Source organism: Sciurus carolinensis, chromosome 17, assembly GCF_902686445.1.
Source record: "Sciurus carolinensis chromosome 17, mSciCar1.2, whole genome shotgun sequence".
In the NCBI taxonomy this organism is placed as follows: domain Eukaryota; kingdom Metazoa; phylum Chordata; class Mammalia; order Rodentia; family Sciuridae; genus Sciurus; species Sciurus carolinensis.
Genome location: NC_062229.1, coordinates 24,976,904 through 25,228,685, shown reverse-complemented (window position 1 = coordinate 25,228,685; position 251,782 = coordinate 24,976,904). Strand labels below are relative to the sequence as shown.

General features: G+C 44.5%; 4 protein-coding genes, 1 long non-coding RNA gene, 3 other non-coding genes and 1 pseudogene across 8 annotated transcripts; 3 read left to right on the top strand and 6 right to left on the bottom strand.

The window, feature by feature from the left end:
* The first annotated feature begins 30,051 nt into the window (after nt 1-30,051).
* Nucleotides 30,052-88,393, top strand: Limd1 (LIM domain containing 1). Its single transcript, XM_047531748.1, has 8 exons — nt 30,052-32,320; nt 56,761-56,862; nt 77,206-77,273; nt 77,762-77,824; nt 81,838-81,968; nt 82,550-82,601; nt 83,258-83,326; nt 84,600-88,393. The coding sequence occupies exons 1-8, from the start codon at nt 30,946-30,948 to the stop codon at nt 84,735-84,737; spliced, it is 1,998 nt and encodes a 665-aa protein (XP_047387704.1). The 5' UTR covers nt 30,052-30,945; the 3' UTR covers nt 84,738-88,393.
* Nucleotides 82,891-82,964, bottom strand: Trnag-ccc (transfer RNA glycine (anticodon CCC)). The gene has a single exon. It is a non-coding gene; the product is annotated as a tRNA-Gly (tRNA).
* A 4,626-nt stretch (nt 88,394-93,019) lies between the features above and the next one.
* LOC124968327 (uncharacterized) lies at nt 93,020-94,520 on the bottom strand. Its single transcript, XR_007105674.1, has 2 exons — nt 93,823-94,520; nt 93,020-93,190 (listed from the first exon to the last, which is right to left on the bottom strand). It is a non-coding gene; the product is annotated as an uncharacterized LOC124968327 (long non-coding RNA).
* Nucleotides 93,802-93,874, bottom strand: Trnar-acg (transfer RNA arginine (anticodon ACG)). Its single transcript has one exon. It is a non-coding gene; the product is annotated as a tRNA-Arg (tRNA).
* Nucleotides 94,164-147,597, top strand: Sacm1l (SAC1 like phosphatidylinositide phosphatase). Its single transcript, XM_047530603.1, has 20 exons — nt 94,164-94,324; nt 111,576-111,673; nt 113,784-113,858; nt 115,452-115,579; nt 117,873-118,022; nt 120,407-120,466; nt 121,683-121,716; nt 125,126-125,227; nt 127,279-127,364; nt 128,258-128,344; nt 128,811-128,879; nt 132,753-132,832; nt 136,123-136,221; nt 138,875-139,013; nt 140,807-140,876; nt 140,988-141,060; nt 142,028-142,121; nt 142,254-142,346; nt 143,060-143,117; nt 145,742-147,597. The coding sequence occupies exons 1-20, from the start codon at nt 94,293-94,295 to the stop codon at nt 145,876-145,878; spliced, it is 1,764 nt and encodes a 587-aa protein (XP_047386559.1). The 5' UTR covers nt 94,164-94,292; the 3' UTR covers nt 145,879-147,597.
* A 1,097-nt stretch (nt 147,598-148,694) lies between these two features.
* Nucleotides 148,695-193,021, bottom strand: Slc6a20 (solute carrier family 6 member 20). Its single transcript, XM_047530604.1, has 11 exons — nt 192,705-193,021; nt 174,807-174,947; nt 173,156-173,247; nt 168,732-168,959; nt 165,056-165,166; nt 163,912-164,153; nt 162,723-162,885; nt 156,743-156,947; nt 154,935-155,094; nt 151,938-152,103; nt 148,695-151,316 (listed from the first exon to the last, which is right to left on the bottom strand). Exons 1-11 carry the CDS (start codon nt 192,823-192,825, stop codon nt 151,167-151,169), a joined length of 1,779 nt encoding a protein of 592 aa, XP_047386560.1. The 5' UTR covers nt 192,826-193,021; the 3' UTR covers nt 148,695-151,166.
* On the bottom strand, nt 180,125-181,780 carry LOC124968325 (polyribonucleotide 5'-hydroxyl-kinase Clp1-like; annotated as a pseudogene).
* A 22,572-nt stretch (nt 193,022-215,593) lies between the features above and the next one.
* On the bottom strand, nt 215,594-229,112 carry Lztfl1 (leucine zipper transcription factor like 1). Its single transcript, XM_047531125.1, has 10 exons — nt 228,955-229,112; nt 226,897-227,021; nt 224,726-224,920; nt 223,453-223,513; nt 221,978-222,049; nt 220,725-220,790; nt 220,565-220,642; nt 217,752-217,928; nt 216,797-216,900; nt 215,594-216,045 (listed from the first exon to the last, which is right to left on the bottom strand). The coding sequence occupies exons 1-10, from the start codon at nt 228,955-228,957 to the stop codon at nt 216,027-216,029; spliced, it is 900 nt and encodes a 299-aa protein (XP_047387081.1). The 5' UTR covers nt 228,958-229,112; the 3' UTR covers nt 215,594-216,026.
* Nucleotides 227,748-227,816, top strand: Trnat-ugu (transfer RNA threonine (anticodon UGU)). The gene has a single exon. It is a non-coding gene; the product is annotated as a tRNA-Thr (tRNA).
* Nucleotides 229,113-251,782: the final 22,670 nt, after the last annotated feature.

The following is a 251,782-nucleotide window of genomic DNA, read 5'->3' as shown; positions in this document are numbered from 1 at the left end:
CAACACACACATACCACCCCAAAACACACACACCCCACGCCACACACACACACGAACACACTCACCACCCACACACACACACACCCCGACATGCATACACACCACATACCCCATGCCACACACACACCCCACCACACCAACATGCATGCCCTGACACACACACCACACACCACCCCAACACACACACCACACACCCCACACCAGACACACCCACCCCACACCTACCAAATATACATCACACACGTACACATTCCCACAACACACACCACACCACATGTACACACCTCACACACACCACACACATACCACACATGAACAGCCACGCACATACCACACCACACCACACATAGCACACACACTGCACCACACATACACATGCCACACAGACACTGGACACATGCCAGACCACACATACACATACGCCACACACAACAAAACACACATACACACACCACTTACCTGATTCACATACACCACATCACACATATCCACACATTCCACACACACCACAAATGCACACACAACACACACACTACAGTACATACCACATATACACTACGTCACACATTAACACATGACACACAGTTCACACCATGCATAACATGCCACTCACACCACATCATACAAAAACATATGCATCATATAGGCCTTGCACATCACACCACACACACCACACATACACAAGCCAGGCACACCACCTACACCACACTACACATATATAAGCCACACACACAACACATACCCATATCACACACACACACTGAACCACATGTACACACATTTCCCACCCACATACTTTGCATAGGCCACAACACACATTCGCGCACTATGTACCACCACACACAACATACACCACATACAACACACCTACACATAACACACAATCACAACACACACACAACACACCACACAACTGAGGACCTGCTTTGGGGAAGCTGTGTGGTAATAGGAAGGGCTGGCTCCACATGACTGGGAGGTGCCGGGAGGGCAATTTAGTCTTGAGAATTACTGAAAGTCACAGCTGTCGGGCGAGTGCCCAGGCCTGGGGCCAAGGCAAGTGGAGGAGGGCCCATCCTCGCTCAGCTGGGACGGCGTGTCCTGAGGCCCCCAGGACAGGCACGCGCTCCTCCTCGGCCTGCTGGTGATAACCCGAGCGCTCCTCGTGGGGCCTGCTGAACGTGGAGCATCACCCCTGTGCCAGATGGGGCTGAGGAATGAGCTGTGGAGAGGAAAGGCAATGGGGACATTGCCAGGGGCCCCGGAGGCGCGGAGGGGAGACGAGGAGACTGTGGGCACCAGCACATCCTAGGCCGGCAGCACAGCAGGGGGCCCGGGTGGGGGAAGGTCATCCTGTGCCTTTGAGCCTACACCTGATCTTGCTTTGAGTTGAGCCCTTCGGGACCTCAAGGTAGGGCCAGCCTTGGGGTGTGATCAGCTTAGCCAAAGCAGGTCAGCCAGAGCGGGTCAGCCGGAGCGCGTCTGGCCCCAGGCAGAAGGTGGTGCGAAGCAGGAGGGGAAAGGTCCCAGCTCCGCCTCTCCTTGCATCAATGCAAGGACCGTGGACTTGGACTGCAGTGGCCCTTACAGGGTTTTGAGCCCAAGGATGCTCAGCTGCCCACTCCATCCCTGCTGCTGCAGATCTGCCACCTCAAGAGGAAGAAAGCACCTTTCCAGAGGTGGTTGAAGGCAGTTTGACTGCGTCAAGCACAGGGAGGGCAGAGTAAATCTCTCCCGCAGCCACTCAGTCGTTGGGAGCACTTTTCTTTTTTTTTGCCATGAAGCCTTCAGAACCCACCTACCGGGCTGACGATATACCTATCTCGTAGGGCGCTTGCCTAGCATGTGGAAGGACAGGGGTTCGAATCCCCAGCACCATGGGGTTGGGGGAAAAAAAAAAAAAAAAAAACTAGACAGAACCCACCTACCCTCTCCATCGCCAGGTCGCCAGTATCGCCAATTCAAGGTGCACAGGTCTCCACAGTCTAGCCTCTCTGAGATCAAGATGCATTCTCGTGGTGCTGGTGGTGGTGGTAGTGGAAATTCCACCCCGGGCCTCATACATTCTGGGCCAGTGCTCTTCCACGGAGCTACATCCCCAGCCCTTTTTATTTTTTATTTCAAAACAGGGTCTCCCTAAACTGCTCAGGCTGGCCTTAAACTTACCATCCTCCTGCCTCAGCCTCCAAAGTTGCTGGGATTACAGGTGTGTACCTAGCAAAATACATTCTTTTATTTAATTTAATTTTTTTTGTTGTTGTTGCAGTTCTAGGGATGGAACCCAGCATCTCACATGTGCTGGGCAAGCACCCCACCACTGAGCTAAATTCTCAGTCCACAAATACATTTTTATTTTTTCAGTACTGGGCATTGAACCCAGGGGTGCTGGGGGATTGGGGGGTTCATTCCTCAGCCCCTAAGCAAAACCATCTCTGCAGTGCCTCTTATCTTAGGAGTCCTAAGCAGCTGCTCAGGATGGGCTCAAAGACTGACCTTCAAAACTTCCAAAGTCTGGAAGCGATTCCAAGGGTCATGAAAGGGGTACAGGGCTGGAGGTGTCGCTCAGCGGTCAAGCGCTTGCCTAGCATGCACAGGGAGGGAGGGCCCTTAGTTCAATGAGCGGGGCAGCAGGGGTGATTTGGTGGTACAGCTTGGCAGTGCCCGACAAATTCTGATTCTGACCCTAAGTGGACTCTCTGAACTTGATCAGGCTGTTAAAGGCGGGGAATGAGATTCTAATGTCTTTAATTATAAAGTGGACCAGCTGGTGGGTGGGGCTGGTGTCCTGGGAGGAAAACTGCTGAAAATAGTTGGAGGATATTTCGTAAATTGAAAACTGCTGAGCAGCGCTAAATGGCAGCCTGGGGATTTCTCCACAGGGGACAGAAGGCTAACAATTGAATGGTTTCCTGCCAAGTCCTTCAGCTGGGACTTGAGTTCAGGCCCCTCTTGCTCAAGCTGCACAGAATGATCATTGTTGAGGCTTGACTAGGGGCGTCGTGAAGCACCATGGCCTGCAGCAACACAGTCCCAGGTTTTAAAGACAGGGCTGACCCCAAGGCGTGAAGCCTGCCAGGGAGGAAGCTCTAAGCAAAAGGCCACATGGAAAGAGCTGTTAAGGGAGTAAGGGAGGCTGCAGGAAGCACTGGGGGTTATTTTAAGGTTGGAAAGGAGGAAGGCCGAGGGGCACAGTGAGCCTCAGTAATCCAGGCTCAGCAGTCCCCAGCCTTCACTTGGATATTTTCCCTGAGGCAGGAGTGGAAGGAACTGAGCCTCTTTCTTGACCAAAATGCTGGGTCCAGAGCCCAAGAGGAGACGGGTGGGGGCAACCCAGTGTTAAGGCCAGATAGAGCCTGTTGGCTAAGGTGTCTCAGAATGGTTTTCCTTGGCCAGAACCAAAAAACACCTGAATGGTGGAACAATGTAGAGATTGGAAAACTATAGCCCGAGGGCCAGATCGGCCCCACTACCTGTTTCTGTCAGCAGAGTTTTATTGGAACATTGCTGTGCTCCATCATTTCTGCATGGAAGGCGGCACGGAGTTGAGTAGTCGTGACAGAGACTACCTGTCCCCTACAAAATACATACACGGTCTGGCCTCGTACAGAGAAGGTTTGTGAACTCTTGGGGTGCTGGAACGGACGCTGGGTTTGAGGGTGTCAGGGTGAAGGGAACCTCCCTTCAGCCCTCTGAGGTTCAGTGACTGAGTCTGCTGAAGTCAACCGGCGACAGGCAGATTGACAGGAAAACATGTGGACGAGTTCACCCCGCGCTGGGGCGTCACAGGCAGTGAGTGCCTAATGACCCGGGGAGCTTTAGAAGCTTGTGTGCCCTCCTCACAGGGAAAGGGTAGTGGGAGAAGGTGGGCAAGGTAAGGGAGACCAATGGGCTCAGAGCAGGGAGCAGCCTGGGACGGAATTCTCCTGGGTTCTAAGAGTGCTGCTGCTCTTGCCTTCGTGCAAGTTGATCCAGCCTTTAGGGGGAGTGCAGAGCTTCCGAGAAAGCCCCCGCCTGCGCCTCAGGAGAGAGAGGGGCAGGGGAAGTCAGAGAGATCTGGGTCTCCTTTAGTCCAAAGCAGGCAGCGTGCCCGAGCACTACACTGTGGGGTATTGTTTTCTGAGACCCCAAAAGAGATCCAAAACTTGGGTGGGGTGTCCTATCTGGTGACCTGGGGCAAAAGCTTTAGCTTCTCCCAGCCTGTTTCTTTATCCTTGAAATCCAGTGGGAATGCCTGTCTTACCTAGTTATGAATGTTCAGTGGGTAATAAGGCTGATGGTATCTCCTTTTTAATGGTAGCTTTTTTTTTTTTTTTTTTTTTTTTTTGCGGTACTGGGGATCAAACTCAGGACCTTGTGCTTGTGAGGCAAGCACTCTACCAGCTGAGCTATCTCCCCAGCCCCAGCTTTTTCTCTTTTAAAAAAAAATTTTGGTACTAGGGATTTAACCCAGAGAAGCTTTACCCCTAAGCCACATTCCCAGCCCTTTTTTATTTTTTAATTTTTGAGACAGGGTCTCACTAAGTTGCTGAGGGCCTCGCTGGGTTGCTGAGACTGGCCTTGAACTTGCCCTACTCCTGCCTTAGCCTCCCAAGTCACTGGGATTACAGGCATGCATCACCAAGCCCAGTTAATGGTAGCATTTTTTTTTGGGGGGGGGGTTACTGGGGATTGAACTCAGGGGCACTTGAACACTGAGCCACATCCCCAGCCCTATTTTGTATTTTATTTAGAGACAGAGTCTCACTGAATTACTTAGCGCCTTGCTAGGTTGCTGAGGCTAGCCTTGAATTTGTAATACTCCTGTCTCAGCCTCCAGAGCTCCTGGGATTACAGGGATGCGCCACTGCACCCAGTTAACAGTAGCAATTTTAATGGTTATTTTAGACATTGTAACATGAAACATTAACTCACAGTATGTTCCTCAAGTTCATATCATGCCATTTCACAAACACAATGTAAAAATTAAACCATTCTTACAACAGAGTCCCCTCCTGTTCTTTGACCAATTGGCAAATACTATGTATGTTATAAAATCCATATCAATTGCTTTTTATTTTTGCTTTGAACAGCCAAGAGTCTTTAAAGAAAAATTTAAAAGAAAATGATAGCCTTTCATATTTACCCAAATGCCTACTCTTCTGCTGCTTCTTTATTCTTCCTGCAGGTCTAGTCTTCAGTTGAATATAATTTCCCTTAGCTTAAAGTATTTTCTTTAATATTTCTTAAAATGGGTTTTCTGGAACTAAGTTATCTCAGTTTTTGTTTGTCTGAAAACAGTTCGTTTCCTGTATTTTCACCAGATACAGACTTCGCGGCCGGCACATTTTTCTTTTGGCATTTTAAATACCATTCCATTGGTGTCTGGTTTTCATTGTTTCAAATGAAAATCAGCCATTATTCTTTTTATTGTTCCATTGAAGATAGTGTATCATTCCCCCACCTTTTGGCAACTTTAAAAATGTTCTCTTTAACTCTGAATTTTACTAGTTTGATTAGACTGTATCTTAATGTAGGTTTTTTTCTTTGTATTTATACTGCTTGGAGTTCTTCAGATTTGTGAATTTATGGGTTGATATCTTTTACTGATTTTAGAAATTTTTGTTATTCAATCTTCAAATATTTCTTCTGGCCAGGTGTGGTGGTACACACCTGTAATCCCAGTGACTCAGGAGGTTGAGACAGGAGAATCACAAGTGTGAGGCCAGCCTCAGCAACTTAGTGAGACCTTGAAGCAAATATCTCAAAATAAAAAATAAAAAAGGATCAGGAATGTGAATTAGTGATAAAAGTACCACTGGGCTCAATCCCCAGGACAAGAAAAAAAAAATGTTTTCTTCTGCCTCATTTTTACCTCCCTTCTCTTTCTGGTATCTTTCTTTCTTTCTTTTCCTTTTTCTTTTCTTTTCTTTTCTTTTTCTTTTTTTTTTTTTTTTTTTTTTTTTTGGTACTGGGGATTGAACTCAGGGGCACTAGACCACTGAGCCACATCCCCAGCCCTATTTTGTATTTTATTTAGAGACAGGGTCTCACTGAGTTGCTTAGCACCTTGCTTTTACTGATGCTGGCTTTGAACTCACCATCTCCTGTCTCAGCCTCCTGAGCCACTGGGATTACCGGCCTGTGCCACTGCGCCCAACTTGGTATCTCATTTTTTTTATGTTAGACCATTCAGTGGTATCTCACAGTCCTCTGACATGACTCTGTTCTTTTTTTTTTTTTTTAATTGATTCTCGTGCAGTTGTAAGAAATAATACAGAGCATGGGGGCGGGGAGGGTGGCAGGCACATCCGTAATCCCAGAAACTCAGGAGGCTAAGGCAGAAGGATCACAAGTTCAAACTCAGCCTGGGCAACTTAGCAAGACCCTGTCTCAAAATAAAAATGAAAGAAGGCTGGGGAGTAGCTCAATGGTAGAATGCCCCTGGGTTCAATCCCCAGCACTGAAAAAAAATAAACAAATAAAAATAAAAAAACAGTGATACAGGGCGATTCTATGCACCCTTTACCTTGTTCCCCCCAATGGTAACATCCTGCAGCATAGTATCACAACCATGATTTTGACATCAATACAATCCGCCACTCTTATTCAGATTTCCTAGTTTCATTAGTATTGGTCCGTGGGGGGGAGGGGGGGAGTTCATGTGCATGTGTGTGCAGTGTGGTCACAATGCAGTCACCAACACATCCAGACAGGAGGTTCCATTCCTCTGAGGATTCCTCACTGGATCCATCTCCACCTCCCTGCTGCACACCCACCCCATCCCTAGCACCTGGCAACCACTCATCTGTTCATCTCTATAATTTTATCATTTCAAAAATGTTACATGGATAGAATCCTATAGTATATATCCTTTGCAATTGGCTTTTTAGACTCAGCAGAATTCCCTTAAGACCCACATTCTCGAGGGGTTGTATTTATTGATAGTTGATTCCACTTATTCCTGAGCAGTATTCCACAGTATGAATGTTCTATTGTGTGTTTGACTACTTACCTGCTGAAGGACATCTCAGTTATTTCCAGGTTTGGGTCATTGCCAATAAAAGCTGCTATGAACATTTGTGTACAGATTTTGTACAAGTTTTCATTTCTCTGGGATAAATGCCCAAGAGTATAATGCCTGGGTCACAGAATAATGGTGTATTTACTGGCATTTTTGTTTCTTTGCCCTAGATTTAATGCCTGGTACCAACAAATAAGTAAATAAATAAACTTAACAATAAATATCTGCTCTTTTAAAAAAATTTTTGCTGGTAATGGAAACCAGGTCCTCACATGTGCTGAGCATGCTCTCTACCACTGAGCTACACCTCCAGTCCTTCAGCAAATATTTGTTGAAGGAACAAAGAAGTTTCTGGAGAGGGAACATATTAACAGAGGTGTGGTGACTAAGCATGGAATTGAGAAAAGTGTTTGGCACTGGGTCTGCAGTCAGAGCAGAGGGGGTCCTGACCAGTGTGACTCTATCCAGGAGAGAGCAAGGTGATCCAAGTCCTGGGAACCAACACTCAGTGATCTGCAGTGTCACCACCCGCAGCAACAATCCCACTGCAGATTTTTTTTTTCCTTTTTTATTTGCAGCACTGAGGGGGTCAAACCCAGGGCCTCATGTGTGCTAGGCAAGCACAATACCAATGACTATAGCTCTAGTCCTTTTTTATTTTGAGATAGGGTCTCATTGAGTTGGCCTCAAATTTATGATCCTCCTACCTCAGTCTCCTGGGTCGCTGGGATAACAGGTGTGTACCACTGTGCCCAGCTTTGCAGCTTCTCGAAACAATCAGCTCAACCTGGACTTGGTGGCACATGACTGTAATCCTAGCAACTTGGGAGGTTGAGGCAGGAGGATCCTAAATTCAAGGCCAGCCTCAGCAACTTAATGATACCCTGTTTCAAAATTAAAAAGTAGTAAGGACTGGGGATATAGCTCAGCGGTAAAGTTCCCCTGAGTTCAATTCCTAGTTTTTTTTTTTTTTTTTTTTTTTTTTTTTTTAAAAAAGGACCAGTTCAAAATAACCAACATGCCAAGCTGGTCTGTTTTGGGGTGGCATGTTGTGGTCTCCTATAGGCACATTTGCGGGGATGTGTCCTAAACCCAGCACATGGAACCCTTTCGTGGGTGTCTGTGTCTCTCCTCTGGGAATAACACTAGTCACACTGGATCCAGGGCTCACTCTGCTTGAGCATGACCTCTGTGGGAGACCAGCATATGCCACCCCAAAACCTACCTCTTTGGCAGGAGGGTTATTTTGAGAAACAGCAGACACAGGAGAAGCCCTGACAGAAGAGTTTTTTGTTCTGTTTTGTTTTGGTGTTTTGTGTTCTCGTTTGGAGTGCTGGGGTGGAACCAGGGCGTGGCACAAGCTAGGCAAGCATTCTACCACTAAGCCACACCCCCAGCCCACAAGAGTCTACTGGCAATGGAGAAGGCATTGATTTAAAGCTGCGTAACAGTCCTTGCCACTGCCGATCATACATTTCTCAGCCATCATCCTGTAACTAACCTGTCCCTTCCAGAAACCCCGACCCCTTTTTCTTTTAGCCTAAAATGGTATATATACCCCTTCTAAATACCCCTTTGAGTGACTCATTGCTGAATTTCTCCCATGTATATATGAGACATACATGCTAGTAAACATATTCGTTTTTCTTCTTAATCTGCAAAGAGTTCAAGACTCAGCTGAGAAACTAGAAGGATAGAAGCAAAAGGTTTTCCCCCCAGATCCCCTACAACTTATCTTAACTGTGGGCATTAACAACAATCCTATTTCCAAGCAAGGTCACATTCTGAGATTCAAATGTGAGGTTGGAAGTGATGCTCTTTCAACCCAATCAGGTACATCTTCCACTGCTCTCTTCTGATTTCTGTGACTTCCCCGAGAGGAGTCCGATTCACTCCACTCCCATCTCCTTGAGAAAGGATCTGATAAATTTTCCTGGCTGTATGTAAAATTTCCTTGTATGTAAATAGCAACAGGACTTCACAACCTGTTTACAAAAGTTCACCCTCCCTTCCTATCTCCTTCGTCTCCCCTTCTTTATTCTTTAATCTCATGGTGTTATGGAAACGACAAGATGGCGCTCAAAAAGTAGGAGGGGGCTGGGTGGGGATATAGCTCAGTGGGTAGAGTGCTTGCCTCGCAAACACAAGTCCCAGGGTTCAAATCCCCAATACCGCCAAAAAAAAAAAAAAAAAAAAAAGTAGGAGAGACAAAGCTTTATTTTATGCTGGCGGGCCCAGAGGGAATTAGCACTCCAAAATTCTGAGCCCCATTCCACAGTTTCTCACGAGATTTATAGGTTATTTGACGTCATCTTAGACCCATTCTATCATTGGGGCTTTTTCCTCTTTTTTAAAAACAATTCCTTATCTATGTGGCTGAAGGCCTGTGCAGGGTCTCTAACATAAAGCATGCTCACATGGCAGCTAAGAAGCAGCAGCTCTTTTCACAGACACCCACTGCATTTCAGGAGGGAGTAATCAGACTCCTAGGGCAGTGGTTGACAATGCAAAAGGTAGGGACCCACAGTTCATTAGGCTTCCTGGAGAAAGGCTGAGAGAGGGGAGGGGAACTGACCCCTACCCCAGGCATTGGACTATTACCATAACGTTTCTGTAACTTCATTTCACAACCAGGTCTGGTTTTGCCATCACAGTGGTACCTGAATCCCTAGGAAAGGTCACATCCTCTAAATGACAGGAGGAGAGACAGCTGATCACACTCCAACGTGCTTTATGTTTTTCCAGGTGAGTTGTATGTAGCCTCATAGCTGAATGTGGAATCAACAGGTGCTGGAGACACCTACCATAGGGACACTCAGGTACATGAGTGGGTGTGGACTAAGCCAGTTCCCGACTCAAACTGTGGTCCTAGAGCAAGCAGCACAAAGACATGGAGCGCGATAGGTACCTATCCAGAGGGAATCTGGGTCTCTTCAGAAGGGGTCACGGCGATGACCTCAATCATGGGGAGATCCAAGATGGCGGACTAGAGGGAGGCTGTGTTCCTTGTCGCTCCCTAACTCAGGTTTCAAGCAGAGGACATCTGTTTCTCAGTGAGGTAGTCTTTGCTGCTTATCAGTTCCCTGCTGTTTACTCCATTTGTCCTCCCCGATCACCTGCAGTCTGCCAGCATATCGACTACTCTTTGAGTGCAGATTGCTCACTGACTGGCGCCTATCATCCACCATTTGCCAGCCACTTGCCTGTCCATCGCCTGCCTTTCACCTACCCATCACCCACTGCCCGAGGTCCACCTGCCAATTGTCCACCAGTAGCCCACAGACCGACCTCAATCATGGACAAATATTGGAGTAAGACTTACCTCTCAGGCGATGGATAACTGAGGCCGCTTGCTTCTCTCTCCCATACATTTTGAAAGCTCCAGCTACGTTAGTTCAGGTCCTCTGAGAAGCAGGTACCAGGACTGAGAGGTTGTCCAGTCCTCTCTTCACCCGCTCATCAGTTCAGACCCTATCCAACCAGCTCGCTCAGTTCCCAGATGGGTGGAGGCTGGGGGGAGAGGCAGCCATCTCTACCAGGACTTCTGCCCTGCCTAAAGCGGAGGACAGTCAAAGGAGGATCAGTGAGGCCCTCTGCTGTCACAGAGGGCTGGATGGGACTCAGCAAATCAAACCATGAAATTGTTTTAACATGAACATTCCATTTATTTTGACGAAGGGGGAAAATGACTCCAACCAACCTTCAGACCTGGCAGGTGACCTGTGGATGTCTGCTCCATCATGTGGTCCAGCCGTGGCTCTCAGAAAGCACAGAATGAAATCATTCCCAGACTTTGGTTTTATTCTCTTTTTAAAGGGACTCCAAGGATTGTGAGTATTTTGCAAATGAATAAGACACCATGCCCGCAGCCATTCGAGGGTCCCCGCCTGGAGAGGAGAACTGCAGGGGGCAGGGAGCTGACCTGGTCTCCTGGCCCCACTCACTGTGTCCTCCAGACAGTGGGATTTAGGTGGAAGACAGGATTTGGAAGACTTAAATCTGCCTTTGGGTCTCCAGGCCCAGGCGCTGGCTCCTCCCCAGGCCCCAGGGAGGGTTGCTGCACTTGGCTTCCCTTCACCTTCTGCCTGAACCTCACTGTCTTCAGCTCCCTGGTAGTTGGCCAGATTGACCAGTGTGACACATGACTTTGGCCTCAGGGCTGTGTTTTTGTCTCCTCAACAGCAGAAGCTTAAAGAAGGGGAGGAGGGTGGGTAGGAAGATGTCAGCAGACGTGAAGTCAGGCAGACGGAGCTAGCTAGGCAGGGCTCCGCTCCTCCTGGGCCCAGGGCACACAGTCTCTAAGCGGAGGTCACTTCTCCTCTGCGGGTGGCAGATGGGGAACGGCTCCACATCGGGAGCTGCAGCTCACAGTTTCTCCAGCAGCAGCCAGGGCTTTCCTGAGGCTGCCTGAAATCCTAAGGAGCCTCCTTTTTCAACGGTCATGCCCCAACCATGTGGATTACTGAAAATGTTACAGGGATTTTTTTCCTTTTCTTTTCTTTTTGATGTTCCTTTACCAGTGCATCAGGAATGTCACCAAGTCCTTGGATCTTCTGGAGTCACCTCTTTCTTTATTACCCAAGTGAAATAGATGCAGCCACAAATCTCATGGAACTGGGGGAAGCCACGGTCCCTTCCCACGGCCCTTTCAAGGTCACCAATGACCTTCATGTCACAAAGTAATGTCACTTTTTAGTCCTCATCTTAATTCCACAGACACACTTTGCTCTTCTCCTCCTGCCTCCTGTTTATTCCCTCTCCGTAGCCACCCTGATCTCTACTGCTTGGGGGCCCTAGTTGAATTTCTATCCTGCCCTAATCATGCTAATCTGGTTTTCTGATTTCTGTTTTTTTTTTTTTTTCCCCCTGTGATACCAGGGATTGAACCCAGGGCCTTGTGCATGCAAGGCAAGCACTCTGCCAACTGAGCCATGTCCCTCATGTTTATCTTTGAGGACATGTTGTCTGAAGGCCAGAAGCTCCTCTTCCAGTGGGCTGACTAAAAGTGGTTGGATCTAAGGTGGCTGCCAGAGTGACCCCCAGACAAACTCTAACTTCATTATAATTCCATCTACTTACTGAATGACCCCCCACCCCCACCCCCCAGTGCCATGATGGTTGACAATTGCCATGAGGACAACTGGAAAGAACCATAAAAGGAGCAAAAAGAGGTGGCACCTGAATTCCTTGGAAAATCTCCATCGATTCAGAGAAAAGACTGGAATGTTCCTCCTGCTTATTTGCCTATCCTTCCCCTCATTTCTTCACCCTATATCTATAACCCTCCGAACACCAGTGGGTTGAGAAGTTGATGAGCGAGTCCTCCTCTCATGTCATGAGTGAGCTATGCCATTAACATAGACTGGACAGTTGTGTCTTTCCACAATGTCAGAATTCTTTGAGTAATAATAAATTCACAAGCTACATCACTTTTCACCAACTTTAATTCACTGAGTACTCATGATTCCCTTGGTAGCCATGAGCAGACGGGTTCCTTATTCCATTCCAGTCTTTTTTTTTTTGGCAGTACTAGGATTAAACCCATGGATGCTCTACCACTGAGCTACACTCCCAAATCTTCTTATTTTTTGAGACAGAGTTTCATTAAATTGCTGAGGCTAGCCTCAAACTCATGATCCCCCTGCCTCCTGAGTAGCTGGGATTGCAGGCATGTGCCACCGCAACTGGCTTTCCCATCTTAATGACCAATAACTAGCATTCAAATCATACACCACACTTTACACAATGATATATAGGTTACAAAATGACTTAGAAGGGGTTAAGGCAGCTATAGGCTATGTCAAAAATCCAAAGGTAGAAAGTAGATAGAATGCAAAAAAAAAAAAAAAAAAAAAAAAAAAGGAAAGAAAGAAAGCAGATAGAATGCAGAAGAGTCACTGCAGGTGGTCAGATAAGACCACCCTAACCAGCTGAAGAACTTGCTCAGGGCACAGGCTGTTCAGAGTGAAGAACTTGTTCAAGGTACAGGGTACAATCAGGCACTATGGCTGAGGCAGGAGGCTGGAAGTTCAGAGCCAACCTGGGCAACTTAGCGAGACCCTTTCTCAAAATAAAAAGGGCTAAGGATGTAGCTCAGTGGAAGAGTTCAGTTACCAGTGCCCAAAACAAAAACAAGAAATGATTTATCAAATCATTCTGCCTTAGCACTTATTCTAAAAATGGAGTCGCTCTTGGCAAACTGTGTCTTCTGAAATGGAGTAACTCAGGGGTAGGCACTGCTGTTCTACAACGTGGAGCAACTCAGAGCAAGGCACAGCCTGCTCTCCACACCCATTTCTATTCTTGGCTAAGAATAAAAGTTTCCTTCCCTGCTCAATTGGCCCTCAGCCTCCTTCTCCGAGTCTTCCCTCTCTGAACTCTGGGGCTCGGTCTTGGGCTCTGTTCTCTGATTGCACCCTCTGCCCTGGGGAGCTCACTCAGGCCCATGACTCGAAACTCCAGTGGCTCCAAATATCAGGTCCAGGCAGCCCTCACCTCTGACCACTCAGCTGGCTTTTCAACTCTCTCCTTGTTTTTTCCCCTTCAACCCTATTTCTCCCCAAATCTGCCCTATTTCAATAAATGGCCCACCACCTATTGTCCAAGACTCCCAGTGGCTCAAATAGAAGAACTAGGAATTCTCCTTGATCCTCCCCGTCTCTGGTCTCACATTTCCCATCCAGTCTCTGCCTGCTCCGCCCCAGGTTATCTCCACTGCTTTCCGGATCCAGGGTCTCCTTGATCTCACCCCATCATCTGTCCTGGGCTACAACAGGCTTCTCCACTTCTCAACCATTTCCTGGGGTGTTGTAATAGGAAATAAATGTTTGGTCTAGGTCCTGGGTTCCTGGCAGAGAGCTCCTAAAACTTCTGGAATGTCCTGACAGGTATTTCCTCTGTTGTTCATAAACAAGCCCTTTTCAGCAGAACCTCAGTATCTGCTAATGAGATGACTCCTGGAGGAAAGAGGGTCTCCATAGCTGCAGGATGGGGAGGAGCCACCAGAAAGACCAGGATGACTGGAGTACTGGAACTTTCAGCCTCACACCTGACCTCCAGAGAGGGGAGAAGATGGCGGGTGGTTATTGTTCAATGACCAATGTCCAGTGGTTATCCATCATGCCTATGTGATGAAACCTTCGAAAAATCAATGGGGGGCTGGGCTATAGCTCAGTGGGTAGAGTGCTTGCCTTGCAAGCACAAGGCCCTGGGTTCAATCCCCAGCACCCCCCCCAAAAAAAACCAATGGGAATCTGAGAGCTTCCAGTTGGTAAGGAGGTCCACATGCCGGGAGGGTGGTGTGCTCATAGCGGGCACAGGAGCTCTTGCTGCCACAGCCCACACCTTGCGCTACGTGGCCCTTCCATGAGGCTGTTCCCTTGTAACAGACTGGTGCACAGAGGCGAAGTGTTTCCCTGAGCTCTGTCAGTCCTTCTAGCCAGCTCTTGAATCTGAGGAGGGGATGTGGGAACCCCCGTATTGGTAACCAAGTCAGACATAAGTGGGGTTACCTATGGACCCAGATTCATGGCTAGCATCTGAAGTGGGGGCAGTCTTGTAGGACTGACCTCTTTATTTTGTGGGATCTGTGCTAACCCTGGAAAGTATCAGAATTGAATTGTTGGACACCAAGTTGGTGTCAGAGCAACAACAACAATGAAAGCACACCTTCCTTTTGTGAGAAACACACTCACCTGTCCAAACCCAAAGAATGGACTAAGAGATGAGAGGGACAGCAAAAAGCGAGGCTTTACTTTAATGACAGGTGCCTGGTGCAGTTTTATCCTACAGAGCTCAGGATCCCGCCCCTGGTTCCTCACTGGCTGAGAGCTTTGGGGTGCACCATCCTCCTGAACATCACCTAGGTCTTATTGCCTCCTATTGGGTTATTTAAACAAATATACCTTTAGTTGTTCCCACCTCCCTTTGTTCTCTTGAGGTGGGACAGTCCCCTTGGACTGAGGCCTTTTGGCAGCACGCTTCTCTCTGCAGGTCAGGTGGAGGGAGGGTTCCTTCTCACCTCCTGTTTGTCAAGGGGCTGTGGATTTTTACACTCTGGTGTTAACTTTCCATTCTGCTCTCCCCAACAACTGCCTTTCTTACACCCCAAGTCGTTTTACATTTAAAGTTAAATACTGTATCTGAACATGGACTCTGGACTTTCTGGTTCTCAGACTTTCCCTTGGCAGTGACTCCACTCAAAAGTCCATTCTCAACATGGCCGCTGTGGTCATCTTTTCAGAGCTCGGCTCTGTCTCCCCTTACCCAACTCTTCCAAGACCAAACCCAGTAGCAGGCAGTGAGACCCCGCCTGCTCCAGCCAGTGTATTCCAGCCCTCCCCTGCTCACCCACAACTGGGGGCTGCCCTTTTCTCTGTAGGAATGTTCCTACAGATGCTGGCGCTGGCCCAATGCATTACATTTCTTGGCCTTCAGATCCCCTCAAATGTCACCTCTCTGATAGACACCCTGCAAGTCCTTGTGGTTCCATTTGTTTATTTATTTTTATTGGCTTTTTCTTTTTTTTTTTTTTTTTTTTTGCATAGAGGCATTATTTCTAAGGAAAGTCATTATCTCCATAACAGAGGAGGAGGAATTTACTGTGCCCAGGGCAATGGGAGAAGAGGGTTAGAGGAGCAGAAGTGGAAGAGGGAGACAGAGGAGAGTAGAGACTGACATGACCTAAAGTGACTCCTTGAAATCTGCTAAAATCTTCAGTGAAATTTAATAAAATAGTGAATTTTTCAAAATTTAAATTTGATTTGTTTATAATTGTGGTAAAATATATATAACCAACAAGTTTTGTTTTTTTTTTGGTACTGGAGATTGAACCTGTGGTTTTGTTTTATGGAGAACAGTTAACTCTGTTTTCTTAATTTCGTTCTAGACTGTGAGCAGCATGAGTGGATGGGGGGAAGCTGACTGTTCATAACCAAAAGGCTGATTGTTTCCATGGCCCAAGTGTCATCTGCTCTGGAGCCTCACTGTGAGCAACACAAGGACTGGCTGAGTGATTGACACTTGTTCTCTTGTGGCTTCACATGTCTCCTAGCACATTCTTGGGTGGAGCCTGACATCACAGAACATGTGCTTCTCCCCTCAAAAGCTATTCCTGTGAGCTGAGGAAGGTGATGGAAAATCTTTTTCCTCTTCTAGAACAGATTGTATAAGTCATGGTGAAGCCAGAATTAAGGACAGGTAGTTAGTGTAGAAATAGGGAATCGGGTCTATTAGAGGAAATGAAGCCATGAAGCCATCTGCTCCTGGAAGAATGGAATGTCAAGGATCTCCGGAGCCCATTGACTACCAAATTTACCTGCCTTTATCAAGGACTGCAGGCAAGGAGCTGCTAATTAATGGCCCCTGGGCCTTACCTGCCTGAATCACATTGGCCCTCCCCCTGCCCATGGCTTCTCACTTAATGCAAAACCAGGCCTAGTCACATAGGCAGGAAGGAGAGATAAGGGGGAGAGAACTGGAGAACAAAAGAGAATTTAACCTATAAAAGATGTAGGGTGCGCTCACTTCTTGGGACTTTAGAACATCAGCCATGGCCCCCTTCTTCCTGCCGGGAGAAGTCTGTATCATTACCTTTAAATAAAACCTGCTTAATATGCTTGCCTTGGCTGCTTCTCTAGTGTTCAATCTTCAACATTAGAAGGAGCAGAACTCGTCACTGTAAATGGCGGTATCAATGGCATTGGATTTGACTTTTCCTTGCCAGGGTGATATGGTTGCCTTAGACTTCCTAAGTATTTGTCATGCTTTCCCAGTATTTGTCAATTAAAATTCTATTATTTGTGGTATCAGAAAACATGTTTTCTGCCAAGTGTGGAGGCACGCACCTGTCGTCCCAGTTATGTTGCAGGCTGAGGCAGGAGGGTCTCTTCCACCCAAAAGTTCAGGGCCAACCTGGACAGCATAGTGAGGCTCCCTCTAAATAAAAAGGCGTGGGGGTGGGTGTTACTTTATATATGTGTATATACACACACACACACACATACATATCTTCATATTCAAACATGCTCTGTAAATTCAAAGCCCCATGGATCACAAAATTCATTTGCCTAACAAAAACCAGGTGTCTCATTTACCTATAGCTGCTGATATCCCTTCTCACAAGCAAGACCCGGAGAATTCTAGGCAGCAGCAGTGTTTCCAGGAGAGCACAGGAGCGCCAGGGCTGGGCGGGCTGGGTGGGCTGTGTGGGTCTGGGCTCTCCCTGCTCATCTCCTCCTTTAGCTCCTCCCAGCCTTCCAGCATTTTCCCCTGGGGTTCAGCCGGATGAAACAATTTGTACTTTTTTGGGCTCCCTCTTTTCTAGACCCCAGGTGAACCAAAAGAGGTCCTGGCTGCTTTGACTTCCTGAGACTCCCAGTGTATTTGAAAATAAGGAAAATCAAAATGTCAGTGGGGGAGTTCCCAGAGAGAGGGACCTCGACGCAGGACAAGTTGGGTGACATGGTATGTGTGACAGGAAAGAATTATTTCAGCATGTGCCAGCCAGAGACGCAGATGTACTCAGGAAAGTGGATTCCGCTGGAGAAAAGCTGGAGCACACAGCCACCTCCAGAGGGAGAGCCAGTCGGCTGCCCCTTGGTCTGGGTGTTAATGTACTTGTGGGCAGTGGCTAGGGGCTGGACTGGAGGCAGGGTCAGGGCAGAGTTGTACAACTTCACCCCAGTTTTCCCTGGGCTTCTGTATTACCCACATCATGTGATCTTTTGCAAACAAAGATGCTGCAAGGGCTTGGGTTGAGTTGTTCAGGAGCTGCTATTCTGCATTTCAAACGTCTGTGGATATTTCCTGTATTCAAAAGGATCATGGCAATTCTTTTTTCGAGAGTCAGTATATGTTTTTCTGTATTCTCTAATCCCCATCTGAAAAATAGATTCCAAATTTGTGGTGTATTTTAAATATTTGTCTATTAAAAGCCAGTAGGTTAGGATTTCAATGATAGGAATGTGGGCTAGAGAAAGTATACACCCACGATCACACACAGCTCCCACACTCACAGAGTGATCTTTAGGATTTTAAAACGTTATCAATTCCCAGTATAATACGGGCAGTGCAGGTCATGATGGGACACAGGTGTGAAACTGTGGGATTAACATCTTGTTGGGATCTTGTCCTGGGTGCTCACCTTCACCTGAAGATAGTGCTTCAAATGTAAATGAGAGGCCTTGCCAGGCTCCAAGGCCCCTGGGTACCAGACCACCTTCTGCAGCTGGTAAGCCTCACTTTTAATAGATGGGTGGTCAATTCATTGTTTTGGTTTTAAGCTGTCTTTTTCTTTTGGTTTGTTTTGGTGCTGGGTTGGAACCCATGGGTGCTTTACCACTGAGCCATGTGCCCAGTACCTCCACCTCTTTTTGAGACAGAGTCTCAAAATTGCTGACATTGACCTCGAACTTGTGATTCTCTTGCCTCAGCTTCCTAAGTGACTGGGGTTATGGGTGTGCATCACCATACACAGCTCTTTTTCTATTTTAATGACCTTTTCTCCCAGTACAACCTGTAATCTGTTTATCCTAAATGATTTAAAGGATCAGAAATGAGTACAACAGAAAGTAAAAGTCCCCATAATCCTTTCTCCTGCCTTCATGATAGCCACTCTTTTGGGGTGTTTTGTTTTGTTTTGTTTTGTTTATATTGGGAATTGAATCCAGGGGCACTTAATCACTGAACCACATCTTCTCCCTTTTTAATTTAGAAACAGGGTCTCATTAAGTTGCTTAGGGCCTCACTAATTTGCTGAAGCTGGCCTTGAACTTGTAAGCCTCCTGTCTCAGCCTCCTGAGTTGCTGGGATTACAAGTGTGCACTACCATGCCTGGCGAGGATAGCCACTCTTGATAGTTTAGCATATATTTCTTCAACAGAATAACTAAAACAATTATTTAAATTTTTAAATTAGGAAACACTCAATACCCATAATTATCATATGTGCAAGTTGGGAGCACAACATTAAAAATAACAGACTGTCTTAAAGAAGAATGAAATTATTTTCAGGAAAGTGAATGGAACTTGAGAACATTATGTTCACTGGAATAAGCCAAACTCAGAAAGTCAAGGGGTTGGGGGAGGAGGAGGGAAGGGAAAGGGGGAAATTTGAGGGAATGATATTGGCTAAATTTTATTGTTACATTGTGTGCATATACAGATATGTAGCAATGAATCCCACCATTATGTACCACTAGAATGCACCACTAAAAATAAAGAAAAAAAATATGTTCACAATGAAAGAAAAAAGGATGGACTAAGAGTATATAGCCAGTGGTAGAGTGTTTGCCTGGCATGTACGAAGCTTGACTTCAATCCACAGCCCTGCAAAAAAACAAAAAAACAAAAAAACAAAAAAAAAAAAACACATGGCCATAAGTAGTCATCTGGAACTCTCTCTACTGTCCTGGATTCTGCTATTGCTCATGTAGTACTACCATGAGCATTCTGAGGGCCGGCTGTGGGAGTGGAACAGCAGACCTTACTGCTGGGGAGGTCTGTGTGCATGACTGTCCCATGGTCCAGCAGCAGAGGACAGCCTTCTGTGCTCCACATCCTGGACAACGCTGGTGTCACCTAGGTTTGCAGCCAGTGCTCATTTGGTAGGATGGGAGGTGGGCAGCTTCCTCTCTCTACATGCCAGTCCCAAAGTGGGGGCCTGGTGTTGAATTCCCTGAGGGCCAGTTCCTCAAGACAGGGAGCTATCTGAAGACTGAGGGTAAGAGCCAGGTCCTTGGTGTCCAAAGGAACTGGGTCTGTCTTGCAGCTCCCCACCAACAGTCTGAGCTACCTTAAAAAAAATGATGTGAGCTCTCTGAGCTTCAGTGTCTATTCATTGGAAATAGATCCTAGCACACAGGGCCGTGGTGGACTGACCAGCAACTCACCTACTGAGTAGCTTTGTCAAGTGGCTCTGGTTGTTCTGTTCCATCCCTTTATCTGTCTCTTGTGGATAATTTTATCATCAGCTTCTGGAATAGCCATCCTCCTTGCTCTTCCTACATTGACTCCAGCTGTCCATCTTAGCACATGTGAATTTTGATTGCTTCAGATGTCTTTGTTTTTTGTTTGTTTGTAATAGATTAAAACAGCCGCTCATAAAAAGAAAAGATCAGTGGGCCAAAATAATTTTACAGAGCAGAGTCCTCTATAGTTTGCTGTCAGGGAGGAAAGGCTTGTGGCTCCAACTGATTCAGTGACTTGCTGACCTGGGACATAATTAAGTTCGACTGATGAAGCTGGGCTGGGTCTGGGAGGATGTGAGCTTGCTGGAAAGTTGGTTTGATGAGATGGAAATGCCTGCCAACCAAGGAGGGTCATAAGTCTTCTCTGTCATGTCTTACCGTTACCTGGGGGTTCCTAACTCCTTCCTAGGAGGGAGAGGAGATGGAGGCCTGGAAGGGACTGAGCATGGGCCCGAGCCCGTCTCACCTGTGCTCAGGGCTTTCCTCACTCTATCTCAAGGGAAAAGCACGTCTCATGGCATTTCCTGAAAACGGAACCGAAGTTTAATTTCAGCAACTTTTCAGAAAAAAAGCAATCGAGTAGTTCTTTGGTTTATGATCTCCTCATAAAAAAGGATTTGGAGTGTTCAATTTTCTTCATCATCAGAAAATTCAGATTAAATCGAAATGAGATATCTCTTTGCACTGACCCCAAGGGTCACAATGAAGAGACGAATGATGTTGGTGAGGATGGGAGCTGCCAGACCCTCCAGGGCTGCGAGAGGGGTGTGACCCTACAACCAGGCTGCAGCCCTGCTTGGCAGCATCTGCTACGTCTTTCCTTTTTCTTTTTTCAGTTCTGGAGACAGAACCCAGGGCCTCACACCAGCCAGGCACACCCAAGTCAGAATCGATTACCGGAACCCACCAATACCCTGTGACCCAGCAATTCCATTCTCACGGATGTGTCCACGAAAAAGGCCCACCTTGGGCTGGGGTTGCAGCTCAGTGGTGGAGCGCTTGCCTCTCACATGTGAGGCACTGAGTTCGATCCTTAGCACCACATAAAAAAATTAAGTTACTGAGTTTATCTACAACTAAAAATATTAAAAAAGAAAGAAAGAAAGAAAGGCCCACCTTGGTTCATGACTGACACCTGTCTAGAACTGTCAGAGCAGCTCTATGCAAAATGATCCCAAAGAAGGAACTACCCAAGTGCCTGCTGTAACGGGATGGGTGAGTGTGGCCTACCCACACGATTGCAGTCACACAGCGTGGACAACGGGCACCCTGCAAGGACAGGACAATGCAGATGAATCTCACAAACACGTTGAGCAATGAAGCCAGACCAACAACAGCCCATAGGGTGTGGTTCCATTCACAGGAATGGCAGGCATAGGCAACACTAAGCTGTGCTTCTGGAAGCCAGGATCGTGGTTAGCCTCGGGAAGGTGGTGAGGTCACAGGGGCTCCCAGGGTGCTGAGCATGCTCTGTCTTGATCCAGGTTCAGGTTGCACAGGGGTGTTCGGTGAATGGGATTCCACCAGGCAACACCCTTCTATCTTATCCTTCTACCAGAAGTTTTTTAAAAGGCTGGGTGTGGGGCTCAGTGGTAGAGCACTTACCTAGCACCTGTCAGGACCTTCTGTGGGGTTCAACCCCCAGCACCAAGGGTCGGGGAAAGAAAAGAAAGAAAGAACGTGTGGCTATTACCTTCAGCCTGCACGGAAAGGAAGTTTTCTTGCAGGGATACTGGGGATTGAATCCAGGGGTTTCACCACAGAGCCACATCCCCAGCCCTTTTTATTTTTTCTTTTGAGACAGGATCTCACTAAGTTGCTGAGGGCTTCACTAAATTGCTGAGGCTGGCCTTAAACTTGCGATCCACCTGCCTCAGCTTCCCGAGTTGCTGGAATTATAGGTATGTACCATTGCACCTGACCAGGAGGTCAGTTTTAGATAGAAAATTGATGGATTCGCCATTTAGGTGTAGATAGGACCTCAGATATCACTCAGGGAAGAAAGCAAACATTCATGGGTGAAATCCCAACTGTTTACCAGATGTGTGGCCTTAGGCAAATTATTTAATCTCTTTTCTCCATTTTTTTTTTGGGGGGGAGGTACCAGGAATTGAACTCAGGGTCACTCAACCACTGAGCCACATCCCCAGCCCTATTTTGTATTTTACTTAGAGACAGGGTCTCACTGAGTTGCTCAGTGCCTCGCTTTTGAGAGAACGGCTTTGAACTCGAGATCCTCCTGCCTCAGCCTCCTGAGCCACTGGGATTACAGGTGTGCCCCACCCACCATGCTGACTTTTTCTCCATGTTTTTTTTAATGGTAGTAATAGTGGGATTTATCACAGAGAGCTGTTGCGAGAATACATGATACACGTTGTTGTGAGAAATGAGATACGTGTGGCAAACCCCTGGCCAGTTCTTGGTAAATATCAGCTCTGATTAGTATTACTATTATCCAGGACAATGGTTATTCATTCATACAATAGTTAATTAGCATGGTGTAAGAAAGCAGCAGGAACAAGACAGACCGCCTGCTTGCCCTGCACAGCTTTCACTCTAGTCGGACCTCTGCTGGTCCCCAGGCAGAGAAAGGCAGACCTCAGAGTGTCCATGAAGAGATCCAAGTCATTTCAGTCGCATTGTGGAGTTTTTTTTTCTTTGCGGTGCTGGGGATTGAACCCAGGGCCTTGTGCTTGCCAGGCAAGCATTCTACCAACTGAGCTATCTCCCCAGTCCTGCATTGTGGAGTTCTTGAGAACGCAGATGCGGCTCGACTTAAGGCAGGATTATGTCCTGCTAAAGTGTCTGCAAGCAGAAAATACTATGAAATGAAAATGCATTTAATATCCCAATAAACTCATTGTCAAGTCAAAAAATCCTAAGTCGAACTAATGACGCAGGGGTCATCTGTCTCTCACACAGATATGCTTGCATGGGTGTGACACAGTCATGAGACACTCATTGTGATGATGCAGGTAATAGCCAAAGCATGGAAGTCACCTAGGTGTCTGTGAATGGAAGAGTGGCTAAATAATCCATGACTCAGAGGACAGCGATGTGAGCGGCTGCACGTGCAGTGATGTGGAAAGAGTTCCCAGAATATTAAATGCAAAAAACAAAGGACGGTGCACCTTCACTTTCTGTGTTAAAGAAAACATAAAAAGGCTGGGTGCGCACATATAATCCCAGAGCAACTCAGGAGGCTGAGGCAGGAGGATCGCAAACTCAAGGCCAGCCTCGGCAAATTAAAGAGACCCTAAACAACTTAGTGAGACCCTGTCTCAAAATAAAAGATAAAAAGGGTCAGGATGTGGCTCAGTGGCAAAGTGCCCCTGGGTACAATTCCAGAAGGAAGGAGGGGAAGGAAGGAAGGAAGGAAGGAAGAAAGGAAGGGAGGGAGGGAGGGAGGAAGGAAGGAAGGAAGGAAGGAAGGAAGGAAGGAAGGAAGGAAGAGTACATGCCCATGTACTTTGGTGATGAGACCAGTGCTTGGCTCTGGAGTAGGCACTGCTTGACTGGGGCTTGGGACAGGAAGGATAACTGCTTTTGACAGTGTGCTTACTTCTATTTTTTGAATTTTAGGCCATATATGCGTGTTAAAAAAAAAAAAAAGATTAAGCCAGATACTGTAGCTGATTGAGAAATCAGCACTAGAGTTCACCATGTCTTGTTAAGTGTCCTTCCCACCTTTCTGAGCAGAAGGCCTGGGGAGGGATTGGTCAGGGCTTGTGGGAAGTTATGTGAGGCCCAAGGCCAGGCGCAGGCCTCCAGCTGGGCGCCTGTGCAGCTGAAGGGCTGGTTGTAGGTGGGGATTAGGGAAGAAAGAGCAAGCGCCAGCAGCCTGGCAGAGGCCACACACACAGTGCAAGGTCATGGTCCCAAGACTTGGCCTGACCCAGGCAACTTTCCAGGGCAGAAAATCATGAAACAAAGACTCATTACAAGCACAAGGAAAGGGCCTTCCATTTATGGGGCAATTGCACGTTGACGCTTAGTGCCAGAGAAACCCAAGGTTCAGGAAACGGATTTGGAGGGACCTGGGCTCCTGGCCTGCTCTGGAATCAGTGGATGGAAAGAGCCCAAAGGAACTTTGATTCTTAATTCTTCATCCATCTCTTCAGCTGCAACATAAAGATTCTTTTCAGATCTGTCCCTGAAGTGGCCCTCCAACTCTGGGACACACACAGTATTGTGTGCAGGGACATTTCCTATAGCCAAGCAAAAGCTACAGAGAGGCCCTTTCAGTTGACTGCAAAATAAGCAGGGCTCTGTCTCAAGCCAGGGGCCCTCTGTCCCATGAGCCCCTTAACAATTCACAAACCGCTTGAGCGGTGCTCTGCCTACAGTCTATTGGACTAGGGTTTCTCAAATGCCCTTTGGCCAACAGTTTTTATACACATCTATACAAAAAATATGTATGTGTGTATGCAGGCAGGGTTTTTCCTCCTTTCTTTCTCTTTTTTTCCCCACCGCGGTACCGGGGATTAAACTGAAGCGTGCTTAGCCACTGAGCACATCCCTGGCCCTTTCCATTTTTTACTTTGAGACAAGTTCTTGCCAAGATGTTGAGGCTGACTTTGAACTTGTGATCCTCCTGCCTGAAGCTACCAAGTCACTGGGATTGCAGACATGTGCCACCACACCAGGCACAAGATTTTTTTTTTTTTTTTTTTGGTACCAGGAATCTAACCCAAGGGCGTTGGGCCACAAAGTCACTTCCCCAGCCCATTTTTTGTTTTTGTTTTTGTTTTGAGACAGGGTCTTGCTAATTTTCTGAGGCTGGTTTTCAATTTGGGGCACAGATACTCTTTTTTTTTTAATTTATTTTTTTATTAAAATCTTTTTCTTTTTACAGACTGCATTTTGATCCATGGTACACAAATCAGGTACAACTTTTCATTTCTATGGTTGTACACCATGTAGATTCACACCATTCATGTAATCATACATATTCACAGGGTAATACTGTCTGTTTCATTCTACTCTCTTTCCTTCCCCCACCCTCTCCCACCTCTTTTTCCTCTACACCATCCAAATTTCCTTTATTCTTCTCTTCCCCCTGCCACTGCCCACCATCGTTATTTATCGTTATTATTTATTTATGCACTTATCAGAGAAAACATTCAGCCTTTGGTTTTGGGGGCTAGGCCTATTTCACTTAGCATGATATTTTCCAACTTCATCCATTTACCAGCAAATGCCATAATTTTATTTTTCTTTATGACTGAGTAATATTCCATTGTGTATATATATATCACAGTTTCTTTATCCATTTGTCAATTGAAGGGCATCTAGGTTGGTTTCACAGTCTAGCTATTGTGGCCACAGATACTCTTAAATCAAATAGATTTCACAAATCCAGATGCACATATGCATATATCCATATGCAGTCATATTCTTGACTAAGATATGTATCATTAATATTCATCAAAGATGATTTGGATATAATATATAATATAATATTTGGCTACAAGATAATCAAACAAAATCTTGAGAAGGTGTGCAGAGACATAAAAATTACAAGAGTAATAATACCACCTTCGCTTCTCCAAACCTGGGGCACCACTGAGTCGAGTAATTTCTCCTACCTGTAGGTGGCAGCACTGCGCTCCCTTTCCTGCAGAGACTGCACTGGCTTGGGGGGCACTTTTCTAGATCGCTAGGATGAAGCAATGAACCAAATAGTCGTGTGGGTTTGCGTTCCAGTGAGGAGACCCGCAAGCAAACAAGCCATGGAGCAGGTGTTCCCTGTGTGTCCTGTAAGGACATGGAGGGAGGGGCATTGGGAAGGGTTTTTCTAGGAAGTGGCCTTTTTGAGTGGGGAACTGGGAGTTGTAAGGGAGGGGATCATGTGGATATCTGGGGGAGCAGATTCTAGGCAGAGGAAATGGCAACTTCTTTGCCCATTCTCCAAGGTACGTTGCCCTTGCTTGGCAAAAGCCAGCCCTGGTTAGACCCAGCACTGTACCTACCCCACACCCACATCTGCGCAGCTGAGACTCAGCTAGAAAAAACAAGCCTTGGGGCTGGCTGGCCCAGGGGAAGCTCCCACCCAGACCCTCAGGGTGGGGCTGGGGAGCCAGGGGGAGTCCTCAACTTCCTGGGGTTACTCGCTCTCCTCCCCTCGATGGCCCATTCCCAGCTGCAGCTTTGCCGGCTTTATGCTCAGTCAACCTTCTCACTTCCTCTTTCAGGGCAAAATTCTAGCCTTCAAAAGGCCACCACTCTAAGATTCCAACACCTTATGTAGTCACCTGCTTGAGTCTTGCCAAATCCTTCCCGTCTGTTACCATGGTGAGTTGAGCTGTGCACTGGAGTCTAGCTGCTCTGCCACTCTGGACCCTTGCTCCAGGAACTCTGCCTTCTCCCTTTGGCATTGGTTATGCTCCTCCCCCAGCCCCACCGCACCAGGCTGATCCCACCAGCCTTGAACATGCCCTTCCACCTCCCATATTTTATTTATTTTTAATTTTTATTTATTTGTGGTGCTGGGGATGGAAACCAGGGCCTCGCACATGCTAGGCAAGTGCTCCACCACTGAGCTACACTCCCAGTCTGGCAGTGTCCCTTTCTCAGCCAGATCGCCCCTGATCTTCGTATTTAAGACACTGTGTCCTCCTATGTCCTCTTGCTGGCTTCATTTGTCTCCACAGTGCTCCTTCCTTTCCCACATCCTTTCTAAGTTTGTACCTACTTTGTTTATCGTCCACCCTTCCTACCCACACATACAGAAATGTAAGTCCAGAGCGGACAGAGAGGTTCTTCTACTTTGTGCATAGCACCTGGAGAAGGGCCGGGCCATCACAGGTACTTGGTCAGGTAATGTGTGTTCAATGCAAGAAGGAATGTACGGCGAGGGCCAGGAACAGCGAAGCCATTGTGGTTGGAGCAGAGAAAGCAGGGGAGTATTGGGAAGTGAGGTAGCAGAGGACTCAAAGAGGCCAGATTATACAAGGCCAAGGGGAGGATCTTTTTCTCAGTGTGGTTCAGGATACTGCTGAAAAATTTGGAGATGAGGAGGGACATGATCCAACAGATGTCACTGAGATGCAGGTCCAGTTGAACATTTCACATAATGAGTGTGTCCATGTGCCAGAGTTTTTTTTTTTTTTTTTTTTTTTTTTTTTTTAACCTCAGTTCTCATGAAAATTGACTTCAGGACCAAAGAAAAGCTGTGTGTTGACAGTGGCACCTGGTATATAGGCAGAGTCGGGAGGGAATGACCTTTACTTTGGAAGGGAGCCATGCTTTACTGGTTGCTATGGACTGTGTTTGCCCCATCCCAATTCACATGCTGACAACCTACTCCCGCAGCTGATGAGGTCATGAGAGTGAAGCTTCCTGAGTGGGATTAGTGCCCTCATAAAAGAAGTCCACAGAGCTCTGCCACCTGCCACTGTCTGAGGATGCCGCAAGAAGGTACCATCTGTGAACCAGAAAGTAGCCCACACCCAGACACTGAATTTGCTGGAGGCTTTGTTTTGCACTTCCCAGCCTCCAGAACTAGGAACAATAAATTTCTATTGTTTATAAGTCACTCAGTCTATCTATGGTATTCTATTAAGGCAGCCTGAGTGGACTAAGATAGGGGTAGAAATACAACCCTGAACGTTTCTCATTCAACGAACAAAATAAAAGTTCATTTGTAAACTCAGAACTATCCATGTCCTGTCGACCTACTGATAAAAATATTTAGTTCAAGTGGTTTGCTTTTTAAACAACTGATGTGTAGTATGTACACAATTTTTTTTGAGATATCAATCAACAGGTGTTTCCAAGCACATGATACAGACAAAACTGGCCTATATTAAATAACCATGGCCGGGATTCTAAATGTGATGCACAGAATTTGAAAGATCTACTTTGAGTATCAAACAGTAGCCATAAAACACTTGTGGTCTCCGGGCCATGTTTAGCATTTAAGTTACTGATTGATTGATTGATTGCAGTACTGGGGATGGAAACCAGGGGGGCTTACCATTGAACTACATCTCCAGAACTTTAAAAAAATTCTTCTGTTTTGAGACAGGGTCTCATTAAGTTGCTGAGGCTTGGCATCAAACTTGTGATCCTCTTGCCTCAGCCTACAAAGTCGATGCCCATGGTTTACTATCTTTAAACACTTTTTTTTTTTTCCCCCAGGGCGGGGGGATTGAACCCAGGGCCTCACACATGCTAGGCAAGTGCGCTACCACTGATTCACACCCCAGCCCTAGAAGATTCTTTTAAGATTAGAATGCCTAATTCTAGCTGAGTGAGGTGGTGCATGCCTATAATCCCAACAACTCAGGAAACAGAAGCAGGAGGATTCCAAGTTTAAGGCCAGCCTCAATAACTTAATGAGATCCTGTTTCAAAATAAAAAATACAAAGGACTAGGGATGTGGCTCAGTGGTAAAGTGCCAAAGTGCCCCTGGGTTCAATTCTAGTACAAGCAAAACAAAACAAAACTCTCTGGATTCTAGCTTAGTGCTTTATAGCAGTGCTTCTCAAACTTTATTGTGCAAACTCCCCTCCCCCATGTTGTTAAAAGGCAGATTCTGGTTCAGTAAGTTGGGGCTGAGCCTGAGACTGCATTTTCAACAAGCTCCCCCAGGGGATTCAGAGTCTACTGGTTGGTGAGCCACACATTGGATTTACAGCATTTAAAGCACTTTCATGCATGCTATCTTATTTGTTCCTTGTCACAACCTTACAGATAGGGATTCACTAATACACTTATTCAACCAAGCACTGAGCATACAGATATGCTCTTATAGGGTGGAAAATCAAACACCAAACACAAAAAGGCATGTTGACAGGTAAATAAGTAATTACAGTTGACACTCTGCGACCAGAGTTCCACATCTGGGGATTCAACCAGCAGAGAATGAACAACAAAAAGAGTTGCAGTGTACTTAACTGCAACTTAAAGAAAAAAGTTGAACATGTATAAACTTTTTTTTGTGTCCTTCATTCCTAAAAATAAAATCTAATGGTTATATACATAACATTTACATTGCATTAGGCTTTATAAGTAATCTAGAGATGAGTTAAAGTGTGGGAGGGTGTGCATAGGTTATATGTAAACGATGTGATTTTATGTAAAGAACTTGAGCATCTGTGGAATTTTATGTTCGCTGAAGTCAATGTCTGGAACCCAATCCCCAGTAGATACCTAAGGGATGACTGCATAAAAGTGACTAGAACTGAGCAGGACATAAAGAGGGTGCTGCAAAAGAACAGCAGGAGATCATTTAAGTGGAGAGGCAGAGGGGCAAGGCTCTGGACAGACACCAGGCAGCTCCTGCTGCCAAAGCGCAGGGAGGGAAGACGCCCAAATCAGGTTAGGGGAGGCAGGTGGAGAAGGCCATGATGGAGGGCCAGTTTCAATCTAAGTCCCGGGTATGTGTTGAGGCTTTAAGTAGGGATGTGACAGGTCTGCTCTTTGCCTTGGAATCACTCTGCTATGTGGGAAATGAAACCTCTCCGGGATCATCTCGGAGTTGTGTAGAGTGTGTCGGGACGAGCGAGGGCTTGAGAAGAAGTCAAGCTTGGTGCTCCTGGAGTCGCGTGAACATACTTGGGGACCAAGAGTCTCCGTATGAATAAGGAACCCACAAGGGCACCTGTTTTTATTGCCGCACGTAGGACGTGAAAGCCTCGCTCGCTCCAGGGCACAACATGACTTTCCTTTTACTTCTTTTCAGAGGACGTGGACTTCCATCCTCGCTTTGCAGGTCACGTTGACTTCTTGGACATCTCTCCCTTTCTGCCGCAGTCTGGATGTCACCATCCACAAGAGACATTCCAGATTTCCAATTGTGCCCCTCCCGCAAGTCGGGTGGCAGGCACAGCCCGGGAAGTGGCGGCCTTAAGCGGCACACGGGATTGGCTATCCACCCAGGAATCTGAGGCACGGTGGGGCGAGGAGCACGCGCTCTCGAAACTCCGAGCAAACTTTAAGCCGCGGGTCTCTGGCCCGCGCAGGCTGCCCAGGCCGCGGGGGCGTTTCCTCGCTCAGGACCCCGCCCCGCGCTGCCAGGGGCGGGGCCCGCCGAGAGCCCGGGACAGGAAGAGGGCGGGGGCACCCGACCGGCCCAGGACTCGCCGCGGGGCTGCCGTGGCGGAGGGGAACTCCCGCGCAATCCCCGGGCGAGAGCCGGGGCGCACCTCGGGGTTCCCTGGTCCGTCCGGGGGCGGAGGCTCGGCCAGGCTGCAGACTCAGGCCTGCCCCGAGCGCCCGCCCGCGCCGTCCCCGCCCCTCGGCAGCCGCCGCCTCCGCCTCCCGGCAGCCCGGGACGCGCCCGGCCGGCGAGCGAGCGGCCGGCGCTGCTCCCTGTCCGGCGCACTCACTTCCGCGTCCCGCCGCCTGGGCCGCGAACCCAGCCGCCGCCATCGCACACCCGGCCGCCCCGGGACCCAGCTGCCGAGACTCCCGCCGCGGGGAGCCGCCCGCGCCCCCGCCCCGCGTCGCAGGACCCCGGCTCTGGCCCCAGGAAGCCCCGGAGGACCGAGCGCGCGCCTGCTGCCGCCACGCTGGGCTCGGCGGGATCCGGCCGGCAGTCTCCGCAGGCTCCGGGCCGACCCGGCCCCAGCCCAGCGGATGCCCTGTGCGTTTCCAAGTTCGGGTGCCTAAGGTGGATGCGATTTTCCTTTTCTCTCTCTCTCCCTCTCTCTTTTTTCTTCTTTTTCTTTCTATGATTTGGAAAAGAGAAAAGAACTCCGCAGAGCAGGCCGGGACAGCTGAGCGCCAACTGCCCCCACGTGGACGCTCTCTAGGGCAAAAGTTGGAAGGAAACTTGGTCCAGCTGGTCCGGAGGCCTTAACTTTGACTGGACTCTTAAGGCCTAGAGTCATGACCCTCACATCGGGCAGGTGGAAGTCTTTACCTGTCCTGGGCTGGACTTGAGCTCTGGCCCTTTGCCCGCACCCTCTCTGCACCCCTGCCCCACCACACTCATCCCTGGCACCTGGGCTAGGCCTGGACACTGATCTGCAACATGGATAAGTATGATGACCTGGGCCTCGAGGCCAGTAAATTCATTGAGGACCTGAATATGTATGAAGCCTCCAAGGATGGGCTCTTCCGAGTGGACAAAGGTGCAGGCAACAACCCTGAGTTTGAGGAGACACGCAGGGTGTTTGCTACCAAGATGGCCAAAATCCACCTCCAGCAGCAGCAGCAGCTCCTGCAGGAAGAGACCCTTCCCAGGGGAAGCAGAGGCCCTATCAATGGTGGGGGCCGCCTGGGCCCACAGGCCCACAGGGAAGCTGGTGTGGGCAGCAAGCTGACTGTGGATGGGGCTGCCAAGCCCCCTCTTGCTGCCTCCACAGTGGCGCCTGGGGTCACCACCACGAGTTCCACTGGGCAACCCACATTCCCACCCCAGGAGCAGAGGGCCAGGCCACATGTCCATGGCACAAGGCCTGGTAGCCAGGACTGTGGTTCCGGGGAGGGCCTACTGAGTTCTGAGAGGTCTGCTTTCCACCATCCCTGTGAGGATCCTTCCTGCCTCACTCATGGAGACTATTATGATAACCTCTCTTCGGCAAGCCCAAAGTGGGAGGACAAACCAGGAGTGTCTTCCAGCATTGGCCTGGGTGTAGGGAGTGGGTGGCCTGGTCCCTCAGGGAGTGACTCCTCACTGCCCAGACCCTGTGGGGACCATCACCTGTACCAGCCACAGCTCTCCCTGAGCTCCAGCAAATCTTTTGAGGGTGGCCAAGATGGTGGTGTTGGTGGCTGCAGTAGTGAGAAGCCAGCAGGACTTTGGTCCACTGCCTCCTCCCAGAGGGTGAGCCCGGGCCTTCCTTCCCCAGGTTTGGAAAATGGGGCCCCAGTTCAGCCCAGGAATCCTATTTCAGCACCCCAGGCCCCCAACTGCCCCACTCAAGGAACTCTTTCAAGGACAAACTTGGGGCTGGGTTGTGAGATCTCAGGTGTGCTGTCCAAACCCACCGTGGACCCTCAACCCTGGTTCCAGGATGGGCCTAAATCTTACCTTTCTAGTTCTGCCCCATTATCAGCAGCTGGCAAGGACAGTTCACAGCTAGGTAAGGTCCCTGGGTTGGGACTGAAGTCTGACTGCGCAGACCTTGGCACTGGTCCCAAGATCAGTACCCCCAACCTTGTCCATCCGGTGATGTCCACTCTGCCTGAGTTATCTTGTAAAGAGGGTCCTCCCAGCTGGTCTCCTGACAGTAGCCTAGGACCTGTGCTCCCAGAGAGCCCCAACTCTTCCAGGGTGAGGCTGCCCTGCCAAACTCTGATCCCAGGGCCTGAGCTTGGCCCCTCTGCTGCGGAATTGAAATTAGAAGCCCTCACCCAGCGTCTGGAGCGAGAGATGGATGCTCACCCAAAGGCTGATTACTTCGGTGAGTGAGAAGCTGTTAGAGCTGCGCATGGTGGGGCAGTGGGTCTCTACCAGGGATGGTGTTTTTGCATTTTTGGCTTCTTTCAATTGCTTGTCTAGTTCAGAAACTTGAAAGCATCCTTGGGCAGAAGTGGATCTTGCAGCTGAGAGTTACCCATGTGTGACGGGTAAAGCAGGGTAGCATTGCTCATGATTGTCTTAAAAGAATGGAAATGCTGTGATTTTGGATGTCAAGGGTTTGGGCTGTGACCTTAGAGGCTCTTGAAGTGACAGCCTCATGCAGGACTCAAATGGGAGTAGCTTCTCAGGGGCAGACACTTCTGAACAGTTGGTCTGTAGCTCTCAACTGCTGTGCGTGTGTGTGTGTGTCTTGTGGTTCTTGCGTGCAATTAAGGCAGGTAGGTGAACCACTTCCATGGAATGCTGTTCTAAGGACAGTAGGTCTCTTCTTTCTCTCTGGGAATTGGACCCAAGGGCAGTTTACCACTGAGCTACGCCTCCAGCCCTTTTTGTATTTTATTTTGAGTCAGGGTCTCACTAAGTTGCTGAGGCTGGCCTCAAACTTATAATCCTCCTTCCTCAGTCTCCTGAGTAGCCAGGATTACAGATGTGTGCTACTGCACCTGGCTAAGGCAGTGATTCTCAAAATGTATTCCCTGGACAGGCCACACCATAGGTAGAAATGACTTTGATTCAGTAGGTCTGAGCCCTACCCCAGGCCTATTGAATCAAAAACTCTGGGCTAGTATGCAGCAAGGAGTGTGGCTCCCACCAGTCAGGTGGTCCTGATGTTCAGGGAGATTTGAGCCCTGCTGGACTGAGCTTCTTAGCAGCCCACACCCAGTACCAGTGAGCAGCCAAGTGGCACCCACAGCTGGGTCTTGAATAGACTAGAAGGTGCTGCTTGCTGGTTTTACTTAAATATGCAGATTTTGTTTTATTTTTTTTATTTTTTAAATTGCAAACTCTTGGTGACTACTGGATTCAACTTTTTTTTTCCCCCTCTGCACGGGTTTTGGAGGGTATAAGAAGGTAGCTATATCCTTTTGAGTGATGATTTACTTCTTTCACAGGAAAACTATCTAGAAAGACAGCCTATTCTCTCTGAGACCTATTATTTTCCTTTTTTTTTTTTTTTTTTGGTGCTGGGGATTGAACCCAGGGCCTTGGGCTTGCAAGGCAAGCACTCTACCAACTGAGCTATCCCCCCAGCCCTATTTTCCATTTTTGAACTCTGGGCTCCTGATTCTTCCATAGCCTCAGTCCTGCTGGGGTGGCAGGTCTGTGGTGTGGAGGAGGGAAGGGGCAGGGAAGGCCCTGAGTGGGGAAGATGGCTGACTCCTAGCCTATGCTTGCTCTCTGTCCCGAGGTCCTGGAGAGGGTGCGGAGTGCTGGGCCACTGGATGTCTGTGCAACCCACGGTGTTGTTTGACCCTCATGAGAACTTCTGGGAACTAGCTCAGACTGTGTGCTCGGCAGTGGGAGGTCAAGGTTACTGTTTATTGGTTTATTTTTTAAAGCACATAGCACCCTATGTGAACTGTCCCTTGTTTGCAGAGTCAGACCATGGGGATAATATTTAGTTGGAGATGCCATGGGTCTTTTATTTATTTTTTTTTAATTCAAAAAATTTTCCCCCTACCATACTGGGGATTGAACTCAGGAGCTTTCTACCTCTGAACTTTTAAAGTTTCATCTTGAGACAAGGCTCCTGCTCTGTTGCCCAAGCTGGCCTTGAACTTGAGATCCTCCTGCCTCAGCCTTCTGAGTAGCTGGGATTATCTGGCATTATGTATGTGTACCACTGCAGCTGGATCTGTGGGTCTTTTAATTTTGTCTTCTGTTTAGTTTCTGATTTCAAACTAACAATAAAACAGTTTTATTTATTCCGGGGTGCAAGCTTATGCTCTGGATCAAGGCAGTGATTAGTAACCAACACTGTTAATTCGTTCAGTATCTATACTCTGAGCATGGATGTGAGCAATGCTCTGTTCTAGGCCTTGGGGATACAGAGGGAACAGCACCAACAGAAACCTCTGCCTCCCTGGACTGACAGTGTAGTAGAACAGGCAGGAAATGAACAAAGTAAATAAGCAAGAGAGAAATAATTTTCTCATTGAAGTGAAAAAGTCCATGTCTTTCTCTGCCTGACCGACTACTGACGCTGCTTGGAAGATGTTGGGTTCCTACTGGGCGTGGCTCTTGGGAGATGCTACTGGTGCAGGTGGCTTCTGTCTACACTGCTGTTCCTGCTGCGGAGAGGAGGCAGGGTGGGCATGTATTTTGTTATGTCCTGTCCTGCTCCTCTGGTTTCCATTTGTCTCCCTCATATGGGTCCTCTCCTCTTTTACCAAGCAAAAAGGACACAGGTAACCACCTGTTGGACTGGATTTCTGGGGAAACCGAGAGTTTAGTGTGCAGGGGGCTTATTAAAAGGTGCTGTTGGGGTCCTCCCTGTGGAGGGAAGGGGAGGGAATCTGGAGCAGCAGAGGAGAGCTAAGCTACAGTGACCCCCAGGAGCTGGGAGTTGGAAGAGCCCTTCAGCTCCATCCTGAGTTGGGCTGAGATGGCCTGGCCTTCTCCCTCCCCATGCTTAGCCATTGGATGTGGGCCACCCTGGGGAGATGGTGACCTTGGGCCAAGTTCCTCTATGCAGCTAGGACAGTCCCTGCGGGGGCTGATAGGTAAGGACCACCTGCCAGCTGCACACCAGCTGCTGGACCACTCTGTTCTTTCGATGAAGCATCCTTCATAACCCTCACTCTTGGGGCAGGTGACCAAGGGCACAGTGGTTCTGATAATAGCTACTGTTTATTAAGCGCCTGTGATGTACCAGGCAGAGGGCTAAAGCTTAGTGGGAATTATTCTCGTTTAAACTTCACACAGGTATGACACAGGCTCCATTGCTCTTTTTTTGGGGGGGCGTACTGGGGATTGAACTCAGGGGCACTTAACCATTGAGGCACGTCCCCAGCCCTATTTTGTATTTTATTCGGCTCCATTGCTCTTTGTTTATAACTGAGGCCAGAGAGGTTAAGTGACATGCTCAAGACCACACATGTGTGAGTGGTGGCACTTCTGCCCCTCTGAGGGCTTTTCCTCCCATTCTTATGGCTCTCTTGGGATGAGGTGGTCATGCCTGTCGAGTTGGGTGCCTTGTCTTTGCCTCTCCAGAAGCACTGTCCACCCAAGTGCATTGGGGGCATCTGTGTGCTCCCCGCCCTTCCCAGACCTTCTTCCACTACATTCAGGACTCCAGACTAATGTGTCCTCTGGACCTGCAGCCCCTGTACCCTTCCTCCCTGTTGTGGGCAGGCCCGAGGGTCATTCAGTGCAGAAGCCACCCAGGACAGAGCCATACACTGCCCAGTAGAAGACTCTGCTACCTCTGTTAGGCACCAAAGGGTTAGGAAAGCAGGAATCTGGAGATTCCAGAGTCTCCTTTCTCCCATAAGTGGATGGATGGCCTCCTTCCACCCATAGGAGGAATGGAGAGACTGGTTTTGTCTTTAGTTTTTATCTTTTCACCGTGCTGGGGATTGAACCCAGGGCCTCATGCATGCTAGGCAAAACATTCTACCAGCCAGCCACATCCCCAGCCCTATTTTTTTAGATAATTAATTAATTAATTGGTACTAAGGATTGAACTCAGGGACACTTTACCTTTCATCTACATTCCAGCCCTTTTTACTTTTTAAGACAGGGTCTCACTGAGTGACTGAGGGTCTTGTTAAGTTGCTGACGCTGGCCTCTAATTTGAGATCCTCCTGCTTCAGCTTCCTGAGTGTCTGGAATTCCAGGCAAGCGCCACCACACTTGGATGTCTTTACTTTAGTTTGGACGTTGGCGGCCATTCCTGCTGTAATATGTAAACCCACAAAGCTGCTGTGGCAGACCCCTCCCGCAGCCCAGGTGCCTGGATACAGGAGTGATTTCTCCTAGGAATGGCCCTGCCCCTGCCAGGGCCCCAGGGAGCCTGTCCCACCTGACTTCACTTTACTGCCCATGCAGGTGAACTGAGCTGCCAGATAAGGAACACCAGGAAGTGGTCCCATCTGAGTCTCCTGTCTCAGTGACCTTTTAATCACCTCTTACCTGAATAGACGTGTGAACTGTGAGACCGAATTCCAGCCTTGATGGAAACTTGGAGCATTTTTCACATAAAAGGAAATAACACGGACCAACCCTGTCATAGAGTAGCGCCTCCAGAATTCCAGGACAGGGTTCCGTCAGTGCATCCCAGAGAAACCGACTACCCCTAGTCCCCCCAGTATCAGACATTACATTAAACCCAAGGCAAGTACTAAAGTAGAAGGCAGTGATAGGAGCTCATCAGCTACTCCGCTCGGAGTTTGCTTTCCTGGGAACTGGCAATGGCTTTTGGAGACTTTCTGCCATGCTTTGGTTTACTGAGTCCTGGCTTCCACTGGACATGGAAGTAAATTTCTGATCCTCTGGGTAGTTTTTGGAAATGATATCCAGGACTCCAGTTCTGCCCGTTTAGCCCTGCAGGTGTGTACCCTGAGCTGTGGGGATGCCCAGACCTGGGGAAATTGCCTAGGTGCTTTTTTTTTTTTTTTAGTGAACTGGGCAGTCTGCCCGTCAAGGTCAGGAAGGTAGTAACTTTTTATTGATGTATAGAGTGTGCATGCAGTAGGTGCTCACAAAGTGAACACCAGCACCCAGATCAAAACAACATGACTGTCACCCAGGAAGCCCCTGGCACCTTCACTGTCATTGCCACCCTCTAAGGATCAATGCAGCCCTGACTTCTCACAATAAAGTGAGTTTTCAAGCAGGCATGGGGCTTGAAGAAACATCTGGCCTGTCTGCGGATGAGTGGATTGTGAGGTTGAGCCAATTGAAGCTAAATAGCCAGGAGTTGGTGACGTGGCACAGGGCCAGCTCCCTGCATGCTCTGATATGAAGTGGCTCCCGTGTGGTCAGCCATCAGGGCTGGGACACCATTTAGGCCCATGCCTTAGCTCTGTCCCTATGTGCCAGCTGCAGCGTCTCCTTCAGAGATGTTGGGGGCAGGAGGAGGGGGAGATGGAAATGACAAGGGACCTCCCGGACTTCCCCGGAGTGCTGCATCTCTTCATTCAGCCCACAGACACACCAGTGGCCTGGGTGGCATATTTGTTGTGTCCTCCTCTCTGGTCTGGGCGTGTGTGGAGGGGTGCACGGGAATCACCTCGGGCACTGGCATCGTGATTCTGTCCACGGCTCTCTCACGTGGCCTCCTAGGCTGTGCATGCTCTGAACTCGCTCACTCTGCCCCTGTGCAGGCCTCCCTGCTCTTCCCTGAGTGAGTTCCTTGCCCACACAGGCCCCTGCTCTGGCTGCTCCAGTGGACGTCCTTCTGGCCAGCACAGTGCCATCCCTACTTCTGGTGTCCCCCGCGTGGGCGGGCCTGAAGCTGGCATCTGCTGACGTGGGTTTGTTCCCACGGCATTGCCTGTCCCATCACGCCTGCTCTCTGGGGTCCTCCCCTTCTTGGGATGGTATGTGTCTGCTCTTTTCCTCTGTGACCAGGAAAGAATGTCTTGTTTTTTCCATCTAGTCTTCCTGCTTTTCCCATTAATAATCAGAGCATGAAGTGGGTCTTTTGGCATGGCCATTCTTGCCAGAGCTCTTTAAAAAAGTTCTGTTTCTTTACATTTGTTGATTTATGACTTCCCCCTAGGATACAGAACTGTGGAAGAAGTTGTATGGATGTGTTTGAGAGTCAGAAAGCCAGGCATCTGGGCTTGATCCTCCCAACAGCTTAGGAGTAATGTTGGGCAAGGTCCCCACCTCTGCTGAGCCAGGACGACCTCTCAGGGGCCTGCCTGGCCAAGGATCCTGTAACTGGCACTGGGTTTAAGTAGATGCCTGGACTGTAGCTAACCAAGTAACAAAGGACTGGATGGCATCGATCAACATGGTTTTGAGTTATGGTTATATTTTTTATTGCAAATAGTAATTAATTTTTACTTCAGATATTCTGGAAAACACAGTTGGAAGAAAAAGTATGAATCACTCTTGTGTCCATCACCTTAGAAAACATAATCAGTGTTAAGATTTTCTGCAGAAAATCTCTAGTACAGCATCGTGGCGGAGCCTGTTGGTGATGCAGTGTGTATCACACACTGTGGTTTTGAATCTTTGGCCAAAGGTAGACTCATTTACAGAGCTAGAGGCCAGTTTGTTCTTGAGTGTGTCTAATTAAAGTGCGATTAGAAAGGACTAAGGGTTTCCTTTAAGAAACAGCCCAACACATTGAGCCGCTGGTACTAAAATGATCACCAGCCCTACAGGCCTCTAAGGCTCTCGTTCTAACTGGTCTCCTCAGTGTGGGGATCTGGGAGCGCTCATGGTGCTCACTGTCCCCCCTGGTCAGCTCTGTGGACTCCTATGGTACCCTGGGCCATGCTGGGTCTTGGGTTTGGTCGTCTGACACAGCATAGTGACCTGGGACTCAGCACTGTCTGGGCTGGTCTTTCTCTTCTGTGTCTCAGTGCCCCACATCATGTGAACTCATTGGCAATCTGTTGAGGAATGGAGAGACCTCGGGTGGGAAGGGATTTTTAGCTGGGGTTAGGGCTCTGAATAGTTGGGCTAAAATTCGTCAGTGCTTTTCTAAGCATCCCACATATAGTAGCTTCCAGCGACCCTCCCTTATTATCCCCATTTATTATCCCCAGATGGGAAACTGAGGTAAACAGAAGGTAAGTGACCTGCCTAATCCACTTACCAAGTAGTTTCTCCGGGTCTGTGCTGCCTGCCAGCTCCTGGAAGTGCAAGGGCTTTTTGACAAAGGGAACTTTAGAGAGGGGCACTGTGACCGCTGGCAGGTCAGGGCTGAGGTTTCCCTCTTCTCTGGTAGAGCCAGGGTCACACTGGGAGCCGCAGAGAAGACAGATTGTGGCAGGTGTCTGAGCTGGCCAGGGAGCTGGATCCCTGTCTTGTAGCCCCAGGCAGCATTGAGATTCCTCTTCTGTCCGAAGCCTGTGCCCACCTGAGTGCCTCCCTGCTGGGCAACGATGGGGCCCTGAGGACGTGGTGGCTTTGTAGCCAGGCGCCGGAATTCTCATGTTCCACCGAGGATGGTGGGTCAGGACAAGCAGCCATGCCTTTGGGGGTGCTTGTGCGAAGCTCTGCCATGCTTCAGGCGTGGAGGACGCTTGCCAGCCCACGGTTCTATTGGGAACAGCTAGGATACTTTGTCCTGAGGGTTAGTAGCAACCCCAGGCTGTGTGCAGAGATCCTCGAACCAAACTTGGATAAAACTACACTTAAGAGTCCGGCAAACGGAGCAGAAATCTTACCCTGAAACAAAACAGGTTACCAGAATTTCCAAGGCAGGCTAATGCTTGCCAGCAAATATTTATATCTACTCCAGTTTTTGTTTTTCATTTTTTTCCCTCATGGGGAAACCAGCTGAACACAAGCTCTTGGGGTCATGCTGGAAGGTGGGGGACTTTCTGCTTGAGTGTTTCAAAGGGAGGACTTTAGGACCCGTAGCCAGGTTATTTTTAAGTTCCGGGAGCTGTGAGTATAGACTTTGCCAAGTTCCTTCCTTTTCCTCCTTGTTCTGTGACTTGTCTCAGGAGAATGAGGATGGGTTACTCCCGGTTACTGAAGCTGGCTGGGAACATACCCCTCCCTTCCCCCAAACTTGTATTTGTAACATATAGAAAGTTCTGGAAGCCTGCCATGTTGTCATTCAAGAGGAAGAAATTTGGGCTTAGCATGGGTCTATCCTGCAGCCCATTCTGAGAGTGGTAATAATTGAGGTCTTGGCGGATCTGGTGGACAGGGCACCCCTTCTGGCCTACAGAGCTGACACATCACAGCAGGCCCAGGGCTGGACAGCACGTGAAGGTCATTTCAGATGATTAGTCAATAGCAGATTTACTTTTTGTTGCCTGAAGCCTGTTCTGACACCAACTGCAGCTTCCTTGTTCTCCTGAGCCTCCTGTCAGCTGAGTTGGTGGATTTTCTTCCAGCAGGGTGGAACCAAGTTTGCTCACATGATGGTCAGGGCTGGCCCTGGGCTTTTGCATCTGCTCAGCTGTTGCCTGTTCCTCTCCTTCCACTTAGTTTGCTTTGCTTCCTGATGATGCAATCATCAGGTTATGGGTTTAGAGAGAGGTGGATTCCAGGGCGTCCAGCTGCTGCCTGTGGCTGGGCTCTGGGGCATTTGCTGACAGTTGTGCTTTACGTTAACTGTGTAAGCAGCAGGGCCTGATTGTGCTGCCTTCTGACTGTGCTAGCTTGGGCACTTTGCCTCACCTTTCTGTTCTGTTTCCTCATCTTCTGAAACTGGATGTCCTATTCTTATTATTATTGGGTTTCCTTTCCTATGTTATGAGCTTCCTCCCTGTCCCTGAGAGTGACAGTGGTTTTGGGAAGAACCTGCTTCCGATACTCTCTGTGTGTGTACGTGTGTGTGTGTGTGAGAGAGAGAGAACGTGCATGCGCATGTGAGTACGTGCGTGCATGCTCAGGGAGTACAGGTTGAACTTGGATGCTTTCCCTCATTTGCTTGCAGAGAAGCCAGCCAGGGGCAGGGAGGTGTGGAAAACAATGTGTGCAGTGACAACTTTGCTTAGAGCAAGTGAGGTCGCACAGTGTGCTGGGTGCCCTGCCCAGGTTTACTCCACACATACTTACTTTGGCCTGCTCCGGGCCAGGTTGTACATTGACACAGAGCCCAGTGGAGGGGGGACTGGCCGAGTAACCCGAGGCTCCTATCCTGCAGCACCAGGAGCCACCTTTGCATTCTCTTGCATTCTCTAGTTCCTTAACGGTGTCCTTTTAGTGGCTGACATCACACAGTGGGGGAACTTGTCCCCTAGTGCCCTGAAGGGGCTTCCCAGGAGTCCCACAGTGCAGTTGGGTGGCAGTGGTGGTGGTGAGGGTGAGGAGCAGCTCTGGGGCTTCCATCTCTCCTGGACAGTGTTCTTTTCACTACATTCCAGCCACCTTGGAAATCTCATAACTGGGTCCAGGCCAGGTTCCTGTGGCTACATGTATTGGTTGGATCTCTAAAAGGAGACTGGGACAGAAATTCATATGAGCTGAGCATGGTGGTGCATTGCAACCATAGTGACTTGGGAGGCAAGTTTAAGGCCAGCCTGGGCAACTTAGCAAGACCCTGTGGTAGAGTGCTTGCCTAGCATGCCTGAGGTCCTGGGTTCCATCCCCAGCATAGACACACAGAAGTTATACCAAGTGATTTCCAGAGGCTGTGCTGTCAGGGGGATGGGTCAGGGATCGGGTGACTAGATAGAGGAGCGAGTAAGTCGAGGAAGTTTCAGTAGCAAGCAAAGTGTCACATGGGGGGTGGATTCTGCTCCATCCCACTGAGAGCTCTTAAGAGGTCCAGGGACCCGCTCACCAAGTCCTGGGCGGGTTGGGAGGAGCAGGGGGTGGACTGGCAGGCATGCATGATCTTTTCCAGGGAGACATTCATCTTACACTAAAGCAGGCTTGAGGAGTTTGTGGGGATCAGAGCCTCTAGAGCATGGGCTTTGCCAAAATCTGCCCATCCTGGCTTGGCCCCTCCCTGTGGGGCACTGGGCAGGTCATTCAGCTTCCCCAGCCTCAGTTTCCCATATCAGTCACATGTACATGTGGTTCTGGTGAAGACGAAATTAGCTAGTACATATGGAAGCTGTCACACACTTCAGAGTGTGGCTTATTCTAGATGACCAGTGCGCATTAATAGAAGAAAGAGGTGGCTCTTCTGAACCGAATGTACTTTAAGTGTGACAAACACTCTGGATTTTGAATACTTACTTGGTTTGGAAAACAGAATGTAAAATAGCTCATTAATATTTTGAGACTGATTCTGTGTTTAATGATTCTGTGTTTGAAGTTATCAGGTTAAGTAAAATGTATTGACATCAATTTCACCTGGTTTTGCTCTTTAAGTGTGGCTGCTTGAGATAAAGCCACACCTGGCTTGCATCACCTTTCTGGAAGCACTTAGGACAGGGTACATATGGTACGCGGTGGTCACTGCTCTTAAGCCACTGTTGTATCAGGGTATCTTTACTTTGTCTCATCCGAAAGCCAAGCCCAGTCAAAGTCTTCAGAACCATAAATGCTTAAATGGAAAGATCGTGATTTGTTCAAGGGAGGCGGACTTCATGATTGCCATCCACCAAATGAGCCCTGCGAGGCCTCATGCCTGAGGCAAGGGGACTCACGGGCAGCCATAGAGCGTGTGTGTTCCCTGGAGGAAGAAGGTCTTGGGGGCCTGAAGCTGCCATATGCACAGGGCATGAGGAGCGGGTGTTGATCATCGCTGAGCCCATTTTCCGGTACTTTAAAAATGCACTCTCAGCTTAGCGAGTACATACAGAGCATCCCGAAACCGCCCCTCCCCTTGAGGTAGTCAGAGCAGATGTGGAAGATGGCGTTTCCTGTCCTGAGGGGTGTGAGGCATGTTGGGATTTGGCTCACGTGGGGCTGCTGCTGACATTCTGCCTGTGCCCTGCCCCTCTGTCAGGCTCTGGAGTCCTTGCCTGGGCGTGGGCCTCCCTAGAGGCCTGTTGGGGAGGATGGCAGGTAGCCAAATTGGGGCGCAGGCTGGGAGGTGATTTTCCAGGCAGTTTCCAAAGGCCCGTTTGTCTGGAGCTTGGCCTGATGGAGCTGAGGTTTTGCTCTCAGGTGGCAGGGGCTTAAACAGAGGCCATTTGTTGGCGCCCGGGGTCAATTTTAGGAGCTGTGAATAGACTGGAGCTGGCAGCCCCCTCCCTTGCCCTTGGCCCATGGCTGCCAACTCTCTGGATTACCCACGCCTGGTGGTGGGCTAGTGGCATGTGGCAAGAGGTAGCTCTGCCCAAGTTCACAGCCAGAGAGCAAAGGAAGTGAAGGTGGGGGCAGGAAGAATGGAGACGATGCTGAACAAACCCGTCTGTTTGCGGAGGGTGGAGTGGGGGGAGCGCTTTCCTTTCTGCATCGGATGCTCAAGGGCAGGCCTGTGCCCCTGGTTCCCCAGCCTTCTCTGGCCCAGCCGTGGAGGTCACTTAGGGTCACTTCTGCTGTGCTCTGAGCAGTCACAAGCCCTTCTACAAACCCACTTCTTGATGGGAGGAGTGTCTAGGAATTTGCGGCTGTGTTTTAAAAACGCCACATTTACATGTGGTGAAATGTGTAGGTCAGTGAGTTTTGACACCCATGTGACTCAAAACAGTTCCATCCCCAGAAAGTCCCCTCATGCCACTTCCCAGTGGTTCACAGGCAACCACTATTCCATTTTTTTTCATCATTTATTAGTTTTGCCTCTTTTAAAACATAACATAAATGGGTTCATGTAGTATTCACATGCAGTTCCTCCTTTTAGGTGCACTACATGGCAGTTTTAGCAGAGGAGTGTGGCTACTTGTGTACCCTTGGCCCCAGAACAGTCCTCCCCTATCAGGAAGGTTGTCCTCTTTGACCAAATGCCTAGCTTTGGGAGAAATGCAGATGAAGCCATGAAGGAGGAAGGAGACCCCTGCTTAGCGAGCCACACCACCAGAATCGACCTGGCCTCCAATGGGATGATAAGTGTCCCAGCCAGATGGCCCTCACGCCCACGGATTCTGTATTTACAAATCTGTTTACTTGCTAAGATTTATTCGCCACCCCAGAATCAGTACTCGGGGCTTTTTTGTGATCATTCTTGGATGTGCACAGAGTGGTGAAAAATTGGAACCCCCAGCACATGCCTCGCCAGCTGCAGCTGGGCTTGCCTTCTCGCTTCAGCCCTCAGAGCAAACAGGTGCCCTCTCGTGGTCCACGGAGGGCCGTGTTTTTTTGCATCTTTGTTCTTTCTGTTGTGATCTCACTGTTTAAAGCGGCCCCCAAGCCAAGCGTGGTGCTGAGGCGCGGGCTAGCGTTTCCGAGCGCAAGCAGGCTGCGGTGCCCCCAGGAGAGAGCAGGTGTGGAAGGTCAAGGTCATGCCTGAGTCACGGTGCTGTTGGCCCAGGGTTCGGTGGGGAGTCAGCCATGTATTAAACAAGGTGTCTTTAAACAGAAACACACGTACACGTTTGGTTACTGATCAGCTGACGAAAACCTCGTGGCCAGAGTTTCTGAGGAACCTGCACTGTGTCTGTGTTGGGGTGAAGGTGCAGGATTCTGGGGTTTGGTGTTCTTGGCAATTTTGTGGAACGTGATCACTGCAGATAGCAAGAACAAGCTGTAGTACTCTTCTGCTTGGCTTCTTTTGCTCAGATACTATGTGTGAAATTAATCATGGATATATTACTTTTTTTCATTTTCCAGTTGAGGAACTTTTTATTTCTTTCAGTTTCTGGCTAGTATGAATGAGTCTGCTGCGATCCTTTGTGCACAAGTCTTTGATTGGATTGCCAAAAAATTTTCCAAAGTGCTGTGCTATGTAATGTTCCCATCAGCAGTGTGTGAGTTCCTCCTTGGATTTGAGCCATTTTTGATTTATTTATTTATTTGGTGGTTCTGGAGATTGAACATAGGGCCTCACACATGCTAGGAAGTGTTCTGCCACTCAGCTACACCCCCAGCCCTTTTTATTTTTTAATTTTGAGATATGATCTTGTTACTAAGGTGCAGAGGCTGGCCTCAAACTAGGAAATCTCTCGTCTCAGCTTCCTGAGTAGCTGGGATTACAGAGGTACACCACCATGCCTGGCAAGACAAACTTTTTTTTTTTTTTTTTTTAAACACATAGATACTTAATTCTGTCTTTATTTTTGCAGTGCTGGAGATGGAACCCAGTTATAAGCAAGAGCTCTGTAACTGAACTACGCCCCCAACCTTTAGATAATACAATTTTAAAGAATCTGAGGGAATCAAAATTAACTGCATTGTAAAACTGGAGACTCTAGTGAAAGTTGTAATGTGTAGTAGAGGGCGTAGGAGAATCAGAACTCTGTCTCTTCCCTCTGAGGATCCTGGCTAGGGGGGCCTGAGAATGAAGATAAACAAAAGAAGAGCTTGCAAATTCAATATGAGGTTTACATGGCACTTCATAAAGAACTGCAGACCCAAAGAAGGAGGAAAGTTTGGTGTTTTTCACATCAGGTTGAACAAAGAGAGATAGTGGCAGGAACATAATTTGATGATATCTGGAGGCTAAAGGAAGATAGGAATTGTTTTAACAAGGTTCGTTTGTACAGAATTCTCTCAGCTGTTACTCCCCATGAAGAGTTCCTTTCTTCCTGGTACAGGGAGGGTATCTTTTACATGGGAGTTTTTAATCTCTTGTGGGGTTTTTTGTTTTGTTTTGTTTTGATTATTTGTGGTGCTGGGGATGAACCCAGGGCCTCAGGCATGCTAGGCAAGTGCTGTACACGGAGCCACATCCCCAGCCCCTGCGTGGGATTTATTTTTTAATTTAAATCTCCTTTTTAAGGAAGATAAAGGACAGATGAGAATGACCTTCTGGCATCTGTTGTTTCTAAGTGCTGTTAGCTCAGGGTAACCCTGTCTCAGAATGACCCAGCAGTGTGGGTTAGCATGTCTGCCACCCTTCCAGGGCCTTCCAGGGCCCTTCTCTAGAAACCAGTGAGTGAAGCAGTTTCCCTTTTTACCATCTGTTGAAAATGCCACTTGCATTCGGTGTCTTAAATTGCTGGGAGACTGTCACCGCTGCTGCTGTCCTTATTTCTTGCAGGGCAGCCCAGACTCATCTTAGGCAAGAAATTGTGAAATCAGAATTTAGACCTCCCCTCCCAACGGGAACCTTTTGGCTTCACCTTGCTGACAATTCCCAACTCCTTCCCCTGGTCACTCACTCTCCAGAGGTAGCCTGACAAGTGTCTATCAGTTCTCACTGATGGAAAGCACCTCTTCTGATCAGCCAGCAGTCTTCATAAAGGTCTGACCAGCAGTGTGATCTGTCCTGTTAACACAAAACCAGGTTCTTGCCAACTCCTGCCTCTAGTCCACTCTCCCTCATGTGCTGCTCTGCGTACTCCCCACTGGGAGCCCATCTGCATTCCAGTGCCCTTTCTCTGGACAGGACCATGTTCAGGCCCCTCCCTGGAAGGTCTTGATCTTCGAGATGCCCAGGAGGATCACACCTGTGTGTGTGCTGCAAATGTGCTTGCTTACTGCTCGGATTTTAAACCAGAAAGCGTCAGAAAGCAGTGTTTTATCTTTTCAAAGAAGAGGGCCTTGGCCCTATGCTATATACTCCCAGTTAGGTGCAAAACCAGTGTTAAAGTTTCTGTTTTGTGACATGAACATTGCCACCATGCAAGGCTTCTCATATTGTTCAGGGCCGGGGTGAGCACTTGGCAAGGGGCAGAACAGGTCTACAGAGCAAATTGTAGGTGGGTGCACTCTTTGGCCACTAAGTGGGGAGACTCGCCCCAGCCTGGTGGGAGGCTGGATTACCTCCATCTCTGGAGGATGCGAGGACCAGGAGGAGAGAAGGGCTATCTGTCTGCAGATGTGGGAGAGAACAGAAAGTCCCCTCAGGTTTTCAACAACTTCTCACTTTTTCTCCTCTTCTTTCTCTATCATACTCCCTGCTGCCTTCTCTCCCTGCAATTTGGTTAACTATGTATTTAAAGCAGCTCTAAAATCAGCCTTTTACAGGGATATGGCTCAGTAGTAGAGCACTTGCCTAGCAAGCAGGAAGCTCTGGGTTCTGTCCCCAGTGGCACAAAAATAGAATAAAATCAGCCTTGTGTTACTTCTGAGGAAAATTCAGGCTTTTGTGTTTTTCGAAAAGAAAAAATCAAAAAGGGTCACTGCCTGAGCCTTCCTGTGCCACAGCAGCCATCCCTGACTCAGCTGCTCGGTGCCCGGCCGCCTGCTGGCATTTGTGTTTTCTGTGGTTGGAGGGAGGGCAGGAGGGAGCTGGAGGACGTGCTGGCGGGAGGTGGGGGCTGCGTGACTCATTCACTCCTTCTGTCACTCAGCTCATTGAGCGCCTGCCTGTACTGGGCTCAGAGATGTGGCCGAGTCCTCCAGGGCTTTGCTGGCCTGTGGGGACGGGACAGAGAGGGGGGCGTGGGACCTGGGAACAGAGGCCTCAGCTCTGAGCCTGGGGTCCCCCAGGGGAGTGCAGGAGGGGCTGTGAAGTCCTGGAAGGTGGTGTCTGTGAGGACAGGGTTGATGTCTTTTCCTTAACCCACTGTCCTAAGGCCTGGAAGGAAATGAGGGAAGATGACATCTCTCCTGGAATGAAAGCGAGGACACAAACTTTCCCTGGATGTCTCCCGGTGCCGGGAGCTTACGTGATCTCGCCCAAGCCTCAGAGCCCCCTCAGGAAGTGTGTGTCTGATCACACCCCGTTTGGCAGACGAGGAAGCTCTGAGATGGGGCTGGAGCCCAGTATTCACACCAAAGCTACTGTTCTCAGGAGAGAGGCAGTGGACAGGGAAAAGAAGCGCTGGCCCCTGGAAGAACCAAGAATGTTAGTGACCTGCGGCTCAGGGAGAGGGCCTGCCTCAGGCGGTGATGCTGCCCTTCCCCGTCTACTTGGTACTTATTCATGGGTGCTGATTTTGAGGAATAATCGTTGCATTGTATTGTACCATTGGTGACAGCCTTCCTTCCTTCCTTCCTTCCTTCCTTCCTTGTGCTGGGGATAGAAGCCAGGGCCTCGTGGGTGCCAAGCACACTGTACCACTGAGCTATGCCCTCAGCTCCGGGTTTTCTTTCTGTGTGTGATACTAAACTGAAAATGGTTTTTAACAGCAGTCCCTAGAAAAGGATAATGAGGCAGTGTTTTTAGAGTTTCGTTTAAACTGGTTGCCAATTGCATGCATGCATAATACTCGCTCTTCTTTATGCCTGAGCAGAGATAGCCAAATTTAGCAAATAAAAAGATTAGGATACCAGAGTTGAATGTGAACTTTGCAGCACTGGGGATTGGACCCAGGGTGTGCTATCTCTGAGACACATCCCCAGCCTTTTTTATTTTTTATTTTGAGGCAGGTTTTTGCTAAGCTGATAAGGACCTTGCTAAATTGCTGAGGCTGGCCTCAAACTTGCAACCCTCCTGCCTCGGCCTCCCGAGTCTCTGGATTTACAGGTGTGCGCCACCACACCTGGTTGCAGTGGTTCTTAGTGTATTCACAGAGTTGTGCTTCAGCATTTTCATTGCTCCGGGAAGACCCTGCACCCACTAGCAGTCACTCCCTGCTCCCCCGTCCCCAGCTCTGGACAACCACTTATCTACTTACTGTTTCTGAGAACATTCATTTTTTGTCAGCATCTTTTTTTTTTCCCCCCTTAAGAAAAATTCTGTTATATTAACTGGGTCACATGATGTGAATTTTTTTAAATGCTTTTTATACATTGTACCAAATTATCCTTTAGAAAAGTCCTCAGTCTTTTGGTTTCACTAAGAGTGTAAAAGAGTATCAGCAAAGCTGTTATTGTTTTCCTTCTTCACCAGTTGGTTAAGCGACACATGACATCACCTCCTCGCACTGGACCCCTAGCAGTGCCCAACACTGCATGCAGACTGACCGTTCGTTCCTATTCTAGGTTAGAGTTGAGAAGGTTCAGCCTGGAGTGCAGAGAGACTGGAAGTGAAAGAGGCCAGAACTGCAGGCGGTGCCCTGGTGGCTGGCAGTGGAAGGGTTTGTGTGAAGGTCTGGGCAGGGGTGCAGGACTTCCTCGGGATATCAACAACTCCTTCCTTTGGAGAGTGGAGGGCAGGGGATCATTCAGGCCAGAGGCTGGTAGCACCCTTGGGCTAAAGCGCACCTGCCAGTGGTCTGGCTGGGCAAGCTCAGTGTCGACTGATTGGGAAATCACCTTAGAAACTTCCTTTCCCTCTGCAATGAAGCGAGGCCATTGTTGGCTGTGAGGCTTCGTGTGTTTTAGTGGCAGCTTCAGAATGAAGAAAGTGGGCTGGTGCAATGCCCCTGGAGCCCAGAATGGCCTTAAGTACTTCCTTTGTGGCTTGGTGCTTCGTGCATTGACTGGGGAACTGCGGAGCATGTGGGAGAGAAGCAGAGGCAGGGGATCCCAGGCTGCCAGGGGGATGTGGTGCCATGCTTTGCATTGTCTGAGTCTGTGGTTCTCAACCATGTTCGCACATTCAGATCAGCCGGGGAGCTTGCCCTGCCCCTGCTTCTGGAGGTCCTGTTGGACGATGGTGCCTCAACTCTGCACAGCAGATTGGAGAAGTAGCAGTCTGCTCAGTACATCAGTCAGAGGCCCAGAACCAGCTGTCTCTGGGGATATGTTGTGAATTTACAGGGTGGCGGGGAGAACTTTCTGGGATCATTCTTTTTTTGAGGGAGGGTGTTGAACCTAGGTGTACTCTACCACTGAGCTGTAGTCCCAGCCCTTTGTATTTTATTTTGACACACAGTCTTGCTAAGTTGTCCAGACTGACCTTGAACTTGCAATCCTCCTGCCTCAGCCTCCTGAATCAGTGGAATTGCAGGTGTGCACCATTGTGCCCTGCCATCACTGGGATCATTGGTCCAGCCTTTCCCCCAGGGCTTGGCCCCACTTCCAGAAGCTGCTGATGCCCAGGGCTCTCTGGGTGCAAGACTGCAAGCTTCAACTAAGGAAGAGCCTTATACAACTCGGGCTCCAGCTAACCTTCCAGATAGGCTCCAGGCAGGTCTGCCTTCTTCCCCTCCCCGAACCTTTGTGGATGCAGTGACCTTACCCCAGCCTCCTTTAGACACAGCAAGTGACTCATGGCTGCATGATCCCACGTGGTGTTGGATGGTGGGGAGCACCTTCCTCACCAAGAGGTGCTGTGGGATGAAGATCCACTCTTTTTTTTTTTTTTTTTTTTTTTTGGGTGCTGGGGATCGAACTCAGGGCCTTGTGCTTACAAGGCAAGCGCTCTACCAACTGAGCTATCTCCCCAGCCCCTGCAGAGCCACTCTTATCGACTGGCACAATGGTGCCTTTTTATTTAAAACCTTTTCATCACAACAAGAGAGGCTGACCAGGGCACCCTCCAGGTTGGCTGTCAGTTGAAGGAGGGCCTCTGGTCTCCAGGGTCCTCAGGCTGGCTGAGGGCAGGAGGGAGACATCTGCTCCAGCTGAATGTGAAGGCTGCTCCGGGCCTCCCTGCTAGTGGATCCTGCCTTTGTGAGGGAAAGGTCAGAGGCTGTGGGCAGACACCACATTTGTTTTTGGCTTTGAGTGTGAGAGATCATTGAAGACCAGTTTGGGGTAACTCGTTTCATGGGGAACACCACCCCGGCCAGTGCTTTTGGATTCCTCATGCTGTGTCACTTGTTCTCAGTGCATCTCCCTGAACTGCTGCAGGGCCCGGCTGTTCCAGGAGGCAGAGCGGGCTCTGTGCCACCCTCGACCAAGTTGCTTCCCTTCGGTCTGATATGTATTTTTGAGGTTCCACATCTTTTTTTGAGAAAAGTTTCTATCCATTAAAACAGCTTGAAAACCACTCCTGTGCACAGAGGCCAGTCTGGTTTACAGGAACCAGTGCCGTCAGTACAGAACCATGATAAAAAGTCGAGAGCCCTTCGTGGGAGAACTTTTTGTTTACCTTTGGTGAGTGGAAAGTCCTTAGCAGAAGGCCTGTTGCATTGCTCTGGCTTCTTAAAGGACATTACATTATAATAAATAAGTCACCGTGTTGGTAGTTTTTGTACTGGATACCCAGTTTTTCTCTTCCGTCAGGTGGAAGACCATACATATAAAGCTCCAAACAACTGCCTGAGGTCCTGACCCACCCCTGACCTCCCAGATGAGAGTCATTCAACAGGGGAGGGGCAAATTGAGAGTGACTAGGATCCCTGCCTTCTGGGGAGGTTCTGCTTGGGAGTGGCCCCAGCAGGCCTGGGCCACCTCAGTCAGTGCCAGTCTTGGAGCCTCTGGGGGTGGGGGAACTTTGGCCCTAGAAAACCTTGCAGCCCCTTATAAGTCCTGCCTGCTTTCCTAGGCGGCTAGTGTCTTCTCTGGCCCCTGCCTCTCCACCCCTACACTGGCTCAGAGCTTCTTCCCTTCACCTCCAGTGCCTCAGGGTCATTGCTGCCACATCAACAGCTCCAGAGTTGTGCACAGGCCTCTGGCTTTCCTCGCTATGTGGCTTTTCTCTCAACCTAGAGCATCCTCCCCCCGACTCTTGACAATTTTTTCTTTTTTTCCCCATTAGTACTAGAGGTTGGAACCAGGAGTGCTCTATTACTGAGCAACATCCCCAGCCCTTTTTATTTTGAGATGGGGTGTCACTGAGTTGCCCGTGGCCTTGAGCTGTGATCCTCCTGCTTCAGCCTCCTGAGTAGTTGGGGTTACAGGCACGTGCCACTGGATCTGGGTTTTGAATGCATTTGGTTCTTACTGGTGTCTACTATGGGTGGGGCACTCGCTTTTCTTCTGTTTATGGGGACACTAAAACATACAGCCAGACCCCTGCCCTTAGCAGGGGTTTTGTTTTGTTTTGTTTTGTTTTTGATAGGTGGGAGGAGATGGATACTGCTAGCCCTCCCTGCAGAAAATCATGAGCTACAAAAGACAGGCAGGTGTAGTGCTTGAATAGTCCTTGGTGGTTCATTGTCTCTTGTTATATACATCTTTTTAAAAAGGAAACTGTCCTTAGTCCTCACCCTTTCTGTGGGAATATTATGATTCTTGAAAGAATTCTGTACAACTCTTCAAATGATCGTTTGGTAGCTTCTTACAAAACTAAACATATTTTTACCGTATGGTCCAGCAATCACGCCCCTTGGCATTTGGTCAAACGGGCTGAAAATTTGCATTCACACAGAAACTTGCACATCGATGTTTACAGCAGCCTTATTCGTAATTGCCCAAACTTGGAAGCAATTAAGATATCCTTCAGTAGAAATGCATCCGTCTAGACAGTGGAATAGCATTCAGCCTTAAAAAATGAGCTACCAAGCCATGAAAAGGCAGAGAGGGACCTTAAATGCATATTACTAAGTAAAAGAAACCAATCTGAAAAGGCTGTGTACTGTAAATCCCAACTCTATGACATTCTAGAAATGGCAAAACTGTGGAGGCAGTGCGAAGATTATTGATTTCCAGGGGTTACGGGGAAGGGAGGGATGATTGGCAGAGCGCAGAGGATGTTTTAGGACTTGTGAACTACCGTATATGAGGTTTTAATGGTGGATACATGTCATTACGCATTTGTCGGAGTCCATAAGACACCTGAGCCTGCCCCAGGGTAAACTGGGCCTCCAGGTGATAGTGACGTTGTCAGTGACAGCTCATAGTTGTAACAGATGCTACTCTGGGGGGGTTGCATTCAGGCTGTGCCTGAATTGGGGCAGGGGGAATATAGGAAATGTATACTTTGTGTTCAGTTTTACTATTATCTGCTCTAAAAAGTAAAGTCTATGTTAAAAAATGCAGAAAGGAAAGAAATCAAAATGCTAAATGTCATATTAAGAGTCCCCACCCCATCCATTGATTTATTAATGATCTTTCACAACCCCACCCAGTTCCCCAGCTCCTCGGGTGGTCCCAGGAAGCAGAGGCCTGGGAACACAAACCCTTTCTTCTGGGGTCCCTCTGTGCCCAGGACCCCCAGGGCCACCTCTCTGTGGGGAGAAGGATAGGCTGCCTCCATCTGGAAGCTGCTGCCAGGAAGGGGCTTTGCTCCTGCTGGTGAGCTGGCCTGTGGTCTCGCCGGTGCCCCAGAACCTGAGGACGCTAATTAAGTTTGAGGATGAGCAGAGAATCTTGACCTCCCTTCCTCTTGACTCCTTTAGCCCTTGTAAGTGTAGGAAGGGGAACTGGAAAGGGCACAGATGAAGAGTGAGCCTGACTTTGGGCTTCCTGCTTCATCTTGAAACTTCACTTTCATCATCTGCAAAGCCATGATTTCTCTTTGGTCGGATTGTTATTCAATGAAGAAGCTAAGTTGTCTAGCACAGTGTTTGGCGAGTAGGGTGTTTAATAAATGCCCATTCTGTGGATGGAATGATGGGGGCTGGATTAACCCCCTGACCCAAAACAACCTAAAATAGAACAAATAAAATACAGGCACAAGGATAAAATAGTGTGACAAGACATCAGGGAAGGAAGGACAGTGACTCCCGAGAGACAGGAAGCAAAAGAGCTGAGGCCCTGCCTTGAGGGAGTTTACAGGCCTTGGCACTGGGAGAGGGGAGGCAGAGCTGGAAGACCTCCTGAGTTGAAATGGAGCTGAGAGTCTGGGAAGACCACAGCAGCGTTTGTAGCTCTAGCAATATCCAATAAAGCAGTTATATCCAGAATATATAAGGAATGCTCATAGCTCAACGGCAAGAACAAAAGGGGCAAAAGATTTTGTGTATGTGTGTGTTAGTTACTGGGGATCAAACCCAGAGGTGCTTTACTCCTGAGCTACATCTCAAGCCCTTTTTATTTTATAAGTTGGCTGGACTCACCTCAAATTTGTGATCCTCCCTCTTCAGCCTCCCAAGTTGCTGGGGTTACAGGTGTACACCACCACACCTGGCAAAAGATTTGAATGGATACTTCACTGAAGATACAGGATAGCAAGGCTGAGGCAGGAGGATCACAAGTTCGAGGCCAGCCACAGCAAGTTGGTGAGACCCTGTGTCAAAAAGCACTGGGGGTATGGCTCAGTAGTAGAGGACCTCTGGTTCAATCCCCAGTACCACACGCATGTGCGTGTGCATGCGCACACACACACATAGGTTGAGGGTGGCAAATAAAGGCTTGGAAAAATGCCCGCGCACAACATAGTTACTAGAGAAATGCAAATTAAAACCTCACTGAGTACTTATTAAAATAAAGACTGTCTATACCAGGAGCTGGAAGGATGTGAAGAAATTGGAATACTAATAAACTGCCAGTGGGAGTAAAATGGTCGAACCTTTTCAGAAAATAGCTGGGTACTTTCTTGGAAAGTTAGATATATACCAGCCATAGGATTGAGCCATTCTTAGGTCTTTACTCCAGAGAAGAGGAAATGTACGTCCACGCAAGCAATTGTGTGCAAATATTGATGGCAGCTTTATTTGTAATAGGAACATCTCATATGCACATCACGAGGTGAATGGATAAATAAAGTGTGTGGCGTCCTTACAGTCCAATACGGTGTGGCAATAAGAAGGGATAAACTATTGATTAAGAAAAGAACGTGGCTGTATATCAAAATAATTATGCCTAGTGAAAGAAACCAGATGAAGAGGAGTACATGCTCCAGCTTCCACTTACATAAACACAAAGTAATCTGTGATGACAGAGGGGAGCCGTGGTTGCCTGGGGACAGGAGAGGAAGGAGCTTCGGCTTGCAAAAGGCAGGAGAAGCCGGACTCGGGGCTGGGCATGTTTACCGTCTTCATTGTGGTGATTTCACAGGTGCGTGCAAATGTCAAAACTTATCAGATTGCACCCTTTAAATGTGTGCAGTTTATCGTGTGACACTTACACTTCATTAAAGCCGTTTTTGAAAAAGATCACTCTAGCTGCAGTTAAGAGAAGAGAATGAATTAAAGGGCAGCAACTCAAATTGCAGGGGAAAGTATTCTTCTCTTCCTTGTGCCTCTTTTTTTTTTTTTTGCTGTGCTGGGGATTGAACTCAGGGCCTTGTACTTACAAGTGAAGTACTCTAACAACTGAGCTATCTCCCCAGCCCCCTTGTGCCTCTTGACAGTTTTTTTTTTTTTTTTTCCTTTTTTCTTTTCTTGGTGGCTGCGGGCATTGAACCCAGTGGTTCTCTACCCCTGAGCTACCTCCACCCACACCCAGCTCTTTTGATTTTTTATTTTGAGACCAAGTCTCACCAACTTGCCTCGAACTTGGGATCCTCCAGCCTCAACCTCCCGAGCTGCTGGGGTTATAGATGTGTGCCACCCCAGCTTCCTCCTAAAAGTCCACTCCCTGGGGCCCCCCACTTTCCTCCTGGCTTTTGAGCTTGGATTATTTCAGTAACAGGTGATGGCATTTTCTTACTCTCCTCTGCTGAGCATGTCTGTAAATCTGATGGCCGAAGGGCTGTGTGAACGCAGAGGGAAGCTAGTCACTTGCTTTTTTTCTTCTTGAGGAACCTTAGCCTTTTGTCAGCCTGGGCCACTTAGCCTTAGTGCAGGATTCGGGTGAGGCTGGGCACCCCACCCGTCCGCCGTGGCAGAGGCTGGTTTCCCCCACGACGGGGCCAGAGTACCATCTCATCCTCTTGGCAGCGTCTGCAGAGAGCCTGGCTGCAAGGGATGGAGGAGTGTTTGTGGGTGAAGGATCGCTGTCCTGACTCTCCAGGGGCAGTTGGAAGGCACTCAGCAGCAGTGTCCTTGGCAGGAGGGACTGTGGGCCACCCGTCCTCGTGGGAGAGGCCTTATGGTTGAGGTCCCAGGCACCTGGCCTTGGATGGGAAAGCAAGGCAGAACGGGGGGCAGGCCAGGTGGGCGAGAGGAGATCTAGGGCAGGGCTGGCCTTGGGCTTGAGCCCCTGAGCAGGTTGTATGTTGGAGGGTGAGGAAGGAGCTCCCTCACTCTGTGAAGGGACCCCTGTGTGTGGCATGAGCAGCCACATGGGGTAACAGGACTTTGGAGTGAGAACCTGCGCTCAAATTCCACCTCTCAAACCTGCCAGCTGCCGGACTTTCCTAGAATGTGGGTTGTTGAGGGGTGATGGTAGCGACTCCTTCAGAGATTGAAAACTCCCAGCCCAGGGTCTGGCCCACGGTGAGGACATTCTTTCCTCGAATGTGACACTTGGATTTCTTGTTTTTTTCCTACCTTTTGTATTTACAAAGGACTCTTCTACCCATTTACTACACACAACACAGATGAGACATTTTCCTACTGACTTGGCTGCATATGGGATCTTCCTCACTCCATGACTGGCAGTTTGGACACAGGTGGCTTCCTTCCTTGCTTTGTGTCTGTGCTCAGTGGTCAGAGTGGTGAGAAAGGATGCCAGCAGCCCAAGGGATCAAGCTCAGGCACAGAGAACGGGAGGGAGCAGGTCTCGAGTCACGGATAAAGGCGAACGGGAAGAGAGCGTTGCTGGACAGGGTGCGGAGAGAGGAGGAAGTCCTGCGAGGTTGTTGGAGTGTCCACTTGAAGGTGCTATCCGTGTGCCATTGGCTTTATGAGCAGTGGTGGGAGAGGTTCTTGGATGACATCCCCCTGACAAGCTGAGGTCCCTTCTGTCTGGGCCAGCAGTTATGCTGACTCATCTGTCTTGCGTCTCCTTTTCGGCCAGCGGTCTTGAGGCCAGTCCTGTTCACGTGTTCCTCCTGTGGATGGGTGAAAGGGGCAGTCATATAAACAGTAGGAGCCTTTCAGAGCTCTGGGCAGGGGAGTGGGTTGACCCAGTGAGGTATTCTGAACATGAACATGACTGTGGAGGACAGTGTGGGGCCTGAAGTCCAGCCTGGGGGCTGTTTTCTGCATTTGAAAGGACTGATCATCAGAAGGGCCAGAGAGTGACAGAAAGACATTACTGGTGACGGGCTGGTTGCTGGGGAGGGATGGCATCTCGCTTTACTCATTGTCTGTCTGATGACTTGGTCCCCTCCTGACTCACTGGTGTGTTCTTGCCTTGCAGGAGCCTGTGTGAAATGCAGCAAAGGGGTGTTTGGGGCTGGCCAGGCCTGCCAGGCTATGGGGAACCTCTACCACGATGCCTGCTTCACCTGTGCGGCTTGCAGTAAGTGTGGGTTGTGTGGTGGTGCAGGAGGACCACAGGGACCGAGGAAGTGGGGAGAGGGAGGGACATGAGCCTCGTGCATGCTGTGCCAGCACTCTACCGCTGAGCCACATCCCTAGCCAAAAGTGTCCTTGAGAGCTGGATTCTTAACCACCAGCACGAGGGCGATAGGGTAAGGACTCATCGGAACGTACTCAGGATTGCCTGTGACTGTGGTGATAAGTTGCGTGGATCCAAAGTGGTCCCTGACAACAGGGAGAGGCCTGAGAAGAATGGAGCAAAGGCAATGCTGGGGTCCCCCAGTCTACCCTATGGTCAGTTCTCTCTCCCACGGTCTGGACCACTCAACTAGAAGGCTGAGTCACTCAGCTCAGTGTGAGGCAGGCTGGTTTGTAACTCTTTGACCCCAGTCTTTGGCTGAGAAGCTGCCGTATGAGTGTGAGGTGTGTGTGTGTGTGTGTGTGTGTGTGCATGTATACCGCCTGTGTAGTGGTTGCTCATTAGCACACACCGGTGGGTGTCTTTCTGTATAGTCCAGCGCATGCGTTATGGTTAAAGTGGAAATCAGGAGATGGGTCATTTAACAGCAGCTGCCTCAGTGGAAGAGTCCATCATGCAGGATGGGTGTCAAGTCTGACCAAGTCATGAATTGGGCTTGTTTTCTGAGTTCCACCAAAGGTTAATTTTGAGGAGGATTTTAGGAAAATGTCCTAGTGACATTTTCCAGTTCTATATTGAGATTAGCAGCTCTCAGTGAAAAAGACCCATTACACCAAAGCCACAGATGTCAAGGATGAAGGGGTCTTTGTTACAGTCTGGCCTGGTGTAGCTCCATGCTGGCAGCTCATTAGAATATCCCGGGGAGATTTAAAAGCCAGTGAGCCCCACCCGACCAGCAGAATCAGAAGCTGTAGGGGTGGAACTCCTAGACAGGGGCAAGTGCCTTTTTTCAAAACTCTTCAGGACCCTCCGTGGGGTGGTTTGGGCTGAGTGCACAGATTTAGTACCCGGCACCTCATTTCAAAACCTCCTGGCAAGGGAAGGGAAGAACCTGCTGGTGGCTTGTTTGTGGAATGACCTGATTCGCATGCAAGGCTGCCTGGTGTGCAGACCCGCCCCCTGACCTGCTGAGTCCTGATGGCCCAGGAAGAAGCTCAGAGTTCTCCCCTTGCACTTGAGTCCTAACTGCGGTTTCCCCAGAACACGTGCCCGAGAGTTCACGGTTTATGTGTTGATCAGCGCTCACCTTTGTAGGGAGAAGTTGGAAGAGATTTTTGAGATGGAAATCTGTGTGTCCTCAGTGGACACCTAGGAGTCGTGTGGTCTTTGATTCTCTTGGTCTTTGAACTCTGTGACACTGTCCCTGGGGGGATGCTCGTGGTGATGCCCACGACTTGTTCACTGCAGCGCAGATTGTGTTCGGTGGTGATCATGGTTGCTTTGTGGAGATTGGCCAGTTTTGCATCTAGTAATCAAATTGATTTCAGCCTTCCCGATGGCCTGTACGTGTGGTTCTTTGCATTCTCCCAGTTGCAGTGTGAGTTGACATGAGTTAAATAAAAAATCTTTGACATGTGTTTGTGGTTTATCCGAATGGGGATTGTGATCAGATAGTCCTTTAAAATGATCTCTGGTCAGGTGCTGTGGTGCACGCCTGTAATCCCAGCAACTCAGGAGGCTGAGACAGGAGGATTGCAAGTTCAAGGCCAGCCTCAGCAAATTAGCAAAGCCTAAGCAATTTAGCAAGACCCTGTCTCAAACTGAAAAGGGCTGAGGATGTGGCTTGGCAGTTAAGCACCCCTGGGTTAAATTCCATTACCCCCCCCCCCCAATTATCTTTGACCTTTGATTTCCACAGCAGCTTATCAATATTCCCTCTGTTTACCTGGAGGAAGCAAATAAATATGAAGTAGAGGTTGTTTTTCACCTCAAGCAGTTACTATTTGAACTAGGGAAACCTCTGTGGGGAGAAAAGCCTATTGATGAGTGTCTCAGTGTTTCGGGGCTGCTGTAACCTCAAAGTATCTTAGACTGAGTGACTTATAAACAGACATTTATTTATGGTGGTTCTGGAAGCTGCAAAGTCCATTATTGGGGTGCAAGCTGGTCTGGTGTCTGGGGAGGGTGTCTTTTCCTGGTTCCTAGATGGTCATCTCTCTGGATGCTCATAAAAGGGGAAACTGAGCTCCCCGGGGCCTCTCATAAGGGCACTAGTTCCATTCATAAGGACGCCACCCCCAAAAGCCCCACCTCCAAACCCACTGTGTTGGAGGTCGGGCTTTCGACATACAGATTTTAGGGGTCACCATTGCTGGTGAGTCAGCTGGCTCCACCTGTGGCTGCTTCAATAGTCCTGTGTTCTTTAATGGAGTGGGTTTATGTTGTTTCAAATGGTGGCCAGCACAGACTTAATGACAGAGGTGGTGTGGGTTTTCTCGCTGTAGCATCTAAGGCCTCTGTTGGTAGTCTGTCCCCATCTTATCACTTCCTGCTTCCTATCACAGTCCACCTGGATTTCTCTTTCCCACTTCCACACCTGTGGCCACACTGTTCCCTGCAGTCTTCTCACTCATTTTGTGTATTTAACATCTGTCCAGCCTGAGGACCTCACTCAGGTTCCTCCTCTTGCACGAAGAAACCTTGGCTTCTGAATCTGGCACGTTCTCCTTGCTTGTTGGTGTTGTCCTGCTCTGGTGTCAGCACACGGGCCCTAGAACAGAGCTGCTGAAGGAGCTGTGCGGGGTGCCACGGGGCCTGCAGACACTCCTGCCGTGTCTCCTGGCCTCTCCAGTGCATGCAGCAGCTGGCATGTTGGGGGACCAGGCTTGTGTCAGAGTGACGTCTTTTGAGCACTAGAAGTCATTTGCTTTTGCTCACTTGACTTACTGCTGTCCTTTAACTTGGCTTTCAGCAGAGGCGGGAGTTGCCTGGTGCTGTGTTCCGGCCCTGCAGGTCCTCGAGCGTGTTTCAGTGAGCCTCAGCATCATGGCGATGGCACCCTGAGGGGCGGGGGCGTCCAGTCTATCCCGTTCTTAGAAGAGAAAATGGGGCGGAGAGTGGAGAGAAGTTTTCAAAGAGCCAGGAATGGTGGCACATGCCTGTGATCCCAGCCACTCAGGAAGCTGCAGCAGGTGGATCACAAGTTCAAGGCCAGCTTCAGCAATTTAGCAAGATTTTGTCTCAGAAATGACTGGAGGTGTGGCTGAGTGGTAAAGCACTCCTGGGTTCAATTCCCAACCCAAAGAAGAAAAGGGTAGTTTTCAAGGTCCAAAACCTGGCAGCAGAACAGGGACCAGCAACCAGGGCTCCTGCCTTATATGTCCCCATTTTTCTGGTTCTCCGTTTGTTTTCTTAGTCAAGCAAAGGAAGGTGTTTTCTTTGTTCTTTATCTTATTTCAATAATAGAGCCTGATTAGTGTATTTCAGAATATATGTGTGTGTGTTTTTTGTTTGTTTGGGTGCTGGGGATCAAACCCAGGGCACTAGTGCATACTGGGCAACTACTCTACCACTGAGCTACATCCCCAGCCCCCTGTATGTTTTCTATTTTTCCATTTTAAACTAAAAAATAATCTAGCTTAAAGCCTCACCAAGGTCTGCAAGTGTAGCACGGTGGTACAGTGGATCCTTAGCAAACACGAGGCCCTGGGTTAATTCCTTAGCCACACCCCACAAAGAAAACCAAACAACCCTCCCCACTGAGAAAAACTCTACCACATATATGCTATTTATCCTTAATTTTTTTTTTTTTTTTTCCCTTATGGTGGTGGGGATTGAACCCAGGACCTGATGCAGGCTACACAAACACACTGTAACTGAGCCCCTCTTTATGGTATTTAAAGCTAGGTTATGGCCATATGTGTGTGCTGTATGTATCTGTAGGTATGAACAGACATTCCTTGGATTTTGTTGATACACATTGAAAACATAATCTTGGGATACTGTCAGGCTCACACACATTAAAAAGCCTGGCCAAAGTCTCCCTGGTTTGACTGGTAAGGGTACGGCAATGCTCTTGTAGGTTCAGACATTCTATTACGTATGGAGTTACTATGGTTGGGGTGTTTGTCTCCTCTAAAACTCACGTTGAAACTTAATCCCCTAAGTCATATGTTGTTGGGATGTAACTAGGATTAGATGAGGTCACGAGGGTGAAGCCCCTGTGATTGCATTAGTGGCTTTGCATTGGTAGGGGAGACCTGTGCTGATACATGCTCGTTCCATCTCACCACGAGATGCCTTGCTCTGCCTTGGTACTGTGCAGAGCCCCCATTACCGAGAAGGACCTCATCAGATAAGGACCGTCACCCTCAGAGCTCCAGAACTGTCAGCTGAATAAACCTCTATTCTTTGTAAACTCAGTCTGTGCTCTTCAGTTATAGCAACAGAAAATGCACCAAGACACATACAACAGAAAGAAGACTCGGCCAAAGGCGCCAGCATCCCGGGTCCTTGTCCCAGACACCGAAGGAATGATGCAAATCAGAGAGGCTGGGTGACTGCGGCACAAGTTGTGGGATGCTGAGAAACAGTAGCCGAGTGCTTTCTGTCCCACGGGGAGGGCAGAAAGCCGCGTCCCCCACTAGACGGGGACGAGATGAGAGGCTAGTGGAAGGCTCCCGCTCGCATCCTCTTGTGTCCTGGGAGGCTCCGTGGTGTTGTGCCAGGACTCAGCGAGCCATTGCTTACGTGGGTGCATACAGGTTCTCCCAGGCACCAAGGTGGGTTCGCTGCACAGATGAGCACCTTTCCCCACCCTCTGATGAGTTCGCTTTGAGCTGTGCAAACCACACCAAAACCACAAAGGAAAATTTTAAGGCAGAAACCTGTTGTGTTAGCATTGTAGCACAGCGGCTTTCTCTTCAGTTTTCCCTACCCATTTTGGGGAGTGGGGGGTGGGCACTCGACCACTGAGCCACATCCCCAGCCCTATTTTATATTTTATTTAGAGACAGGTGCTCCCTGAGTCACTAAATTGCAGAGACTGACTTGGAACTCGTGATTCTCCTGCCTCAGCCGCTCCAGCCGCTGGGATTACAGGCATGTGACACCTTGCCCGGCCTCCCTACCCATTTTTGTTCAAATTTATCCACACTTTTTAGAGTTGTGATGATGGTATGGAAACACTGTATCCTTTCTGACTTAGCGTTATAGTTCTAGTAATCACGTCATGAGTTACATGGGTTGTCCCCCAAGCCTTTAGCCTGTTTTGGGTTTGCGCATAATTACACATAGCCGGAGGGAGTGTCTGTGTGCATCCGCCCCCTCCCTGGATGTTCCTTGGTGTTCCAGAAGTACTCTCCCGGGAGCAACGTGTGGGCGTCTCTGTGGTTTGCTAAAGTTTTCTTTTCTTCTTTCTTGGGCCTTGAGTGTGGTTGCCATGGAAATGTGTGCTGTGGTCTCCCTTCTCTGGCTCAGGCTGAGCCTACTCGAGGTGGCCCTGCTCCTGGCTGGTTGCTCTCCAGCAGCCATGGGCACACCCTGGAGGGGGTCCAGTGGCCGTGCACGCCGTGGGTGGAGTGGCTGTCTGAGGAAAGCTGGCGCCTGTCTGTAACTCCCGGGAGGTGGAATGAGAGGGAAGAGTGTGCTGACTCAAGGGGTCAGGTGGATTCTCCTGGGTGCCTTCTAGAACAGACTGGTAAGGAGAAAGCAGGGGCCCTGCCTTCCCACCCCAGGCAGGTTGAGGTCCAAAAGATGGGATTTTTAAAAAAATGTTTTTATTTGTTCTAATTGACAGTGGAATGCATTTATTCATTTTGTAGCAGCCACATTCTGTCTCAGTCAAGGTGAAACCCGTGCGTGGGCCATGTTGTGTTCACAGTCGCTATTAATTTTCAGCTGAAAAAACTGGAAAATGTCAAGCAGCTCAGCCCACATACTCTCCTCCAGGAGCCCATGGAACTTGGGGTGCTCAGGTCTCGGGATGGGAGTTTGGTTCCGAGGAATGAGGAGAGCCACAGAAGGCTGGAGCAGGTCCACTCGGGACAGTGCTGGCATGCACAGCGAGGCCAGCAGAGGTTAACTTCAGTGGAGTCGTCCATCGTGTGTAGCCTTGGGTGAGAAGGCGCGCTGTGACGCGCCTGCCGTACCTCCCTGAGAATTCATGCCACTGCTTATCTCGCCTTCCGAAAACCAGACGCCTGCCTCCTAAAGAAGGCGCACGACTCTAGTCCACAGTCCATTACTCGCACCGCATCAGGGGAAAGCGAGCCCGAGTTAGGAGAAGACTGCATGAACGTTCACAGGGCGCCACGTTGTTAGCTGGGGTTAGCAGGACAACAGAACTCAGCCCTCCCGGTGGGTCGGAGGTTGTCAGTGAATAAATACACACCTCGACCCACCAGTAGGTTCACCTCTGAACTGTAGGAAAGCTCTTGTCAACTATTTTGCTTTTCTTACAAAGTCTAAATGCTGCCTCTGAAGTCCTTTACCGTTCCATTGACTCGAAACCACCTCGTCAACCCCGCCTTGGGAAAGGCTCACACCTTAGGGCTTGGCTGAGCTTCAGCCAACCCATCATGGCCGGCCTGCTGCAGGCAGTCATTGCCATATATATTTTTTTTCTTTTTTGGTTGTAGGTGGACACAGTACCTTTATTTCATATTTATGTGGTGCTGAGGATGGAACCCTGGGCCTCACACATGCTAGGCGAGTGCTCTGCCCCTGAGCCACAGCCACAGCCGCGCTGCCATATTTATAGGTGAACTTTCCAGTTCGCTGTGGGCCCAGTGCTTCATCACCCTCCACCCCCAGCCACTCACCGAGTCCTTGTCACGATCCAGTCAGGTCGGCATGATTTTTACCCTCCTTTTGCAGTCTGGTGGACGGTGGCTGGGAGAGTTAATTTCCTTGGTTTTGGTTACATTGCTCTTGGTGTGGTCGGCACTTGACCGTGTGGATCTGGAGCCCTCGCTCAAAATCACTCTACTAAAATGCTCTTTGCTCAGAAAGAGCACGAGCTGGAGGAACGAACCCTGCACCGGGCATGCGCTCCTCCTTGTCCTCTCAGGTTTGCCTCAGAGCTGTGTGACCACAAAGACTGGGTGTTCAGCCACCCTCGGGTTTGGGAGCAGGGGACTGCCTGGGACTTGGGACGGACGGGAGGTACCAGTACTGGGATGCCCCCATAGGAGAGAATGAACCGAGGCCTCTGATTGGAGGTCTCTCTTTTTTAAGGCCTTTGATTCAGAATTTCTGAGCCATTGAATTGCCCCAGTGTTTCTCATCCCATTCCGCATTGCTGTATGAGCTGAGTGAGTCAGCTGGGTCTAAGGAAAAAGCTGAGGATCCGGAATGTGAGAAAGGAAGAGTGGGCAGAAGCTAAAGGAAATCAGTGGGCGAGGGAGAGGTCAGGAAGCAACCCAAACGGGCTGGAGCCGGGCAGAGGGCTGCACGGGTCAGGAGTGAGTGTGCAGAGGGGCGACTGACTTGCAGGGTTTTCAGAGGGTCCCTTGTGTTCATCTCAGGGGTGCACTGGATGGAGGCCAGACTTGGTTTCCCAGGCCAGACTCGGTGGCCCTGTCAGAGGCCATGAAGTCCCAGAGAGCAAGACAATACCAGCATCTTCCTGTATATCACATGATCAGCCTGGGGGATCCAAACTGTACTTCAGAGTGTGTCTCGGGTGTGACCTACACCTCAATTTCCACATCCACATTCTGAGCCTTTACTGTGCATCAGTCCCAGGCATGAGGAGCCTGTGACCACGCAGAGTCCTGGGTCCCCCTGCAGAGCTGGAGGACTGCCGATTCGCTGGTCGAGTGTCCCAGGGTCAACACTGAGGCTGGGGACTTTCCCTGGCCCTGCGACTGACCTGACTACCCGCCCCTCTGCCTTCCTTTGGGTTTCCAGCCCCCTGGCCTCTCAATTCCAGACCCACACTGTCCATGACAGCAACCCCTGGCCACAGGGGGCTTTGGAGCATTGAAATGTGGCTAGTGTGACTGAGGAACTGAATTGCTCCTTTTATATCATTTTAATCAGTTAATTTAAATAGCCACATGTAGATGTTGAACTGTACATGTGAAGTGTCTAACGCCTAAGTCTTTTCTAATCAGAGTTTACTTATTAGAAAGAAAATTATTAGAATTTATTTTTTTGCATTTTAAATATCACAAATTCAATATAGTGACATTATAAAAAATGCATATGGGAGAAGACAGTCACCTGTAACTCTACCAAAAGGAAGCAGAAATAAATGTGTGCTGTACCTACACAGACGTCGTCTTTGCCTGGCTCTCATCCTGGTGTGCCTTTGGTCATGCCTGGATTCTTCCACTTAGACGTGCCTTATGACATTTCCCCAGTTGTTCCATAGTCTTCTTCATCTTCTGGTGCATGAGATCCTGTTGACAGCGGTCACCATTGGTGTCTACTGGATTCCCTTTTAGGGAAACCCTCTGTCTCTTGCTTGGATCACTGCTGTCACCTACGAACAGGTCTCTGGTTCCGTTTGTTTCCCTGCCCATCTGCCTCTTTGTCCACACTGGTCTTGGAGCACAGCAGTGAGGTTACTGTCTAGTTCAGAGACTGGACATTCGTATAGATGGAGTTATACAACACATAATCTTTCCTGTCTGCCTGCTTTCGTTAGCATGTTCATGTCGTAGCATGTATCGATACTTCATTCCTTTTTCAGGACAAATAATATTCCACTGTATGAATATACCACATTTTGTTCATCCGTTCAGCAGCTAACACTTTTTAAAATAAAAATAAATTATTTACTCTTTTCTCACTTGGATTATTTTCAGAGAGAAATCAGTTGTTGTTTTTGCTTTTTTTTTTTTTTTTTTTTTTTGGTGGTGGTGGTGTTGAAGCTTGAACTGAGGTCCTCACACAAACTATGCAAATGCTCTCCCTCTATGCTATAACCCCAGCCTTTGTCATCTTTACCTTTATTGTTCTGTGGGTAGCATCTTTTTTTTTTTTTTTTATGACTTCTTTTAAGTTGTCCCGTTATCATTGAGTTTGAGAGGTTTAGTTATCATGTCTCTTGGTGTACTTTGCTTGTTTCTTCATTCTTGGGGTTCATTGTGCTTCTTGGACCTGTGAGTTTATGACCCTCACCAAATCTGGAATATTTTTTTGCCATTATTTTTTTCAAAGTTTTCTGCTACTTCCTCCCTCCCCTCTGCTTTGGGGACTCCAGCAACTCCTTTATTAAGCATCTTGGAATTGTCCCATAGTCCACCTGTGTGTAATTTGTCATTAATCCCATCCAGGGTTTTTTTCATGTCCAATATTTTAGTTCTCAACTCTTAAGAGTTTAGTTGGGGATTTTAAAATGTCTTCCATGGTGCTATTTAACATTTGGGCATATGGAATATAGTAACAAAATCAGTAACAGTAGCAATCATTTTCCCTTCTCTGTTCATTCTAATATCTGTGCCAGGTCTGTTCTCTTCACTATGGGTCCTGTTTTCCTGCCTCTGGGTTTGCCTGGTGATCTTTGATTGGATGGCAGACATTGAAAATTTCACCTTATGGAGTCCGGGATATTTTGTGTTCTTTAAATCTTCTGATCTGTGTTGTTCCAGGACGCAGTTGTTCCTGCCTTTATGGTTCGTTAGAGGGGTTCGGAGCAGAGCTCAGGCTGGGACTCACTGCTGCTCACTTCTGGTGCTGGTGGGAGTCGGCACTGCCTCCAGCCCTGGTGAACAAACACCAGGCACTGTTCTCGCTTATCCTTCAGTTGTGTGTCCCTGACCTTGATTAGTCCTCACATGCATGAGCCAGTCAGTACTCTGCTGAGTGCTCAGAGACCCTCAGCACATCTCTGGGTTTTTATCTCTGCCGTGTTCTCCCTGATCCAGATGATAATGGCCTAGAATAGTGGGAATGAAAAACAAAAAGAATGAATTTATGAAACTGTTAAGACAAATCAACCAACCTCCCAACCACCCAACCTGGGGGTAGCAAGTGAAAAGAGAAGTAAGTGGAGTGTGGAGCCCAGCTACTCAAAGAATGGTCCTCAGATCAGTCCACAGGAGAGGAGCACAGAGGTAGAAGATGGTTAGGAGATTTTGTAACAATCTGTCATGGTGACTTTGTGTCAGTTGAATTAGATAATGACCATAATTGAGGCTTGGATTTTGTGTTTCATTTTTTTGTATTACTTCATTTTATAAGGAAATCTGAGAGATGGAAATTAAAAATAGCCTCCAAACCAGGCCCTTTACCACAAATAAGTGGAGAAGGAAGTTGTGACATGGAGGATTTGGACAAAGGGGGAGATGATGGCGGTTGGGATTTTTAACTCATGTAGCGTTCATTTGAGGAAACTGAAGGTCCCTAAGGACCCAGCCATAGTAACTTAAGACAGATACTTAACATGAGCTGGCACTCTGCTGGGTTCCCCACTGGGTTCCCCAGTTCTGTCCTGGCCACCATACCTTCTGCCAAGGACCCTGATGGGATTAGGTGACAGGTCAAGGTCTTCTTTCTGGGAAGAGGCAAAAGCTAGGTTGGACCCCAAGCCAACATTTCCACTTTCCACCTTTCTGCCATATCCCCTGGCTTACCAAGACCAGGTGAGCCTGTGAAATCCAAGCTGGGTATCTGTTACATTTGAGCTGAAGCAGGTTAGTTGCTTTCTTTCTGTGGCTTTGTTCTTAGCAATACCTTTTAGGAGTTAACCTCGGGGCTGAGGATATAGCTCACTTGGCAAAGTGCTTGCCTAGCAAGCACAGGCTCTGGGTTCAACCTAGCATGAAAAAAAAGTTAACCTCTTCTGGAAAAAGCAGAGGGGTAGAATTTTGTGCTATGATGCTGCCCTAGACCCAAGTGGCCATCGAGAACTTGAAATGTACTAGTTCAAGAACTGGAGCTGAACTTTTAATTAAACTCATATGTAAATAGCCACGTGTTACTGGCAGCCACTCTAGGTAACATAGGTAGAAGTTATTAATCGTGACAGGACAGTAAAAATACAATGTACATGATGGCATTGTGCTAATTTTTACTTCCTTTTTTCAGGAAGTCTGCTCATGTTTGGGGAAATCTTGCGTTTTTAATTGTCAGAGAGGTTATCTGGGAACAGAAATTTGTGGTGAAGTTACAACTCATTTCTCTCTGTAGAAGGAAGGGGAAATAGTGGGAATTACTGCAAGTTCAGTTTTACTTGTCCCATGATGACTGGCCTCTCTGCCACCCTCACTGCTGTGTCCCTTGTTAATCTACACTGGCTTTATCAGATGCTTTTCTCTCTTTTCGACTGAAGGTTCCCTGAAGGCAAATATAAAATATTCATTCACTGCATTTGTGGAAAGTGTGTGTCTTTTTGTAGTAGATTCTCTGTACGATTATCAGTTAATATTTCATAAACCATTTTACAATAGGAAAAGGACAGTTCTGTAATGCAGAACTCGGGAAAGACTAGTTGCTTACTACATGCTTAGTGTGCATATGGTCAGCTTTTCCCTGGTGGGGGGAATTCCTCTTCAGGAAGCAGGATGATTCTGAAACTACAATTAAAAAAAAAAAATCTAACTCTGATAGTTCCACATGTTTAGGTTGGAAGCTAATTATCTAGGCCTGGTCTAGGTCTTAGAACTTTAATTTGACCAAGATGAATTGTATAAAGTGGAAATGCTGGTTCAGAGACAGGCCTGAGGTGTCATTGAACTCAGTGGTCCCCAGGGTAGATAGTACTGGACCAGCCCCATCAGTATTATCTGTGAACTTACTAGCTATGCAAAATTTTAGATCCTTCCTCAAACCTACTAAAATCAGAAACTTAGAGAACAGAGTCTAGCAGTGTATATTGAAATAGACTCACCAGGTAGTTTTGAAGAATGCTAAGGTTTGAGAATCACTGGTCTAATTTTTGGCCCCTGGACCCTTCCATTCTATCTATATTAGCTGTGCTGTAGCCACAGTCGGCTCCTTGGTGAATGTCTACCGAGTATGGGATGCCATAAGAAGGGAGTGGGAAGTTTGTCCCTGCTTGAGGGAGCAGAGATGAGGTTTGATTGGGAACACCAAGGAGTGCATCCTCTTCCCTGCAGTGAACTCAAGTGTGTGACCCCCAAGATCCCAGTGTGATGGTGTTGGTATTTGGAGATGGGGCCAGGGAGGTGAAAGCGCTCACAATGCTGGAGGCCTCATAAGGTGGGATTGGTGCCCTTAGAAGAGACTGGAGGAGGAGGTAGCTTCCTTTGTATTATGTAAGGACATAGCAAGATGACAGCCATTTGAAAACCAGGAAGGACCTCACCCCACCGACACCCTGATCTTCCTACCTCTGAACTGTGACAATAGATGTTTGTTGTTCAAGCCATCTCGTTTATGGGATTTTGTCCCAGCACCCCCAACTGACCAGGACATTCCCCTTAGTGTGAGAGAGATTCCTATTGGAACAGACAAGAGTGTCTATGTAGTATGCTGGAAAGAGTATTGACTTTGCTCTGCAAAGAACTGGGTTCGAATGTCAACTCTTCTTAGATTTAGCTTTGTGGATAAGTTTAGCTGGCCTCTTAGCTTCCCCGTTGGCAAAATGAAGATTCAGTAAAGCACCACCGTAATACAGTAGGTAAGGTTCAGATGATAAAATGCAGAGGTACGTTATTAGGAGATTGATGAGCTGGCCTACGCCAGCCTCCCCTGCCAGCCTGCTCTGAGTTCTCAGTAGGTTGTGCAGCCAGTCTGTCCTGGTTCTGGCTATGATTTGGTGCCACCTAGTGGTGGTTGGGTGTTCGTGTGGATGGTTGGGGATCCTGTCCTTGATTGGAACTTTCGGGACAAGTGGCAGTGATGCCAGAACTTTCCAGGCTAGTTGGTGTCTGTTTCATCGGCCAGATCTGGAGTGAGTCAGCCTGGATTTAGTTCTTTTTTCTTCCTCCTCCTCCTCCTCCTTCTTCTATTTTTTTTTTTTTTTAACTGGGGATTAAACCCAGGGATGTTCAACCGCTGAGCCACATTCCTGGCCCCGTGTTCTTCTTTCATGCTTCTCAAGGCCAGATTGCTTGCTGTTCCCTGCCTGACCTCGCCCTTCATTGTCCCTTTCCCCCCAAAATATGTAGATTTTAGTGTGTCTCCAGGTGGAAGATGGGAGCCAGTCGCCAATCAGATTATATCCAAATATGTGTCCTCACGAGGAATTTTTATAGAATCGTACATGGTGCTTTCAGTGTGATATGATGTAAGTCAAAGGCCTGGTACATAAAAAGCTCCCTAAATAATGAAAATTCCCTTCTCCATTCTCTGGTAGAAGAGAGAAGCAGGATTCTGCATATAGGTGTGTGTCCAACAAGCATTACATCATGCTAGGTGTTCCCATGGTGTAGTTTATCAAGCATGGGCTTCAGAGCCTCAGACCCGAGTTCCCAACCTGCCCACCCACCACTTGGGTGAGCATTGATTTTCTCACTTATGAAACAAAGACATTTAACTCTTAAATATCCTGTTGTGGGCCAGGGGTGTGGCTCAGTGGTAGAGCACTTGCCCAGCAGGTGTGAGGCCCTGGGTTGGATCCTAGGCCCTGAAAAAACAAGTATCATATTTTTGTGAGGTGACAAAGTTGGGAATGGTTTTGGGTGTGATATCAAAGAATAATCAGTCCTTGTTCTGCTTCCTGATACTGACACCTGGCATATCTTATTTCTGCCTCCTCACTCTTTGGTGAACCCCCTGTGCTCTCTGAAACCTGGAGTAGGTGGGGACTTGAGGAGGAAATGGCTTTGTAAAAGGCTGTGGCAGTACACGGGCAGGGGTGGGGGCTAATGCTGCTGTAACAGGTGCAGGGGCTTTTCAGTCATTTTATAAAATATAAGAAAGTTCCGAACATAGTACCCAGAGCACAGAGCACAGTCAGCAGGTGTCCCCTACCTCCCACCCCCTTGACAAAATGCCAACAAATAACTTTGAATGTGGTATCCAGTTTCTAAATTCAGGTGGTCTCTCAATACTGAAGTGAAAACCGAAATTTGATTCCTTCAGTCAGACTGAGCCTCACCCTCTCTTGGGTCAGTGGGTGGGGGCTTGATTTCTAAATTTGGGAATAAAGAAAAATCAGAGACAGCCCCTAAGCCCCTCCGCGGCCTCCGGTGTCTGGACCCAGGACTTAGCTCCAGCAGCAAGAGGATTTGACCAGCCATCTGGGGAATTTTTAGAATGATGAACAAAGCAGTGCCCACTCATTATTAAGAGTTTGGGAAACATTTAGGAAAATAGAAAATAACTAGCCAGCACACCACACCTCCTTCACACAGGTGCTTTGCATGTCTGCTCCATGCACTGTCACCTGGGGGCAGAGTCCTTCTTTGCACAGTTGAGATACATAGTTCCTCAATCCTTTTTCTTCTCACATTGGAACTTCGAAGTTTTTATTAATTAAAAGTATTTTTGTGTTACACATAATTCTAAGAAAATATAAAGTCATATAAACATGGATGAAGTAAAAAATAAAATTTCTGATACAATCTATAATTATAACTAATACCAGAATGAACATTTTAAATATGGAAGTCTGCAAAATTGAAAGTGAAATATCCCTGTTATGTTTCTTTTATTTTCTTTTTTTGGTGGGGGTGGGGCGGAGTACCAGGGATTGAACTCAGGGCACTCAACCACTGAGCCACATCCCCAGCCCTATTTTGTATTTTATTTAGAGACAGGGTCTCACTGAGTTGCTTAGTGTCTTGCTTTTGCCAAGGCTGGCTTTGAACTCACAGTCCTCCTGCCTCAGCCTCCGGAGCCCCTGGGAGTACATGTGTGGGCCACCTCGCACCATGCCTGGCCTCCCTGTTATATTTTTGCTGGTGCTAACCACTATTCGTTTTTCCCTTTCGCATATCAATGGGGACATGTGTTAATCATGAAATGGAATTATACTACAAATACACTTGGCTTTCTATAGTCCATGTGTATGGGCACGCTAGAAGACTCAGGGCTTTGCATGTTGAATAATCTTCCATGGTGGCTTTTGAAATAGAGGTCATCTGTTCCCTGTTAAAACAAAACAAAACAAAAATGATTTCCAACTCAGATTCCTTAGAACGCCCTAGTCCTGGGCTCTCTCACATTGGATGAGCAGGCTCAGCTCCCTCTGGGGAGTCCCTTGCAAGTTCCTGGTGTCCTGCTGGCGCTCTCTAGTGGCTCCATCCACAACTGCAGCCCCAGGGCCTCCCCTCTTCAGAATAGGGTTCTTCTCTGTGGGAAGCCCTGGACTTTAATTGCAGTCAACAGTGTGTGACCTGTTTTTCTTTCTGGTTGTGCAGCTTTCAACCTTTCTGTTTGTGTGGTCTTTTTCTGTCCTTGTCACTTTGCTACTGGGGAGGGACTAAGGGCAGCAGATCAGCTCTCACCCAGTTATCTTTTTTTTTTTTTAATTGGACTGAACCTAGGGGTGATTTACCCTCAGCTACAAGCCTAGCCCTCTTTATTTTTTTATTCAGAGACAGGGTCTTGGTCTCCCTAAATTGCCCAGGCTGGTCTCAAACTTGCAATTCTCTTGTCTCAGCCTCCCCAGCAGCTGGGATTATAGGCGTGCACCACTGTGCCTGGCTTCACCCAGGTATTTAATGAGGACAAAAGTTGGAAAAGATGCTTCAGTTGATCCTTAATTTCATTTCCAAAAGCGTTGAGTTCTCTAAAGTCCTTTTATAAAGAGGAAAGTTTAAGTAAGTAGCATAATTAAAATTAATTTCATGGCTGACTGTCAAGGGGATTCTGTTGGTGAACTGAAATCATTTAGCTGTAGTTAAGGACTCTTGTTACCCTAGTTTAGCAGAGTGAGGAAATACTAAATCCTAACATGGACGCCCTCTAGAAAAGAAGGTACCTGTAACTTTGCTGAAAGGACAAGAGCAGAGCTTTGGAAAGCTAAAGAGTTGTAGCCTCCTATGTACACCCCATTTCCCTTTCCATACTCCCCCTTTCCATTAGAACTTGTTCCAGGTTATAAAAGTAATATGTAGTTATTGCAGGAAAAAAGACTGAAAGTCACTGTCTTACATTCAAAGATGTATTTGATATACATCAGATAAGCATTTACATAATTTTGTGACTATCTGTGTATGTATATCCATAACTGTAGCATACATACATGCTATATACTCCCTTTAAACATACTTAAGTATTTTCCATGTCACTTATTTTTTTGTTGTTGTTGTTTATGGAACTTTATTTAATTAATTAATTTTTCTGTGGTGCTAAGAATTGAACCCAGTGCCTCACACATGCTGCGCAAGTGTTCTACCACTGAGCTACAACCCCAGCTCACTTAATTCTTTTGAAAACACACACACACACATACACACACACACATACAATCTTTTAGTGACTCTGTAATAGTCCAACATGTTTATGTGCCACTATTTATTTGATACAAGTTGGACATTTGATTAATGTTTATTTTTGTTAAACTATTAGAAACTCTCACGTGGATATCCTTTCAATAATCTAACTTTGATAATTTCCATAAGACAAATTCCTCAGGCAGAATTTTTTGGGGGTAAAATTTAAACAATCAGAACTTTCTAAGTTCTGTTGATATTTATTGGCCAAATTTCTCTCCTTAAAAGTGTATTCCAGTTTCTACCATCCCCCGCAGAGGGCAGGAGTATTTGCCTGTGTCATTACTAATATTGGGTATTACTGTTCTGTTTACCTTTGCCAGTCTGATCGGAAAGCGCAGTATGCTGTGACTATTACTTTAGTGTGTGTGTGGTGCCTGAGATGGAGCCCAGGCCTCGTGCACGCTGGGCAAGCACTCTGGCTAGGCCCTACCGCCGAGCCACATCCCACTCCCTATTTCATTCAGTTTTCAGACTTTAAAATCATATAGAAAGCAGAAGATTTCCCTCCAGTTATTGATTGGTCTTCACACCTCCTTTGTGGTTTGTCTTTTCCCGTTCTTTGCCCGTTTTTCATATAGGGCTGTTCATTGAGTTATTTGCATATTAAGGTCAAATCCTTATCCTTTTCTGTCATGTAGTGCAGGTGTTTTCTCTAGTTTGACATCATCTTTGGTTGTAATGTTTCATCTACAGGGTGTGTGTGTGTGTGTGTGTGTGTGTGTGTTTAGAACTACAGGAAAGTAGGGTGGGAAATAACCCTTAACCTGTCACCCAGATCGCACAGACATTTATACATTGCCGTTTTGGTTCTGTATGTTTTTATAAAGGATGTAAAATATTGTAGATGATGAAAATCCTCTTGCTTCCCCTTCCCATCCTATCCCTTCCTTCCCTGGGGCAGCAGTGGTAGTGAACTGAGCGTGGCACCTACCAGTTCCAGTTTTCTTACTGTTTCACAGTATTGACGCACGGCTGTCAACAAAACACATCTAATGCTAGTTCACACATGTGTGCTTGAACTTTCAGATGTACTGTCATATTGATGTATGTTTGGAAAATTTGCCTTATTAGTAATTGTTGTTCAGTTAATGATACGTATAGATCTAGCCTCTTCACATTGACTGCTGAGTAGTATCACATCCATCGAGTATAATTTCAAATTCTTCCTCAGTTTATTTATCAATTCTTCTATCTTGGGAAACACAGAAGGCACTTCTAGTTTTTCTGTAAGCAGTTTTGCGTGAACATCTGCACATATACCTCCTTTTGCACATGGGATCTTCTCAAGGGCAACTGGCTACAGGTTATACAGATCTTGAGCTCTGTTGGCTCTTGACAAATTATACCCAAGTGGTTGTCCCAATGGACCTTTGCACCTGCATCACCATGATATGGTGTTGTTGGATTTAGTCATTTTTATCAAATGGGAGTGACATAGAACCCTGTGGCTTTAATTTGCATTATCCTGATTGCTGGTGGGATAGAACATCTTTTTATTATGTTGTAGATAATTAAGTTTTTAATACTAACACTGGCTATTGCCCAAGGTTTAACAGGTTTTCTCTTCTGTGCACTTTCTCTTCCTGTCTTTTGCTCATTTTCCTCATTATACTCTTTTTTTAATGGATTTGTTCATATTGTTTGTATGATATAGATAAAGACTTTCATACGAAGATAATCATATTTTTTACATGATATGTATGTGTATATATACATAATATATGTAGAAAATAATTGTATATGTACATTTATACATACATATGTGTGTATATATGATTATTATTATTTTTTTGCACCGGGGATTGAATTCCGGGGCACTTCAGCACTGAATCCTTTTTATTTTTTATTTTGAGACAGGGACTTGCTAAGTGACTGAGGCTGGCCTCGAACTTGTAATTCTCCTGCCTCAGCCTCCTGAGTGGCTGGGATCACAGGAGTGCACCACAGCGCCTGGCTGTGTTTTGGATATGAATAGGTATTGAATGTAGCGTAGCTGTCTTCTGATCCGCGGCTGGCGGTTCCAGTGTAATATTTCCTGCACTGTCGAGATCTCCGCCAAACCCTTCTAGTGTGGAGCTGCCTGGAAAGTAGTGATGCCCTCAAGGGATGCAGCCTCTACTTAGAGTATTAAAAGGTTCTCTGGGAACCGTAGCAGGGTTGGGAAATATTGGGGCAACCCTTGATCTGACAGCAAACACCACAGCACAGAAGGTCTGCAGACTGAGGAAGGGCAGGGCCTTCTAGATGGTGAAGTACGGGGCCCTAATCCACCTGGAGGTGTTCTCTTTCGTAGTGAAGTTTATTTCCTCTGTTACGGCTTGTCCTCCATGTGGATGCTCTCAGGGTCCTGCCTGAGCACCACCAAGCCTTTGTACCTGTCCCTGCTCCATCCGCCTGTGTGGCTGTGTCTGCTCAGGGCAGCACGAGGCAAGGGAAGTTTGCCCAGGACGTTTTCTGTGTCTCATTGCTGACAGTATTTGTACGTTGGAGATTTTGTTTTCATGTTGTAAGCACCAGGCTGCAGGGGCTTGATTTCATTCAGTGCTGAGAATTCATTCAGTGCTGGAAATGCACCCAGACCTGCCAGCACAGCTGAGGAGCCATCTGGAGACTCCATACAGGCCATATGTACCTGCAGCACCATTGCGTTTTCTTTCTTTTTCTTTTTTGGTACCAGAGGTTGAACCCAGGGTCGCTTAACCACTGAACCACATCCCCAGTACCCCCCCTTTTTTTTTTATGTTTTATTTGAGACAGGGTCTCACTAAGTTGCTGAGGCTGGCTTTGAACTTGGGATCCTCCTGCCTCAGTCTCCTGAGTCGCTGTGATTACAGGTGTGCGCCACTGTGCCTGGCACCATTGTGTTATACGACATTAAAGGGGTTGATAGGGTGTGTTTGTCCTGTCAGTGTTTTAGCCTCATGGAAACTGAAGTCACATTGAAGGAGTCAGGGTGCTTTTGAAATTTTCCCACTCCCACCCGCCACATTTAGATAAAAAGAAAACAAAACACTCGGGCGTGGTGGTGCACCCCTGTAATCCCAGCGGCTCAGGAGGTCGAGGCAAGAGGATGGTGAGTTCAAAGCCAGTCTCAGCAACTCTAATTGTTTTTTTTTTTTTTTTTTTGGGTGCTGGAGATCGAACCCAGGGCCTTGTGCTTACAAGGCAAGCACTCTACCGACTGAGCTACATCCCCAGCCCCTTCAGCAACTCTAAATACAATACAAAAAAGGGCTGGGGGATGTGGCTCAGTGGTTGAGTGCCCCTGGGTTCAATCCCCAGTACCACACCCCCCAGCAAAGAAAGCAAAACAATCCTTCCAACTGTGTGTGTTTGCTACAATTCAGGCAAAAGAAGAAATAAAGTTAACCAATTTGTAGGACTCCCTGGTTGGTTGTCACAAGCATCCCCTGGAGGACATGTCAGTGACTGTCATAGATGCTGGTGGAAAACGGCAGCTTCATAAGATACTGTTACTGGCACCCCACTTCAGTGTGTGCCTGTGTCCTCCTGTCACCCAGGGTTTCTGACTTCTTTCTAAGCAGAGAGGAGGTCCTAGAAGGTGGGCTTAGGGGGATTCCCTCAGCTGTCAGGACTTCACACCATATAGCATCTTCCAGGGGACCCTTCATTTTGGCCTCAGCCTGCCCATGGCTGAGGGTCACGGCATCTTGTGGTAACTGGAAAGCTTATTGGCAGATGGCATTTCCTTTTTTTTTTTAGTGTATGTGTGTTTATTCCTGCCTTTTTTGTTGTTGTTGTTGTTGTTAATAAGGTACCACCTTTCTTTTCACTCTTTTTTTGGTACCAGAGATTGAACTCAGGGGCCCTTGACCATCGAGCCGCATTCCCAGCCCTATTTTATATTTTATTTAGAGACAGGGTCTCGCTGAGTTGCTTAGCACCTCACCGTTGCTGAGGCTGGCTTTGAACTCGCAATCCTCCTGTCTCAGCCTCCCGAGCCGCTGGGATTACCGTGCCCAGCTCTTTTCACTGCAGTTTAGCATTTCCCTTTATGCCCTGTCTTTGTATTTTTTTTTCTTAGGCCGGAAGCTGAGAGGAAAAGCCTTTTATTTTGTCAATGGCAAAGTGTTTTGTGAGGAAGACTTTCTGGTGAGTACGTCACCCAGCTTCCCCTTCCTGGGCTGGCCAGAGAGACACAGGGGGCAGGATCCTAGACAGGCCCGGACGACAGTAGGTGGTTTCTCTCTGCACTGTCAAGCTCTGTTGGGAAGCTGCACTGCTGGAGAGAGAGGTCCTGACTGTCTTCTGTAGATGCCAGGGTGGCCCTTGTACCCGAGGTGATGCCAGGGAACTCCTCTTTGAGAACCTCTGCAATTAGGAATTCCAGCTTTTTACATAAAGCCTGGCACACTGTGGGTACCCCGCCCAGCTGCTGTTTGGGTGGTGGTATTAGTATTTGTAGTGGCTTTTGTGGCAGAGGATAGCATATGACTCAGGGCACAGCTGTGTTGTCCTTGGGTAAAGTGACAGATTCCTGCCCAGAGTGATACATCTTTCTTGGAAATTCCTTCTGATTGTCTGGCCTGGTGGGAAAGTGCCCAGGCTGGGTTTAACTTTCTTTTCCCTTTCCTCTGCAGTACTCTGGCTTCCAGCAGTCTGCTGACAGGTGTTTTCTTTGTGGACATCTGATCATGGACATGGTGAGTAGGATCAGCCAAACAAGATCATGGCACCTTGGGAGGAGGAGGCAATCTGGGGAAAAAAGAACCTAATAACTGAGCACAGTGCCTCTTACCTTGACTTGTGGCTACAGCTGGCTTTATTAAAAGAAGTCCCAGTAAAGTGCAGCCTGCTTCCCTAATAGAACCCACACTGTTGGCTTGTGTTTAGATTGGCATCTTTAATCATTCAGACTGTACAGTGTTGATTCTGATCTTGTTCTCTCCTCCATTGGATCACATTGACTTCCTTCTGATTTCTCTGACCTGGTGGCATTTCAGGTACATGGCAAATGCAGCCTGGTTTTACTGCAGAAATCTCAGCCACCTTGAAGTTGAGTGCAGAATATGAGATGAACAAGGTTGTTTTTTTTCCCCTGTATTCTGCCCAGCTCAAGCCACTAAGATGGGCTTTAGGGCGTGTCATTAACTTCCCAGACAGTAGAATAAGGCCCTGTTTGTATATGTTCCGTTCCTTGCTTAGCTGCCGGCTCTCTGAGGTCGCCCTGGCCTCAGCGTTTTTGTCTCTTCAGTAAGGACAATTTTTCCCTATATAGTTGGGTAGTGAAGTTAGGAAATACAGGGATCGAATTGTTCACCTTTGGAAACCTGCCTTTAAGAATTTCTGCTTTCCTCACGTGCACAAGGTCCTGGGTTCGATCCCCAGCACCCAAAAAAAAAAAAAAAAAAAAAGAATTTCTTTAATTTACTGATCACAGGAAATGATTGTATAACATACTTTTAGCTGGAAATCATTAAATTACTCTCTATAATGATCCATTAACTCCATTTGGAAGAAGAGAATTGCCAATTGTTACATTTTTTTAAACCTTTTTATTGAGAAATAACTCAGAGTGAAGGGTGCAAATTTTGTGTGTGGCTGATGAGTTTTTTACATGTGCACCTTGCCCACATAACCACCACCCAGATCAAGATACATGACATTGTTTGAATCTCAGAAAGTCCCTCTTGCCATCTTCCACTTGACATCCTGTGCCACAGAGACTGCTGTGTGGCTTCCATTGCCATTAATGTGTCTTACTGGTTATGGAACGTCATAAAAGCAGCATCATAGAGCATAGAGGCTTTTGAATCTGTCTTTCCTCACTTAGAGACGTGTTTGGGTCCTTTGTGTATTCTTATTGTGAGGTAGAATCCCATCATGTGGAATTGATGGGAACTGGGGTGTTTTCCTTTTTTTGTCTGTTTATGCATGAAGCTAGTGGAAACTCTCTTGTGCATCTTTCATGGATGTAAACACTCATTCTGCAGGTTATACACAACATTCAAAAAACAACAGTGAATAGAGCCCTTGGATGCCTGTGGCCATCCGAGTTTTGATAGATTGCAGCAGAGTTTAGCCTGCTTAGTGATGTCCTCACTAGTAGCCAGGGCCTCCCTGGGGAACATGGCCCTCTATCTATTTCCCCAGGGGGAGACAGGCCAAAGCCATGTACCCTCCCTGCTGTCTTTCCCAGTTGCCTGCCAGACTCTATAGGGCTCCATTTCTTTTGCTGAATTTGTTCTTGTTTTTAGAGTTCTTCTGACAAACCCACTGCATATGAGGTCAAATTTATGAGTGCTATAATTTCCTGTTTCTACTTCTGGTTGTCCTATTTGGGTCTTTAGTTATATCACTTATCTATTGCTACATAATAAACCACCCAAAACTTAGTGGTTTAAAACAACAGTGATTTATTATTTATCATGATACTGGGTCAGGAATTAGTTCAGGGCTCAACAGGGTGATTCTTCTGCTCTCTGTGACATTGGCTGGCATCACTTATCTTTGTTCAACTGGGAGGACAGTTGAACTGGAACCTCTGAGGTGATCTCTCACCTTCTAAGCTACTCTCCCTGTGACTTCTAATCTTTCTGTAGTCTGGTTCAGGCTTCCTCATATAAGGTAGAGGAAGCAGAAGTTGCCACTTCTCTTAAGTATCAGACTCAGAAATCTCAGGACATCATCTCTTCCTCATTCTTTTGCTCAAATAAAGCTACAAGGCAAGTCCTGATTCAAGGAGAGGGGACTGTTCTCCATTTCTTAATGTAAGGATTGACCTGTGCATCTAGGAAGGGAAACACTTGATTTTAGGGATCTCTAACCTAGGGGATAATGGAAGTTGGATCTGCAGTCTTCCAGGTCTTCTGGAAGACTCAAAAGCTCTCGGTGAACAACTGTCTGGTAGTAAGCCTGGATTTAGAAGACAGAATCCTTGACTACTGCCAGGAATTTTAATAACACACTGAAAGATTTTTTTCAGATACCACTCTTGGTTCTATAGCAGAGCTCAAACTGTCTAACTCCATAAAAATTGTCTGTTCAGTTTAACAAAGAGGGGTATGTTCTGGAATAGTACATAGTCCCACATACCAGAATCATTACACCTAGCCAGGATGGAGCAATCTTGCTTTAGGCACATTGTAGGTTCAATTAATTTAAGGTTCTCTTTCTGCCAAGGTAGCATTAGTCTGGGAGGAAATGCATTCCAAGGCCCAAATTGCCAAATGGACTTTGGAAGCCCAGCAGTTGTTCTTCCTCTTTGGCAGTTTACTGCGGACTGAGAGGGGCCTCCAAGGTAGTAAAACCCAAGAAGGAATGAGGAAGCTTGAAAGCTGAGCTTTCAGAGGCAAGCCAGGAGAGCACAAGGTCCTCCGCTTGCTGCTCTGGCTAGAGCGCGTGCAGGGTGGAATCATCTGCTTCCAGTGCAAGGAGCTGGACGGCACGATTCTCCCAGGGTCTCCCAGTGTCCTCAGTGACCTCCTAGTCCCCTTCCTTCAGCCTGTGCGAGGCTTCCTACGTGGCTTCCACTGCTAGGGATGGATGGCCGTCTGTACAGGCTCTCTGTACATGGGTGTTTGTAGGCTCCCCTGCTCATGTAGATTCCACAGCTGGATTGTTTTTGCTGTTTTGTGACCCAGGTAATTACAGAGACAAATCTCCTCTATCGATTCAGTGAAGATGCTCTCAATCATAAATTATAGGAGAACACAGACTCATTTTAACTCGAACCAGTGATTCTTACACTTAGCTTGCATCAGAATCAGAGTTTCTGATTCAGAAAGTCCAGGATGGCGTCTGAGAATATACATTTTTACCAAGTTCCCAGGTAATGCTAAAGCTTCAGGTCCAGGGACCACACTTTGAGAACTACTGACTTAGCAGTGAGGTTTGGAGGTAGGCAGTCCCAGTGTGAATTAATTCAGCTACTCACTGATCTGCCCAAGGATGTTCTTTCCGTACCCCTGCTCCTTCCCTTGCTGGGTCCTGGTTTCAGGATGGCTTTAGCAGTTCCAGGTGTCATATCCAGATCAAATGATGCTGAGAAGAAGGAGGTTTGCTGGTATTTCTCTTCACTACATTTAAAAACAGCTGCCACCAGGGGACTTTGCTTATTATATTTGGATGTGAGATAACAGGGCTTGAGTTGGGACTTCTGGATTATCATACTGCAGAGTCACAGCCACATGTGAGGAGCACGCAAGAAGCCAAAGTTAGAAGGTTTATTCCCAAACTGCCGTTTCCATGTAGAGTTACCTTTCATTTTCTTAGGTACTGGCTGACCACTTCCCAAATTGGTGAAAAATCCTTCTGGGCCTCAGCTTTGCATCATTTCCTGCTTCTCTTTGGTGGCTTTTGGCTCTGGGATTGGCTCAGCCCGATCACAGCACACCTTTCTAGGAAAGAGCTATGAAAGAGTTTTCTGCTCTGGGTGGGGATCAGAAAGGAGTCCCCTTGATTCCCTCCCAGCTCAGCAACCCTGAGAGGTCGCAGGAGGATTCTTGTGAATCCGCTCCTGTCCGTACATCTAAACAGACCGGCCCTGCTATCCCTGTCTTCCCCTGATCTCTATCCAGATGAAACTGGGGGGACCCCGTGTCATGCTGGGTGACTGCACATGTGACCCTCTGTCCAAAGCACTTCTCTCTCTTCCACTGTCCCTTCCTTCCCTGGAATCCCACCAAGTCTTGCCTCTCCTCATTTGCACCCCCAGATCCTACAGGCCCTGGGGAAGTCCTACCATCCTGGCTGTTTTCGCTGTGTGATCTGTAATGAATGTTTGGATGGGGTGCCCTTCACCGTGGACTCAGAGAACAAGATCTACTGTGTCCGAGATTACCACAAGTAAGGCTGGAGGGAGGAGGTGGGCCACGCTGACCTCAGCAGAGGCTGGAAAAGGCCATGTTTGCAGCTACTTGTAGCACTTGTCCAGAGTCAGCAAAGGCTTGATGGCTTTGAGGGTACAGCATGGGCCCCGGGAGGTCAGTAGATGTCTGCAGATAGGAACTGGTTGAAATGTCATCTTTAGTGAAAAAGTAGAACAGTGACAACAAACCCTGTCATCAGCCTCCTGGCCTCAGGAGGATTCCATCAGGCCCTGTGGCTCCAGCTCTGTCTGACTTCACGAGGTACCAAGTCGGGTTGGTTCTACCACCCTGGGTTTGCCTGGCCTCTACGAGGCCTCACAAGGGGAGCAAGAACCAGGTTAGTCTTTATCCAGATGTCCTTGTTATAGCTGGGAACAATCCCAAAGCATGTTCCAGGGAGTGAGCCAGGCTCGGTCTTCAGGTGAGGGCCGGAGGGATGTCCCAGGGGAGCATGGGCAGGAAGTGGCTCTAGGCAGCCTCCTGGTGCCAGCCTTATTCTGGGCCTCGCCTCCCAGACATAGCACAAGTACATTTTTTGGCTTCTTTGTTTCTCCCCAGGGTGTTGGCCCCCAAGTGTGCAGCCTGCGGACTTCCCATCCTTCCACCTGAGGTAAGGTGCTTTCTCAGACATGTTTCTTAGGTCTTCTAAGACCTGAGCATCCCCTTGGGGTCAGTCACAAGATTCTGTGTCCTCTTCTTATACCTTTCAAAATCCCAACTCTGAGATAAATAGCATTGCCCCCCTTTCTCATGGACTGGCTTTCCCAGCTTCCTGCCCTTCTTATGCTTATTTGTCCCTACAACCAGGTCAAACTCTCCTACTTGATACTAACTTTAGATTAGCAGATGAGCAGGAAAGCTTTTCTTTTTTCTCTTTTTTCTTTTTTTTTTTTTTTTTTTTGTGGTGCTGGGGATTGAACCCAGGGCCTTGTGCTTGGGAGGCAAACACTCTACCAGCTCAGCTACATCCCCAGCCCGGAAAGCTTTTCTCTTATTCATTAAAAGAAAAAAAATGTCGCTGTTGGCCTTTTTGTTCTCTGTTGACTCTGGCACTCCAGAAGGTGATATATTGTCCCTTCTACTTCCTCCCTCATCAGCTTATTCTTTTTCCTTCAAGTGTTAGTAGTCACTGCTGATCTGTTTCCTTCTCAGAAGGCCTCCCACTTGTTACCCCAGGACACTCTCTGCTCCCTACTCCATGGCCTGTGGCATACATGGGGCCCCTAACTGGCCTTTTCCCCATGTCTTGCTTTTCTTGGTGCCCAGGGCTCAGACGAGACCATCCGTGTGGTGTCCATGGACAGAGACTACCATGTGGAATGCTACCACTGCGAGGTAGGCCCCTCCATGTGGCCCCCAAGCCCATCTCAGAAGTCCAGGAGGAAAGTCTCTCAGGTTACTGGAGAGTCACGAGGTTATGGGTGGGGTCTGCCCTCCAGAGCTGATGTCGGGGCAGATGCAGGTGCTTGGGTGTGAAGGCCTTGATCACTTTTTGCACATCCAGAACCGGCAAGTCCTGAAACTGAAGCTGCTGTCCCTGGTGCTGCAGACCTAGGAGGGTCAGGTGGAGTGTGGGTGTCAGGTTTTGTGTGGGGACCCAGTCATCAGACAGATGTATGTTTGGGGGAAGAGACTCCCTCCCCTCCAGCACACAGGCCGTTTTGTCTGCCAGAATCTCCTGTCTGAGCTCAGCCCTGGAAATCATGAAGAAACCCCTCTTGGAAATAGGCATGTCACCTGGTACATATGCAGGCCAGTGGGGCTCACCTGCCCCATGTCACATGCCAGGTCGAATGAGCCACTAGTGAGCCTCATGATTGCCAGGGAAGCCAGAGGTCTCCCCTCACCAGACCCTGTGAGGCGACAGTGGAATTTCCACCACGGTTGAGCGGATTCCCCCACAGGAGATCAGGTGCATTTTGTGATGTTGTAGTTGGGGAGGGCAGGGAGGATAGGTGACACATACTGAAGAACTGAAGGAGTAGGTGGGACTCCTGGCCGATGGTACCCCCAGTCCCTGGAGAAGAGGGTGAAGATGTCTGCTCAGCCGTGCTCTCTGTACATCCCAGACCAGCACTGTCCAGTAGAGGTGTAAGTGCCACAAATTCAAGTTGGATATATCACTTCCCGTTTCCCAGTAGCCACATTTAAAATGTCAAAAGAAATAAATAAGATCAGTTTTTTCGGGGGGGGGGGGTGGCAGCCAGTATTGGGGATCAAATCCAGGGCCTCATGCTTGCTAGGCAAGCACTCTTACCACTGAGCCATATCACCAGCTCTGGGATCAATTATTTTATTCAAGCTAGTGGGTCCAAAACATTACCATTTCAATATGTAGTCAGTATAAAAAGTTATTCACGAGATATTTTTCCATCCTCTTTTCTTCCTGAGTCTTGGAAATCTGGTGTGCATTTGATCTGGCAGCACATCTCCTTTCCAGCCAGCCCCGGTTCAGGTGCTCCATAGTGCCGGGTACCAGGGGCATTCACTGGGAGGGGTGTACGGACACGGCATCCACTGCTGCCTTCGGGGATTGTGGCCATATGTGAGCCTTGCAGCCTGTATTGTTCTTCTGCTGAACATTCTTGCTCCCACCCCCACCCCCCAGGACTGTGGTCTGGAGCTCAATGATGAAGATGGTCACCGCTGCTACCCACTGGAAGACCACCTGTTCTGTCACTCCTGCCATGTCAAGAGGCTGGATAAAGGCCCCTCGTCTGCAGCCCTCCACCAGCACCACTTCTAGCCAGTCACTTCCAGAACTCCTGGTGGGATTGAGGGGCCAGGCTGCCAAAGGAGACATCTGCCTTTTACTTCTGGTGGCCCCTGGGGTGGAGTTGGGGTAGAGGAAGAGGAGAGCAAGTGGCGAGTTCCTGCAGGTGTGGGGTTCCCTTCTTTAACCAGGGAGGTGCCCTGCCTGTCTGGTGTATGTATTTTCCAAGTGCTTTTCTCCATTGCCACGTCCTCATCAGGTGACTCAGGAAGTCACTCCAGTGTGTGCATGCCAACAGTTCCCACTTCAGTGGGAGAGTTTTGCATTGATCGCATTCCCAGTATGCCCTGAAGTGACAGCTCACCAGCCAAGTTCAGCCCCTCCCCTCTTTTAGGAAAATACCTTCACCCAAACACCCCTTCATACCCACGCACCCTCAAGGCATGATGTAAGGCTGCTTTCCACCCAGCTTCAGTACTTCCGGGAGTGGCTGCAGACTTTAATCGCATTATGGCAAGAGAAGCTCTAATCCGGGCTTTGTGTCCTGGGAAGCATTTGCTTGGACCACCAGGGCCAAGATTCCAGACACCTGAGCCCAGGCTCCTCCTCGGGCTCTGATTGCGTACAGTGCCCCTCCAGTCTTCTCTCCTGAGGCAGGGCGTGGTGTTGGCCCCCGTCCTTGTGAAGTGTGCTTTGGGAGGAGACCTTGGTGCAGGCACCAGGACTCTCTTCCCACCTGTTTGTGCTGTTTTTCTTGGAGCTCTTGAGGTCTGTGACTCTGGAGCCACTCCTGCAGGGCAAGTCTCTGGATCCCATGTGGAGACATCTCTGGCACCTGTTTTAGCTAATTTAATGATGGCCTTTTTGAAAGTCCTGCCCACATGCAGAGGGAGAGCTCCTTAGAAACAAGGAGAGTTTGTGTGTGTGTGAGATCTGTAAGCCGGGCCGCAGGCAGTGCCTGGGGGGTGAGTTATTCACTTCAGAGGTTTCACCCTTGCCCACTTCTTGGCAGATGTGATGTTTGAAGAAACCAACATAAGGTACTCTGCTTTGGCCTATTTTTTTTTCTTTTAATTGTTTCTGTCCACTTTGAGTCTTCCACACACACAAAATACCTCACAGATAGAGCTTCACCAAATTGCATTTTCAGGAGGGATTTGGCAATCACAATGGACTGGGATACCTCCTTGGGTGTGTTAGGAATCGCTGGCTTCACCTGTCAGACTCCAGTTGGTCAGGGTAGCATAAGCATAACTAAGTAGCAGCTGGGAATAGATCTGATGGAAATTTGGCCACTACCCATATGCATTTCAGCATACTGGCTCCTGGGTGGTGAAGGCTGAACGAGGACCACATGCTGGCAAGATTTCAAGATCACCTGAAAAGGCAAAATTTGTCCTCCAAGTCACACCGCTGAGGCCAGAGGATAATTTGAATGGGAGAAGCTAAAAAGAAAAACGAAACAAATAATACAAAAATACTGGTTGTCATTGTTCTCTTCTGTGACAGAGTGCTGGGTGTCTCACTGCTTCCAGCCAGACCAGGCCATGGCTCTGGCCTCTGGACTCTACAGAGTCCTGTCCTCACACCTGGAGTGGACTGTGAAAAGTGGTCAGTGCCATTGCTGGCACAAGTGAATGCAGACTTTCCACCAGGCCTGGCTCTACCTGTGGGCCATGTTTGGACTCACTGGCAGCCATTGTCGGTGAGAAGCACAGAATCGGCACTATGCATTCATTATCTTTTCCATTTCCTTTGACCAGATGACACGCCTCAGTTCCTGTTCCCAGGCTGAACCTCCTAAAAGCCCATGAATGTGGGGTTGTGGTGTGGACCCAGAGGCTGGGACATTGTCTTCTGAACAAGCCATCCAGCTTGGCTTTGGCAAGGCTGGTGGGGAACACAGCTAACCACTGGGTCTTAACCTGGCTGCATGCGTCAGCTTAGTAATGTTGGCCTTGTCAACACACCTTTGTTCCACTTTTGAGCCAAGCAGAGTGAAGAAAATTCTGTTGGAATCACTATCAGAACTAGCAGGGATTTGTTTGCCTATTGAATAATTAGATTAAAACTCTCCGATTAATATTTTGAATGAAATTTTTTTAAAGTGACCTTGATAGAGGTATTTCAGATGTATTTGCAAGTACATATTATGTTGCGGAAAAAGTACAATAAAGAAATTTCCAGATGTCCTAGAAATCCTAGCAGTGGACTTCTCTGATTGTCCATTTCTCTGGAAAGGGCACTGGGTAGTGAATTAGTCTTGTCTGTCTCCACCTCAGGCCCTTGCATGAAAGCCATGAAGAGATGTTTGCCTATCTGGTATTTTAAAAGTTACATAAATTATTAGCCAAATAGAACTGTAATGGAGTTGTATTTATGGGCATATAGGAAGAAAACAGGATGAATACATTTGTTTTGAATGTTAGAGAAAATAGCCTTTTGTAGTTTCCTGAACAGTTCTTGGATTTTAGACAAAACAAGGAAGATGAAGTCCTGATCCCAGACCCCAGAGTGAGCCTCCATCCTTCTCTCTTGTGTCATTTTGCCTTAAGATTTTTTTTTTTTTTTTTTTTTTTTTTTTTTTTTTTTTTTTGCACCATCTCATGTTCCTCTCTTTTTTTCCTCCTGTGAGCTTGAATCATTCAAAAGCAACCTGGGTGATCTAAAAAAATCTGATAACCCAGTTTGGTCTGTCATGTAAGGATTCTCTCTCATTCACTGTTTCTCCTGCTCATGATCATCTGCTTTGTTTACCTCTTACTGCATAAGGGCACTCATTCTCAGCCAGGTTGTTCCCTGCACATGGCAGCAGGCAGGACTCTCCACTTCTCAATTATTAATATCTGAGTGTGCTCTCCTGCTGCTGAGAACCTCTGAGATTCTGCTTTTGAGTCCTGGGTGGCAGATAGAAGAACCAGGGCACTCTGATCATCTTCAAGTGCTGTCATTGCCTTGTTTCTGGGTCCTGAGTCACACGGATGAAAAGCAGGATTGGGAGGACTTGAGAGAGTTGCTCAGAATTCACAGTCCACTGCGTTCCACTAAAGGCTGCTCTTGTGTGCCATTCCTGTGCTTGTGTGAGTAAGGCTGCTAGTCCCTTGCAGAGAAAGTGTGTGGAACGCTACACCAAACAGCGGTTGCTGGAGGCACTTATTAAAATATGGTCTGCCAGGAAACCAAATTATTTTTGTACTTTCCTTTGCTAAGAATCAGTCCTAAGAAGCCAGGCATGGTGGTACATACCTGTATCCCAGCAGCTCTGGAGACCGAGGCAGGAGAATCACGAGTTCAAAGCCAGCATTAGCAATTTAGTGAGGCCCTAAGCAACTCAGCGAGACCTTGTCTCTAAATATAAAGTACAAAAAAAGGTTGGGAATGTGACTCAGTGGTTACATACCCTGGGTTCAATCCCCAGTACCAAAAAAAAAAAAGAATCAGTCCTAATTTCCTAGTTAGTATTTGAAGTAACTTTAAAGTAACAGAAAAAGAAAATGAGTAAAATGTACTAGATATCTTTTGTTCTGAGCCAAAACTGGACAGATGTGGGAAATCTCCATATAGTTATGAAAGTTTTGCTGTATAGGGAAATTATTTTCCTCTTTGTGTCTTTCATTATAAAATTATTCAAAGTATTGCAATGATAAAACTGAATCATTTTGTAGGCTATTAAAGTGTTGTCTAACATAGCAGTGTTCACTGGATCTTTTCTGTGTGTGGAATAATCTAACAGTGTTTTTACACCCGGGTTTTGTCCTCTTTTCGAACTCTGGATTCTTCAAGTTAACACATGCGTTTCAAGGGTCTGTGATTTTACCCTTCTTAAAAGCTAATAAATGAACATGCCATGGTTTCATGGATCCTGGCAGAAGTCACAGAACTTGCAGATCAGGGACAAAGGACAGCTTATTGCTAACAGCAAGAGTAGTAGCCTGATTACCAGCATTTGGGATTGTTTACTGAGCCCAATTTCCTATAGCCTCTCTGGAGAGGATCAGACAGTACCTGCACATGTGATGGCTGCATTACAAGGGACACCACATGCTTAGGAACCCCTATCTTTTATAGTGGGCACTGAGTCTACCTGATCTTTGCTTTGGAAAGAGACACGATCATCCACAACTGTTCACTGTACTAACATCCTTGATGTTAGTCCGGATCTAAGGCTGTCAGTGCTTATGCTCACAAGATTAGTGTAAAAATCTGAAAGGCTTTGGAGAATCATATCCCAGGAATCAGCAGTTTAACTTATTAACTTAAGCAGTTATCTGAACATTACCACCTTTTAAAGTCCTGCTATGATGGTGGTCACTTCTTTTCCCTCATTGGACATGTGTTGCTGCTATTTCTCTGAGGTTATGACCAAAGGATCCTAGAGATGAATAGCCCTCTAGGTTTAAAGCAGCCACGTGCAGGGAGGTGGGACTTGTACAGTGATGGGACCAAGTGTATGGTTGGAGTCCTTGGGGCTGGGAGATGATGTAGGCACTTGCCACTTAATGGAATGAGAGATGAAAATATAAGTCAGGGGAAAAGGTGGGCCAAGGCTGTGGTGTACTAGTCAGCCAGCTTCTCTTTGTGGGGCGGGGAAGAAGTCTGAAAGGCCTCGACAGGGAGTGTGTGCTGATTTCTATGATGCAAATGCTCCTGTCCCACCTAATTTCATTCTACCAACGTGGCGCCCTAGAACCCCCCCAGAGTTGGGAGAAGATGATCATGAGCAAGTATGAACTAGCCTCAGGCATTTGGGGCCTGAAGCACTAGGGAAATCTGGTCTGGTTCTAATTCCCATAATTGCAACAGTAATAGCTGACACTGATTGTGCTGACCATGTCCCTGATGTTATTTTAAAGACCCTATATTCTCTATCATCCCTTATTTTATAGACAGTGGAGACATGGAAGGTGAAATAACTCTTCAGTGAGTGCTCAGTACATAGCAGGACCACTATTCCATCCTCAGCAGCTTCATGCAGAGGGGACTATCTTGACCACTGTGTCTCAGGGGAATCAATCGTGCTTCTGTGTATTTATTCATTAAAGCCACAGTCCATAAAATCTCATGAGGCTGAGGAGGATCCTATTACTGCCGTTGGAATTGGCATTGTTTTCCAGTTGCTGCTGTAGAGACTTCCCTCAAACTCAGTGACTTAAGATAGCACAAACTGGTTAAAATGCTGGAGAAATGGGTCCTTGGGTTCACATCAAGGTTGTCAGTAGCTCTGCATTTCTTCCAGAGGCACTAGGGGAAAATGCACTCATTGCCCATCTCCAGCTTCTGGAGACCGCCATATTTCTGGGCTTGTGGTGACACCGCTCCAGCTCTGTAACTCACTTCTGATCCCCACCCCCTCCTTATCATAATGATCTTTCTCATTACGTTGGCCGTACCCAAATAATCCCAAATAATCTTACTGTCTCATGATCCTTAATCCAAAACCCCCCTTTGCTTTATTGGATAAGATATTCGCAGATCCTGGGGATTAGGACATGGACATCTTGGTGGGAGCATTATTCAGACTCCTACAGAAAATATATTTTTTTAGGAAAGAAATGAAAGAATCCCTAGGATATTATATTAGGTGCCTTTTCTTCAAGCATTGTTTAAAGTTTGCATTTTCCCTGGATTGAAAACCGAAATGCACTACATATAGTAAATATGATTAGAATCTGGGTATACAAAAAAAGTCAGATGTCATGCCTTGGTGGGTGGGAAAAAAAAAAAGCCAAGAGGTCTGGTTCAGGAGAAGGTCTTGGACATGTGACATCCCCAGGTGTAGGACCCTTTCAGGGGAAGCCCAGGTTGTGTGGCTACCTTGAAGCATGTAAGGCAGCTGGAAACACTGCTGCCACCTCGTCTCTCTCTCACACATACACTCCTTCAACTGATCCAAGTACTTGGGGAAAGTGGCCGTGGGCACAACAGGCCTGTGCAGGAATGAAAAATGAGGGAACTTAGGGATTTGGCATGAAGGCAGACTCCACAAGACAAAACAGATCCAAGGTCTATAAGTGGGAATTAGACAAGAAGTCAACTATAGAGATAATCAGGACGGTGCCAGATTATCTGCAGCTTGTCCAGAAGCCCAGAACTGGTGAGTAGAAGCATCGATAGGACTAGAGGTCACGTCTTCTGATGACCAGTGAGTGGGGGATAGTAGTATGTGACTGCCATCCATGGACCTGAGCCTACTCATGGGGTGCCCTGTTAGGTACAGTGACCCCTAGGGCAGGAGAGCCTTGGGGTCAAGAGCCCAGACTATAACTGTTTTCACCAATTAATTGTTCAATAACCTTAAGCAAATTTAGTTCCCTCTTGTGTAAAAGTGGGGATAACAATCATAAGTTCTAAGTCAGCCTCAGCAACTTAGAGAGGCCCTAAGCAACTTAGAAAGACCCTGTTTCAAAATATAAAATAAAAAGGGTTTGGGGATATGGCTCAGTGGTTAAGTGCCCCTGGGTTCGATCCCTGGTACCAAAAAAAGAAAAAAAGCAAAAGAGGATAACTGAATTTATGAGATTGCTATAAGGATTGATTGAATTGGTCCAAATAAAAGGGCTTAGAGCAGTATCTGGCATGAAGTAATTGCTCAGTTAGGTGTGATAAGTTTTTAAGACAATAGACATCAGGGATGGTCAACAAAGTAAATTAGAAATGGATTAAATAGGAAAAAATACAGTGGGGCCTGTAATCCCAGCAGCCTGGGAGGCTGAGGCAGATGGATCTCAAAGCCAGCCTCAGCAGCAGTGAGGTGCTAAGCAACTCAGTGAGCCCTGTCTCTAAATAAAATACAAAATAGGGCTGGGGATGTGGCTCAGTCGTTGAGTTCAAACCTCAGTACCTTCTCCCCCAAAAGTAATACAAACAAAAATTCTAAAATGTGATGATAGAAGCAATATATTTAGTAAATTTGAATATATAAAAGCAAAAATTAGGTTAAAAATATTATAAGAAAAAGATAAATGATAAACTGGCAAAAAGATTGTAATGTGTTTGATAGTCACAGTTAAAATCCTTATTACATTAAAAAGCCAAATTTTCAAGAAAAAAATTAAGAAAATAATAATGTAAAGGAAGTTCCATTTTTCAATTTTGAAAATTGCAAATTATAATTCAATATATATCCATTTTATTTTATGCAGCTATCCAATTTACATACATAAAAATAAAATAATCCAGTGTTGGTTAGCATGCATGGAAATAGATGCTGTTGATTGAAGTGTGTATTGGTTTAATATTTCCAGAGGGCAATTTGAAAATATGTACCAAAAATCTTTAAAATGCCCATGAAATGGATCTTAAAAATGTTCACCTGGTTATTCCATCGAGAAATTTATAAGACATAGATGGGGGCTGGGGAGATAGCTCAGCTGGTAGAGTGCTTACAAAGCCCTGAGTTTGATCCCCAGTACCAAAAAAAAAAAAAAAAAGAGAAATTTATAAGACATAGAAATAATCCAACACAGTTTCTTTATTATAAAGTGTTAAGCTAACTGGTTCCTCTGGCTCCCTGGTGTGCAGGCCATTTGGGACTATCCAGCTTTTGATCATGTAAACCAATCTAATAAATCCTCTTTTATAAAAAAGTCAGCTCCAGCTGACTAGCCCTTCCTCAGAAATTATTTTCCAAACCAGAGAAGATTCAGAGAAGAAAGGCTGGGATAGAGGATGATGCCAACACCTTGGGAAGGGATCTCACTTCCTGTTGGTTTGTCCCTTGTAATAGGCCTTTATGAATTACTAGAACCTCCCTAATCGTATTGTAGAGATTCAAGGGCATGTCAGATCTAACACACAGAGCATTACTTAACACAAGAAACTCCAAATAAGTATTAAAGAGAAAAAAAGTGAGAGAAATTGCAGCAGACAGTGCATAGCTGGCTTGGCTTTACTCCTTGATTTTTTTTCCATTCTTCATAGAGATGAATGCTACCAACTGACGTATAAACTTCACTGAATGCTTAAAAAAAAAAGTGTTAGGCTGGCAACAACCCACATTCCTAAAATATTTAGTAATTTGATAGAACATCTTCAAAGACTATTTAATGACTTTAAGTCTCAGACAAAAAGCTAAAGGACACAAAGACGGTGGGGGAGTGGTGGGGGGGGGCGGCAAACAGACAAACGTGTAGGTAAATCCCTATTAAAGTGCGACCGATAATGTTAATAGTAATAATCATAGAGTGGGACTTCGCTTTATTTATTTTTGGTGCTGGAGATGAACCCAGTGCCTTGCATGTATGCCTAAGCAGGCACTGCACACTGAGCTACATCTCCAGTCCCCATTTTCTTTTTATTCTCAATATTTTTCTGTATTTTACAATTCTTGTATAATTTCCTTCGGGGGGGGGGGACGTTGTTTGGGAAAAATTAATTGATCATGGAGTAATTGGTTCATAGTAAGTGTTCAGGACAGACACTCCTGGGGTTCAAGGCTCCTTTCTGCTGCAAACGTTTTGGCCTTCTCAGGTCTTGCATCTCGGAACCTGTAAAACAAGGGGTAATATACTGGATTACCTGGGGGCTTCTCACGGTAAAATCACTGAGGTTTAAAATTTTCCCGACTGAGTTTAGGAACCAGATTGGTTTTGGGGTCGAAGGTCGCAGGCGCCAGGGTCGGAGACTCGGCGAGCTTTGCAGACACTCGGCGAGCTTTGCAGACCCTCACCACCGCCCGCAACGCACTGCGGCAGTTCCTCCTCCGCGCGCGCAGAACGGGAGCCCACCACCTTGGTAAACCCGTGCAGCAACTCCTCTCACTTCGGCAGGGGGGTTTCTGCTCCCTGGGGAGAACGGGTATCCTAAAATGCGCTTTTGCGTCATCGGTAGGTAACCTGCAAGCCCCTCACTCCAAACCACCCAACTGCTTTTTTAAAGGCACTCCATTTTACAGATTCCTCGTGTGCATCACTTAAGACGAGGGCGCTCTGCCATTTGCCAACCATTTCAGACAACTCCAGGTTCCAAACACAGCTTAAAATAGAGTACTATGGGCAAAGCAGCTTTACAATTCAAGACATTTGACCTTCACATTTTCTAGTCATAATCTTTGCCAAGGGCCCTCCAACAAACGCAAACGTCGCAAAATAGCACACCCCGAGCCAGCCAGGAGTCGAACCTAGAATCTTCTGATCCGTAGTCAGACGCGTTATCCATTGCGCCACTGGCCCGTGCTAGCCGAGCTTTCACTGTGCAGCTGATTACCGCTGACGCAGTTTCAACAGGCTTCCTGGCACCAGTTCTCCATTTCGGTCCCTGCGTCGGGTGTCGTGGCTCCAGCGCAGAGCGGCCAGCTCCGCCTTGCCCAACGAACACGCTGCACCAATCCACTGACGCTACGTCACGGCGCTCTACGGCGCACTCCAATCCATCGCATCAGGGGGCGTGTCTCTCGTGCTCCCACTCACGCACTAGTTTGTCCCCCATCGCCTCCCGTTCGCTTGCGTTCTTTCCCGCGGGGCGGCAAAGGGGTGGGGTGAGGCGGGCGCGGTGGCCCGGGTGCCAGGGTGACCGGTAGCGCTGTAGCTGAGGCGGTGGTGAGGCGCGGGTCGGGCCGGCGGAGCGGAGAGGAAGAGGTGGTGGTGCAGGATGGCGGCGACGACTTACGAGCGGCTGAAGCTGTGAGTCCCGCGGCTTTGGTGCTTGACAGAAAGGGCCTGGGGGCGGCAGGTGCGGGCCGGCGCCTGGGAGAGGATCCCGACTCCAGGGTCGGGTCGGGTGGGGAGCCCTCGTCCGGCCCTTATCGCCAGGCCGGGAGCTCGGGTCTTGCGGGCTTTTCTGGGCCCTCGGGGAGCGGAGCTGCAGACCGGCTCCCAGCTCTCCCGGACCGCGTGACTACACGGCCCATCAGGGCGCTCCTCCCCACTTTTTTTTTTTAAAGAAAGGTGTTGGCCAAATTTATCTTTATGGCTTAATAGAGAAAAAGAGGTTTTCTTGTATTTAATGGATCTGTAATAACGTTTTGGAGTTCACACAACACAGACTTTTCCCTTGATTACATGGAAGGCTGCTTGACCGGTCGTTAGGGTGCAGGAAAAGAATTCACGGTCAGTACTACTTTTAAGGTCTGGAAGGAATTTACTTTGGTTTAAATTTTATACAACTCTAGCATAAGCAGGTTCTTAAGTCTTTGCTGACAGCCAGTCACCAATCTCTAGAGTTTGGACTTTGCAGATTGACATTTTGGTAAAGACAAATGTTTGGGGCTTTGAAAGAGAGGCCCAGGATTTTAAGAGTTGTAAAATAGTTATTTGTAAGGGCTTTGGCTCGTCCTGGATAAATAACATGATTGTATTTCCCCTTAGTATTACCCTCAGCATCTACACTTTTCTTCTTTTTCTTTTCTTTTTTTTTTTTTAAGGTTATTTCTTTCGAGCAATCGTTCTACTCACTTTAATGCTTTGCCTCTAGGCTATTTCAAAGTCTGGTAGCCTGGAAATGTCTTTGACAGCAGAATCAAATGTAATTTTTGAGAAGCTTATCCATCCCTCTGTAAGTTAAAATGTCCTGGTACTTAGGCATAGGTATCACATTTCCTTTGTAGGAAAATGAGATATAAAAGTATATACCCAATATATACCCAATATATCTTCCTATATACCCAAGAACCTTAGGCTCAATGACTTTCTGAAAATTTCGCAGTTAGGGTTGCGGCACTGGGTAGGAGGATATCTACTCCATGTCATGTATTTTGCAGAAAAGATGATTACTTTTTCTACAGTTCACTCCCTTTGCCCCTTCCATTTATAATAATCCCTTTGAAAACCCCAGCACACTGCACTCTTCCCTCTACATTTTCTTCACTTTTTCTTATTCTCTCTCATTTCCCATTTGCAAAGTGATCAAAAAGAGTTGAAGTGTCTTTGACTAAGTAACTGGCTAGGGCAGTGTTGCGTGTGCTTTGCTAGTGAAGTGGGTTATTGTTGTCTATCTGATAGGCTAAAGGTTTTAATGTGATCTTACACCAGCTCTTAAGTGTGTTTAAGCAATATGGAGCCTTGGCTTAAAGCAGCTCAGTGTTAGGTTACAGGATGCAGTTGAGTTTTCCTGTGGTAAAGGTTGAATAAGATGGAGAACTTGAGAATTTTGATGATTGTTTTTGAGCTGCCAAAGCACTAAATTTCACCGGTCCAGACCTCAAAACAAACAACACCCTCTAGATCCATAAAAGAGAAAGGAAGTTTGGTCCTTAAATGGTGAGAATGATGCTTTTTGTATTGATTTTTGTGAGAAGTAGAAGCTTTAGATTTGTTTCAGTAAAAAAGTAAATTTGGGGTTATGTGAAAGTCATTCTTTAATTTATTAATTCTTAAGTTTTGAGTGCTTCTATAAATGTGAGGATAGAACTCTTTTTTTTCTTAAATGCCAATTTGTTTTACTTTAGTGGGCTTGTGAGTTGGAATCTGGTTTTTTTTTTTTCCTTCTTGGTCCTGCTGTTCAGTTTTTAAATGTGGCCTCTGACCAAGGAGTATTCTTTTGGATGCATTTGGAGGTGGAATTGGTTGCTGACCTACATAAGAATTGGTAGGACACAGTAACCATTTTTTTAAAGCTGCCTGGAGATGTATTTTAAGAAAGTGCCATACACTTGAGATAGTTTGGTTATTATTATTATTTTTTTTACAAATGTGTTGCATAATACTTATTTAAGTGTTAAAGTGCTTGAAATATTAAATATTTTTTCCTACATTATGCCATACTTTTTCTTCTGTCCACTTCTGCCCTGCTAAAGTTCACCTTCCAAATGTCTTGGTTTCATCCTGTACTTCCCAGGGTACAATTTCCACTTCCCATAGGATCAAGCCCACATTGCTTAGCTGTGTCTGTATTCTTAACCTCTTTATAATCTATCTTCTAACTTTATTTTTTATAAGTACCCCCTCCCCAGCCCACTCATTTCTGCCAGACTAGGCTTACCCTCTTCTAACTTGGGTTTATTTTGATCCTTCTACCCAGAATGCCTTCTTCCTCTCTCCTCTCTCTATGCTGATCACATCCATGGTAGAACTGAGAGATCTCAGGTTTTTTTAGTTAGAACAGATTTGAATTCAAATCTTAAACTTGCTGCTTGCTTTGTGTCCTGGGCATAGTACTCAGTCTTTCAGAATCATTTTTTTTTTTTAATCTGTAAAATCTGAATGTCAATACTTCACAGAATTATTGTATGGTTTGAAAGAGTTTGCAGATGAAATACTCACTATATGTCACAGAGAATTCTGAGAAACCTTTTCTTTCCTTATCTTTCTTGTCGCTCAGCTGTGATAAGTCTTTGAAGCTAAAGGTGAAAAATCACCATCACAAGGGTTAAACCCTGAAAGTCCATATGATCTATCTCTTAGGATTGATTTATAGAGCATTTACTGTCTGTCTCATGACAAGACGACTGAGAGCTAGAACCATCAATCCATAATACTGTTTAATCAGTCATCTTGCCACCTAAAAAGGATGTGATCATGATGTATACTTTGTTTCTTCAGCCATGTTGTTAGTATCTGGAATATGTTAGGAGCACCTTAACATCGACTTCTTCTCTAATCCTACTTTATTTAACATAAAGCCTGTGCAGCTCCTCGGTGAACTTCCTTTCCCAATAAATGAACTTTCTAGTATAGACCACTCACCAGACAATTCAAAAATTGTCTGTAATAATTTGGAATGTATTTTGAAAAAGCAGAGGCTTAAGTCATTTCATGTGTGTTGTTTTCTTCCCAATACCTCTGTAAGGTCTTTGGTATATATTTCCTTTGTCATTGTTGAAGACAAATTATCACCCTGGTTATAGTCAGGTCACATAGCCAAGCCATAGCAGAGCTGACCTTGGAACACAGTTGATCCAGAGTCCAGTGATCTTTCCATTACACTGCATTATTCAAATTACCTTTTTTCTCTTATCAAATTGATTTCTCCTTAGTCCTCAGACATGCCAGGTAAAGAAATGAATCACTTGTAATCAAAAATAGTTGACATATCCATATGGATTTTAATGTGGAAAACATTATTGATTCATTTAGAATCTAAAATTGGGCTGGGGATGTAGCTCAGTTGGTAGAGTGCTTGGCTTGCAAGCACAAGGCCCTGGGTTCAATCCCCAGCACCCCCCAAAAAAGGGCTCCAACCTAGAATCTAAAATTCATATATTTTTAAACTTCTAGGCAGTTTTAAATGTCCTATGTTGAGACTTCTTTTTGCTTTTTAGATCATTTTGTAAGCATGGATAATGTCTGAAATTGCAAAACAATTAGAGTAGAAATGTATTATTCCCCCTAAACCCCGTCTTGAAAGGTCAACAGAAACTAGGTAGAAGGCAGGGAATATCTAAAGGTAGATACTGAGTCAGGCGACAGCTTACCTCTGAAAAAGTAGTTTCCTTAGTTAAGAAGTTGTCTTTCCTCAAAGATTTATAGAGCTGTGAGGTCAGTCAGGGCAGATATATTGCAAACTAGAGAACAGATGTAAGCTAAACTGCATTGTAATGAGAACATATGTAATCTGTCCAACATTCGCATACCTGTGCATGGAGGGAAGGGTATATAGATTATCCTCATGAAATTGGACAAAGATAAAAGTTTATGTCCAAGGAATGCATAGTTGGGTGGAAGTTCACGCTAGAGAGTATAGGTTAATGCTAAGTGATATGATGCAGGCTAGCATCCTTTAGGTACATAAACTTTGTGACAGTGACAGTTACCATGTTCCTAGGCATATAGTCATTTTTTTCATTATGAAAATGTATATAAAATATATTGTCTTACCCATTTAAAATGTGTATAGTTCAGTAACAGTAAGCATTTCACATTGTTATCCAACCATTACTACCATCTGTCTACAGAATTCTTATCTTCTGGCAAAACTAAAACTATACCCATTAAACAACTCCCCATTCTTCCATTCCCCCAGCCCCTGGCAACCACACTCTAAGTCTTCTGTTTCTGTGAATGTGACTGTTCTAGGTACCTCATTTCAGTGGAATCATAACAATATTTTTCCTTTTTGACAGGCTTATTTTACTTAGTATGTTTTCAAAGTTCAACCATGTTGTAGTATGTGTTAGCATTTCCTTTTTAAGGCTGAATAATATACCATTTTATATGCACAGTCATGTTGCTTTGCAATGGGAACACATTCTGAGCAATGCGGCCTTAGGCAGTGTTTTTGGGTAAACATCATGAAGTATGCTTGCACAAGCCTAGATATTTATATAGCCTATTACACACCTAGGCTACATGATATGAACTGTTGTACATATGGCCTGTAGTTGACCAGAACGTCTTTATGCAGCACATACTCAGCTACTATGTTTTGTTTATTCAGTCATGTGATGATGGACATTTAGATTGCTTCTTTGACTGCTGTGAATAATGCTGTTGTGAATGCAGGTCTAGAGATACCGCTTTTAAACCCTGCTTTCAGTTATTTTGAGTATATACCCAGAAGTAGAATTGCTGGATCATATAGTAATTCTGTATTTAATTTTTGAAGAACTTCTATATTGGCTGCACCATTTTATCTTCCCACAAGCAAAGTTCCAGGGTTCCAGTTTCTCTTACATCTTTGCCAGCACTTATTCTTTTCTATTTTTTCCATTTTAGTGGGTGTAATATATTTGAAATGAATTAATTTTACTCATAGTGATTTGGCAGGAGTTTGAAGACATCCCTTATTGCCTGAAATGGTATGAATGTTACATGGGGGGAAAAGTTATGTTTTTTGATACTAAATCATATGATTTAGATGCTAAATCATAATCTAAGAGTGAAAGAAAATGAAAATGATATTTGATATTTACTTTATGATAAAATGTATTGCTTTTCTTAAAATTTAACAAGGGTCATTTTTAAAAAGTAGTCTTAAGAGCTATTGAATCTCAGGTAGCTGTAAGAGTAAGTGTATTTATATTAAATATAATAGCTAGAATTGTCTGTTGAATTTAACTTTTAGTCTCCTGTGATTCGTTTTTTTAATCCCACACAATGGTATTAAGCCTTAAGAGCAAACTAATCTACCAAATGAAGGTAGTAAAAATAGGAAGCAATTATTATTCATTATTTTGCTTTGATATTTCTTCCATTATAATATGTGGCAACAGAAACCACAATTCTAGTTTGATATTGAATCTTCTTGTCCCTCCCCCGACCCTTCTTCTTTTTGGTATTAAACCCAGGGCCACTTTAACCACTGAGCAGTTTCCCTAGTCCTTTTTATTTTGAAACAGGGTTTCACTAAGTTTACTGAGGCTAGTCTCTAACTTGTGATCCTCCTTCCTCATCCTCCTGGGATTACAGATATGTGCCACCATACCTGCCTGAATTTCCTTGACTTGAATTTAGTGGTGTTTTTTTTTTTTTTTTTAAATAAATTTTTTAGTTGTAGATGGACACAGTACCTTTATTTCATTTATTTTTATGTGGTGCTGAGGATCAAACCCAGTGCCTCACAAGTGCTAGGTGAGTGCTCCACCACTGAGCCACAGCAGTCTCTAGTAGTGTTCCTATTCACTTAGAGTTAATAGTAAATTGTATCCACCCCTGTCCTCCACCTGACTTCCAGGGTGGTACTGGGGATTGAACCCAGGAGCATGCTATATCCCCAGCACCCCCCGCCCCCCCACTTTATAAATTTTATTTTGAGACAGGGTCTTGCGAGGTTGCTCAGGCTGGCCTCAAACTTAGGGTCCTCCTCCCTTAGTCCCCAGAGTAGCTGGGGTTACGAGCATCCCCTACCTTGTTTGGCAATAATTAGTTGTATTTTTTTTTTTTGCAGGACTGGGGATCGAACTCAGGGCCTTGTGCTTGTGAGGCAAACACTCTACCAGCTGAGCCATCTCCCCAGCCCAATTAGTTGTATTTTGATCACTTTATTGGATGGTTTATATAGGACCAGAGCTCTTCTTTTTATATAGGATTACTTTGTGAACCTTAGAAACCTGACAACATAGCTAATGACCAAATAATCTTGGATGGAATCTTCTTCTTTTCTAAAGCCTATTTTATAAAATAAATAATGTGATAGTTCTGTGGAAATGAATGACATCACAGGTTTCTTTTTTTTCAATAGATGAATTTTTCCTAGGTTTCTAATTATCATTCTTTTTCTTAGTTTCCACGAAGTCTGTGAATTCTGTGTATTTGTTATTTTGAGAATACAGTATAACCTATTGACTCTTAAATTTTAAAAAATCCTGACAGAATGTGACTTCAGTGATACTCTGTAAACTTTCTTATCAGAGAAAACTCTGCTCCCTCTTTCTCATTTCCAGTTTAAAACTTGACCTGTTAAGAGCTTTTCTTAGCAAGGAAAAAGGAAAATAGTGTTTAAAATTCTGTTTACTCTGTCACTGAGCCAATGAAAACACAAGTTAGGACAATATTTATGTATTTAAAACTATTTAGGTGTTTGCTGACTAAATATATTTTATTCTCTAAGAAAATGGATTGAGCTGCTTTCTTATGTGAGAAACAAGGAGAATGGACTTAAGCTTAGTTCTTGTCTTCAGAGACAGACCACTGGTGAAGATTTTAAAGCAAAATAAAAACCACACACACCAGCAAAAATTACGTCATTGAATGTTAACTCAATTGTTCTTGACTGCAAATGCTACAGGGTGCAAGGTTTGAAGTCTCAGGAGCATAAAACTTATAGAATAGAATTAACTGTATGTGACAGATATACTTCAGGTCAATATTAGGGCCAACTAGCCTGGCACAGTAGAGCATGCCTATAATCCCAGTGGTTTGGGAGGCCGAGGCAGGAGGATTGAGAGTTCAAAGCCAGCCTCAGCAAAAGCAAGGTGCTAAGCAACTCAGTGAGACCTTGACTCTAAATAAAATACAAAATAGTGCTGGGGATGTGGTTCAGTGGTTATGCCCCTGAGTTTAACCCTTGGTACCCCCCCCCCCCCAAGATTTATGGCCAACTAATGAGGGGTGGGAAATGAAAGGGGGGAAAAAAGAGGAGGACAGCAAGGGCATGTGTAGGTGTCTCTGTGTCTCTGAGTGGGGGTGATGTGCTGTTGTGATTAGAAGGATTCTGAGTCATTAACAGTTTTTGTCCTTAGAAATGTCAATTAGCCAATAGTCATTTTTCATACTTTCATTACATCAATTCTTCAGCCCAGAGGCGCAGACATTACCAGAATAGTGTGGTGGCAGCACCCACAACTTAGATTCTAGCAGCATCTCTCAGAGAAAAGATAAAGCAAAGACCCCAAGGCTCTTGGCTAAAGCTAGAACTTACTCCGTAAACACTCTTATTTGTATATTTTGTTATTTTAATACATTGTTAAACTTTGTTTTTATCTCGTGTGTATATGGTTTAAAAGTAAACAGTGCACCAAGCTTACAGTAACAAAGATCACCCCAACTCCCACTGTCCTAGAGGCATCTACTTTCAACTTTTCAAGTGACTTCTGATATTTTATTTCATAGTTCTAAATGACTGCTTTTATTGCTATTTCCTGGTATTTTTTTCAGTTATCTGATGACTTTTTTCAGAAGATAACGTTTAGCTTTTACCTCTCTTCCTCTCTTCTGAATATAGTTATAGGAAGATATTCAGTGTTGAGAGTTCCTTGTTAATGAAATAAGAACAGGGTGTTAAAAAAATTATCTTGTTTTGTGTTCTAGGTCTGACTCTGATTACCTATTTTGGTGGGAACACATTTCCTGCTTTCTAAAGATATATCTTATTTTTATTTTTTTTAATAAGAAAGATATATCTTATTTTAATTTTTTTTTTGTGTGTATGTACTGGAGATTGAACCCGTGGTCCCTCAACCCCTGAACCACATCTCCAGCCCTTCTTATATTTTATTTAGAGACAGGATCTTGCTAAATTGCTTAGGTCCTCACTAAGTTGCTGAGGCTGGCTTTGAACTTGTGATCTTCCTGCCTCAGCCTCCTGAGCCACTGGGATTACAGGCTGGCACCACCATGCCCAGCTTGAAAGATATTTCTTCCGACATTGTGTATCGAAAACATTTTTATTCTTCCTTCTCCCTTAACTGGTAGTGTGGCTAGATATGGCATTCTCAATTGGACATGCTTATCCTCCAGAATTTTAAAGACCTTCCTGTTGTGTTGCTGTTGAATTATCCAGTATTGTGGCTGTTGAATATTTCAGTGCTTCTTTCTCTTGATTTCTTTTTGCTGAAAATCTTAGAACTGTCTTAGTATGATGTTTTGGAATTTTATGCTTAATGTGCCTGTGTTGTGTGTGTGTATTTTCCATTTATTTGGTGGATCTTTTTAGTCTAGAAACTTGTCCTTTGGTCTGAGATTTTTAAAAATTTCTTACTATTGCTTTGATAATTTCTTTCCTTTTTTTCCCCTTTTTTGTGTGTACTGCTGGAATTCCTGCTAAATGGAAGCTGAACACTTTGGACTGTGTCTCTTTTTCCTCCTTTCGCTTTCTCTCTCTCCTCCTCAGTCATCCTCCTTTCCTTCTTCCCTTCCTTCCTTGCCATACTTTTTATTTTGCAGTTCTTTTTAATTTGTTCTCAAGGAGAGTTTTTCAATTTTATCTTCCAGTCCTTCTGTTAATTATTCAAATTATTATTTTCATCAGTTCAAGAACATGTTCATGCTTTTTTTTTGGAACACCCTGTACTTATTGTATGAATTCAGTGTCTTTCTGAGGCTATCACTTATAAATGTGTTTTGAAGTTGTATGCTGTTCTTAGCATACTTTGTTTACTCAGAGATGTTTTACTGCTTGTTTTGATCTTTTGTCTTCTGAAAGGGAGCTTTTTCTCAAGTATCTATCCATGCTGTTGTCATTCCATGTTTAAGAATGAGGCATTAGAAACAACTAACTCAAAGATTGGTTTGGGATCAGGACTTGTCAACTGGTAGCCCTCATTGTTGTGTGATTGCAGGAACTCAGATCTTCAGTTGGGCTCTGAAATGTCAGCAGTTCCTAGTCTTTTTTCTCTTGAGTTTCTTCAGAGACAGTCTTCAGAGTTCCCATAGGGACTGGGAGTGGGTGAGGCAAGCTTGGCCTCCATCATTCTGGGAGCCTGGCCGAGAAGGAGGGTGGGATGGTTTTACTGATCTGTAAGTAGACTTCTGGGTCCTGACTTCATTGGTTATCTCACACTGAGCGGGTCCTCAGCCGTGCCTGGTGTCTGGATTCCAGGGACTCTCTCGTCATTCTGTTTTAACCTGAATTCCAGCATCAGGGAGGGCAGGTGCTTGGACATTACTTGTGTGGTGGGAATCTTATTGTTTTTCACAAACTTCAAACTACTTTATCTCCATCCCTACCCTTGCTTCCTCTCACTGCCAAATCCTTAATTATCTTTTCCCTCTGCTCTTGAAGTTCTTCATTGTTTTTTGCTAAAATATGTTTATGTTGTTAGCTCTTACCTCATAGACATTTAGATCCTCTGGTAATTAAGTTAATTAGTCTATTTCCAAGAACTTTTCCTTTTCCAACCTGCATGTGAGTGGCTAGTACGTGTCCTAAACCTGCATCTGCCTGTTGGTACTCCCCAGATTCTATCTTCTGAAAGAAGATCACGTCTTTTTATGTGGACAATTTTCACTCTTGGAAATTTGTTTTCATCTACTTCAATTAAAATTTATTGATCTTACTTCAAATGTGTTTATCCAGACTCAATAGTGTCACATATTGTATTTTTTTAAAGAGAATACATTTTCTAACTTTGTAATTTTAAAAATTCTAAGCACATAGTGAAGTCATTAACATTGTGATTATTAGGAATTTAACAATTACCATTATTTTGTATATGACTTGAAGTCTTTAAGGTGTATTTATTTTACCATTGTTTCCACACACTTCCAAATCAGTTTTTATTTTGTTTTGTTTTGTTTTGCTGTGCTGGGGGTGGAACCCAGGGCCTCACTCATGCTAAGTAAGTGCTGTACCACTGAGCCTCACTCCATCCCTCTAAATCAATTTTAAATTTAAATGTCAAATTGAGAAAAATTTTTTAATTGTGCACATATAAACAGGCAGATTTTTTCCATGTATATGCATGTTTGCATATGCATATATACTCATTTAATCCCTTTATTTTACAATGTATGCTTTATTGTTGCTTGAAATGTACCTGAGTTACACATTAAAACATACAGAATATGGGAACAAAGTGTGCTTTTTCAGTTCATTGGTTTCATTCAGATAATTTATTTTAATTATAGAAGTTTTACGGGTGAGAAGTTCAAATGGATTTATATAGATAAACGCAGAGTGTAGAAGGATGAACTATTGAGGGCAGGCAATAATCACTTCTCCATTGACTGTTTATTTAGATACAAATGTCGTTTTTGTGCATCGTAGAAAAAAGAGGGAGGAATTTGGTCTCTGTGGTCATATGTTAAATAATCATATTTTTATATTACTAGTAATTATTGAACAATTCAATTAGTTATTGTAGAGTACACCATTTATCTGGAGAAATAAATTGTGGTAGCTCTGTCCCCCACAGTACAGCTGTGAACTTAGAATGCAGGGCCTTGGACAGCATGAAGAAAATCAGTGTAAAAAGGATCTGCAGACTTTGACTCCGTGGTCAAAACCAGGTAGCCCTCCTCAGGCCTTTGCTGTAGCCTGTTAACTTTGTCTTAGATGAAAAACTAGAGCAGCTGAATAGGAGCAGTGGAAGAGTAAAACAACAATAAAATCCAGTGGGCTGAGGTCACTTTAGGAACATAATAATAATGCTCCCATTTCATGGAGTCACTTCTCAGGACTGGACACATCAAGTCATTCTCTCATTTACCCTCTCTTAACTTTTTTTGTTGGAAAGGAGGCTGAACGCAGAAGTTTGGTGCTTTGTTCAGGGACTTAGTGTAGACATGGTGTTGGGATTCTAACCAGATTTATAAGAGTCTAAAACCTGTCATTTTTTTTCACCATAGTATAGTACTAGAATTTGAAGAAATCATCCTTTGGTAGGCTAGCACAGATATTGTTTAGTTCAAAATAGACCCTGCTCCATCAGGAAAGTCCTGTTCAGTATACTTATTTAAAGAAAAGTCTTGGTTTAATGAAAGTTAAAGACTTCATTAAAAATTATTTTTGGTAGTATTGGGGATTAAACCCAGGGCACTCTACTCCTGAGCTATATCCCCAGGCTTTTTTAGTTTTTTAAAGACAAGGTCTCAGGTTGTCCATGCTGACCTTGAATTTGTAATCCTCCTGCCTCAGCCTCCCAGTCCCTATCACAAACAAATAAATGGCCAGGTGTGGTGGTTTACACCTGAAATTCCATCTACTCTGGAGGCTGAGGCAGGAGGACCACATGTTTAAGGCCAGCTCTAGCACCTTAGGGAGACTCTAAGCAATTGAGCAAGAACCTATCTAAAAATAAAAAGGGCTGGGGGTGTACCTCAGTGATAAAGCACCCCTGAGTTGAGTCCCCATTACTGGAAAAAAACAAAAATTGAAACATATATTTTTGAAAATTTTGTCCCTGCTAGGAAGCCAAGGCAGGAGGATTCTGTGTTCGAGGCCAGCCTGGGCAACTTAGCAAGACCTTGTCTCAAAATAAATAAAAAGGGTTGGGGATGCAGCTCAGTGGTAGTACTGAGTTCAGGCCTCAGTACTTCAGAGAAAGAGGGGGGGTTTCTCTCTTAGAAACCCAAACATTAGTATCTAAAAATTATTTGTGGAAAGAATCTCTTTCCTTGTAACCAGGAATTGAGAGTGTTCGTGTTTGTGGGTGTGTTCTGGCCAAGGGTTAAGGTGAATGTTATTTCATTTTACAGGAATGAAATTAGCTTTCTATTGCTGCTGTACCAAATTACTGTAAACTTAGAGGCTTTAGGCAATATGAGATGTATTATCTCAGTTTCTGTAGTTTAGAAATCCTGCTTGAGTCTCACTGGATGAAAATCCAGGTGTCAGCAGGTCTGGAGGCAAGGGGAAGAATCTACTTCCAAGCTCATTCAGATCTGCTTCCTTGTGGTAGTGGGGCCGTTTTCTGTTTCCTTGCTGGCTATCAGCTTGGAGCCGCCCTTGGCTTTTAGAGGCCTCTTTTGTCTTTTAGTCCTTGTATCAGGGGCCACCAATAGTTTGTCAAACCCTTTTCAGGACTAAACTCTCCTTCCCTTTCTGCTGCATCTTCCTGACTGCCTCTTCTGTTTTTTCAACTGCTTTTAAGGACTCAGGTGATCACATTGGGCACTCAGGATGAACTCCCTATTTTAAGGCCAGTTGATTAGTAACCTTAATTCCATTTGCAGGGAAGTACCTGGATTATAATCAGCAGATAGAAATCTTCAGGACACAGTTCTAGAGTTCTACCTACCACAGTTACATTTATTTAAAAAAAAAAAATCACTTCTACAGTAAATCTCTTAATTTTTCAGCATTCTTTCTCCAGTTTAATTGTTCAAACTTTTAGCTATGTAATGTAAAATGGTTACCAGAAAAAGTAGCGGAGTATAACTGACATTTTATGCTTTTAAAGTTGATTCTGTGCTAACATTGTCTTTTAAAGACCTTCTTTTTTAATGGATTCATATTTTTAATATTAAGAAAAACATTTTTTTAATTTACTCATATTATTTTGAGATGGAGTCTCACTATGTTGCTAAGGCTAGATTTGAGCTCCTAGGCTTAAGTGGCCCTCTCAATCTCAGCTTCCCAAGTAGCTGGAACTACAGGTATATATCACTATATCTGGTTCATTAATACTTTTCTAAACAGACTTTTTATTCTGGAACATTTGTCTTTGATAAATCAGACCTTTGTTTTTTGTGGTCTTGATATTTGGGGTTAGTGTTTACTCCTGAGAAACAACTGTTTTCTTTTGAAATGTAGCCTTTTCCAAGATTTGTTTTTATTATATTCTGATTTGTAGAATATATTTCTTTTAAATATGTAGATATACATTGGTGGAAATTCCATCCAGGTATTTTGGAAAAGAATTATCTTGGTTCTCTAAGCATTAAGAACCTTAGTATTATTATAAGAAAGACAGGTTTTCACTATAATTCTGGGGCCAAAAGGTGAAGTCTAGGTATTTTTCTTTTTAGATTATCATTATTGGAATAATACCTCAGTACATATGTGATAAAATTACCAGTTTAATACAATTGATGACAGATATGCATTAGAGCCTAGTGCGATAGCTAATGTTATTATTCATGTATCCCAGTTATATGTTGCATGTTATATTTTATGTTCAAACATATAACATATATGTTCGAACATAAAATATACTTGAGTTGGGATATAATTTAATTCGAGTACCATTCTATCAAAATTAACTGCTTAGATATTATCTGTGTGGCAAAGAAATCAATACCTTCTGCTATATATTATTTCTTCTTAAAGTTTTTAAAAATTTTAAATTTTTTATAGTTTTTGTTGATGCTTTATAATTATACTTACTTAGTGGGATTCCTTGTGACTTATTTGCACATGCACAACATACTTTGATCATTCTCATTCCCCAATACTTTCCTTTTCCTCCTTCTCCTCCCCCATCCTCTTCCTCTGCACTACTGGTCTCCCTTCTATTATTAGTACATTGTAATTATATATAAAAGTGGAATTTGTTGTGGTTTATGAATATATGTAGTACATGGACCTAGCATAATTTGGTCATTTTGTTCCCTAGTATTTTCCTGTTCCTTTCTCTCTTCCCTCCTCTCAGTCTGCTTCCTCTACTCTGTTGTTCTGTTTTCTTGAGATTATTTTTTTACTTTTTTTTTTTTCTTCCTCTCTAGCTTCTACATAGGAGAGAAAACACTCAACTCTTGACTTTCTTAATCTGGTTTATTTCATTTAGCATGATGTTCTCCAATTCCATCTACCAGCAGATGATACAATTTCTTTCTTTATGATGGAGTAAAACTCCATTATGTACATATACCTCATTTTCTTTATCCATTTGTCTGACAGGTACTTAGACTGATTCTATAACTTGGCTATTTTATTATTTCTTCAAAGCATTCATTGAATAACCTTTCTGCTTCTGTGTTTAGAGTCCTATTCTGATAATTGGCAACTTCTCTCCCTTCTGTGTTAAAGAATGTTAATTTTATTAAAGTGATAGAAAGTTACCATACCTATGTGTCAGCCCTTTGCCTCTCCAAAACCCTGCTGCTCATGTTCTGTCAGGTAGGTACGGTAAGAGTTCTCATCTCTGTGGTTTGATTAAGTTATGGGCCAAGATGTTCACAACCATGCCAGGAGCTTTTACATGTTGTTTCATTTAATTTTTTAACCTGTTGGTTACCTTCCATCCCCCCTTATTTTCTTCCTAGCATTGATCACTAAACTCATTTAATTACTTCCTTGTACGGTGATTATCTCTCCCATTAGGCCCTGGATCCAGAGGCTTTGTAGCACTAGTGCCTAGAGTAGTACTGACATCAGGTATTCATAACCTAGCCAGTGTTACATAGCTAGTAATTAGCTTGGTCAAGTTTAGAACTCCTATACTTTTCTATTGCAAATCTCCAGGCTACTTGAATTTAACTACTTCTCAGGCAGTGTTCTTATAATTTGTCGAAGTAGTGTTTTGATTAGGACTTATGCTCAGTTTTTCAAGTTTAGTGTTTCCACGTATATAAGGCCTACAAGTATGTGTTGATTGATTGTCAAAGGTTGCTTTGGCCTTACTGGAACTGAAATAAATCATTGTTGGTTTACTTAACATGGATGCAGCATTAGTTATGGGCTGTTTCTTGACAATGCTGTGATCACCTGTTTCAAAATCGGTGAGGAGAAGCTCTTTGTTAATTCATTTGAACCTTATAAAAAGAGTTTGTGGAGTTTTGTAAGACACTTGGGGTGGAACAAGACGTTCTGTGATAACCCTGGCCACGGATGAAAGCCTTTCACATGGCTCTTTCAAGTCCCGGGTCTGCTTAAGCCCCAGGGAATGCGGCAGGACATCTGCTGCACAGCACTGGCACGGCACTGGAGAGGGCGAGGAGTGCGGGTGTGGACAGACCCCAGACAGAGGCTTATCAATGCTATCTGCATCTAGTGACCATACTTTTTTTCAAAAACAGTTATAAAGAAGTCTTGTTTTTCAGGTCTGCTTTTTACTAAAAAAAAAATTTCTTTTGTATTCTATGTTTTATTCAGCACCTACCCTCCTAGTCCCCAGTGTTTGTGTAATGCTTAAGCACAGGATATCTTTTCAGTAAATGTTATAAGTGTTATACTTGCAGTGTATTTTATGCTTGCATAAAGCATCTTCTGCAGATGTAGACTGAATTTCTTTTTAATGATTAAGACCAGAGGTCATAAAAGTAACAAAAGTAATCTGGAATTTTAAAAATACTTTGTTTCAGGACTTCTCACTTTTTTTTTTTTAGCTTTACTAATGTTTAGTTGACATACAGTAAGCTTTATATGTTTAAAGTGTATACAGTTTGATACATTTTGACACCATTTACTTACCATTGCCAGTGTTAAGATGGAGAACCCCTTGTCTTTATTCCTCCCCATACAAGTTAAACAAATGCACTGTGTGGTTAGACCCAGCCATTTCTCTTCTGGGTAGTTACCTGAGAGAAATGAATACATGTCAGCTTTAAGACATACAGGAATATTTGTAAGACCTTTATTCAAAATAACCTCAAACCTGAAACAGCCTAAATGTCCATCAACAAGGGAATGAATAAACAAATTGTGATATATCCGTACAATGGAATATATTTAGTAATAAAAAGAAATGAACTATTGGGTTGAAGACTGCCTTCTTTGTTGAACATGTATTCTGCTTGACTTTGGTTTTTGTTCTCTTACGATATGCCCTAAAATGAAGGAAACTAGTCTAATATTAACTGATTTGTTTCTGATGAGCCATAAGTGGTTGTAAGTTATGTTTGGATAATCAAATATTCCTCAGAGTACTCTGTTTATAAGATTTTTCATGGTAGGGTGAACCAGAATAGTGGGAGTAGAATTAAGAAGAAAGGAAAAAGCCCTCAGGTTTGCAGCTGCACAGGCAGAAGTTCTTTCAAGTCTGGTTTATGAACAACAAAGATTAGTTTGGTGGCGGGACCTGCACACAGCTGCCTTCTGCAACTGAGCAAGGCTCAGTTCCCAGGGTGGTGCCTCCCCTGTGCCTACAGTGACAGCAGCTTTGGTCAGTGCTTTAGAATTCTCCTAGGTAGATCCTTAACCATGCAGAGTTGTTTGCCTGAGCTACCCAAGTTACTCTTTAGGAACCAACTATTAATTTTTGTTAGGCTCTGGTTACAAAATGCATAACTTTTGAGTAGTCTGCCCCAATCCTCTTTGTGCCCCAACTTTATTTGATTGTATTGTATTTTATATATTTTTACAGAACAGTACTTTTTTTTTTTTTTTACACATGTCATGCTTTCTAACAATAAGAATTTGAATCTTAAACAATTTTTTGGAAATATTTAGTTTTTTAAAAAGGCATTCATTGTTATTTTTAGCTAATACTAAACTCTTGGTTACTATGTAGCAAATGTTGTTCTGAGTTCAAAGATTAGCTCATTTAATCCACACAAGAGTACTGTGTGGTGAATCTGATATCATTGTTTTAAGGGGATGGGGTGAACAGAGAGGATGAGTTACTTGCCTAATGTCACACAATAGAGGTAGTCTGATTGTAGATTGTATTGCTGTCTTCTGCATGGTGTTGAATATATATGATAAATTAGATTTGATTATGATTTTCTTGTGTAAGTCCAGTTGATGGCTTTATAGCAAATTAAAACTTCATCATTGTCAAATGTGCAAGTGAAAAGGGTTGCACTAAACTCGTAAGAACAGTAAATTTACCAGCCTTCTTTACTTAGAAGCTGGGAAAATGATGTCACATTAAAAATCTGCTGTAATTTTATAATGAATATATATTTTTAAAAGTTTTCATTTTGTGTGGTTTATTTATGCCTTTCAATTTCTTTTTAGGCATATTACACCTGAGAAATTTTATGTAGAAGCTTGTGATGATGGAGCAGATGATGTACTTACCATTGACCGTGTGTCCACAGAGGTCACCCTTGCAGGTACTCTGTAGTCAGGTTTGGAAGTGCCTGAGAAAGATTTTATACTAAATTACAGTCATTAAAGTATTACTCAGAGTTATGTCAGTGTGTGGATCTCTATTTTGGTTTTGCTTCTCTGGGTTGTGAAAACCAGTTTTTTTTAAATTTTGTGGAACACTGATTTATAAATAGATTAATGCAAAATCATTTTGGTGACAAATTAATGTATCATGTGATATCACAATTAGAATTTCATATTTCACTGGTTTAAAGGTTTTAATTCACCTCTAGACAGAATTCCATGTTTTTCTTTTAGTATAATATTTGAATAACCTTAAAGCAGGCATTCAGGTAGTTCTTTGAATGAGTAAAGTGGAAAATATGAAAATGATTTTAGTGGGTTAGTGAACTGTAAGAAATTTGTGACTATAAAATTTCCATTTCTTTGGTTATTTGATTATTTCGATAAGTACCATGTATAGTTTTCTTTTGATCAAATGGAATTAGAACTCTTTGATAATTTGGCATTTTGTAGTGTATGCTTGGCTGTCTCAAGATAGCTGATTAGTTTTAACAAATGTTTGTATACTTAAAGTTTATTTACACTACTGCTTCTTCTTGTCATAGAGACACAAGCTAGAGTTTTGTAAGAGCTTTCATATGGGTGTATTTTCAGTTATTTTTGACCTTCCATTGACATTTTATGTGTAAGTAGAGATTGCAGACCCATTTGAGTAGTCTGAAAGGTGAAGGTCATGAGTGGTTTGGATGTGAAGACGACGATGATTCTAGCAGGCACCAGTGGGCACAGAGCTTTGAGCAGTCGGGGTGATGAGGGCTGACTCACTGACAATTTCTCAGCGTTTCTTTTTACCAGTAGCTATGCAAACTGTGGCCACAGAAAGAAAGGTCTTTTCCTTCCTTGGGAGACTATCATATATACTAGGAATTATCATGGTTTTATTGCTGTTAGACTCCAGTTAATATAATTTATAGCTTTATCAGTAGTACATTTGAGTTTACCAGATAATCTCAGTATATTTAGATTTACTCAGAGCTATTCATTCATGGACAGGCATTTCTGTTTTTCATGTTGTAATTGTGGCACAGATAGCTAAGAAAATTGAATTATTAAGAGACAAGTGAATTTTAGATCTTTTCCAGAATTATTTTACTCATAGTAATAGAATTTCTGTTATGACTGCCTTTAAGAACCAGGCCTTAGGTTTCTGGCAATATTTTAAAAATGACTTTCAGGATGATAGTAAGTTGCAACATAAAGGAAAGCTTTCTGGCCATGTCAAGTTTGGAAACCTTGCGTTAAGCAGTGGAATAGCTTTCTTCTGCCTGAGGCCTTCTCAGAGCCTTTACTTTCCTATTTTGTGTATGACTTTCTCTCTCTAGGAGAGGGAGTAAAGATAATTGTAGATGAAGCAAAATGAGCTTATTTGACTGAGACTATCCCTGTTCCTCTTTGCGGCACTGTGTTTTCAACTAGAGTTCTTCAAAATGCATTTGTGAAACACTGACTGCAAATTTTAGGAAATGTGAAATGAATCCTGTAAGATACTCTCTGGTTATTAAGGGCATTATTGATAAAATCAAGGTCAAGAATGGTGCCTTCCTGCATACCTGTGAATTGTTACTAGACCCAAGGAGGAGGCTTTTTCTTCCTCCTTCCCCTGGATCTTTACCTCCATTTCTCACATTCTTAGATGTGAGTAGACAAGGCCTTTTTTGTATTCTGTTAGTTGCATGATTAAAAACTTAAACCCTTGTTTTCTTAATTTACTCATTTTCTTAAAGGGATAGGTTCTTAGTTTCTGGCAAGAGGTTGAATAAATTTTGTTGAAAATGAGCATTAGAAGTGGCCCATGACTGACTTGATGAGGAAGCTGGAGCATAGTACTCAACACCACACCCTAAATGAGTAGAGGCCTTTATATGTCATGTGCTCTCTCTAGCTGACATTCTGCCATAGTGGAGGTCTGACATTAGTGAGGACATATTGATTTTTTAGAAAAAATATGCAAATGAATTTAGTTAAGTAACTTAAAATCAGGCTAAATTTCTATTGCTGTTGGTGAGCTTTTTCTATGTGACTTATTTTTCTTTCTTTCTTTCTTTTAAGCCAAGAAAGATGTTCCTCCTTCAGCTGTCACAAGACCAATATTTGGTATACTGGGCACAATTCATCTGGTGGCAGGTAAGAGAAAATAAGCCTAAGATCAGTAAAGAAGACAATTAAATTAGAGTATGAAGGTATCCTTTGTATCATGCTTTGGGCAGTAAAGCTCTAGACTAGGTATTTGTCATTAGTTTCTAAAAGTAATGTTCCCCAGATGGTTCAATTTCTTAACCTGGTTTCCATTTTAAAAGAAAGGTTTCATGTTTGGTTTTATTTCAAGTAGATTTGAAATCTGTCATCAGACATTTTTCATACATTCTGAGAGTATTTAAATAAAAGTTTTAATGCACTGATGGATCAGGGTATTCTATACCTTCAGCCCTTTATGAATATGACATACTCTGTGCATGTTAGAGAATGTTACTTGGTTTTGAGTTAATAAAAAGGTGATTTGGGGGCTGCTCTGTTGTAGAACACTCGTCCAGCATGTGTGAGTCCCTGGATTCAATCCCTAGTACCTTAAAAAAAAAAAAAAGTGATTTTTTTGTTCATTTAATTTAATTTCATTGAACCTTTAAAAATTTGTTATTTCAGTCATTGTGCTAGATGTTAAGTTAGAAGAGATGAAAGTTCCTGTTGTTCTGTTAGTTCACACTCTAGTAAGAGAACATATAAATAATAAATTACTATAGTGCATTGTGACAAATTCTCGAAGAGAGGTAGACACAGGAAAACTTCCAGGGAGGACACTTGCAGGTAGAGGATTGCACAGGTCTCAAGAGTTGATCCAGTGAGGGCTCAGTACTTGTGTAGCATGGGAGAGGCCTCAGGTTCTATCCCTAGCAACACACACACACACACACACACACACACACCCCTACACCAAACATAAAAACAGAAGAATTAGTATAATGGGAAGGAGTTATTCTCTGTTTTATTTGTCTGAGGATGAGGCTGCCAGGGTCAGGTCATGGATAGGTACTTGATTCCCAGCAAGTCATCCTTATACTATTGCAGTATCCAGTGAGTTATACTCCCCAGCATGTTTTTCTACCATTTAGAGTGTCTCCCAGGAATAGGAGTGGTATAGAGGCGACATTACCCTTGGGTAGTCAATCTCATGACTCTGGTACTTCAGACTACATGCAGGCAAATGATAGAGGCCTGTGTGCCTTCTGAGTGATGAGAGAGGAAGTATTTTCCATCTTTTCTTTCTTTCTTCCCTCCCTCCCTTCTTTCTGTGCTGGAGATGGAACCCAGGGCCTCAAGTGTACTAGGCAAATGCTGTACCACCGAGCCATACCCCTAGCCCTTTGTCTCCACTTTCTACATGCTAGGACCACTCCTTTGTGACCAAAAGGTTTTGTTTTATCTTTTTGAGAAAAAAGTTTGACCTTTCAATAGGAATTTTTCTAATAGACTAGCCTCTATATTCATAAGTTGTATAGTTGCTTTTAAAAATAGCACTTTTATTTGAGTAGCACATTACAGTCTCATTCTTTTAGCCTTTAAAGTTTAAAAATAAGGACTCTTACTTTTTGCTTTTTTTTCCTTTGGCAGTATTGGGGGTCAAACATAAGGGCCTTGTGCATACCAATCTATATATCTGCAGCCCCACTTCTGTGAGGCTTTTTTTAATATTTATATGTGTTTGGCTATACTTTTTTGCAGGTAATTATCTTATTGTCATTACCAAAAAGACGAAAATAGGTGAATTTTTCAATCATGTAATCTGGAAAGCAACAGATTTTGATGTCCTTTCTTATAAGAAGACAATGTTGCACTTAACTGATATTCAGGTAAGAACTGGAAGCAGTTATTACTTGCAAAACCCAGAGAAAGTACCACAGGGCAAGGGGTTGCAGAACACAAAGTGCATTTGATGAATTTCTAATTATGAGGCAGACTTCAGGGAAAATTCGTTATACCTATGTTTCTACCTATCCGTGAATGATATTTTAAGAAATTGTTCACTTATTTTATTGGTTTCAATGTCTTCTTTTTAAAATAATCCTTAAATTATGAAATTTCTTATGGAAAGAAAAGGACAAACAGAAAATGCACTCAGATTTAACTTCATGTTCTCTGTAAAGAAATATTAGAAACCTTTGAAGTTCTCATTTCATTCCCTTCTTTGTGCAGAGAAAAGTTTTCTTCACTTTTACCACGTGAATAGAAGTAGTGTATGTGTGTGTGCCTGTGTGCACATGTACACAGAACATGTGTGTGTATTTGCAGGCAATCTTTCTTTGCCTGATACGAGTCGACATATTTCAGTTACCTGGTTTGGTTAATGCCAGTTCCCCAACAACACAGTTTAAATTTTAAAGACCACAATAGATTAACTGAAGAAATAACTTTACAAAGATGTAAGTGCAAAGAAGCAAAAAATGACGACTGTGGAAGTGAAATTGAAATTGAATGTATGCAGTGAACATAAATGGAACACAGAAGAAATAGCTGACCGCAGGAATGCTAACTCTCACTGTTTAAGAGGCTGTAGATACGCTGTTAGAGGTCGTCGTGAAGGTGGACTTATGCTCATTAATGATGAAGTGGCTGTGACAAAAGGAGGAAGGAAGTGATAACTTCAAAAAACTTCAACTTCATACTAAATTAGAACCCTTTTATTGTGACATTGAAACTGTAAGGGAAAAAGTGTCAGAAATTGGTTTCGTCTTGAAAAAGATATATAACAGTTTGTTTACCAAGGATGGAGTAGGTATTCTGTGTCATAAGTTGTATGATGGGGAAGAGGGCAAGCACTGTTAGTTTCTCTTGATGAAATTTTTACATAGAAACAAAATATTTTCAAATTAAAAAAAAATTTTTTGTAGTTGTAGATACAGCGTGCCTTTATTTATTTATTGTAATGTGGTGCTGAGGATTGAACCCAGTGCCTCACATATGCTAGGCACGTGCTCTACCACTGAGCTACAGCCCCAGACCAAAAATTTTTAATTCTCATGTTTCTAATGCTTAGTGTGCTGAAAGTATGTTTTACTATTTTTCATTTCCCTATACATTTATAACTTACAATAAGAGAATTTTTAATATTTTGACAAAAACTTTTAAATGTAATGGAACAATCACAGCTTTTCCAGTGGATTATTAAGGTGATTTAAGATTATTAAGGTTAAAATAGTATGGTCATTTTCACAGTCCCACCCAAATACAAAGTGAGGATTGCCTATATTCAAACAAAATCTATTTTTGCTTGGCATGAATGGCATTGCTCTGTTCTGATTTTTGAAACCTTTATTTAAAAATAGTATTGTTTAGAGATTTACACCTATTGTTTTTCAAAATAATTTTATTTACAGTGTTTGCTTTAAAAAATTTTTGTTGTATTTTTGTATCCAAGATTATAAAAATGTTTGTTTCTAAAAGAAAATATAATTTTCCAAAACATATACCTTACCTGTGATAAACATTTAAAACGGTAAAATTGTAGCCCTATCTTAACTAAGTAAAATGTAGCATATGATTTTTATACTTTTGAATTTTTTTCCCATGTATGTCAATATATTCATTCTCCATGAGTCATGATATTTTAAAGAAATAAAAATGGTTATATTCATTTAATAACCCAGGGATATTTATTTGGGATGGTTTCATTCTGATTTGTAGTATGTAGATTTGTAACACATGAATTAACTTGTTGATCATTTGGTAATTAGAAATTATCCCTCATGAACTTACATGTTTTATTTGCCAAATGAGGTTAACCAAAGAGGGTTGTTGTGGAAAGTAAACAGAATCTATGCAGAGTCTGGCACAGCATAGGTCATAATCTAAGACGATAATGTTTTGTTAGAACAATTATTCTACCCTTTGGAGTAGAAATTGTGAAGGACACAAAGGGAAGGAGTCCTGCCTAATCAGGTCATGTAATAAGACCCTGTAATATTTATGAAGCATCTTCTGTGTAAGGAGCTATACTAGGTCCTTGGGACATAATGTGCCTCCCCTTCTCTGTCCAGTCCTTGTACCAGTGCTGCTTAGTGGGGGCTGGACTTAACATGCATTTATTTTGACTCTTCCTGTTTTTTCAACTATGAGGCATACTGATTTTTCCCCTTTTGTTTACAGTTACAAGATAATAAAACTTTCCTATCGATGCTAAACCATGTCTTGAGTGTGGATGGGTTTTACTTTTCAACAACATATGACTTGACCCATACTTTGCAGCGGTTGTCCAACACTAGTCCAGAATTCCAAGAAATGAGTCTTTTGGAAAGGGTAAGATTGATTTTCAGTTATTTTTATTTATTCTTAGTTTTCTTTTTAAAGGACATGTCTCATTCATTGTTAAAAATTTTTATTTTCTCCTTTCTTTCCTTCCTTTCTTTTTTCTTTTTCTGGGGAGGAGCGGAATGGGGGTAGTGAGGATTAAACCCAGGTTCTCATAAGTGCTAGGTAAGTGCTCTATCACTGAGCTACACCCTCAGCACTAATTGATTTTTCTTACTCCCAAGTATAGTAAGATCATGTGTGGCTCTTTGAAAACATACCATGTTTCAAGTGTATATCACCATCTCAAATTGAGGGCCCTGGAGTCAATACTTGTACACAACCATAATGAGAAGTACTGATGTAGGTGTTCAAAAGTGTAGTCTAAACATACATGTAGGTGATTAGAATTTTGCCCAAATGTTACCAGACTGTCAAGTGCTAGCTCTCAGGTTTCAAATCTTCCAGCATTGCATTCTTTTGTGATTTCTTAGATTCTAGTGGTCTGTATTGTTGGTAACATAATCAGGTTTATAAAGATCAGTTTTCTAGCAATTAATGTTATTTCAGCAGTGATATTATTTAAGCATTTTTAAACTAGATAACTACAATTTGTTAAGAACTTGAAGGGCTGGGGAGATAGCTCAGTCAGTAGAGTGCTTGCCTTGCATGCACAAGGCCCTGGGTTCAATCCCCAGCACCCCCCCCAAAAAAAAAAGAACTTGAAAATACCTTTTTAAGTTTTTTGTTGTATTTTGCTCTTTTAAAAAGATGTTGTGATGTGTTTTTAAAATTAGGCCTCAAGTGATCTCAACTGGAAGTTTCTTCTATTTGGGAAACTGAATAATTACTGCCTTGATTTTTAAATTAATAAACCATAGAAGTGTTTAGGGGGCAGCCAGAATTTAAAAGGTTGCTGTTATCTATTAGGTTGGATAATATGAAATTGCCAGTAATGACCATTTTTAATCAATAAAAATGATACTTTCAAATAGTTTACCCCAATTCAGCATTTTAGTTGACTGGCCTTTTAAGTGAGATTTTATATTCTTAATCAAATAAAATTATAAACTCAGGTGTTAATTTAGATATAAGATAAACAGTCAAGAAATTTGACTTTTAAACAAAAGAGTGATGCTTTTTAAAAGCAGTTGCTATATTTTTCATTTGTTATCAAACTTCTCTTCAGTGCCTGTCATGTACCAGCCACTGTTTAAGCCAGTGGGGACCCAGAATGGAAAGCTGTGGCCTCTGCTCTATGGGAGAGCCTGTAGTCTACTTGGGGAGATGTGTGATAGACACTTATGCCTTAAACACATTTATCCTAGCTTAACGTTTTCTATCTACTGACCAACGTTTTCATGTAGAACCATAGGCTTTTCTTTGCTTTTGTTTCCTGGATTCCAGATTGTCTTTTATTAATCATGTCAATAAACTTTCCAGTTTGAGTCTTTTAAAGACTAACACTTAGGAGCAATTTGGAGCAGGTTTTTAGTATATTCCTCTCTAATCTTTTTTAGGTGGCTCTTCTGTTCCTAATTAGCAGCAATTTTGTTTTAGCAACTTGACTTTTATCAATTTTTATTCCAAATCATTCAACTTTATAGAAATAGCAGTTTCTATAAAGTCTCATTTCAATTAGTTAATGTGCAATCACATCATTATGTAATGATGAATAACTAGCGTTCCTGTCATAAACTAAGTGGAAATACGTGTTCAGCTCTTAGTTATGGCCAAGTGAAGGGCCATTCCCTGTGAACTTCAGATGGGTAGAGAGCGAATGTGACTCAGTTGGGTGCCTCATACTGAGACTGTAGAGAGTTGTTCCACAGCTGAGTCAAATACAGGTCGTTGAAGAGCTTTTTCTGTATTTTGTAGTTCAGTATCAGAGTGGCCAGAGAGTTAAGTAGAGGCTGTCAGATCCCAGTCCTGGTTCTTAGATGACAGAGAGTCACTGAAGAATGTCAAGCAGACAGGAGACAGGATGTGAGAGAAATCCTGGCAGCACTGAGGAGGATGGGCAGGAAGGGCCAATGCCCACACTAGAAGCAGGGGAGGCTGGTGCAGTGGTTACGCTAGAGGCAGGTAGTGGCTGAGAAGGGTGGGAGTAGAAATGTAGACAGAGCATGGATTTCGAAGGTGATTTAGTACTTGGCAGTTAGCTAATGTAAGGGAAAGAGACCCTGAGAGGACAGACTGCCAGGTTTCTCCCAGAGGCAGACAGGAATGGTGGAGGAGGGGCAGATTTGAGCCGGGAGGAAGTATTCTGTTGGCAGTATTTCAAAGAAATCTGCTTTTAGCCACCAGATGGAGATATTGGCGAGTGTAGTTTCCTTTCTGTAGAAACTGAACATCACAGAAGAAATTTTATTAAGTTTTAAAACTTCTCTCAGGCAGATCAGCGATTTGTTTGGAATGGTCATCTTCTAAGAGAACTGTCTGCTCAGCCAGAGGTAAGGTACACTAAAAAAAAATCTGCTTCCATGTCACAGGCCAAGTTTTAATTTATGAATATTATAAAAAGACTACTCAGTCATCAGGGATTTGGATAAATAATTCTAATTTAACTATAACTTACACATTTCGATCATGTCTATCCTCTCATATCACTCTAGGTTGAAGAAAGCCTAATTTTACTGTTAATTTTCTATTATGTTAGTTTTCTATCAGTGTGACAAAATATTTGAGGATAAACAAATAAACAAGAAAGAAGTTTTATTCTGGCTCACAGTTTCAGAGGTTTCAGTCTGTGATTGCCTTTGGGCCTGTGGTGAGGCAGAATATAATGGTAGGGAACTCATGGTAGGGCAAATCTGCTCACCTCATGGTGGCCAGGAAGCAGAGAGAGAGGCGGGAATAGGCCAGGTTCCCCATCCCTTCAAGGACACACGCCTAGTTACCTAACCGCCTTCCACTAGACCTCGCCTCCTAAAGTTTGCACCACTTCATAATAGTGCCACAGACTGGTGGCTGCTTCTTTAACACATGACCTTTGGGGGACCTTTGAGACTCAAATCAAAATACCAATTGAAGCCTTAAGTTAAAAAGCATTACCTTCTGTAAGAGAGCTGGAAAGAATCTTGGATGAATAATGAAGAAACGAAGGGCCAGGTCTAGGTACCCAGACCAAGTGGAGAGTTCTGCACTTGTCTTCCTGGGAGTGTGTGAGTCCCTTCTCTGTTGGTGAGAGACATGCCCAGATACCACCTATCTCTGTCCTTTGTTTATACAAATGAGCATAAAGAAGACCCTGACAGGAAAACATAATATATTGAATCTAGGAAAATAGGCTTGTTTATTTCTTGCCATTTCTCAGACTTCTTTGAGAAAAGTAGTTCTCACCTGCAAACAATTGGCATGGAATATCTTTTCGCAGGAGGAGTGAATTTGTTGTAGGCAAAGGATGAGAAGGAGGGAGGTAAACATTCTGCAACTTTATGTATTTCTATTAGTTTCCAAAATCTGGGAATAATCAAGCCCAAATGATTGTACTGCATACTTAACATTGGAAACATCCTTTTAAAATGAAAAATTATGTGTAAGCTTACTACCTTATTATGTATGTGTATACCTCCCTGTGTATAAATGTAGTTTATATAATTCTGCTCTTTTTATTAATTTATTTCTAAGGTATGTTGATTCTAAGTACATTGTATGTCTTCATTTCAGGTCCATCGTTTTGCTCTTCCAGTGTTACATGGCTGTATCCTTCCCTGATATTAATCTCTAGTTTCTAGCAGTCTATTCAATTATATTATAAGACAGATTTGGAGACAGTCTCATATCTGGCATGAAGAGAGTATTTTGGGATTAATAGAAATTGCTGTTGATAAGAAAATTAGACTCATTGACATAAAATCTTAGCATATTGATTATGAACAATTTTTGTTTTTTAAGAACTCTTTAGGCTAAATTATTGTCTCCATTCAAGAGTTTGGGGGCTGGTAGTTTAAAGAAAAGGAATATGCACACTATATTTTGCATTTATTTTACATTGCACAAGAGTAGTTTGAACTTGTCTGTTTAAATGAAACCTTTCCTTAGTAATTAAAAAAGCTAGATTGAGGAACTGGGGTAATTGACAACTTGGAGAGGAGAAATGCAATTAAAATCTTTATTAGTATTTAAAGTAATTATAGAGAAATGAAAATAAAGTACAAAGAATAATGCTTGGGGAAAACCATAGCACAAATGCAAATTAAGTAATGATTGTCTAATTGTAGGTGTATTTTAAAAACATGTCCTTAGCAGTGATAACTTGATAAAATAGGGAAGAGAAGTATCCTCTTATTAAAGATAGGCACAGTATATGCTAATGAGTGCTTGTAATTAGGACTGTGGCCAGCAGAAAATGAGGTAATATCTCTTTATCAAGTAACCCCAAGAAGCTTATTGACACAACAGTCTTATTTATTCATTATTTAATGATTTTATTATATTTGTTCTACTTAAAAGCAGAAAAGTAATAGAGGAAACATTTTACATAGTTATGGAGGAATAAACATCAGAAAAATCTCAGGATAAAGGCATACCTGTTTTGCTTTACTATACTTTTTTTTTTTAGTACCCAGGATTGAACCTGGGGGCACTTAATTACTGAACCAAATCCCCAGCCTTTTTTGTTTTTTATTTTTAATTTTAAGACAGAATCTCAGTAAGTTACTCAGGGCCTTGCTAAGTTGCTGAAGCTGGCTTTGAATTCACAGTCCTCCTGTTTCCCTGAGCTTCTGGGATTACAGGTGTTCACCACTGCACCCGGCTCACTTAACATTTGAAGCATTAAATGAGCTTTTGTTTGGCAACTAGAAACATAGTCCCATATTTCACATAACTTGTAGAGAGGTCAGCAAGTGCAAAGGCAGAAGCATGGTTGGAGTAGAGTGAGACAAGGAGAGGCAGGAGCAGTGTTCAGCTGTGTTCTGTCATCAGCTGGGTCCAGATAACTTAAAGTTTTATAGGCCATGGGAGTAACTGTAGCTTTTACTATAATTGTGATGAAAAACTTTTAGGGGGATTTGAGTTGAGTATTGTCATGGTAAGATAGTGTCACTCTGACTGTGATGCAGAGAGTAGGCCAAAGGTGAGCAAGGGTGGATGGATGCAAGGAAAAATTAGGAAGAATGAATTGTAGCCATCCAGGGGAGAAGTGACATTGCCTAGGACCAGGGTGGTAACAGTGACAGTGGTGAAAAATGATCAGATTTTAGATGACTTTTAAAGACAGAACCAACAGTATTTTCTGATTTTGTACATGGTGAATGACAAAGAGATTAGTGTGACTCTGAGGTTCTTGGCCAGAGTATGACGATGGGCTGGAGGTAGAAGATTATCAGAGTTTCATTAGAACTGGTAAACTTGAAGTTTCTATAGATAACCAAATAAAGATGACAAGAAGGCATTGGATCAGATGGGACTGGAGTTCAGGGAAGAAGTTCATGCTGGAGACAAATTTGAGTGGGTTCAGGGTATAGATGGCATTTCGAACCGTGCAACTGGATGAGGTCATCAAAGACATCAAAGATAGAAATGTACACAGAGAAGAGAAACAGTTGTGGGAAAGAAGTGTGGGGGAGAAATGAACTGAAGGGGGAGTTCTAGATAGTGAAAAAATGTTAGTCATGAACTGTGGGCCTCAGTGAAGATGAAGGACTTGTGGAGTGAGGATCCCAAGTGAGTTAGCTAAAATGGCAGGTCATAGGGTATTCCCAACTTCAAAAATCAGAGAAATGAAGGAGAACCAGTAAAGGACAGTGAGGAACTGGAAAACCAGGTCAGAATAGGTTCCCAGGAGCAAGCAAAGATAGAGTTTCCAAGCGGGTGTGAGCAGCTGATATGCTGCTGATTGGTTAGATATGATGACTGTTGAGGAAGAAGGTTATGTTCTTGCTCCTCCCCAAATGAGGGAGATTAGCAAATTCTGATAAGGAAGATTTTGGAGAAGGGGAGACTGGCGTTAAAGATGCATGCTGAAGGATGCCAGCGAGTGTGAGTGAGGTGGGGCACTGTGCATGGGTGAGGGCCAACATGCTGTTCATCCACCACTGTAGAAACCAAGCAGATGTGTGGGTGTGGATGCTGGTGGTTGTATGGATGTGGTAGGAGCATGTGGAGGGCTTTTATCTTCACAGTGAAATAGGACACCGTGTCATCAGTTGTGAGTGGACTGAGAGGAGTGTTGGAAGTTGAGGAGACTGTGTGAAATGGACATCCTGGGAGTGGCAGTGGATCATCTAGGAGTTACTCATTGATAAAACAGTGGAAGTGAATTCATTTCATTTTTTAAAAATTATAATGTTTGTATTTTGTTTTTGAGATATATATCAAGATATAGATATCTCGTTATCAGAGGGAAATGATTCACAAAGTAGTCATATGTTCTGCTAGATTTAGCTCTAAGGGTAGGCTCATGTCTTACTCATCTTTGTCCCCTGGCTCAAAACAGGTCATTTGGGTAAGTAAATGAATAATGCTGCCTTGAAATCGTCTCTGGTGTTGTGGGTTTGAAAGGAGAGTGAACTGGGAACCTAAGAAGAGCCCTTAGTAAGTGTGATGATACCAGGTAATAGGAATGAATCATCAGCGACTCATATTGCTGAGGTAAAAATGGTACTGCCATTGTGGATTGGCATCCTCTTGTGAATTTGCCAGCACTCCTCCTGTGTGTTCCCAGTACATTCTTACCAGGAGTTATTTACAACAATGTTCATAGCAACATGTTAGAGCAAAACTATGAATACAAGTTCCATTAGCCAAAGAATTAGGTCTTTTGTGGCATTGCAGAGGAATAAAATGCTTCATGCAATATTAGGATGAATCTTGGGAACTTATAGGGAGAAAAAAAAAAGGGCTTGAAGTTTATACACAGTGCAGGGCCAGTTTTTATAAAACTCAAAAACAAGCTGTGTGCTTTTAACTCATGGTTACATGTGTTGAAACTAAAAAGGGGAATAACTTCACTTACTAAAGACTTGTGAGTATTCATGGAGAACCAGAAAGATTCTCATGCTCTATCCCTTTTTCTCTTAAAGACCATTGATATTAGGGAAATAATGGTTAAATCTAGAAATGACACCTATATTTCTGCATGTTGTATTTTTCTTAATGTAGTTAAGTTATTACTATGCACTCATGTTCAATCAATGGAAAATACTTTGATTGGATTCTCATCTCCAGGAGGAGTTGTTTTAGAGCTGGTGTGCGCTATTATGTAAGAGGTGAGACTCTGTCAGTGTGATTCAGTGCCAGGTCATATCTATCACTAATCAACTCTGTCTTACAGTGACATGACTGTAATCTTTTGTATTTTGTGTTTATTATTATTTGATAGCTTTGCTAAATATTTGTGTCCTGCCTCATTATAAAAGTCTTCTGTTTTCCTCCAGCTGCTGTAATTATATTGCATTTGTCAACGTGATACTAAGCTGCTTCTTAACTGCGCTAAGAGGAATTGCATGTTTGTTGAATGTTGGAAAGTACAGCTGAACTCTGTAGATTTCAATAACCTAAACTCATATTAGAATGTACTCTCTTTTGTTACTCTTGGTTTCTTTCAATAAAGCTAGATGTTTGTTCTCATGCCTTAACTTTGTAAAACGTTTAATACATTTTGAGCATTTGTTCCATAGGTTTTGTACTAGTGACATGCTAATTTGCTCAAATTAAGCTTTTAAAATATGCATTAAAAGTTACTCTTATATGAAAAGGAGTTCTTTCAACTTTTTTTCTTTGAACCAGAATATATCAGATAAAATCCTGTTAAATCATCAAAGTTTGGGGCCAGAAAGATGTAGAGATCATTTGGTTAATCTCACATTATAGATGACATAGCAGAGGAAGAAAGACATTGAGTGAGTGATCTGGCCAAGATCACAGAACCACAGGTTAGAGTTAGAAACTCCCTTGTAGAAAATAGATTTTCTTGAATAGAAACATATTTTAAATAATTGCAGTTTTTGAATAGGCAGTACATTTGCCTATTTCAAATATTAAAAAGAATTTTAAAAATTAATAAAAATTTGCCATTTTTGCCTTCATCTGCTCAGTTCTTAGCCCTACCAACTTATTAGTTGTTAGTTTCTTGTTTATCCTTCTAGATAATTTTTGTCGAACATGTATATGTTGTTGTTTTTCTCCTTTTATAGACAGTGGTTATATACTTTGTACATTTTCCTATTCCTTGTTTCCTTCCTTTTTAAAAATTTATATATCTTAGAAATCTTTTCATAAAGAAATATCCCTCACCTTTTCATCTCCCCTCTCCCTCTCCCATTATTCCTCTTCTCTTCATTGTTAAAGAACTCTGTATTATTCCTTAATGGGAATTATGGAAGGAAAAAAACATCTTGTGCTTCTGAAAATAATTTTAGAATTATTGAGAAATTAAGTCATTGCTAATTTGGCTCAATAATTTTGTCCCCTTCTAGTAATACATTAAAAACAATAATACTGCACACATACCTCAAAGTGCTATATTTGAGAAATATATCACAAAGAAAAGATGTTAAGGAATATTTTGAGGAGTTAAAAATCCATTGCTTTCTGTCTGAGAATTTAGTAATTTGTGTCAGGGACTAGCTTGAAAGTTGCTTTTTCTTAGCAAGCCTTTTTTAGTAAAAATATATAAATAATTTTGTAAGGGAGTACTTCAGATATTGGAAAGGACTAAGCAGCATCATGTCTCAGTAAGCACTTTAGAGCAATACTTTTCACATAAATATATTTCATCAATATATTCATAGAGTTTAGAAGCTTTAGAATCATATAGTTTTGTGTTTTTATTTTGATAATTAAAATTAATAGCCATCTTTCAGAGACACCCCCTGTATTATTATAACTAAATAGTATTAATGTTATGGGTCTCATTTGCCTATAATATTGTGTTATTACTAAGTAGGATCACTTAAGTTGATTGTTTTTCAACTTTCAAAGTAGTATTTTTCAAAGTAGGATTTGTGGACATGCTTGAGAATTTTTCCTTTTTAAAAGATGTCTCAGGAAGCACTTTTTAGAGAAATTTTGCATGTTTAAGAAAATAGCAACTACTTTTGTTTACTAATAGATCTTTAATACTCCTCTTTATACCTGTTTAAATCAGTAAGCTGTTAGTTTTTTTCAAGTTATATGCTATGTGTTTGTAAATTTTAATTTTGTAAGTACGTCCCTTGAATTTGAACTGAATTAATTTTTCTAAGTGAACCTGAATTTGCAAATTTCTGGTGTTTCTTATGTACTAAGTGTATTTAAATCTTAATTTTTTTCTATTTAGGAATTGATTCTGAGGGCCATGCAGCTAACTTTATAGAAACAGAACAAATTGTGCACTACAATGGGAGCAGGGCTTCATTTGTACAGGCAAGTTATGATGTCCGTTTGGCACCTACTGGTTGACCTTTTCTGCTTGATCATAATTTTCTGTCATGTTAGAATTTTCCTTCCCTCCCTTTTCCTTCTTTCTTAAGTACTATCTTTGTCTACTGTGTGGAAATAGTAATGCCCCAGAAAGGATTGTTCAGATGCTGTCCTACTGATGTTTCCTGCCCTTAAATTAAATCCCTAAAGGAGAGGGTAGGGAAGGAGGTGTAGTGTTATGGAAATTTAGCCGCTGGTCTGCCCATGGAGTGCTGACAGGATAGGCTGTTGGCTCATGGTTGGCTTTGCCTGCCTTGCACTTCACTGTGAAGTAATACCTCTCCTTTGTTCCCTTCTCATGGAAATTGGATCACTCCTGCTCCAGTGATAGTGGGTAAACATATTCATATGCTCATAAACATAATTTCTTTAAGAATGAATGAAGCAATTTTTAAATTTTCTCATATTGCCAAATTATATAATAGACAGGCCTTATTGATTTTTGCTTGTCGGTAAATTGATTTATTTTAGGATTTAGGAAAAGTACAAAACTGTCTACTACACAAATGCCATGTATATAAAACTAGGAGAAAGAGTCCTTTCTCAGTATTTTCCTACAAAATATGAACCTTTAGAATAGGTGCATAACCTCTTCCATTGCTGGTAGGTTGTATTATCTTTTACCTTTGCAGAGTCACTACTATTTCTACTGCTAACAGTGTGTAAGTTGAGAAAAACAGGGCTGGGGAGGTAGCTCAGTCGGTAGAGTGCTTGCTTTGTAAGTACAAGGCCCTGGGTTCAAACCCCAGCACCAAAAAAAAAAAAAAAAAAAAAAAAAAAGTTGAGAAAAACAGTTTTATATGTGTTTGATTTCATATTTCTCTCTTTTCTTTTAGACTCGAGGATCAATACCTGTTTTTTGGTCCCAAAGACCAAACCTCAAGTACAAACCACTGCCACAGATCAACAAAGTAGCAAATCACGTGTGTACCTTTCACTGGCTAAAAGTAACTCAGTGACCATTTAGGTTTGCATATAAAGCAATAGTTCTCCATAAGTCAGAATTCAACATCTTTGAGGCCCTTTTTGAATTTGGCACATAGTTGACCTCTAAACCAAAATGCTTCATAGATTGCATATTAGAAATATGTGGGAAAAGACTCTGCTTGAATGTTAATGGCAAATATAGATTTGAGGATCTTGGTAAGATTTGCAACCTAATCTTGTTGAGAGTACTTAGTATATTTTATTTGAGTTGTGCTCAGAATTTAAATGATATTGTAGCTTAGAGTAAAATGACTTGTAATCACTGTATACTACATGGTATTTAGAAGGCATCCTGACACATTCTCTTGAATATAGAAATAGGACATTTAAAGAGGTACTTTAAAAAATATTGCAAAATATTCCTATAATGTAATATGGTAAATACCTATTTTCCCCCTCTAGATGGATGGTTTCCAAAGGCATTTTGATTCACAAGTAATTATTTATGGAAAACAAGTCATAATCAATCTGGTATGTTTCTTGCATGTTTCTTGGGGGGAAAAATAAAACAATAACTTGATTTTGTTAATATAAAATGTATAATTTTAAACATTTTTAAGTACGTAATTCAGGGGCATTTGGTATTTCATAATATTGTACACCCATCACCACTCTCCATTTCTGCAGCTTTTTGTCATACCAAACTCTGTACCCATTGAGTAATAACTTCCTATTACCTCCTTCACACCAGCCCCCAGTAATTATTTTACTTCCAATCTCTCTGAACTTGCATATTTTAGGTTCCCAATGTAAGTAGAACCATACAATTTTTGTCCTTTTGTATTTTGCTTATTTCACTTAGTGTAGACATTTTAAAGATTCATCCATGTTGTAGCATGGATCAGAATTTAATTCCTTTTTAAGACTGGATAGTATTCTGTTGTAGGTATACATTACATTGTGGTTATCCATTCATTTGTTGATAGATATTTAACTTATTTCCACCTTTCGGTTATTGTGAATAATGCCACTATGAACATTTGTGTGCAAGTCTGTACTTGAGTTCCTGCTTTCAGTTGTTTTAGGTTTAAGTTTTTGTTCGTTTGTTTCCCCAGTGCTGGGGATTGTACCCAGGGCATCGTGCATGCTAGGCAAGCATTCTGCCACTGAGCCATACATATCCCCAGCCCTTCATTCTTTTAGGTTTATGCCTAGAAGTGGAATTGCTAGATTATATGATGACTGTTTAACATTTTGAGGAACCGCCGTACTGTTTTCCACAGTGGCTGCCCTATTTTACATTTCTGCTGGCAGTGCACCAGGGTTGCAGTTTCTCCAGTCCCTGCCAACCCTTGTTATTTTGATGATAGCCATCCTAATGGTTTTCATCATGATTTTGATTTATTTTTATGTAATGCCTGGTGATGTTGTTGAACATCTTTTCATGTGCTTATTGACTATTTGTGTATCTTTTTTTGGAGCATTTTTTTTTAAATTACGTATTTACTTAAGTCATATTGTTCGTTTTCTGTTTTTGTTGTGAAGGTAGTCCTTCTTTCTATATCCTGGATATTTAGCCCTTATCAGAGAGGTATTTTCAAATATTTTCTCCCATTCTTTCAGTTGTCTTTTCACTCTCTTGATACTAGTGTGTGATGCACAAAAGCTTTTCATTTTAATGAAGTTCAGCTTATCTGTTTTTTCTTTTGTTGCCTGTGCTCTTGGCATCACATCAAACATAATCACTGCTAAATCCTAAAGAGTTGCCCCTATATTTTCTTGTAAGAATCTTTTAGCTTTATATTTGGCATTTAGGTCTTTGATCCATTTTGAGTTACCTTTTGTATTTTGTATGTGGTGTAAGGTAAGGGTACACCTTCATTTTCTGCATATAGCGTTCCAATTTTTTCAGTACCATTTGTCCCATTCTTATTGAATGGTCGTGACCTCTTTGTCAAAAATCAGTTGAACAATTTGGGGGCCTTCTGTTGTATTCCATTGATCTGTGTCGTGTGTCCTTATGCCAGTATGATGGTTTTGATAACTCTGACTTTTTTTAGTAAGTTTTGAAGTCAAGAAGTATGAGGTCACCCTGCAACTTCCTCCTCCTTTTACAAAATTGTGGCTATTTGGGGTCCCTTGAAATTTCATATAAATTTTAGGAGATTTTTCTATTTCTGCAAAAAATGCTGTTAAAAAAATCTTCATTTTTTAATAGAGATTAATTACATGGATGCTGTAGATTACTTTGGGGAGTATTATCATCTTAACAATATTGTCAGTCCATGAACACAGATGTCTTTCCATTATTTTAATGTCGTTTTTTAAGTTTCAGCAGTGTTTTGTAGTTTCAGTGAACATGTTTTCACTTCCTTAAAGAAATTTATTCCTGAGTATTCTTTCTGATGCTATTGTAAATGGAACTCTTTTCTTAATTTTCTTTTAGAACTTTTCATTGTTAGCATATAGAAATATAACTGATTATTGTGTGTTGATTTTAGTATGCTGCAGCTTTGCTGAATTTATTAATCTTTAACAAATACGTAGTTTTTGTTTTTTTGTGGTACCTTTGTCTGATTTTATTATCAGGATAATCCTATTCTTTTAAAATATGATAGAAACCATTCCTCCTTTTGCGTTTTGAAAAAGAAAAGTATTAATTCTTCCTTAAACGTTTGGTAAAATTCACCTGTGAAGCCATTTGGCTCAGGGCTTTTTGTGGGGAAACTTTTCAATACTGATTTGGTCTCCTTTCTAGTTATTGGTCAAATGACATTTTCTATCTATTTATGATTAAGTTTTGGTAGGTTGTGTATATTTAGGAATTTTTCAAATCTCAATTATATATTTTTTGGTATGAGTGCTAATAGTATTTTAATCCTTTTTATGTCTCAAAAATTGTTGGTAATGTTCCATCATTCCTAGTTTTAGTAATTTGGGTCTTCTCTTTTTTTTTTTTTTTTTTTTTGAAGTGGGGAGGGTCGTTCTATCTAAAATTTGTTAATTTTATTAATCTTCTCAAAGAACAAACTTTTTGTTTTGTTGACATTCTCTGTTGGTTTTATTTCTCTCTGCTCTAATCTTTATATTTCCTTTACTTGTGTTGAGTTTAGTTTGTTCTCCTTTTTCTAGTTCCTTAAGGTATAAAATTATTGATTGAGGTTTTCCTTTTTATTGTATGCCTTTATAGCAGTGAATTTCCCTCAGTACTGCTTTTGCTTTATCTCATGGATTTTGGTATATTATATGCCATATAGATTGTTCGGGAGAATGTTCCATGTGCACTTTTGAAAAATGTGTATTGTGCTGTTAATGGGTGGAATATTCCGCATATTTGTTGGTTATTTAAATTCTCCATTTTCTTATGTCTCTTTTGTATGATTTTTTTGTCTTGTTATAAAAATGAGGTATTGAAAGTTTTCAACTATTATCGTAGACTTTTCTGTTGTCAGTATTGCTTCATTATATTTTTGGACTCTGATGGCTTGTTGCTTCTTTATTTTTAATTATTACATCTTCTTGGTAAATTGACCCTTTTATTAATACTTAATGTTCTCTTATAACAGTTTTTCAATAAGAGTATGTTTTGCCTGATGCTAATACAGTTACTCTCTAGCTCTTTAGATTACTATTTGCACTGAATCTTTTTTTTTTCATTCTTTTACTTTTAGTCTGTTTGTATCTTTAGATCTAAAGTATATGTCTTATAGATTATAACACAGGGTTTGTTCTTGTTTTCTATCCTTTCTCCCTATCTTTTTCTTTTGATTGAAGAATTAATTCAACTATATTTAAATTAATTACTGATAACAAAGGATTTACTTTGGTCATTTTGCTATTTATTTCCTATACGTCCTATAGCTTTTTGTTGCCTATTTCCTCCATTACTGTCTCCTTTAGTGTTTAGTTGATTCTTTGTAGTGCTATGCTTCAGTTGCCTTCTCATTTTCTTTTGGGTATATTCTGTAGCTTCCTTTTGGTTAACCTGAGGATCATATATAATTTCTCTAAAGTTATGACTATCTAATTTTAATTATTACCAACTTCAGTTGCATATAAAGCTCTACTCCTAAAAAAGGTCTGCCCTCCCTTTTGTGTTGTGGTTATTACAAATTGTGTCTTTACACATTGTGTTCCTGATAATGCAGATTTATAATTTTTATTCATTTTACTTTTAAATCCTGTAGAAAATTTAAAAATGGAGTTATAGAGCAGGATTACAATAATGCTGGGTTTTATATCTGCCCTTGTATTTATCTTTACTGTTCCTACAAAGTTAGCTCAGATAACTTCTGTGTTTGTTGTTTCTGTGCCATAATGAGAGCTTAAAGCATTCTTGCTGTTTTTCTGATCTCTCTCTTTAAATAAACAAGGTTTGTCTATGGTGTTTTAAATTTTTTACAGGTAAATCAGAAGGGCTCAGAGAAACCACTTGAACAGACATTTGCAACAATGGTGTCTTCCTTGGGAAGTGGAATGATCAGGTACCTCACTCGGAATCTGTTGCTGGATTTTTAGGTCCATTGTGTATTTACATACATACATAGAGCTCACCACATATACTGTGTTTCAAATTGCTTTTTTTTTTTTTAAATACCCGGTCAAATCATACTTTTTTTAGTTGGCTTTAAATTTTCTCTGATATAATTTACGTTAGAGAGAAACTTCTTTATAGTTAATTAATTTGAGTTTAGTGCCTCATTGGAATCCCCTTGTCAAGGCTTTATGTCTCTGTGAGGCTTTGTGAAGCTGTGGCCAATAGATCAGCTTGGTGATTGTTCGGTGTGTGGCCTCTGATGATGACCACCATATTTCCTGGGTCAGTTTAGCCTTTGTATGCTGACCTCATTAGGAACAGTACCTTTACCCGTTCTACCAGGCAACAGTCACAAATACTATGAATCCTTGTGAAAAAATGGAATTCTGAAATATCACTTTCTCAGGTACAAAGTAAGGCAGCCCATATGGAACTTTCTGCCCAGGAAACTGGGTGGGTACTGGGGGTATACAATAGTAAAATGTAGTCGTGGGCATCTGGGGGAAAATTTTATGGAAAATTTTAAGTGTATGCAAAGATAAATAATATAATAATAAATAATATAATGTATCTTGGGGAAGACTTTAGACTTTCCTGTCCAGTTCAAAAGCTCTAGCAAATTCATCAGATCCTCACTCCATCCATGCTTCCATCTTCTGACAGTGGAACCTGCCCAGACATGCTTTGGGAGACGCAGAGAAGGGACTCCTAAGCAAGGTGTGCCTGAGACTCTGGAGGAAATTAGCCTGTACCATCAGATCCCATGATCGTGTCTCTGGGGTTAGAATCCAGCTTGCATGTACTAGAAAAATCTTACCTGTTAGCTCCTGTGTACACCCCTGGCTAGGACCCTGTGCCCGTAAAGTTTCCATAGGCATTTTATGCCTCCAGAGTTGTCCTGAGGAATTTGGAGTTTTTAACAACGGCTAACTTTGAGAACTTGAGGTATACTCTTTATTTAAAGAGTCTAAAGTCATGCCCTTTGGGGAATGTGAAGGTTGCCTGTTGCTAAAGAATGAGCTATTTATTCTGTGAACTCTAAAGACCACCAAACAGAGGAGCATATAAGATTGACTTTTTAAAAATTAATAAAGATATTCGGGCAGGCAGGAAATCAGTGAGTTGATTTAAATCTGAAGTCAAGTGGTAGATTTTTTGTTGTCTTTAAGATGTCTCTTGTACTGATAAACTTTTTAATCTTTAAGCCATTTATTACAATGAGTGAATTAAGTGGATGAATTGGTATGTGGCCAGAAAAAGAAAATCATATGGCCACACTTATGAGAAATAGTAGGACTCATTTAGCAGTGGAAAATTATTCTTTTGGATAGTGGATGAAAAATGCCTAGAAGTATGAGGTGAAGTGTCTCTAAGGATTTCTTCCTAGAACTTGGAGAGAAGTAAAACTGCTCAACCATTGGGTTCAGAGTTAAAAAAATAGATTTAAAATATTTTATCCTCAAAATATAACTGTGTAACTCATCCTTGGGATATGTAAATATGACTTAAAACAAGGATACAAGCCCAAGAATCCAAGTATATTTAGATGCTGGTGAGCTACATAGATTCTTTTGGTTGGTTTGGTTTTCTTTTTTCGCTTTAATTTTATTTTATTGCAATAGGAACACTTAATATGAGAGCTACCTTCTTAAAATTTTAAGTGTAAGATACAGTATTATCAACTAGGGGTACAACGTTGTACAGTATATCCACAGCATTTTGCTTAACTGAAAGTTTATGCCTGCTTAAATTTCTTTAACAGAGCTAGGGGGTGGGATTGTGACTTAGTGGGAGAACTCTTGCCTCACGTGTGAGGGAGTGGGTTTGATCCTCAGCACCATATAAAATAAATAAATGAATAAATTACAGTTATAAAAACAATACTTCTGATCATATTGCCAATATTTCTGATCATATTGCCACTTTTATTGAAGTTGCCTTTGAATATGCCATTCCCTATCATTGACTGACATATGTATTTGTACTGATTTCTGAGGTTACTATTCTCACTTGAGATAACCATTGAGATGGTAGGCTTTCTTTTTTTCTTTTTCTTTTTTGGTACTGGGCATTGAACCCAGGGGCGCTTAACCACTGAGCCACTTCCCCAGCCCTTTATATATTTTATTTAGAGACAGTGTCTCTAAGTTGCTTGGAACCTTGCTAAGTTACTGAGGCTGGCTTTGAATTCTCGATCCTCCTGTCTCAGCCTCCTGAGCTGCTGGGATTACAGGCGTAAGCCACCTTTATAGGCTGAAAGCTCATGCTCCACGAATAATCCTTCAGTCTATTGGAGCCCAGGGCGTCACACGAGAGCAGGTGCTTAATGTGGATTTTCATTCTGCAGAGGAGAACATGATGCCCTTCCAGTCCTACTTCCTGAATTCACGTGTTCATAGTGCTCAGGTTCTCTGTGCCCTTCCTCCCCTGGCTTGCAGGACTTAATGGTTTTTTCCCACTCTCAGGGGCATCGCTTCAGCTTATGGTAGGACACCCTAACTATTCAATCTCCTCTGACTTTTAGAATTGTGATAACTGGGAGAAGCTCATTATGCATTGGCCATCAATAAAATTATCTCTGCCGCATGTATGTGCAATGTATAGAGACTGATAGGAGAAAGTGCATTTTTTGTTAGGATGGCCAGTAAGTAAACAAAGTGGGACTATCCTGCCTCTACTTCCCACAGCCCCTAATACACAACAGATACCCAAACTCATCCTCCATGGACTGAGTTGAGTTTGACCATTTTGAACATGTTAATTGATTTGAAAAATTTAAAAAAGGGACCCTATTCTTTGCACATATATACCCTAGGTATTCAACTGCACTGTGCCTCTCTTTGGTGTGTACCTCATTACTGCACTTAGTCCACTTCACTAGTATTTATTGTACTTCTCTACTCCTGAGGGCCCCTTGAAGAACATGTGAAATTAGATGTGTGTTTGCATGTATTTGTGTGTGGATATGTGGGTTTTCAATGCTAGGGCTTGAACCCATGTGGCTCTACTACTGAGCTATATCCCCAGTCCCTATTTTTTTTTTTTTTTTTTTTTCCCGATTTTAAAGCAAGTTCTCACTAAGTTGCCCAGGCTTGCCTTTAACTTGTGATCCTCCTGCCTCAGCTGCCCCAGTAATTGGGATTATAGGTGTGCACCACTGTGCCTTGCTTGAGGGTATGATTAATAGAAGGAAATTGAATGATCTCGTGTCAATTTCTGAATCTTTCCTTCTGGTAGATACATTGCCTTTGACTTCCATAAGGAATGTAGAAATATGAGATGGGATCGACTAAGTATTTTATTGGATCAGGTAGCAGAAATTCAAGATGAATTAAGGTAAGCTATATTGTTTCCTTATGGAGGTAAAGAGAATGTGTATATACATTTATACCAATTATATTTATTATGTATTATCTAGTAGACTTACAAAGGAAGTTTCCTGAGTTGTCAGTGTGTGTGTATACTATTTTATTTTGGTCCTTGAGTATACTATCTTATTATTTAAATTTTTTATTGGAAAAATGAGAATTGGTGATTTAAAACTATTTCTAAATTCCTAAAAATGACCCATTTAGATATATTGATACTATAAATTATCTTCAACACATTTACAAGTTTTCACATAACTGATCTGGCTCACCACTGTTCTGTATTCATTTGTTTTCACCAAACATTCTATCATAGGTATTTTGATATAGTCTACATAGACTTTGTAATGTTAGCATTAGTGGCTTTTTTGTATAACATTAGGTCTAACATGGTTTAAAATAAACGTTTTTTTTTTCACATTAAACATCCAGTTCATTTCCTTTTCTCCTCCTATCCTGAGTATGCTGCAGTGTATTACTTGGGTTACATGTATGTATAGATTTTTACTTCTGTTAATCTCCCCTCCCCAAATTCTTAGAGTAGGATTAATGGAGTAAAAGGTCTGAATATCTTTGGGTTACTTTCTGTATGCATTTGCTATATTATTTATCATGTTGGTTCACAGATTTACTATACTCTATGAATATGTCTGTCTTCACTTATTTTAAAGCTAGAAGAAGGGATCTATAAATCATTCTATCACTTTATTCTGCCTCCATGTGATAGTTCTAGGCTCAGATATGCCTTTTCATTTTAGCTACACATTATATGATAAAACTGCTCTGGCTGACATTGCTCAGTTTCTTTTCCCCTTGTTTTGTTGTTGTTATTGTTATTACAGTACTGGAGATGGGACCCAAGGGTTTTGTGCATGCTTGGCAAGTACTCTATCACTGAGCTACTTCTCTAGCCCTCAGTTTTTAAAATTATTGTATATTAAGTAATCAAAAATAGTTTTACTTTTTTTTTTTCCTGTGGGGTTTTTGTCACAAACATTGCTGGTGAAGAGAGATGGACCTGTATTGTTGTTGGGCTATTAGAGATTAGAGAAAACATTGGCTAGGCCTGGCATCTTATGGGGGGCAAGGTATGGTTCCTTGGGTTCACCCATTAATTCCTATTATACTGGAAAGTAATAAAGTAGGAGGATTGATACCAGAATCCATGTCCATTGCCACTCACTGTGCTCCACAGAGACAGTAGTGCTTTTACCAGTGACTTTCAGATGATCTCTCAAGACAACTTTTTGCTAGCGGCTTTGTGATAGTAGAAAGAATCTAGGCTTTTAGGTCTGATTTGTCTCAGTTTAAATCTCAATTTATCTCTCATTAGCCTTGTGACCTGGAGATCTATTCGTTATCTTCAAACTTTGGTTTCTCTGTAAAGTGGAGACAAGAACACCTACCTAATAGACTTATTGTATGGTTAAGAAATAGTATTTACAAAAATCTAGCATTATTTTTCAAGTACCAGTGGGTTCCCATCACCCACACATGCCCTCATGCCTACGCATACATGTGTGTTAACTCTAAATCAGCCTCACAAGTCATGAATCTCATGTAGATTTTCATTTAAAACCTTTTCGGTCCTTATTTCTAAGACCATGGTTTCTGTGTAGTCCTCAATGTATTGCACCTCTTCCCTCCTTTAGAATTTTGGAGAATAATTCCAACATTAGTATCATGTAATGTTCATGCTATGTCACATACGCTCTGATAAGTACTTTTTTGTGTTATGAATTATTTTTATTTTTTTATTATTTTATTTATTTTATTATTATTATTTATTTTATTATACTTATTATTTTGTGGGTAAAAAGACATTATTTGAAGTTACAAAGCTAGGAAATTTGCTTGTGATACTAAGACTAGCAAACAGAATTGATTACTGCCAGAGTCCCTGTTCATAACCATCACACTGAGTGTTGTCAGATTTTTTTAATTCGTAGAATTATCTGAGGAACTTTTTTTAAAATAATGAAAACATAGGAACTGTTCACCATGATTGGCTGCAGTACAGGTGTATGGGTGGTTAAAGAGAAAGGGAAGCAAAATTTTTAAATAATAATACTTGATTATACTTTTTATATTCTGTACTATTTACATGTTATCCATTTAAAAAGAAGAAAAATGTTTTTAGTATGCAGTATTCAGCCCTTGCTTCATAGATTCTGATTCAGTTGATCTTAAAGCCAAGAATTGTTACTTTTAACCAGAAAGCCAGTGGAGTCTGATATAGATTGTACAGGGACCATAAAACCCTAATATATAGAGACTTAGTTGAAACAATAATGTTAAAGGAACTTCTTCTGACCTTGGGAAACATGATTGATATTTATAGCAACCTTTATAATACCCCCAACTCTACTTTTTCACATCTCTTAGATTAGTGATCTCTAATGTACACCTGTCTTTTGGATAGGGGGCTGTGTGGCCTCAGCCATTCAAACTTCTGTTTGGTCTAGGATCATGAAGTATGCCTGACCATACATTCCTGTCTGACTTTTTAATTTATAGTTTTTAATAATGTCACTGAAATGAGACCCATTTTCTAAAACAGGTATGTCATTCATAGATTTGACCTACTTCGGTATGAGAGTGTTTATACAAATATGTTTTAGTTATTTTCTAGTAGACTCTGCCGGCAAAGTGGTGACAAACCAGGAAGGCGTGTTCCGCAGCAACTGCATGGATTGTCTAGATAGAACCAATGTGATCCAGAGTTTGTTAGCTCGGCGGTCTCTTCAGGCCCAGCTTCAGGTGTGAATTTTTTTTTTTCTTTTTTTCCTCTCTTTCTCTCTCTTATTGAAAAACAATATAACAAAATTTAAAGAACCTTCATCTTTGAAAACCAAAAATAAAAGTGATTCATACTGCCCTCACTCTAACCTGAACTCTTTATGTTTGTGTCTTGCCATCACCAGTTTGCACATTTCTATAATGGTGGTCAGTATCTTTATATGTACAATTTTTAATTTTGTTATTTGCCTTTACTATTTACTAAGCCATTTAAGTTGCTATATTTTTGGCTTTTAAATAACACTGAAGAAAATATGTCTGTTCATATTATTATTATAAACTTGAACTATTTCCTTTGGGTTAGTTCCAAGAAGTGAAATTACTGGATTAAGCTGAGGTCAGCAATAAATAAGTGAATTCATTTCATTGAACTTGTGCCAAGGTTAGATATTTTTATTTAAAACAATTTTTTTTCAATTTTAATTCTATGAAGTAGTTCTTCTTCAAAGTTGTTTTCATTTGCATCTCTTACATTACTAGCAAGGGATATTAACTCTGTAAGAAGTTTTTGGTACAACTTTGCTTTACCACTAAGATTATACCAATGTGAAAAATATACAAATTTCTTCTGTTATATTTGCAATAAAAATATGTAGCACCCAGATTTTAAATCACATTGGCATTTGTTGGACAGGACAAAGTATATCCCAAATGATTTCCTGCCTAGATAATTAGTTAAATATTCAGTTTTATTTCTGACAATTATATGATACCCAAGAGGAAATTATGAAGGTAAAATATCTCCTTTAGAATGAATTATTCTTTTTTTTATTTGTTCTAATTGGTTAGAATGTATTATTCTTGAATCCTACACTAACATGCCAAGGAGTAAGCTCCCTGTTTGAGCAATCTCTAATTTGTATTGTACTATGTCTATGTCTGCCTTGTGACATTTTTTAATAGAAACAATTAGGAATGGTTTGGCTCCATGGCTGATTAGCCAAAACCTATTTAAATAGGTTCTGCAGTCTGAAGTCTTTTACATACTAAACCTGATGAACCTTCAGGGGCGGTTTGGGCAGGAGCTTCTCTAGCAGCATTTCCAGCTAGTTGGGGACTCTCCAGTTGTGCTTTTCTCCTTCCACTGAAGGCAGTGTTTTTACCCAGCTATAAGACCTGTTCTGGGTAAGAAGCAGTAAGCTACCTTTGAGGTGAGAGAGGAGATGGTGGTCCTGAGAGCGTTGGTGGCCTCAAACCAAGGCCAAGGCAAGGCTTCCTAATCTGTGGTAGGTAAACCCCAAAGAGGAGTCCATAGAGGGGATTCATGAGCCTAGTGACTCCTTGAGATTATATTCAAAGAGCCGTTTGTGCGGTTTGGGGATGTAGAATTATAGCATTCATCAGGTTCTCAGGGGTGCCTGCAGTAGAGGGGAGCTTGTGGTGCCTCTGGAGTGGGAGAGTCGGGATGGGAGACTGGGACAAGGGCAGAGGAGTCGAGCAGTAGAAGGTTAGAGTGGGAGGGAAGAGGAGGTAGTGGCTCAGATCCCGCAGCAGCTTTCACTCTCCCTCATGCTCTTCCCCTGAGTATGATCCCGCTACTTTCGCTGTGATTCTGGGGTTCAGATAAGCCCCCAAGAGAGGTGTTGTCATTTGCCCTGGCTGAGAAGGGGGTCTGGTGACCTGGGATGCATCTCTGCCTCACACCCAACAGCTAGGGTCCGTTTGATAGGATTTAAGGGCCGTGTGCCTTTTCTTCTTAAGTTATGTCTGCTGAAATCTAGCCCACATAAATACGGGTGTGGTTCTTATTCTAGAGACTAGGAGTTTTGCATGTGGGACAAAAGCTTGAAGAACAAGATGAATTTGAGAAGATTTATAAAAATGGTAAGTAATTTCTTTAATAAGTCACAGTTGCTCAAATATCTAAATGTTTTGGATGCAGAGTTTTGGTTTTCATTTTTATCATTATCAGATGCTTTTTACTTTTTTTCACAGCCTGGGCTGACAATGCAAATGCTTGTGCCAAACAGTATGCAGGAACTGGTGCCTTGAAGACTGACTTTACCAGGTAAGCCACACTTGTAAAATGGCATTGCTCATCGTGGTCCTGGTGGCTTTTAGAGTCCTCTGGGAGACTTTTGGGGAACAGCAACTACAACAGCCAAACACCAGCACCTAGGCCTCATTTGGCAGCACAGCTCTGCAGTGCTTCTCAAACTTTATTATGGTCTCGAATCTCTCCTCTGATTCTGCAAATCTGAGATGTGCCTGAGTCTGCATCTCTGAAAAGCTTCCAGGTGACGTTGATGCTACTTTCAAGGACCACACTGGACAGTGAGGAGTTAAAACATTTAGAATTTGTTACAAGTGCAGTGGGGTCTTTTCTGCTATAGTGTATGTATTCCCTGGGAGCAAAATATGGTTTCTAGTCTCTTTGCTATTTCATACCATTTAACCTACGCTGTAGGACTTCATATTTCTTGTTTTTGCAGCTGGGACTGTTTTTCCTCTTTGTGCCTACTTTAGTGATATTTTAGGAAAAGAATTCAGTTGGTCTTCTGTGTCCATGGGTTCTAGATACATGGACTCAACCAACCACAAATTGAAAATAGTCCAAAAAAAAAAGAAGAAAAAGTATTGAGCATGAGGCTTTTTTCCTTGTCATTATTCCCTAAACAATACAGTGTAACGGCTATTTATTTAACATTTACATTGAATTAGGTATTATAAATAATCCAGAAATTATTTGAAGAATAGAGAAGGATGTGTGTAGGTTATATGCAAATACTACCCCATTTTATATAAAGGACTTGAGCATCCACAGACTTTGATACCTGCTGGGATTCCCCCATGAACACTGGGGTACAACTGTACATATTTGTTGAACTTGCTAATGACTTCTTTTTGAAGTATCTGCATTTTCAGGAATGAGTTTTAACATCTTTGTAACTCACTTGGTTCCATGACATGGCCATAAAGCAGTGTAAGAATTTAGTATCTAAGTATGTAATTTAAAATTGACCTCTTTTAACCAGAACTGGGAAGAGAACTCAGTTGGGACTTATAATGGATGGCTGGAACTCACTCATACGATATTACAAGAACAACTTTTCTGATGGATTTAGACAGGTAAGTTTCTATTTGATGCTTTCTTTGTTCATTGAGTGGTAACAGCTTTGCATTATCAAATAATAATAATAATAATAATAATGTAATCATCTTGAGTTTGGGAAGTTACTAATTTCCTTCTCTCTGTTCTAGGATTCTATAGATTTATTTCTTGGGAACTATTCAGTGGATGAATTAGAATCTCATAGTCCTTTAAGTGTTCCAAGGGATTGGAAGTTCCTGGCTGTAAGCAACCTTTATGTTTTTCAAGTTGTTAAAGGCATTGTTTCTGAAGGATAGATGGTACCAATTGCCCTTGACTAAAAACAGTGCACGCTGTTATTCTAAACAGAATATAAATACTTCGGATTCCCTGAAGAGAAGATCAGGGTGCAAAGTAAAATAACTGAGCTTTTGTTTCCTTTCCCTGACACTCTCATGCACATCCTTTTTGTGTGAGAACACATAAGCAAAGGAATGCGGAGGATTCCTTGTTCAGGAAGACGTTAGTCCTTTTAGGATTGAGGAGTTGCCGGAGATAAAAACTTGTAACATGGAACACAGAGTGTGCTTTCAGCACTTCTCTTTTTGACCTCTGTTTGCCAAACTTTGCAAGAGCTTCTCATGCTCATGGGCAAAGTACCCTGGGATGGAAGGGAAACCTGGTGTCCTTGATTCTCATTTGGAAGACCTCCTTCTACTTGGCATGCCTTGGTTTGGAGCAGAGACATGCTTCCGCTGATCTTGTAAAAACCAATGTGAAGTCTTGGAGTTGTGATTGTGATTGAACCCCTAAATAAGGGGTTTGTTTAAAAAAAAAAAAGGAAGAAAGAAAGATATTTTGTATATTAGCTTGCAGAAGAGTTTTATCCTTTTTCAAGCAAAACAAACACAACTGATGTTGTACATCTTGATGATCATTCTTAAATGATGGTGTCTCTTTCCATTTTCTTTTCCAGTTACCTATTATTATGGTCGTTGCCTTTTCAATGTGCATTATCTGTTTGCTTATGGCTGGTAAGTCTGCTCTTACTTCACATTCTTACGTTTTTTTCTTTCTTAGAATGTTGAACTTAGTTGTACATCTTGAATTTTTTAGTTCATTCAACATTTGTTTACCTATTAAATTGTATGAGAACAGAGTAGATGAGATTAGTTCTTTTGATGTTATAAGAAAAAAAGAGTAGTTTAATAATTAATTCAGTTTTGTTTGTTTGTTTTTGCGGTGTAAAGGGTCCAACCTAGTACTTTGCACATGCTAGGCAAATGCTCTACCACCGAGATATACCCTCAGTCCATATAGTTTTTATTTTTATTTATTTTTTGCAGTGCTGGAAATTGAACTCAGAACCTCGCCCATACATTCTATCATTGAGCTGTATCTCCATCCCTGTTTGTCTTTTTTTCTGAAGATTTTGGTAACTTATTACCAAAGTAATACATAATAAATGTAGAAAATATAGTTAGGCAAAAATGGAAAAATATTATCATCCTGCCTTCCAGAGATAAGTTAACCACAATTAACATTTTGACCTTTTGTTTTTTGTGTTTTTCTTTTGGTACTGGGGATTGAATCTAGGGACATTTTACCACTGAGCTATAGCCCCAACCCTTTTTATTTTTTATTTTGAGACAGGGTCTCACTGAGTTGCTGAGACTGGCCTCGGACTTGTAATCCTCCTATCTCAGCCTCCCAGATTGTTGGAATTTTGGGCATGTGCCACCACGCACAACTTGATGTTTTAATCTTTATAAATGTGTGAAATTTTTTTCACAAGCGAGATAGTATGCATTTTTGTAATTTGCTTTTTTGCACTGAGCAATTAGAGTATTTTTCTCATGTTCTTCATTTTTAATGGCTTCATTTGTGGATGTATAATTATTGAACCAATCACATATCATTGGATAAATAAATGTTAATAGATTAAAGATATTACTTATCATTAAATTTTAAAAGGTTAGGCATAAAATTGCCTAAGAACCTGAACTGGAAGGTCTTTGTTTTCGGTTTTTTTTTTTTTTTTGCTTATTATTTTCTCATGTTAATAAGCATTTAAGCTTAAGCGAGAGGAGTCCAACTTCCATTATGTAGTATCTTGTACATTGGGCTAAATCTGACTAGGGTGTATCATATCTCTGAGGCACAAGTTCAGGCATTCTGGGAGGAGAGACGCCTTCAGTCATCAGCCTCTGGCCTTATGTGCCTGTCTGAATTCCATATACTTGGGCACCACTCAGATACCCCCTCTGACGGTGTCCCTGTGTCCTCCACAGATGTCATCTTTCCTTCTCTGGATTTCCATAGCACTCTTGGAACCTCTCTTCCAGCACTCTCCTCTTGAACTCATAAATACCTAGGATTTTACTTTTAGAGGTGGAATGCCTCTTTAGAGTGTTGGGCAGAACCTGTGTGTATTTCTCTATGGTAATGATTTGTATACTTGTTTGTCTTTTTCTTTGGATCAGGAACTTTTTTTGGAGGGTTCTGGGAACTGAACCTGGGGCACTTAACCAATGAGCCACATCCCCAGCCCTTTTTTGTATTTTATTTAGAGACAGGGCCTCACTGAGTTGCTTAGGGCCTTGCTAAATTGCTAAGGCTGGCTTTGAACTCACAATCCTCCTGTCTCAGGCTCCCCAGCCACTGGGATTACAGACATGCGCCACCATGACCAGCTGGATCAGCCATTTTGAGGGCAGAGACTGTCTTACTGTTTCATCTCCAGTGTTGAGGATATAGTAAACCCTCAGATGTTTGCAGAACTAAGGATTTATTCAATGACCACCACCATCATCCCACCTCCACTGCTGGGCGTGGTGATGGTGTCTGATCTCCAGCCGCTGCTGTGGTTTTCAAAGGCCTGAACCAAGTGCAGCACAAACTCTGCAAGGAATGGAAGAGTCCAGGTGTTGGCGCTCCTTCCCCGGTGCTCCCTGGCTGACTGCTGGCTCTCGCCTGTGTTGCTCTGTCTGCAGACGAGGCCGGGATAGTTGGAGGAGAGAAGTGACCCCAGGCTCAACTGTTTAAGGAGTAAAGTGAAACAGATCTTTGCCTAGTGGCTTGCTACTGTCCTTCATGAACTCCGACTTTGAAAACTGCCATCTGTAGAGTTGTGTGAAATGTTATTAGATTGTGTTACATTTTGTGTTATATACTTTAATATATCACATTACTAAAACATAGAAAGTGTATTTTTGTATAGGTATTTTGATACTAGCTCGTATCTGGCATAAATAGAACTATGCATTGAACTATTAGTAGTTTCTTATAATATTAAAGTTTGTAATCTCAGAGTGATAATTTGTTATTTGTGAACTATAAGATGAATGTTTAGTGCAGTGGTTCTCAGAGTGTGACCTCTGCATCAGTAGCATCAGCATCTGGGAACTTGTTAGAAGTATAGATTCTTAGAGCCCAGCAGTTGATAGTTCATCAAGGCCTGCAGAAGATAATAGTACTAATGAGAGTTTGAGAACTGCTGGTTTACACCTTAATTAAGAGGTTCTTACATGTTTCCTGAGGATGGGCTGGTAAGCCTTAATGTTGTGAGGATGTACTAGACACCTGACTGCTGGATCTGGTATCAGTGAGTGACTTATTTATCAACTGTTTGTTTTTTTTTTTTTTTTTTTATCAACAGGTGACACTTGGACAGAGACACTGGCCTATGTGCTTTTCTGGGGAGTTGCAAGCATTGGAACATTTTTAATTATTCTTTACAATGGCAAAGATTTTGTTGATGCTCCTAGATTGGTCCAGAAAGAAAAGATAGACTGAATTTGTGTTTGTGGAAAGCGGCTTGGCTTGGAAGATTCCATGATGCAGAACTGGAGTCTTTACTGACTCGCTTTCCACATCAGCCCGTGATCTTTTTAAAGCCTTTATCCAAAAGCACTTCTTGTGCTCTGTGTGGAGTGGTGACTTAGAATTGATCTGATGTTACTGCCTTGATGATCTCTTTACTGTTGGGATGTTTATATTTATAATTTGAGGCTATCTTATAATTGAAAAATAATCTGAATTCAGCTCACAGGATAGAAGGAATCTACTCATTGTCAAGTTAATCAGCTGTTGCAGATGAGTAATATATTTAAAAAATTTAGCTTCTTTCATTATTTAAGACAGTAAAATTATTTTTCTAGCTGTTTTGTTATGTCATTGTAGACACAGTCACTGTTAGCAAGCATACTTTTCCACACCTTCAGACTTTTCTTCAAAGTTTAATAATGAGCTAACTCTACTATGTTTATAAAATGTAAGTCTCTTGTAGTCATCAGATAGTTCGATGAGCTAGTCTGTGACTTCCCGGGAAGGGAGAGGAGAGTGGGTTCTGGGTTATTCAGTTTTGGTGGGCTGCCTCTCACCCTCAGTCAACTTGAGCTGCCGCAGAGCACCAGCAGTCTAAGTGTGATGAAGGGGTTAAGATATACTTTTATCTTTTTTATAAGGTGTAAATGAAATCAAAGAATGTAAAGTCTATCTCTTATGCTAAAGGTCCAAAGCCTCTACTTTTTAAGGATTGCCCCATTGTAGAAAATACCCTTGACTGGCCAGCTGCTTCCTCCTGTACATTTTGGTTTCTTTGGGGATTATTCATTGAGACCTGGAGGCCTCTGAGAGGGTGTCATGCTAGATTTGATATTGCACTTGGGGGCAACAGCTGCTTTTCCACGCATGGTACTATTGCTTTTCTCTCTGTCAAGGTTTTTGTTGGCTATCAATAAGTGTGTCTAAAATTTAGTGCTTCCAGGTAGTTATAGTTCTCCAAATCAAGGACCAACTTCAACTTCAATTCATGTGCAAAACAAACCTGAAAAATATGCTTCAGAAGCTGTGCATAGTTGTAATTGTAAGTCAGATTGTATATTCAAATTGTAATTATGAGATTTAGATATTAGTACAGTATGTAAGGTAGTGTAATTACCACTATTTTGAAACAATTCAATTAAACACTGCTACAATATTTCAGTGTTTTGCTTGAAAATATGTACAGTTCTTTTCCAATGGTAGTACCTTATGTTGTCCTTAAATATTTCTAAAAGCGCCTTTATTTTAACATTACCTTTTTCAACATAATCTTTTATAAACATTAATAAGAGTTGTTGCTTTTAGAAACTCTAAAAGAAATATCTGGGAAAACCCTGTGTAGCTTAAAAATCAGTCATTAAAACTCACAGTAGGGTAAGTAGCTAGAGCCACCTGTCTTTAACATGTAAATAAGCATAATTTGTTCCAAAGATGGAATATTGACACATAGCTCAAGTCTACTGTAATATATTATCCAAATGCTACTGGGCATTTCACAGTAATGATGTGAAAACAACTGCATCAAAGACCAAATCTGATCCGCTAATGTGGCTGCTTTGCAGGGAATGGACTAATGTTGGTATGTTAGGTCAGAAGCTATCAATATTTCAGAACCCTGCAATGATTTTATTTCTTAATTCATGTACTGTACATCCATAAGTGAAAATAAAATGTCATATTCTTTTCTAACTACTGTTGGTTTTGTTTGTTCCTATACTTTATCTTGAAAGGTGACTTCTTCTAATTATTTTTTTTCTTAAAACATTACATAATCATGGACAATTTAGACAATATAAGTAAACAGGGTCAATACTTCTGAGAGTCTCTTTTCCAGTTACTATTTATTATCTCACAATTCTTGTGCGTCAGGAATTTGGACATGTTTAGTTCTGTCCCCTGCTTCAGGGTCTCTCACAGAGGCTGCAGTCAGGATTCATCTGGGTCCACTTTCAAGATTACCTGATGGTTGTCAAGATTCAGCCCTCACAGGCTGCTGGCTGTTGGCTGGAAGTCACTCTGTTTCTTGCCACATGGTTCTCTACATTATAGCAGCTTGGTTCATCAAGAAAGTCTGGTCTGCTAGCAAGACGGAAGTCACAGTCTTCTGTGATCTAAGCTTGGAAGTATCATCCTGCCACTTTTTGTTCTATGCTGAAGAAGTCACTGAATCCAGCTCATTCAAGGGGAGAATTTATGAAGACATGAACACCAGGAGATGGGGATCGTCAGAGGACATCTTGTCAAGTCTGCCCATCAACAGTAGGGAGAGAAGAATACTAAGCTGAGGTACAGAGCTAGTTTTGGGGGGGAATCAGGTGATTTCTTAGAGGAGGTTGGACTTATGCTAGGACTAAGGTGTATCAATTATTTGATGCTATATAGCAAATTAGCTCAAAGGGGAAGGAGAGGAGGCGGGGTCTTGGCCACACAGACACAGGTGGTGCGCCATGCTGCTGTTGTCCTTAACCCCTGGCTGTCTTAAACATTTTTTTTCTTTCACGTTTTTTTCTTTCATACATATGATGTATCCCCAGTTAAATGTTGTTTCGTTCCGGGGCATTTTCAAGAGGGTTAGAAGGAATCCACAGCAATTCAGAAGAGCTCCTACTCTGTTGTAAACCCAGCTCACTGGACATAGTTTTCCTAACTTTTCTTATGGAACTGAACCCTCATCTCCTGAGCAGACTTCATGCTCCTTGTTGGTGTCGTTTGACTGGCTACGTGAAGAGGTGAATGTGGAAAATGGTGACACACACACATACACACAAAAAAAGACAGAGTCTCCATCTTTTCTTTATTTTCCACTTTTCAGAATTAGCTTTTGTACTTACATGATGAAGGGATCTCTTGTGTCTAGAGAGGTCTGAAACTGTACAAATAAATGACAGAAAATCCCCACTACAGATATCCTTGCTTTACGTTTTATTTACGACGTCAGTGGATAAAACCAAATGTAGGGGAACATGTCTTCGATGTCTTAGAGCTAAGTCCAGGGTAGTTCTATTTCCAGCGAGAATAGGAAGTTTCCAGAGTCCACCGTCTGGCCCTGATGCCATGGTCATTGTTAAGCGTACAAGGATGGAGTGTCCCTTTCCTCGTATGGGAGGGCGGGTGGACAAGTGCTGAGACTACCACTTTCGTGCAGTACCTAGCAAACGGCAAAAACCTTTTCTGAGACGTGTCCCGCTCTTCATGAAGTTCACAAAGACCAGAGTAAAACTTCAAACCAGGGACAGCGTCACCCGGAGTGCTTGGCAGGTGGTCTGCGACTGATGCTGGTGTGACTTGGGATATTTTCGCTCTGTGAGGCTGTGAAAGCCACACACAAGGTCAGCATCCCACACACCACAGAGCACTGTGCTGCTGAGCTGAGGGTAAGTGAGGTGCCATAATGTGTTTTCAACTTTGGATGTTTAACTCACAGAGGTTTTGCCGGGATGTGACCACATGAGTGAAGGAGCCTCAGTATGGCTCCGTCTCTGATTTCCAGTTCTTCCACAGAAATGCCTTTTCCCCATAATTGGAAATGTTTTCAAATTTTATAAACCATCATTGATATAACTAAATAAACCATTCATTTTCCTTCCCTTTTTAAATGGGGCCTGGCTCTCAGGTTTTGCTACACATTGGAATCACTTGGGGACTTTAAAAAACTGCAGAGATCCAGGGCTCACCCCCAGGTTTTCTGCTGGAGTGGACACCTGGGATCTGCAATGCTCCCAGGTGCGTGGGAACGGGTGGTGAGCGGGCACACTGGCAGGTGCCTGATGAAGCAGCCATCCAGGGCGACCTTTCTCTCACCTCTGGGGATGGCTTACAGGCCCCCCTGCCTGTGACTGACCACAGGAGCAGGTGGCACCATGTCCTAAGACAGCGACCACTTCTGGGGATCAAGAGGAGGGGACAGGCCCTGAAGGATGGGGCGGACTGTGCGTTTGGCCTGGGGTGGGCCCACTCTTCAAGGCTGGAGGAGAACCATCAGATGAGAAATCGGAGGACTGAGTATTGGGTAAATAAACGCAGTTCATACATTTGGAAGGATGGAATCTGCGTATAACCAGACATCAGGGGAAGCCGGAAGTATTGGTAAGCTGGTGGCTAAGATAGCAGAAGACCTTCCTAGTATTTCTTTTTGCTGTAAGAAAATTTATAGCATGACAATAAGTTAAAAAAAGACATCTCTGGCTGATGTCCCAAGTGATTGTTTAAGTGTCCTCAGAGATGTCTATACAAATATACCCAGAGGAACTCTCCTGAACCCCAGGACCTCAAGGAAGCACAGAATGCTGGAGCAGGAAGGGGACCCTCCCACTTTAGGGTGACGTTAACCTACTTTATTATAGTAGAAAAGATACAAATTCACATGGTGGACTAATGCTATAATCATACATATGGTGAATCTTCAGTAACAAGATGCTGTTTATGTACATTTTATAAAAGTTATGTACAGATAAATAAAAACTGTAATTGACATTTGTTTTCTTTATAGAGTTGTTATACCCAAATACCACTTGAAATATATGGGAAAGTTAGATTTACTCTTCATCTTCACAGTAACTTCTAGAACCTTTTCTAAGGCACTGAGACACCATGGACAGGGTATCTATTCAGACTCCTCAGGGATTTGGGGGTTGCAAACTGTACTTAGAGCAGTTTTTGTAGAGGGCTAGTCCTGGACCACTGAGAGAGACTTAGATTAGAGACAGGTGATTCCCTTTGGGACCCAACAAAGGTCTCTCTTTGTGGCCAGTCAATCCTCTTAGCATGTAAAAAGTAGGGACACAAGTTGCATGTTCACTATGAGTGAAACACTGACAGTATTCAAATATGTCATCTTGGGCACTTCAGAACTCTTCCAACTGAAGTAAAATTGTTGTCCTCTGATATTCTGGTGTTTTCTCAGCAAAAAACCAAATCGCTTACATTTGGGTCCCAAAGAATGATGGTAAAATTGCAGCTCACAGTGCACCTTACTCCCAGGACTTTGTAGAATCAAGGAAGCAATTATCTTCAAGATTGGCCTTAACCTTGATGACAAGGAAGCAGCATGGCATGGCCTCAGGACCCACAAAGGGAGGAGATTGGTTTTGTAAGGAGGGTGCTTTCTTCCCAGGGAACCTTCCTCCACGCCTTCTGACCTCGTAGTCTCTGGAGGTTGGGGGTGGAGTCCTTGAGGCTGAAGTATTTTAAAGGCAGCCCAGGAGCTTCCACCTGTAAGCAGGGGCTGTGAAACGGTGCGTCTCTGGGAGGTCCAGTTCTCAGGCCACGGGGGCTGTGTCCCCCCTCTTAAGGCGGTGCATGATGAAAGTCCCCAGGGCCACCAGGGGGATGCACATGGTGGAGGACGCCACAAGCAGCCCAATAACAGCTAGAGCATATGTCGGGTAATCCTTGGTCACCAGCTGACCCTGGAAGGAGGGACAGCATCAGCAGAGGGAACTTTCCTCAGAACCTTCTGAGCACTGTGCCCAGTCCTTGGTCCCCTCTTGGTGGAGAAGCAGCATGGGGTGGGAAGAGACCTGCGGGGCTGCCATGCCACACCAAGGGACACCCCAACCCAGGAGTTCACAGCAAACATGCTAGGAGCCCGCTTCTTTGCTCTTCCATAAACAGGTACCATCAGACACTTCACTAGAGAGGCACTGTTCAGTGTACCTAAATGTAGGGCCACCCTGAGCCCAGACTAGAACTTTCTGTGGTGGTACATCTGCTTTGTATCCATCTGTCCAACGTGGCACCCAGACACCTGCATGGAGGAGGAGTTCCCCGCCCAGTGGGTAGGAACCAGCCTTTGCAGGGACACTTTCTCAACATCCAGGCAGAAGTCCACTGGGAAGCACTGGAGGAGACTGTCTCATCACCGGGACACATATTTAAAAACAGCCCAGCTTTGCCACCCTGGACTGAGCATTTGTAAAATACCTTGGTGAGGTTTCCATGTTGTGACCAATGACCTCCCCATACCATGTCAGGGAACTAAAGGCTGTGCTCAGGTGTGCCAGCCCCTGCCCCATGGGGACAGCAGGTACCTGGGTGGCGTCCCAGGCTTGGTACTGCAGGGTGCCCGTGAGGATGTAGTCACTCAGGTAGAAGACAAAGAGGACGACGATCAGCAGCGGGCTTACACAGGCCCACATGGCCTTCCAGTACCAGTGGAGGGCACGCCCAGTCATAGCCTGAAGGTCATTTTCAAATCTACATGGATCATGGGGAGAGAAAGTCTGGGTTATTGATGCTGGAGGCGAGGGGTCCAGTCTGCACGCCCCCTCACTTAGGAAGATTTTGTTCTGGGCACCACTTAAGCTTGAACGTCACCCCTCCGCACCTCTCTGACCCCTTCTTGCAGGGGGGAGGCAAAAGGGACTGAGGTTGCCCATGAGATGTGACAAAGCAATCCCCACCGATAAGAGGACACCAGGAGACATCTTCTGACACTAGGTGCTGGCTGCTGGCATAGGCCAGAGGGCAGCTCCCAGCGACAGTGGGAACGTGCGTGGGGAACAGCAGTCTATTCAGCCTTCAAGGACCAGGGCCCCGCAAGTGGTTTTGCTTCCCCTCCACTCCCATCCAAGTGGCTCTACTGCCCATAGAAACACCCCCAGGGCCCGCAGAGCAGAATTGCTTTACGCCTGTAAACAGCAGGTCTTGTAGCACAGAGAGCCCGGCCTTGAACCCAGAGAGCCTGGGCCCGGCCTGGAAGAGCTGGCGGAGCAGGTCTAGAGCCGGCAGGCTGTGCTTCCTAGAAGTGGAGGCCGCAGAACAACGCCACTCCACCCAGGATGCACACTCACTCAGCAGCACACAGGAAGTAGCACTCCTCGACAGGCCAACCAGATACCGTTCAGGACCCACGTGTGCATGTGTGACACGTTCTTCAGCACTTGGGGACATGTTGACCCAACGAATCTCCCCATTTCACAGGGAAGGAGACTGAGGCCCAGGGTTGGGATGGGACTCACTGAAGGCACCCAGGTGGTGGCAGAGCTCCTCCTGTCTCCAGGCCAGAGCCTTAAAATCTGCTTCTCACTGTGGGAGACGCCACCTTGGTAGGAGGGCTGGGGCGGGGCAAGGCGTCACTGTCACCAGCTGTGGTCACAGCTCCCTGCCTCCCTGCACCTATCCCCAGTGTGGAGTGTGGGTACTGGGGGTCAAACCCAGTGCCTGTGAATTCTGGGCAAGCGCTCTATCACTGAGCTGTATTCCCAGGGCCCCTCTCTTCCCTCTGACCCCTATGCACTCCTGGACAGAGAAATGTGGGAAGAGCCGGCTGCGGAAGCACTGCTGCTTTCCGGTCACTAGATGGCACTGTGCCCCAAGCAAGCAGAAGAGCCCTGCGCCGGCCACGCCCCTGATTAGAAGTCCTTGCAAACTTGTGAGGCTCCGTTTTTTTTTTTTTTTTTTTCTTTGTCCCTCGTCACTTCCCACCACCTCTTCTGAAGCGCCTGTTCCCCTCCCCGTGACCTCCATGGGCCCAGCGTTCCATTCCTTTCTCCCCAGCCTTCTCCTTTGCTCTGAAACACCCTCTTTGGGGACCAATTGGTCCCTCTAGACTGGCATTTTCTAGGTGACCTATTTGTCCTACTTTTCTGGGGGCTTTCCTGGTGTTAGTATTGAAAGGCCTGGGTCCCAGGAAATCTTTTGGTGCTGGGGAAAATGGAAGACGTGGTCATCCTAATGCTAGTGTCCTCAAAATGTTCTTAGCTGTGAGAGGGAGTTAGAAGAGGGAGGAGGAAAGGGCCAAGTAGGTTTTGGGAATGCTGCAAATTCTAGCCCCCTTTCTGCGAATCTCAAGCGTCTTTGTCTAGGGCTCTGCGAATGTTACAGGAAAGACGGCCGACTGGCTTCGACTTTATGTCCTGAGATGAACTGATCATGGGAGATTCCTTTGCGTGGTAGGAAACCTCAGCTGTTCCAGGCACAGTGAGAAAGCTTCTCAAGGGACTTTAGCCCGCTAGAGTGCTGGAACTGATCTCCCTTCCCAATCCAGACTAATTTGGAACATCAGAAGACTCTGGGGAAGAAGGAGGGAAGACAATGATTCCAGCTCACCTGGAGCAGCACCTACCATGTGCCCCAGAACATGTTAATTTGCAGGACCTGGCTCAGTGGTGCTGGGTGGCCTGAGGTCCTCAGGTTCCATCAGGCTCTCTGCTCCTCACTGCTATTGCTGTTCAAGGGACCACAACTGGAGGATTACAGTACTACACCATGTCTCAAAGTGTGTCCCCAGATTACCTGGGAACATGCTAAAATGAGAACTCTCTTTTTATTTATTTTTGGTACAGGAGATTGAACCCAGGGGTGCTCTACAGCTGACCTCCATCCCCAGTGCTTTCTATTTTTTATTTTGAGACAGGGTCTAAGTTGCCCAGGCTAGACTTGAGCTTGAGATTCTCCTGCCTCAGCCTTCCGAGCTGCTGGGACTGCAGGTGTGCACCACTGCACCTGGTTTAGAGTAAGAACTCTTGTACTCGCCCCAGACGCCTGAACCAGAACCTCTGGGAGGGGGAGGCCCTGCAATCCCTGTTTGCTTGAGCCCCCCGGGTAACCGTGAGGCACGTTCAAGTTTGAAGCTGCTGTAGACCAGCAGTCCTGAGCCCAGCTGCACGTTTCATGACCCGGGGGACTGAACACATTCCAGTGCCCGCCCGGGGGCGGCAGGGTTGAGAACCTGAACGCATTTTGAATTTGCCAAATTTCCTAAGGTACCAGTTCTCAACTGGACTTTGGTCAGAGTCTTTGAAAAACACTGATGTTAACCAATGCTCAGGGCCTCGAGGGCCTGGAGGTATGAAACCTCTCTGCCCCGTAAGCTGTGGGGCCCGGCAGGGTCACCAGGAATCTTCCTGTACCACAGAGTGAGGCGAGTCAGAGAAACAGCCGAGATCCGAAGCAAAGAACTGGCTCTGACCGCCAATGCTCCGCTTCTGGGAGTAAAGGACATTGAGATGGGGCGATCTTTCTTGCGGGGGTGTCCCCCTTGCGCTGTTTCCCCCACACGGCTGGCAAGGGCTGAGCCTGCTCACCTCCTCAGACCGTACACGTAACACACGGCGACCGTCTCCACCAGCACGATGAGCAGCAGGGACAGCGTGGCTGCATAGTCATTGAATATGTCAAACCAGTAGTTCCCGGCCTCTGTGGTGAACACCATGCCGATGGCGCAGTTGATGAGGCACACCAGACCTGGGGACACGAGACCGCCGGCTCACCTGCCTGACACCTCCACCCACTCTGCCAACTTTCTATGGGGCAGCAGCAGCCACAGGCTCCTAAGGGGACTCCGGCCAATGGGTTCGTCCACACGGGTTGGAAGAGGGTCATCATGTTAGGCTCCTCGGGAAAGTGAAAGTGGTGGGCGTTGCTCTTTTAATCCCACCTGGGCAGTCGGGCTGGGGATGGTACTGATCCCACCCAGTCAGCCCAGAGCTCATGGGCCTCGAATCAGGAAGAGCCTTGGATGTGGGGTAGGGATCCCAGCAGGACTTCCTAGAGATGTCTTTCATACCACCACGGTGGGGAAGGAGCTTAGTGTTTACCGCCTCCTCCTGCGTACCAGGCACTGGCTATGAACTGTAGCCTTGGGCCTCCGAGGCAGGTCTCAGGAGTCCCTTTTACAATGGGACACCGAGGACGAGAGATGTCAAGCATTCATCCAATGACCCACAGCGGCAGAGTCAGGATTCAGAAATAGGTGCCTCAGCCTCCAGAATCTGGGTTTTGTCCCAGTCTCCTTCAACTGCCCCCGCTTGGGGACCCCAGGAGGTGTCTGAAGCCTAAGCGCCCACTCTTTCCACTGCACACCAGACAGTGATGACCACTGAGCCCCACTGCCATCTTCAGGGGGACACACCAGGAAAAGGGGGTAAGTGCTGCCCGGGGAGCTGCTGGGACACAGTGCTGGCTGCAAAGACCAGGTTCCAGGAAGGATGCTAAGTGAAAGCGGACCCTGAAGAAAGGCAGGTGGCTCCAGGGGGTGGTCAGGGCTTGAAGGAGAAGGGAGGGGCGCTGGGTGTGAGTCATGGTGGACAGGAGGCCTGGCGCCATCAGAGGACAGAGGTAGTGGGCCACGTGGTCCTGGTGACGGGCTGGAATGGCAGTGCAGCGAAGCCAGGACAGATGTTACCGGAGAAGCTGGTTCCTTCACTAACCACCCAAAGTAAAGCAGAATGGACGGAGACACTGGTCTGTGCTCTTACGATGGCTTCTTATTATACGACAGGAACAGCGTCTGGCAATTGCTGCCCACGACAATGCGGTGAATTTCGCAGATTATGAATGAAGACAACAGATTCAGAGAATGTACTATAAGATTTCACCGACACAAAGTTCAAGGACAATGCCGAAAAACCTAAAATGGTAGAACTCAGGTAGGCTAAGCTGTAGGCATGCTTAGCACCTGGGGAGGAATCTGAGAAGGGGCTCTCTGGGCTCTGGACAAAAGTTCTTGACCTAGGTGGTAGTTACTTGGGAGGATCCATAGGTCAAATTCATTGCAATGTCCTTAAGTAATATATACTCATAATTGTTATACTTCTATTAAACAGAAGCTGAAGGAGGCTCTCTCCTAGGCTGCAGATCATTAAGTGTCAGGTCAGGGAGGTTGGGCATTACTTAAGGTTTGGGTGACCTTTCCTGGGATGTTGAGAAGGATGCACAGGTTGAATCACATGACCTAGGGCTCAGACTACAAGCCGTAACTGAGGCAGGACTGTGGGGAGGTTGCTTCTGTCACCTGGAGCCGCCTTGAGAAGCACAGGGCCCCTTGGCCTTGGTTGGCCATCACCTCCCGGCCCGCCCTGACCCAACCTCTTCTGCTGGCTGGCCCACTGACCTGAGATGGCCTCCTTGGGCAGGTGGCTGGAGATGAGCTTGCTGTCAGTCAGAGGGGTGAGGATGGCTGCCGTGTTTCCCAGCATGCTCCCCATGCCCAGCATCAGCAGCATGAAGAAGTATAGTACCGACCACAGCTGGGACACCTCCATGTTTTTAATGGCCTCGGTGTAGACGATGAAGGCCAGGCCGGTGCCCTGAACAGCCTGCCCGTGGCGAGAAGATACCAGTTGTGCACCCAAAGGACTGACGGTCTCCTGAAACGCACTCAGTTCTAAGCAACTTGGGGAGCTTGGAACTAGCCAGAAGAGCCTGGGGCTTCCTCACGCAGATCAGGCCCTCAGCTCAGCTCAGACGGACCAGAAAGGGAGCCGCCCAGACTTCATGTCTGCTAAGCGTGTGGAGAACCCCCAGTTGGTCTGGAACAGGGCATTCCCCTCCCCTGCCCCTACGTTCTAGATAAAATAGAATAAAATGATGTTTGAATAATTTCTGCTTCCAATGTAACAATGGTTAGGTGTTCTGAGACCTCAGTGCTGGGGACAAAGGAAGTGCGGTGGACAGAGCAGTAGCAGCCAACGGTGGCAGGGAGCTGGATTTGCGGGGTTGCTCAGTGGGTAGATCCCTGTGTTGGTGACCCTGCTGTGGAGACACTGAACTGTGGAAACTGAGCCTGCAACTCCTGCTTAAGACATATTTTGTGTGATCCCGGTGAGGATCAAAAGAAGTCATGAGCACACAGTGCTTTTGGGCTATCAGAAGAATAATCAAGAGCTTCCCAATCGCCACCCACAGGACTCCCAGGGATTAAGCAATGAGCTCACAAACAGGGATTTATAAACCCACAGGAAGACAAGTCACCATGAGGGAGGAGTCGGCAGGAATAAGAAAGAAGATTTAGAACACCCCTTCCTAAGGGATGTTCTGGCGGATGCTGGTTTTCAGACTCAGTTTTTTGTTTTGTTTTTGCTTGTTTGTTTGTTTGTCTTTTATTTCTTATACCAGGGAATGAACCCAGGGCACTTAAACCACTGAGCCACATCCCCAGCCTTTTTTTATATTTTATTTTGAGAGAAGAGTCTTGCTGAGTTGCTTAGGGGCTCACTAAGATGCTGAGGCTGGCTTTGAACTTGGAATCCTCCTGCTCCAACCTCTCGGGCCACTGGGATTACAGATGTGCCCAGATCCAGATTTTTTATGGACTGAATTGTGTCCCTACTAAAATTCTTATGTTGACACCTCTACCTCTAATGCCACTGTATCTGGACGTAGGGTCTTTAAGAGGTAATTAATTAAGGTTAAAGGAGGTTATAAAGGTGGGGCCCTAATCCATTCGGACTGTGGCCTCCTAAGAAGAGGAAGAGAGGGAGGGAAGGAGAGAAGAGAATGTTCCACCACGTGTGGATACAACGAGAAGATAGCATTCTGAAACAGAAAGGGAGCCTTCATCAGAAACCAAACCCTTCTGGGCCGTGATCTAGGACTTCCCAGCTCCAGCAGTATGAGAAATAAATTTCCGTTGTTTGAGTCACCCATTCTCTGTCATGTTGCCGTGGTAGCCTAATTCAAGAACACAGCTCAAGACAAGTCAGTTCAAGGGCATAGGCAGCATCGGGTACTGAGAGTGAAGGGCTCTCACTTGCAGATAATTTAAAAACCTACTAAAGCTGACATGCTGCATGATCTTACTATCAAGAGTCAGCAGTTCTATGGTGTCAGGGATAAATACTCCCCACCAGGAGGTCTGTTTTCATTTTCCTGCCCATCACCATAACAACTATGCATGCAGTGTTTAAAGAAACAAAAGAATAAATTACAAAGGTAAGCACATAATAAGAAAGAATTAGGCAAGTAAAGTTGAGGAAACATAATGTATGAAATTTAAAAATATATACTTTTTGAATTGAAAGTTTTGATTGACAGGTAAATATGAGATTAGATGCAGCTGAAGAGAGAATTGGTGAGTGGAGAGATATATCTTGGTATAAATTCTATTAAATTGAATTTAATTTGACCTAAAACTGCGCCTGTGCATAATTTAAATTTGGCCTGTTTCTCTGCACATCATGAGCTGTAAGCTAACTTTACGTGTAAAGTAAAGCCCACTCTTGGAACAAGTATCTGGGTTTCAGCTGATCGCAACAGCCCAACTTCCATCACCCACAGACTGCTCAATCAGGTTCAAATAAGGCAACAGCCAAGGCTCGACCACTTGAGCTGTCTCTGTCCCTCCTTTCTGCATTCCATGCGACACTTCCTTTTCTCTGGCAACAAATACAATCTGCATTCTGAACCTTGTTTTTGTCTAAACTGCTGCCTGATTCTACATTAGGTCAATTAATACTTACAAAACCGATTTGTTGTAATTATCTTTTACCAGTCCATAATGAAGCCAAAAAATTATAAGCTTAAAAAAAATAAAAGGAGAGGTTAAGAGACCTGTAGGATAGGAGGAGAAGAACTAACATAGATGGAAATGAAGTTCTAAAAGGAGGGGGAAAAAGCAGAGGCAATGATTAAGAGAAAACAGGAATGAATTTACCAAAACTGATAAGAAATATGGATTCAGTCTGGCGCTGTGGCACATGCCTATAACCCCTGCGAGTTGGGAGGCTGAGGTAGGAGGATCACAGGTTTAAGGCCAGCCTCAGCAATTAGTGAGATCCTGTCTGAAAATTTTTCAAAAGGGCTGGGGACGTAGTTCAGTGGCAAAGCATCCCTGGATTCAATTCCCAGTACCAATAATAATAATAATAATAATAATAATAATAATAAAAAAGAGTGAGAGAAAGAAATAGAGATCCACAGATTTAGGAAGTTCAATGTCACCCCAGCTTAGCTTAGATAAATAAAAATACATTCATGCCTAATTTGCAGATGCCAGTGACAAAGGGATGATCATCAAAAAAGACAAAAGAGAAAGAACTGTTTTCTTACAAAGAATGGAAGACAATTTCAACAGCCACAATGGAAACCAGAATCACCAGGCACATATCTTCACAGCGTTGAGAGAGAATAACTGCTAACCTGGAATTTTCTGCCCTGGAGAAAAATATCTTTAGAAACTAGGGGCCACATATGGACATTTATACAGAAGCAAAACCTAAGAAAGTTTGCCATTCTTTTTTTTTTTTTTTTTTTTTGTGGTGCTGGGGATTGAACCCAGGGCCTTGTGGGAGGTAGGCAAGCACTCTACCAACTGAGCTATATCTCCAGCCCAAAAGTTTGCCATTCTTGAAACCTTCTCTAAAGGAAGGTATTTTAAGGCAAGACCCCCGCCCCAAAGACAGCTGGAATTACAGAAATAATGGCGAAAACCCCACAAATGGCAAGCGCGTAGGTAAAGACCAGGATTGTATAAAAAACAGTAGTGTCCAATTTGGGGTAGATGTGTCTGTACATACACATACACATAGGGGGGATGTGTGTGTGTGTGTGTGTGTGTGTGTGTGTGTGTGTGTCTTTCCCCTGGAGCTGGGGATTGAACCCAGGGCTTTGCATATGCTGAGCATGCACATGACCACATTTTATGGGTTTAAAAAGACAGAACTGGACAACAATCATATTTAAAACCAGAGGGATAAGAGGAAAGTGTTCAAAGACCTTCTGCTACTTGGGAGGGAAGTCACAGTATTGTCTAACATTAGACTTTGGTAAGTTAAATATGCACAGGAAAATTTCCAGGAAAAAAAAAAACCCAAGCATCGGAATTTCAAATGGTAGAGGATTAAGTGGAATAAGAAAAGGGTTGGCCGGGTGGTGGGGACAGAGAGAAAAAAACAAACAGAACAGGGATACAAGACTAAATCAATGAGTAACCATGTAACTCTTGGCCAAGTTCAAAAGCTAGTCAGAGAAAATCTCAGGTGCCAAAACCAAAAAGGAAACGAGGTCAGAGCCCTCAACAAGAGATGGTTCCAAAAGGCCCCGTGGTGCAGAACAGGATCTGGGCTTTGATGCCCAGGGTTGGGGTCTTGGCATCGGGAGGGTCACTCCCCTGCTTGGGGTACACAGGGAGCTGGGTCCAAACAACCAGGAGAAAGAAAGTATTGTCCCACAGGTGAAATAACCTGGAATGCCTTCACCATGAAACCAAATGACCAAGGAGCCCGAAAGATCAGCCTCCCGGCGGCCTCACCAGAAACCAGAGCCACGCTCTCCCTCTCCCCTGTTCTTAGAATTCTCTAGAAGTCTCTAGAAGTATTTACACTAAGTCTCAGAACCAGACAATATGCTCGCTCACACTTCTGATGTGCTCGAAGCCTTAGTGCATACAATCAGAAAATGGAAGGAGATACAAGGATTGAAAAGGAAACACAAAATTGTGTCTGCCAACAAACACACACACACACACACACACACACACACACACAAAAGCAAACCTATAAATGAACATGAGACTTTGTATGTGAATTCATCAAAGTCACTAGGTATGAGATCAATGTCCAAAACCTTTCGCTTTCTTTTATAATAAAAATAAACATAGAAATGGGGGTGACACCACTCACAATAGCAATATAATAATAAGGTACTATAAACCCATTAAATGATGTGCCAAGATATCATAAAGAAAATTAGTTGAAGAATAAAAGACCTGAGTGAATGAGAGAAAGCATGTTCCTGAATCAGAAGTCATGATTCAAAAGATATTAATTCTCCCCAAATTACATTATAAAGTCATCAATGCAACCCTAATAAAAATTCCCTAAGGGGTCCCTCCCAGTGAAACCTGACCACATAATCCTAAAATTAATGTGAAAAAAATGAAGATCCTAGCATAGCAGAGCGAATTCTGGAAAATATAAAAATTATTTCAAAAGCCAAATGTGAAAAACATCCAAATGTCCATTAGTAAAGGGGTGGATAAAATAAACTGTAGTATCTTTGTGTGATGGAATAAAACACAGCACTTAAAATGAATGCATGAGATTCTAAATGTAGTATGGACAGGTCTCAAAATTAAACCGTTGAATGAGAAAAATGTCCTCCAGGACTACTTACGTTCATTTGAAAACCACCAGCAAAGCAATGAGATTACCTGAGAATATGTATACACATGGTTTACAAATATTTTCTCCCATATGCTGGTTTTCTCTTCTCTCTGTTGACTTTTCCTTTGCAGTGCAGAAGCTCCTTAGCTTGCTATAATCCCATTTGTCTATTTTTACTTTTGATGCCTCTGCCTTTGGGGTGCTATCTAAAAGATCATGGCCTATACCAATGCCTCAAAGTGTTTCCCCTGTTTTCTTCCAGTCTTACATTTCAGGTCTTTGGTCCATACCGAATTGGTTTTTGAATATTGCAATAGACAGAGATTTAGTTTTGTTTTTCTGCATGTGGATATCCAGTTTTCCTTGCATTGTATTGAAGAGACTATTCTTTCTTCAATTTATAGTCTCGGCACCTTGTCAAAAATCAGTTGGTGTCAGGCTCTCAGGAGGCTGAGGCAAGAGGATCGCAAGTTCAAAGTCAGCCTCGGGAACTTAGTGATTTAGCAAGACCCTGTCTCAAGAGGGGAGAGGGTGGAGGGAAGGAAAGATGGTGGAACGAGACAGACATTATTACCCCTGTGTACATGTATGATTACACGACTGGTGTGAACCTACATCGTGTACAACCACAGACGTGGAAAGTTGTACTCCATTTGTACATTTAAATAATGATGATATGCGTACAAGCGTTCATTCTGAGAGGCGGCTGTAAGGGTGTTTGTTATTTTATTCTCTGTCTGTACCTTCCTATATTGTTAAAACTTATTAATTATTAAAACTTAAAGAGAGAAAAGGAGAAAGAAGGAAGGGCACAGAGAGCCCAGCGGGGCTTTATAATGAGGGGAGGGCAGTGGGCCAGTCTCTGTCCTCCGAGTTGCAGGGAAAGTAAATCGATCTCTCCTGACGTTCAGGGACCAGGTGGCAGGAGTTCCCCCAGGCCCGTGTGAGGCGTGGGGAAAGAGGCCAGCCCCGACCTGCTCAGGTCCTTACCGTGTCCAGCTCCGACTCCAAGCTGCAGTTTTGAATGAGTGGGAACACCTGGCTGTATTTGCTCGGGTTGGTGGACGCTAGGTAGTCCTTCACCTGCTCCAGGTTGCTGGCTGTCAAGAAGCCATCTTCAAGGTCAAAAGAATTGGTCAGCAGCAGAATCACCCTGCAGAGCAGACCATCAGCTAGACCTTCACTGACTAGCGAGGCCGCAGGGGTAGGGGTCTGTCCTCCCACAGCCTCTACCTTCTGGCTTAGGTGGGGATCTGTGGACTGGTGACTCTCAATGACTTTGAGGAAGCCTCAGGTATAAACGGGCAGGACAACAGGAACGGGACTCCCACCTGAGGTTATCTGAACACCTGGACCAGTGAAGTCTGATGGAATTTCGTGGGATGGTGGCAGAAGGCTACAGTGGCCGTCCAATCTGGCACCACTAGCCACGTGTGGTGACAGAATACTTGGGTGTGGCCAATGCCACGGAGGAAGAATTTACAGGAACTTTAGGATTACTTAAATCTAAGTTAATATTGGTCTGCAAATTATTTCAATATAAATAATTACAGCTTGCAGTATTAATTGACACTTGAATGTACACATGACTGCTCGTGACTGCTGCCTGCCAGCTTGGAATCTTACCTTCTAGATGATGCGCCTGGATTTTTGGTCAAGGGCTACACGTGGGAAATTCTGTAACCTCTGTGGTTTGGCCAGAGAGGACTTGGTTACTTTATTATTATTATTTTTTTAAATTAAACTTATTTTTATTTTACTTTTCTGAGATGGGGGCTCTCTGTGTTACCCCGGGCGGGTCTAGACTCCTGGGCTCAGCTGATCCACTCGCCTCTGCCTGCCCGGTGCTGGGCACCACTCTGCTGGACTTCGGGTAGTTTGGAGATAAGGGAGGTGGATCAGAAGACATGGAGATTGTATGTCGAATGCTCTATTCCGCGAAGTACCCCGCACCCCCCACCAGCCCCTTCCTGCAAGGCCCACCTGACCCTCCCTCAGTTCCTAGTGCTGGTGGCGGGAAGCCTGAAACTGGACTCCGTATTGAGGACTCCAAAACGGGTGCTCTCGCTGGCCCCTTGGCCTCTGGACGTCACCTCTTCCCCGTCCCCACTCCCGCTCAGAGCTTGGGGCCCCAGTCCCCACGCCAGGCCGGAGTCTCCGTGGGACAGCCCGGGCTTACTTGTTTAAGCAGCTTTCGTAGTTGAAGGTGGCCTTGAAGCCGTAGATGGCGAAGGTCACGATGCTGGCGAATATGGAGGTGGAGCTGTTGACGAGGGACACCAGGACCGCGTGCTTCTGGCAGTTGTTGGAGGGCTCGTTGTAGCTGGCGAAGGCGATCAGGCTGCCGAAACCCAGGCCGAGCGAGAAGAAGATCTGCGTGGCCGCGTTGATCCAGGCCTTGGGGTTGGCCAGCTGCTCCATCTGCAGGGCCCGACCCCAGACTCTCAGGTCCCCAGGAGAGGGAGGCCCAGGGCAGAAGGAAGGGCTTCTAGGGCACAGCCAGTCAGGGCAACCTGGGGCGAGAGCCCAGTGCTCCTGACCCTGGCCTGTGCCCATCCACGCCCCAGCAGAAGAACCACGTGGCACTCTATGTCATACCCTCCGGGGCACCTTAACCAGAGGAGGTGGGCGACTGGACATTTAGGGTGAAATGATAAAAAAAAAAAAAAAAAAAAAAAAAAGCACTGAGCTCTGACCCACTGGCCAGGCACTGTGTGGCTCTGGACATTTGCAGAGGCAGTGGGTGGCTTGGAGGTGGAGTTCAGGTCTGGATTGCATCTGCTGCTGACGTTGGGGGCATCTGGAACATGGTGTGCACTCTGGGGGATGGTACAGTTATTCTGTTTCCAGGCACTAGATGTGCTACCTGAAGAACTTGACCCGCCCACAAGTCCCCCACTGATGAGCTGTGGGGTGCTGGAAAGTGGGAAGCTGGGAAGGAATCGTGGCTGGCCTGGAGGGAAAGGGTCAGGAGGAAGCATGTGACAGGTGAGGGAGATGATGGGGCGGAGCCGGGCAGAGTATGGGTGGCGCTTTGGGGAAAGGAGGACAGAAGGGAGGCTGGGGCAGTAGTCAGCCGGGGACAGTGAGGACGGGAGGGACTGAAGGAAGACCTCACACCCTGGAATGCAGTGGGTGGGCACTACCTGTCTGAGGAGGTGGTCCAGCCCCCAGGGGACCCACAACCCTCGCCGCAGCCTCCGGGCTCACCGCACCCTCTGTGCGCAGCTTGGCCCTCCCTCCATCTCCCCCACCGTCCAGTCACCCCCGAGGGTGGCGGGATCTGCGAGAGGCGTCCCCAGGGTCCCTTCCCCAGCCTGTACCTTGGGCGTGAACATGTACACCAGGCCATTGGTGGCTCCGTGCAGCGTGAGGCCCCTGACCAGGTAGATGGTGAGCACGCAGTAGGGCAGCAACGCGGTGAAATACGCCACCTGTGGGCATCAGAGGGCGCGGTCAGCCTCCTGGGGAGGGGCGGGCGGCGGGCGGACACCGGCCCCGCCCCCACTGACGTCGGGAAGGGGCAGCGGCGATCTCGGTCGGACCCAGGGCCCAAGTTTGGGCTGAAGGCACGGGCTGGCTGGATGTGGCTGCCCGTGTCCATCACCACCGGGAAACCTCCGATTCTCCTGAGAGGAGGCCAAGGGCACCTGGGCTTTTGCCCTTCGCCCCGCCTGCAGCCGAAGACGTCCTGCCTTGGGGTTCCGTGCTGAGCATCGCTGCCTTTTCAGCCGCCTATATCCAGCTGGGATAGCCCACAAGTTACATGGGAACGTTCACAGTGCTGGGTAAAGAGATGGGTCTGCAAAGAAAATGTGGGCAATCCAGGAATGGGGCCAGAGAGAAAGAACACGGGGCGAGTCCTACTCAATTTCTGAGCCTAATTCAGCTCTGAGCTTCCTAGTGGCCTAAGCAAAGCAAGAAACACAAACGTTAAAAGGAAGAAGAATTCAGGGGCCGCTGGTAGGACAGGTTTGCAGGACTAAGGACGGAGAGAAGCTTGCCAGAAGTGTTGGAAGAGGAAAAGTAGTGACTCCAAGCGTGGGGGACAAAGTTCCCACCTTAAACTCAACAGGAAACTCACAGATGGGATTTTATGCTTTCCCTCATGAAAGGCTGACGTCCTTGGGCTTGAAATTGCACACGAATGGAATTTTTGTCAAGCATATCTCTCCCTATTCATATGCATTGCAAGTTCAAAGACATTTTCCCTTCAGTTTTCTTAGTAGCTTTGGCAGGAGCCTCTCATTCTTGGGATCATCCTAACTTTTACAAAGACTCAAAATAGGGACTTCAAGCCAGACATGTGGCGTACATGCCTGTAATCCCAGCGACTAGGAGGCTGAGGTAAGAGGACCACAAGTTACAGGCAGCCCTGGCAACTTACTGAGGCCCTGTCTTAAATTAAAAATGAATTGAATCCCTGGATTCAATCCCCAGTACTGTGCACACAGGCCCTCAAAAGCACATTTGCAAATGGATAAAGAAAATGTGGTATATATACAGAATGGAATATTACTCAGCCATAAAGAAGAATGAAATTATGGCATTTGTTGGTAAATGGACGGAACAGGAGACTATCGTGCTAAGCAAAATATGCCAATCCCAAAGACCCAAAGGCTGAATATTTTCTCTGATATGTTGATGCTAACACACAGTAGGGGGTGTAGAGAGGGAAGGATAGAAGTTGATTGAATTAGACAAAGGGAAATAAAGGGAAGGGGACGGGAATAGGAAAGGCAATAAATCAGACATAACTTGCCTATGTTCATATATGATGCATACACGACCAGCGAAAATAGAATAAGTTATACTCCATGTATGTATAATATGTCAAAATACACTCTATTGTCAGGTATAACTAAAAAGAACATATCTGTAATCCCAGCAGCTCAGGAGGCTGAGACAGGAGGATGGAGAATTCAAAGCCAGCCTCGGCAATGGCGAGGCCCTAAGCAACTCAATGAGACCCTGTCTCTAAATAAAATACAAAATAGGACTGGGATATGGCTCAGTGGTCGAGTGCCCTGAGTTCCATCCCTGGTATTAAAAAAAAAAAAAAAATTAAAAAACACACCTGCCTGCCCACAATTGGATTTTTTTTCTGTAGAGCTTCCTGTGTGCACCAGAGCCTTATGGTATTTGGCAGGCTGTTTTGCGTATGAGCGCCCTTATCATTTGGGTCCTCCTGGGAGAAACACAGCTGGTGACCCTTGTCCCAATGGGTTTGAAGGACACTCAGCCTTCCATTTCCTTTGAGGCGTGGTGCCATCTTCCCATGAATTTCCAAAGCCACCAGAGTGATACTCTGTGTCCTCTCACCCAGACAGCAGAGAGAAGGCGGGCGTGTCTTTTTTCATTGCTTCTTGGCTGAGGTCATTGTAACTTGAGAGATAATAAATAATAAATGTGCCCAAGATTATGAGACAACAAGAGAGATGCAGGTGGATAAGGGGACAGTCGGCTTTGGTCCACGCTCTGAAGGCGCTCCAGGGTCAGTGCCCAAGCCCTGGGCTTCCCCGGACGCTGTCTGCAGTCCCCATGGGGGGGGGGGGCTCCTTCTCCCCCATCAAATGGGCAGGACTGTCGGACACCACCCAGCTCGACCTGCAGGAGAAGCCATTCCTGACCCATCCACAAAACTCCTGGAAGAGGAGAGGGCCGCAGAGGAGGCGGGAAGCGGCTCGAGGGCTTCAACAAGACTCACGCCCTGTTGGTGGAGAGGACGTGTCCTCAGCGGAGGGAACTGACCGCGAGGTGACTGACGCAGCCTCATCTCACCAAGAGAGCGGCCTGGAAAGGGAAGGGCTCAGGAAACGACGGCCGCCCTCAGAGCTTCTGGTTCACCCTCCTGCTCCAGAGTGGGACACAGAGTGGGACACAGAGTGGGGCCCAGCGGTGGCCGCAGGGTCTGAGCTCTGCCAGGAGAGGGCATGGGGTCCACTGGTCCCTCGGCTCCATGGGAGGAGAGCTGGAAGTGAGCACTCGGGGGCGTCACCAACCAAGAGGGTGGGCGGTCCCTGGGGCTTGGGCAGGTCGCATCACCTCTCCAAGCCCCCCTGGGGGGTGTGCCGGCAAGGACCTGCTGTGACGGGCTGTTGCAAGAAGGGACAAGGTGGGCGTCCAGCCTACGTGGATCTGCAACCAGGAGGGACGCCGTAAGAGTCAGGGCCCCCGGGTGTGGAACCTGTGCTGCAGATTCACACAGGTGGCAGGTGATGGGATCTCTCCCGGCAAAGGTGTCGCCTGGGAGGAGTGTGAACCTGGGGACACAGCAGGGACAAGACTCTGGAAGACCAGCCTGACCACTCCGTGTGCCATCGAAACACAGAGTCCAGGGACCCACCCAGCTGCACGCTGGAATCACTCGGAGCCTGTAGCCGCCCCGGGATGGGGTGGCTCCCAGAACAGCAGCGTCAGCCCTGGGACAGGACTGGGCACCGGGTTTGCAAAGTCTCGGGGCCATTCCATAGACAACCTTTGTGGTGCCAGGAATTGAACCCAGGGCCTTGTGCGAGTGAGGCAAGCGCTCTGCCAGCTGAGCTACATCCCCGGCCCATCCACACACCTGACTCAGAAAGCCAGAGTCACCACCTCTTGGTTACAAGTGCGGTGACGCAGAGTTGTTTTTTGTTGTTGCTTTTTGTTTGTTTGTTTTTTTTTGCGGTGCTGGGGATCGAACCCAGGGCCTTGTGCTTGCAAGGCAAGCACTCTACTGACTGAGCTATCTCCCCAGCCCTATGATGCAGAGTTTTAAAGAGGGAAAGCAGTGTCCGGTGGCAGGGGCCGTATGGATTTGGGACCGGATGGAACAGAAATGCTGGTTTTTTAAAAAGCAGCGAACGAGCCCTCATTTTGAGATTTGGCGCTGACCGTCTCTACTGGAACCTCGTAGGTGGCTTGTGCTGCAACACGGTGTGTGTCCCCCATCCCACCGGCTCCTACCCTGCACCGCAGAAGCAACTCCTGGCCTTGCCGAGGCCGGAGACAGGCACCCACCTTGCCAGTGGACTCAGTGCCCCGCAGGATGCACAGGTACACCATCAGCCAGGCCAGGGTGAGGCACAGCGCCGGCTGCCACTGCACACCCCCGTTCTCCTGGATGGACGGGGAGATGTTGAGGGTCTTCCTGTACCAGAAGTACTGCGTGGAGGACGCCTGCTCACACTCCTCGTCGTAGCCCGTGTGGTTTCCATTGAGCGGACAGACAGACCACGGCAGCGGATCCTTCAGAATGGAAAAGCATCACACAGAGAGGTGAGACCACGGCCAAAGGTTGGGTGGGATGAGAAGGATGCTGGTCCCCACAGGGCAGGAGGCTGGAGCTGCTGAGGCAGATGGGGAAGTAGGGTTTATCGGGGCCACCGGTGGGGCTCCTGGGGGCTGGTATGGTTTGGATGTTGAGTTCCCCCAAAGATCCATATAGAAAGACTTGGCATCCACAGTAGCCATATTGGGAGGTGCCCGTGGCCCTTTAAGAGGTGGGGCCTAGTGAGAGCTCATTAGGTCATTGAGGCTGTGCCCTTGATGGGGATGTGGGACCACATTCTTCTCTCTCTACTTTTGTTCAAGATGTGACCATTTCCTCCCACATGTGCTCCTGCCACGAGGCACTGCCATCTGCCACTCTTACTAGGAGCCGAACCAACGGGACCCATCTGATCTTGGTCTTTGAACCTTCCAAACTATAAACTAAATCCTTTCTTTTTATAACTTAGCTGCCTCAGGTATTTTATTGTAGTAACAGAAAACTAACTAATGCAAGGTCTACTTGACTTGCAATTCTGCAGGCATTCGCTGAAGATTACTGAACTCCGTTGTGCATCTTAAAGGGCTGAGGAACAAGTGGGCAATAGATAGGCCAGCTAGGACAACAGCACTGTGACTCCACCTCTCCAGCAGTCAGACCTGGAACTCAAACCCCAAACTGCAGCACTGGTCATAATGATCAGAACTTAGGCAATAACTCACGTACTCCCTGTTGTGTGTCAACCCAGGATTAAATGTGCCCTAACCTATCACACAGAATGTCTCACTTCTATTTAGCCCACCATTAGCTGCTCCAAGCCAATACCCCTAACAGGGCACATCTGCTGGTGGAGACAGGCATGTCCTCCCGTGGACACTGGATCTGGAAGCCAGAGGGGGATGAGGTTTACCACCCTGAAGCAATCGCACCCTTTGAGCCAGAGAACCCTGTATAGTGGCTTCCTTTGAGCTCCAGTCAGTTCCACCTGAAGCACTGAGACCCCCGGGCTTTGCAGAGTGAGTCAGTAAGATCCTCTTCTGCTTAAGCTGCTTTGCCCTGGATTCCCCAGCAGTGATGAGCAAACAAGATCCAAGGCCAAGTGCCAAATAGAGACACCAGATGGCAGTGTAATGGTTAATCTGAATTGTCAACTTGATTTGATTAAGAGCTACTGAAGATGAAGAGGTGCCTAGGTGTGTCAGTGAGGGCGTGGCTAGGAAGATTGGCATATGGGAGAGCGAACTGAAGTGGAGCCCCTCCCCAAACATGGGCAGCACCATCCAATAGGATGCAGGCTTGGATGGAATAAAAGTGGGAAGAACAAGGAAGCAGCAGCAGATGCCAGCTCAGCTCTTCTTGAACAGGTTCTTGATTGCTGCTGCGATCGCTGAGGACATCAGACTCTCGCTCCTTCACTCTTCCAAAGTGGACTCTGCCAGGGACCCTCAGGGAGCTTCCAGGAGCCTTCAGTCTCGGACTGGGCTGGCACCGTTGAGCTCTTGTTCTGAGGCGTCAGCCTTGTGGCCTGGTTCCTCAGCTCTCCAGCCTGCAGACGGCCATTGTGGACCAGCCAGCTTCTGGTCGTGTAAGCCAACCTCATAAATCCCCTTCTATGATCATAGTTCCCACTGATTCTGCTCCTCTAGAGAACCCTAATACAGGCCAGGATGGAGGGAAAAAAATGAACTCCCAGAGCAGCAACCCTGCTCTGCCAGGACCAGCCCCATGTGGGTCAGTTTGGGGTGTCTCTGGGTTCCACAGGCTCGGACTCATCAGACAGAAACGTTCCACTAACAAGCAAGTCTGAGCACCGTGTTAGGCTTAATCCCATCATAGTTCATGGTCTACACCACCAGGGCCCAGTGGTGTTCCTGATGGATCATGGCCCCTCTGCAGTGATGACTGGAGCCCAGGTGACCTCCTGGACAGTGCTCAGGCCCATGGGGGGGACGCCCTGGCCACAGAGCCAGCCTGGCTTGCTGGAGAAGGAGAGCCAGTTTCTGGCTTCGCTCCGCACGAGGAGCAGTTTCCCCAAGGCGGCATCTCCTGTCCTGCCCTGGGACTCTGGGCAGGCTTGGGGCTTGCTGTGACCAACGGTGCAGGGGAGAGATGCCGGTGACCTTCTGTGGAGGCCTTAAAGGTCTTTGTAGCTGTCTCGTGAAGTCAGTCAGCAAGACTCTTGAAGGATGAGGCCACATGGACAGAGAGGCCACCGAGAGGGAACCCAGGTGCCTGGTGACAGCACTGGGTCCCTGCCAGGTGGGAGAGGACCTTACAGACATGAAGCCCAGTTGGCCCACCTGGGTCAATGTCTCCAGGGCCATTTCCTCGGCCACAGGGGACTGACTGGGTCCAGCCACTGAACCCTCTACCGAGGTCATCCAGCCTCCGGGTTTTCAGCTCTTCCTGGAGGACTAAATCACGCAGCGGGGTGGTATCCAGGCTGTATTACCAGTCTCTCTGATGTCCTCTGGGTGGGGCGGGGCCTGGGCACCAGGTTTTTGGAAGCTCTGGCCAGTGTCGGTGTGTGACCAGGGCAAAGAAGCTGCAGAGCCAGATCCCTGGAGCAACGGCGGCCCCTGCTGCCCTGTCCCCCAACAGGATCCCTGATCTGCACTGGTCCCAGCACGAGGCTGAGGCTCCTGAGCAGAGGGGTGGCAAGTGGCCTGCAGCCGGGGGACTGGAAGTCACTCCTGTAGCATCGTGAAGGGGGACATACTTCCAAGGGCTAGGACTGGCCTGGCCCAGAGCGAGTGTGACTGAGTGCCTCCTGCGCCCTTGCTGCTGTCACATTGTGACCTTAGAGGAGGCTCCAAAGCAGAGGGACGGGGCAAGTCCACCCACCTGCCAGGGGTGGGGTGAATGAATATTCAAGTGACTTTCTGGGATCGCTGCCCCTCCCATTTCCGAGGACTAGAAGTAGGGACCCCTTTCTGGATATACTTTATTTTCACCTTTGGAAGATGGGCAGATCTTTCCTGACCTTATTAGACAAGGCGTATTGCTTCCACCTTCAGAAACTCGACTTTGCAGGCGTATAAATCTAAGCCAGATAAGTGGGTACGTATCTGTAGTCCCAGCCACTCAGGAGGCTGAGGTGGGAAGTCACTTGAGCCCACGTGTTGGAGACCAACACAGCAAGACCCCATCTCAAACAACAACGACAAAAGGATACCAACCTATAATGCCTGCAACAATGCCTCCACCTCTTTTGAAGGGTGCCATTGAGCAGTGTACAACCTGCCCAACCATCCATGGCAGTTCTGCAGAGAGGAGGGGATGTAGGTCCCAACTTTTAGAGCAAGAGGAGCTGCCCTGTCTCCACCCAGAAGTCTAGGGACAGGCAGAGTTGTGGTCAGTCTTCATGGAACTCTAGGCAAAGCCAGGAAAAGAATGTGGTGCTGGGGCTATTCTCAGGGCCGAGTCCTTCCCCTCAGGGAAGCGTGCGGCAGGGCAGCCTGGGCGAGTCTCCTTGGGAGGCCACGGCAGGGTGGAGATGCCACTTTCCAAGTGGAGATGTCAAGTCAGGATTATTAGGATAATTCCTGGGAACCCCAAAGGTTCAAGAGTGTGTCTTCTCAAGGACGCCCTCCCACGACTTCCAGCCCCTTCTGCACTGGGCGTTAGCTCTGTGGCTCATCAGGACGCAGCTTAGAATGTTCGTCTTTGAGAACAGTCCCTGTTGTGTTAAAGGGTGACAGTGGACCTTCTGGGAGGAATTTGGGGTCTTCAGGAAAAAGGAGGGCCTCAGCTGGGAGCCCCAAACCTGAAAAGATAAGTGGCCATGGCAGAAGCGGAGGAGGAGCGTCCCCTGAGGACTTGCTGGGATGCCAGAATCAGTCTCCATCTGTCCTTGCCTGGGAGCCTTTTCCCTGAGCCCCCCAGAGTCCTTAATATGTTGGGGTCACGTCCTTCAGAGGAAACGGAATGAAGACTGCGGACCTCAGTCCCCGAAATGGGCGCACACACACACACGCTCACCCACCAGCACCAGCCGGCTCACCATGCGGGTCTGGGTCGGGACCCCTGGCTTGGGGGGCTCGGCTTGCCTCCCGCCCTGCCTCCACTTGCTGGCTCCCTGGATGGAGGCTGGCCTCCTCCACCCACCATGGCCTGAAGAGCGCAGCCTGCACCGCACGCCTCCTTTCCTGCTCTGGCCAGGGCGCCCGCTCACCTGGAAGGAGTGGAAGAGGTACCAGAAGCCCCAGGCGTTGATGATGTTGTAGTACGTGGACAGGAAGAAGGAGACCACCACGCTGGCCACGCCTGCCAAGAAGCAGAGGGCGCCACTGAGGACCAGGTACCGGAGGCCCCGCCCAGGGCACGCCCCCGCGACAGGAGACCCGTCACCGAGTTGTGTGAGCCCTGTGACCTCTTCAGAGAGTTCTTTCTTTCTTTGCCCTGTCCCCACCCACGCCCCCCATCTTCTGGGACACGAGACCAAGGACAGGTCTTCGTTTTTGTTTCTGGAATCGCAGTGCCAGGTACCGTGCTACGCTCCTCATAGGCGTTTGGTCCTCGCAAGAGTATTACCCCCATTTCACAGAGGAGGAAACTGAGGCACACGGCTTGCCCGAGACTGTCCAGCTAGCAAGTGTCCCAGGGTGGATTCCAGCCTCGTGTGAGAAGCTCTTTGTCACTGCCAGTCACCAGCCCCAGACCACAGCTCCCTCTTTGGCTCACTGAAGGTTAAGTCGCTGAGGCCAGACCCTGGTTAGGGAGCAGGGGTGGGGATGAGCTGCCCAGGACTGGTCGGGACTGCAGAGCTCAGGGCGGGGCTGTGAGCAGAGGGAAGGTGGGCCACCAGGGGTGCCCTGGAGCTGCCCACCCAGGCCCTCTAGAGCCCTGTCCCCTGCTCTTCCCACACCTGAGAGGGCTCACAAGGAGACTGACGCGGGCCGGGGTGGGAGCATTCACACTACCAGTGTTCGCAAGCTGCAGAACAGGGTCCTCACCCGCGGCTACACTGGGGACCGGCACCCCAGAGTGACATGCACAGCAGCCATCTTTCTTGTGACATAGCTTGTGCTGCCTCCAGGAAGCCCTCTGTGACGGCTGACTCGGGCAGACTGTAAAACCCCAGGCTGTTAAAGACTGACGAGGAGCGGTTCAGGATTTGGAGATGACTGGAGAGGCCACCGGACACCTTGCTCTTCTGTGTCTGAGGTCAGATCCTGTCAGGCTGACTCCTTCCTCACTTCTGTGAGGAGTTACTCTGCTGTCCTGACTGTCCCCTTTCTGGGCATGCAGAACAAACCGTGGCCATGGGCACCCCTGGATGGTGGGGTTGTGCCGAGCAGGTGCCGGGGATACCAGCTCCAGGTAACCAAGGAGACACATCACGTGACCTGCTCTCCACATGTGCCTTGGCTAGAAATTCTAATGGCACCTCCCGGGGCAGCCTCTCAGCGGTGCAATGAAGGTTAAATAAGCTCATGTGCTTATATCTTATAGGCAGCACCCAGCACAGAGCAGGGGCTCAGTAAAGAATTGCTGTTAATTAGCAGGGAGCAGTTGTGTGCGCTTTCTGAGTGGCTGCTGGCTAGGATGCAGTTAGAGCCCCCACGCTGGGCAGCTGCTTCCCATTGACATGTTTCCAAGCCGAGGCCCAGTGAGGAGAAGCCACGTGCTATCAGTGTCCCAGGCTGCTGCCCTGTGAGTCGGAATGCCAGCCCCTCTCAGCCCCTCTGGGCTGTCAGTCCATCCTGCCAAGGGCTTTCTCTGGGGCCCCATGCTTGCTGATGGATTCCCACCCCCACCCCTGTGCTGCCAGGGCACCAAAAGGGGTCTCTGGGTGGGAGGGGACTGGAGAGGGCCCCACGTACCGACGCCACTGAAGTAGGGGCTGATGGTCCTCCAGGCGCCGATGCTTCCCTGCCGCATGCGCTGCCCCACCGCTAGCTCCAGGTACAAGAGCGGCATTCCCTCCACGAAGAGCATGACGACGTAGGGGACCAGGAAGCTCCCTGTGGGCATCCAGAGCTGAGGGCCAGGCCGGCACCGCAGACGGCCTTGGTCCCCCGCCTGTGCGAACACCCTTCCCTCATCCTCCCACCTGCCTTGTGTCTCCGCCTTCTGTCTTTCCACTCGGTCTGCAGTCTTCTGCCTGCTTGGCTCCCACCACTCCACGTGTCCACCCCTCAGTGGTCCCTCTCACTCATCCATCATCATCCACCCATGCACCCATCCATCCATCCACCCATCCATCTACCCATCCATGCATCCACCCATCCACACATCCATCCACCCACCCACCCATCCATCCATCCATCCATCCATCCACCCATCTATCCACCCATCCACACATCCATCCACACATCCACACATCCATCCACCCACCCATCCATCCATCCATCCATGCATCCACCCATCCATCCACCCTCCATGCATCCATCCATCCATGCATCCATCCATCAATGAATCCACCCATCTATCCACCCATCCACACATCCATCCACACATCCACACATCCATCCATCCATCCATCCATCCATGCATCCATCCACCCATCTATCCAAGTATCCATCCTCTTTTTCTGATCCCTCCATCTTTTACTGATTCTTTTACTGATCCCTCCATCTACCATCCATGGAAGACATGCAGACACGTCAGTTGTCAAAATATCTAAGTATCCCACCCAGGGAGGAAAACCACCTCTGTTCCACGCTCCTCGGGTGCCCTCTTCAGCTCCTCTTCAGAACCCCATCCTATCTTCTATTTCAGCAACTAAGGGTTGATCAGAGCCAGGACCACTGAGTTGCAGCAATTTTCCAACACTCCCCCTTGAGGCTGTCCACCGGCTGTCCCCCTTGATTCACTTCCTTGGGGCCTGCACACAGCCCTGATGGTGCCAGGTGAGGTGTCTCACCCTGGCGAAGGCCTGAGCGCAAACGGGCTGGGCAATGAGCACCCGCCCCAGAGGGCTCACCTGGGCAGGGGAACTGCAGTTGCCTCACCCCCACCCAGGTGCACAGCACATTCCGCCAGCCTCCACATCATCAGAGATGGCTCCCACCAGACAAGCTCTAGGCCACCCTCCTTTTACAGAGCACCTCTGTGCGTATTTGTTTTGGACAGTAGCCTTCCACCTGAAATATCATTTTAGTAAAGGGACTGTGACTCATAAGAACTTCAGACCCACCAGTTCCTTTGGCGTCATGGCAGACAAGTGCCCTTAGTGATGTGGGGAGCCAGGGAGTGGGAGCGGGGCTGTGGTCTCCCCCTGCGGGACCAGGCACAGAGGCAGGCCACCTGTTGCAGGGCCCCGCTACCTGCCCTGGAGAGGACGAGTCCCCCCACCTACCCCAGGAGCCCCTCAACCATCCCGCTCCAGGTCCTGGCTCCTCAGCTGGGGACCCGAGAAAAACCCAGAGAGAGGCAGGCAGGGTTTATGATTAAATAAAACCCCGATACTACAGCTGCAGGGATTAAGGGCTGGTTACAGAAGGAACTGATGACCCAGGTGTTAAGAGGAACAAGGAAATATATATATATATCCTTTTTTTTTTTTTTTTTTTTTTTTAATTTTGTGTGGTACTGGGAATTTAACCCGGGGATTTAACCACTGAGCCACAACCAATAGTTAAAAAAAGAAATGCTTCCATGGTACATGCACACTGGCCTGTACGCCCCAGCTTCTCGCCCAGCAGGTGTTCCAAGCCCTCTCCGGCCCCACGGGGATCTCTGCATCTCGGCTGTGGAGCGCTCCACTTTGAAACCAGCCCCAGGACACCTTCACTCAGTCATGGCCCCCGGGCTGTCCCCAGTTTTCTGTCATCCTAAGCAAAGCCGAGGATTGCAGCCTGGACCTCTTGCTTGGTTTTATTCCTGGGGCCACAGATGCCAGAAGTGGAATGGCTGGGACAGAAGCCACGTGGCCACTGGGCCACCGCAGAGGGAACCGCAGGAGCCGTGCAGGGAGGGCGCAGGCCTGCTTTCCTGCCTAGCTCCTCCCTGGGCTGTGCGCCAGAGGCCTCGGCAACCTGCAGCTCACAGCTGTACTCTGCTTTAAGACTTCTCCAGACCTGTCCCTTCCTGCCCCCAGAGACACGTTTTGCCCCTCTGCCAGGTTTCTCTGGGTGTCTGAGGCCAACAGTGGCTTCTACCCAGGAGCCGGTATAGGCTGTGTCCATCCCTCTGAGTTTATAAAACAATCTTGGATTGGGGGTGTGGCTCAGGGGCAGAGCACTGGCCTGGCAGGTGAGGCCCTGTGTTCCATCCCCAGCACACACACACACACACACACACACACACACACATACACACAAAACCCCCTCATTTTCACCCCAAAGTGTCAAACAGTAACCACACCTGGCAAAGTTCATGGACAGTTAGCTTCTGTGACACGGGTCACCCGTCCACTCCCCTGGGTCAGGGGGAAAGAACACCAAGGCTCTGTTCCCTGGGCGGAAGCATGAAGGCCAGTAGCCCTGCCTGTCAGTCATTTCTCTCTCTCCCCCTAACCTTCAATATACAACCAATTCAGGGAAAGGTGTCCCGAAATCGTTTTGTCAACAGATGATCCCAGAACACTCAAACATCTGGGTGGAACAATAAACCTCAACCCTCATTTCACAGTTTATATCAAAAAACCTGACAAAGGATCCTAGATCTGTATGTACAACTAAAAGCTATAAAACCCCAAAAAGAAAAGGAGAAAATCTTCATGCAAAGATGTGTTAGATACCACAGCAGAAGACCTATCTGTAGGAAAAATATGTGGATAAATTGATCTTCATTACTTCTGCTCTGTGAAAGGTACTTAGGAGAACAAATGGACAAACTATAAAAATATGGAAAATATTTGCAAAATATACAGTTGAGAAAGCTTTGAGTCAAGTATATATGAAGGCTTCTCAAAACTCAACAGCAAGAAAACAAAGGACCTAGTCAAAAAAGTACAAAAATGTTGAACAGAAATTTCAAGAATATATGCCTCAGGCCATTGATGCTGCATCCCAGGATAGCTGAGTCTGGGTCATTTGTAAGGAACAGAAGCCCTTTGGCTCATGGTTCTGGAGGACATGAAATCAGAGGGGATGGTACCAGCGTCTCTGAGGGGTTCTTAGCAGCCCATGGTACAGGTGAGAGGGCAAGAGCCAGCAAGAGGGGTGAAGCTCATTCTGATAAACCCACTTCAAGCTCTGGAGGCTGAGGTAGGAGGATCACAAATTCAAAGCCAGTCTCAGCAACATAGAGAGGCCTAAGCAACTTAGTGAGACCTTGTCTCAAAATAAAGAATAAAAAAGGGTTGGGGATGTGGCTCAGTGGTTAAGTGCCCTGGGTTCAATCTCCAGTGCCAAAACACACAAACAAACAAACAAACCCACCCCAGTGATAATGACAGTCAGCCATTCCTGAGGGCTCTGCCCCTCAGGACCTTATGTTTCTAGAAGGTCCTGCCTTTCAACACTGTCGTATTGGGGATTAAGTTTCCAACATGTGGACCTTGTGGGGGCACATTCAAATCACAGTACAATTTATGAATGGCACATTAGCATATCAAATGAAGCTCATCACTGGTGTTCATTAGGAAAATGCAAATTCAAACGACAATGAGACACCCCACACTTATTAGAATGGCTACGATTTTAAAATATTGTCAATACTAAGTGCTGGTGAGGTTTTGGAGTAAGCCCCAAACATTGCTGGTGAGAATGTGAAACGGTGCAACCCCTTTGGACAGTCGTGTGGTGGTTTTCTCCAAAGCGAAGCCATACACTTCTCTTATGATAGCACAGAACTGACACCAAAACTAAGGTCAATCTGCTGCATGTAAACATATCTCAATAAAAGAAACATTTGTTTCATAATCAGCTTGAAAATAAGTCTACTAACCAGACCCTCTTCCAACTGAACTGCTCACATGCTCCTTTGATGCAGAAATTCTGAGTGGGATCTGCTCAAGGAGACATGGCATTAGAGATGAGGGACAAGGCCTGCAGAGGTGCGTTTGTCCCTGTGTATCCTGATGGGGTGCATTTGGTAGAATAAACGTGGCCACCCATTCTTAGAGCTCCTGAAGGTGGGGTCTAGTCCCCCACCCTGTGGACCTGGGCTGGCCTTGGAACTTTGTGCAGTGGAATGCAGGGAAGGAAGGGTGCCATCTGGCTCCAGAGTCCAAGCCTCAGGACCTGAAGCATGACCCTGCCACTTTTAGAAGCCTGAGGCCACATGCAGGAGAACCTCAGGTCCCCAGCCCATGGCGCCAACAGCCAGATGTGAGAGGGACCTTTTAGTTGCATGAGCAAGGCCAGAGCAAACAGTGGAGGAGCTGCTTGGGAGACCCACAAAACTCTGAGGAGAGATTAATTTTAGTCGTACTTTTGTGGGCTTTTTTTTTTGGGGGGGGTGGTATCAGGGATTGAACTCAGGGGCCCTCAACCACTGAGCCACATCCCCAGCCCAATTTTGTATTTTATTTAGAGACAGGGTCTCACTGAGTTGCTTAGTGCCTCACTTTTGCTGAGGCTGGCTTTGCACTTGGGATCCTCCTGCCTCAGCCTCCCGAGCTGCTGGGATTACAGATGTGTTCCACCACGCTGGATAATTACGGTTGTTTTAAGCCACTACTTCCCCTGCCCCAACCTTTTTACCTCTTAATACCTTAGCGTGTATTTTAAAAATGATACGGTAAAATATTTATTTAATTTTTTTTTTAAGTTTGAACTTTCATTGGAAGGAGCCTCTCTAAATTGACACTTTCATCCTGGATAAATGAGATAATATAAAGTGGTGGTTTGAAAAGAGCCATATGGTAGCCAGTGAAAGAAATGGAATTTTCCAGGATTTTCAGGCAATCTGAAGTGGCCTCTTAGGTGATTTAAGAAAACAATTGTATTTTCACGGTTCTCCTTTTGGTTCAATATTCAAAGAGTTTTGTTGCTACCACCTGTTTTAAGAGGTAGTATATATGTTTTTTATAGTCTAGTTTTCTGGTCAGCTGACCTCAGCAGATTCTTATATCTCAGCCTATCTGTCTTTAGTGATGGAGCCTTTTTTTTTTTGCGGTGCTGGGGATCGAACCCAGGGCCTTGTGCTTGCAAGGCGAGCACTCTACCGACTGAGCTATCTCCCCAACCCTTGTCTTTAGTGATGGACAGAAGACTTCAGTGTCCCAGAAAGCCAGACTTCTTGCTGATCTCTATTTGAGAGCTGTGGATCGGATCTCATCCAGGATGAGAAGGAAGTACTTAGGCAGTGGGTGAGGAGCTGGAGACAGGACGGTCCTCCCAGGTCACCACAATGAAGCCAGTCACACTTGTCTCAGAAAGATTCTCCTCTGTACCCTCGGCAGTGCTAATGCTCAGTAGGTGCTGACCACATCTTGGCAGGGGTGACAGGTCCTAGCTTGAGCTCACTGTCTTCCTGAGACAAGACCAGAGGAGTCTGGGTGGCGAGGGGTATATTAGTCAGCTTTTTCACTGCCGTGACTAAAGGATCTGACCAGGAAAATTTTAGGAAGAAAAGCTTATTTGAGGGCTCACAGTGTCAGAGGTCTCAATCCACAGACAGCAGGCTCCATACCTCGGGGCTCAAGGTGAGGCTGAACATCATGGCAGAAGAGTGTGGCAGAGGGAAGCAGCTCACGTGATGATCAGGAAGCAGAGAGAGATACAAAATATATACCCCAAAGCCACGCCCCCAATGAACCACCTCCACCAGCCACACCCCACCTGCCTCCAGTTACCACTCAGTTAATCCCACCAGGGATTAATTCATGGATTAGCTTAAAGCTATAACCCAATCATTTCTAGTCCAAACCTTCTTGCATCATCTCTCATGTGAGCTTTTGGGGGACACCACCTCTACACCATAACAGGGGGTGCCCCAACTGTGTAGATTTTCACATCTGAAAATCTGACATTGAAGGCATGCGGATAGAAGCAGCCTTGGAAGCCACAGAAACAGTGGCGGACACGCTCATCCCTGCACTCCCACGGGAAGTTCTTGGGGTGCTCCACCGCACCCCCTGACTCAGAGACAGCACGGTGTATACAAAACGAGACGGGTCCCTGTCAGCACATTGTCCAGCGCCCCTGGATCCAGATCCACAACCTCAATCACTTCAAAAGCTGAAGCCGCGTGCACCAGGGCCGGCAGCCCGAGCCCTTGACCCAGCCGCAGGTGTTCACGACGCAGCTCCTCAGGTGCCCTTCGCGTCCCTCGCGCCTTTGGTAAAACATCTGCTAAATGAGATGGAATCTTCTCCTGAAGCTTGATGTTAGTGCCAGGGGTGGTGGAGCCACAAAGACCCTCCAGAGGGACCTGGAGAGAGAAGCCCTCTTCAACCTGCTGGCTGCTCAGTGTAGAGGGCCCCTGGGTTCCAGGGACGGACACAGAGCCCCGGCCTGCCTCCCAGCTCCAGGTTAGTAGGGTGACAGCCCAAATGCACGGCACAGTCGAGCAGCAGGTGACACACTGTGGGCTTGCCGGCACTGGTGGGGCCCAGCACCATCCCTTGGGGGTCTCACTCTTCCTCCTTTTCCACCTGCATCCGCATCCGCTCCAAGGCTGGGTGAGTGTCAGAAAGCAACCTAGGGTGTCCTCGAAATCATAAGCCAGCTTGGTGTGGCCGCTGGGTAGCAGAGGACAGCCATGCCAGTGAAGGCAGCCCCTTGGCACCAGCATCAAAGGTGAATCTCTTGATTCAGGTCAGCTCTGTGTCCAAGATCTCCGCCCTGCTGGCCAGCAACTCCCACTGAGCTCGTGGAGAAGCCTCCACCTCAAAGCACAGCTGTTCTCGCTCTAGTTCGAATTTAGTCACTGGCTTCTTGTCGTCATGGGCCCCCTCTCCCATCCTGTCCGTCTTTTCTGTGTAGCGCTGTGCTGCGCATGGCCAGACGCACGTGGGAACGGTCGGGGTTCCACCCTTGTGCAGCCAGAGAAGGTGCCGCCGGCGCCCCTTGGGTCATGTCAGCACATAATTCTTGAAAATGAGGTTCTCTGACATGATCTTAGCGCAATGAGCAAAACCAGCAGATGGACGCAGACGCAGTACTCTAACTTAATCTGCAGACTTGGTTGACATTTCCCCAGTCGCCTCACTGATGTCTTTTTTTCTGGTGTGGAATCCCGGCTCTTCAGTCACACGTGGCCTCTGGTTGCAAGGTCTCCTTAGACTGTCTGTTATGACCTTGGCACTTTGGAAGCCAACCGGTCAGTTATTTTGTAGAATTTGTCTCACTTTGGGCTTGGGCAGAAACACTGAAGTGATCTTGTGTGCATGTCCAGAGCCACAAGATAAAATTTGTCACTTGTTGGTGCTGTTGACCTGACTCGCTTGGGTAAGGTGCTGTCTGCTAGGTTTCTTGGCTGGAACTGACTCTTTTCCCATTTGAAACAAGGAAGTACTTTGTAGGAGACATTTTGAGCCTGTCTTATAATCACCCTTGTGTCCAATTACTGTTTTGGCTGCCAAAGGGTGATTTTCTAATTCTGTCATTCTCTCTCAGTCCTGATGATTTTGGGGCGGCTTGTCACGTGGGGACAGGTAACAGAGACCGAGGTGGAGCCCTGTGTTAATGTCTCTGCCATGTTGAGCCTGTGTTAATCCAGGTGAGTGGGATGCTCACAGGCACAGCATTTCTGGAAGACGTCACTCTGGCTCTTTGCCTGGTTAATTTGTGCCTCTCCCCACCTCCCTGTCCCCACCTCCACATCTCCACATAGTCTTCTGGTTTCCACCTGCTGCTCTCGCTCTGGTTTATTCTCAGACTCTCTGGCCCAGGGTCCCTCAGCTGCCCACGTGGTCGCGCCCTCTTAGGCTCCTCCATACACCAGGGACCTCTCCTTGCAGCCTCCCTGGGCCTCTGAGGTCTTGGGGAGCGGGATCCTGCCTCCCCCCACACTGCGATCCCACTGTCCTCCTGCTAGGCTGGCTTCTGCACCTTTGCTCTGTGGTCCCCTCTGTCCAGAATGCTTTTTCCCTCCTTTCAGTTCTCTACCCAACACCTGCCCTCACAGGAGCCGCCCCCACGCCCTCTGACCCCCCACCCTGCTTGACTGTCCTGCAGAGCAGTCACCTGTGTTGAGACTCTGTAATCACATTGTATGCCTGGTGTCTGCTCCAGACTGGTGTGGAAGTTCATGCTTCTTGCCTGGCCCCAAACAGCACTGGGCAGGGAGCAGGAGCCCAGGGAATATTTGTTGACTGCTGGAAGGTCTCCTTCAGGTCTCACCGGGTCTACCACACACATCACTCCCTGTGGGAATCTCTTCCAACTGCCCCAAACTAAGTCGGGGGGACCCCCTCTCTGGGCTCACAGTCTCCTTCTGTTGAGGCTCTTGCCCACGCGCTGAGTGTCTACTGATCTGCTCACCCCTCCCAAATCCCCAAACAGCTCACTGAGGTTAGGGCTGGGTCTGCCTGGCTCACTGCAGAGTTCTACCCTAATGAATGGCGGGAACACAATAAATGCTCAATAAACATCTGTTGAAAGACTGCTGGATGGTAAGTGGTTCTACAGTGGTGGTCTACTGGATTGGGCAGGTCATGAGGCTTTTACCAGGGAATAATAATGGAAGGGTCTGGTGAGGTGCTTCATGGTGCTAAAAACAGTGTCTGTGTGTGGGTTGTTTTTGTTTTTTTTTTTTTTTAATTCACAATATCACTATTTTAACCTCTGACTTGACTTTGTGTCTGTAGTAGATAAGAGGAATACTGGCAAGGCCATAGGGGCTTATACCTCCCTCTGAAAGGAAGAGACCTCAGAAAGCAACCTTGGGACCTATGATAAGACACCGTAGATCAAAAAAGAAGCACCACCAGAGGGTGGCAGAGCCAGCATTCCTCTGAAATAGATTTGCTCTGAGAAGCAGAAGAAAGCAAAGAGAACGTGTTTCTGGGATAACATCAGGCAGCCATGAAGAAGACAGAGTAAGAAGACAAAGGTTTTATAAGGATTAAAAAAAACCCAAAAAAACAAAAAAACCCAAACCCTGTTGGCTGAATGTCAAGCCCCATGTGACAATAAGTGGAGAAAAACCACAATGTTAAGACATCGTTGCATGGCTGGAGGGAAAGAATGAAGAGCTGGAAATCATAAGAGCAGAGAAGAGACGTGGCTGGCAAGGCCACGCACCGGCTCTAGCTCAGGACCTGCGGAGGCGAGGGCACGGCAGACTCAGCCCTGGAACAGACACCATAACCAATTCCACAAGGCATCCTCCTGGGTGTGTGCAAGGTGAGGGCTCACCTGGCCCAGGTAAGACTGGTGAGAACATGATCGATACATACGCACATCACCTGGGATTTGGGGGAAAATGATGAGATCATGTAAATTTATATAATATTTTAGATATCCAGGATACCTCAGAACTAATAAATATGCAGCTGGCTTCCAAGTTCTCCTTCATGAAACCAGAAAGCTGAAGACAAGAAAGAAGCTTCTACAGATTTTTTTTGGTTTTTTTTTTTGAGTAAAAAAGATGGTTAGGACAGTCATGGGATGACAAAGGGAAGATATTCTCAGACATACTCATAAAGCGATCCACTTGTTTAGTATTCCTGAAATAAATCACTTGCCGATGAACGGAAGGGTTGGATAAAAGGAAGGAACTGAATTAGGGAGTGGCAGTAAATAAACAGAAGAGAGTGAAGTCTAAAATAAGAGTGAGTTTCACTGTAAATGCAAAAGGAAAAGGAATTCCTGAGTGAGAAGCAGCAACATATTAATAGTAAACCCATCATCTCCACGTGTCTGAAATCCCAGATTATGCCAACAAAAATTAATAAGTGGGATGTAGGTAAGGAAAAAAACAAGAAGTGAAAGTGTGTGCTATGGGTTGAACATGTTCCCCAAATTGTGTTGGAAACTTAATTCCAAACTTCTTTTGTTAATGGTATTTGGAGGTGGGATGCTTGGGAGGTGACTGGGTTGTGAGGATTCTGGATTAATGAACTGAGGAATTCATGGGTCAGGGAGTGGCTTTGTTATAATTCCATGCTCTCTCTGGCATGCTTACTTTCTCCACCAAGGCCCTCTGCTTTGTTATGACACAGCAAAAGGTCGGCATCAGATGCCAAGTAGATGCAGGTGCCTTGTTCTTAAACTTTGAAGTCTCCAGGACCATGAGCCAAATAGACCTCTTTTCTATAAGTTAGTCTGTTTGGTGATAGCAACAGCAAACAGACTAAGCAGGCTAAAAATGTTCAACTTTCATAGATAACATTTGATATTTATATTGATAGGGAAAATAAATATTCCTCTTTTTGAAAAAAATGTAACTACTAGTAGGAAAAAAAGAGGACTTATGACTTGTGAATTGCTTCAGAAAAGAAGCAAAATATACTTTATATTGTAAAAGATCAAAAAACACAACATCAACAAAAAGCAAACTTCAAGGCAGAACAAAACATGATGAGAAATGACAGCAAACATAACTTGATAATAAATATAAATGAATCAAACTCTTCCACTAAAAAGGTGATGACTATTAGGTCATAACAGTACAAAACTTTACACCACTTAAAATTCCACCACTGGGGAATGGTTAAAAACATCATGAAACCTCTGTAAATGAAATGCTATGAAGCTATTTAAGTTTATATTTTCAATGAATATGACAAGATTTGAAAGTGATTGCAATAAGTTAATTTTACTTATTAAAAATTTTTTGGGTACTAGGGATTGAATCCAGGGAGGCCTAACTACTGAGCCACATCCCCAGCCCTTTTTATTTTTTATTTTGAGACAGAGCCTTGCTAAATTGGTTAGGGCCTTGCTAAGTGGCTGAGGCTGACTTTGAGCTTGTGATCTTCCTGCTGCCTCAGCTTCCAGGTATATGCCACCACACTCTGCCAATAGGTTTATTTTAAACACAAGACATCAAATGAAATAAAAAAAGTGTGGTTCTAATTTTTTTTTTTTTTTTTTTTTTTTTGGTGCTGGGGATTGAACCCAGGTCCTCATGCTTGCGAGGCAAGCACTCTACCAACTGAGCTAGATCCCCAATCATGGTGCTAATATTTTAAAGCAGAAATGTTGGGGCTGGGGAGATAGCTCAGCTGGTAGAGTGCTTGCCTCACAAGCACAAGGCCCTGAGTTCGATCCCCAGTACCGCAAAAAAAAAAAAAAAAAAAAAAGCAAAAATGTTAACTGCTGTTACCTCTGAAGGGTGGACTTTCAGGTGATTTTGTATTTTATGCTTTGCACATATCTCTATTTCCCAGAATCTCTACCATGAACATATATATTACATTTATAACCCCCAGACACATACAGTAGGTTGTTCTAGAGCATATTATTATTATTATTCTAATTACCATAGCAATATCTCAACGGTTTGATAAACCCAAGAGCCTCACTGGAAGAGAGATCCCTCTCAGTGACATTTGTCCCCTCAGTGTGTGACATTTGTCTCTGTGAGCCCTTACATTGTGCTCTGTCTCCTTTGAGGCCCACAAAGACACCGAGAAACCACTTTCAGGGAAAGTTAACTCAGGCTTCCAAAATCTTTGTTTCCCTCCACTTACATACCTTTGTGCTTTATAAAAACCAAGCCTGGGCTGGGGTTGTGGCTCAGTGGTAGAGCGCTTGCCTAGCGCACGTGAGGCACTAGGTTCGATCCCCAGCACCACATAAAAAAACTGAATAAACAAAATAAAGGTATTGTGTCCATCTACAACTAAAATTATTATTGAAAACAAAACAAAACCACAGCCTGGATTCTTTAACCTGAGTTTTTCTTTTTGGGGTGTGCACGTGGGTATGGACATCTGCTTAGTTTACAAAGCCCATCCCGGGTGACTCTGAGGCTGCTGGTCCAGGCCCCACTTGGAGAAATACTGCTCTACCCAGTGTGACACTCCTGCCCAGAGCTTCCTTCTCCTCGTTCACCCCCTTCCACCCCCAAAAGTTTCCCATTAGGACTCAAACCCAGTCAATGTTTTGTAAACAACAAAATCTCAGGTAAAATTAATTAAAATGCATCCTTATGACTCTGCCCTGGTTGGAAACGTCCAGGGTTCCTCTCCAGCCTCTTCCCTCTCCTCGGCTCTGGCATCGTCCTGACTGCCCTGGCCACCCACCTCATCCTGGTGTCTCTGTAAACCACAGCTCTACTGGCCGCAGCTCCCCTGCTTCAGACGCTGGCTTTACGCTCGGAGTCAAGTTCCGCAGCTCAGTTGGTTAATCAAGGCCCTTGGGGGACATGCTGACCCCCTCCTCACCTCCAGCCCTCTCCACCCACCGCCCAGCCCTGCATCTATCCCAGCCTCTTAAGGTCTCTGGCCATTTCGCTCCTCTGCGCCTTCGCACATGTGGTTTCTGCTGCCTGGACTGTTCTCACCCCTACATCTAGTTGATGAGGGCTGACTTGTCCCTCTAGGTCCAGAGCCTCTGACGGCATTGCCCCCAGGTTTTCTGGATTTCTCCTGTGGTCAGTCCTTCTCCAGTTATTTCAACGAAGCCTCTGAACTGCCCTTCCTAGCTCCGCCTGCTCGGAGCAGAAGGGCTGGTCCTATATTTGCCCCTTCATCTTTGAGAACTTCCCCACTGTCCACAGTCCCTGTCTGTATTTGCTTAATGACTACCTAGAAGGCTTATATTGCTCATTATTTTCAAAATTTTTTCATTTGTTCTAATTTGTTGTAAATGACAGTAGAATGAATTTATACACTTTGACACATCATACATAACCTCTCATTTTTCTGATTATACATATTGTTGCCTCTTCCTGTTCATAAAAGGGCCTAAGATAGTGGTTTTATTTTTATTTTTATTTTTGGTACTGAGGACTGTACCCAAGCGTGCTGAACCACTGAGCCACATCCCGACCCTTTTTGTATTTTATTTTTGAGACAGGGTCTTGCCAAGTTGCTCAGGACCTTGCTAAGTTGCTGAGGCTGGCTTTGAACTTGTGATTCTCCTGCCTCAGCCTCCCAAGCCGCTGGGATTACAGGCCTGTGCCACCACACCTGGCAGATAGTGGTTCTTAATTCAGGTGGCACAGCAGAATCCCTTGGGGAGTTTTAAAATCTCCTAAAGTTCAGGCCCTGCTGGCGATCAACCCAATCAGGGTTTCTGGGGTGGGACACAGGCCTGGGTGTGTTCTCCAGGTCCTGGTGATGCTACCACGCAGATGAAAGGAGGCTTCTCCCAGCAGGTGGATACCATGCTCTGCTCATTGCTCCTCCTACCCACTACACCAGCCCCACAGTGGTGGCTCAGGAGTGAGGCTTAGCCTGGGCTGTACAGAAGAGGTTGCTTTTTCTTTGGGAGGAGGAAGTTTCCTGGAGAGGATGAGGTATGTGGGGTGCATCAGGCCAAAGGAGAACACCACGCATTTTGGGGTATACTCAGGGATGGGCAGAGGTAGAGAGGAAGCTGGTCCCAAAGGACAAGGGATCCTCACAGGAGGACACTGTGGACTTGCAGGCTCTTGGCCAAGCCCCCTCCAGTGTCCAGGTGCATTTGTGTCTGAGGGTCAGGTCAAAACCCTGGGAGGAAACCCCCTGACTCAGGGGTCCTGGAAGAAGGTCATGACATCTGATGCGGTGTTCCTGTCCTGCCAGCATGGTCACAAAGGTGGCTCAGGCCCCAGCTACTTCCCACTAAGCACCCTTTTCTTCTCTGAACTCGTTTCCTGTCTGTAACTGGAGGGACGTGACCGACCCAGCAGTGCTGTGAAGATTGCACTGCTGCAGGAAATGTTCCACGCTACACCTGGCAGGCGCGGGAGCCCACTGGAGGGGTTCTAGAAACCAGCCAATCAGAACTGGTTCTGGAAATGCTGGGGAGTACAGCAGATGTCAGGGCCCTGACCACACTGTGGTGCCCGGCATGCCAAACTTGCTTTGCAAATCATGGGTGCTGGACAATTTATGACCTCTGATGCTCAGCTTCTGTCCCACCCAGGAGAATCGTAGACACAGCATCCTGAATGCACCCAGATACACAAACACATATATATAGGTCATAAGTGAGCGCTCAAGTGGTTTTCCTGTCCACTCCTGGACGGATGTGCTGTGGATCAGCCCAGGGTGTGAGCTGTGGTCTTCAAAGATCTGGCAGCAGTGGTCCAGGGGGATGGCCCAGACCAGCTCACAAGAGCCAACTGTCCCCACCTTTTCCCCTCCCTGCACTGTGGGACAATATGGTGGTAGTCCCAAACCAGCCATGGTGGAAATATTTATAGCATAATAATCAGCAAATGCTACAAATTACTTCCTGCCCCCGCCCCACTAGGTACCTGAAGCCAGGTCCCCTGCAGCTGATGATCTGGGGGCACAGGAGCCCTGACTTTCTATAAAGTGTGGTCCCTGCAGCAGCAGCAGCAGCAGCAGCAGCCTCACAAGGAACTTGTTAGAAATACTGAAGCCTGCCCGCCCGGCAGGTCTCTGGGCTTGAAGCTCTGGGAGGGGGAGGGGGTCTGTAGGAGATGAGATGCTTTAAGCAGTTTGGAGTTAGATGAGATAAAGGGGGACTGGAAGAGCTCACTTCCTGACCCAGAGAGGAGTAGGGGCTTTGAGGGGAAGTGGAACATCAAATCTGAGAGCGTACTGCCCCAGGGTGTGGTCAGGGGCTGTCGGATGCCCCCTCTGCACTCTTCAGAAAGCATATGGAGAAAATTTAAGAGGAAATAAAAATCCATATTTCCTGCTCTCATTTCTCTGCATTTCTTCCACACACGTTTTTCATACATAAAATGACTCATGGGTGTGTTTGTCCCCACAGGTCAGTACTCCGCACACTGCCTCCCTGGTTTCTTCCAGCACAATCCCTGCCTTAGACTTTGACATGGTTGCCCCGGACCTGCTGACTTTCTCAAAAAAAGGATTTTGCGAAGTTCCTTCAACTGCCTATTTTTTTCTGGCACCAGTGGCCAGAGCTGTACAGAGAAGACTGGTACCTGGAATGTAATGTTCAGAATTAACATTCCTCGTGCCAGGTCTGGCCCGGACGGCAGGAAGGGATCAGCCTCCCTAGTCACGGCACAGCCCATGGAAAGGAGCGCAAACCCTAATCTGCTTGCTTCTGGGAGGCATTTTGGCACAGCTGGGGGACTGTGGCTTATAAACAAGCCCTTTGTTTGTTGGGGGGTGTTTGCAGCTCTGTGTAGATGGAGGTTAGACTCTCTGGAGTATTTTGTGAGGTGACTCGTTCACCCTTCACGAGGGAAAGAATGGGTTGGTAAACTGCCTGGCTTTGGGTAAATCACATAATAATAGGTGACTGCTGTGCAGCAGAAACCACCAGGTCCCTTCTCACTTATTTCACAGCTTTTCATAAGAGACCTTGCTCATTCATGCAACAAGTCTTTATTGGGTGCCTCCTCCAGCCCCACCCACCATGAGGCTGGGTGAATGGGGAGACAGAGAAACCTAGGACTTCCGTGCTTCTGACCAACAGCTACCTAGGTCAGACAGGTAGTGGATCAAAGAGAGCAGCCAGGCTGACAACAGCACCCCAGGGAAGAACCTAGCTTGGGCAGAGAGTTGAGGCAGGGAAGCAGGCCCTGGCTGACAGAGAGCTGTTCAGAAGAGCTGGGAGTGAGGTTTGGTGGAAGATGAGTGGCAGGAAATGAGGTGGAAATAGGGGGTGGTTGTTAGGTGGTCAAGTGCCTATTGTGCCAAGATAAGCTGTTTGGTCTTTATTCTGTAGACACTTGCCATCCACCTGACCTGCAGTCACCCCATCCATTCACCTTTCCACCCACTAATCCATTCATCTACCTACCACCAATCCATCTGCTACCCAGCACCCAGCCATTCGGAACCACCCACCCAGCCTGTGTCCTCTGCGTCAGGCCCAAGATTTCCTCTTATTGTTCTTCTTGAGTCCTGAGGTCTTGAGGCTTCCCTAGCAACTCCTTGATACATATTTGACTTTAGAACCACCCAGCCCACCTGTACCTACCAGCTGACTATTTCCGTGACCGTGGTGTTATAAAAGAATTACAGTCGTGTGCACTGGCACTCACGGAGCCTGAAAATTGGGTGTTGGGAACCAGGTACCCAGGATAAAGGCTGGTGTGCTGAGCCCAGAACTATGTGAAAATCTCCCTTCCAAAGTCAGCGAGGAAGCTGTGGGAGCATGCGGTAGCACCTGCCCTTCACATGATTATGGGGTGTTTGTGCACTTCAAATTTTAAAAAGGAATCAGAATTAAGAATTTAAAAAAAAAAAAAAACTCTGGGGGCTGGGGAGATAGCTTAACTGGTAGAGTGCTTGCCTCACAAGCACAAGGCCCTGAGCTTGATCCCCAGTACTGGAAAACAAAACAAAACAAAACAAAACAAAAAAAACCCTCTAACCTTTTGCTGAGTTGTTTTCAAGCCAATGGGGGGTGATGGGAGGAGGGAGCAGTATCTAGGACTTGGTCTTAAGTGGGTTAAATTTTGTGTAAATACTTCCATCTAACATCTTTCATTGTCCTTTATGCTGAAGATGCAGAGCGGGGTGGGGAGAGAGAAACAGAAAGCACACAGATAAACTCCTGACAATACATTGGCACATTTCCTTTTCTCTGCATATTTTTAAACATAATTGTTAAACATTTTATATCCATTTTATAAAGGTTTGACTCTGACTTCCACTCCCTCCACTTTGATATACGATGAAAAAACAGATAAAATTTTATAAGCATACCACCTTAATGGCTGCAAAGAACACCACTGGTAGGTGCTCCATAATTTATTGAACTCCTTAGACATGAACTTGGGAAGTTTCTAACATTTAGTTCTTATCCAAAGAAGGTGGCCATTCTGTTTTTTACCTTCTATCGGAACTCTGAGTATTTCCTTTAGACAGAATTTTAGAAAAGGAACAACTGAGGAAAAGATGTCTTTGCATGCTGAGGCTTGAATCCCTTTTGCCACACCACCTTCCAGAAAGTTGCTGGGCATTGTGGTTCTTTGGCCCTCTGTGCAGCTCCTGGCTCCACAAAGCCAGGGAGTGCTCCGCATGAGGTGCTGCTGGCTGTCCCCTGAGTTTCAGCAACAGTTCATAGGAAACATTTGTCAAAAACAACCCACAAAGTCCAGATATGGAATGATCTACCTTTCCTGCTTCAGTGATTCCAAACCCAAACCATTCTTCCCTCCCCAAACTAATCTTTTCATTAAAAAAAAAAATGTTAAAGAAGTGGGGCGTGGTGCGCACGCCTGTATCCCAGCAACTCGGGAGGCAGGAGGATCACAAGTTCAAGACCAGCTTCAGCAACTTAGTGAGGCCCTAAGCAACTTAGAGAGACCCTGTCTCAAAATAAAAAGGGCGTGGGGTGTGACTCGGTGGTGAAGTGCTCCTGGCTTCAATTCCCCTACCAAAAAATAAAATAAAGAAAGAAGAAGTTAAAAATGACTGAAAATCATTTTAACAGGAGTCCTGAGTATCAAACCTGCAGTGTCAGGGATTCAAATTTAAGATCTGAAACTTGTAACAAGTTTCTGTTGAACAAGACAATTTTGTCCTCACTTTTACACTTAAACCTCAGGTTTACTAAGAAGTCACGCCGCGGTCACCTCTCCTCCTCCCAGGGGAGAGAGCCTAGGCCCTCACCCTGCCGCAGCTGCATTGGGCCGGGCGGGAGCTGTGCTCTGGGTAGACTCCAGCTGGGGTCGAGGGTCCCAGGACGACCTGGTCTGTGGCTGCTGGCTGAGCGATCGCGCGCTCGAGCCCCTGAGTGCTGGCGGCGAGCCCGGCGCAGCCCGGTGCAGCCCGCGCACGGCCCCGCGCACCGGCTCCCGCTCCCGCGCACCCCGCGCGGGCTTGACACACTCACCTCCGCCGTACAGCTGGCACAGGTAGGGGAAGCGCCACACGTTGCCCAGGCCCACGGCGTAGGAGATGCAGGCGAACACGAACTGCCGCTGGCGGCCCCATTGCGGGCGCACCTTCTCCATGGCGGGACTCCGCTAGCCCGCTGCCCCAGCCGCCGCGCTCGCCGCTTTTAATTGCTAATCTCATTAACGGCGCCCACGGAGGGCGAGGCTGGTAAATGGATGACGGCGAGCCCCACCCGCCGGGCTGCCGCGCCCGGGAAGCGCCCCGGACTGCGGGCGCGGGGCGTTGGAGCTCCCTAAGGGGTCCCTCGGCCCCTTGCCCCTCTTTGATCCAGTGCCCACTGTGTGCCAGGCCGTGTCGCGGACACGCCTGTGAACCACACACATCCCAACCCTCCTGGAGCTGGCTTTCTGGGGAAGGCAGACGCTTGCATTGGACTGGATGGAACATTTTCAGGGTTTTTGACCCACAGCGGGGACAGCGTCCCATGGTTGGACCGAGTGCATGTGCAAGATCAAGAGACACGGGGAAGACCACTCAGGCAAAGCAAACCGGTAGAGGTTTTGGGAGGTGGGCGCGGTGGGCTCCGCGGAGGAGGAGCCATGACCTTCCCGCAGAGACCAAACCAGCGAGGGGCCGCTCCTTCTCCCTCTCCCGCACCCAGTGTTGCTCTATCCACTCTACAGCCCGGTTCTGCACCTACGGGCGGGCGGGATGGGATCAGGCTTTGAATTACCGCTGAGGGAATTCCACTGTCCTAGCCAGGGAAGGGACCCGGAATTCTGATTCCTTAGCCCAGGTAGGAACCAGCCCCACAAGGTGGCTTCGGTGCTGTGGGTCACCTGATACGACTAAGCCTTCGCTTTGTATTAATGCAGGATCTTGGTTTGTATCCCAGTTCCACCACGGACTTGCTGTGTGATCTTGGAAGTCATTTAACTTCTCTGAACCTGTTTTCTCTTCCATAGGGAACAAACCCCCGCCCCAGGAAGGGCTCATGTGGGAATAATTGAGGGCTTACTGCATGGCACATAGTAAGAGCTCAGTAAAAAGGCCATCATCATTATAAGTGCCCAGGAGGCTGGTAAAGGAAGGCTAGCTAACCCAGCAAATAAATTGATAACACACTTTGAACTGTGCCTGCTACATAGTAGGAGATAAGAAAATGCTAAATAAACAAATGAAATTTAAATGCGCAAAGCAGAGCTGCTGGTGGACTCTTCCTTGAAACCAAAACACAGTCATTGCTGTTGAACATTTCTTAGGCCTTGGAACATGCTTCTGGTGCCTGCCCGCTGGTCTGGGAGGAGAATGGTAGGGGCGAGGCTCCCCCAGACAAATGACCTATCCTGGAACTTTTTGCCTCCAAAAAGAAGAGGAGGAGGAGGAGGAGGAGGAGGAGGAGGAAAGCCCACAGCGCAGTAGAAGAGACTGTGCAGATATTCAAACTTCAGGTTCCAGATCATATTTTCCCAGCACTTGCTTCCTGTTGATGGGTGTGTGTTGTTCCATTTTGGAGCTGTCACAATGAACTGTGATGAGCATCCTAACATACTTTTGGTGGGTGGACGCACTTCCTGCTGGGACTTGTGTTCAGTTCTAGGGATACTGCCCCGGCGGCTTTCCACAGTGGTACCAGTTCACACGCCCATGGGTTTGGGTGGCCGGGCATCCTCACAACACTTCTGTTTTTGAGGTTCTAGCCTGTCTTGGGAGCATGTGTTAGTTCATTGTGTGTTTTGATTTCCCTGGCCCCTGATAAGGCTGGACACCTTTCCATATACTCACCAGAACATCTAGAGAGCCTCTTCTGTGAAGTACTTGTATAAGTCATTCACTGTTTTTTTTTAATTATTTATTTATTTTTTAATTTTTTTATGGACAGCATTTTGATTCATTATACACAAATGGGGTACATCATTTCGTATCTCTGGTTGTACACGATATACATTCATACCATTCATGTAATCATACGTGTACATAGGGTAATGACGTCTGTCTCATTCCACCATTTTTCATACCCCCCTCCCTCTCGTTTCCTTCTCTATAATCTAAAGTTCCTCCATTCTTCTCTCACTCCCCACCCCCCCACCCCCATTATATATCATGCCACTTATCAGGGAAAACATTCTGCCTTTGGTTTTTGGGGATTGACTTATTTCACTTAGCATGATATTCTCCAATTCCATCCATTTATTTGTATAATATTATTCTTCTTTATTTGCCAGTTTTTAATGGGTTGTTTTTTCCTATGGATTTGGAGTTATTTCTGTATTCTGGATATGGTCCCTATGTCAGTTTTATGTATGACAGATTTTGTCTCAGTCTGTGGTAGTGGTGTCTTCGAATGAAAAGAAGGTCTTAACTTTATCAAAGTATAATTTATCCATCTTTTTCTTTAGTGTTCTCCTTTGGTGGTTTTCTCTTCTTCTTACATTCTATTTACAGAACCCCTCCCTCAGCAACCTCAAAGTCATGAAGATATTCCTGAGAATTTAAATCCAAGTAAACTAAGTAAGTCTCAGCCTCACAGTTTAAGCTAGAACCCCCCCACCCCCAACAAAGAACTTTATTCCTCTCAACAATAGCAGTAGCCAGAGTGCCAGAATTTTCTTGTGTTGCGTTCCTAAGCTTCAATGTACAGGGCTGCCTTTTTAATGTCATTTAAATCATGAAAATAGAAGGCAGTTTGCCACCTCGAGCTATCTGCTTTTATGTTCTTGTTCTCATAAATGAGTTTTCCCAGAGGGTTTCTCACTGTGCAATGACATTTAAGAATGCACAGAGAGCTGCCCAGCACAGTTGTCTATCACCTGGAACAAGGAGCTACTTGAAATTTGTTGGTCTGGCAGAGTCAAGGCCCCTGTTTAATTCCCTACCCCAGGGATCAGCCCCTCTGTCCGTTCATACAGCTGCGCTCCCTGGGAGTCTGTCCAGTGTGTTGGGTGGGGTGGTGGTTTGGGCAGCACAAAGAATCACCCAGATAACCCCGCGACAGGACCAACCAAGTGGATACTGCCTGCGTGGAAAGGAAGTGTCACCAGCCTGAGCTCCAAGCTCTTAATCACCTGTTGTTCTATCAGCTCTGTTTACTTAGAGATGTCACTTGCTTGTAGAAGTTAAAGCTGGAAACTGATAACCACACGCTCCCAGCCACTGTCAAGTTATCACATACTCCCAACCAGAGTCTGGATACCATGTTGACACTCGAGAAGACCTTGACTCATTACATCTCATTATAATGATATAAAACCACACCCACCGGTGCCATGACAGATCTGATCATGCCCAATTTAGAGAAGAAAAGAGGTGGCACCCTGGTCCCTGGAAATCTCCTCCGCTTCCTATGAAAAACTCTGATGACAGCATGCAGACCTCACCCCCTGGTCACCCAGTGCTAGCGAACACCCAGACTCCAGACCTGTTCTGCAGAAGGTGCCTTGAGACTCTGAGCTCTCCTTCTTCATTCTTTGGGCAGTAATAAAATTTTCCATCTGCTCCCAGAACTGTTTGGTTATTTGCAAATGGGATTGAGTAGGAAAAGAACCTGCAAAGTTAGTAACAAAAGAGTGGATGGGCTTCCATAGGGTGGGATCCGAGGTGGGCTGGAGAGTGTTTAACCTCTGATCTCTCCAGAAAAAGCTCTGATTTGTGTATCTGTCAATTTCTGTGGTATAAATACTCCCATTAAGTTTGATTCCAAGCCACCAATGAGATGTCATTGAGCATGCAGTTGGGGAGAGATGTGCACTGATATACCATTATAATGAATTTACAGGGGCTACGTGTGAGGTACTGGGTTCAATTCTTAGCACCACATAAAAGTAAATAATTCAAATAAAGGTATTGTGTCCATCTACAACTAACATATGCATGTGTGTATATATATAAAATGATATTATGTATATGCATAATGATACAATATATGCAATGAATTTATACCATGGAGGTACAGTAGACATAGATAACCTTGAGGGCATAGCTAATTGGTGTAGTTACTATTAGAAAATGGCATTTATTACCTCTGAGCAATATTTCTTTGAATATTTATGACCTATGTTTTAAATGATGTATGCAATAACTATTTTATATAACTCAATTCCTAAAAATAGCTGTGTTTAATAACCAGCTTGCAAAATGCCTGAAAATTTTCTGGTTGGCTCTCCAGAGCCTGCAGGAGCCAGCTCCAGCACTCCATGGGGGTGGGGGAGGTTGGAGTCGGGGGAGTGAGTTCTGCTCTCCATGGTGGCTGGAGATCCAGGGCAGCAGGACTTTTAACCTAATTGAGCCCCACCTTGTATTCACCAAGGGACCTGCACAGGAGAGCCCACTCTGTGCCCCATGTCAATCAGGACATCGATGCCCTGCAGGACAGCAGGTGGGCATATCTATTATCTGATTTCTGGAACAGTTGGAGAAGAAGGGCCTGGCACTGGTTTAGTTGCATGGGTGTGGGCCACTTGACCTGTGTCAGGGTTCCAGATTCCTGCCCCACCAATTACGAAGGTCATGCAGCTTTCAATCATTTGCTCATCCTGGTGATCCTATTCTTACTTAATCATCCGGGGCTCCCACTTCCCCACAAGATAAAGTCCAAACTCCTTAGCTTTGTTTGCAAGGACTTGAGGACTTTTTTTTTTTTTTTTAATTGAGCCCTGAGGAATTTGACCCTTGCACACCTGGGCTCCAGAAACTAGAGTTTTCACTTTCAGGAAAATGCTGTGTATTTGTGTATCTCTGAGCAGTCCCTCAGCCCAGGAAAATCCTCTCCACTCTTCTCCACCCAGATGAAATATGACCCTTTTATTTTGGAAGCACCTGCACCCCATCCCCAGCTGGAATGAATCTCCCTCCTCACTGCCCCCACGCCTGGGTACACGTCTAGTCTAAGGCTTAGGGTACTGCGTTATCATGAAGAGTGCATTCATTGTACCTGTGCCCGGGGGCCATGGCAGTGTCTTCGCCAAGGGCTAGTGGAGAAATGAAAAACCTGCTGCAGACTCTGAGCACTTGGTGTAGTGAAGTTCATGCACATTGCTCACAGCCTCCACACCCTCAGATACCTGCACTGCAGCACATTTCTTCACGTGTATTGTACATGTGCTATATGTCCCAGGAGGCTGCTAGGCTCTGGGACTCAGAGCCAAACCTGGATCATGACGTCCCCTTCCCCACTATCCAAGGTACCTACCTGCTCACACTCCCTCAGGGGGCACATAGACACACACAAGTGCAAACAGGAGTGTGGAAACCAGCAGAGGAGATTCTGCAGTGGTAACACTGGGGCATTGGCCTCGCTTAGGTGGGAAGGAGGATGGTCCTCCCAAGAGCCTAGAGGAGCCCCTTCCTCAGGGCTGTGCATACATGCAAGTGTGTGCACAGGCATAAATGCGTGCACACATGTGTGCATGTGTGTTGGCATTGGTGTTGTGTGCACTTGTGTATATGCACGTGTGTGCATGTGTATGTACAGTATGTGCACTTGTGTGTATGCATACGTGTGTACTTGTTTGTGTGCAGTGTGTGCACCTGTGCATGCATGTGTGTGTGCATATGTGGGTGCATGGATGTATATGTGTATGTGTGCCATCTGTGTGTGTATGTGTGTGTGCACTGTGTGCATGGTGTATGTATGGTGTGCATTTGTGTGTGTGCATGGCTGTGTTGGTGCATTGTGTGCACTGGTGTTTGTGTGTGGATGGGTGTGTGGTGTGGAGGAACTGTGAGTGGCCCATCACTTTTTGCTGAGACCTGGGACTCTCTTGGCTGCAAGTGGAGCCTCTGGTTTCAGCCCAGGACCTGGGCTCGGCCCTGCGGAGCAGTGTTCCTGAAGCCTGAGTGTGCGCACCTGTCCTTGGGAGTCTTGTGAAAACATAGCTCTTGGTTCCATGGGGTCTGCATTTCCCACAGCCCCCAAGGGACGCCCCAGTCCTGAGTCAGCCCATCTATCCCTCCCACGCTCCTGCCATGTTTGCTGTTTTTGATGGACCTGTGAACCCCACGTACTTCTCTTTATCATTTTCTTCTAAATCGATTCACTTGTTCACTTAAATACATTTTAAAATGAATTTTTATATCCCTGCCATACAGTCGATGTGTTTAAAAGCGGATTAGACAGAGCTAAAGAGAGATGGGATGGACTCAAAGACAGGGCAGGAAAAATGATCTGGCATACTTCACAAAGAGATAAAGAGACAAAAATATGAAAGAAGATAAGAGATATAAATAAGAAATGTGGGACAATAAAATCTAATGTGTCCTTACCTAGAATTCTAAAAGAAGAAAGAGGTACTGGGATATAGCAGTATTTAAAGTACCAAGAGTTCATTATTTCCCACCACTGATTCATGAAGCCCAATGATTCCTCCATAGGATAAAATAAGAATAATAATGATACCCATAAGATGCATCTTGATGAGCCTCCAGAAGATCACAGTGGGGACCTTAATGCACGATAAGATCTCACTGCAGAAAAGAGATTGTGACATTTTGAAAATATAAAAAGATACAACTTGAATAGGTAGAAGACTGTATCGCTTAGAGGACTGATAAGAATTTAAATATCGGGGCTGGGGTTGTGGCTCAGTGGTAGAGCGCTCGCCTAGCACCTGTGAGGCACTGAGTTCCATCCTCAGCACCACATAAAAATAAATACATAAAATAAAGGTATTGTGTCCATCTACAACTAAAAAAGTATTTTAACTAAAATATTGTGAGGAGGAGAACAGTTTTAGACTTCCTGAAGGTTTGCAAAGCAAAAGTTTCAAGGAGTTTTTCTCTTAAATGTCTTCTAAACTGTCCAGGACCTAATCAGGGTTCAAACATTGCGTTTGGTGGCTGTGAATAAAACTGTTTTCGGGTAAAGATTTTCCACCTTTTAATTTTCCTGACATTGACTTTCCAAAAGACCAGGCTAATTGTTTCAATTGCATCGTGTCCTGTATTCGGGATTTGTCTGATTGTTTCAATGTGGGGTCATTCAGTACTGTCTCCCTACTGCTCCCTCTGCTGGTAACTTACAGAGAATGTGTTCAATTTAGTCTTTATTTTTTGTAGGTGGACACATTTATTTATTTATTTATTTATTTATTTATTTGTGGTATCAGGGATTGAACTCAGGGTATCAGGGGCATTCGACCACTGAGCCACATCCCCCGCCCTATTTTATATTTTATTTAGAGATAGGGTCTCGCTGAGTTGCTTAGCACCTCGCTTTTGCTGAGTCTGGCTTTGGACTCTCCATCCTCCTGCCTCAGCCTCCCGAGCTGCTGGGATTACAAGCATGTGCTGGGCTTAATACTTTTATTTTTATTTTATTTATTTATATGTGGTGCTGAGGATCGAATCCACTCTCCTAGCCTCACACGTGCTAGGAGAGTGCTCTACCACTGAGCCACAAGCCCAGCTCCTCAATTTAGTCTTAACATGGCGTTTATAGGCATGCATACACTCACACATATGTAATCACATTGGATAGTTAGACAATTCACTGCATTTGCTACAGATGACATTTGGAAGCAAAATGCATACTTTTTGAGTGTATAACCCAAGTTGACATCTTATGTTTGTCAAATGGAGTCCAGTTCTGACCTATCACTGAATACTTCCAAGCAATTTAGAAAATCCAGCTAATCTAACATGAGATGGGGAACCCCCAGCACAGTGAAGAATGTTGGTCAGAAATGAAGAGCGTGACCCCACAACACTGGGACAGGGTTGACGGCTAGCAGGGTTGTTTCTGGCCCTGCCTCTGCTGCCAGGTATGACAGAAACTAATGGGACCCAAGTGACTTTAAGAAAATGAGAAGAAATCTAGGGCTTGAGAGCAGAGAAGCTTTAGCTTCCTGTAGGGGAATGCTAAAATAAGTTTGCATTTACACGTTACCAGTCCATACTGGTTACAAACTCAGGGCTTCCTGAGACTTGGAGTAGGAGAAAAGAAAGTAAGTTTCGCCTCTGATGTCCTTCTGTCCACGTGCCCACCTCCAGATGACAGTGGCGTGGAGAGAGTCAGCAACCCGAGTGGGTTTTCCGTGAGCTGATGCTTATTTGCCTAAAGTGATTAATTGGAGCAAACTAGCACAAAGCAGGCACTGTTCAGAAAGGCCGGCCTAGAACAAGCACAGTTTTCAGGTCAGAGGAAACAGATGCAGGAACAAGCTGACTTAGAGAACACCGCTGTCCCCCGTCCCCCCACCACCTCTCAGTGGGTCGCCAGCGTTGAGTAAGACAGCCCCGTGCTGTGGGAACAGCGGGCGGGAGAGGGGCAACGAAGCCTTGGGATTCTTTGTTGGTCTTGGCAACATGTATTCCTTCGACTCAAATATTTTTTTTTTGCTGGGAACAAGGATCCAGACCAGCTAGAAGGCAAATCTGCTGGTGGTGGTGGTGGGGAAACAGACGGAACACTGTGTCAATATTTTCCAGGGTCAGAGTATACCTGGGCCATGCTGCCGGGGCTAATGACCCCCAGGGGCTTCACTGTGTCCTGCTAAGCTGTTTTGTTCTCCATCTCTCCTTTCATAACAGGAGAAGCCCTGTGGGTGTCACTCTGCCAGGAAACTCACATTCTTTGTTTCACAAGCTCAGTAGTTCAAAGTCACACAAGCTCAGGGGCTCAACCCCCTGGAGGGGTATGCAGTACGTGACTAGCTCAGGAGTGCCCTGGGTTCCCGTCAGCGCATCAGAATCATCCTTGGATCAGAATCATCCTTGGAGCTCTGAAACTCAGATGTAAGAGTCCCAGGAAGAAATGTGCTTGGCAGAGGAGCCTCTTGATGTTTGGGTCTAGAAGGTGCTGAAGCCAGAATTGGGGACAGGCAGTTAGTGTAGAAATAGGGGATCGGGTCAAATCCAGGAAATGGAGACCATGAAAGCCATCTGCCTCTGGAAGTTGGAGGCTGCCCCTGGGAGAATGGAAGGTCAAGGATCTCCGGAGCCCATTGATCACCAAATTTCCCTGCCCTGATCAAGGACTGCAGGGGAAGGAGCTGCTAAACTAATGCCCCCTGGGCCCTTGCTGGCTGAATCACTTTGGCCTTTCCCCTGACCTTTTGCTTCTCACTTTATGCATCTCACCTGCAAAACCAGGCCTAGTCACTAGGCAGGAAGGAGAGATAAGCAGGGAGAGAACTGGAGGACAAGAGACCTTAACCTACAAAAGATGTAGGGTACGCTCACTTCTTGGGACCTTAGAACATCAGCCATGGCCCCTTCTCCCTCCCAGGAGAAGTCTGTATTATCACCTTTCAACAAAACCTGCTTAATACGCTTGCCTTGGCTGCTTCTCTAGTGCTCAGACTTCAACAGGAGAGGGAGCAGAACTCGTCACCGGTAAACTCCTCACAGGTAAAGGGCGGGATCAGTGCCAGGACAGCAGGAGTCCCAGGCCCACTGCCCCACCTTATCCACCTTCATAGGTCTGTGATCTTTTCTCTGCGGAATCCCTCCTCTATTTTCCCTTGTCCCCAGTGCTCTCTCGTTTCCACTTTCCAAATCTCTAAAGTCCAGTGAGTCAACAGGAGAAAACGGTCTTAAAAGATAATTTTCTCATCCGTGCAACACGGGTCTTCTCATGAACGAAAGGAGCCCAAAACCTATTCCAGGCTTACCCAAGGGCCCCTTTGTCTGAAAATAACCCCAGCACCCTCTGGGAGCCGTCATACTACATCCATTCAGGCCCAGCTTGCTGCGTGATAGGGAATCCCACACTTCCGGAACTTCACTTAAGCCTTCTTATCTGTTTCTAAATATAAAACCCGTGCCAATTTGCTCTTGCATCATTGTCTGCCATGTTTGGTTTTCACTTATGCATTATTATTATTATTTATCATTATTATTGTAAGGAATCCCACGGAAACCACACCGGACACAGGAAATCACATAAGGGAGTTTATTAAGCAAACAGAGTGTCTCCCTGCAGGGTAAGAGAGAAAATGAGAGGAAAAGAGAAAGGAAAGAGAAAGAGCGCATGCTAGAGAGACTGGAAAGCGAGGAGGAGGAAAAGCAAGTGTGTAGGAGAGAGAAGCAAGAGAGGAAAAGATGGCGGTTGAATTCCGCAGGGCTAACAGGGGACCAATAACAGAGAAGGATACTTGCAAGCTGACTGATGAACCAATAGCTAGCCAGGATGTTCACAGATTGACAAGTGGTTGGGAGGCGGGGAAAATGGCTGCAACAGAATGGGCGGGGGAGCAGCTTTATACATTACAATTATTATTTTGGCACTAGGGATTGAACCCAGGGGTGCTTAACCACTGAGCCACATCCCCAGCCTTTTTTGTTGGTATATTTTATTTAGAGGTAGGTTCTCTCTGAGTGCTTAGAACCTCGATAAATTGCTGAGGCTGGCTTTGGACTGGCATCCTCCTGCCTCAGCCTCCTGAGCCACTGGGACTACAGGTGCTATGCACTATTTTTGTATTGAAACACCCAGCACACTTGTGGAAAGGTGCATAAACGTGCATAGGTTATCAAATAATGATAGGTAAGTGCCCACAGAGTCAGTATTCAGCTGAAGGAATACCTTTGTCCCAGCTCTCAAGAGCACACTCTTCCCAGTTCTATGCCTCTCCTCCCCTCCCCCAGAGATGATGTGATCTTAACTTTTATAAAATTGTTTCATAGTTAATTGGCTTTTCTTCCCGATGACTTTGTGATTATGATCCTTTTCCATACACCCTGAAAAAACTCTGTGAATGAAAGCATAATATCTTTTTCATGATTCTCTTCCTCTCCTCCTCCTCCTCTTCTTCTTCTCTCTCTCTCTTTTTTTTTTTTTTTTTTTGGTACCAGAGATTGAACCCGGGAACACATAACCACTGAGCTACATTCTCAGCCTTTTTTTGTATTTTATTTAGTGACAGGGCCTTACTGAGTTGCTCAGGGCCTCACTAAGTTGCTAAGGCTGACCTTGAACTCACAATCTTCCTGCCTCAGTCTCCTGAACTGCTAGGATATGTTTTACTATTGTTTAACATCCTGCTTGTGGGGGGACACAGCCATACTGAGTGCAGTTGTGCTTTGTGAATTTTCATTTCCATAAACAGAGAATTTTATGAATGTAGCCTTTGGGAATGTTCAGTAGAACAGACTGTGAGTTTCAGTGTACTGAATTTTGTAGAGACTTGGTATAGTGTGTGGCTGATTTTCATAAGTAGTCTATGTACTTTAAAAAGTGAATGCTGCAGTTTTGGGGGGCAGTGTTTTCTTTATTAGGTCCAATTTTCTACCGTATTGCTCCAATCTTCTATATCCTTATTCATTTTTTTTGATTGACTTGTTTTATCAATCATTGAGAGAAGTGATAAATATTCCATTATGACTGAATTTCTGGTTTTTCTTTCAATTGTGTCAATTTTTACTTTCCAAGCTATCAGGGGCAAACTCTGAATTTTTCTATATTCCTGGAGGATGAAAACTTTGATCAGAAAGTTAAAAGCGGGAGCAACCGTCTCGGGCCGTGGGAAACCCTCCTTTCATCTGCACACACCTGCAGATTGTTGTGAATTTTCCAGGCACACCGTCAGGTCATCTATGAATGGTGGCAGTTTTCTTTTCCTGCTTTGGTTTGCACCTCCAGCACAATGTTGTATAGAAGTGGGGATGACAGGCCTTCCTGGTTCCAAAGATCAAAGATAAATAAGCACTTGACACATCACCATATATCATGGAGGTTGAATTTTATCAAATATGAATCAAATCGAGTTGCTCCTCTGCTCAGTACTCGTGCATGATTACCCCATTTCAGCACAAAGTCCTTGCGGTGACCTGTGAGGCTCTGCCTGACCCACCCCCTCGGTGTTTTATGACTCTTCTCCTGTACTTTCCCTTGTTTGAACCATCTGAGCCCTGCCTGTGCTCTGCTGCCTCTTCAGTGCTTCAGCTTGGCCCTGCCTCAGGGCCTTTGCACTGCTCTTTCCTCTACCTGGGATCCTCTCACCTCGGATATCCCCAGCGTGATCTGCCTCACTCTCTTCAGGTCTTTGCCCTGAAGTCTCCTTCTTGAGGCTTTAGGCGTAGAGGACACATTGCCACACCTTTCGTTGTAAGGAAACAGTCCGTCCCTTGATCCCACTTTCCCCTCCAGCTTCGGCTCTTCGTTTTCCTTCCTTTCTGTTTTGTACAAAGCTCCTCAAGTCACACCAGCACTTGCCCCTTCTTCAAGTTTCTCTCCTCTCATTACTTCCTAGAGTCACCTCGCCCAGACCTGCTCTCGCCCATCTGAAAATCGCCGGGGTCACCAGCAATCCCTGTGTGGCTACCTCAGCTGGTAGCCGTCAGTTCCCCGCCTCCCTCACCCGCTGGCCGCCTCCTTCCTCCTGATGCGTGGGTTTTCCTCGCTTGCTTCCGAGGGAGCTCTTGGTTTTCTTCCTGCTTCCTGGGCGGCGGCTTCTTGGGCTCCTTTGCTGAGTCTTCCCCTCCTCCTGGGCCTCACGCGTGGGGTGGGAGCTCCCATCTTCTCGCCTCCGCTCTCCTCTCCAGGGGAACAGCCTCTGCCGAGCTCTAAAACCCTGTCAGGGATCACGTCCACGTGGCCTCTGTAGCCCAGAGGTTCAGGCCTGTCTGTCCAGCACACCCGACACCTGCATGCGGGGATCTGAGAAGCCTTTCAGACATGCCCCAAACAGCATTACTGGTCTTCACTCCACTGTGCCCCAAACCTGTTCCTCCTGCGTGTTGATACCAAGTCTAGCCCAGTGGGGGCTCAGTCCCCAGCCCTTGGAGTCCTTAGAGTACTAGAATGATTGACTGTGCTAATACTCTGTTAGTTTTACCCTCAAAATATATCCAGCCCGAACCCTCCTGCACTGCGGGTGGATTGTACATTGGTAACTTGGAGAAGTTTAGGGTGGTACCTGCTAACGTTGGACAGTCCTACGTGCTATGGCCCAGAGGCGGACTCCTGGACGTATGTGTCTATGCCATAGAGCCACAGTTGATGCTACAGGAGCGCTCTCCACACTCCCCCAAACCTCCAGGAACAGCATGGTAGAGAAATAGTCACACACAGGAACGCGATCGAGCAAGGACCACCAACAGACACTCACTAAATGCCAAAACAGGGTGGCTCTCACAAGCAAGGGACTGAAGGAAGTGGAGCATACACTGCCTGATTCCCTGTGTGTAAAGTTAAAAACAGTCCAGGTCTTAAAATCAGCATGCTACAGTGACATGGCCACATCAATGTTTATAGCAGCCCAATTCACAATAGCTAAGCTATGGAACCAACCTAGGTGTCCTTCAACAGATGAATGGATGAAGGAAGTGTGGTTTATATACACAATGGAATATTACTCAGCCTTAAAGAAAAATGAAATCACAGTATTTGCTGGTAAATGAATGGAACTAGAGAATATCATGCTAAGTGAAATAAACCAATCCCCCAAACCAAAGACTGAATGTTCTCTCTGATGTGTGAATGTTAACTCACAATAGCGGGGAGGGAGTAGGGAGGAATAGCAGTACCAATAGCCAGGTATGGTGCTGCATGCCTGTAATCCCAGCAGCTTGGAGGCTGAGGCAGGAGGATTGCAAGTTCAAAGTCAGCTTTGGCAATTTATGGAGACCCTAAGCAACTCTGCAAGACCCTGTCTCTAATAAACTACAAAAAAGGAGCTGGGGATGTGGCTCGGTGGTTAAGTGCCCTTGGGTTCAATTCCTGGCATAATAATTAAAAAAAAAAAAAAGAAATACTTTGAATTAGACAAAGGTGAATGAAGGAAAGGGAGGCGGGATGGGAATGGGAAAGACAGTAGAATGAATAGATGAATGGGGCATAAGTTTCCTACGTTCATACATGAATACACGAAGTATGACTCCACATCATGTACAACCACAAAATGGGAAGTTATACTCCATGTATGTATGATATGTCTGTGATGGGCTGACGGATCTGGCTCCATGAGAATGTTATCGGCCAGACTCTAAGGGAAATGACTAAACAGACTCCATTTTGCTCTGAGACTCCATGTTACGTAGGAAATAAATTTCTCTCATGGGAACACCCCGCCTCTGTGCCCATCATCAGTTACTTGGTGTGACATGTTTAATAATATACAATGGAACTCCTATGTACTAAAGAATTGCTCTCTTTTGATTCCTATTGCTCCTAAACAATGTACCATGTGAACAGTGATTGTGTGGATGTTAGTAACCATTCTTTAGTTTGTACCTAGGTAAGGCTCATTTTGACCCATTTCCCCCTCTGTCGATGATCTCATGATGTTAATGTGTAATTTTAAACCATAGCAACAGACACTTATGATTGATGTGATCTTTGGTATAAGAACCCCTACAACCCTGTGGTCGGGGCTGTTCTCCCAATAGCCATTTTTGGGGCATTGTGTGAGACAGTCAGTCGCTTGGCTTAATAAAGACTCTCAAACTTGGACTTCTCAGTGGTGATCGGTCTGTTCTTAATTTGTGCCCCATAACATGTCAAAATACATTCTACTGTCAACTAAAAAGAACAAATGAAATATTAAAAACCAAACAGTCCAGGTGAGCCGTAGGTGCTAGAAGTCCCCAGAGTGGTGGCTTTGGAAGGAGACGGTCCCCGAGGGAGCACAGGAGGCCTCTGTGGGTACAGATGATGGCGCTTCTTCATCTGGGTGCTGAACGCTGTGTATTTAGGGCAAATTCTTTGACCTGTATATTTATGGTTTGTGCACTTTGCTGTTGGTTGAGTTTTAAATTGAAAAAAAAAAAAAAAAAGGTGGGGGGAATGTTTCACCACCTCCCCACTCCCAGCCGTCCCTTCTCCTGCATCTGGAGACAGAGCCCTTCATTTTGAATGGAGACGACCAAACACATAAGAGCCAAGGATGAACTGAGTTGGATGGTGAAGGTGATAAGATTCAGGCAGCTTTTTATTTACATACACGACAGAAGGAACACAGGAAGAAGAAGGTGCCTGCTTCCATCCAGGATCCTCCTCCCACTCACCAAAAAGGACATCAGCTAATTAAAACAGGCAGAATGAAATGACATCAACACAAATTGCAGGATAGCCTGTTGCTGAGGAGCCAACTCTAGACCCTAGCTAAGTGATTTTGTATTTTGCAGGTCTACCCTGAGCTCTTCAGAATCTCATTAGAAGCCTCCCCGGAGAGGCAGGAAGGTACATGGAGATGGCTTGGGAGAGCTCCCCATCATCCCCCATCTCTTGTGTTCTGGGAGAACCAGAAGGCATCCTGCCAACCATGGGTAAGCTGTGGTCCAACCCTCTCCTGCAGGGTCCGTATGCCAGGGTGGAGTATTACAGTGACCCAGTGGAGTATGGTTCAGGCCTCTGAGAATAGATTAACTTCAAAAATTAAATATCACAATTCATATCGAGAGCAGAAAAAAAAAGAGAGAAATTGTGTCCTCATTTCAATAGATGCAGAAAAGGCACTTATCAAAATTCAACACCCATTTATAATTTTTATTAACTCTTTCAGCAAACTAGGAATAGAAAAGATCTTCCTTATTTTGATACAGAATATTTGAAAGTATCATCCTCATTGGTAAAATATTTAAAATATTCTCAGGGAATATTCCCGCAGATTGAGAATGAGGCAAAGATGTCCTCAGCCACCACCTCCATTCAACACTGTACTAGAAGTCCTGGCCAGTGCAATATGGCAAGAAAAAGAAATAAAAGGTATAGCATTTCACTTACCCAGAATTAGTTACCTAGACACCTCAGGTATCTGAAACAAAACTGATAACCTGGATGATTAGCATTCTCTTGTAAAACAACCTAAGAGGTCTTGGAGCAGCCAAGACACACAAAGCCTACACACTACAGCCATTAAAGAATCCCTCAAGCCCTCATTCCAAGACTGCACACAAACCCAATAAGTGCCTCTATTTCCCAAGCCCTCACCTCGTTAGAGGTAAGAACAGAGATTGGTACAGTGGCAAAACCAGAGTGTTAGTTTCCAGCCTAATAGGATACGACATGGTTAAATCAGATTTTTTTTTAAACCTGTTTTTGTGCCTACAGGCCACTTATTAAAAGGGGTGAACAGCTCTTTACACTTCAGCAGCCCTCAAGAGCCCTGGAGTACAGGACAAGCACAGATACTTGTAATCATGACCTTGAGTCATCAGGGAAAGATAAAATTGTTTATGACTCACTGTTTCACAGAGCGGGAAATTAAGTTCTGAATGAAGTATTTTTTAATGACTGATTTGAAACGAGTTTTGGTCATATAAAAGAATTCAGTATTAGGTCATTAATTTATAGATAATATCTGATTTTTTTTTTTTTATAATCTACCCAAGGTTTTTCATGTTTTAGGTAGTACCTGCATAGGAGGCAGAAATTCGTTTTCATAAACCTCTGGGTTAAACATGTGCAATGGGCCTGATGCTTGAGTCAGACAGATGGGGCTCTTGTCCAGGTACTCCACCCTGGGGTACTTCCCCAGAGCTGTTCATATGTACAGGCTGCTATGGCCCTGCCAGGGGAGCACATTGGCCTGAAAATGTTGTGTTGTGCCCAAAGGCTCGAGACCCCACAAAGACCACCAGAGACCACGATCAATGCAAGCAACAAAGAGTCATTTATTAGCAAGCTCGAGCCTGGTCCTCTGCGCCCTCGAAAACCAGTGACGCTAAGAGGCCCCGAGCCCTCGTTTAGCAGGGTTTTTATAATGAAAGGCAAGCAGTTTTACAGTGTTCTTTTAATTGGTTAACATTTGAACAGCTAAACATTAGTCCTCCTCTGGTTGGGTCCTGCCAATCTATTTGATTCTCATTAGGTCCTGCCAGAACTGAACGGTCCTAGTGGAAGAAGGGAGGAGGGAAGGGGTGAACTATGCAGGAGATGAGTCGGGGCTAAGCGCCCCCCTCCCTTGACAGATAAGGTCTCCAGGCAACCGCACATTCCTCGGACAAATATCTCTTAACAACCTTGGTAAGCACAGGGGCCAAGCAGTCCTGTTTGTCCTTGAGACAGTTAGCAGCACAGATACCACCCTGTTCTCAACATTTGAGGGGTGTGTTTTGTGATCTCTTCTAATTTGAATTGCTCCTCTAATGAGTGAGTATTGAAAGCAGACAAATATCCACTGTGCTGGCTCTTCTCTTGACTTAGTTCATTGTGGAACCCCCCCACACCCTCATCCTCTCCTGGAGGGTGACTTGAGGTCCCTTCACCTGGGGACCTTTCTTGGCCATAAGAGCCTGTTCAGCCCAGGCCCAACTAGTGCTGGGGTTTGACAAACTTGGTGACAATCCTCATCCTGATCAACAAAGGACTGGGAGAGACATTCCCAGCTTCCTCACTCCTCAGTGGGATTGGGCATGGTGGTCCCCAGTGGTGACCTGCTCATTTCCACATCCTTTATCCCTTTCCCCTCTCCCCCACCCCATGTCCTCACCCTGCTTCGTGGGATCACCTCCCGTAAATTACTTCAACCAAAATCCCTGCCGCAGGGATACAGGAAAAGCCCAAGTCATAGTTCGTGCCAGCAGTGGCCCTAGAAAGCAGCCTTCAGGATGAGATTCTGGACTTGGACGCCAGGCAAATGGCAACAGGGTACCCCTGCTGATACCAAGGGTGGTGGTGATTAACCTGGCCATGCCACTGGATCAGTTACCAAAACCCTTACCCGATGTCCTCCTCTCTCCAGGATGAAGAGGGAGAAAAAGAGTTTATGATTAGCCAGCTATCACCGCAGGTAACTGTAAAATCCCACGGTAGCGTTCAGAGACCTCCTACTTCCAGAAGCCAGAATGTGCTGAGAATCAGGCCCCACATTGGATTATAAGGGTGATGTTACAACAATTCATCTATCTGGAAAGTCTCTTTTTCTTAAGTCAGTTTCCTAGTTGGGAAAGAATGGGACTCTGAAACATAAGATGGGCCCACTGGAGTAGGTGTCCCCAAAGATCTCGATACTCATGTTCCCCTGAACCCTTGGGCCTTTTTTTCAGAAGTGGCTTCCTCTACCTCGCTAGGGCAGAGTGACCTCCCATCTCCTGGAGACCATTCAGAGGCCTCTTGGAAGAAAATGGGTAAGGAGGGATCTCTGGTGTTCCCCAAGGTCGGCCCACATCCCCTTGCTACTTCTAAACCAATCTGGTCTCAGGAGGTTCCACACTAGAAGATTCCACTAAACAGAAATCCGTAGCTGCTGCCTGCTGGTTTGGGGCTCTTCAGGTCAGCAGACCACAGGTCAGGGAAGGACTCATCACCAGAGAGTAATGGAATCTTCTTATGTAGAGCTGGGGTTACCTTATGGGGAGAAAGGACTTGGGGGTACATGGGGATACCTGGCGATAACAGTAAATGGGAAATTCCACAACTACAGCATGGGAGGGGCTCAGACCCCTAAGAGAGGAAGACTGGGTCATCCCACTAGGCAGGCAAGTTCGACCTGCGCAAGTGCTGGTTGAGAGTGAGGGGAAATCTAGAATAAATGGTAGGAGATGATAAATATTTGTTGTGGTTTCAGGACAACTGGCAACAGCAAGGAATACAGCTAGTCCCACTAAGCTTTTTTTGTTGATGTTTTCCTTTATTTATTCACCATTTTTAAAAAGTTGTGACCAGTCACTACTCTTAAGACAGAGTGGACTTAGCATGGGACACACGATAGTGCGACAGGGTGGACTCAGGAAATGTGAATGGCTTTACCCTCAATTATACACAGAGGTTTTCTCAACTGAGATATAATTCATGTATAAAATTTACCTTTTAAAGTATACATTTAATGGTTTTTTTAGTATATTCACAAAATCGGACAGACATCACCAATGTCTAATTCTAGAACATTTCAGTCCCTCAAAAAGTCACTCCCCATGCTGTTGTGGTTTGGATGCGAGGTGTCCCCGAAAAGCTCATGTGTGAGAATGCAAGGAGGGTTAGAGGAGAGGTGGTTGTATCACCAGAGGCTTGGCCCACTCAGTGAACGAATCCCAGTGGGACTGAGTGGTCCCTGAAAGTGGGTAGGGTGTGGCTGGAGCAGGTGGGTAATTGGGGTGTATATTTTGTATCTGGCAAGTGGGGTCTCTCTCTGCTTCCTGATCATCATGTGAACCGCTTTCCCCCCATCACACTCTTCCACCATGATGTTCTGCTTTGCCTCCAGCGTCAAGGAATGGAGCCAGGTGTCCGTGAACTGAGCCCTCTGAAACCATGAGCCCTCAAATAAACTCTTCCTCCTTAAAATTGTTCTTGTCAAGTCTTTAAGCCACAGCAGTGAAAAAGCTGACTAAACCACCATCTCTTCCTGAGTTTGCTTTCAGACACCAACCCCCACATGTGGCTTCTAGGCCTCTTTGCCTGAGGGTGTTCTCTGATTACAGGGGTGAACTTGGTCCACATACAGGGAAGGCTGAACATGGCAAGGATTTGATAACTTAGGTTTGACATTCAACCAGAGAGGGGAAGAAAGTGGTGGGTGACGACCTCGGCTTCCTTCACCCTCGGTGGAAGAATTCAGAGAAGTTTCCATTCAGTTTCTTGGAGGATCCCCGGTAGCACTGAGCCCCGTTTGCCCACAGTGGTGACTCTCAATCTGTTTTAATTCCTGTCTCCATAGGATTTCCTGGAATTACTTTCCAAATAAACTACCTGTACCCACATCCATATTCAAGGGTTCACATTTTGAAGAACCCAATTAGGACTTTTCCAATGATGTTATCTGTCACACTCTGCTGAAATCCTGATACACCATTTTTCATGCTCTTAAGACAAAGGGCTGGGGGTGTAGTTCAGTGGTAGAGTGCTTGCCTAGCATCTGGGTTGCTTTGGGTTCTATCTGCAGCATGTGCGTGCATGCGTGCACACACACCCATACACACAAATGAGTTTAGCCTGCTATGATTTCTTCTTAGGAAGAGATCCTTGCTAGTTCCAGGTGACATTTCTTTTCCAAGTATACATGAAAATTCATCTAATAAGGTGTTAATCTGACAGTAGGTCCACTGCTACTTTTAAAACTTAAGGATTTTCAAAGTTCAATTTTGCTTTGTCTAATAGCAATATATTTTTTTAAATCTGTAAAAATTTAAATGATGTCCTGTAGGTACAAAAGGAGGAAGCGATGTTTTATGTAATGCAAGGGATTGACTACTCTTTCACTAAGTCACATTCTCAAGTAGGTGGTACCACAGCAGGATGCTCTTTTGGTGGTGCTGATGACAGTGTGAAATAATGCCACAGTTCCCCCTCAATGGCTCAGCCAGTTGTCCCCACTCCACTGTCTTTATTCTCCAAGGCAGTTGTTATTACCTTTCATAAGTGTAATATTTCTCTTCAGAAAATGAAACTTTTTCCTAAGCATGTTGAAAATATTTTGTCTATATACTGTTTTGTTTAAATATGCAATACTAAAAGCCGAGACAGCTTTTCTGCTTATGTGAGATAAATCATGTCTTGAATTTCTAAGGCAAAATTTTGAACACAGGCCTTTACACATAAGCAGAGGGAAATCATTACTGCCAAATTTTTGCAACCCAAGCATTAGAAATTTAAACATCTCTATAAATTCTTTTCAGTTAATCAGAATGGAAATATAAAATTGCAAAGGCTGTATCCAATAGGATTGCATATTTAATGTGCTGTAATATTTTCCCTATGAACTTATGACATAAGCAAATGATCGGGGCTGGGGAGATAGCTCAATCGGTAGAGTGCTTGCCTTGCAAACACAAGGTCCTAGGTTCGATCCCCAGCACCCAAAAAAAAAAAAAAAAAAAAAAAAAAAAAAAAAGCAAATGATCATTTAAACATTTAGCACTCAAAATGTAGTAAAAAGTAAACACATCAACCAGAAGAAATTAATAAATCCTTTACATTTTATTTTTTGTCAACAAAAGTCTGAGTCACAATTTAGCAGAAGCCTCGAATTTTTAAGCTAGATCAAAACTGCATGTGATGGCCACCAGCTTGTATCTGTACAGCTTAGTATGTTAAAAATTAGCTTGAGGCTTGAATCAACATTCTTAGGGATCCATAATTTATAGACTAAAAAGGCTTTCTTTTCCAGTTAAGTGAAAGAAATCTTAACACTGGGCAACTACTAAAAGAAACAAAAATTTTATACTACATTTTGCTGAGGGGTAGGCTTTTAAAAAAAACCAAACAAACCAGCAGCACTAAAACGTGCTTGTTAAGTATAAGAATTAAGTTGATTAACACCAAAGTGCCTATTTGCTTATCTTAATCCTGGTATAAGTTAGGTTTTAAGGTTTCAGAAAGACTTTTGAATTTGCTATTGAACAAGTGGAACACATTACACAGAATATTTCAAAGTTGCTACCAAAAAAATCAGGTGATGTTCTACCTAGCAAGATAGGTTTCTCCACATGCCTTCTTTCATCAAACTGAGAAAGGAGTAGGGAGAAAATAATTAAGTGGTTTCTGAAGGCCACACCAGCCATTAGTTGGAAGTGCTGCTTCTGAATTATATAGAAGATACTGGTCCACAAATAATGGAATGGACTTTTGGAGAGGGGACCAATTTGAGCTAAATCAGTACCGGGTGAGATGGGAGTCCTCGGTGAAAGCCCTGTGGGACAGATATTGATGAGCAATTCAGCCATGGAGACAGGCGAAGAAATGAGTAGTGAGTGCTGGCTTGTTACTGGATTTTTCTTCTCTCCCTGCTCTGCTTTTTCCATCTTCTTAACATTGCCTTCGCCCTTCTTGTGTGTGGGGGGGAGTATCTTACCCTTTATCATTTGTTTCTTCAACATTTTAATGTAAAACCTACAAAAAATAATGGATTCAAGGCTGATATTAAAAGTTTGAATAAAAATGAGACGTATCCTCTGACCAGTAGCTCTTCTCTGAGAATAAGATCTTCACCTGTGGAAGTGGAATGGCTTCTCTTAGCAGCAGTGCTAACGGAGGATGTGACACTTTTGTTTTTGGAAATGGAAAAATGACTAAGTGCTTTCTTCTGAAGCATTACTAGTTTGTGAGTTTCATTTTATTTATTCTCAGAGCATACTGCTCCATGACACAACTGCTGGTAGGATGCCCATTTCTTAGTGATTTACTTAAAACACCTGAAAAAAGCAGGACCAAAGAACATTGTTGGTTTTTTGCCACTGTGAAAGAACAATGTAAAGGAGGAAAAGTTTATCTGGGGCTCATGGTTTCAGAAGTCTCAGTCCACAGATTGCCAACTCCATTGCTTGGGCCTGAGGTGAGGCAGAACATCATGGCAGAAGGGTGTGACAAGAAAACAGCTCAGGACATGGCAACAAGGAAACAAAAAGAGCGCTCTGCTCATCAGGGACAAAATATACACACTAAAGGCACACCCCCAGCGACCCACCTCCTTCAGTCACACGGCCTACAGTTACTGCCCAGTTAATCCATTCAGGTGGAGTAACACACTGACAGGGTTAAGGCTCTCATAACCCAATCATTTCACCTCTAAATCTTCTTGGATTGTCTCACACACGAGCTTTTGGGAGACTTCATATCTAAACCATAACAAATGTATTAAAACACCTTGTAAAAGCTATTACTGTAGACACAAATAATAATCTGAAATCCAAACTGAAGTCTGGTGACTGACTCTGAGTACAAATTTTAAAGAAGAGTTCTTATTTCACATGTAATTAAAATGATATTCTGGAAGTACAAGTAACAATTACATTTACACCAAATCCAAATGCTTTCTGAACTGTAGTATGGGATGGATCTGACTTCTCCATCAGTAGCACAAAATCACAGTAAGTCAAGATGCCAAATATGTTGGCATCTCCTCTTAAACAACATTTAAGGCAGGAAGATGGGAGAAGTTAACCAAATCCTCATGTCCACTGCTGATAATTTTTCTTACAATGGGTGAAAATGCTGCCTTTGATACTATTCACATTTTCAATGAATTCATACATTTCTTGATCAAATAGAGTAAATGAAGTAAGATTTCATCAGTAATAAAAATAAGGTTTATTTGTAATAACTAATAACTATTACTTATTTTACCTTTGGGGAATGCACAACTAAACACATTGTTAGCTTCTTTAATTCATTAAAAAGATATAGTCTTTATGCTAATGCAAAAGGCTAAGATTCTTCCTCCCACTCGAAAAATCTCTTCCTCCTGTAAGGGTTTCCCACGGTATTTGAACTAAGCCCTGGAGCACCTGGCAGAGGTGCGGGGGCAATCGGCCAGAGCCATGACATTTCTTCTTCTCCACTGGACAACTGAAAATAGGGATTCTAGTTCAGAATATCAGAAACAAAGTCTAAATATTAGAAAAATAGGGAGCGGAGATATGGCAAAATGCTTCAAGATCCATGCCTGAGGAGGGAGGCAGCTGTTTAGTCCATGTTGAGGTGGTTTCCAGAAATCTTCCGTTTTTAATCTTCAGACTCATACCTGGAGATATAAATTAAGAGTGTGTAAGGATACTTTTTGTTGTGATGTTGTCATTACCAAACAAGTTTACGAGGAGCCTCTGCAGGGACTAGTCCAGTAGGAATGCATTCCTCATTTACCATCAGCGCTGTCGTGCTCTCAAGGCATTATAACAGTGACCTTGGGGATCTCTGCCACAGAAAACCCAAGGTCCCTTTAGACTCCAGGTCTATATTTGGCATCTAGATCTGCTATATTTTAGTACAATTATCCAATCCTCAGATCAACGACAACAGCTGATATGACTATGTGAGTGAAGGGTTAATAAATCTCCTTTACTAAAGGACAAATCCGGTCTTGAATTCACTCTAGTTCTCTTCTCTGGAACTTAGATAAAGGCAAATGTTAACTGAGTTTCTAGGTAAAAGTGCTGATGACAAAACTGACCCCAGCAGGTAGGATACACGTGGCCAGGAGGACACACACGGGAGAGATGCCCACTGCCTCGCAGCTGCTTGCTTCTGCCCCGCATCCTGTTCAGTGAGCGCAGTGCCCAGAGCATCTTGCTATAACTGTGTGTGTGTAAATGTCTGGCTATACCTGAGAAGCAGTGCTGGTGGCCTTAGGGATGAAACCAGGCCCAGAAGAACGCCTCTGGACTAGAAGACTGAGCACCTACTCTCCTGCCTGAGCCCTCCGGACACAGCTCAGATTTAATAGAGAACAAACATCAACCCAGGGGGAGACGGAGGGTGGGACTGGCCTGGCTTACTTTGCCAGTCTTTTCCTCAGGTCTTTGATTTGGTCATTCTTTTTGGTGAGAATCTCTTTCATGTTTCGATAAGCAGCCGTTTGTTGAAATTTCTTCTCTAATTCCTGCTTAGTGAAAAACATCAGCCCATTACTAAGAAATAGTTAAGCAAAGAATAACGAATATGATGAAAATGCTTATTTTTTGCTTCAAATTTACTTATTATATAATTTACTTAACAAAAGAAATTCAGGTAAAATGAAGACGACTATCTAAATTTTAAAAACATTATTTCAAATGAGAAGCCAAGAAAAGTATTATTTAGCAAATAACTAAAGTAAAATGTCAGCAAATAACCCAAGCATATTTCACTTAGGTATGGGAAATCTATGTGAAATATTAAACTAATTTTCAGGTAAACTAAACACATCTTTTTTCAAATCCCAAAGTAGTATCAATATTTTAGGAAGAGGATTAATTAAATTTTAATTAATTAAATTTTAGCTCCACATTCATAAGAGTCTAACCCCTAAAATGAAGAATTGAGTTCTCTACATATTCATATAAATTACAAAAAAGGTACGGAAATCTTTTTTTTTTTTTTCCCCGAACCCAGGGCCTCTTGCAAGCACTCTACCGACTGAGCTATCTCCCCAGCCCCGGGAATCTTGAAAGAAAAAAAAAATCACTCATTCCTCTGCCAGGCTGTAGGAGGACCAAGCCAAATGATGTAGGGGACAAGGGTAGATGCAGCCAAAGGGCAGCATTTTCCCACCCCATAGAAGGAGAGGAGATTGCTCACCATTACAGATACTTTACCACTGAAGATGGAAGAATCTCAATGCTCAGAAATGATAATCCTTTAGCACACGCATTTGCTAACACCTTGAGTAAAAATAATTTGAACGTGTCCTCTACACTGTTTACCAGCTAATACGACATGAACAGACAAATCCCTTAAACACAGTCTTCTGACCTTTTCAGCCATGCTCAGCTGCTCCCGGACCCTGAGTAGGTCGTGCTTGGCTGTTGCAAGGTTCTCCTCCAGGGACTTCTGGTTTTCCATTTTGTCATTAAGTGTCTTCTGAAACTCACTCTTTAAAGCAGCAACTGTGTTTTCCAAGTCACTCAAGTCTTGGGCCTTTATAAAATCCTATGAAAATGAAATACATGAATGTGACTTTATGTTGACATCCTAAATAACAACTGTTTTAGAATGGTGATTCAACATCAGAGAGGAAAGAAGTGATGACGTGTGACGTGCGCACGTGCAGCCGCAGCCTCTCACTGGCCTGGGCTGCCAGCCGGCCCCTGCTCAAGGGTGTGACCTCTTGCATGCAGCAGACACTCAGGAGTCACTGAATTCCAAATACAGAAAATATGGTTACAAACTCTTACTATTCCAGTTCAAAAGGGAGGGAGAGGTGAGATTTCAAAATTCTAATGATGTGTGTACCAGAGTTGAGATGGAAAATAGCTTTCATTTTGAAAAGCCAAACTAAAAAAAATCCTGGTGAAATTTTTGAGTCTTCAAAATGGTACAGGTAGAAAAAATAATTTAAAAATTAGATAAAAAATTTAGTAGATATGTTTTAGTCATTGTTTATAAAAATACAAGAACATAATTAATGATTGTCAATTAAAAACATGGTTTTTCTAAATTTACTAGATTTTAAGTTTTTAAAAAGTTATTTTAGTTGTAGATGGACACAATACCTTTATTTTATTTATGTGGTGCTAAAGATTGAACCCAGTGCCTCACGCATGTGAGGCAAGAGTTCCACCACTGAGCTACAACCCCAGCCTTAAGTTTTTAATATTAATGAGCTATGCACACTTTTGCACAATCTGACAACAGAAATATGGATCTTCTATTTGGAGCTTGTTTTTGACTCCCCAAAATTGATGATAGAAAAATGATTTGTATTGATACAATAGGCAAATAGCCTATAATAGCTAAACATATAGATCTGAAGCAGTCTTTTCAGCAAAAGGTCCTTGCTCATTTTTGAAATCTAATCTTTAAAAATGTTTTATTTCGTTGTGACTTGTAAATGCACGTGTCTGTTTTGCTCGTGTCCAAAATTTTATCTCTTGTGTCCAAAATCTTAAAACGAAAGTGAAGCAAAGCCCCAAATGGTTTTTAAACAAATTCATCATCTAAGACTGTTTGAAACTGTTTTACTTTTGAGAAATTATGAAGCTGTTCTGGAACATTCAGTTCTATTTCATAAATCTATGGTTCTTGGCATGATTAAAACCATACATATTTTCCTTTTATAAAAACCATATACAATAAAATTATGGCATTTGCTGGTAAATGGATGGAGTTGGAGAATATCATGCTAAGTGAAATAAGCCAAGCCCCAAAACCAAAGGCCGAATGTTTTCTCTGGTAAGTGAATGATGATACATAACGAGGGGCAGCGGGGCGAGACAAGAGAAGAATGGAGGAACTCTGGATTGTGTAGAGGGAAATGGGATGGGAGGGGGTGGGATAAGGAAAGATAATGGACTGAGACAGTATTACCCTATGTATATGTATGATTACACGAATGGTGTGAATCTACATTGTGTACAAGCACAGAAATGAAGTTGTACCCCATTTGTGTACAATGAATCAAAAAGCAGTCTGTAAAAATTAAAAAAAAAAAAAAGTGACATAATAGAGGTAGGCTCACCTGACTAGAGCAAAGAAGGGACCCACCTTTAGGCAAGGAGGTGGTCGGGAAATGCTTCCAGAAAAAATGACTCAGGAAATGAACTTCCTATTTGAGTTAGAGAAGCACTTCCTTTCTAGGTATGCAGGTTTTCTTCTTATCCAGGCTATTAATTTAGTAATTACTAGGTCCCTGCTACTGTACTAAGTGCATTATATATTTTTTCTCTATTATTCTTCCTGAAATCATAAAAATTGTTTTACAACAACAACAAAAACCATATACAAAGTATCTTCCTGTTTAAAAAATATCCACAGATACAGATACAGTGTCTGAGATTTGCATCAGAAAGACATGGAAGGAGGAAAGAAGAAAGGAGAAGCAGAAATGAAGCGAGACAGGCCATGTGGGATGACTGGTAAAGCTGAGTGGGGGTTCATCATACTAGTCTCTCTACCTCTGTATATGTTTAACATTTTTCATAGAAACAGTTTAACAACCCCGTGAAGCAGAGTTTGGAATTATTTAGCAGACATTTATAACAACAGTGTGACCGCTAGAAAAGTCATCCTGCACTGAACATTCACTCACATGGGCCCTCTCACTGGAAATCACATTACAGCATCCACACTCCGTGGAGAGGCCACAGGGGACAGCACTGCACACCTGACTTCCAGCAGGGGGAGCCACATTCAGTCATCAGTCAGCCGAGCCTGCAGACCAACCACCTGGATTTCCCTGCATTGTACAGTGTGGCTGCGTATAGTTGGGTCTGAAGACTCTAACTACTATATTAATTTGATTTTTTTTTTTTTTTTTTTTTTTTGGCAGGGCTGGGGATTGAACCTAGGGCCTTGTGCTTGCAAGGGAAGCACTCTACCAGCTGAGCTATCTCCCCAGCCCCTATTAATTTGATTTTGTCACACTCATCCAAGGATGGACAGAGGGGAGGGTGCTGGTTCTCATCTGGCCATTCCTGGGCAAGGCAGTCCCAATGCAGGACAATGGTGGCATTTTTCTTAGGGAGTGGCAGGGGCAGGATAAAATGAATAGGGACTAAGACTTAATTTTAAGTTAATAACTTTATTCTATTTAGAAAATGTGAAAAAGAAAGCTAAAACTGTTTCACCTTTTGATTTCCTTGATCAAGCTGTAAATCTTGTAGTGCTTGTTCTAGTTTTGACTTCTTATCCAATGCATTTGTAGCCTATAATCAAAATTTAAAGAGAACTCATCAGTATTTGATCTGTAAGAAACTCAATAATTTTGTTAAAGGATGTCTCCGTTACCTGTATTTCAATGGTCTTCAGCCTTGACTTCAATTTCTCATTCTCTTCTTGAAGTCTTAAAATTTCCTTTGTGAGTAAATTCAACAGTTATTATTTTACCCAAAATATTTTTAATACTTGAAATTATTACTTGTTTTACTTAGAATCTTAATATTTAAATTAAATTGAAATTGCATAATAGCTTAAAAATCCACAAGCCCTGGTTAGTAACAGAACCCCAATTTCACCCAGCCCACCAGTGTCAATACCTGTGAGTTAGCTTTGGCTCAGAGACTTCTAGTTCCTTTCTCTCAGTCCTCAGACACACCTTTCCTCCTTCGACCCTCTGTTCCCAGCCACTTTCCAGGGTTCCCTCTTCTCTCTCACCTGGCCAATCCTGCATGGGTCTATTCATGCCCTATTCTGCACACTTACCCTGAAAACACCACTTCAACATTTCAGCATCTCGTCCTCAAGCTCCCAAATGGTTCTGACCAACCTGAGGCTGAGCACCTTTGCTCTATGAAGCTCGAACGTGAACAGTCACCTGTCATTTGTCTAATGTCTCTCTACACCCCAACCTGTGTTGGTCCATCCGAGGGCACTGTCTGCGTCTCACCACTGACCAGCCTGTTCCCCTGCCCACAGGCCCCTTTCCCTTTCCCTGACAATTTAATCTGCCTTTTATCATCAGGGCCCAGCTAAGGCGCCATCTTACCCAAGTGCCTGTCCTCACCCACTGGAACTGTGGCTTCTCTGCTACTCCATCATGCCCACAGCACACAAGAGAATTCTCCCATCTCTCCTCTGGAATATGAAGTCTACCTTCTGACATTTTGAGAGTGAGGGATGAGTATTATACTGCTTTTTAAAATCTTTAACAACATCTAGCATAATGCTGAGAATATAGGAATAGTAAAAAATATTTATTGGTACACTGGTGAATTTTATAAAACATTTAAAAAATCCTTCATTGTTATCATGGATTACAAACTTCAAGTGTCTATCCAAAAGCACTGTCCAAAATCCTGTGCTCTTCACACCATGGAAAGGTGTGCTCAAGAGCTGCTTCACACTCTCTGGAAGGTACACATGCCCTCTTCTGGCCCATTTGGTACCATGAAGTAAAGGCTGAGGGACTAGTTACCCCCAGCGCATCAAACACTGAGACAACCCCCTGTCAGCTTTGTTCCTCTGCCCTAGAGTTGTTCAGGCAAAGAACTGAGAGGACAGAACGAGAGCTTTTCCATTGCTCAAAATGTTGACAACATTACCTTGTTTAGGAGTTCTGTTGTGCCACTTTCATTAAGTGGAACAAGTTTTGGCTTTGTAATATCTACGATGGGCTGAAACAAAATAAAGAAATCAAACTGAAATCAGCAGAGTAAATCACATCTATTCATCGAGCACTTGCTAAGTGGAAGACACTGTGTATAAACATATGCACAGGGATGCCCGTGCCATGGGTATGGGATTCTCACTGGGTTACTCTGTTGTGTCTCAGGATCTAAGACAGGTCCAGACCACAATGCCCGATACATATTAAAGATAAAAATGAGAACCACCCACCCCAAACCTTTTTAAGAAATAAAGATGGAAGGGAAAGGAGGGAAGGAGATCAAAGCTGGACCTGATATAGATCCTAGCATCTAGGGACTGGGATTTTCATCTGTGGGAGAGAAAACAGATTTCTTCATGAACCTCAGACTGTGAAAAATGGTAATATTGGGGCTGGGGTTGTGGCTCAGTAGTAGAGTGCTTGCCTAGCATGTGTGAGGTCCTGGGTTCAATCCTTAGCACCACAAATTGATAAGTAAATAGAACAAAGGTATTGTGTCCATCTACAACTAAAAAATTTGTTTTTTTTTTTTTTTTTTTTTTTTTTGCGGTGCTGGGGATTGAACCCAGGGCCTTGTGCTTGCAAGGCAAGCACTCTACCAACTGAGTTATATCCCCAGCCCACAAGAAATATTTTTTAAAAATGTATTATTACCAATAATTTAGGCAACCACACTACAGACGAACAATAACTGGGCGAATATTCTGGCAGTTTAGTACTACATATTAAAAACAAGCATCCATGGGGCTGGGGCTGTAGCTCAGTGGTGGAGTGCTTGCCTGGCACGTGTAAGGCACTGGGTTCGATCCTGATTTATAAATAAATCAAATAAAGGTACTGTATACATCTACAACTAAACAACAACAACAAGCATCCATGTCCTCTGACCCAGAAAATTTCTTAGCCACAAGTATGTTCCAAAGGAATTGCTAGAAAGTGTTTTCTAAGGGTCTCTACATTAACTCCTCTCAATTGTGTTTAACAATCTGACAACCTGGAGGGTTTATGGTATGTCTATGAAAGGGAATGGTAAATGATCATCACACATATTGAGAATGTTTAGAAGACAAGTGACTAACTACTAGTATTGTCTCCATGTGACAGATGAGATTCAGTCATCTCAGGAAATCTGTTCAAGGTCACACAGCTATGGAATGGCAGAGCCAGGAATATGAGCTCAGGTCTGACTCACCCTAAACCCTGCATTGTGCATCAGCCAAGTGGAGAGTTTACACAGCTGGGATTGACCGGACTGCAGGGAGTGTGTGTGCATGGGGTCATAACAGACAAAAGCAGTTTTTCACAGTTACTCCCTTGAGAGTTGTCACTTTGACCTCTGAATGCTTTAAGTGCCTTGAGAGTTTTGAATACCAGCTATTAAGATATGGACTCAGAATGACCAAAAATTACCTTTTTATTTGAAGATGTAAATTCTGCTTTTTCAAATTCTGCAACTTGTTCTAATAATTCTCTTGAGGATAAAAGCAAATATAGAAGAATATTCATTTAGAATAAATTTGTATCAGAGAAAAGAATAAAATCACTGGTACCAACCTATCAAAAGCTAGAGGAAAGAGTACAAGGAGGACAAAATTTTACAACATAAAAAATGAGATTTAATTACAAATGGTTGAAAATCCAAACCACAAGGACTCAAACTTGAACCAGCCACAGCATTTTGTACCTGCTAATGATACAATATATGTTGCTAGAAGTAAATTGCAACGTTAATATAAATATCAGTGAAATTTGTCTTACTCCATGTCTCTTTTTTTGGGACTCTATGAGGAGGTTGCTGTTACATAGTATACATTGTTAGTTAAGAAAGGCAAGCTGATTTTTAATAAAGCAACCTTAGAAAATGAAATCAGTCCCCAATATCTACTGCAGATGAGAACCACATATTCCAGGGAATACAGCCATCTACTGAGCTGTGCAGAAAAAAGGAGAGCTGACCGAAACACACTTACAGCTCACACTTCTAAGCATCTTAACACAGCAGCTTCTCAAGAGTTTTCTCATCAGTCACCCTCTACAGCTGCAGAAGCTCCATGGCTTTCCTTCCCTGCCACAGGCTGCTCTTAGCATTTCTCAACGTGCTCACATGAACCAACACTCTGCCTGGAGAGCAGGCTGCAGGGTGGTCAGTCTTTCCTCATTTCTAGGATGCCTTGGCTTAGAATGAGTTTCAACTTCACCAATTTCACCATAGTTTTTGAAATTAATCAGCTCTTCAACATTGTTAGAATGAGAAACTGTTTTATATTTCCTATTTAAAGATAACTTGTAATGCTACTTGTAAGAATCAAAGGTATCTATTATATTGGAATTAATTTTTCATCTGATTCATCATCTCTATTTCTTAGTTGACCTAGCTAGAATGACCAACTGTAATACTGACCAAGCTAACAAAGGTGCAACAAAGAATAACTAATAATAACTTGGGAAGCAATTTCGTAAATCTCAAAGGCCTATGTAGTACCTAGGAATAACAGAAACAGAATTTTGAAAGGACATTGAGTGGTACTTAAGAAAACTACCCAGTATCTGCATGCTCTGCTGCTACCCTACTCAAATTTTCTCACATCCTAGCCCCAAGGAAAGAAGCAGCAAAGACATTTACTGGCTTTTAAGATTATGGTTGGGCCTCTACTGCCTCAATTGCAGGTACAAATTTTATTACCTGTTTTCAAGCTCAGAGATGTCTGTCTGTAGCTTAAGGTACCACTTCTCAGCCTGTGAAAACAGCTGCCGCAGCAGTAGCACATTGGTGTAGGCAGTGTTGATGAGCTCCGACTCCACCTCGCTATGCACCACAGCCTGCAACCCGCTCAGAACTTCAGACACTTCATCCACAGTGAAGGTCTCCTCCACCAGCCTGGAAAACAACCAGGATCTGGAACTTCTGAATGAACAACAGAACAGCTTACAAATACAACAAAAATTAAGAAAGCCACATCAGTGTTACCTAAAGGACTAAGGACTATAATGAAAATCTCTCTAGGAACCTTCTTTGTTAATGCAACAGATTAAAAATAATTTAAACTTGATTTCTGATATCTATTTAAATGATTAAATTATGGTTAATTCTTCAAATGTTTACATCTGATAATACAAACACATGCTGAGAAACACTCAAAATCATCTTTTTTAATTTAATTTTTCAATATTAAATGTTTTCTACTTCAATCTCCACTATAATTAGTTATAAGAAGCAATTATATATTGCTTCTCTTAGCATTCTTGAAACCCAAAGGGGAAAAAAAAATATAACTTATCTTAGTGTAAAGTGCCACCCCACAAAAATGAACATCACAATTGACAATAGTATTAAAAATCTTTTTGGGTTGAAAGGGAGCCAGCCATCTTCTCCAATCCCCTAATTACACAGAGAGGAGCACAAGGCTAGGAGGGAGGGGAGACCTGCCTATGATCCCTCTGGGGGTGATAAAACCCACAACCATTCTCAGTAATCTTAGCAACATGTCTGACATTGAGTCCTTGAAAAAGATTCTGTATATGCTTTTTAGTGTCAATGACAGTTTCACAGTAACACAGTCCTCCCCACTCCAAAGTCCCTTACCCTCAGTCTCTCAGCAAGACCAAGAGCAACTACCCCAACCTCATCTTGATCTTCCTCTCTTCCCAACAGTAACAATCAAGCAAGATCCAGTTACAATAAGTCTAGGCACAGTTATATTTAGGATAATAGTATGTGATTTATTATTCTTTCATGTTTTAACTACCCAACAGAGTTTAACCACTTTTAAAAAGCCCAAACTTTGTTTTTTAAATAAAAGTCCTTATTAAGTACATTAATAATTTCTATATTCTTTGATATAGCATACCATGTTCTTGCCCATTAAATTGTTATTTCTATCTGCTGGAGTTAAGGAACCAGATTAGTCAATGGATTGAATAGATAATAGTGTAAGGCTGATGACCTCTGTTATTGAGTGAAGTTCATGGTTTTCTTTTTTTGGGGGGTGGGTACCGGGGAGCTTAAACACTGAACCACATCCCCAGTCCCTTTTTATATATTATTTAGAGACAGGGTCTTGCTAAATTGCTTAGGATCTCCTAAGTTCATGACTTTATGACAACTGTAGCTCACTTGAAGGTTTTTTTACTTACATCTGACAGGACATTTAACTACCTCCCATTATTAATCCAACAAAACTTATTGTCTTTTGCCTCAAATCAACTAATAATTTTGGTACTAGTCAGCAAGTTTTTCAAGGCTTCCTGCTGTTCTTCCCTTTCCTAATTCTTCAACAAGAATAGCACAGCCTTCCTAACTGCCATGTTTGAAGTCTCTAATCTTTTAATAAATAACTCAAGTAATGAAAGTTACAGAATCTTCAGCTGGGTACAGGGGTGCACGCCTGTAATCCCAGTACCTCAGGAGGCTGAGGCAGGAGGATTGCAGGTTCAAGGCCAGTCTCAGCAACTTAGCAAGGGCCTAGGCAACTTACCAAGACACTCTCTCAAAATAAAAATTAAAAGGACTGGGGATGTGGCTCAGCAGTAGAGTGCCCCTGGGCTCCATCCCCAGTATCTAAAGAAATAAAGTTATAGAATCTTATCATTAATCCACGAATCCATCACAATTTCATGATTACATGTCATAAACTCTGCCATCTCATAATAATCATCATGTGCACGTTTGATAATAGATTCACTGCTTATGTCACAATACGATTTCTATATTTTGTATATCCAGGAGTTTCAGCATAGCTGCTCTCAGTAAATAATTAATCATGACAATCCTAGAACTGTCATGATCCAGCATCCCATAATGGCTACCAGAAAGCATCCACATTCCTATTTGGTTTCCACAGAGTCCCCTGATACCTGCTCTCCTTGAGGTCTTGGAAGCAGGAATCTACAGTTTTGAGTCTCAAGCCTCTCTTTGAACGAGCAAAACGCATGTAATTAATAACTTCATTTTGGTGGTGCTCATTTAGGCCCAACTCTGCCTGAAAAAGAGAGAAGTAATTTAATTGTTTTGAAGATTTGATTTAAAAAAAAAACAATAATGAAAATATACAGGATAACGTATCATAGAGACTGCTGTATTCCATCAAATTCTGTTGTTCTGGAATGAGGACACAGCTCAGTTGGTAGAGTGCTTGCCTCACATGCACAAGGCCCAGGGTTCAATCCTCAACACCACACACACACAAAAATTCTGTGGTTCCCCCTGGTTGCAAGGCTGCTCCAGCTAGATATTTCTTCAGCCTCCTTGCAGTCAAGTGCAGTCATGGGACTACTTCTTAGGAATAAATGTGAACAGAAATGTGGGCTGTTTCTAATGCCTGGATCTTAAGATAGGGGTACATCTCTGTAACATCCTATTTCTATGAGGCCTGGCAGAAGTGGTGACTCAATGAGCCTCACATACAACATGAATGCCTCAGAGGCTGGAAGAGCAGCAAGATGAAAGGGACCTGTGTTCCCATCTCAGGGAACACCACTGACCTACTCATCTCACTGAAATGAGCAGTGAGATGGGATACTAAGTGAGAAAGAAATAAACTTCTGAATTGGTTCAGTCACTGTCTTTTGGTCTGTTTTAGCAACTTAACCTTATCCCACTGAATACAGCTTTAAAAAGTGTATTTGATTTGGAAACAGGCATTAGTTGGTCTTTATTTTAAACCAGATGACAGCTTTACAGATACTTAAAAGGTAAACCCGGGCTGGGGAGATAGCTCAGTCGGTAGAGTGCTTGCCTTGTAAGCAGGAGGCCCTGGGTTCGATCCCCAGTACCACAAAAAAAAAAAAAAAAAAAAAAAAAAAAAAAAAAAAAAGGTAAACCCTGGAAGGCTGGGCTAGCAGCCAAGGAGTATAGGTCAAATACTGCTTAATATTTTAGCATGTACTGTGCTATTTTGTATGTATTATTTCATTTATGATTTTAACAACCCTAGAATTAGCTACAATGAAGAACCTAAATCTCACTCCAAAACTCCCCTTGTTAATTGAATTGATGTTAATGAATGACAGAAGATACAACATGAACTAGAATCAATTTTTGTGACATTATCATCATCATTTTTCCAAATCACTTTCATAATATTTTAGGGAAATCAAGAGGAGTGAGTCAGGCTCTAAGCTCACGAAAAGTAAGGAATGATCAGGAATTATCTGGTTTTTGGTGACCTAGTAGGAAGTCTAATTGCTGAGGTGTTTTAGTAGCCCATTTAAGCAGCACTCCCAAACCTGGTTTCATTCCTTTTTTTCTTGAACACTTCAACTTCAGTACTGTACATGGCTCTATGTAGGAATGCCATTTAATTGGCATGCTATATCTGCTGGAGGGACTAAGTAGTCTTTTCTTATATTCATTTTTTTTGGTACTGAGGACTGATTCCAAAGCCTCATGCTAAGCCTGTGCTCTACCACTGGGTTACAGTCCCAGTTCAGGGATTGTTTGAACAGTGTAATACAAGAAAATATTAACCCAAACGTCTTTAGTTGTAAAATAGGGTGCTTGAATTCTTAAAAATGAAAAGATCCACATCAGAAAGTTGGATTCGTTCAACTGATCATGCTGGCTAACGTGTGTGTGCGCGCGTACGTGTGAGTGTAAATTGAAGTTTCTGTGGAAACCTGGCGCTGAACTGCTCATCATCTGCGAGTTGTGACTTGGCCTTCGCACCCCCCACGCAGCAGAGAGGGACAAGGCGACAGAGAGAGGCTGCTAGGAGCGGGATTCGCTCCGGATTATCCCAGAGGGCTTGGGTTGAAATTAACCGAGACTCTCGCGCCCAGCGCAGTCTCGTTACCTCAGGCTCAGGAGTTGGGCTCAGACACGTTGAGGACGCGCCGTCATTCTGGACCCACCCGCTCAGCGCCTCCAGCCCAGGCCGCGGCACTTTCCTCCGCGTTGGCCAGTCCGCTACTCACCATGGCGGCAGGCGGGGTCAGGAGCCTAAAGGAGCTAGAGAGGTGAGGCAGGGATTTGCCAAGCCCAAGATCACCGAGATTCGCAGGACCGCAGAAGATGGGAGGTAAAACGGATTGTTTAGAAGCCTGCGGTTGCTAATGGGAACGGAGGCACGTGGGTCTGCAGTTATGCCCGTTCATTGGCCCTCAAGATCACGAGACAGGAAGTGTCTATGATTGGCAGATCTCCGCATGCGCATTGGCTTCTTGGGCCGGAAGTCCCGCTTTTTTGTGCCACGCTGCCTTTGGGCGCTGATCGTCGTTGCCAGAGGTAACGGGGGGGGCGGGGCAGCCAGAGTCCCCAATGCGCTTGCGCCTCTGGGAGCTTCCGGTCTCGCCTTCCAGAGAGGGCCGTTCTGTGCTTCTCCCTGCTTCCACCGGCCATGGCTCCCGCTGTTGCGGTCATCCAGACCTCTCAATGCCTCAGCGCGAGCAGAGCGAGTGAGGCGAACTTTACTTATTTTTTATTTTTGAACTCCGCAGTAGTTTCTACCTGAGCGTCAAGGTGGCTGAGACGGGCGGACGACACCTGCACTTCCAGGTTCCAGAACAGAGCCTCGAACAACCCCACACTCGCTCCTCCGTTTATTATTATTATTTTTCTCTTATGTGTTGGTAAAGGTCTCAAATTTATCACCTTTTCCTTTTTAAAAAAATTCAGAAAAATTGGTTTGCCCAAAGAGCGGTGAATTCCAAAGTTTCATGTTTAGCATGACTAAAAAGGCCGCTACACCACCTGAAGTTCTCATTCACGAAATCTAGCTTGGGTCCTTAGAATCCGCAGTTTTTACCATCGTCCCAGAAGTGGTCACGGACCACTCTTGAAGGAACAGTTCCCCGAAAAGACAAAAGTGTGGTACCTGATGACTTATTGCAAATACTTGGCCCCGGCGGGTGAAATCCAGTGAGTGAACATCCACCACTGGGTGGGTTCAGGAGGCTCAGAAAGCAAACAAGCCAGGTAACATCCCGAGGAGGCAATGAGTAAACAAAGGTAAGCTTGGTTCCATAAACTGAAATGAAAAGCTCAGGGCTGAGAACTACCACTCTTTTGAGAGTCTGGAAGACAGAGAAGACCTTTGGCATTAGTCCTGAATCATGAATAGAAAAGCTAATTTTAGGCAATACATTCTGGGTTTGTGTTGATTTTGGCCACTATAAAATACAATTTAAAATGGATCACAATCAGCTACTTTTTAGCTCTAAAAGGGATTTTAGAGACCTGATCCTTCCTATTTATGGATGAAAAGACTCAGAGACAGTGTCAGGTGTCCAAAACCTCATAGGTCTAGGTGGAGGCATCTGAAGCTGGATGAAGAAGCCAATACAAATATGTTTTCAAGAGCAAAATTAGAAGGCAGGTGTGAACTATTCTGGTAGTGGGTGTTAAATCAGGTACTGGTTTCAAGAATTTCATTTTTCTTTTCATTTTTTGCCACAGTCATTTTATTCACATGACTAATTCCAAATTATGTTCAAAGCTCAGTACCCAGGAACCAAGTTTAACACTTTTAAAAATAAATTTATTGGTAGCAGAGGAAAAGTGGTGGCAGATAAATTGTTTAGAATAAAGCTGTTATAAATGTTAACTTTTGGTATTGATATTGGTAGAAAAATGCAAAAATGAAAACATGTTTGTTCAGTGGTTTATACAGTAAAATGGAAATAATTGAAGTGAATTATTTTCAGTTTAGATAAAGTAAGAGCTAGAAGGAAACTTTTCAGATAAGGAAAGGCAGTTCAGAAAAGTCAGATATCTTGCCCAGGATTTGATGCAGCGAAGGCAGATCTGGAATCCATGTCCCAAGGTTATTGCCAAGAGTTTCTTGATCATTTACTACCACCCAAGTACAGGTGGCAGGCTTTCTTATCCTCACTTAGCACCACCCCTCTGGAGGTCAGGCATCCCCCTGTGCTTGGGGGTGGGGGCAGCGTTTGAGTACTACAAGATTGTTGAAAGGCGTGAGTGAAAGAAGCAGTTTTCTTGTTTGGATGGGGCTTAGCAAAGTCTTGTGACATTCAGGAGTCCTTCACTGAGATGATCCAGAAATGATATGCTTGCAATCTCTGAGGATTGCAAGTCTTAGAGACAAGAAAAACAGTAGTCATTGTTCTCCCATGTGTAAGCTGCAGCACTCAGATGCATTGGACGATGATTTGGAGGCATTGGCTTGGCTGTGTCCAACTTTGCCTTTGGCCAGGCTCTCTGCCTGTGGCCTCTCCAGTGGCAACTGGGAAGAATCTCTTTTCTATGTGCAGGGTCCATAAGGGTAGGTCTGTAAACCCCCCATGATATCCCCTTCCAAACTCAGTTAAATTTCTATCTTACCAGGCCACCTCTAACATTTCTGTTCAGTGAATGTTGAATCTGATAACAGTTACCATCATTTAGTGCCTACTATGACTGGACACATTCCATTTCAACAGTAAGTCCTCACGATATTTCAGTAAATGTCGTGTTCACATAAGTGAGAAGAACACTTTACTAGATGTTGTGGATGAAAGATAAAGGATGAATTTCATAAAAACTTATGTGACCTGTAAATAAACTGAGTTGTTCATCAGTTTGCATTGCTGAGGGAACTTGGCGTGTTTTCCCAAACTGTGCATTCTAAATATTATCAATGCAGGGAAACTAAAGGAGTGAGTGTAAAATGCAAATATTTCATTTGTGGAGATGTTTGTGGCTTGGGGATTTTTGAAGTGTCTCTGCAAAACTGCAGCTCATTGTTTTAATTCAACATTCTATTTTATTTAAATCTTCTGTCCTGAGGAGGTTATAAGATCCCTGTTAGCTAAACTATCCAGCAGCGTTGACCATTGTTACATAAGCTCTCTAACAGTGTCAGCAAACATGAACAGGCATTCTCAGTCCCAAGTGGATGAATTTGGCTCCAGAAAAGGCTGAGCTTTTGCTTCAGGTTATTTACTAGCTTGCGTTGATCACCAAAGCAAACAGTTGGAGCTGTGAGGGAGAACAGTTCCACCCTACTTTAATCTTGAGCTGCTATTTTTTTAAATGAAGGTGACAATTTTTAGGGAGAGGGAGTGGTTTCTATGTGTAAATTTAAAGGGATTGGAAAGAAGGCATACAAGGCCATTTTGTACCTTTTAGCATAGTTCAACATAAATAAAATGAAGACCAATTCTTTTTATATTATGAATGAGGCTCTTATGAGATTATGTTACACCCACAATACTAAGACTGTAATTTCAGGATGTCTTCAAGTTAGACTTGGTAAAAGGAAAAATGGGTGTCATGCTCTTCTCAGGGATGTTGGCAGATTCTCTTGGTCTGCCACTACTTACGGAACCTGTGTTATGTGCAAGGTTCTATGGCCATGACAGTGAGTCTGAGGGAAGAATCGGAAGGGCTCAGAAATCCCAAGCTGTCCCCATTCTACATAATCTTTGGGTGAGGTAGGGGAACTAAGATGAGGTTCTACTTAATTAAGAAAGAGGAAGTAATAAAATGATTAAATAAAAAACATTATAGGTGATATACCAAAAAAGTAAAAAAATCTTGAAGGTTCTGTAGGAAAGAGGAAAGTATGAGGAACACTGAACTGGTAGTAAGTGGAAAATAGTGGAGGAAAAGTTATTTGGAGAAATTTTCCTTGAAGAAGGCAGAATCTTTGGAGTATGGCTTCTTATATGTGATTCTACCAGGAGCCTCTCTAACTTCTTGGATTTCCCAGTTGCAACTGAGAAAGTAACCAAGACTTTAGAGAAGGAAAGGGTCCAGGACTAAAGGGCTACATAGGAGCTATGGCATTTGAGTAGTCAGACTCCAGTCGCTGAGAGGCTATTGTCAGTTGGTTTCAAAATTTACTAGGACAGGTAGAGTATGGGAGGATGTTGACAAATTAGACTAATGGAATCACTATCACATGCATTAAAAGGATGTCAGGCAAGGAAATGGTTCACCATGACATACAACTCCCTTTAAGATTTTGTGGATGGTGGCAATTACTTAGTCCAAGCCATAGATCAGTTTCACTGATAAATCTTCATACGTTGTTTAACAACACCCTAAACAAACAAATACCCAAATTACCAGAAAATGAAGCCTATCTCAAAAAATGCTGAGAATTAGTTGTGGGGAATACCTTCTTATTCAGTATAAGAAAAATTGATTGTAAAGATGATGTGTACAAATACTTCCCCACCCCCAAACACACATACACATTTGTGTTAGATCCACAAGTTCAGTCCTTGTGTTCAACCACTGTTTATGGGATGCTAAATCCATGAGAGACACTGTGGGAACAATGATAGGTCCCTAATAAGATAGGGAACAAGATATGTCCTTTTAAAAAATGACCTTATAATCAAGCCAGAGGAAAAATATGAACTCACAAAAACCATTTCAAAGCAGGCAGTAAGTGGTGAGGGAGTAAGGGTTCCATAGCCACCTCTATTCAGATGGAAAGAAGGGATTCGGAAAGTCTGCCAGAGGACAGTGGGATTGTCTTGAGAAGTGTATGCAAGAGTTGTGGGTGAGTGTGGTGACTGGAGGAGAGGGTTCTCCTGAACATGGAACCAGAATTTTCACCAGGTGCTGAAGTGGAATAGTCTGGAGATACACAGCGAGACTTATTATTTCAAGGGGAAAATTGCAAAGAAAAGCTATGCCAGTAGTCTGTACAGTGATGGGGCACCTTTAATAGTGTCTCACTCAGGAGTACAGGCCTTCCGAGATCTGGGATCTTCCCTAAATGTGTAATGGACTACTGGCAATGTGCAGGTGTTCAGCAGTTGCTCTTCATCGTATAAAATGAACCAAAAGCCTTTTGCTGTGTCATCCCTTTAGGAGTTTTGAATGGCCTGGCACAAGCTATGTTCAGGAATGGAAGCTTGCTCAATGAAATAGGTACATAGTGCCTAGAAAAGAGTTGAAAGCAAAAGGAAATGTCATTCTTAACCACTGGATACATGTTCGTCTGCTCCACTACGGCAATTCAAGCTCTTGGGGGGAGGCGTCTTTCTTATATGATCAACCCAAGCTGCCCAGTAAGGGCTGGGCCATAATCAGCTCTGAGCTATGCTTCAGAATTGAATGGAAGATTAGCAGGGACTTCTCAAGAAACATTTGTGAGCTTCTGCTGGATTCCAGTCGCTGTGTCTGTGGATAGCTTTTGGTTCCAGGCATGCCCTCTCTTGGAAAATCCATCCTGTGATAGCAAACACATCAGCTATCCCTATTTCCCATGTTAAATATAATTATTTGTTTTATTTAGTTATACATGATAGCAGAATGCATTTTGATTTCATTGTACACAAATGGAGTACAGCTTTTCATTTCTCTGGTTGTACATGATGTAGTCACAGCATTCATGCAATCATACACAGGGTAATGATGTTTGTCTCATGCCACCATCTTTCCCAACCCCTACCTTTCCCCTCTCCTCACTCCCCTCTGCCCAATGCAAAGATTCTCCATTCTTCTCTTAAACCCCTCGCCCATTATGTATCAGCATCCACTTATCAGAGAAAACATTTGGCCTTTGGTTTGGGGGATTGTCTTATCTCACTTAGCATGATATTCTCCACCTCCATCCATTTACCTGCAAATGCCATAATTTTATTCTTCTTTAAGGCTGAGTGATATTCCATTGTGTATATATACCACAGTTTCTTTATCCATTCATCTATTGAAGGACATGTAAGTTGATTCCACAATTTAGCTATTATGAATTGAGCTGCTATAAACATTGATGCTGTTGCATCACTGTAGTATGCTGATTTTAAGTCCTTTGGGTAAGTAAGTCCTAGGCCAAGGTGTGGAATAGCTGCGTCAAATGGTGGTTCCATTCCAAGTTTTCTAAGGAATCTCCATACTGCTTTCCAGAATGGTTGCACCAATTTTCAACCCCACCAGCAATGTGTGAGTGTACTAAATATAATTTTGAGATGATTTATATAACTCATATAATTGTGTTTCAGAGGGAGTGATTTGGTTCTTGTGATTTAATTCTTGTGTTTTATATACTACTACAAATTGAATTCTTGTTGACCTATTGACTTAGTGCTACATTTGAAGACATCCTGTAAAATGTTTTTTTTAAATATTTTGAACCCAAGACATTTTTATTTCATATGTCAAACATTTTTATAGGCCTTTTGCCTTGTGTTCTAATGCTGTTGGATGTTGGAAGAACAAAGGTGGTTGTCCTACTCTCAAGCCCCTTAGAAAGTCATGCCCACAAAATGTGGTCACCTTTGTGAAGACAGGTGGCACTTAGCTCAGTGTAGGGCTTCAGGAAAAGCTTTGAGGATTATCCCTGTATTGAATCTGGAGGGATTATCAAGACTCACCCTGGGAAAGCAAGGCAGAAAGGACAGGGGGATCAGCAAGCCAGGCATGGATACCCAAAACAGCCTGGTGTATGAATTCCTAACAAACCCAAGAATTTAAGTATTAGGTTAGCATCTACTTTCAGGACTTAATGTGACAAATGTTATCACTTTGCTAAAAATATTGGCAAATAAGTCATGAATAGAAAACCGAAGTACCCTGACACAACAAACTAAAACCAAGGTGGTATTTTAAAAAGTTAAGTATCTAGTGTACTCTGGCAGTGATAGCAGAATCAGGTATGTCTTTGTTAAATCCCCACATATAAGACTGTGGAGAAAAACTTTGCACATTAGCATGCACAGACTCAGTACTTTTAAGTGTTTACAGTTAAAGATAAATGGTTCCCACTGTTCTCATCTGATATAATCTGTTTCACTTGAAAATAGTGAAACCTACAAATCAACTGGAAGATGACATGAACTTTAATATCTGTATGTGTAAGATAGAAATAGTTCTGCATTTTAGGAGATTTAAAGTATGAATTTCTAATTTTATTTTGTGTGAGAGGAACCACTGAAACCATGGATCTAGGTGTTTTTGTTTTGTTTTACTAAGACAAAAAGGTTCTATTTCTGTGCTAAGAGATTGTCCATATACTCGTAATTTTTTTTAACTTAGAATTTATGGTAGTGTGAAGATGTTCTGCTTCCAAATGGACATATAGTTTAAATCCTATAATGTGAATGATGACAGCTTAGTGTTTAACATGCAATGTTTAATCCTCAAACAGCCTCAGGAGATAAATCCTGTGATTAATCTTAGTTTGGAGGGTGAGGATGGTGGCTTAGTGAATGTAGCTGACTTTAGCAAGGCCATGTGAATGGTCAGTTGAGGGACTGGGACATGCATGAGTATGTGGAGGCCAGCAGCCAGATGCAGTCTCCCCAGTCCCTGCCCAGTGGAGAGACTCAGTCCTCTAAGTTTCACATCTTCTGGAAGCACAGCTATGGTGAGATACTAGCACACCTTCACCTGGAAGTTCCATATGATCCATTCCATCCTTATAGCCAATCTCTGAGTCCCTGATTCACACTTGCTCATTCAAGTGTCCTGGAATTGCTAGATAGAATCATAGCACTTTCCCCCTCCAGCTTCCTCTGTACCTTGTGAAATTCAAATTCTATTGCTTAATGTCATGAGGTTCTTTTTCCTTGAGCGCTCCTCACCCAAGAGTAAGCTTTTTCTCCCCCTTCCCCTCAACACACATAGCCACAGGAGGGCTCTTGGGCTGTACCTCCCTCCTTCACAGTTGCTGGCCCTTGAGCCAAGCTCCTCTCAGCCAGCCCTCCACCAGTGATGCTCGCTGCTGCCTTTCCTTCATCAAACATCTCACATCCAGGTCATTCACTCATTCACCTATACTCACTGAGGTTTTGTGACCTCCTCAGTTGACCTGGCTCCACCCAATCTTGCCACCCCTGTGAATGGCCCACAGAGCACCCTTTGTCATGGCTCGATCTGATCTTCTCTATCAACCTTTAGCCCCACTACACTTCAGGATCCTCTCTGCTCCCATCACCCCATCATGGCTGGGAGCTGCTCCATGACATTGCTGAAGCCTCCAACTCAGAAACGCCCTTCTCTGATCACCACCACTCTGACACTGCACAGACTCCCTCATTCCCTTTAAACCTTGTCTCCGACTTGGTCGTGACCTAGCTGTGATCTTTGAGCCTTCTATTTTCTTTAACTCCATCAACTCTTCTCCTGACCCGCTTCTCTTGCTCTCAAGCCAGGACCTTCATGCAGTCATTCAACCACAAGAAGTTTCTGTTTCTCACCAAATGACTGTTTTAACACCAACTTGACTAGTTCCAGCCCTTAAATTCTTCCAGTCATCCATTTTCTGTTGTTGCTCCAAAAAAACCAGAGAAGTCACCAATTTGCTTCGTGAAACCTTTTTGGTGTTGTTTTCCAATTTCCTCTGGGCTGTAGACACTGTGGGTCAACCCTGTTCCACATCACCCAGGCGACTATCTCCTAAAGCTTTCCTAGTCCTCAGGCATTCACTCCCTCCCTCCTCTGTAGTCCCATCAGATGATTTCCCATCTGCTTTTCTAGATGGATAAGCTCCCTTAATGCTCTTGAACTTCTGCTCAAAGCAAGTTTCTCTGTAAGTGAGAATCTACTTAAACACTTAGTATTGGCAAGGATGAGGGCACTTTTAAAAATTGATAGGAGGATGAAATAGCATGACCCTTTCAGGAGGGCAATCTGGAAATTGCTATCAAAACCGAAAATGCACACACCCTTTGACCCAGCAATTTGGCTTCATTTCTAAGAATATGCTTAAGAAAAAAACAAGAGGGCCAAGATGTGTGTACAGAGATGTTTACTGCAGCTTTCTTGATGTGGTGAACTATCTTGAGATCGTTTAAATGTTCTTCTTACGGGGAATGATGAAATAAATACAAGTGCGATTTTCTGTAGCTGTCCAAAAAAAACGAGGAACGATCCATGTGCACTGACATGAAAATATATCCACAGTACACAGTGAAATGAAAAAATGAAGTTGGGAGAATGGCAATCATAGTAAGGTCCCTCTTTTATAAATGTGCAGATAGCCCATAACGAAAAAGGTACAATGATAAACTCCTTATGCCAAAATATGCGAAGTGGGTAATAGGGTGGGGACATATCTCTACCGTATATGTGTCTGTGATCTGAATTTCTTTATTAAGCAGGCATTATGTATATAGTTTAATGACAAAAAAGAAAAGCCATTACAAAAAACCATTTGTTACATTTGCCATTATTTTATGTGCTCATCACAATCAAGGTAGCTTCTTTTCAAGACCTAGGTCTCATTTCTGTTCTCTTAACATCAGAAATCAGCAAGAAATTTCAGGACACCAAGAGACCTCGATGGAGACCATTGGTAGGAACACGCTCTTTCCTCTTCGCTTCAAATACTCCTACCAACATTTAGATATTTTCATTTTGGTTGCAACCCACTATTTTTATCATTTTCTTCCTTTTTCTCCAGATGGCTGAGCAGGCTCAGGTCTTCCACATTGGAGGTGGGGTAGGTGGAGCACATGGACTGTACTTGTGGTTGATTAATTGTTTCAGAACCCCTTTCATGACCTCTCTTTGAGCAAGAATGTTTGGTCTGGCTGAGGTCCTGTGAACATTCCTCTGTCTAATTTGGATCAGGTTTACTGGGTAGGTCCCATTCAGATAATTAATGGCAAAATTAAACAGGATGCCTCCCCCCGCCAAGGACCAGAGATACTTCATACAGGAACACGATAAGCCCTAGGCTCATTTTCTTTGCCACCTTATAGCACTATCTTCTTGGAAAAGGTACGTATACATTTTGTGCACCTTTGTGACTTGCTTTGAGAACAATGATGATCAGTCATGGTCTATTATTCATTCTTTTTCCAATACAGATGGCAAGATGATTGTGTAGTGAGTATCATGGGTTCTACATAGAGTGTAAGCCCACATCTTGTGCTCTAGGACACCCATGTGCCTTCTGTCTGCTCTGCTGATTCTCCAGAAGAAATCTTATCTCAGGTTAACATGACCTAGTTCTCACCCAACCTCTTCCATCTCTGCTAGGACCCAGTTCCACCAATTATCCCTTAAGATTTTTTTTTTTTTTTTGCTCTTCCTCTCTCTTTGATCCTTCTGTAGTTTAAAGTCATGCTTAAGTCTCCTCACCCTTAAAAAAAGAAACAAAGCAATGGCAAACATAAACTCAACATTAACTCTTCCTTTCCTATGGTCAGGTGCCCTGACTTGTTCCTGTCCTTTACTGCTGAGCTTTTTCAGGAAGTAGCCTCTGTTGACACTGTGCATCTCACCTGCCATTCATTCTGCGTTCTGGCTGTCTTCTCCCTGCCAAAACAGACTTCTTAGAAGCAATCATATGATCTCATTGCCAAGTCTAACATCTCATCTCAGTTGTTTTTGCATATTTCACACTTTTTAAAAAATACTTTCCTTGGCTTTTGCTATTATGTTCTCCCCTTTCCGTTCTTTCTTATTGTCTGTGGTTGGCTCCTCTGTTGCTCACCCCTGAAAATTGGTGTCCTTTGAAGCTTCCCCTGAATTGCTTTGTCTTACCATTTTATCCTTCTTGTCTGCGGACTTCCACTTATTCCCAGGGGTTCACCTCTCATACATATAAGGGCGACCATCAAATCAGTACCTCAACCCATGCTTCTCACTTGGAGACTGGATTTGTATTTGCAGAGCTCATATGTTTTCCCATCTGGTATCTCAAAAATAACAATTTCAGCACATCCATAGACAACTCATAACCCTCCAGTGTGTTGGTCTCTTTCCACCCAAACCATTTTATCACCATCCACCCAGAGGTGATTTAAGGGCTGGGTTTGTGACTCAATGGCAGAGCGCTCACCTAGCATGCTTCAGGCCCTGGGTTCGATCCTCAGCACCACATAAAAATAAAATAAAGGTATTGTATCCACCTACAACTCAAAAACAAAAAAATAAAAGTAAAAAAAAGAGTTGATTTGAACTTCTCTGAGTTCTTTCTCTCCTGTAGCCTCCAGCACACCTGGAATTATGTCTCCTGAAATAATTCAAAGTCATTGCTGCCCTTTCTCATTCTAAGAACTCCCCACATCCCACCCTTCTTAACTGGAACAATGGCACTGACCTCAACAACAAACTTCAACAACCGAAATGCAATTCTGATATGACTGAAGCACTTGTCAATCTACAGAAATTTTCCATACTGAAACTTAGACCAGCTTCATGGAAATGTTGCTGAAGGCCACTTGGGTGGTGCACAAATTGATGGCTATTCATCTTGCACATAAAACTAGAATTCCTAAATGAAAATTAAGCTGTATCTTGGAAACTCAAAGTAATGTTTCCCTCACACTCGACTTTGTGGACTCTTGCACCAACCTAGAAATTAATCACATTGACAAAATTGTTCAATGACCTAAAATTTATTTTTAAAATGAATTCAAGTAAAACGAAAAAAGAACTCCTGGAGAGCTTATTAGGTAAATAGGCTGGGAGACCATTTTTTAAAAAATGAATTTATTTTCTAGAGCAGTTTTAGACTCATAAGAAAATTTAGAAGGGTACAGAGATCGCCCCCTCAAGCCTGATCTCCACATACCTACAGCCTCCCTTGTTACCCACCCCCAGTACCAGAGTGGTGCATTAATTACAATTGACGAACATTTTCCTTGATACATCAGTCACCCAGTGACCACCATTCACATTAGCTGATTAATTGTATACTTCTAGTTTTCTACCTTGTAAAGAAAAAAGATCTATTAAAAATGAAAGGAAGAAAGAAAGAAAAAAGGAAAAAAAAGTATTTTGTGATTGTTTTTGAGTAAGTTAATCATAATGATTATTTTATAAAGGAAGCTCTAGTGTTAATGCCTGCTAATTTTGCATTGTTCTTGAGATCTCACACTTTTATTACATGTTCACTTTTTAGGAAGAAAATACTGGCTAACCTGTATCCAATTCCAAGACTAGCAAACAAGTACATGAATAGTAGATAGAACTATCAGTGCTACCATAGCAGCTCAATTCACAATAGCTAAATTAAGGAACCAACCCAGTTGCCCTTTAACAGATGAATGGATAAGGAAAATGCGGTGTGTATATATACAATGGAATATTACTCAGCTTTAAAGAAGAATGAAATTCTGACATTGCTGGTAAATGGATGGAGTTAGGGAATATCATGCTAAGTGAAATAAGTCAAACCCAAAATACCAAAGGCCTAGGTTTTCTCTGATATGTGGAAGCTAATTCACAATAAGGAGGGTTGGGGTAGGGAAGAATAGTTACTTTATATTAGGTAGAGGGGAGTGAAGGGAGAGGAAGGAGCATGGGGGTAGGAATGGTAGTACAGTGAAACAGACATTATTACCTCATGTACATGTATGACTGCATGACCCATGTGATCCTGCAAAATGAGAGATTATGCTCCATGTATGTATGGTCTATCAAAATGTATAAGTGCATTCTACTGTCATGTTCAACTAATTAAAACAAATAAAATTAAAGATTAAAAATTAATGCTACTATACATACCCCCCCCCCTTTTTTTAACAACCATCAGGACATATTGTCAAGAAAAAGCACATATTTTGCTATGCAATGATTTTGTGTTGCTCTTTATTTTAAAATATTTGTGAGCCTTGTACTTTATAAGTACTTTAGCCAAAGTGGGAAATAACCCTTCAACATGACCTCCAAGGTCAAGAGAAGATTTGGAGCACTCTAGTATATAGGACCCAGTGGTAAACCGGGTGACGGCAGCAAAGTGACAGGGATTGAACTAAATAATATCCTTGCTTACAGTTTTTCCTGGTGTTGTAGAAATAATTCATCAATACCCCAATATATTTTCATCCTTTTTTAAAAATCACATGCCATATTTTATAAACTGTATTCATAAGCTACACAGACTATTAAAAACTAAAAATGAGCTACCTCAATTTTTTAAAAAATGGGAATCTTGAGAGAATGAGAAGCTGTTCTGGACATGACTGTTCTGGAAGTGCCTTTGTTTAGACTCAAAAGAAGAGGCCAGCGGCCTTTCTTAAATCTGGCCTCACATGGGCACCTCATCACCAAAAGGTTGAGTCTTCCCTTCACTCAAAAGAACAAAGAGGGTTCCTGTAATGTCATCATTTAAAAAAATAATTCTAAGAATTGTTGACTTGAACCTTGAGGTTGCAAATGTTTGTTATGTTTACCACAGAAATCGGTGTTTGTTCACTTAAACTCGTAAACTGTGGTTTTCAGAGGAGGTTGATTCAATTCACTGATCTTGCGATGAATCCACTAACTGTGAACTCCATGGCCTCTAGAACCCTCTCCAGGGAGCAGGGACATAGTTGGAGGTATGGGACCTTGTGAAAATTAGCTCGTAGGTAAAAGTAAAAATGACTTTAATAGGTTGAACTTAAAAACAAGATGAAGGGTCTCAGTTATCCTGAACAGTGCTTGTTGATGATAATTGTGGGGCAGAAATGGGGACTAATCTCTTCTTCTCCTTTTCCTCCTCCTCCCTCCTTCTTCCTTCTTTCTTTCTTTTCCTTTTTCTTCTCCTCTTCCTCCTCCTTCTTCCCCTCCCCTCTTTCTCCTCTTCCTCCTTTTTCTTCCTCCTTCTGTTTTCACTTTGCTGAGATAATTTTTCATGTTACATTGCACCCAAAATTCTGGTCAAACTTTTCTGCACCTGTCATACCTACCAGAAGGGATGTCTGAGTCTCTCCCCAGGCCTCTCACTTATGCAGGTACTTCCATCTTTCACCAACAAAAGTCATTGTGAAAAGTGTGTCAGATTCAAAATGGAACCCCCGTGTCAATCCTGCCAGACTTGAGGAGGCTGTGAATCGAAGGCTCTCAGGCACGATTTGCCTGATGACAAGAACCATCCCGAGGATGTCTAGCAGCTCAAGGGCTGCTGACTGTGTGTCCAGGAACCCTAGCCTGACAGTGACTCACAAGCCCAATCCAGCATAACAGCAGCGATGACTCTATCAGTGTTTACCGTGTCCCTTCAGCCCTCGCCAGATGCCATGAGCACAGTGAGGAATTGCAAAACCTCTTACTCCTTCTTTTCTCCCTGCAATGAAACCCTAACCTTCCCTTTGTTCCTTGCCAGAGGTCACCCAGCCTGTGCATGTGTGTCCCAGTAGTCATCCTGGTCTTGGTTATTCCCCCCATAGAGTCCTTTGCATGGAAATTCCTCTGTGATTTTACCTTGACAACACCAGTGGACTATTTTCCTCATTTCCAAATGACAAAAGCAATAAATGAATGCAGATTTTTTTACAGAGAACATTATGTGGAATACTTAGTGGTATAAAGATTTGAAAAAAAAATTATTTTTGAGTAATACAAATTGTGGGAATTTGAAATGGAATGGCATTCGATATATTTTCATCGGAAAATACGATTCTCATAGTCTTTAGTGATCACAGTCTGATGGGCAGTTGCTGTTATTGCATTTTATTTGGGATGGAGAGGGCTCTGGGGATTAGGGTTCATACATGCAAAGCATGCACTGCCCCTTAGCCCCAGCCACTGATATTTTTAAGGGAGAGAAAAATAAAGATTTAACATAGAGTTTGAAATTTGTACCTAAAAGTAACAATTTATTTGAGAAACTATGCCAAGGGAATGAAACAAGAATGTGTGTCCATGAGTGTGTTTGTGTGTGCATGTATGTGTATGGGTTATGGACGTGTGTTCACACACATCCTCTGTGTGTGGATTTGCCCATCCTTGAATCATAAATATTTGAAAAAAATTGTAACTGTAGTGGATATCTACCGGCAGTTTTCCTTGTTATTAGTCCCTGAACAGCACAGTATGGCAACTATTCACATAGCATTTACATTGTATTAGGTGTCATAAGGAATCTGGAGATGATTTAAAATATATAGCAGGGTGAATGTAGGTTATATGCAAATACTACACCATTTTATATAAGGAACTTGAGTACCTGAGAATTTGGGTGTTAAGGGGGACTCTGGAACCAGTTCCCCACAGATACCAAGAGATGACTCTGCGTGTGCATAAATGAGTGTGTGGAAGAGCCAAAATGAAAAGAAAAAGACTTCTTTTGAATATCCCATGGATATTCAGATGGTGGGTAGGCATTTTCCCCAGCCTATCTTAATAAATAAATGCTTTTTTGTAGGTGTGAAAACCTCAGTAAATGTGAAAATGCTACTTTTCTCGTAGTAGGAGTGTGATGCTTCCTTTGGAAGGCAATTTTTCTTTGCCTGAAATTAGTCTGTTGTTACTTTAGATTTTGTATAAATAATTAGTTAAGGCTCAAATGTTTCAGTGGAAGACCACCATGGACTCTCAGAGCACGTGGAACGTACAATGTCGTCTTGGGATCGGATCACAAAGACCCGACAGGGCTCCAGGTGGAGTTTTGGAGTGTTTTACCAACATGCATGTCTTACCAGGTGAGGATGGAAGCCACATTCTCACCTGGTCTCCTAGGGGACTGGGGTAGCAAGGAGACTCTGTGTAATGAATACTGAGTGGTTGGGCCACTTGCCCTATGGGAACCAGTGTCCCCTTTTCCCACCTCAGTTTTTAAAATCCCTCTTTTCCCCTGCTGCTAGGGGAGATTTGCAGTTTGTCTCTCCACTGACTTCTGGTCCAGTCCATTGCCAACATCTTTGTGCTTGACTCTCATTGGGGCCTATGTCTTCTGGGTCTTTATTTTTTTTTAGGATTATTTTTATAGAGAAGGTATGAAAAATGTGCCCCTATTCAGCACAGGGTCCAGGACAATGGCCTGTATGACTGTGCTTGGGTCAGGGAGGCAGGGGTGGCTTCCAGGAAACCAGAGAGGGCCTGGGAGTGGCATTTATTACAAGCCGTCTAATACCAATACAGAGACTGCTTGTGGGTGCTTTAGTTATTTTGAAAGAACGCAAAGAAGCAAAATGAAAGGGAAGAAACCCTTCAGGGATCAAAACTTCAGAGGGCAAAAGTTCAAGAAAGGATTTATTTTTAATGTTAAAAGAGAGGACAGATAGTGAGTCAAATAAAGAAAGATGGTTACAATGCAAAAGCTCAGGAAGCCCAAAAGTGCTCTTTGGTTTGCTGCCTGTTTGTGTTTTCTGAGCCAAAAGTCAGCCCGATATATCTGCCTCATTCCTAAAAGGTTTTCTAATGCTAGCCTAAGATAAAAAAAAAAAAAAACATCTACCACAGCTTTAAAGTGTGCAGAGTAGGAGTGAGGAGTAGAAGTTTTAAGAAGGCCAATGAGTAGGTCGGCCTTGCCTGAGTCTCTGTACAAGCTCCTTCGAGTCTACATGTGAGCGTGTGATATTTGCAAAGGTGTGTGTGTGTTCTCATGCCTGCTTATTTGTAGATGCAAAGGGGAAGACCACAGATTAGTAGGACTATAGGTGAGACTATATACTAACAACGTTGGCATTTCCTTACAAACTAAAACAGATAACTGATTTGAGGTCTACAACTTTCTTAGGCTTCATGATTTCTTATCTCATTGTAACCAACTGAAAGAATTTGCTCACCCCTTACCTAAAAAAGATATCTGCTTTTAGAAACTGAAAACAGTGAGGGAAGTGTATCACTTACTATAAACTTACTCGGTGGAAAACCAAGGTCCAAAAAGCCCCATGGCTTGCCTAAGGCTCCATGCTACTGTCCAAGTATTCTGCTCCCCATCTGGTAGTTATTAGCATTACCATCATCATTATCATTGTTCCCTGAGAAAATAAAAACCACACATGGTCAGCTATGGACTTTTGGTAACCAAGTTTATTAATTTGTTCACCAAATGTCTACTGAGCCCCTGATACACGTGCCAGGCACCCTCAGATGCTATGGCATCACAAGGGCAAAGCAAAACAGGCGCAGTCTCTGCACCTGGGAAGTAAGGTGAACCTTAAAGCTATGCAAACTGGTTGTACATATTTTGCTCTTCCTTAAAAGAAACTTACAAATTCATTTTGGCCTCTGACATGGGGCATTTATAATAGCCAGGGACAAGGCCATGTGGACCAGCCAGGAAGAATGCTTCAGCCCCTGCAGGAGAGGAACATATACAGGCCATGCACACGGCAAGGCCCTGGGATGCTGTGGCCTCTCTTCAGATGGATCTGCTCCCCAGAAAAGGGACCAGGAGTGACACAGGACAAAATCCGAGCACAACCTTTAGTTCATGCGGGGCGTGGAGGAGACAGGATGCCGTTATTTTAATAGTGACAGCATCCATCCTGTGTAGTGTTTCTTCACAAAACACAATGAGGGCACCATATGAAATGGACTCTGTTCCCTTGGTTTCTACAGTCTGTTAAGTGTGGGGTAAAACACAAGACTGGGTTCCTGCTGCAAGTAAGAAAAAAATGAATGGTTTCTGTGGCTTAAAAGCGTCTTAAAGTACGGGTCAATCAAACTGCTTCTGATCTTGGGTCTGGGTCTCTTCATGTTGTATGAGTCACCTTGCTGACCCTCTGGGAGGACAGAGGGCTTGGCCTCACAGCTGTCCTTCAAATGCACATCTGGAATTCTCCCATATCTTGAAGGTACAGAGAGAGCACAGATATAAAAAATAACGATGATTGATTAGATTATCTGGCTCTTGTTCTCTGAGAAAGTAGTGCTTCCTCTTTCCAGAACATCTTAATGTTATATTTGGAACCACTTTGGTTTTGAAACTGTTTTAAATTAAACTCAGTTTTGGCTGGCTTCTGGTGAGAATAGTATTATCCTAAGACTCCAGAACAATTCAATAAAAACACACCATTCAATGGAAGAAAATTCATGCATCCATAATGACCCTCCAAAAGGAGAGAGCTAAAAGGAGCTCATTTGAGGAACGCAGTACCAATCTTTTGACACTATGCACTATAAATGAAAGCAAATATATTCAATATCTCTCAAGTAAGAACTATATTTCAAGGTAACCAAAAAGCACCAGTTGACAAAATGAAGCTCTATTTTATGCCAGTTAAATATAGAACAATAGATTTAGAAAATAATGAATTTGCACCTTTTATTGAGAATGTAGATCCAGGCATGGATTCTCAACTTGTGTTGAAGACCCTAGTTGAATGGTGGGTGGATGTGGAGGTTTGTATAGTGCCCTAGTGACACTACAATGATAGGCTATGGTCATCTGGAGGAAAACAGAATTACACGGCCATCACTCTATCCTAGTCGTTGACCTCAGCATGGGGAATAGTGGGACATCCAGATGGCCTGGTCTCCTGGGGTCATACATTCTGATGTCAAGCATCACCTGTGAAGCAGTCTAACTGGAGATGTTTAACTGGGGGCGAATTGACCTGTGCGTGTATCTTTCAGGACATACAGGGGAGAAAGGGAAAGCTAAAGGACACCATCATCCAGCAAAGTCGGGCCTCCACAGACCCCTGGCAGAGTGGCTGCGATAAGATGTCTATGAAGAAAGACACCCGAAGCTGGGTTCAAAGGCAGATGGGACACAAACGAGGTGCGACATGTGGTCAGAGGCTGGTTCCTGGTTTGGACAAAGAAACTAGGAAGGACATTTGGGGGTAACATCTGATGAATTTGAATAATATACTGGCTATTAGCTGTTTAGATATGATTATTAATTTTAGGTGTGATGATGATTTATTTTTAGGTGTGACTCATTTTTACCAAGTAGGAACTTTTTTAAAAAAAGAAATGCATTTTGAAGAATTAAGGGGAATAATGTCATGATGTCCCCAATTTATTTTTAAATTAGCTGGACACTACGTGTGAAATGGAATGTGATGTCCAGCTCGCTGGAGGAAAGGTATACATAACCATCCACACTTGTCAGAGACTAGCAGGTGATGTACAGTTATAAATTGCTCTTAATACTGAGCATACATTTAGTATATTTTCTAAAGATTGAAATCTGAGAGTAAAAAGTGAACAAAGTGGCATAGAGTATTTATTTTTGGTTGCTCTTTTTCCATATTTTAATTGGCGCATGATAATCATACGCAACTGGGATTCATTGCTACATAGTCATACATGTGCACAATATAACAATATAATTTGGTCAACTTCATTCCCCAATATCTCCACTCTGCATGAAATATTTAGTTCCAAACAATGAGGAAGGCATTATCAGAGAAAAACAAGCAATAAAAATTTAGGGTGTGCTACAATTTAAATTTTAGTATTAATTGTGAAAAGGGCAAAAGGGCTTCAACTCTTCAACTTTCGGCTTTGGAGATGAGTAAAACTAGGAGTTTCTTATCGTCGTGTCAAAAAATTTTAGTATTAATTTTTAATTTTAGTATTAGAACCTGTTTTCTATGTGTCAAAATGAATGTTTTTAAACTACTTTTCTTAGCTTAGTGCTGCTCAAAATCTTTATCTATTAGTAAAAATCTACCAACTGTAGGGCAATAGTGAGAAAAGTTATGATGTCTATACCTGAAAGACTGTGAAGTCACACAACAGAGGCTTGGGTTTAGGGCTGGGGGCTAGCTCAGTGGTGGAGCATGTGTAAGGCCCTAGCATGTCCAGTCCTTGGAAGTTCAAAGCAGCAGAAGGGTTTATTTATCGTCTAGATTAATATTTACAGCATGAAGTCATGTCTGCGAAAATGTTCAGTGCAGGGCATGCGACCCTCTTATATTACACTCCCAACTGTGTGCAATAAATGTGTACGACTTAGCCCTCAGGTAGTTGCCGAGAGAGGGACAGAGAGGAACCAGTGTGGTCCCAGCAACCGTGATTGTTAAGAAAAATTAAAAGAGAGGAAAAAATTTGCAAGGGGAAACAGTCCGGGGTCATTTAGCCGGTCGACGCTGCTATCTGTTTCACACAAGGGATTCAGTTGTCTCACCACATTTGGCAGATGTGGCAAATTTTTTGACACGATGATAAGAAACTCCTAGTTTTACTCATCTCCAAAGCCGAAAGTTGAAGAGTTGAAGCCCTTTTGCCCTTTTCACAATGACTAAAGGCAAGCCAGCCTCCTCCTCCCAGGAGCAGACACGGGCCTGCGAAGGCAGCTCTACTGAGGGGCAGGAGCCAGGCATAAGCAGAGCAGATGGGAGCAACTGAGGGGTCACCCACTGGGCTTTGCAGGGACAGGCCCGCACTCTCCAGGAGGCTGGTCAAGCCCAGGGTGCTCCTGGGAGACCCAGACACAAGCCTCCCCGGGGCAGTCTTTCTTTAGTTACCAGAAGAGAATGGAGCTCCACCAACCACCTCATGAACTTAAAATTGTGAGGAGGCCTGTAGCTTGCTCAGGAGGGGCGAACAAAACTCTAACCATGCTAAAAAAAACACAAAATAACACCTTTTCCTCTGAGTGTTGAAGTGAATTACTCAGCAACAATTCGAGAGATTGAGGTAGAATGACACACACCAAAAAAGTTCTCGAAGCTTCGTTGTTCAGGGAGTGAAGCCAGAGTCAGAGCAGCAGAGCTCATGGAGTCTTTGTTCACATACACTCACACACACACACATACACACACACATACACACATGGATGTACACCTGTGCAAAAGAAAGGATGAACACACAGCAGATTTTTGATAGTATCTATGAGGAACTGGGAAAGGGGTGACTAAAGGGATTTACATTTTTCTTACTCTTTCTATTTTCAAATTTTTTAAATTGTCTTTTTATGACAGCATATGTCATATATTTATTATGTAATTTTTCAAAAGAAGGAAAGATAATCTCATCCACTCCTGCTGGTAGAAATGTGAAAATGAGTCAGTCATTTGAAAACAGTTCGGCAGTTCCTCAAAAAGTTAGACACAGTTGCCACATGACCTAGCTATCCCACTACTGGGTGTTTACCCGAGACGGAACTCGTAATCCATACAAAGACTTGAACATGAATCTGGCAGCAGCAGTAGTATCTGTGATAACCCCAAACTGGAAGCATCCAAGATGTCTACCAACCAAGGCCTGTGTAACAAATTGTGATATAAGTCCTACAACTGAATGCTGTTTGGCAAGAAGGAACAACTGTTGAAACACACCACAATTTGGATGACTCTCAAAACAATGATGCTGCATGAAAGAAGCCAGCCCCCCAAAGAGTAGATACTGTGTATTTCAATTTGTAGAAAATTCTAGAACTACAAATCAGACTATAGCGACAGAAAACTGATCAGTGTTGAATGGGAGGTAAGATGGGGAGGGGCAGCGGGGAGGGGTGATAAACCCAAGGACACTCTTGCAGAGGACGAGATGCTCACTATCTGCATTGTGGTGGTGGCTTCATTGGAGCATGCTATAGCAAACTTTGTCCAACTGTATGTTTTAAATAGCTGTGGTTTATTGGATATCAATTATACCTCAAAGAGTCTATTTAAAATGTCATGCATGTTTAATACTGAAATTTTTGAAATAATATGAGAATAAAGAATAAAAGTAAAAAGAACACTTACTCCCCTGAAGAGACAACTCACATTTTGAGACTTTTTTTTTCAGAAAATTTTCAAGTCCCCCAGACTCCAAGGCCAACAAAGGCAAATCTGCCTGATTTACCAGCTGTATTCCTGAAACTGTGCTGGACAATCAGTTTATTTTATTTTATCTTTTGGTACTAGGGATTGAACCCAGGAGCATTTAACCACTGAGCCACATCCCCAGGCCATTTTTTTAATTTCTTATTTTGAGATAGGGTTTCACTAACTTGCTTAGGGCTTCGCTAAATTGCTGAGGCTGCCTTTGAACTCACGATCTTCCTGAGCTGCGGGGATTACAGGCACGCACCACTGTGCCCAGGGACAACCACAGTTTAAATAAACCAGGGGTCTATGTTTAAATAAATAAATGCACACATACACAGCCCCCCTGCTCCATTTCATATCACATCATTAGGGCTCTTTCATGTCACCAAGAATTTTTTGAAAACATGTCAGTACTGCACAGCATCCTTCCAAAATTGATTTTAGACAGGTTGTTTGAAGTTTTTCCATATATTCAATAGGACTGTGATAGTGTTGCATATAAATCTTTGCGTGTAGACAGCAAACTTGTATACACCATAGGCCCACTTCAAAGTACTTAATGGATCCAACTGAGTAGGCTAGTAACTTAGTTTTACATTATGCAGATAAAAATAAGTAAATTTCCCATCTTTTAAATTCATTTGCTAATTAAATTCTCATTCCTTCAGTTTCCTCTTTTGTCAAATGGTAGTAATAATAAGCATCCACCTCTCAGTGTGGCTGTTGGAATCAAAGGAGACGGTGTGGGAACAGGGCTGTGGCTAAGCCGGGCAGACAATAAGCTTGTGCCAGGCAGGGCGGTGCACACCTGTAATCCCAGCGGCTCGGGAGGCTGAGTTCAAGGCCAGCCTCAGCAATTTATCGAGACCCTGTTTCAAAATAAGAAAATAAAAAGGACTGGGGATATAGTTCAGTGGTTAAGTGCTCCCCGGGTTCAATCCCCAGTACCTAAAAAAAAAAAAAAAAAAAAAAAGAAGAAGAATAAGCTGGTAATGACAGGCACTTACAGATTCTTGTGCCAGAATTGTCCATGATTCCTTCTAAACCCCCTCATTTTCCCCCCCTTGGGAACTGCCAGTCTGAATACATCTATCAACTTAGCTTGAAGAATCTCTGGGATGGTTGAAATGACTTATGTTGCTATTACCTAGCACCACTTTAGAAAACTCATCTCAGCCAAAGATAAATGCCCACCCCATGGATGGACCCCACATTCTGGCCCTGGAGGGCTCTGGTGGCAAGGAGGGGTTTGGGGAGCAACTGTCTTTCAAGTGGATTTCCCCCCACTTTCTGCTGAATTTCAGAATTGTGCAAGTGAAACGTCGTTGAAACCACCAGCTCCGTAGAGTAGTGGTGGCAAACCATAAATCATTCTCGTACCCTAAAAAGTCTTGAAAACCTTAGAAAAGCAGATGGCTCTTAATAGGACTGTTGGATTCAACAGTTTTAGAATTTTTAGCCAAGTTCAGGT

Coding starts and splice junctions, on each gene's coding strand:
- Slc6a20 (XM_047530604.1), bottom strand. CDS start 192,825: ATGGAGAAGGTGCGCCCGCAATGGGGCCGCCAGCGGCAGTTCGTGTTC. Junction 162,886..163,911: donor TACGAAAGCTGCTTAAACAA/GTAAGCCCGGGC, acceptor TCTGCTCTGCAG/GGTGATTCTGCTGCTGACCA. Junction 155,095..156,742: donor GCCCAAGGAGGCCATCTCAG/GTCAGTGGGCCA, acceptor TCGTGTCCCCAG/GTCTGGTGTGCCTCATCAAC.
- Limd1 (XM_047531748.1), top strand. CDS start 30,946: ATGGATAAGTATGATGACCTGGGCCTCGAGGCCAGTAAATTCATTGAG. Junction 32,321..56,760: donor CCCAAAGGCTGATTACTTCG/GTGAGTGAGAAG, acceptor CTTGCCTTGCAG/GAGCCTGTGTGAAATGCAGC. Junction 82,602..83,257: donor TTCCCATCCTTCCACCTGAG/GTAAGGTGCTTT, acceptor CTTGGTGCCCAG/GGCTCAGACGAGACCATCCG.
- Sacm1l (XM_047530603.1), top strand. CDS start 94,293: ATGGCGGCGACGACTTACGAGCGGCTGAAGCT. Junction 115,580..117,872: donor TGCACTTAACTGATATTCAG/GTAAGAACTGGA, acceptor TTTTGTTTACAG/TTACAAGATAATAAAACTTT. Junction 132,833..136,122: donor TTGGGAAGTGGAATGATCAG/GTACCTCACTCG, acceptor TCCTTCTGGTAG/ATACATTGCCTTTGACTTCC.
- Lztfl1 (XM_047531125.1), bottom strand. Junction 224,921..226,896: donor CAAGACCTCAAGGAGAGCAG/GTATCAGGGGAC, acceptor GTTGTTTTCCAG/GCTGGTGGAGGAGACCTTCA. Junction 220,643..220,724: donor TGAAGACCATTGAAATACAG/GTAACGGAGACA, acceptor TTTTGATTATAG/GCTACAAATGCATTGGATAA.